This window comes from Mustelus asterias, chromosome 17, assembly GCF_964213995.1.
Source record: "Mustelus asterias chromosome 17, sMusAst1.hap1.1, whole genome shotgun sequence".
Classification (NCBI taxonomy): Eukaryota; Metazoa; Chordata; class Chondrichthyes; order Carcharhiniformes; family Triakidae; genus Mustelus; species Mustelus asterias.
In genome coordinates, this window is record NC_135817.1 from 11,116,104 (window position 1) to 11,404,256 (window position 288,153).

At 46.6% G+C, this 288,153-nt stretch overlaps 6 protein-coding genes across 9 annotated transcripts; 1 reads left to right on the forward strand and 5 right to left on the reverse strand.

The window, feature by feature from the left end:
* Positions 1-271: 271 nt before the first annotated feature.
* On the reverse strand, positions 272-57,453 carry cltrn (collectrin, amino acid transport regulator). The gene is made up of 7 exons (XM_078232280.1): positions 57,382-57,453; positions 33,140-33,246; positions 32,714-32,772; positions 28,412-28,494; positions 11,895-12,011; positions 11,604-11,798; positions 272-3,113 (listed from the first exon to the last, which is right to left on the reverse strand). The coding sequence occupies exons 2-7, from the start codon at positions 33,225-33,227 to the stop codon at positions 2,960-2,962; spliced, it is 696 nt and encodes a 231-aa protein (XP_078088406.1). The 5' UTR covers positions 33,228-33,246; positions 57,382-57,453; the 3' UTR covers positions 272-2,959.
* A 16,063-nt stretch (positions 57,454-73,516) lies between these two features.
* LOC144506322 (complement C4-B-like) lies at positions 73,517-160,438 on the reverse strand. The gene is made up of 16 exons (XM_078232279.1): positions 160,312-160,438; positions 155,280-155,472; positions 142,938-143,115; positions 141,196-141,266; positions 132,761-132,849; positions 122,494-122,582; positions 118,084-118,184; positions 109,908-110,078; positions 108,538-108,729; positions 102,366-102,560; positions 100,890-101,036; positions 91,002-91,128; positions 88,873-88,923; positions 77,912-78,008; positions 76,469-76,536; positions 73,517-73,684 (listed from the first exon to the last, which is right to left on the reverse strand). The coding sequence occupies exons 1-16, from the start codon at positions 160,374-160,376 to the stop codon at positions 73,620-73,622; spliced, it is 1,899 nt and encodes a 632-aa protein (XP_078088405.1). The 5' UTR covers positions 160,377-160,438; the 3' UTR covers positions 73,517-73,619.
* Positions 160,439-173,581: 13,143 nt separating this feature from the next.
* On the reverse strand, positions 173,582-195,164 carry adprhl1 (ADP-ribosylhydrolase like 1). Its single transcript, XM_078231955.1, has 7 exons — positions 194,905-195,164; positions 184,441-184,605; positions 184,214-184,339; positions 180,351-180,491; positions 177,900-178,027; positions 175,464-175,596; positions 173,582-173,943 (listed from the first exon to the last, which is right to left on the reverse strand). Exons 1-7 carry the CDS (start codon positions 195,116-195,118, stop codon positions 173,777-173,779), a joined length of 1,074 nt encoding a protein of 357 aa, XP_078088081.1. The 5' UTR covers positions 195,119-195,164; the 3' UTR covers positions 173,582-173,776.
* A 17,209-nt stretch (positions 195,165-212,373) lies between these two features.
* kbtbd7 (kelch repeat and BTB (POZ) domain containing 7) lies at positions 212,374-229,973 on the forward strand. The gene is made up of 2 exons (XM_078232281.1): positions 212,374-212,837; positions 228,060-229,973. The coding sequence occupies exons 1-2, from the start codon at positions 212,406-212,408 to the stop codon at positions 229,551-229,553; spliced, it is 1,926 nt and encodes a 641-aa protein (XP_078088407.1). The 5' UTR covers positions 212,374-212,405; the 3' UTR covers positions 229,554-229,973.
* Positions 229,974-233,835: 3,862 nt separating this feature from the next.
* On the reverse strand, positions 233,836-252,944 carry mtrf1 (mitochondrial translational release factor 1). Of its 4 annotated transcripts, none has more exons than XM_078232283.1 (11): positions 252,917-252,944; positions 251,416-251,520; positions 249,274-249,717; positions 247,446-247,537; positions 246,401-246,482; positions 243,787-243,894; positions 240,840-241,012; positions 240,534-240,651; positions 237,834-237,970; positions 235,035-235,133; positions 233,836-234,396 (listed from the first exon to the last, which is right to left on the reverse strand). In XM_078232283.1, the coding sequence occupies exons 3-11, from the start codon at positions 249,671-249,673 to the stop codon at positions 234,274-234,276; spliced, it is 1,332 nt and encodes a 443-aa protein (XP_078088409.1). In that variant the 5' UTR covers positions 249,674-249,717; positions 251,416-251,520; positions 252,917-252,944; the 3' UTR covers positions 233,836-234,273. The 4 variants fall into 4 exon arrangements, with proteins under 4 accessions (XP_078088409.1, XP_078088408.1, XP_078088411.1 ...); XM_078232282.1 differs by having other exon boundaries at positions 252,832-252,938; XM_078232285.1 differs by having other exon boundaries at positions 252,862-252,934.
* A 15,150-nt stretch (positions 252,945-268,094) lies between these two features.
* gdf3 (growth differentiation factor 3) lies at positions 268,095-275,980 on the reverse strand. The gene is made up of 2 exons (XM_078232109.1): positions 275,869-275,980; positions 268,095-268,894 (listed from the first exon to the last, which is right to left on the reverse strand). Exons 1-2 carry the CDS (start codon positions 275,978-275,980, stop codon positions 268,095-268,097), a joined length of 912 nt encoding a protein of 303 aa, XP_078088235.1.
* Positions 275,981-288,153: the final 12,173 nt, after the last annotated feature.

A 288,153-nucleotide genomic window follows, 5' to 3' on the forward strand; every position in this document is an offset into this window, starting at 1 on the left:
GTTCATGACTGATTTGAAATGATAATCCTCAATTCCACTTCCCTGCCTTATCCCCATAACCCTCGATTGCTTTACTGATTAAAAACCTGTCTATCTCAGCCTTGAACATACTGAGCGACCCAGCCTCTACAGCTCTCTGCGGTAAAGAATGCCACAGGTTCATCACCCTCTGGGAGAAGAAATTCCTCTGCAGCTCTGTCTTAAATGGGCGACCCCTCACTCTGAGATTATGCCCTCTGGTTCTAGGTTGGCAGCTGAGAAGGCTGTTTGGCCCTCACCTTTCGAGGGCTGTTTGTTTCCACAACAGAAAATGGGTAAACGTAAATTAAGCGGAGGAACTGACTGGATTTAATAAAGATAAAACACGGAATGACAAAACAAGGAATATTTAGATATTAATAGTTTACATCCCAGTAAATTGAAAGAAACCGCTATTTAAATTGCAGATGTGTCAGTCAAAATTTTTAACATTTAAGCGTTCAAGAATTGCACCTCCAGGCTGAATGTTGCCAATGCCATTCCATTAGTTAAAACAGGAGGGAGAGAGAAACCAGGGATGGAATTCAGCTTAGGCCACATCATGTTCAGCTTGCCAACAGGAGAACGGGTTCGAAACTCATGTCATCTCTCCAGGGGTGCCCGACGTTATTGGAGTGCAATCAGGTGGACAGCCTCAGGCCTACATTGCAAATAAGGCCCCAGCCCAGTCAGAGGCCAGCATCTCTCCAGGACTGGCACTGCCACTTGCAACTGGCTGCTGCCAGTAATGTTCTGAAGCCTTCATCGGGCATCATCACCGCCCCCTGGAGATGGGTTTGGGGAAGGCAGGGAGTGTAGATTGGGGAGGTCACAGGGAAAGTTTGACAGCACTGGAGGGCAGTGGAGGGTTGGATGCAAGAGCAGGATGAGAGGCTCTGAATGGGCACTCCCATTCCTGACAGAGGGTGTCCCTGACAGAGGGGCAGAAGCTAGGTGGTCGCTGGCAGACAGGAGCTCAAGATGGGAGGGTCATGTGAATCCCCGAGTCACCACAAAATCCCAATTGGCTCAGGGGTGATGGCCTTTGAGTAGCTCAATAATTAGCTGGTGGGTGGGTTCATTGTGTCAGCCCATTTCCGCCATCGACTGAACAACGGTCGACTTTCACTGCATGGCCTCCAACTCCATGCCTGCCACCTAGCCCACTCCAGTGGGCTCCTGCCACCTAGCCCACTCCAGTGGGCTCCTGCCACCTAGCCCACTCCAGTGGGCTCCTGCCACCTAGCCCACTCCAGTGGGCTCCTGCCACCTAGCCCACTCCAGTGGGCTCCTGCCACCTAGCCCACTCCAGTGGGCTCCTGCCACCTAGCCCACTCCAGCTCCATTAAATCACAGCCCGGAAAACTACAGAGCAACCAATTTAATGTCAGGAAAGTTAATGGAATCGAGGACAAATGATGGAATTCTACACTGAGGTGGCGCCTCATCACCTACTTTAGTCAGGCCAAGCCTGCCTTGAGCTGGCCGGGGAACCTCAAGCAGAGTTAACGAAGGGAAGTCCCGTCTCCAAGAGACCCTCACCCCACCTCGCCATTGGTTAGGAGAAGAACCATAAGTGGCTATTAATCTGATGAAGAGTGGATGGACTGCCCGGCACCTCCATTGCCATTGGTAAAGTGCTAACAGCAGCCGGTGGGCAACAGGCACATGCTGTGCTACAATGTCTCAGGCCCCCTACCCATCTGTGTGCCTGTTCTGGGGCGGGGGATAGGTACATAACATTTCACCGAGAGAGAGAGAGGGTATCAACTGGTCCAATATTGAGGAACTGAGTGAGGAGGGGTGGCTGGGTGCAGAACATGTTGTCCAGTGGCTAGGTGCGTGAGGGGCTGGATGCAGGAGGGGGTGGATACGGGGCGGGGATGGGGAGGGGGTGGTTGTGGGAGGGGAGCTAGTTTAGGGGGTTACAGGAGAATGGGGGAGGGGGGATTGCAATCAATGGGATGGGCTAACACACAAAACCAATCAAGTTTTAATTATAACAGACAAGTCAGTTAGAATAATCCATAAATATATCCACAAAGTAGTTAAGACTATTGTCCATCCTTAAAATGGGCAAAGTAAATCTTTGCATATGGCTTATTAATAATTATTATAAATGTTATTTTCCAGAAGGTTCCAATTTATTTGTTCCCACGTTGAAATCATGATTTGACGGATAATATTTCTTTATTAGTGTCACAAGTAGGCTTATATTAACACTGCAATGAAGTTACTGTGAAAATCCCCTAGTCACCACACTCGGGCACCTGTTCGGGTACACTGAGGAAGAATTTAGCATGGCCAAAGCACCTAACCAGCATGTCTTTCGGGCTGTGGGAGGAAATCGGATCACCCAGAGGAAACCCACGTAGCCACGGGGAGAACATGCAGACTCCACACAGACAGTGACCCAAGCCGGGAATCGAACCCAGGTCCCTGGCGCTGTGAGGCAGCAGTGCTAACCACTGTGCCATCGTAATAGATAAGAGCAGTCATACTGAGGTGAAAGTGATTCCTCATTTGAGCAATATTTTCTAATACTGCACTTTTTAATGAGGCTATGGTGTTAATTTGAGGGATCTTCGGCCCTTGTTGCCGAGTCTGTATGGCAGGAGCCCCGCATGCAGTAACCCTTGTGTAGTAAATGTCGGTCAGCTATGGAGAAAAGGCAGATCCAGGGATCAAGTCTTCAGACACAATTGCAGAGACTCCAAATTCGCTGCGACAGAGCCCCTTGATTTTTGACCACCCTACGTTTCTGTCCATTTAACGAAAAATAAACACAGAAATTCAGAAAGGGAAAAATTAAAATGGAGATGATTTGTGGGTTAGTATTTTGCTGGTAAGAGCTCTTACTAACAGGTCTCATTCGTCTATGAAAATACAATGCAGCAATAGGTGGTAAAGATCCTTTAAGCAGAGGGTGAGTCATTGATTTTTATAGCTGGGTTAATTTGTTATCATCGGGGCAAAAAGCTTCATTGTTCCGGCCTTCAGTGTCACCCAGTGTATTACAGTGGATCCCATTCTCAATTCCACTCAGACTTTTATCTTCGTTTTCTTCACCGTCCTCTTCTGAGGCTCTTGCTTTCCTGTAATGAAGAAGGCATCTTCAGAACAATCATTATGGTGCTGTACAAGAACTGGCTTGAATCCCTCTCCAGCCTGGGTTCGAATCTATTCATCGTTATTGCGTTTGCTCCTATTTTAAAACTTTTTCTTAGAAGTCTTAGAAACCCTACAGCACAGAAAGAGGCCATTCGGCCCATCGAGTCTGCACCGACCACAATCCCACCCAGGCTCTACCCCCATATCCCTACGTATTTACCCACTAATCCCTCTAACCTACGTATCTCAGGACACTAAGGGGCAATTTTAGCATAGCCAATCAACCTAACCCGCACACCTTTGGAGTGTGGGAGGAAACCGGAGCACCCGGAGGAAACCCACGCAGACACGAGGAGAATGTGCAAACTCCACACAGACAGTGACCCAAGCCGGGAATCGAACCCAGGTCCCTGGAGCTGTGAAGCAGCAGTGCTAACCACTGTGCTACTGTGCCGCCCCTTTGTTACCAAGGCAGGGTTGCCCACTAAACTTTGCTTCACTTTCACTCAACTGCTCACCCCAATTCAGGGTTGCAGGGAGTCGGAGCCTATCCTGACATTCACTGGACGCCAGGGCAGGATACACCCAGGGCAGGATACACCCAGGGCAGGATACACCCAGGGCAGGATACACCCAGGGCAGGATACACCCAGGGCAGGATACACCCAGGGCAGGATACACCCAGGGCAGGATGCCAGTCCATCACAGGGCACACGCACATGCATCCCGACAGACGCTGATAAAGTTTATTTCTTAGTGTCACAAGTAGGCTTACATTTAACTGCAATGAAGTTACTGTGAAAATCCCCTAGTCACCACACTCCGGCGCCAGTTCTGAGGGAGAATTTAGCATGGCCAATGCATCTAATCAGCACGTCTTTTGGACTGTGGGAGGAAACCCACGCAGACACGGGGGAGAATGTGCAGACTCCGCACAGGCAGTGACCCAAGTCTGTGAATTGAACCCGGGCGCTGTGAGGCAGCAGTGCTAACCACTGTGCCACCGTGCCGCCCCATGGGCACATGTGCGCCCGCGCGCACACACACACACACGCGCACGCACACACACACACACACACACACACGCACGCACGCACGCACACACGCACACACACACACGCACACACACACACACACACACACACACACACGCGCACGCACGCACGCACACACACACACACGCACACACGCACACACACACACACACACACACGCACACACGCACACACACACACGCACACACACGCACACACACCTGACTGTGCTGTCCTCCATTAAACATATCATTCACAATAAAATATTTAAGCACTACTAAGGGGATCTGGTGCAGCAAAGAATTAGAGAAGTTAATTTCAGACATTATTTTAGGTGAGAAAACATTAGCAAGAGGGGAGGCAAAGGACGGGGAGAGCCCATCAGGGACAAAAAGCAGCGACAGAAGTTTGGCTGAGGTACTAAATTAATACTTTTCATCTGTCTTCATGAGAGAAGTGATGCTGCTAATGTAAGAAGATTACTGTAGATTTAATGTAGTTTTGTCGGTGTAGACTTGATAGGCCAAAGGGTTATCTGTACTCTTCTGCACACTATTCATAATCAAGGTTGCTCTTTATTGGGCAGAGAAGCTTGTGTAGCTTTGCAACTTCTTTATCAAGCAGGAGAAACCCAAAGTGACCCCGAACAGTTTGAGGAAGCTCCACAACTGCAGCCACAGCAGGGCATTCTGGGACTGGCATTGGTGGGGTGGGGGGGGGGGGGGGGGGGCGATATGGATGAAGCAGGAGACCGGACCACCTGCTAACGACGGAGACCAGCCAGAGGAGCAAAAGCTGGACTTTGTGCTACTTCTTGAAGAGAGAATGGATGAGGATAATAATACCCTTACGAGAGTGTGAGCGAAACATTACTGATGATTGTAAGCAGGATGCCAAACCACCTGACTCCTCTGGCAAGGACGCCAATGGCATTGGGACAACCTGATGCAGGGACTGAGCTTCAAGAAGAGAAACCAGGGACAGGAGCTCTGACGCTGGCCAAGGAGACAACTGCAGAATACAGACTCCCGAAACCCTGAGGTCAAGGCTGAAGAGGAAGTGACTGAAACAGGTGGGATTCTAGCTGCTGATCTCACACACATGGCCGGGTAACTTCTTCCAATCTAGCAGAGGCAGCAACCTAATCCAGTAAAACATTGTATCTTAACAGAACCTCAGGGATGTTCAGAACTGTTCCAGATGTTGCCTTGATTCCTGAAGCTCTCAAAATACCGATACCTAAGACACTCACATTCGTCTGAAAGCATTGTGTGCACAGGCCAAAGAACCAGAAGCAGAAAGAAAAAAAATCCTACAGAATTTACAGAAGTATCATTAACTCCAGTTGAGAATAATCTTCATTCTTCTCTTTGTCCATCAGGGTTCATTCTGGACGTTGACTTTGGGATTGCACAGCCCTGCATTCCAGGCCATTGAGGGTATTTAACAATTGGATCATTTTACCAGGCAACAACATTGATGGATCAGAATATTACAGTCCGACTTTCACAGAAACTGACCAGGTCTCACGCCTTTGAGAAAGAACAGTTACAACATGCTCTATAAAGGGATTGTTCGAAGAGGAACAAAAAGAGAATATCTGGTTTGTACCTTTATACTACCCACCAGAATCAAGAATCCCTGTCTACTGATTCAAGTGCATTCGAAGAGGAACATGGTGAGCAAGGGGGGTTTGGTGACACAATGGTATTGCCGCTGGACTAGCCATCCAGAGACTCGGTAATGCTCTCGGGATGTGAGTTCGAATCCCACCATGGCAGATGATGAAAATCAATTTTTAAAAATCAGAATTAAAAGTCGAATTACGACCATTGTCGTAAAACCCCATCTGGTTCACTAATGTCCTTAAGAGAAGGAAATCTGCCATCCTTATCTGTTCTGGCCTACATGTGACTCCAGACCCACTGCAATGTGGTTGTCTCATTAGTGCCCTCAAGGATAGGCAATGAATGCTGGCCCAGCCAGTGACGCCAACATCCCATAAACAAATACAAAAAATCACTTCTAAGGGGTGGCATGGTGGACAGTGGTTAGCACTGCTGCTTCACAGCTCCAGGGTCCCGGGTTTGATTCCCAGCTTGGGTCACTGTCTGTGTGGAGTTTGCACATTCCCCCCATGTCTGCGTGGGTTTCCTCCCACAGTCCAAAGATAGAACAAAGAAAATGACAGCACAGGAACAGGCCCTTCGGCCCTCCAAGCCTGCACCGACCAAATGTGTGGGTTAGGTTGATTGGCCATGCTAAATTGCCCTTTAGTGTTCTGAGATGCGTAGGTTAGAGGGATCAGTGGGGTTACTGGGATAAGGCATCGGTGGGATTACTGTTGGTGCAGACTCGATGGGCCGAATGGCCTCCTTCTGCACTGTAGGGATTCTATAAGAGAGCTGAGAACACTGTTGGATATAGATGCTACAGGTGCAAGAGACTGTGAAGAGGGAGTGGGGGTGTTGGGGGAAGTTGGATGCGTAAATAATTGATGAGTAGAATGAAAGATTTGGGGGGGGGGGGTGGGCGTCGGCGAAGGTGTAGAATAAATGAACTCTCAGACCACATTTCACTGGAGCTCAGAAGGAGATGCTTCTGGAAGGACCCTCATGCTTATTTATCCCTGAGTATTGCCGTGTATAATTAATAAATGTTTGGAAGTTCCTGGGCATCTATGTTAAACACGCCCTGGGACTGTTTCTGATGACACAGTACTGCCTCTTTCTGCACTGTAGGGTTGCTATGATTCTATGACACTTCGTACTGTAGGTCAAAGGTCAGCAAAAGCCGGAACCTTAAAGCTAACAGAGGCTTTACATACCAAGCCGAGCTAGATCCTCTTGTACAGGATCAGTGTCACTATGGTAACAAGGCTTACAACACACTCCAAGGTTTAAAGTAGACAAGTGCATAATATCATTGGCAACATCCAGCTAAAGATATGGTTGCCTCGATTCATTTATTATTTTATTTTGGTCCACAAATGGTTTCAACATCAATAGGAAAGACAGCACATTATAACACCACACTCAGAGAGTTTCAGAGCAGGCAATTCACAAGATCTGCTCACAGTAACCTCCCTTTTCAGTATGAATGTAAATGTGGGTGGCACGGTGGCACACTGGTGAGCACTGCTGCCTCACAGCACCAGAGACCAGGGTTCGATTCCAGTCTTGGGTGACTTTCTGTATGGAGTTTGCATGTTCTCCCTGTGTCTGCATGGGTTTCCTCCGGTGCTCCGGTTTCCTCCCACAGTCCAAAGATGTGCAAGTTAGGTGGATTGGCCATAATAAATTGTCCATTAGTGTCAGGGGGATTATCAGGGTAAATATATGGGGTTACAGGGATAGGACCTGGTTGGAATTGTTGTGGGTGCAGGCTCAATGGGCCGAATGGTCTCCTTCTTCACTGGAGGGGTTCTATGATTCTATCCCGAGAAGATCAATCCATTGTACAGACCAGCGAAGGGTAATCAGGGAAAATACTCAATGGGTGCAGAACAGTTGAGTCTGGATGACTTGTACCAGTGATGTACAAATCACTCATTAGGTTTAAGACTTATCTAGTCAGCCATATGAACGGAGTGGGAATGGAGGGATACAAAAGAATGGTCTAGTTTGGACCAGGGAGCGGCGCGGGCTTGGAGGGCCGAAGGGCCTGTTCCTGTGCTGTATTGTTCTTTGTTCTTTGTTCACAGCTAGAGTACTGTGTGCAGTTCTGGTCACCACACTATAGGAAGGAAATGATTGCACTGGAGGGGGTGCAGAGAAGATTCACCCGGATGTTGCTTGGGCTGGAGTGTTTCAGCTATGAAGAGAGGCTGGTTAGATTGGGGTTGTTTTCCCTGGAGCAGAGAAAGCTGAGGGGGGACCTGATTGAGGTGTACAAAATCATGAGGGACATAGATAGGGTAGATCGGAAGAAAGTTTCCCCTTATTAGAGAGGGCAATAACCAGGGGGCTTAGATTTAAGGCAAGGGCTGGGGATTTAGAGGGGATTTGAGGAAAACATTTTTCACCTAGAGAGGGGTGGGAATCTGGAACGAGCTGCCTTAAAGGGTAGTAGAGGCAGGAACCCTCACAACATTTAAGAAGCATTTCAATGAACATTTGAAACATCATAGCAAGCAACGAACCTAGTGCAGGAAAATGGGATTAGAATAGATAGGTGCTTGATGGCCGGCGCAGACACAATGGCCGAAGGGCCTCTTTCCGTGCTGTAAAACTCTGTGATCCTACGTTCAACACTTTAAACTAGGCTCTGAAGGATAATTTGAGCAAAGCACCACTTCTTGGATTGGAGAATTGGGCAGAGGCAGAGGGCAGCTTGCCCAGTCCTTACAGTTTGTAATCCAATAAAAACATTCTCCAGACAATCTAGTGAGTCATTGAGACAAAGAGAACAAAGGTGATCCAAGTGCTCGCTCCCTGTCTTTGCTCTCATCCTGTATGAGTGTGTCTCTAAGCCTGAACAAATGTCCCCAAAGTTTCCATCACCCCAATGCCTCAACCTTTTCAATTTCATTCAAATTTTTGTACATTTGCCAATGGGACAGTTGACTTTCCTGCTAACACTTAAGGAACATGAAAAAATGCTCAACGGAACACACTGGCTAAAATTCTCCGATTTCCTCGCCACCCACCCCCCTCACCACCCCCTCCCTCGCTAACCCCCTCCCTCACCAACCCCTCCCTCGCCAACTCCTCCCTCCCTCACCAACCCCTCCCTCGCCAACTCCTCCCTCCCTCACCAACCCCTCCCTCGCCAACTCCTCCCTCCCTTGCCAACCCTCCTTGCCACCCCCCTCCCACGCTAAACCCCTCCCTCACCACACCCTCCATCACCACCTCCTCCCTCACCAACCTCTCCGTCACCATCCCTTCCCTCGCCACCCCATCCATCAGTACCCCTCATTCCCCAGATGTAAAACATGCCCCAAAGTATCCACTATGGCCTGATACATTCATGTGCGTGTAGTGAGCTGAAAACGAGTGCACTGCCCATCGTATTGGTGAAATATAGGTGTCCATGGCCCATGCCTGAACCTGCTCTTTGCATATTTAATAGGGACCTATTGTCCAATTACAGGTTCCCTTCCTGGGGGCAGGGGGTGGGAAAAAGAGCTGCTGATTGTGAGCAGTGCTACCATTGGCCCCTCTGAGTGGTACAGGTACATATTGTTCAGATTAACACAAAATATACTTTTCATTTACAAGGAACAATACTGCAATTACTTCCTGTTTGAAATTCAGATACTCAAGTTCAAATCCCTCCAAGGCTTTCCCCTCCCTCTTTCCAGAACCTTCTCCAGCCCAATAATCCTCCGACATCTTTTCAGTCCTCCAATTCTGGCCTCTTGCATCTCCTCGGTTTGACTGGCTTCAGCCTTAGAGCCCTACCTTCAGCTGCCTGGGCCCTAAATTCTGGAATATTCTCCCAGGCCTCTCTCTCTTCCTTTAAGACACTCCTTAAGACCTATATCCTGGGCCAAGCTTTTTGTCACCTGTCCTATGATCGCCTCATGTGACCCGGTGTCAAACTTTGTCTGATGACACTCCTGGGAAATGTTCAGGATGTTTTCCTGAATCCAGGGTGCTAGATAAATGCACATTGTTGCAGCAGGTGATGGAACTCAGTTCCAGTCTCCTTGATGAAGTAAAGTTGCGTCACACATTGCTCCTGGTTGAAGTGGAGACAGGAGAACCCACTGAGTGTCTGCCCTCGGGCACAGTGCCCTCCTTCCCCTCCCACTTCTCCCAGCTGCTCCTGTCCACTCTCTTCTATCCCATGGGTTGCTTTCCCTGCTCCTCCAGGCATCTGCAGGCCACCTACAACAGCACAACGGAGACAAAATTCCTTACTACGTGGACAAAGCTAGCTTTCCAGAGTGACAGGCTGGCCCAGAAATGTCTGAAAGTTATCCAGAAAACCACCAACTATCAGCTATGCTCTTCAAGAGCCCTTTAATGAATGACGTAGTTCCTCCTTCATGCAACATATGGGTGGGTTCAGCATGTGCTGAGAGATATTCTGTGACAGACAAGAATCACAAACAACTATATGAAGCTGAGGGCCCAACCCAAATAAGATATCAGATGTTCTGAGGTACTTAAGGTTTGCACTCCTGCAATCAACATTCATGAAGCTCAACACCATCTAGGACAAAGAAGCCCGCTTAATTGGCAGTAGATTCCCTTCCCCATTGATGTACAGTGGCAGCAGTGCGTACCATCTACAAGACAGCAGCAACTCACCAAAGCTCCTTCGATAAGACCTCCCTGGTCCTAACCCTAACCTCCCAAACCCACGACCTATTCCACAAAGAATGACAAGAGCAGCAGATACCTGGAAACATCACCATCTGAAAGTTCCCCTTCAAGCCACTCACCATCCTGACTTGGAAATATGTCGCCATTCCTTCACTGTCACTGGGTCAAAATCCTAGAACCTTCTCTCTAACAGCGCTGTGGATGTACCTACACCTCAGGGACTGCAGTAATTCATGAAGGCATCTCACTCATCACCTTCTGGAGGACAATTAGGGATGGGCAATAGATTCTGGGCCCAGCCAGCAATGCCTGCATCCAATGAATGAATAAATAAATAAGTACCAATGAAGCAGCCCAATCCAATATGCAAAGTGGCGCATTTCTTGCTGAAGATATCCATGGGCTTCCTGCCCATCTGGATTGAACCGGTGGAGAATAGGTGCACTGTCATTGAACATGGACATCGATAGAACGGACGCCATGAGGCAAAATAGATTCTTGATTACCAATGGCGATTGGACAGCTCTTTCAAAGATCTCCAGGACAGATATGAAGGGCTGAATGGTTTCCTTACATAGCATAAGGTTCTATGACGATTTGCCTATATGAGACAAGAGAATCATAGAGTCCCTACAGTACAGAAGGAGACCATTCGGCCCATCGAGTCTGCACCGACCACAATCCCACCCAGGCCCTACTCTCGAAATCCCACATATTTACCCAGCTAATCCCCTGACACTAGGGTCAATTTGGCATGGCCAATCAACCTAACCCGCATATCTTTGGACTGTGGGAGAAAACCGGAGCACCCAGAGGAAACCCACGGAGACATGGGGAGAATGTGCAAACTCCACACAGACAGTGACCCAAGCCGGGAATCGAACCCGGGTCTCTGATGCTGTGAGGCAGCAGTGCTAACCACCATGCCACCGAGCCAAGATCATAAGAAACAGGAATAAGAGAATGTTCGTGGGACAAACTCCTTCAGGGCACTACAATATCTGCCAAGTGCCCTCATTGGTTCAACTTTCACCCATTTCATCTCAAGGGAAAGCCCTTTCTAATACTCCCTGCTCCCCGAGTGTTATTTCAAAAATATCCATCTTTTTAGCAATTCAGATGCTTGACCCTTCAAAGGGACAGAAAAATAACTCCGAGTACTCACTTCAGTTTGTCACGGTAACCGGTGATGATTATCGCAGTTAAACCAACCACAATCAAGCCCATGATGACACCAAATACAATCAGCCAGACCGTAACAGATGGCTCACTGGCTGGGGCCAAGGTGGGTTCAATCCCCAGGAACTCCAGTGTGTGATCATCCAGGGAAAAGGCATTATTGAACCGCGATCTGACCATTCTGAAACGTTTAAAAACACAACATTAGCTTCACCCAGCCGATCATTCATTGCAAATTACATGGCAGCAATTTTTACACAAATCATTTTAATCATACCGGATTGCTTTCTCTACATCAGTCTTGGGAAGAGGTTCCAACATGTGAGAGGGATCCGTGACCACAAAGTAAAACGAGATTCTCTTTGTTTCCTCGCATATGTGCACATCGGATATACTGTAAAAATAATGACTATAATAGCAGGCCATTTTCTGTGTATGTCACTCGCTTCCAGTTAAGCAGGCGGTATCATACAAACTGGGTGGTATAGTCAGAAAGAGAAAAATCTAGTAGCCACATTAAGCTGACAAGTGAGCAGGTCTATTGAGACTGACGTTTCCGTTAGGTTCATATTCACTCATAGAGGGAAATATACGGAATGAAAAGATTTGAAAAACGTGGATGGGAGAAGCAGCCTGCAAGAAAAGGTCTGATTTGGAGATGGGAGGGTTGTTCAAGTCACATGGAAGCCAAATACATGGTGGCACAGTGGTTAGCACTGCTGCCTCATAGCGCCAGGGACCCAGGTTCAATTCCAGTCTCGGGTCACTGTCTGTGTGGAGTTTGCACATTCTCCCCGTGTCTGCGTGGATTTCCTCCGGGTGCTCCGGTTTCTTCCCACAGTCCAAAGAATGTGCAGGTTGGGTGGATTGGCCATGCTAAATTGACCCTAGTATCAGGGGAATCAGCAGGATAAATGTGTGGGGTTACGGGAATAGGGCCTGGGTGGGGATTGTTGTCAGTACAGACTTGGGCTAAATGGCCTCCTTCTGTACTGTAAGGATTTTATGCTGAAGGAACACAATTCATGGTCTTTTATTTTAGTTGTTCATGGGATGTGGGCGTCGCTGGATGGGCCAGCATTTATTGCCCATCCCTTAAAGCATTGAAGAGTCAACCACATTGCTGTGGGTCTGGAGTCAGGCATAGGTCAGACCAGGTAAGGACAGCAGATTTCCTTCCCAAAAGGACATTAGTGAACCAGATGGGTTTTTACGACAATCAATTCATGGTCATCATTAGACTTTTAATTCTAGATTTTTACTGAATTCAAATTACACTGTCTGCCGTGGTGGGATTCGAACCTGGGTCCCCAGAGCATCACCCTGGGTCTCTGGGTTATTACTCCCAGTGACAATACTATTACGCCGCCGTTGCCACATCTGACTGCAAACTTCAGGGGACATCTTCACAAGGTTAGTCATGATGGTTTAGGGAGGGAATCCCAGAGTTCAAAGCCAAGCCACCTGCAGACTTGGGGGTAAATATTGCAGTGATTAATATTGGAGTCAGGTGTGAAGAAATACCGAGATCTCAGAGGTTTGTAGGGCTGGAGGAGGTCACATAGTTAGGAAGTGGACAGTGTGGGGGGTGGGGGAGCGGGGAGCGGGTGAGGCCATGAAGGGAATTTGAACAGGGATAAGGATTTTAAATTTAAGACATTACCAGAGTGGGAGACAATACATAAGCCCAATTAAGAATATCAATTTTGGTACAAACACTAATTCAATAAGTTCATGGAATGTTGGCCTTTACTGCAAAAGGATGGAAGTTATGCCACAGCTGTCCAAATTTCTAGATAGACACCATCGACAATACTTCATTCAGTCCTGGTACTGCACCTCAGGAAGGAAGAGAAAATCAGTGCCCTTTAGGGAAGAAAATCTGCCGTCCTTACCCAGTCTGGCCTACATGTGACTCCAGTCCCACAGCAATGTGGTTGACCCTGAAATACTCTGAAATAACCAAGCAAGCCACTCAGTTCAGGGGAAATTAGGGATGGGTAACAAATGCTGGTCTTGTCGGCGACACCCCCAATAAATGAATTGAAACAAAAACTCTGTTTGTATTCCGTCGAGCAGTGAGAGGTGGGCTAACCGAGGTGTTAGGAGTTTGTAGAGTAGTAGAGTAGAGTTTGTAGAGTAATTAGAAAACAGAAAATTCCCCTTGCGGGGAGTTCAGAACAAGGGGGCGTAAGCTAAAGATTAGAGCCAGACCAGTCAGGGGTGCTGTCGGGAAGTACTTTGTCAAATCTAAATTCTCTGGTTCCAAAGTTCTGTTCAGGCTGTGGGTTAATGAAAAATTGTAAATCTGAAATTGATAGATTTCTGTTAGGCAAGAATATTAAAGGACATGATATAGATCAGCCATGACCTCAAGATCACTGAATTGTAGAACAGACATGAGGGGCCGAATGGCCTACTCCTGCTTCTACACTTCCTTACACCATAGTCTCAACATAATAAGCAATTCCACTTATTACTTTAATCATGCACAGTGTTTAAATAAAGCTTGAGCTAAAACATAATGCAGATATAAGCATGTTAATTATAATCACACCTTTTTGCTCATGTTGAATTTTCGATGGGTTTCTTTTAAGTGGAAGAGCAGGGAATGGGGCTAATTGGGTAACTCTTTCAAAGGGCTGGCACACAGGTACAATGGGCTGAATGGCCTCTTTCTCAGCTACTGGAATTTCTGATTCTAAGCTCACTTGCCAGTGTTAGGCTCTGATGAAGGGTCATCCTGTCTCGAAACGTTGACTCTATCCTCTTTCCACAAATGCTGTCAGACCTGACGAGATTTTCCAGCATTTTTCTGTTTTTGTTTCAGATTCCAGCGTCTGCAGTATTTTGTGTTTATGCCAGTGGAACTGGCTGTGTCACGATCTCAGGGCAGTGTGCTGCATGGCATCTCCTGGTATTGAAGGAAACCTGACACATTCACATTCTGCTTATCTCCTCTTGTTTAATCAGGCGACAGCCTTGACAGAGAAGCCACATTCCCTTTTGTTTAATCGTGCAGTGACCTTGTCAGAAACCAAAGTTACACACATATCCCCTTAGAGATTGCCGAAAGCCCTGAATCGCCCTAGGAAATAGGTTCAACAAGGGACACAGACAGTACACAAAATGGTGATCAGGTTCAAAATATGACAAAAATCTCCTGAGAGAGCTGAGCCCCGCATGGCTGTGTCCTCAGCCCCTTACTCAACTCTTTTTACACCTGTGACTGAGTGGCCAAATTCCCTTCCAACTCAATTTTCAAGTTTGCTGATTACACCACCGCAGTGGGTCGGATCTCAAACAATGAGGAGACAGAGTACAGGAATGAGACAGAGAATCTAGCGAACTGGTGCGACAACAATAATCTCTCTCTCAATGTCAACAAAACTAAGGAGATTGTCATCAATTTCAGGAAGCATAGTGGAGAACATGCCCCTGTCTTCATCAATGGGGATGAAGTGGAAATGGTCAAGAGTTTCAAGTTTCTAAATGTCCAGATCACCAACAACCTGTCTTGGTCTCTCCATGCCGATGCTATAGTTAAGAATGCCCACCACGCCTCTACTTTCTCAGAGGACTAAGGAAATTTGGCATGTCCGCTACGCCTCTCACCAACTTCTACAGATGCACCATAGAAAGCATTCTTTCCAGTTGTATCACAGCTTGGTATGACTCCTGCTCTGTCCAAGACTGCCAGAAACTACAAATGGTCGTGAGCATAGCCCAATCCATCACACAAACCAGCCTCCCATCCATCAACTCCATCTCCATTTCCCGCTGCCTCAGAAAAGCAGCCAGCATAATCAAGGACCCCACGCACCCGGGACATTCTCTCTTCCACCTTCTTTAGTCAGGAAAAAGATACAAAAGTCTGAGATCACTGACTCAAGAACTGCTTCTTCCCTGCTTTTGAATGTACCTACCTGATATTAAGTTGATCTTTGTCTACACCCTAGCTATATCTGTAACACTACGTTCTGCACCCCCTCCTTTCCTTCTCCCCTATGTACTCTATAAACGGTATGCTTTGTCTGTTTAGCGCACAAAAAAAAATACTTTTCACTGTATCCCAATACATATGAGAATAATAAGTCAAATCAAATCAAAAGTTACAAAGAATATAAAATATCAACCTCCACAGGTGGGTGCAACCCTGGGAGAAAAACCATCAGGATATCAGAATAGAGTTTTTTTGTTATTTTCATGTAACGGTTCTCTTCATCAAACTTAAAAATATTGAAGATGGGGTTGTACAGTGGTTAGCACTGCTACCTCACAGCGCCAGGGACCAGGGTTCCATTCTGGCCTCAGGTGACTGTGTGGAGTTTACACGTTCTTCCTGTGTTTCTGTGTGGGTTTCCTCTGGGTGCTGCAGTTTCCTCCCACACTCCAAAGATGTGCGGTTTAGGTGGATTGACCATGCTAAATTGCCCCTTAGTGTCAGGGGGACTAGCAGTGTAAATACTTGGGGTTATTGGGATAGAGCCTAGGTGGGATTGTTGTCGGTGCAGACTCGATGGGCCGAATTGCCTCTTTCTGCACTGTAGAGATTCTATAATTCTAAGATGGGGGAGGAAAGGCTGCTTGATGGACAGTCAAGCATCATCCAATTGGGTAATGAGTCCTTTTGCTTTCCAATTGGTGTAGGAAGGCAATGTGTCACAAGGATGGATGTGTTGGTTGACTAATGGGTGAAGCATGGGGTGGGGGGGGGTGGGTGCGGGCCGCAGGGGGGGAAACGGGAGTCATGTGATGAAATTCCAAGAATACTTTTAATCGCAACCCTCCCTCTCTGCTAATTCATCGAGTCACCAATTGCAAGTGACATTCCACAGTGAGCATTTGTCTGATGGTGCACCAGTGTGAAGCACTATGCCACGGCACACTGCACTGTGGCTACATTTCCTCACACGTTATCATGCCCTGAGCAGGAGAAGCATCAAGATTTTCACTCAAAATTGGGAGGAACGCTGGTAGATTCATCAATGGTCAAGATTTCCATGGGGTTCATTGTTGGTGGTCCAGCAAAGGAGGGAGAAAGGGTGCCCTTAATCTCATCACCATTATGTACAACAGACAGTTTGGAAACATATGTACGTATGAATTAGGCGCAAGAGTAGGTCACACAGCCCCTCAAGCCTGCTCAATAAGATCATGGCTGATCTGATTGTAACCTCAACCCAACGTTCCTGCCGACTCCGATAGCCTTTCACCCCCTTGTTTACCAAGAATCTATCTACCTCTGCCTTAAAAATATTCAAAGACTCTGCTTCTACCACCTTTTCAGGAAGAGAGTTCTAGAGACTCACGACCATCTGAGAGAAAGAAATTCTCCTCATCACTGTCCTAAATGGGTGAGCCTTTATTTTTAAACAGTGGCCCCTGGTTCTAGATTCCCCCAAAAGTAGAAACATCCTCTCCACATCCACCCTGTCAAGACCCCTCAGGATCTTATTGGTTTCAATCAAGCCACCTTTTCTAGCTCTTATAAACTCCAGCATTACAAGCCCAGCCTGTGCAATCTTTCCTCATAAGACAACCCTCCCTCTCGGGTATCAGTCGAGTAAAGTTTCTCTGAATCACTTCTACTGCAGTTGTGGAAATTAAGTTACGACAACTATGGCAGGCAACTCTGTCAGTAAGAATGGAAAGAACTCATTATCAGACAAGACCTCGTTGAGGTCAGAGTTTGCGTGTTCAGGAAAGAGACTAATCTAACCTTGTGTCAGTTTCATAAACACTGCTTTCCCAGCCTTGGCCACAGGATGAAACAAAGACAAGTTACCATGACAAATACCAAAAAACAAGACACGGTGACATATTATTCAAATGAAGGAGATGGTTTTCTATTGGATAAAAAAAGGCAAAAAGCTATGCTATGATTGGTGGACTATGTATGTAAATAAAGGATTAGAGCTCGTTTCTCATTTGCTGTAATTAACTATAACTGCTAATTGCCTGCACAATTTGACAGAACGCCTAGCAGTGCATTGTGCTGCATGTGTGTTCTTCTTGCTAGCGAGCTTCGGAGATTGAGTACTCACTGTGTGTTGTCTGGTTAATCCTTAACACAGTTATATTCTTCCCTAAATAAGGAGACCAATACTGAACACAATATTCCAGATGTAATCTCACCAATGTCCTGTACAACTGAAATTTAACATCTCTACTTTTGGAAACAATTCCTCTCACAAAAAACGATATCAAGACATACAGAACAGAAAATGGAAATGCCCAGGTATAGGAATGAGATAATATTTGTCCTCAATATTTATCGCACGATAAAGCTTTATTGTGCAAAATCAAATGCTGAAAAGAGTTGGGTCAATGGCCAACCACAATATGGGCAGCACGGTGACAGAGTGGTTAGCACTGCTGCCTCACAACGCCAGGAACACATGTTCAATTCCGGCCTCGGGTGACTGTCTGTGTGGAGTTTGCACATTCTCCCCAAGTCTGTGTGGGTTTCCTCCGGGTGCTCCAGTTTCCTCCCATACTCCAAAGATGTGCGAGTTAGGTGCATTGGCCATGCTAAATTGCCCCTTAGTGTCAGGGGGACTAGCTAGGGTAAATGCATGGGGTATGGGGAAGGGGTCTGGGTGGGATTGTGTTCGTTGCAGACTCGATGGGCTGAATGCCTTCTGCACTGTCGGATTCTATGATTCTACAATATAACATGCAACCTCCATATTCGTACCTGCATATTATTGCAAGCACAGATCTGGAGGAATTGGTGGCGTGGTGGTATTGTCACTGTGCTAATAATCCAGAGGCCCTGGCTATGGCTCTGGTTCAAATCCCAGGGGTTCAAATCCCACCACAGCAGCTGATGGAATTAAAGTTCAATGAATAAATCTGGAATATAAAGCTACAGTAATGGTGATCACCAAACCATCATCGCTTGTCATCTGATTTCCTTAAGGATATAGTCTGTCATCTTTACTTGGGTTTTACTCAGAGTCACAGCAGTGTGGCTGATTCATAATTGCCCTCTGAAATGGACTAGCCAGCCACTCAGTTCAAGGCCAACTAGAACTGGGCAACAAATGTTGGCTTTCCATGAAAGAAAAAGGGAAACAAAAGACAAAAAAAAACACCAAGCTTGGATTGTAGAATATGAATAAAACCAGGTCCCCTCTGTATGGTTGACTGTTCTCAAGAATCAGGAGCAACGTGGAGGGCGGGAGCTGGTCCCTTGTTAGAATCATAGCATCTCTACAATGCAGAAGGTGGCCCATCGAATCTGCACCGATTCCCCTGACAAGAGCAACTTACCCAGGCCCTATCCTCGTAACCCCACATACTTACCCCACTAATCCGCCTTATCCTATATATCTTGGAACACTAAGGGATAATTTAACATGGCCAATGTGGACTGTAGGAGGAAACTGAAGCACCCGGAGGAAACCCACGCGGACACGGGGAGAACGTGCAAACTCCGCACAGTGACCCAAGGCCGGAATTGAACCCGGGTCCCTGGCGCTGAGAGGCAGCAGTGCTAACCACTGTGCCACCGTGCTGTGTTGTCTTCTGATATCAGGGAATATTCTCAGTCATAGTCAGAAGCGAGAGTGCAGGTGGTATTATTTCTATGTCATTTAATAGGAATAGAAACCAAAATCAGTCTGTGTAATAAAACTCATTAGGGTAAAAAGAATCACTCATGCAGGAAGCATAACCAGAGTAAGAGCCCTTATGTTAGGCCAGTAACCATGGGGAAATCTGCTAACAGGCCCTATGTTCAATTTAAAGAAAGCAACAATGCCACCCACTTCTATTAATAATCCTGCATTCATTGAGCTATTACAATTATAGAATCCCTACAGTGCAGAAGGCGGCCATTCTGCACATTGAGCCTACACCGACTCTCCAACAGAGCATCCAACCCAGGTCCTATCCCTGAAATCCCACATATTTATTCCGCTAATCCCCCTAACCTACACATCTCGGCACACTAAAGGGCAATTTAATATGGCCAATCCACCAAACTAATGCATGTTTGGAGTGTGGGAGGAAACCGGAACACCTGGAGGAAACCCACGCAGACACGGGGAGAATGTGCAAACTCCGCACAGACAGGTGTTGGTGTTGACCACAGCAAAGAGGTTAAGTGTGAAAGATGAGTGTTTGGCCTTGCTGAACCTCCCTCTGCTGACTGCAATGCTATTGCCGCCCCTTTTCATGTAACATTTGGCACCCTAATTACCACAAGCAGCCTTTTAACCCTCTCAGGGCTGCAATAGCACAATGACAAAAAGTTGCAGAAAGTCAGGATGTCTGATTGCCTCAAGACTTAATCATTGAAAGAGTCGACTAGCTCCTGGTCTGTGAATACTGCACACATGGAGCACTTATCCCACAGAATAAACATATTTGATATATTTTATTGCTGCCAATTGCTGGCTACTCCATTCTCCCGTGTATCACTTTCCCCGTCCCTTGCTGTGTTATATCATTGTACACTCTGGCACTGAGAGAAAGCAGAGGGAAACCGTGGCCCAGGTTTTCTGAGGAGCGCTAATCATTGTCAGATTGCCCCTCAGAACTTTCCCCAGCCTGACACTGCTCTACATTTCCACCAGGATCTTACGAATATGGCTGTCCCGGAAATCCAGAGCACTGCCTCCCTCGGTGAACTCCATCAGATCAGAGCAGAGTCAGGGGAAGACAGATAGCATCCTTTATACAGCACTGGCTGCTGGATATAAACTTAAATGTCCAATAGGAATGTTAGTGAATGGGTGATAATGAGTGAGTGATAGTGAGTGGGTGATAGTGAGCGGGTGATAGTGAGTGAGTGATAGTGACTGGGTGATAGTGAGTGGGTGATAGTGAATGGGTGATAGTGAGTGAGTGATAGTGAGTGAGTGATAGTGAGTGAGTGATAGTGAGTGAGTGATAGTGACTGGGTGATAGTGAGTGGGTGATAGTGATTAGGTGATAGTGAGTGGGTGATAATGAGTGAGTGATAGTGAGTGGGTGGTAGTGAGTGAGTGATAGTGAGTGGGTGATAGTGAATGGGTGATAGTGAGTGAGTGATAGTGAGTGAGTGATAGTGAGTAGGTGATAGTGAGTGAGTGATAGTGACTGGGTGATAGTGAGTGGGTGATAGTGATTAGGTGATAGTGAGTGGGTGATAATGAGTGAGTGATAGTGAGTGGGTGGTAGTGAGTGAGTGATAGTGAGCGGGTGATAGTGATTAGGTGATAGTAAGTGGGTGATAGTGAGTGGGTGATAGTGAGTGGGTGATAGTGAATGAGTGATAGTGAGTGAGTTATAGTGAGTGAGTGATAGTGAGTGGGTGATAGTGAGTGGGTGATAGTGAGTGGGTGATAGTGAATGGGTGATAGTGAGTGAGTGATAGTGAGTGAGTGATAGTGAGTGGGTGATAGTGAGTGGGCAAAAGTGAATGGGTGATAGTGAGTGAGTGATAGTGAGTGAGTGATAGTGAGTGGGTGATAGTGATTAGGTGATAGTGAGTGGGTGATAGTGAGTGGGTGATAGTGAGTGGGTGATAGTGAGTGAGTGATAATGAGTGAGTGATAGTGAGTGAGTGATAGTGAGTGAGTGACAGTGATTAGGTGATAGTGAGTGGGTGGTAGTGAGTGGGTGATAATGAGTGAGTGATAGTGAATGAGTGATAGTGAGTGGATGATAGTGAGTGACTGACAGTGAGTAAGTGATAGTGAGTGGGTGATAGTGAGTGGGTGATAGTGAGTGAGTGATAGTGAGTGAGTGATAGTGAGTGGGCGATAGTGAATGGGTGATGGTGAGTGAATGATAGTGAGTTGGTGATAGTGAATGGGTGATAGTGAATGGGTGATAGTGAGTGGGTGATAGTGAATGGGTGATAGTGAATGGGTGATAGTGAGTGGGTGATAGTGAGTTGGTGATAGTGAATGGGTAGTAGTGAATGGGTGATAGTGAGTGGGTGGTAGTGAGTGGGTGGTAGTGAGTGGATGATAGTGAGAGGGTGATAGTGAATGGGTGATAGTGAATGGGTGATAGTGAATGGGTGATCTAGTTCTGGATGATGAGAACAAAGAATGAAGAACAAAGAAAATTACAGCACAGGAACAGGCCCTTCGGCCCTCCAAGCCTGCACCGACCATGCTGCCTGACTTAACTAAAACCCCCTATCCCTCTGGGGATCATATCCCTCTATTCCCATCCTATTCATGTATTTGTCAAGACGCCCTTTAAAAGTCACTACCGTATCTGCTTCCACTACCTCCCCCGGCAACGAGTTCCAGGCACCCACTACTCTCTGTGTAAAAAATCTGCAGATTTCCTTTAAACCTTGCCCCTTACACCTTAAACCTGTGCCCCCTAGTAATGGAAAATGAGCAAATGGAGCAAATGAGCACTAGGCTGAGTATAGAAGATTTGGAAGAGATGTGAATGAGGAAATAAGAAAGGCAAAGTGAGAGTATGGGAAGATTTTGGCAACCAATATAAAGGGGAATCCAAAAGTCTTTTATCGGCATATAAATGGTAAAAGGGTGGTTAAAGAAGGAGAGGGGATGAAAGGGACCAAAAGGGGTCTTTACACATAGTGGCAAGGGCATGGCTGATGCACCAAATGAGTATTTTGGATCTGTCTTTACCAAGAAGAAGGTGATACCAAAGTCAAAGTGAGGGAAGAGGAAGTGGCAATAACCCATCAAGAGCGATTCTAAAAGCTGGCTGCACTTGGTGTCAATCAGTCACCAGAACCAGAAGAGGTGCATCTGAAAATACTGAGGGAAGTAAGGTTGGAAATTGCAGAGGCACCGCCCATAATCTTCCAATCCTCCTGAGATGCAGCAGTGGATACCAGAAGACTCAGGCATTGCAAATGTCGCACCCTTGTCCATAAAAAGGGTGTAAAGATAAGCCTAGGAATGATAGGCTCGTCGGGGTAAAAATTCACAGCCGCTTGTCAAGTGTGGATTAATTAAGGAAAGTATGGATTACTTAAGGAATGCCAGCATGGATTTGGTAAAGGCAAATCATGATGGATTAATTTGAGTCTTTCGATGAAATTAGTGAGGGTAACGTGCTGGATACAGTGTGCATGGATTTCCGGAAGGAGTTTGTTAAAGTGCCACATGATAAATTTGTCAACCGAGTTGAGGCCCATGGAATGAAAGGAGGAGGGTGGACATAATGACAGGAAACAGCTGCGGTGAATGGTTGTTTTTTTGGCTCCTGGAGGAAGGTAAATAGTGACAAATGGACACTTATGAAAAAGAATAGATGAGCAGGGGGAGCTGAGGGTATATGTCCGTGAGACCCCCCCCACCCCCCTCCACCCACAACAGGAAATCACCCTCATTGAACCACTCTGCTGAAGTTCCCAGCAGATCATACACAGAAGACATGAACTAGTTATTAGGCTTGATAGAGTTTGAAGAGAAAGAGAGAGAGTTGGTTGTTATTTTGAGGAGTGTGAATATGCACAGAGGTTTGTTAATTTTAGTTTTTGAAGTTGTGTAGTTTATTACACTGTTTCCCTTTTAATCTTTTTAAACTGTGTTCTGAGCATGCCCAGCACGTGTTGATGTCATGGAACACGTGGGGTGGGATTCTCCTGAATCAGGATTAGGTACCCACGCCAGCGGGAAAACTGAACCGTTTCCTGCTCACACTCGGAGCGTCTGTTAGGTGGGATTCAACCTACTGATGGATGTGAATCCATGCATCCCGGGAAACCCGCCAGCCAGCCCGGCTTTTCAGATCCCTTTAGAAAATCAGCCTCAGTACCTGGGCAAAATAATCCCAAAACTATCTTTCCACTACTCTCTCACGCTCCCAACATCCTTACCTTCACATAGGTAATGTGCTGTTATCCATTGCTCTACCTTTGATGCCCTCAGCCGCATCTAAATTCTTTCACTATTCCAGTGTTCTACTAGAAGGTAAGAATAATGCCAAATGTCTTACAGTAAATGGTAGAACCCTGAGGAGTATTGACAGGTAGAGAAATCTGGGCGTACCTGTCCACCGATCACTGAAAGTGGCAACGCAGGTGGATAAGGTAGTCAAGAGGCATACGGCATGCTTGCTTTCATCGGTCGGGGCATTGAGTATAAAAGTTGACAGCTCATGCTGCAGCTGTACAGAACCTTAGTTAGGCCTCATTTGGAATATTGTTTACAATTCTGGTCGCCAACTACCAGAAGGAGGAGAGGGTGCAGAAGAGGTTTACCAGGATGTTACCTGGTCTGGAGGGTATTAGCTATGAGGAGAGGTTGGATAAGCTCCCTTTGTTCTCACTGAAATGATGGAGGTTGAGGGGTGACCTGATAGAGGTTTACAAGATTATGAGTGGCATGGACAGAGTGGATAGTCAGATGCTCTTTCCTTGGGTAGAAAAGTCAAGTACGAGGGGACATAAGTTTAAGATGCATGGGGAACAGTTTAGAGGAGATGTGTGAGACAAGTTTTTTACACAGAGGGTGGTGAATGTCTGGAGTGCGCTGCCTGGGGAGGTGGTGGGAGCAGGTACGATAGCGGCATTTAAGGGGCAACTAGACGAATACATGAATAGGATGGGAATGGAAGGATACGGGCTCCGTAAGTGCACATAGTATTAGTTTAGGCAGGCATCATGATCGGCGCAGGCTTGGAGGGCCGAGGGGCCTTTTCCTGTGCTGTTCTTTGTTTTCTTGATTACAACCTGTGTCTTCCAATCCCATCTTCACCATCACTAATCATGAGGAGCTCATCGAGTTCTTCGTCTCACCAATTGAAAAGCCTCTGCTTAACTTCATCACACAGCTCCTCCCAGCGCACTTTAATCTGAACTCCTATCATTCAGCAACCATCAGCTGCCACACTCCCTGCCAACGCAACCCCCGTGACCAATCATGGCTCCTCAGGACAATGAGTGTTGGTGCTGCCAGTGACTCTTCCCTCAGACTCCGCCCTAAGTGCCTCTTATGACAGGCACCTTCCTAAACAGTCCTTCTCCATCCTGCCACTGTTACCGGCTGCTGCTCCAGGCTGATTTTGCCCTTTAAATACTCAAAGGTTTCACTGTCACTCATTATTGCATCCACCTCTCCTTTCATTTGAGAATCCTTTCAATCGGATCCTGCCCTCTCCCATTGAGTCTAACCTGTTAGGAGTGGCACAGTGGTTAACACTGCTGCCTCACAGTGCCAGGGACCCGGGTTCAATTCCAGCCTCAGGTCACTGCCTATGGAGTCTGCACATTCTCCCCGTGCCTGCGGTTACTCCAGTTTCCTCTCACATTCCACAGATGTGTACGTTAGGGGGATTAGCCCATGGTAAATTGCCTCTTAGTGACCCAGGATGCATAGGTTGAGGGGATTAGCAGGGTAAATGTGTGGAATTTACAGGGATAGGGTCTGGGTGGGATGTTCTTTTGGAGAGTTGGTGCAGTGCTGATGGGCTGAATGGCCTCTTTCTGCACTGTAGGGATTCTATGATTCTTCTATGAATTTACAAGCAATGTCAAGAATGAAGTACAGGCTGTTCGTGGGAGTCGATTATGTCCAGGATGCATGGAGCTGAGGACATGATTTTAGTGCTTTATTTCATCACGAGATTATAATCCACTGTGTCCCTGGAAAAGACAATTATTTACGGAAGAGGATCAGAACAAAACAGAGTGTGCTGCTGAATAAGTTGGGTTGCCAGGCAGGACTTTCTGACAGAGCGAGAAACAAATGTTTGCTATTTGCTCAGATTAACGGGCATGGATATACGTGAAGTATATGGGTCTGCTCTCAAAATAACGTGTGAAAACAAAATGTGCCTTTTAAATTTTATTATCGAAGAACTTTGGACAAGCTGTGATTGATTTGCAGTTAGTGTCGCATTACGACTGTTAAACCTTCCTCATAAAACAAATGATTTTATTCCCCAACAATAGAAACACAGACAGGGGCAATCACCATGTTTGCTTCACTGCATCTCTCATTTTCTTCAAAACATTTCCGAGAGAGAGAAACCATCAGAAGGGAATACGCTGGAAAACTCTCTGGGAGGAGAGAACACCATTCCGGTGTTGGGATGATGCATTTTTCCTCAGCTTGATATTAATAAGTAAAACATGGTTCGATACTTTAACAGGAATAAAGGGCGGGGTTTCCCAGATCCCCGCACCATGTTTTCTGGCTGTGGAAGCAGCTCGCCATTGGCCACTGGCGGTGGGATCTTCCTTTCCCACGTTTTGCACGGCTCTCCTGCCGCCGGGGGGAGAGGGTGGGGGGGGGGGGGGAGGGGGGAGGTGGTGGGGAGGAGGGGGGGGGGGGTTGGGGGGGGGGGCTGTTGGTGGTGGCCTTGCCTCCGGCAGGACCCCAACATCCTGCCGACAGGAAGGGCCGGAAAATCCTACCCAAAGTGTATAATGCCGTCATAGTTTTGGATTTTTATTTTAAAAGACAAAATTGTACCCGCCTCTACTACTACCTCTGGCAGCTTGTTCCAGACACTCACAACCCTCTGCTTGAAAAAATTGCCCCTGTGGACATTTTTGTATCTCTCCCCTCTCACCTTAAACCTATGCCCTCTAGTTTTAGACTCCCCTACCTTTGGGAAAAGATATTGACCATCTAGCTGATCTATGCCCTCATTATTTTATAGACCTCTATAAGATCACCCCTCAGCCTCCTACACTCCAGAAAAAAAAGTCCCAGTCTATCCAGGTTCTCCTTATAACTCAAACCATCAAGTCCCGGTAGCATCCTAGTAAATCTTTTCTGCACTCTTTCTAGTTTAATAATATCCTTTCTATAATAGGGTGATCAGAATTGCACACGGTATTCCAAGTGTGGCCTTACCAATGTCTTGTACAACTTCAACAAGACGTCCCAACTCCTGTATTCAATGTTCTGACCGATGAAACCAAGCATGTTGAATGCCTTCTTCACCACTCTGTCCACCTGTGACTCCACTTTTAAGGAGCTATGAACCTATACCCCTAGACCTCTTTGTTCTATAACTCTCTCCAACACCCAACCTTTAACTGAGTAAGTCCTGGTTTGATCTACCAAAATGCATCACCTCGCATTTATCTAAATTAAACTCCAAATCTTCACTCCCCAATAACTGAAAACAATTAACATACAACACACTTCATCTCTGAGCATAAGAATTATAGAAAACAGGAGCAGGAGTAGGCCATTCATTGAGCCTGTTACCCCATGTAATATAATCATGGCTGATCCTTTATCACAATGTCATACACCTTTTCTCTCCCTGTGATGCCTCTATTCTCCAGAAATCTATTTCCTTCTTAAATAATTTCAGTGATTTGGCCTCCACGCCCTTCTGCGGTAGAGAATTTCACAGGTTCACCAGCCTCCGAGTGGAGAAATGTCTCCTCATCTCAGTCCTAAATGGCCTACCCCATATCCTGAGACTGTGACTTTTGTTCTGGACCCTCCAGCCAGGGGAAGCAACATCCCTGCATCCAGTCTCTCCAGCCCATTTTATACATTTTACAATCAGATAACCATCACTTTAACTTGGCAAAGGAATTGGATATTGGGGTAGGGGGGTATGAAGGGGCAGGTTGGCTGATACCCAATGAAACCACTGACCCAGAGACCATGCTATCTGATGTTATTTCGTCCCTAAACTGAAAGGAAGGGACTGGGTAAATCAGACATTGGTTAGCCTCCAATTGTTGGCGAACTCGAATTTTTACTTCATTCCTCCAATATCCATTATGGTCAGATGCATTTGATAACAATTAATTCAAGAACAGTCAACCTGCAACAGTTTCTACCTTTCTATAGTTTCTATATTTCTATAGGGATCAAGGGATATGGGGAGAAGGGGGGGGATCAGGGTGTTGAATTTGATGATCAGCCATGATCAAGATGAATGGCGGAGCAGGCTCGAAGGGCCGAATGGCCTACTCCTGCAACTGGTTCCTATGTTCCTATGAAAGGTCTGTCACAATGTGTCTGATACAGGAAGCCATTGGGAAAGCAGGGCAGCTGAGGCAGTTTGGCGGTCGGCAAATTCAGAGCAAAGGATTTTCCTCAGGACCTGGTGAGTTTAGGATATGATAAGCATTTTTGAAATCTGTTTCTTGGCAAAAGCCAGTCAGATTGAGTGGTGGGGGAGGCGTGTGTGGAGAGTGGGGAGAAAGGTTTCATGTATTGAGGGGGACACCACTTGATGATCACAATAATTAGAGTTAAGAGGGACACTGATGTGGGAAGGTGCAGAGAGACTAATGAGTCAGGCTAAGATCGATGAGCTAGGGTGGGAGTTGGTGGTACTAATGTAGGGGGACCAGGGGAACATTGATGTAGGAGGACCAGAGAGATTAGAATTGCAGCTGACAGTAATGTGAGGCAAGAGAGACTGGGCGAGATATGGGAAAGCTCTTGGGGAGTCAGGGGTGGCCCATGGATGATATCTTGAGGGCATCGGATCATGGGGACTGGTTGTTGGATTGTCGGGGGGGGGGGTGGTGGGTGGAGTCCAATCATGGGGGGAGGGCTGTTTCGAGTGGGGAAGCTCTCCTTCACTTGACCCACAAGCAGCGCTGGAAATCTTCAGTTCCCTTTAGCTCCTGGGCTTCCGGAGATTAGGGAACCTAGCCAGAACGCTCTTAAAATGGTAGGTGTAAAATCTGGGGCCTACAACCTTGTTAAAATATTTTAATGAGTGACACAATTCCTGGTAGTGCATTGGCTCCCACCATTTATTTTGAAACTGTAAGTAGGTAGGCATGGGCTAGCTTCAAATCGCAATTTCTTTACATTTTTACTTTGAGAGGGTGGTTTCAAACTCCCCCTGTGATTCATTTCACGAAGCACTTACTTGAATGGTTTGTTCATTGATTTTCTCATACCATAGGCCACTGTTGCTTGAAAGTAGAATTGTTCACATTCATCCCAAATATACTGTCAGTGAACAAGATTTAACATCGTAAGTCCAGCACTCAAAAGCTTATGACTTCACATCTCTATTTTACCTCAAACAAACCGCCGCAGTGCCGCAATGCTGGACTTGTGTTCAGTGACAGCCTGGTCATGTCCTGTTCGCAGTCAGAGGTTAACACACAGCTCCAAGAGTATTGCTATTTTAGTGACTATATTAAAAGCTTTGTAGGTCATGGCAAGCAGCGATTAACCAACGTTATACAGCTCTTAACGTGGGTATCTTCATGAAATCCACTGGTACAGTGTAATGAGTCAAATCACTGTTTGTGGAGATTATTGTGAATGTTTATATAGTCTCATTAACAATACTACTTTAACCATATCATCATGTTGGGCTGCACGGTGGCACAGTGGTTAGCACTGCTGCCTCACAGCGCCAGGGACCTGGGTTCAATTCCAGCCTCGGGTCACTGTCTGTGTGGAGTCTGCACCTTCTCCCTGTGTCTGCGTGGGTTTCCTCTGGGTGCTCCGATTTCCTCCCACAGTCTGAAAGTTGTGTGGGTTAGGTTGATTGGCCATGATGAATTGCCCCTTAGTGTCGGGGGGACTAGCTAGGGTAAATGTATGGGGTTGTAGGGTTAGGGCTTGCGTGGGATTGTGGTCGATGCAGACCCGATGGGCCGAATGGCCTCCTTCTGCAATGTAGAATTCTATGATTCTATGTCCTCAGCTAGGAATGGAACAACAAATGTACTGAGCGCTAAAAGACATATACGGTTATGCTTTTAAACTTTTGCTACTGAGGGATTCTTGACTTTATAAAGTAAACGCAGAGAACAAAATGAAGGAAGTTACTCCAAATCTTTATAAATCACTGGCCATGTAGGAACAGTGGGAGGCCATTCAGCCCCTTCAGCATATTCTGCCAATTCAATCGGCTGAGTTTTATCTTCACTGCATCTTAGTGCCCTGTCCTTAAAACCCACTATTTAACAAACCTGTTCTTTCATTCTGAAACAGCTTCAAAGTTGTGATTAGAAGTGTCTGAGGGATTTCCTTATCAATCCCACCCGGCAAAAAGTGGCTGCTGCTTCCTTGTCACAGGCCGGTTATTTTCAAAAGAAAGCACATTCTTCCCCCCACTAGCTCCATACCACTTTACAACGATCCACGGAAGCAAACTAACCAAACTGGGTCATGCAGAGAATTGGCTCCATTGGGTTCATCCTCATATAGATAATTGTTCTTCATTCCTAGCAGAGGAATTTGAGTATCGTGAAGCTATTCGGCAACAGGGACATCACTTGCGCCTGTCCCAGTTGCTATTCACAAACATTAACAAGATCTGAGCTGAAAGCAAGACACAAAGCTTTTCTTTAACGAGAGAATTTATTGACTCGCTCAACCTCAACCCAGTGTCCCAGCTCTCCCCTATTTATATAGGAACATAGAAGCAGGAGTAGGCCATTTGGGCCATCGTGTCTGCTCTGCCATTCAAACAGATCATGACTGGTCATCTACCTCTATGCCATTATTTCATGACCACATGCATCTTTTGAACATCAGTAGCCAGAATTCCAGCAGCAAAAATATCAATAGCACACTCCAAGAAGTTCCACCATCTTGTTTAATCAGGTTCCTAATCTAGGAAAACTAAACTGATCACAAAATTGTTTGCTGAACAATTTTTTAAATGGAAACATTTAGTCATTTCTACTGAGTAAATTGAATTAAACCATTAATATGAGAGGTTGAAAAGGTTGGGACTGTAAAGTTCCACATATAAAAGTCCTATCAGTCCAAAGATGTGTGGGTTAAGTTGATTGACCATGCTAAATTGCTCCTTAGTGTCAAGGGGATTAGCAGGGTAAATATGTGGGGTTAGGGGGATAGGGTCTGGGTGGGATTGTGGTCAGTGCAGACTCGATGGGCCGAATGGCCTCCTTCTGCACTATAGGATTCTACGATTCTGTTCTCCTTGCAGCAGAAGAGGTTAAAAGCTGAGCTACCAAGGTGTTCCAGGGAATGGAGGGGGGGTGGGGGCGGGCGGGGGGTGGGCTTACTAGAGGGGCTCGAGGAAGTGAATTGGTGAATAATTGGAGCTCATCGATTGAAAATCATCAGAGAAAGATCTGCAAGGGAGGTGAGGGAGAACTTTGAATGGGAGTTGGATAGGGATTTGAGGATGAGGCGCTCACAGCATTACAGGCATGGAACTAAGCATAACTGCCCATCAAAGCCTCATTACAGGCATGGAACTAAGCACAACTGCCCATCAAAGCCTCATTACAGGCATGGAACTAAGCACAACTGCCCATCAAAGCCTCATTACAGGCATGATGGGCCAAATAGCCTCCTTCAGTGCTTATTGTTTCTACAATTCTGTGATGACTGTAAAATGGTGAGAGGGAATTTCGAAGCAGTTGATGGTAATAAGGATATGAATGGTGAATAATTCCTTAATCCGTAACAAAAATCTATCAACCTCAGCTTTGATATTTTCAATCAACTATGAATTTCAATAGCATCTTTTGCGGGGAGAGAGTTCTGAATCTCCATTTCTCTTTCTGTGAAGAGATGTTTCTTGATATCACCCTTGAACAACCCAGTGCTCATTTTAAGATTATGCCCCATTGTTCTGGAGTTCCCTCAAAAGGGGAAATAGTTTATCTCTCTCTCTATTCCCCACTTGCCTAGATAACAATGTTTAAGGAGCTTAAGTGGATTGGCCATGCTAAATTGCTCCTTAGTGTCCCAAGATGTGTAGGTTAAATGGTGAGAATGCAGTTTAGGACACGGGAGATGGCCTGAGTGGGATTCTCTGTGATGTGGAGATGCCGGCGTTGGACTGGGGTAAACACACTAAGAAGTTTAACAACACCAGGTTAAAGTCCAACAGGTTTATTTGGTAGCAAAAGCCACAAGCTTTCGGAGCCTTAAGCTCTTTCTTCAGGTGAGTGGGAATTCTGTTCACAAACAGGGCATATAAAGACACAAACTCAATTTACAGAATAATGGTTGGAATGCTCCTTCGGCAGCACCTTCCAAATCTGCAAACTGTGCCACCTAGGACAAGGGCAACAGATACATGGGACTTGCAGAGTCTCACTGGCTGTCCTGTCTGGAGACAATACACATCTCTTTAACCGGTCTTAGTGCTCTCTCCACCCACATTGTTTGTACCTTTCAGACTTGATTAGCTGTAAGTATTCACATTCCAACCATTATTCTGTAAATTGAGTTTGTGTCTTTATATGCCCTGTTTGTGAACAGAATTCCCACTCACCTGAAGAAGGAGCTTAAGGCTCCGAAAGCTTGTGGCTTTTGCTACCAAATAAACCTGTTGGACTTTAACCTGGTGTTGTTAAACTTCTTACGGGATTCTCTGTCGCAGGGTTGGTGCAGACTCGATGGGCTGAATGGCCTCTTTTGTATTGTAAGATTCTATAGCTCTATGAGCTTGCCACTATCCTGGAGAAAGCAACCCGCTTGATCGGTCCTGTATCTACCACTTTCAACACTCATTCCCTCCACCACCTGCGCATGCCTACTATCTCCACGATGCACTGCAGGAACTGGCCAAGGCTCCTTAGGCAGCACCTTCCAAATCTGCAAACTATGCCACCTAGGACAAGGGCAACAGATACATGGGAACACCACCACCTGCAAGTTCCCCTCCAAGTCACTCACCATCCTGACTTGGAAATGTATCACTGTTCCTTCACTGTCGCTGGGTCTAAAACCCTGAAACTCCCTCCCTAACAGCACTGTGGGTGTAACTACAATACATGGACTGCAACAATTCAAGAAGGCAGCTCATCACCATTGTACGGTGGTCCAGTGGTTAGCACTGCTGCCTCACAGCACCAGGGACTCGGGTTCAATTCCCAACTTGGATCACTGTCTGTGCAGAGTCTGCACGCCCTTCCCATGTCTGCATGGGTTTCCTCCGGGTACTCCGGTTTCCTCCTACAGCCATGCTAAACTCTCCCTCGGTGTGCCCGAACATGCTAGGGGATGCTAGGAACAATCCTAGGGGATTTTCACATTAACTTCATTGCAGCGTTAACGTAAACCTACTTGTGACACTGATAAATAAACTTTAAAACTCAAGGGCAATTAGAGATGGGCAAAAAATGCTGGCCTCGCCAGCAATGCTTACATCCTGTGAATGAATAAGTAAATAAAAAACCCTATGAAATCCTTTAATCGTCTTAAACAGCAATTAAGGTCAACTTACTGCCTGGTCTCCAAGGGCTGCATTCAGGCTGATTCGCACTTTGTGAGCATGAGGTGATCCTGGAGTTAACGGAATCAGAAAAAATATAAAACTCACAAAGAAAGGCAGAATTGCTCTTTAAGAAAGGGGTTATAAACGCTGCTTGACACAGTTAAAAGGTACAGAGTGAGGAGCTGTTGAAACCACTAAAAATGCGAATGCCAGGGTCATTTCAGAACTGATTTTTAATCTGATTTGGCATTGGTGTAGTGGTCAGCGATGGTGTTCTGTCATAAAAACATCTGGGATTATTTGAGACCAAAAAATACCAAACGATAACTAGCTGTAATCAATTCCCTGGCTGCATCTTTAACATCAGAAAATGATATCAGAAAATTAACTTCTAAATTCACAAGATAATCAAAGCTTCAGTTGAGATCAACGTACCTTTGTAGCAGAACTGATTCACTGCTGTGACACCCGGTTCTGCCGCTGAGAAAAGATTGAAAGCAAGGAGCAATATCCCGAACCACATCCTTGCAATTGGAAAGACACTGTGAGGAATGAGCCACAGAGAACTTTGTCTTATATTCCCTGTGACGTACAAACCAGCAGCAAGAATGGGTGGAAAAACTGTGTTTACTGGTTTGTAAAAAGGCTTAATTATTAAGCGAGGATGTTCCTCCCTCCCCCCACCCCCCTCCACCCCACCTCTTACCCAATAAACAATCCTACCAATCTTTACAGACCTGCCATTGTCTCTCACTACCTTGGACAGAGATTTGAAACAGAAAAAAAAGAAATCTCGACAAAGAAACTCACCAGAAAAGACTACTCAAGAGAAGTGACTATGATTGAAACTGTGTGCTGTAAACATTGCACTTATCTGCAGAGCAACAGCCAAGTGGCGGAATTAAAATGCTCAACAGCTTTGTAAATGCTTTAGTGAGTGCAGCTCCAGCTGCTGTTATTCTTCAAAGGGAGTCGTGCTTTCCAGGAAGGGATTTCTTCAAACAAGAAGGGCTTGTATTGTTGCGTTGAATGGGCATTTGACCTTAACGCCTGCCATGCAGCTTTCCGAGTGTTGGAGAAACCCTCCGGTGAAAAGAAGGTAGTGAGATTAAGTTGCACTTTTGGTCTATCGACTTCAGTTAATCTGAACCCAGTGTTGACAGCTGCTTTACTGTCCCTCTGGTGAACATTCTGCACTCTCTCCCTTCCTTTTCTAAGAATGGTATGCTTTGTCTGTATAGTGCGCAAGAAACAATACTTTTCACTGTATACTTTTTAAAAATTCATTCATGGGACATGGGCATCGCTGGCTGGCCAGCTTTTATTGCCCATCCCTAGTTGCCCTTGTTCAGGGGGCAGTTGAGAGTCAACCACATTGCTGTGGCTCTGGAGTCACATGTAGGCCAGACCAGATAAGGACGGCAGATTTTCTTGCTTAAAGGACATGAGTGAACCAAATGGGTTTTTCCCGACAATGGTTTCATGGTCACTAGTAGATTCTTAATTCCAGATTTTATTTTTATTCAATTCAAATTCCACCATCTGCCGTGGTGGGATTCAAACCCAGGTCCCCAGAACATTCACTGAGTTTCTGGATTAATAGTCTAGCATTTATACCACTTGGCCATCACCTCCCCCTAATACGTGCAACAATAATAAATCAAATCAAAACCTCTCCAATCCCAAGGGGTTAAAAAGCAGTAATACCTAGGAAATGTTCTGACTCCTTGTTATATACTTTACAATATGAGTGCTGAGGTGAGTGCTTAGCTTCTGGGTGGCACAGTCCAAGTCAGATATCCCAGAACTAAAAAACCAGTAAAACCTGAGAATGATTGGTACTGGTTTAAACTGGAGTTCTATTTTAAAAGTTTATTTTATTAGTGTCACAAGTAGCCTTTATATTAACGCTGCAATGAAGTTACTGTGAAAATCCCCTAGTCAAGACACTGGCCAGTGCCTGTTCGGGTACACTGAGGGGGAATTTAGCATGATCGATGCACCTAACCAGCACGTCATTCAGGCTGTGGGAGGAAACCAGAGCACCCGGAGGAAACCTATGCCGACACGGAGAGAAAGCTCCACGCTGACAGTGACCCAAGCCACGAATCGAACCCAGGTCCCTGGTGCTGTGAGGCAACCACTGTGCCACCATACCTCCCAGAAGCCGAGCACTCAGCTGAGCACTCATATTTTAAGCTATACAACAGAGATTCAGAACATTTCCTAGGTTTTACTGCTTTTTTACCTTTTGGGATTGGAGAGGTTTTGATGTGATTTGCTTTATTATTGTCACATGTATTCGTATACGGTGAAAAATATTTTTCTTGCAAGCTGTACAGACAAAGCATACCATACATAGAAAAGGAAAGGAGAGAGCGCAGAATATAGTGATACAGTCATAGCTAGGGTGTAGAGAAAGATCAACTTAATGTAAGGCAAGTCCATTCAAAAGTCTGACAGCAACAGGGAAGAAGCTGTTCTTGAGTCAGTTGGTACGTGACCTCAGACTTTTGTATCTTTTTCCCAATGGAAGAAGGTGGAAGAGAGAATGTCCGGGATGCATGGGGTCCTTAATTATGCTGACTGCTTTTCCGAGGCAGCGGGAAGTGTAGACAATGTCAATGGATGGGAAGCTGGTTTGAGTGATGGACTGAGCTTCATTCACGACCCTTTGTGGTTTCTTGCTGTCTTGGGCAGAGCAGAAGCCATACCAAGCTGTGATACAACAAGAAAGAATGCTTTCTATGGTGCATCTGTAAAGGTTGGTGAGAGTCATAGTGGACATGCCAAATTTCCTTAGTCTTCTAAGAAAGTAAAGGTGTTGGTGGACTTTCTTAACTATAGCGTCCGCATGGAGGGGCCTGGAGAGTTTGTTGGTGATCTGGACACCTAAAAACTTGAAGCCCTCGACCATTATTACTTCATCCCTTTTGATGAAGACAGGGAGATGTTCTCCACTATGCTTCCTGAAGTCAATGACAATCTCCTTCATTTTGTTGATATTGAGGGAGTGATTATTGTTGCCGCACCAGTTCACCAGATTCCCTGTCTCATTCCTGTACTCCATCTCATCATTGTTTGAGATCCGACCCACTACAGTGGTGTCATCAGCAAATGGAAAATTGAGTTGGAAGGGAATTTGGCCGCACAGTCATAGGTGAATAAGGAGTATAGTAGGGGGCTGAGAACACAGCCTCGTGGGGCACCGGTGTTGAGGATGATCGTGGAGGGGATGTTGTTGCCTATCCTTACTGATTGTGGTCTGTGAGTTAGGAAGTTCAGGATCCAGTCCAGAGGGAGGAGTCGAGTTCCAGGACACGGAGTTTGAAGATGAGTTTCTTGGGAATACTGGTGTTGAAAGCTGAGCTGTAGTCAATAAATGGGAGTCTGACACGTGTCTTTGTTATCTCGGAGTTCCAGGGTTTGGAGATGTTCAAAGGATCACCGAGAGGATGCTGTCTGGGAGGTTTTGACACTACATCAGCTGAGGTTATCCAGTACATTTATATGGCAGTGATGATGTGCTGTGGTGGGATCAATGGGTGACAGCAGACCTATACTAGGAGGGAGGGGCTCAGGGAGAGAGGGCACAGGGTGAGGGGGGATACAGGGAGAGGGGGGGGCTCAGGGAGAGAGGGGCACAGGGAGAGGTGGGGCACAGGGAGAAGTGGGGCACAGGGAGAGAGGGGGTATAGGGAGAGGGGCACAGGAAGAAGGGCACAGGGACAGGGGCACAGGGAGTGGGGCACAGGGACAGGAGCACATGGAGGGGGGCACAGGGAGAGGGGGTACAGGGAGAGGGGGCACAAGGAGAGGGGGCACAGGGAGGGGGGCACAGGGAGGGGGCACAGGGAGGGGGGCACAGGGAGGGGCGCACAGGGAGAGAGCGGGCACAGGGAGGGGGCACAGGGAGAGGGGCACAGGGAGAGGGGGCACAGGGAGAGAGGAGGCACAGGTGGAGGGGGCACAGGGAGAGGGAGAGCACAGGGAGAGGGGGGCGTTGAGAGGGAAATGGAGGGGCAGAGGGACACAGGGAGAGGGGAGGGGGAAGGGCACAGAACAAGTGCCACAGCGGGGAGAGAAGAAGGGAGAGAGTGGCGCAGGAAGGAGATGCACAGCAAAGATTTATTTTATTCATTCAGGGGATGTGGGCATCACCAGCATTTATTGCCTATCCCTAATTGCCCTCAGAAGGTGGTGGTGAGCTGCCTTCTCGAACCGCTGCAGTCCCCGGGGTGTCGGTACACCCATAGTGCTGTTAGGGAGGGAGTTCCAGGATTTTGATCCAGGGACAGTGAAGGAACAGTGATGTATTTCCAAGTCAGGATGATGAGTGACTTGGAGGGGACTGTCCAGGTGGTGGTGCTCCCATGTGTCTGCTGCCTTGTGCTATTATGTGGCAGAGGTCATGGGTTTGGAAGGTGCCGTCAAAGGAGCCTTTGGTGAGTTTCTGCCGTGCAACTTGTAGATGGTACACATGGCTGCCCTTGTGTGTTGGTGGCAGAGGGAGTGAATATTGAAGATGGTGGATGAGGTGCCAATCAAGCTGGTTACTTTGTCCTGGATGGTGTTGAGCTTCTTGAGGGTTGTTGGAGGTGCACTCATCCAGGCAAGTGAAGGGTACTCCATCACAGTCCTGAATTTGGGAAGTCAGGAAGTGAGTCACCAATATATACTCACATTCCTTTAACCATCAGACAGCAGTTCTCCCACAGGTGGCCATAGACATCTGCAACCCCATGGAGGTCCAACTGCCCACCATCCCCCTCAACACCTTTAGCCCTGGTTCTTTCCAGAACATTTCCGGGAATAATTCAGGGTCTTGCAGTGAGCTGCATGCAAATACCTAAGGTGGGTAGATTGTTTGCCAGGGTTGGGAGTTATGATTGGGCCTATGGATGGTCCACCTCTGGCTGGATTCCCTCAGCTACAGGATGTGCCATCGACCCCACATAACAATCCGAGCACTGCCACAGCAACCAGGAGTGTTTCTGAATCAACAAGGATATTATTCATCAATGTGCAGCTGGTGTGAAACCACAAGAGGTTCATCCGGGCATATATCCCTTTCTGGGTGTGTCACAGCTTGGTATGGCTCCTGCTCTGACCAAGACTGCAAGAAACTCCAAAGGGATGTAAACCTAGCCCAGTCCATCACTCAAACCAACCTCCCATCCATTCACACTGTCTACACTTCCCGCTGCCTCAGAAAAGCTGCCAGCATAATCAAGGACCCCACCCACCATGATCATACTCTCTACTTTTTACATTATCCTACAATCACAGTGATGGTTACACCTCAGCAGAGCTGTAGATAATGTCCTTGTGGGAAGATTAATGGGAAGATTAACTGTTATGGTAGGGGAGTTTGGGCAGAGGAAGTGGGCGTGGTGGTTAAATAAATTTGTGAGGAGAAAGGCCATCAGGATGAAGTATCAGAGAGGAGATGTATGATGCTCCAAGTTCCTGGGGAGACAAATAGTATTACGGTAAAGTATAGTTCAATATCGGAGGCAACAGGCGACGATGAGGCAGACGAGGATGGGTTTTGTGTGCATATGTGGAAATCTACCATCAGATTTTTGATGTATTTGAACTAAGATTTACGTGTTTCACTTGTTTGCAATAACCTCCCAATCATAAATCAAGGTTGAAGGTGACTCCCTGAACTTACACTTCTACAGCAGGGCATTGGAGCGGTTCGGGATAAAAATACAGAAAAAGCTGGATGAACTCAGCAGGCCCGGCAACATCTGTGGAGAGAGAAATAGAGTTAATGTTTTGAGTCCAACTGACCCTCTATCTCCCACTCTTTAATGGCCAATAGTTTAAATCCAAGGTTGTCTGCGCTATGAACAATCTTTTTCCACTGATTTCAATAACCACTGTCCTCACTGCCTGCCCCACAGGACTTAAGCACATGGCAAGAAAGAATTCTTTAAATGGTGCATTTAAAATGTTTAGCAACCATTAGGAAGGTAACCATGGAATCCCTACAGTGCAGAAGGTGGCCATTTGGCCCATTGAGCCTGCACTGACTCTCCAACAGAGCATCTCACCCAGGCTCTTTTCCCATTACTCCACTAATCCCCCTAACCTGCACATCTTGGAACACCAAGGGGTAGTTTAGCCAGGCCAATCCATCTAACCTGCACATCTTTCAAACTGTGGGAGGAAACCGGAGCACCCGGAGGAAACCCACGCAGACACGGGGAGAACGTGCAAACTCCACACAGACAGTCACCCAAGGCTTAAATTGTCCCTGCTAACCACTGTGCCACTGTGCCGCACTTAATAAGTCAGAAGGACAAAAGACAAAGTGGCCATTAAGTCATTGGCAGTAATTAACAGCAGGAGGAGAAAGTTTAACTTTAACAATTGAACAGCTTTCTCACCTCCTCGAGAAAGCTGGTGTTAAGAGGAACTTGTTTGAGGCAGTCATATCAAGGAAGTTCAAATATATTGGTCACTTGGTGCCAACAGGAGGGAAATGTTTGGAAAAAGAAGTAATGCAAGGCAAAACACCTGGAGAGCATTGCACAAGGAAGAAGGATGGGTAATATCAGAAGGTGGATTAGGCTCCCTATGGGACAGGCAGTGAGGACAGTGGTTATTGAAATCAGTGGAAAAAGATTGTTCATAGCGCAGACAACCTTGGATTTAAACTGTTGGCCATTAAATAGTGGGAGATAGAGGGTCAGTTGGACTCAAAACATTAACTCTGTTTCTTTCTCCACAGATGTTGCCGGACCTGCTGAGTTCATCCAGCTTTTTCTGTATTTTTATCCCAAACCGCTCCAATGCCCTGCTGTAGAAGAAGTGTAAGTTCAGGGCGTCACCTTCAACCTTGAGTTGGGAGCAAGGTGTGCTGTATGGTTGGGTCAGGGTTTCCACAGTCGTAGCCAGGTGAGGTTTCTGGGATGACTCAAATGGATCTTCGGGTAAGCGTTCTCCAAGGCGGCCTTCACAACACACAACGCAGAATCGCTGAGCAGAAACTGATTGCCAAGTTCCGCACACATGAGGACGACCTCAACCGGGATCTTGGGTTCACGTCACGACTTGCCTGGGCTTGCAAAATCTCACTAACTATCCTGGCTGGAGACAATTCACAGCTCTTTAACCTGTACTTAACCCTCTCTCCACTCACATTGCCTGTACCTTTAAGACTTGATTACCTGTTAAGACTCGCATTCCAACCATTATGTTGTAATTGAGTTTGTGTCTATATGTGCCCTGCTTGTGAACCAAATCATCCACTCACCTGATGAAGGAGCAGCGCTAGGAAAGCTTGTGCGTCCAAATAAACCTGTTGGACTTTAACCTGGTGTTGTGAGACTTCTTACTGTACTTTCTGAAGTTAGCAGAGTATATGCTGGGCTCATTGATAAACGTAAAAACATGCAAAATAGGAGCTGGAGGAACCCATTAGCCTTTTGAGCCTGCTACCCCATTCATTATGATCTGGCTGATCATCCAACTCAATAGCCTGATCCCACCTTCCCCCCATACCCTTTGTCCCCTTTTCCACAAGATCTAGTTCATTTTTGAAGCGCCAAGGACCTGGGTTCAATTCCCAGCTTGGGTCACTGTCTGTGTGGAGTTTGCACATTCTCCTGTGTCTGCGTGGGTTTCCTCCGGGTGCTCCGGTTTCCTCCCACAGGCTAAAGATGTGAGGGTTAGGTTGATTGACCATGCTAAATTGACCGTAGGTGTCAGGGGGTAAAAATATGTGGAGTTACGAGAATAGGGCCTGGGTGGGATTCGACTCGATGGGCCGAGTGCCTCCTTCTGTCCTGTCGGGATTCTATGGTTCTAAAACAAACAATGTTTTGGTCTCAACTGCTTGCTGTGGTAGAAAATTCCACAGGCCCACTAGTCTCTGGGTGAAGAAAGTTCTGCTCATCTCAGTCCTAAAAGTTTTATCCTCAGACTGTGACCCCTGGTTCTGGAGTAGTACCTTTAGTATGGTTGAATCATACATGGATTTAAGCTTCATTGAAGATATATCTGTTTTTATACTGATGTCTTTATCTCTTGTTTGAACAATAACATTTCTCAACCAGTATGAGAATAAAATGGACGAAGTTCAATGGGATGTCTCGTGAAATTAAGGAAATTGTAATTATTAACAGACAAGAGCAAAAACCTGGGATCATGTCACAAGCATCACAACTCATATATCTGCTGGAATAGGGTTTAGTCTCAGGGGATTAGCAGGGTAAATATGTGGAGTTACGGGAATAGAGCCTGGGTAGGATTGTGGTCGGTGCAGACTCAATGGGCCAAATGGCCTCTTTCTGCACTGTAGAGATTCTATGATCTACTCAATCACATCCTTTAATCATGCTGAGCACCTCAATTAGATTACCCTTTGATCGTTTATACTCAAAGGAATATAAGCCTACTCTACCTGTCCTTCTAATTTCACCCTTTGGTCCTGATAAAGATAAAATTTGCATCTCTGGTATTTTATCTTTTTCTTCACCTGAAGACTGAAGTAAGTATTTAACATGGCCGGCACAGTGGTTAGCACTGCTGCCTCACAGCCCCCTTGGGTTCGGTTCCCAGACTCGGGTCACTGTCTGGTAATTCTGCTCTGAACCCCTCCAAGTTCTACCTTCCTGAAGGGTTGCACACACAGCGAGCCTCTAAATTGGGTCCGGGCTGAACTTTATATAACTGCAGAGAACTTCCATTCATCTCATTCGATTGAGATGAAGGCCAACATTTCATGAATCTTTTAAATTATCTTTGTACCTGTTCACTAGTTCTTCGTGATTTCTGTAGTTGGACCCCTATCTAACCTCGCACTTTTTAAAAAAGATTTGCTTCGACCTAAAGTAGGTGATCTCACTTTTCCACATTGAACTGCATCTGCCACAGTTTGTCCACTAATTGATTCTATCAATGGTCCTTTGCAATTTTCTGCTCTCATCTACCTATCATGCCACCTAATGTAGTGTCATCAACAATCGTGGAAACTCCATTCTTTCATGAAGAATTCATTCATAAATGAAGTCAGCAACTTGAGGTCCCAGTTCAACTCTTGACCTTTTAGGGATATTGTAAGAATTCCTGTTCACCAGCTGGGTAAATAACAACGGCAATATTTATTTACATCTAGCTATAACACAGAGGCCTACAACCTCATGGCTGCCAGTTAACTTCCAAGAAGAATCTGGAACAGAAACCTGAGCTCATCAACATGATCCACCATCCTGCTCCCCAATTGGTTCCCCGGGTCATGTGATCCTTACTCTACAGATGGGTCTTTAAAGGGACAATCTCCACAGGGATGTATATGTCTTGAATTTGAACAAATATTTCTTTGAATCCCTCCGTCTTTATCCGTTAATAGTTCAGCACAGTCTTGTGGTCAATTTCTACCTCATCCCTCCAGCTCACCTCAATTTATAACCTTAGTTTGTGATGCCCCCTTCTTCCTCTAAGTAAATTCCTTATTTGAACCGGACTGTCAAAGGATGACACCAAGCGCAGGAAACTCCGAAGAAACTCGGCCCCTCTGTGCATCCCGTAGCACTGGGCTGGGAGGAAGAAGTCTTGAAGGAAGGTGTTGTTTAAAGGGTGAATGTTAAATATGTAAATAAAAAGTCTACATCACCAGTGATGTAGGATCATATGATAGCAGGGAGATAGTTCTATGTAGAGCTTTGTGTAGAGACCACCTTGTAAATACCATAATATTCAATAAAAGAGAGTTTATTGCTTCACCCACAAGCAGTAACATGACTGCCAAATGCTAGACTGAAGACAACAGTAACAGGGACAGTCGTCAAAAATCTCCTTCTTCATTCATAGCTGGGAATCTCCGGTGCTGCTACAGTGAATGGAGCTTTGGCTGGAATGTCAAATTCTCCGTTCTCACTGGGAGTGGGGTGGGCACAGAGAAGATCGAAGAATCCCATCCACTATCTCCCTGGTCACTTCATCAAACTACTGAGTGTAAAGAGACTGAAAGAGAAAGATGAGATTTCCATCCCATGTCAGTATCAAGCATTCCCAAATGCAAAGAGCAAGTGTCATGCCATTGCCTCAGAAGTTACCATTGACCAGAAAATGAACTGGACTAGCCATATAAATACTGCGGCTACAAGAGTAAGTCAGAGACTCACTGCGGTGAATAGCTCACCTCCTGACTCCCCAAAGTCTGTCCACCATCTACAAGGCACAAGTCAGGAGTGTAATGGAATACTCTCCACTTGCCTGGACGAGTGCAGCTCCAACAACACTCAAGAAGCTTGACGCCATCCAGGACAAAGCAGCCCCCTTGATTGGCACCACATCTACAAACATTCACTCCCTCCCTCACCAATGCACATCGACAAGATGCACTGCGGGAACTCACCAAGGTTCATTAGGCAGCACCTTCCAAAGCTGCGACCTCCACCACCTAGAAGGGCAAGGGCAACAGATACATGGCAACACCAACATCTGGAGGTTCCCCTCCAAGTCACTCACCATCCTGACTTTAAAAATATATCACCGCTCCTTCACTGTCACTGGGTCAAAATCCTGGAACTCCTTCCCGAGCATCACTGTGAATAAATGTACACCTCCAGGACTGAAATGGTTCAAGACGGTGGCTCAGTACCATCTTCTCAAGGAGCAGTTAGGGATGAGCAATAAATGCTGATCCAGCCAACAGAACCCACAGAAAGAAATGTTATAAATATTTGATTGAGTAATTTTACTGGATCCAAGTCACCAACAACCTGGTCACCATATCTATCCTAAACTGAGACAAATAGCCACCGCGGCACTGCTGCCTCACAGAGCCAGGGACCCGGGTCCAATTCTGGCCTTGGGTGACTGTCTGTGTGGAGTTTCCCATTCTCCCCGTGTCTGCATGGGTTTCCTCCCCCAGTCCAAAGATGTGCAGGTCAGATTGAGAGGACATTCTAGATTGCCCCTTAATGTCAGGGGGATTAGCAGGGTAAATACGTGGGGTTACGGGAATAGGGCCTGGGTGGGATTGTTGTCGGTGCAGGCTTGATGGGCCGAATGGCCTCCTTCTCCTCCTTCTGGAGGGATTCTATGATCGTATGATTTGAAAAGTTTTCACCTCAAGCACAATTAAATGAAAGATGGAACTGAAGGTTCCTGGGATCAAATACCGTCCAATCGGTCACCATCACATTCTTCAGAAGGCCAGAACACCTTATCTCACCGCGGGTAGATACCTGCATCCAACACCATGCAGGTCCCATTAAGGCTAAACAAGCAGGAACTCTTTGCTCTCAGTCCCACCGCTGGCAAGGACTGGTGTTCCAATTTGATCTTAATTGCCCCAGTTCTCTCTGATAGCCAGAATGGACACACTGGGTTAATTCGTGGAGCAACAGGACTATGCACTCTTATATTCCTCATCATTTTGTCTATGGCCAAATATTTGAAATGGTGAATGAAATGCAAACAGACAAACATAAGGATCAGGAGGCCACTCGGCCCCTCAAGCCTGTTTGGCCATTCAACAAAGCCATGGCTGAGCTGATTGTAACCTCAACTCCACATCCCACCTATCCCAAAGAACCTTTCACCCCCTTGCTTAAATAAACAGGCAGAGGGAGACTGAGACACGCACTGAATAGATAGGCAGATTTGAGACAAAGTCAAATCAATTGTACATAACAGTGTCTCAGCAGATGGGAGACGCTGTGGCATACCCGAGGCTGAAATTAGTGATCAGAAAATCAAATCATGAGGTTTCCTATTAACCTCCAGCTTACAGGTTTAAATATTGCAATGTATATCTTTTCCTCAAGGTTCTCTGAGTTGTGACACTTGATATTATAATAATCAGAGCTGGATTTACCTCAGCCCAACCCTCTCTCCAAGTTATAATGAGATAACAATCTCCTATCTCGCACTTTGCCCCAAATGACTTTCTCTACCAGAGTGACAAAGGGCTCACCAGATCTGTTCATCAGCAACTTTACCTTAATTGCGACCAGGAACATTGCCAGAAAATAAACAATTTGGTCGATCTCCAAGACTTGGAGACATTAAAGTATCGGCTTGGAAAAAACAGGGAGGAAGAGGAACCTTACACCAAATGTTATCACCCAGGGCACAAGGGGGAAAGGTATCCTCTGGGATCTTCCTTTGGTCTCAGTAATTATGGATCAATGTGAGCACAAAATGAATGTCCCACAGGATAATTTCAAATCCTGGGGCGGCACGGTGGCACAGTGGTTAGCACTGCTGCCTCACAGCACCAGGGACCCAGGTTCGATTTCCCCGCTTGGGTCACTGTCCGTGTGGAGTCTGCACGTTCTCCCCATGGCTACGTGGGTTTCCTCCGGGTGCTCCGGTTTCCTCCCACAGTCCGGAAGACGCGCTGGTTAGATGCATTGGCCATGCTAAATTCTCCCGCAGTGTACCCGAACAGGTGCCGGAGTGTGGCAACTGGGGGATTTTCACAGTAACTTCATTGCAGTGTTAATATGAGCCTACTTGTGACACTAATAAATAAACTTTATTTAAACCTGGAAAAAAACTTCCGGAATCGATTAATATTTCAGAACTCTGATGAAAGGACTTTGAGCTTTTTTTTTCAAATGTATTCATTCACGCAGTGTTGGCCAGACCAGCATTTATTGCCCATCCCTAATTGCCCCTTGAGAAGGCCTTCTTGAACCGCTACAGTCCATGGAGCTCCCAACAGTGCAGTTAGGGAGCTCCAAGATTCTGACCCACTGTAGTATTGAATGAAGTCATGTGAGGAAATCTCCAGGAATACATTTGATAACAGTTGGCAACCCTGTGCCTTGCAGGGGATGAATAATAGGCGTCTTTAGGACTCTGCAATATCGTCTGGTGCTGCAAAGACCACCTGTATCATCCAGGAGTATCACCCCACTGGTGGTAGAGGTTTGCTGGCAGAGGTCCCTCTGACAGTTCCCCGTGTATGGATACTGACTCCTGACCCATAGGGGCACGGTCTGGCAGGCAGGTCAGATCCCTTCTGAGATGAACATGTCATTTCAATCCAGTTCAGTCATTCCATCCAAACAGTCATCTCTCTGAACTGGCAGCAGTGACACCCCGTTTCTCTCTCTGTTCAATTGGCAGAATAATCTTGGTGATGTGGCACCTTATTATAAGACCATAAGACGTGGGAGCAGAATTAGGCCACTCAGCCCATCGAGTCCGCTCCGCCATTCAATCATGGCTGATATTTTTCTCATCCCCATTCTCCTGCCTTTTCCCCATAACCTCTGATCCCCTTATTAATCAAGAACCTATCTATCTCTGTCTTAAAGACACTCAATGACCTGGCCTCCACAGCCTGTGCGGCAAAGAATTCCACAGATTCACCATTTATCACATGTCAGGAACAACCCCAAAGCAGTTGATCTAAATGTAGCAGTTGGCAGGAACATAGATATGAAGACCATTCATTGCGCAGCAAGATCCCATAAACAGCAATGAAAAGAATGGCAGGTTAATCTGCATTTTTTTTGTTAAAGGACAGATATTGCTTAGCACACATAGAATCCCTACAGTGCAGAACTGGCCATTCAGCCCATCAAACCTGCACCAAGTACAATCCCACACACGCCCTTTCCCCGTAACCCCACGTGTTTACCCTGCTAATCCCCTAAGCAGGCAGGTGAGGTCTCAGTTTAACATTTCACCTAACAGACAGCACATATGGCAATGCAGCACTCCCTTGGCACTGTACTGAAAACTCAACCAGATTACTTACTAAAGTCTTGAATTGGGGCTTACATCCACAACCTTCTAACCTGACATATTAAATTTAAAATCTTGATTTAGAATTTTCAATTTTGAATCCTACAGTGCAGAAGGAGGCCATTTGGCCCATCGAGTCTGCACTGACCACAATCCCACCCAGGTCCTATCCCCATAACCCCATGCATTTAAATGCCATGGCTAAACCTCCTGACCGTAAATCCATCTTTGATTCTCCACCTTCCTTCTTTAGAGGTGGAGATTTGGAAAATTGGATAACTTTCTGTCAATTAAAAGCCCAGCCTAGGACGACTGAGAATCTCCATCATAATATCTTTTTTGGAGTATTCTACAATATTGAAAGGAGATTAACTCTGAAATGTCCGAACTATGTTCGGGGCTGTGGTTTTAAACAAAAAGAAAAAAATGTGGTTGCTCCCTGTGTCGAGGTAAGGCAACAACAGTACCAACATATATCTTAATGTAATGAAATGTCCCAAGGTGCCTCAACAGGAGTGTTTGAACTGAAATTATGACAGCGAGCCACATGAGGAGATATTTGGTCAGAACACCAAAAGCTTGGTCAAGGAGGTGGGTTTTAAAAGAGGAAAATGAGGTAGAGAGGCAGAGAGATTTAGGGAGGGAATTCCAGAGATTAGGGGCCAGGCAGCTGAAGGCAAGGCCACTGATGGGCAAGCAATTCAAGTTAGACAAGAGGCCAGAGTTAGGTGAGGGTAGATATCTCAGAGGGTTATGAGGTTGGAGGAGATTATGGAGATAGGGAGGGAGTGAGGCCACGGAGGGATTTGGAAATAATAGATGGAAATTTTAAAATCCGTACATTGCTTGACCGGGAGCCAGGGTAGATCAGCGAGCACAGGAGTGATAGGGGAAATGGGACTTGGTGAGTGTTAAGACAGGGGCAGCAGAACTTTAAATGAGCTCAGGTTTACAGCAAGTAGACTGGGAGACTAGTCAGGAGTGCATTGAAATAGTCAAGTCTAGAGGCAATGAAGGCAATAACAAGATAGGCAAAGTCAAGCAATGTTACGGAGGTGGAAGCAGATGGATAGTGGAAATAATCTTAGTGATGGCATGACTGTGGTCAGAAGCTCATCTCGGGATCAAATGTGCCATCAAGATTGCAAACAGGCCAGCTTAATCTCAGACTGTTGCCTGGGAGAGGGAGGGAGTCAGTCATAGGGAAAGGAGCTCAGAGCGGGAACTAAAACCAATGGCTGGGATTTTCCAGAGCCTCCCATTGGCAGGATCATCTGATCCCATCAAAGTCAACAGGGATTTAAACGGATCACTGCATCCGGAGTGGATAATCCCAGTTTGGCACAGCCTGATAGTCCCGGAGAATGTTTTCAGTCTTCCCAATCAAATCAAATCAAAATCTGGTTGCTCATCCCCAGTATGGCATGTCTGATAAGCAATCCCATTCCAGGTCCTCAGAGCCCAGAGCTGCTTGGAATTGTCCTGCAAGGCCAGCTACAGCCTCCTCCAGTGAAATTGGAGCCACACCCAACAACGCCTGCTGGAGAAGCATGTAGCACAAGGACAGACACAACGAGAATGCACGAGGATAGTTTATAACTGTAAAAGTGGATGTGTCCTTGGATAAATATATCATGAAACAGGTAATTGTAAGCGGATTTTCTAATAGTATCTTAGCCAAGGGCCATGCGGTAACGGTGCCCCCAGATGGATGGTCAGTGGGGAATAATGGAACTTGGGTACTGAAGGGATGTTGTCCTATGAGGAGCTGAATCTGAGTAGATGCTCTTGAACAGCACATCCCAAGTGATTGAGTCTCGGATGTCTCCTTCTCATCTCCTCTTCCTTCTTTATCCATGATGATGATGCTGTGGAGGATCCAACAGTCCTGTCTGTGCTAGGCCTAAGGTCACGCAAACTGAGAGCTGTTGCTCAGCGAGATACTCACGCTGAGAGTTACTGCCAGCCCCAATACTCTGGCTGAGAGTTGTAGCTAGCTGATACTGAGGCTGAGAGTTGCTGCTAAGCCCAATACTCAGGCTCAGAGTTGCTGTTAGGCTTGATGCTCAGGCTGAGAGTTGCAGCTAGCCAATACTCAGGCCGAGAGTTGCTGCTAGGCCCGATACTGAGGCTGAGAGTTGCAGCTAGCTAATATCAGGCCGAGAGTTGCTGCTGGGGCTGATGCTGAGGCTGAGAGTCACTGCTGGACCTGATACTCAGTCAGAGAGTTGTTGCTGACCCTCAGGTCACGCAGGCTGCGAGTTGTTGCTAGGCTTCAAGTCACGCAGGCTGCGAGTTATTGCCGGTCCCAGGGTTACTGAGACTGAGGGCTGTTGCTAGGCCCAGAGGCATACAAGGCTGTGGGTAACTTCTATAGGCCCAGAGTGATTGAGGATAAGTGTTGCTGCTATAGGTTCTAGGTGAGGCTAAAGGCCCAGGGTTAGTGACCATGAGAGTTATTGCTGTAGGCCCCGGGACACTGACAATATGTTGTTGGGCCTGATGTTCAGCACAGACTTCAGACTGAAGAGAGTTTTTCAGAAACAGCAATATTAATAAGTAAGCTGGACTGCAAATGAATCCACTTTCCAACCTTGACAACTAAAATGCAGAAAATGTAGTTATTACCACACTGAGCAACTGATTAACAAAGAGTAAGAGTCAGTAAAAGTTCCAGCTCTAAAATATATTTACTGGAGTTAACAAGTAACCACGGCAATAACAAGATGATGAAGACACTGCTGATAGAAGCAAGCAGGGGGGAATTTATCACAATGAAAACACTACTATTGCAGCAACTTCCCAGAGTGTGTCAGCAACCTGGGTTGAGTTTGAGACCATCTCCACTTCTGCCACTTTCCCTCGCCTCAGGTACAATGATCAATGGCATCAACACTGACATAAAAATACCGGGCTTCATTGTTTGGGGGTACAGTTCACTAAATACAAATACAGGTCTGGATGTGTGCGCCCAGTGTTCACACTGAGTTCTTTCAGAAAATGCACCTTCAGAGCGATAGTCTCAGTCTGTACATCACCAAGGAGGCCAGACTGCCATATGATTATATCAGGAATATTTTAAGCCTTCTTTCTTGTGATAACTCAGCCAAACACCAGTTTCCCCATGGCCAGCACTCTTTATTATGAACCAAATAAATGGGCCGAGCCTGTGGCTTACAGTCAGGTACTCTTCACCTCGGGGCCTACAACACCGCTCCGGGTATTGGACATAATTTTACTGGCACCTCCGCCCAAAGTTCGTACGATTCCGCCTGAGTCCAACAGAGAATGTCGTTCTCCGAGCCGAGCCTGCCCCCGGAATCAGGGCGGGCGTGCCCTGGGTAACGTTACAGGCTTAAATACCCCTGCCTGGCCGCTTCCCGTTGGGCGAGCCTCCACTGAATCAATAAGGCAGCTCGTACTCCACAAAGACCACAGAGAGATTGGGGTGGCAAGGTGGTTAGCACTGCTGCCTCACAGTGCCAGGAACCCGGGTTCGATTCCAGCCTCAGGTCACTGTCTGTGTGGAGTTTGCAATTCCCCCCGTGTCTGTGTGGGTTTCCTCCCACAGTGCAAAGATGTGTGAGTTAGCTTGATTGGCCATGCTAAATTGCCCCTTAGTGTCAGGGGGACTAGCAGGGTAAATAAGTGGGGTTACAGGGATAGGGTGGGATTGTTGTCGGTGCAGACTCGATGGGCCGAATGGTCTCCTTCTGTACTATGGGATTCTATGATTCTATGAGATCTACCAATGATTCCCTGTGACCTTCGAGGCCATCATAATATTTTTGCGACGAGCTGTTGTGATCTGGACTACACTGTCTGAAAGGGCAGTGGAAGCAAATCCAATAATATATTTCAACGGGGAATGGGATAGATACTTCAGAAGGGAAACTAACTTGCAAGGCGATTGGTGAGAGCAGGGGAGTGGGATTACTTAAGGGAAGCACACTCAGAGAGCCAGTACAGGCACAATGCACTGAATGGCCCCCCACTTGTGTTGTGTGATTCTTTATAACCACAATCCCAAAAACCGGCAGAGCAAGTTGTTAAATCCTTTGGCTGAGGGATATCCTCACTCCACACACAGGCGTCAGGCAACATAGGTATTTATTGCAGTCTACCTGTCCCAAACCCCAAACGACAACTCCCCTCTCAGGGCAGTTCCCAGGCAGATCGCCCCACACCCAGGGTCACCTGACCCCTTCCCTTAAAGGAGCTATGCCCCAACATACTTGACACAAGCATCATCTGTGCTGAACTTGTGCCCATTGATTGAAATGCGGGAACTTTGCGCTCTTTGAATGACGCATTCATTGGCTGCATACATCAAGAAAGAGGCCCCAAACTGTAACTTCCTAACATCCCCCAAAGGTACCTGCACCTCTTAAAGGGGAGGTGCATTTTGGCTATAGCAGCCAGTCACTCACACAGGAAATTCAGCTGTCCTGGGAAATAGGGAGGAGGGAACAACACGGGAGAGAACTGTCTCCAAGGATTTTGCAAGCTGAACAGAAGGTGGATAACAGGATGCATGCCATGTATCTGTGCAAGGAGCTGGGTGGGGCGGGGGGGGGGGCGGTGCTTGGGCAGCAGGAAGCACTCCAGCCAAATATTCAGAAAACAGATAACTGCGGTGCTCAATGCCAGGAGCCAGACCCAGAGGACCTGGTTACAGGAACCTAACCCAAGTGGTCAGTCACAAATATCTCTGAAATATCAGATCCCAGTTGCATCATTCGCCTCAGAGCTGCGCAATTCACTGCACCCATATCACTTAACTACCAACAATCTCTATCAACCAGCACTCATACCAAACAGCCATAGCTTCACCTTTACTTTTATTGATTTATTGTCACACGTTTTGGTATACAGTGAAAAGTATTGTTTCTTGCGCACTTTACAGACAAAGCATACCGTTCATAGAGAAGGAAAAGACAGGGTGCAGAATGTAGTGTGACTCTCACAGCTAGGGTGTAGAGAAAGATCAACTTAATAATAGATAGGTCCATTCAAAAGTCTGACAGCAGCAGGGAAGAAGCTGTTCTTGAGTCGGTTGGTACGTGACCTCAGACTTTTGTATCTTTTTTGCGACAGAAGAAGGTGGAAAAAAAGTATGTCCAGGGTGCGTGGGGTCCTTAATTATGCTGGCTGCTTTTCTGAGGCAGCGGGAAGTGTAGACAGAGTCAATGGATGGGAGGCTGGTTTGCGTGATGGATTGGGCTACATTCACGAGCTTTTGTAGTTTCTTGCAGTCTTGGACAGAACAGGAGTCATACCAAGCTGTGATACAGCCAGAAAGAATGCTTTCTATGGTGCAACTATAAAAGTTGGTGACAGCTGTAGCGGACATATCAGATTTCCTTAGTCTCCTGAGAAAGTAGAGGTGTTAGTGGGCTTTCTTAACGATCGTGTCAGCATGGGAGGACCAGGACAGGTTAGAACATAGAACAGTACAGCACAGAACAGTCCCTTCGGCCCACAATGTTGTGCCGAGCTTTATCTGAAACCAAGATCAAGCTATCCCACTCCCTATCATCCTGGTGTGCTCCATGTGCCTATCCAATAACCGCTTAAATGTTCCTAAAGTGTCTGACTCCACTATCACTGCAGGCAGTCCATTCCACACCCCAATCACTCTCTGCATAAAGAACCTGCCTCTGATATCCTTCCTATATCTCCCACCACGAACCCTATAGTTATGCCCCCTTGTAATAGCTCCATCCACCCGAGGAAATAGTCTTGGAACGTTCACTCTATCCCCTTCATCATTTTATAAACCTCTATTAAGTCTCCCCTCAGCCTCCTCTGCTCCAGAGAGAACAGCCCTAGCTCCCTCAACCTTTCCTCATAAGACCTACCCTCCAAACCAGGCAGCATCCTGGTAAATCACCTCTGCACTCTTTCCAGCGCTTCCACATCCTTCTTATAGTGAGGTGACCAGAACTGCACACAATATTCCAAATGTGGTCTCACCAAGGTCCTGTACAGTTGCAGCATAATCCCACGGCTCTTAAACTCCAACCCCCTGTTAATAAAAGCTAACACACTATAGGCCTTCTTCACAGCTCTATCCACTTGAGTGGCAACCTTTAGAGATCTGTGGATATGAACCCCAAGATCTCTCTGTTCCTCCACAGTCTTCAGAACCCTACCTTTGACCCTGTAATCCACATTTAAATTAGTCTTACCAAAATGAATCACCTCACATTTATCAGGGTTAAACTCCATTTGCCATTTTTCAGCCCAGCTCTGCATCCTATCTATGTCTCTTTGCAGCCTACAACAGCCCTCCACCTCATCCACTACTCCACCAATCTTGGTGTCATCAGCAAATTTACTGATCCACCCTTCAGCCCCCTCCTCTAAGTCATTAATAAAAATCACAAAGCGCAGAGGACCAAGCACTGATCCCTGTGGCACTCCGCTAGCAACCTGCCTCCAGTCCGAAAATTTTCCATCCACCACCAGGATGGAAAATCACCAGGTTGTTGGTGATCTGGACACCTTAAAACGTCTTCACACTCTGAGCGCTGCTCCAAACCTCACACACGTGGTCTCACTTTGTGTACGCAACTGCTGGATTTCCAACCATGACAGCCATAACACGCAGGCAGGTTGCCTCACACTTACTGACACACTTCTTCCCCCTCTCCCTCTGACAGGGTAACATAGCAATTGTAATTCAGCCAAACGCCAGATTCTCGTCACCAACACCCTTTATTGTGAACCAAAGGAAAGGGTTCTGCAGCTTACAGTCAGGTAGCCTTCGCCTCGGAACCTACAACACAGCTCCGGGTAGAGTTACAGGTTTAAACATGCCCGCTGACTGGGTGAGCTACTGGGTGAGCCCCGACTCTCTCAATAAGGCAGCTTGTAATCCACAAGTCCATCATAACTTAGTGCTCAAACTGCTGCTACTGAGGCCAATCTCACCCCATCAACATCAGTACTGAAACAACAATGAAGAAACTCCAGAGCTCCATCGCCATCAAGTGGTGGCTTAATATCAGAGCAGTTCCCAGGATATCAAATGGGAATAGATAGTCAGTTTGGGGTAATTTTAACCCAAGAAAAAGGGGAGGGGGTTTGGGTTGGATGCGATATAATATTTTCAAAATCTCAAATCCGACCCAACACTGCTCGAACACCTGCTTTTCCTGCTTAAATATAGACAGCGCACAGGACAGGCAGCCAGCTAATCCGCTCTTGGAAAGCAGAATTGTCATTTAAATATTATAATGAGGCTAGCCACCGCCCGTGTAAATTATTTCTCTGGCGACTGGCTTAAGGGATTTGAGGGGAGCTTCAGGGAAAAGGTCTGGGATTTTAAAGCACTGCTTGTGGGCCAAGAGGAAAAGCGAGTGCAATGATCTTACTGAATCACCCATCACCATCTCCCTTTATTTACAACAGGCTAAAAGTGCTGTTCAGCGGCTACAGAGCAGAGGTCGGCCCTGAGTCTGTCGACTGCCAGCCCGAGTGAAGCCAGCTGGTTTTAAAGCTTCCCCACTGTTCCTTCCCAATTGGGTGAGCCTCCACTTTCCTAATAATGAAGCACATGTTCTACGTGGCTCACAGAGAGATTTATTGATGATTGCCCGTGGCCATCATAATATCCCTCCGCCATCTGTTTCTTCCCCAGCAACCCTGCCATCGGAGGACCTTTCCCGCCACTTGGTGCTCGGCCTGGGGTCGATTGGAAGAAGGACCGGATCGGGGATGTGAAGTGAGTTCAAGACCTTCGCTTCCAAAGTGAGTGCCGTAAATCACCGACACTGGTTCTTCTTCAGATCTTGCTTCAGCCCAGTCGCCAGTCTTTTCTGCTTCCATCTTGGAATCCATATCCTCATCGCCTGGAGGGGCAGGCGTGAGGTCAACTTCCAGTCGTGGCTCGTATTTTAAGGTGAGAGGAGAGAGATACAAAAGTGTCCAGAGGGGCAATTTTTTCACACAGAGAGTGGTGAGTGACTGGAACAAGCTGCCAGAGGTTGTAGTAGAGGCGGGTACAATTTTGTCTTTTAAAAAGCATTTAGATAGTTACATGGATAAGATGGGAATAGAGGGATATGGGCCACATGCAGGCAATTGGGATTAGTTTAGGGGTTTAAAAAAAAGGCAGCATGGACAAGTTGGACCGAAGAGCCTGTTTCCATGCTGTTAATCTCTATGACTCTATGGCTCGACACTGGCAGTGGTCATCTCCATGGCTGGTAATGAGGTCTGCACTGGCATGGGCTCCCTACTCCTGAGTTGGTCCAGGTATTTCCTGACAATTTCGTCCTACATTCGGAAAGACACGGGCCCTGTTTTCTCCATTATGATCCCAGGAACCCAACTGAACCCGCCCCCGAAATTCTTCATATGGATTGGGTCGCTGGTTTTGAACATTCTTTCTGTCTTTGCAAAATCATAGTTCTTCTTCTGGTTCTCTTGTTGGAACTCCACCCTCCCCCGCAGGCTTGGGAACATTAGGCTTAATCTTGTCCAAAGCCCCCATCCAATTAACAATTCCACTGGGGCAACTCTTGTCATTGTGTGATTGGTAGTCTTATAGTCAAATAAAAATCATACCAGTTTGGTCTCTATAGATTGGGTTGGAATAGGAGGAAACAGGTATGGAGTTTAACCTGTCTGGTCTAGTTGGGCCCAATAACCTATATCTTTGCTGTTAACAAATTGAATCCTGGTCGCTGTTTTATTTCAAGTTGATGCAACAACCTCATCTGGATGATCTCTTACACTGTGAACCAACATTGTGAATATCAGAAAGCATGTGAGTAAAACAATCTGAAATTTCTCACTCATTACTTAACACATCTGGAGAACTGTGTACAGTATTGGTCTCCTTATTTAAGGAAGAATGTAAATGTGTTCAAAGCTGGCTAATACCTGCAGAATCTCACTAGCTGTTCTGTCTGGAGACAATACACATCTCTTTAACCTGTGTTTAATGTTCCCTACCTTTAAGTCCAAAGATGTGCAGGATAGGTTGATTGGCCATGTTAAAATTGCCCCTTAGTGTCCTAGGATGCGTAGATTAGAGGGATTAGCGGGTAAAATATGTAGGGATATGGTGGTAGGGCCTGGGTGGGATTATGGTCGGTGCAGACTCGATGGGCCGAATGGCCTCTTTCTGTACTGTAGGGTTTCTATGATTTCTATGATTTCTATGATTTAAGACCTGGCTGGCTGTAGAGATTTGCATTCTAATTAGTATTCTGTAACTTGATGTTGTGTCTCTGTGCACTGTTGGAGAACAGATTTTCACTCCATCTGACGAAGGAGCAGCGCTCCGAAAGCTTATGGTATTTGCTACCAAATAAACCTGTTGGACTTTAACCTGGTGTTGTGAGACTTCTTACAATACCTGAAAGGACAGCTTGTCTTACGAGGAAAGGTTGGGCAGGCTAACGTTTAGAAGAGTAAGAGAGTAACTTGAGCGATAACTTTGAGATTCTGAGGGGTAAAAACAGGGAGGATGTGGAGAGGATGTTTCCTCCCGTGGGAGAATCTAGAGCGAGGGATCACTGTTTAAAAATAAGGGGCTGCCCATTAAAGACAGAGATGAGGAGAAATATTTTCTTTCAGTGGGCCATGAGTCTCTGGAACTCTGTCCCCAGCCCGGTTCAGGAAGAATGTCCCAGTGGCACAGCTGCCACTTTCCCCGGTACCACTACCCCGTGAATCACAACCATTTTTTCAGTCTTTGCATTCAACTATTTAATCTGTGGCCAAATGGGCCACCTAAAATGGCGATTTGTAAAGCACTCTGGGACAATTGAATCATAGAATCATAGAAACCCTACAGTGCAGAAGGAGGCCATTCGGCCCATCGAGTCTGCACCGACCACAATCCCACCCAGGCCCTACCCGCTAATCCCTTTTTTTTACCCGCTAATTTTACCCGCTAATCCCTCTAACCTACGCATCCCAGGACTCTAAGGGGCAATTTTTAACCTGGCCAATCAACCTAACCCGCACATCTTTGGACTGTGGGAGGAAACCGGAGCACCCGGAGGAAACCCACGCAGACACGAGGAGAATGTGCAAACTCCACACAGACAGTTTCCCGAGCCGGGAATCGAACCCGGGACCCTGGAGCTGTGAAGCAGCAGTGCGAACCACTGTGCTACCGTGGCAATTGGGCAAGAACTAAAACAACAGGCTGCTGCCTAAAAGACAGAGACAAACAGGCTGCAACCCAGACGAGTGAATACACAGGATATGGGTCATCTCCAAGACAAAAGGGACTTTCTGATCAAACTGGGTTGCTTACCAGACATAGGAGCGCCGTAACCCCTTATTTGGGAGGCAGGTGTGTGTCCTACATGCCCCCAGCACCGACAGACATGGCCGTTGGGGACACACCCAGAGATTGGTGTGGCAGCACCCGATTGGACTTTATTGATCAGGGTGACGGCATGGTAGCACAGTGGTGGGGGTGGCACGGTAGCACAGTGGTTAGCACTGCTGCTTCACAGCTCCAGGGACCTGGGTTCAATTCCCGGCTTGGGTCACTGTCTGTGTGGAGTTTGCACATTCTTCCTGTGTCTGCGTGGGTTTCCTCCGGGTGCTCCGGTTTCCTCCCACAGTCCAAAGATGTGTGGGTTAGGTTAATTGGCCACGCTAAATTGCCCCTTAGTGTCCCGGGATGCGTAGGTTAGAGGGATTAGCAGGTAAATATGTGAGGATATGGGGATAGGGCCTGGGTGGGATTGTGGTCGGTGCAGACTCGATGGGCCAAATGGCCTCTTTCTGCAATGTAGGGTTTCTATGATTCTATGTCATCAAGACCTGATCGATTGATTGGCAATGGCCAAAAGGGGCGCGAAACCCAACAGGGTATAAAAGGTGCTGCACAACCAAGAATCACTCTCTCTCTGACCCCACGAATGAGCTACAACAACGGTGACGATCGCCAGCAACGACCAGCATAAGGAGAGCCACCACACCCGAGAAGGAAGGAAGACCAGAGCCAGAGTGCCAGACCAGACCAGAGGACCAGACTATGCAGAGGAGTACAGAGACCAACGCACAGATAAAGGCCAATATCTGCCTGGGTACTTGCCAGTCACGCAAAGTTAAGTCAAGGTCTTGTGTTGGACTTGAACTTTAGTATTTTCTGTAAGATAACTTATTGTTGGCTGGGTGGGTGATTATTGATTGTATATTTAAATAAATATTGTTGTACTAACAAGAAGTCTACTCGCAATTCTTTGTCCATCGTATAAGGGTTAAAACAGACTGTGCAGCAGGCTTAACAAATTGGCGACTCAAGTGGGACATCGACAAGAAGTAACTTTGTTGCTCCGATATCGAATCCCACAGAACCTAATGCTCCTGGAGATTTAGCCTGAGCCCGAATTAAGATGGCAAATGCCCCACGTGACAGCCAGGATTTCAAGTAAATCGAAGGGAATGGAGGGTCTATATTAAGCGATTATTTAAAACTCAGAGTCAACAGGTGTAAACTCCTTATTGGACAAATTACTGCTTTCGGGAATTGTTGTTACTAACAAGGAGGATAGGATAAACTCCGCAGGTTTACATTAGAATCCGGAGGGATTAGGACTGGAACATAGCCCAAAGCCGTACCCGCAGTCCGATCGACTCCCTACCTCTTGTCGTTGAACATAGAATGGCAGGAAACAGCACAGAGACAGAAAGGTGTCCCAAATGGGAAACAAAAATCAGGGAATTTATTAAGAAGAAAGGGTGGACCCTATGGGCCGAATTTTGTGCCAATACTGAGACGGGACCGGGATCCCTAGGACAGAAGTATTGGGATAATTTAAGGAAAGTTCAGGGATAATGGACAGGCAAATGTGAGAAAGTGACTGCCATGGTGAGCTGCTTAGGACAGCTGCTAGGAACAGAAAAGGAATTAAACACTGTTCGTAAGGAACTGGAGAAATCGAAGCAGGCACTGGAGGAAAAGGAGGAGGAGATTAAGAAACTAAAGGAACAACAGTAGGAGAGGATAGAGCAAATAAGAACCGAAAAGGACAGAGAGGTAGAGGAATTAAAGAAAACCATCCAGGCAAATTTATTACATCTGGGCAATTTTCAAACCCAGTATGAGACAGCCTACCAAGACATCCTTCTTGGCGAAAGGTGAAGCCGAGCAGGCGGTAGCACAGTTGGTAGCTACGTTCATCGATCTGCAGGTGGCAATAAAAGCATTACATCAAGCCAGTAAACAGAGACAGGCAACCGCTGACCACTCCAAATGCCAGCGAGAAATTTCACGGCTGGAATCCCTATTATCGGTTCAAAACGGATTGATGTGAACCTTCGGGAAGAGGAAGAGGAGATAGAGGATGCAGATTGGGGAGAGTTAAAGGAGAATGCCAGACTTTACGTTACACGAACCGAGGATTGGGGTCCACCACCATCTTTCCCAGGGGAAGTCATACCCGCCGTGCCCCCAGATTCACCTCCAGTATCGATGCACCCAGTGACGACTGAACGTCGGGTAGGAGAGTCTCAGGACCCAGCTATTACATACACGACGCCGTTTAAAGTGGCACAATTGGCAGAGATCGCAAATAAAATCACAACCTTTGAGCCATCGGCTGACCCACACAGTTTCTTTGAGGACGTTAGGCAGCAGAAGATAATGCATGGGTTCGATGAAAGGGAAGAAGTGAAGCTGTTAGGCATGTGATTAAGCAAGTCTGTACGGTCTGCCCTGCCAGCCCCTCAAAATGTCGGGGAAGGAACCTTAAACGAAATTAAGGAAGCGATATTGACCGTGTAGGGTTTAATAAAGGGGATCCTGTAGGTGGGTTAAATAAATGTAGACAGAGGAAAGAGGAACATCCGACTGCCTTTGCCAGTCGTTTATGGATCCACTTCACGGGAGTGTACGGGGAATTAGATCAGGCTAGATTAAATGAAGCTGATTCATCCAAATGGGCTCGGACATTAGTCTCGCACACCACAGAGGAAGGCAAGAAAGCCTGTGCTAATTTTGACCCCGCAGAGACCACACACAATGAAGCATGGGTTCTCCGATTGATAGCTCGAGTCTGGGAACAGGAAGTTCAGGGAGCCCCAATGTCACGGTCAGAAAGGGAGGCGAGAATGCTTCCGATGAGGGCTAGCCAGGGTCCAGTATGGAGAAATGAGGGTAGAGGGGATCCCCAACACCAGAGAGGTACAGCTCCACCTCACACAGCAGCCCAAGGGAGAGATAGAGGGACATGTTTTAATTGCGGGCAGCCAGGACACTTCGCCCGAGATTGTAGGAGACCCCCGCCACCATATACACGGTCCCCGAGACCATCAGGACCACCGGCTCCACCAGTTAGGGCAGCTCCTAGGTACGAGAGAACCGCCCACCATCGATAGAAGGTCCCGGTCACTCCATGCATACCTGAAGCGCTAGCCCACCACTATATCCAACTGTCCCCACCTATGGAACCCTAGATTGACGGTGTCCAGCCTCCCCAACCTGGATCTGTAGCACCAGGTGGGATATTGTAGGGAGACCCCTAGTTAACGGTGAGGTAAGAGGCCACCTCGTAGAATTCCTTTGGGATACCGGAGGCTCCCGAACTACCCTGAATGTATCAAAATTAAAAACAGACATCCCTTGGCCAACTACGGGCACAATTACACTCAGTGGATTCACAGGACACATTCAGCATTACAGCCCCCGTACAGGTCCGCCTGGCAGCATAGTGTGTGACCATCCAGTAGTGTTAGTTGACCTTCCCCCAAATGCTGAACACATTCTTGGGTCCGATTACATGAATAAATGTAACCTTTCATTCGATCCAGCTAATCGATGCATTTGGCAGATGGCTACTATTAGCAGAGCGCCATCAATCATTCCAGTCGGGACATATGCTAATAGGGTTAGCACAATAGGGGAATTCTGGTTTGATCCTTTAGCGATTAGCAGTGATCCAGCCATCAGGGAGGTGCTTCAAAGAAACAATGGGGTGTTTGCGCGGCATAAACATGATTGTGCCCAGATACCTGGGGAGGTGTTAATTGAAGGGCCGGACCCGAAACCACAGAGACAATACGGTTTCCCCAGACAGGCAGAGGAGGAGGTGGTCAAAGTAATTGATAGTCTGTTACAGCAGGGGGTGTTGAGATGAGTGGCATCCACAAATAATGCGCCGATATGGCCCGTGAAGAAGGTAGATGGATCATGGAGGTTAACGGTCGACTACCGGGAATTAAACAAGGTTACCCCACTCACGGCCCTCACAGTAGCCACAAGCCCCGTCACCATGATGAGACAGGGAGCCCAGGCAAAGTTTTTCATGGTGCTCGATATCAGTAACGGTTTCAGGTCCATCCCTTTAAATCGGTCTTGCCAGTACAAGTTTACCTTTACCTTCCAGGGACAGCAATACACTTGGACTTGCCGACCACAGGGTTTCCATAATTCCCCGTCCATCTTCCTAGCTACCGGACTAGGAAAGTTTTCCCAACCTGAGTGCTTGGTCCAATATGTAGATGATTTATTGTTACAGACTAACACCAAAGAGGAGCGTGTAACATTGCTGGATGAATTGCTCGCACTGCTCCACTCATTAGGCTGCAAAGTCAACCCGAAAAAGACCCAAATTTTGCAACCCAAGGTTATATACCTCGGTACAGTGATTACCCATGGGAAGAGGGAGATCGAACAGAAAAGGATAGACTCCATAGAGCATCTTCCACTGCCCTGAGATGTGAGTGCCCTCCGATCTTTCCTAGGTCTAGTAGGGTACTGTCGGAACCATATAGACGGCTTCACCACCAAGGCAGCCCCATTTTCCGAATTGCTAAAGAAAAACGTAACCTGGAAGTGGACTGTGCAGCACACAGCTGCAGTAACCGATTTAAAGCGCGCCCTCGCCACAGCGCCAGCCTTACTAGTCCCCGACCCAGATCTACCCCACGCCTTAGAAGTTGCAGCCACCAACCACACACTTTCAGCAGTATTATTACAAGAAAGACATGGTAGACCAGGCCCAGTAGCCTATGCCTCACGAGTATTGGACCCAGTGGAACAGGGCTTCTCCGGGTGTGAACGACACCTGCTCATGGTATTTTGGGCCGTGCAGCATTTCGCCTAAATCACCGGACTGAACCCAATAACCGTCCTCACTGAACACACCCCAACCCAGCTTCTGCTGGATGGCCGCCTTAAAGACAGCTCTGTAAGCCAGGTCCGCGCTGCCCGTTGGACACGACTACTGCAGGGTAGGGACATCACTGTAAAGTGAACCAAAGTGCCCACGTTCCTGGCAGATAATTTAAATTATGGGGAAGATCGCATGAGTGTCAGGTTACAGCCACAAAGGACCCCACAGGTCCGTTTATCCCGAAACAACAGGAGACACGATCAGGGACAAAACAAACAGCCACCCAACAGACAGACTCAGCCATGAGAATTTATGTAGACGGTTCATCCACCATAGAGAATGGGACCAGAATCACAGGATGTGGCATTTATGTAGAAAATCAACAGGGACAGCCACTAATAGAGCTCGCTCTCAAACTGCCCAGCCATTGGAGTGCTCAAGCTGCCGAACTAGCAGCAGTCGCATACGTAGTGAGTCACCCAGATTTATTTCCAACTTCCGCCAACATACACTCCAGTAGAAGCCCCCTTGGACAAATCTCCAAATTGATTATATCGGCCCACCACCGCCATGTAGGAACAGATTTAAATATGTCCTGGTAATAATAGATGCTTTCACCAAATGGGTCGAGGCATTCTCCACTAGATCCAACACAGCTAAGGCCACCGCAAAGATATTAGCCCAGCAGGTGTTTACACGATGGGGTCTTCCCCGTAGCATAGAGTCCGACCAAGGGACACATTTCACCAGGCGGGTGATGCAGAACGTCATGGCTATGTTCGGCATCCAGCAGAAATTCCATATCGCCTACCATCCACAATCCAGTGGAATCGTAGAGCGCATGAACTGAACGCTAAAAGGGATCATTAGAAAGACGGTGCAGCAAAACAACACATGAGATACAGTACTTCCCTTTGCCCTCATGATGGTACGCAACACCGTTTCCAGTCCTACCGGATTCACCCCCCACATATTAATGACTGGCCGACCTATGAGTGGAGCTGAATGTTTATTGGGGTTTGATTTAACTGAGCCTGCTATCACAGTGCTCACCCACGAGAAAGCTGTCCAGCAGATAACCGAAAACATTAAAGCAGCCCAGTTAGCCGCAGCTGTCTGATTCGGAGTTAAAAAGAAACAGAGCAAGGCATATTTCGATAAAAGGGTACACCCGGTAGAATATACAGTTGGCCAGCAGGTAATGATTGCCCTCGACAACCCTAGTTCTTTCTTGTACCCGAGATACGCAGGTCCACACATCATCACCGACAAAATAAGCCCCTCAGTTATAAGGTCCTAATCACCAACGGGAAAAGTGGTTGGTTCCACGTCAATCAATTGAAAGCTTATGGGACTCAGAATAATCACTGCCATCATCTCTCATTAGAGATAGGGGAGGATGACACTAGGCGACTGGAATGGCCTCACCCAGGAAATGTATTTCCCCAGACACCTTCTCATCAACTTTCAGGTTCAGACCAGACCCTTACCCAACCACACTACAGCCCAGAGCCTCGTCCACACCTGAAGTGCCCGTAGGGTTACTGATCGACCCAGACATAACAGGAGACTTGCGCACGCTAGAGGACCGGCACGACTCGCCAGATATCGGACCTTGCAGCATTATGGATTCTCCCATAAACATAAGCCTAAACAGCCCCAGACCCAACAGTGAGACCCTGACTAAACGACACCGGGTTATTTTGATGGGGAACCTGGTGCTGCATCCCCCACCTGGGTAAGGGACCAGACACATAGATTAACTAGACTGGAAGACGAGGATAAAGGACCCGCGAACCCAGATCCAAACACAGACCCCACAGTGCAGTCCAACGAACAGACACGGGTATGGAGGCCAGGTGAGGAGGTAATGATGGAGCCCCCATGAGACAAATGATTCAGAAGATGAGTCTCTGTTGGGCAATTTGTGAACAGAAATGCTGAATGAAGGAATCTAAGTTGCTCCAAATGATGAAATTCAGCCTACAATGCAGACCAGTGCAAGGTACAAGAATCTCTGATGGAAGCAACCTGCAGGTCCACCATGACTGACTGACAGTAAAATGTCCACAGTTAAGTACAATCGATTCCATTCCCGTACCGTCTGTATACTGCTCGCACGATTAACCGGGTTATTTACACAGTTCGAAGCCGTGCTCTTTGGTCACCTTTCTTCAGTTAAGACCAATCATTGAGGCAACTGTGCCAAACTTTGAGATCATTAAGGCAACTATGCAAATCACTGAGGCGGCTGTGCTAAATTTTAAAATCGTCAAGGGACTGGGCTACATTTTCAACTTTTAGAGGCACTTGTGCTAAATTTTAACTGCGTTCCACCTTCAAACTCCAAGACACTCATGAAACGGACACCGCTTCAGGTCATTACAGACCGACTCCAGGGCTATTCGAATCCCTAGGGCTGATGGTGACTGCTGCTAGAATAAAACAGGCCGCCTTGATTTTGAGGCCAGTTAAACAAGCTCTTTTCCGACCACTCCACATCTCGTCCACTTATCGATCTGAACGAAAATTTGCTCGGCAGTGGTTCACAATTAGAATTTGAAAAAACCGCGACACGTAAGCGACAATTGATATATCCGGGTTCTCCTGTCCACACCACTGTCGATAGTGTTCAAAAAAAAAGGGGGGGGGGGCATGGACAGTTTAAATACATGTATATACATCAAATATTGGATGTGATAACAGCAGAAATTATATTGATCTCCTCAGGATGACGGACGACGACAAAGATGCAACCTACGATCTACCTCATCGGACTCATCAGCGGAATAAGCACGCAGGACACCCCAAGCAAGATGAACTTTTGGTATCCAGGGTTATTTATGGTTTGCCCCACCTGACGCGGGGGAATGTGAGGAGGGTGTGTTGCGGGTGCATTCCGATAAGAGTATAATGTTTGGGTGTAACAACCAGCGGCTGGTGTACAAAAAACCAAATGGCAGTTCAACTGAATGTTATCTGAGTGTCACCATAGCAGGGGATTGGTGGGGATTTTCAAATAATGGGTGCCCTGAAATTGGATGTCTGGCCAACAGCCCAGAAAAAGGATTGGAGCGCGGGCAGCGGTGCCCCGGGACGCTCATAGAGGGGAACTTTGCATTGTATGAAATAAGAACTGGGCTGAAGCCAACCCCAGACCCATCCCACTCGATTTGTCCTGAAGCCACCCGTGGACCACAGAATGGATTGATACTAAAACACACAGGGAAAACCTTGTATGACAACATTCACCATGAATTGGTACCTGTGGTGGTGGATATAGCTGAGACCCAACTGCCAGAGTGGTGCTTTCCCCAATTTAAGAGATTATACCTCCACTTAACTCACAGACTGTTAGGACGGAAGGTAGAAATGGATGAAAGACAGGAAAAATCCAAGAGGGAGTTAGTCAATGACATGGCCACAGCATACGGGGCAGGGGTAGCAACCATCAACACCCTTGATTTAGCTGACCTGGACAATAAACTTAGGGTTCTGACCCAACAGGTTGAACAGACTCTAAGTTCCATCAATGAGGACAATCAGCAAGATGCTGAAGGGGAACTGACTGGGAACACAGCCAGCAGCCAAATGGTAGCTGTGTTAGAAGGACACACCAAGACAATCAAATTATCAGGGAAGAATTAGAGGATGATGACTGACAACTGAATCGGACTTTATGTAATGCATATGGACAGTGGATGATAGAACAGCTAAGGGAAAACCTAGAGCAGGTACGCAGTGGACAGGTTCCGTCTTGGATTAGTGACGAACAGATGGAACATCTATTTACGGGGGTAAGAAACACCCCGAGTTATCTGACTGCCAGGTGCGACAGTTGACCAAAGTCTGGTTCAATGACGACTGCAAAGGGACTCCAGGGAAAGCCCTGGGAATGATATTAGGGCTCCCCATAATCACTGACGACCGGGTCGGACTGAGGGTCTTTGAAGTGGAAAATATAGGGACTAATCATGGGTACGATGGCACTTTACCGTACGCAATGGAGAAAGAAGGGAGACTCATAGGCACTACTCTGGACAGATGTCAGCAAACTGACAAAATAATCACAGGCCCCTACCCAGTTTATTTAAATGAGCATGCACTGTGTGGCTTCAGAACAAACACGAGCCTAAATTGCTCAGTAGAAGCTCATAGCCTGGACACAGACATAACTCAGGAGCAGGGAGATACTGTCTCACCAGCTCTCTGAAACAATATCAGTATGGCACGACACATTGTAACATTACTAACACTACATTCTGCATTGAACCAGACATACCAGCCAGGGTGGGCCTCATTCAACTAACAGACATTCATAAGAGGGAGAGGGTAGATTTGAATGCGACTGACGAGCTCCGACAGACTCTAGGGGAGGACCATGAGAAATATGACACAAGCCTAAAACTCCTGCCAGAGGAATTGAACCTGATTTGGGCAAAATTGGCTACAGCCCACAGAACCTTCACCAAAGCAGACCCAAGAGGTGAAAAGGGGAATTAAATAAATTAAAGTCACCTCTTGGTGGAATGACCTTTGGAACTGGGGCTCAAACATCCAAATCCATCCATTTGTTCGCATAATGTCACACCTGGCGGTCGTGCTGATTTTGTTCACCCTGGTGTATCTAATCATCCTCACAGTCCAATTCAGCCGATGGAAAAAGAGGATCACCCGGAGGCAGGACGTAGGGTCCTCCCTTGAACAATGGTCCCCTCTAATTCAGTGGAGCAATGTTTACAGGAAACCTGCCATTTTTCGATTTGTACTAATGAACTGTTGGAAATCCTACTGTCGAAATGTGCCTCAGATTTGCGAATACTTTATTGTAACATTTGTTTGAATGTTGGTTTATAATTAGCTTATTGTAATAGTAGTGTTTAGAATATGTGATTGTCTGTATTTGTGGGGAATTAGCTTATTGTAATAATGGTGTTTAGAATAAGTGGTACAAGTTTGTACTTGTAGCGTGTTGCTGTCTGTAGCTTCTGGAATGTAAATATGTTCTGGGATATTATTACTGTGCCTGGGCCTTGCTTGACTGTGAGTGACTGGGGAATTCCTGACAGATACTGGTCCTGAGTTTGTGATCCATCACGCTTCGCGTTCAGGATCAAAGGGGGGACTGTGGCCAAATGGGCCATCTAAAATGGCGATTTGTAAAGCATTCTGGGACAATTGGGCAAGAACTAAAACACCAGGCTGCAGCCTAAAAGACAGAGACAAACAGGCTGTAACCCAGACAAGTGAATACACAGGATATGGGTCATCTCCAGGACAAAAGGGACTTTCTGGTCAAACTGGGTTGTTTACCACACATAGGGGCGCCATAACCCCTTATTTGGGAGGGAGGTGTATATTCTACGCGCCCCCAGCACCTACTGACATAGCCATTGGGGTCACACCCAGAGGTTGGTGTGGCAGCACCCGATTGGACTTTATCAATCAGGGAGGTCAAGTCCTGATCGATTGATTGGCAATGGCCAAAAGGGGCGTGAAACCCAACAGGGTATAAAGGGTGCTGCGCAACCAAGAATCTCTCTCTCTCTCTGACCCCGTGAACGAGCTACAATAACAGTGACCATCGCCAGCAACGACCAGCACGAGGACAGCCAACACGCCCGAGAAGGAAGGAAGACCAGAGCCAGAGTGCCAGACCAGACCAGAGGACCAGACTACGCAGAGGACGACCGAGACCAACACACAGATAAAGGCCAATATCTGCCTGGGTACTTGCCAGTCACACAAAGTTAAGTCAAGGTCTTGTGTTGGACTTGAACTTTAGTATTTTCTGTAAGATAACTTATTATTGGTTGGGTGGGTGATTATTGATTGTGTGTTTAAATAAATATTGTTGTACTAACAAGAAGTCTACTCCAATTCTTTGTCCATCGTATAAGGGTTAAAACAGACTGTGTGGCAGGCACAACAAATCTTAATCACTCTTTACTGATTCTCTCCTGGTTTAGTTACTCATGCAGATAACCCTTTATGGCTCTGTTTCCAGGGTGCGTGTAGTCTCAGCCACGACCATGGTGCATGATAGGGTGGGGGGCTTGCATGGGTGCAGTGGTTTTGGGGGGGGAGGTCATTTGTCAGTCTGGGTTTCCAACAGGCAGGGGTCAGCACTGGCTTGGGGCTCATGTTGCGTGCATTTCTCCCGCCCCGTGAATGACCCCCGAGGGGTTGCATATGGGATCGAACCCCACCCCCACGATGACGCCACGGTAACCCTGCCACCTATCTGCTGTGGCGATGCCGGCGTTGGACTGGGGTAAACACAGTAAGAAGTTTAACAACACCAGGTTAAAGTCCAACAGGTTTATTTGGTAGCAAAAGCCACACAAGCTTTCGAGGCTCTAAGCCCCTTCTTCAGGTGAGTGGGAATTCTGTTCACAAACAGAACTTTTAAAGACACAGACTCAATTTACATGAATAATGGTTGGAATGCGAATACTTACAACTAATCCAGTCTTTAAGAAACAAAACAATGGGAGTGGAGAGAGCATCAAGACAGGCTAAAAAGATGTGTATTGTCTCCAGACAAGACAGCCAGTGAAACTCATGGACTGCCTCTCTACATCCCCCCCCCCCCCCACTCCCCCCCCCCCCCCCCCCACCCCCACCGCCCCCCCCCCCCCCCCCCCCCCCGCCCTGGGCAAGGATGGATTTCAGTATGGAGCCATTCTTGTGGCTTCTACTACAGAGGAGGAGGATGGAGATGTCCACACATTGCAAGGCCAGCCCAGTCCAGAGACTGCAGCAGGAGGGCAAGGGACCAATGGTCGGAGCGCCCATTGGCCTGAGGAGGGGGCCAGGGCACAGAGGAGACAGAGACCCCGGCAGTTCAGTAAATGCATGTCCTTCAGTGATCTGACAGGCGCCGTTTGCCACCACAGGCTCTGACTCAGCAAAGAGATGGTGCGATACCTGTATCAGGTCCTCGCAGACCTGGCACCTCAAGGGACAGGGGGACAGCCGCACCTGGTGACGGTGAAGGTTATAGCGGCCCTCAACTTTTTCACAACCGGGTACTTCCAAGCCGCCAGCAAAGGTCTCTGTGGGATCTCCCAGACCTCGGTCCACAAGTGTGCCCGCGAGGTGATGGATGCCTGTTCGCCCAGGCAGGCCAGCACATCCATTTCAACGTGGGCCCAGCAGGAAGGCCGGGCTGCAGACGTTACCACCATCGCTGGGATGCCGAATGTGCAGGGGGCAATCGATTGTATGCACGTCACCCTGCGATCCCCAAAACATCAGGCACTGTGAACAGGAAGGGGTTCCACTCCTTGAACATACTGATCGTATGCAACTACAAGGTGAATGTCATATATGTGTGCGCATGCCACCCGGGGAGCATGCATGATAGCTTCAACTTGCATAACTCTGACATCCCCAGGCTGCCACCAAGTGAATCATCAAGCAGAGCTTTGAGCTCCTGAAGATGTAGTTCTGCTGTCTGGACCGCTCTGGCGGGGCCCTCCAATACAGCCCCCCCAGGGACTCCCGCATCATCACAGTGGTCTGTTGTGCGCTCTACAACCTGACGCAGCAGCATGGAAACTTCCTGGAGAAGGAGGAGGAGGAGGGCAAGCAGGTGGATGCCCCTGAGGAGGAGGGGCCCATGATGATGTAGAGAAGATGGAGGCCAAGGAGGAGTAGGGGGATGGAGGACATGCGGCAGCAAGGGTCCAGCAGGGCAGGGTGGCGAGGGAGATCCTCATCTTCACAAGGTTCAATGACCACCTCCAATTTCCCCCCGGAGCCAGCAACTCCACCCCCCCCCCCCCCCCCCCCCCACCCCCCACCCACCCAGCCCCTTGTCCACACCCCCTGCCATGGGTCCCACATGCATCACACCAGGGCGATGGGTCTGGATTGGCCATGTTGGCGAGTTACTGGTTTAGACAGGAGGGTGATGGCGACTCGCTCTGTGGCATGCTGTGATAAAGCCTGATGCCACACAAGTCTGACTCCTATTTGTTCTCTGACTGCAAACTGGTACCAGGGCCCAAGACTGAGTGAGGGTCAGGGGCTCAACCGTCCAGTTCAATGTCCATGCCAGTCAGGGGTCTGGGACAGGGAAATAGGGATCGCATACTTGGTGAGCTGAAGGGCCTCTCCCACGCAGAACGATGCTCGGAGCCCCTCTGGATATGGTCAGGGTATGGTCATCCCTGTGGGAGGCGAATCACATACAGATTAGTCATGGCTGTAGGGTGCAATAACATTTATTGGTGAAACTATTAATGTCATTGGTGCAATGACATTGAGTGGTGATATTTAACAGCGCAGGTATATGTGATTCTAAACAGTGCCTATTTTCCTAAACCTAACTGTTGCAGCCCTTCACCCATACCTTCTTGGTGACCCTACAACTCCTTAATCTTATGCAGCCTACCACAACACCTCGGTGTTCCCCGAGGTGTACATCAGAGGTGGTCAGCTGTGTTCCACATCCTTGGCAGACATCCCCTGGAGAACGGGGTCCTAAAAGGTCCTGGCCAACTTTCTGTACCCATGCCACTCTGCTCGTCCCACTGCCCTGGAGATGCTCCGGTGTCAGGCAGGGGGGTTCGGAATGCCTAGCTGCGGCCGCAATCTCCTGCGCGGATGATCCCATCAAGGGCTCCAGTCCTTCCTCCTCCCTCGTGGTGCCAGCGGGCCCTTGGGTCACTCCATGGGATGGCAGAGCAGTTGGACGGAGCTCAAGAAGCCCCAGCATCACCTGGCCTGCCAGTCCTGCAGGCCCAACTGTTTTCACCCCATGGTGTGTGAGCCCTCGCCAATGGCCCTTTGAGGCTGTGCCAAGCTCTGCAGCCCCTCAGCAATGGCCCGCTGTGACTTAGCCATGCTCTCGAAGCCCACAGCCATGACCCTCTGTGTCTCAAGAATGCTACCAAACCCCTCAGCCATGGCCCACTGTGACTCGGCTATGCCCAATGTGACTCAACATGGCCCAATGTGACTCAGCCATGGCCCACTGTAACTTAGCCATGGCTTGGACCTTGCCACTCATGGTGATCATTTCCTGCCCCAGGCTTTCCACTGCGGGCACCAGCCTTGCAGTGTTGGCCTGGGTACCACTCTGTGCCAGCAAAGTCTCCCGCACCTACAGTCTGTGGGACTCCTCACAACGTCCTCACAGTTGGTCCAGCGTGGCCGTCAGCCCATCCTGCATTCCCCAGCTCTGCTGCTGCACTTCCAGCAACTGAGGGAGAACTAATCGTAGAGGCCCAGCATCTGACATGGGGCCAGCTGATCCCTCAGCTCTGGTAGGTCTCTGCGTGCCAGAAGCCTCGGACGTTCCCTCCTCCACCCAATGTATGCCAACAGCTGTATCGTGCGCACCAGAGAGAGTGAGCCAGAAGCCTCACCACTAACTTGTCCCACCGTGGTGATAGTTCCTGTGCTGGTGGATTATGTGGTGGAAGCCTGTGTTGAGTGACTGGTGCTGGCCTCGAAGGTTTCCTTCGAGGTTTCCTCCGAGCTGCTGTGCGACATCTCGGGAGGGGGAGTGGGGGGGTGGGGGGAGGTGAGGCGGGCAGCGATGCCAGACGGGCCAGGTGTATCTGGGACGTCTCCTGCAACAAAGGACACAAGATTCAGTGGGAGAGAGAGGCAGGTATCTGGGCAGCATGCTGCACATTGTTCAAACTGTAAAATACAAACATTATGACAGCGGGTAAGTAATCACATTTTTCATGCGTCACTTCATTTGATGTTTTAAATGAAATATCAATTGTGTTTTAATTTATTTTAAAATGTTGATCTTAGACTTGAAATGAATCATATGAATGAAGGTTTTGTGGTACTTACTTCCCGGTCGCACTCAGACCTGGCTGTCACGGTCCCGCCCTTCTCCTCCCCAACAGATCAAGGGCTTCCTCCTCAAAGGGAGTGAAGCTTCGCAGGTCAAGGACCCCACTTCTCATTTTCTCCTCCTCCCTCCTGTTATGGGCCATAAGAAAGCTCTGACGGAGGGTCACCCAGACTCGAAACGTTGGCTCTATTCTCTCTCCACAGATGCTGTCGGACCTGCTGAGATTTTCCAGCACTTTCTGTTTTTGTTTCAGATTCCAGCATCGCAGTAATTTGCTTTACACTGCAGATCGCTAGTCCAGTGACGATACCACCATGCAACCACCTTCCCATAATAATTATTCACCATTTTATATTTGTGCCCCTTAGTTTTGGTCTCCTCCACAAGTGGAAATCCCTTCCACATGTCGACCGTTTCGTAATCCTGAAGAAGCCTAATGTGAATTAATGAAGGATTTTCTTTAGATTGTTCAGGCCTTCCTGCGAATTCTATCTACAACCTGCTTAATTTATCCATCAAAAATCATGTTTGAGGCATGGAAATCAGCAATTATTCTGCTTCATCTCTGCTTCAGTGATGTTCACAAGCTGTACTGTCTGGAGACAATACACATCTCTTTAACCTGTGTTGAATGCTCCCTCCACCCACATTGTCTGTGCATTTAAGACCTGGCTGGCTGTAGAGATTTGCATTCTAATCAGTATTCTGTAATTTGATTTCTGTGTCTGTGCCCTGTTTGAGAACAGAGACCACTCCATCTGACGAAGGAGCTGTGCTCCGAAAGCTTATGGTATTTGCTACCAAATAAACCTGTTGGACTTTAACCTGGTGTTGTGAGACTTTTTACTGTGCTTACCCCAGTCCAACGCCGGCATCTCCACATCAGTGATGTTTATCAGGGTTTAAATTCATTCCCTTTTTTTCAAACAGTCACAGCCTCAGATCAATTTTCCAAATTAATGGGCTGGGTTTTCCAGTGGGTTTTCAGATCCTGATGTTGGTCGGGCCTGTATGGGGGCTCTGTACTCACCAATGTTGTCAGTGGTCTCACCGGTGCGACCTTCCAGGAGACAGCCTCCTTATTGTCCGCCTCTGCCCTCACCATCCTGTGTTCAGGAGGGCGGGTGGAAGCCTGAGGCTTCAGGCCCATTCAGAGAACCCACAGTACGGTCAGGTTGCCAGGAGAGATGCGCCCAGCAGACATGCATGAGGACCCCTCAGAATGGGGGCTCCCTTGGCTGCCTGTATGGAAGTGACCAATTAAAGAGCCTGAAACCCTTCCCACAGGATTAGTAATGGATGTGCCTCTGCACACAGCGAGGGCTGTTCCCATGTTGGTAAAATATTGCTGCCAGTGTAAAATGGCCCCCCACATAGAATTTTAATTAAACCCACACAGACACGAGGAGAACATGCAAGCTCCACACAGATTGTCACCCAAGGCCAGAATAGAACCCGGGTCCTGGTGCTGTGAGGCAGCAGTGTGAACCACTGTACTGCTCCATTCATGGAGAAATCACAGTATTCCCCCTCCTCCCATTTTCCTGGCTCTTCCACCTCCAACACTATCGCCACGGGACTGGCGAAAGCCACTCCAATGTCACTCTTCAGCTGGCAGCATTTTCCATTCTATCCGGAGCCCACTCGGGATTCATGTACTTGCACTGCACACAATATTGCTCATCTTTACCTACCTCGCAGAGGACATACAGAAACATAAGATCAGGAAGAGGCTATTCAACCCCTTGAGCCTGTTCTGTCATTCAGTGAGCTCATGACCGATCCAGTTAGATGGATAGGTTCAGCACATTATAATTAAATACAAGTTTCAGACAATATTCTGCTAACAATTAACGATGGTTCCCCTTGATTTAAGAAGTCCAGAATTAAAATCCCACTCTACTCTGTATGTGACAAAAAGATTATTTCATCAACTATATAATGGAGTAATAATTTGTTAGTTAAATTCATGCTACTAGAATGACATAAGACTTTCCCTAAAACAAAACAAATCTTTCACTGAAATTTATTGATCACTGCCGATGAGTCACCTCACTGGGCAATAGATCACGTGGGGCATTGCAAAGTATTCACCAACTGTCCAGACGGTCTGTTTCAATTTTATTAGGACAATGAGGTAGGAGAGACAGTTGTGAAGAGAGTCATATGATATCATGAATTTATGGATGCCAAAATCTTTAATTTTGAACATTTGCATGTAAAACTTTTACATTTCACTGGAATTCACTCTCAGAGTTCTCAATCCGCACAATATTGGTCAAATTGCTGAATTCGAAATGCTGTCATCGATCTTCAATATCAGTGGTTTCACAACACATATTTCTTGAAATATAAAAGGATGTATACATTAGTTCTCCTTATTGAAACATGCTGGCCCCATTTCTCATCTATATGCTTCCCCTGGGCAACATCATCCAAAATCGCAGCGTTAGTTTTCACCTGTACACTGTTGTCACCCAGCTTTACCTCACCACCATAACTCCTCCGCTATCTCTAAACTACCAGACTGTTTATCTGACAGCCAGTGCTGAATGAGCAGAAATTTCCTCCAGTTAAATATTGGGAAGGTTAAAGCCATTGGCTGGAAGCTTACCTGCCCGCCTGCCCCAATTCCGGGGGCGGGCGAGGCTCGGAGAACGGCATTCTCCGTTGGCCTTGGGCGGGATTGTGCGAACTTTGGGCAGACGTGCCGGCAAAATCCCGCCCGTTGTCTTCAAACTCCATTCCCCAGTGACCGACTCTATCCATCTCCATGGCAACACTCAGACTAAACCAATCGGTTTGCCATCTCAGGACATATTGACCCCAAAGTCAGCTTCTGACCATATGAGGTAAGCCCCTTCCCCGTGGCGGCTCTGGTGGCAGGGGTATTTATTCAGGCAGGAGGGGATCCTGGCACCTTTCTGCTTCGACATGTGGCGGGCAGGCCAGTGAGCAGCCTTCCGACCCCTCATGAGGCCCACCAGTATTCACCAGCAGTGGTGGGGGGCTAAGGAGCCGGGGAGGGAGTGGGGGAGGGGGGCTTACCATGTGAGGAGCAGGCCCTCTCTGGGTTGCTTGTGGACTCCACGGGGATTCAAAGGCACCCACTGCTTGAACGAGAGATCCGGAAACTGGGGTTGGAATGGGGAGGGTGGGGGTGAGGCATGGTGGGCTGATAGCCAGCCTCCTGCCATTAATGCCAATACCCCCTCTAGCCCTGCATCCCTTCTCTTCTGCTAACATTCACCTATGGCCTGGGATCCAGCAGGCCATACTCAGCCTCAGGGTGTAGTTCCAGCAACGGCCACCATCACTCCAATGGGGCTGCCAGTCAATACATCTTCCAGCCTCGGATTGGCTGGCAGTTCTGGGTGAGCGGGTCTTCTGTTCCCCCTGGGCCCTTGCTCCCAGGGAAGACCCACAGCTCTCTATTTAAGTGCCCGAGCGGCCCTCATTAAATCCAGCTACCATGTGTGTCATTACCAAGGCTGCCACTTCCATTGCCCAACTTCAATCTCAACTCATCTGCTGCTAAAATCCTCATTTGCACTTTTGTTTCTCACATTCTACCCCCTGTAAACTTGAGGTCATCCAAAATTTTGCTGCCCGCGTCGTAACTTAATTGCATAAAGTCCTGGTTCCCTCTCCTGTGCTCTCTGAATTATATCAACTCCCAGGTAAGCAATATCTTGATTTTAAAATTCTCATCCTTGTTTTCAAATGCCCCTCCCTATCTCTGAAACATCCTCCAGCCTCACAACCCTCCCAGACACTGGGTCATATCTAATTCTGCACTCTTGTGCATCCCCAGTTTTCATTATTCCATCGCTGGTGGTGAGACCCTAAGCTCTGGAATTCACTCCTTACAACCGCTCCCCTCTCTACCCAGCTTTTCTCCATTAAGATATTACTTAAATCTGCCTCCCTGACCAAGCTTTTGATCAACTGTCCTAATTAAGGGATATGGGGAGCGGGGGGAAAAATGGAGTTGAAGCCCAAGACTAGCCGTGATCATATAGAATGGCAGAGCCCACTCAACAGTCCATATGGTCTTCTGATCATCACGCGTTTCTTTTCTATTATCTCTCGACGTGGCTTAGTGTCAGATTTCATGAAGCACCTTGGGATGTTTTATAATATTAAAGGCGCTATATGAATATAAGTTGTTGTTTACCAAGCAGTTAACTTCAAAGATCTCAGTTGATGGAGGATGGCACGGTGACACAGTGGTTAGTACCTCTGTCTCACAGTGCCAGGGACCCGGGTTCAATTCCCGATTTGGGTCACTCTCTGTGCGAAGTCTGCATGTTCTCCCCATGTCTGCGTGGGTTTCCTCCCATAGTCTGAAAGACGTGCTGGTTAGCTGCAGTGGCCATGCCAAATTCTCTCTCAGTGTACCCGAACAGGCGCCGGAGTGTGGCGGCTAGGGGATTTTCACAGTAACTTCATTGCAGTGATAATGTAAGCCTACTTGTGACACTAATGAATAAACTTTAAAACTTTAAACTTAAAAAGCAACCGAATCCATTCTAATTTAGTACAATCCAGAAATCTATTCCTTTATTCAAACATGACCTGATCCAATCCATCTGAATTTAATTTAATTAACTCTAACCTATTCTGTTCTAACCTAATTCAATCAAATTTGTTTTACTCTAAGCTGCTCGACTCTGTTCAAACATAATTTACTCACAACACCAACCTAATCTACCCAACACATTCTACTCTAATCTTATTCACTGTCGCCTAACCAATGTACAGGCTTCTAATCTAAATTAATTTAGCTGAATCTATTCTGGTCTACTTTAATCTAGTCTATTCTAATCCTATCCAATCAACAATGATGATTGTTAATGTTTGAGAGTAATAGTGTGATCATTGGAATCTGGGTCGCTGCTCTGCACTGTCTGTTTTAGATGGGTTTATCTCTGCTGAAATAACAGGAGCAGATCCCCCAGGAAATGGGTGTGATGGAGATTCTCTGGAATCTGAGCGGCCCAATAGATGAATTTGGATGAGGTTCGTTGTACACAAACATGGATGGTCACCCATTTCAATTATGAACTAAATTTTGAGACTGGTATTGGTTTCTCAAAAACTGCATTTAAACTCAAGACTGCTTACCACCTTCTTCCGAGATACTAAAAGCAGTAATTTTCCAGAATTTTGGAGGATAGATATCCGATCTTAACCTGCGAGAAAAGAAACATCATCGTGGAATGCTCATTCCTGGTATTCCCTTTCCAAAAGCATATTTCAGTTAAAATGTTTCAATATATATTTACCCACAGTCACAGAAATGATAACCTTAAATTTGCTGCCTACTTGTGGCCAGATTCATGCACAGTCAGGGCCCAAATCAAATCTGTGGCCAAACAGGATCTCGGAGAGGAAACCAGAGAGAAACCATAGAAACCCTACAGTGCAGAAGGAGGCCATTCGGCCCATTAAGACTGCACCAACAGCAATTCCACCCCAGACCCTATCCCCACACCTCACACATTTACCCCACTAACCCACACATCCCAGGACACTATTCCCGGCTTGGCTCCCTGCCCGTGTGGAGTTTGCACATTCTCCCAATGTCTGCATGGGTTTCCTCCGGGTGCTCTGGTTTCCCCCCACAGTCCGAAAGGTGTGCTGGTTAGGCGGATTGGCCATGATGAATTCTCCCTCAGTGTACCCGAATAGGCGCCAGAGTTTGGCAACTAAGGGATTTTCACAGTAACTTAATTGCAGTGTGAATGTAAGCCTACTTGTGATACTAATAAATAAACTTTAAAACTAAAACAAGAACTGTGCTTCTGACATTGTCCCTCCGAGTATCATTCTAAAGTTAAATTATCTTTTTGTTCCACCACTTCTGTTGTCCTGCACTATGATGACCCATGAATAGCAGATAGATTTGTTCTGGTCATTATGTGTTGGGATAATATTACAAAAGAACATATTAGAGATCTTCAAAATTATGAAGATAGGGTAAATGGTGAGAAGATGTTTTCACTTGTTGTTGAGATAATTAATATAAGTGTTAATGTTGAATTTGTGCTGCAATAGAATACATACTTAAATTGGTAATTAAACACAGCTATTCTCATTGAGGAAAGGATTATGGAATCACTGCAAGAATATATAAACACTCTGCATGTCTTGGAGGAACTGGGAGTCTGTGATTTCGTTTTGCAGTCTTGGAAATGAAATTGGCTTAAGGTACGGGCTAGCTTCAGACCTCCCTCTTCCTCAACAGACAACTGTTGGCCTTAACAATAAGATAGTCACTAATAAACCCAAAATGGAATTCAGGAGAAACCTCTTTACCCAGAGAGTGGTTGAAATGCTGCTGCCATGAGAGCAGTTATTGGAGTAGACCAATAAACTCAGCACATGTAAGGAGTAAGACAATAGGAGAGAGGGAATAGAAAGATTTGGTGTCACTCCCGAAAATCTTTTGGTTTTGTACCTTCGCCATTGTCAAATAACTTCAGTGCATGTTTCTATCAATCACTTTTGTTCCCAATCATAGACATGCCTCAGTAAAATATGGCATGCAGCACCAGTCTACCATACCTATATTGTTTCTTTCCAGAGGTCTTCTGTATCTCCCACACCCAAGCGTCGTCATATACAGGATTTATGATCTGATGCTTACTGTTGGCCTCAACAGCTGAACAGTGGGAAGGAACATAATGTAATGCAGTAATTAATGTTTAGATTCAATTCTTACTTATTACAAACAGCTTGGAAATTTCTGGCGAAGAGATCTCTTTTGGCACAATTCATAACGTTTTAGTTGAATGGATCCTCGTTAAGTTGCAGAGTGTTATTTTAGGAACATCATCAAGCCATTCCATAAAATACTGCAGTCAGAAATTGTCACAGATAACCGTACTTCCCTTCAGTTTATACAGGAGAGTTATAGAAACATGGAGCACAATGCCTTGGTTCCAGATTAAGCACCAAGAGGCTGGTGAGGTTTCTAACCATATAAGCTCCCATGCGCTTGAATACTTCAGGTGGAATGCCATTGGCTCCTGAAGATTTCACAGACAGTTACTTTATTGCTTTGGTGATTTTGGATTGAGATGGATCTGAGCACAACCTTGTCTAGAACCCAATGCCGTCAAAGTGATTTGATGGTGTCGTCACACAACATGGAATCTTGGTTCAGGACATTGGTAAAGTGCTTAGCCCAACAAGAGAGAATCTCATGCCTGCTGAGAGGAGCGGTGTCGTACTGAGAGATTAGAGACCATGGACGGTCTTCAGGTCATGTTTACTGGCAGCCTCCTGAAGTCTTCTGGCCTTGTTCTCCCATTACAGAATCTTCATCTCACTCAGTTTGGCCTCTTTCAATATGTACCAATATGTCTCAATGTGTACCAATATGTTTTATTGGTAATATAGCAATAACTTCCATTTCCTTTTGGAAACACAAGAGATCCAACTCCAAAAGAAAACTTCCTGAGTACACAAGGAATGGAGATGAGTCAGAATCTCCACAGATTGTGAGACAGCATCAGACCTCCGCTGACAATCAGTCACTTATCGGAAAATTACAAGTACATTGCTTCAACTTCCAGCCCAGAGATATTAATGAACAGACAATCACAACACTGAAATGCAAATACAGCTATGATATGTGTGATGAAAATGTATTATTTTAATATTTTTCAGGATATTGTGTTGGTCTGTGGAAATGGTGTGTGTGTGTGCGCGCATGTGCGTACATATGCGACTAATTTAATTAAGTTGGGGACTGAGTATCTATAGAATTGAGAACATCAAAGGAGCTAAGTGCAAGAATATAGTCACTTGAAGTGAATAGGGTCTAGTTGGATGTTCTCCAAGTAAACACAACGTGGATAGAAATTTGCATTCGGATATAAGGGATGATTTGGAATTTTAGCCATTTAATTTCAAAGGGAGGCAAGAAGGGGTCATAATAAATGAGGCAAAATATTATGTTTTATTTTACTAGAAAGTAGTGGCCACAAGGGAAACATTAAAGGTTTTTATATTCTGGAAAAGGTAAATTTCAAGGGAGGAAAGGGACAATAGGAAAAGATGCAAGAGAAAAACAATATTCAAAAAAAGGGGTGGAAGCTGTGCTAGGTGCGGCCACGTAAGATGTACTATTGAGAGTGCTGTTACTGAGACAGACCTGTGACAAAGCGAAGCAATCTTCAGCCACAAAGAAGAGTGTTTGCTGTTTTCAGAAAACAAGGATTTGTTCTAAAGTTTCTGGAATTCTCCACAGCAGAATTAGGGAGAGAGAGAAGCCCTGTGACATATCTTCCCTGTAGCAACAGTGGCTGCCTTGTGCTAATATTGCTGGAATTTTAATAGATTAAGTACCTAAACAGACTGTTGCCTTAAAGGGGTGTATATTTGTGAGTCTAACCAAGTAGAAATCTTTATGGGTTATTTTTTCTGTACGATTAATTTTAACTGTGTAAATGTAATCTTGTGTGTTAGAGCTTTCTTTTCTTTTGTTGATGAATGTTTAATTTACTATTTAAACTCTCCAAAGATTTTATTGGCATTTATGACTTCTGACTTCAACACACGATCCTCTTGCAGTAAAATACAAATGAAAAATTGTCGCAATAACTTGCCTAATTTCCCTTTTAGATTTGGTTAGCCCGGCAATTGCCACCTGCCAGATCAGAACATTTGTGACTTCCATTTCCAAACACAAATAGCATCATGCAATCCTAATTTCCATTAAGTAGTGCCATAATAATGACACATTATTTAAATGTACCATTTTTTAAAACAAAAAAGAAAATCAATGAAATAACGAAGAAACTCGTCTACCTCATGAGTTCGCACCTCCATAATTTTCTTGGTAATTTCCTCACTCTCCTGACAGACTCACCCTAAACATTAAAATGTCTCTCATGCTGTCCAGGCCACCATTTAAATCAATGATGATCAAATGATCTGATTTGGTCAATATCAGCAAGATTTGATCATAAGAACATAAGAACATTAGAACGAGGAGCAGGAGTAGGCCATCTGGCCCCTCGAGTCTGCTCCGCCATTCAATAAGATCATGGCTGATCTTTTTGTGGACTCAGCTCCACTTACCCGCCCGCTCACCATAACCCTTAATTCCTTTACTGTTCAAAAGTTTATCTTAAAAACATTCAATGAGGTAGCCTCAACTGCTTCACTGGGCAGGGAATTCCACAGATTCACAACCCTTTGTGTGAAGAAGTTCCTCCTCAACTCAGTCCTAAATCTGCTTCCCCTTATTTTGAGGCCATGCCCCCTAGTTCTAGTTTCACCAGCCAGTGGAAACAGCTTCCCTGCTTCTATCTTATCTATTCCCTTCATAATCTTATATGTTTCTATTAGATCTCCCCTCATTCTTCTGAATTCCAATGAGCATAGCCCCAGTCTACTCAGTCTCTCCTCATAAACCAACCCTCTCAACTCCGGAATCAACCGAGTGAATCTCCTCTGCACCCCCTCCAGTGCCAGTATATCCTTTCTCAAGTAAGGAGACCAAACCTGTACACAGTACTCCAGATGTGGCCTCACCAGCACCTTATACAGCTGCAACATAATCTCGCTGTTTTTAAACTCCATCCCTCTAGCAATGAAGGACAAAATTCCATTTGCCTTCTTAATTACCTGCTGCACCTGCAAACCAACTCCTTGAGATTCCTGCACAAGGACACCCAGGTCCCTCTGCACAGCAACATGCTGCAATTTTTTACCATTTAAATAATAATCTATTTTGCTGTTATTCCTACCAAAATGGATGACCTCACATTTACCAACATTGTACTCCATCTGCCAGACTCTCGCCCATTCACTTAGATTATCTATATCCCTTTGCAGACTTTCAGCGTCCTCTGCACACTTTGCTCTTCCACCCATCTTAGTGTCATCTGCGAATTTTGACACACTACACTTGGTCCCCAACTCCAAATCATCTATGTAAATCGTAAATAATTGCAGTCCCAACACTGATCCCTGAGGCACACCTCTAGTCACTGATCGCCAAACAGAGAAACACCCATTTACCCCACTCTTTGCTTTCTGTTAGTTAACCAATCCTCTATCCATGCTAATACATTACCCGTAACACTGTGCACCTTTATCTTATGTAGCAGTCTTTTGTCTTCTGGAAATCCAGATACACCACATCCACAGATTCCCCATTGTCCACTGCACATGTAATGTTCTCAAAGAATTCCACCAAATTAGTCAAACATGACCTTCCCTTCATGAACCCATGCTGTGTCTTCCCAATGGGACAGGTGTCTCACTATTTCTTCCTTGGTGATAGATTCAAGCATTTTCCCTACTACAGAAGTTAAGCTCACCGGCCTATAGTTACCCGCCTTTTGTCTACCTCCTTTTTTAAACAGTAGCGTCACATTTGCTGTTTTCCAATCTGCGGGAACCACCCCAGAGTCCAGCGAATTTTGGTAAATTACCACTAGTGCATTTGCTATTTCTCCTGCCATCTCTTTTAGTATCCTGGGATGCATTCCATCAGGACCAGGAGACTTGTCTACCTTTAGCCCCATTAACTTGCCAACACTACCTCTTTCGTGATAATGATAGTTTCTAGGTCCTCACCTCCCATAGCCTTCCTGTCATCAATTTTTGGCATGTTATTTGTGTCTTCCACTGTGAAGACCGACACAAAATACCTGTTCAATGCCTCAGCCATTTTCTCACTTCCAGTTATTACATCCCCCTTCTCGTCCTCTAAAGGACCAATGTTTACTTTAGCCACTCTTTTTCATTTTATATATTTGTAGAAACTTTTGCTATCTGTTTTTATATTCTGAGCTAGTTTACTCTGATAATCCATCTTACTTTTCTTTTTAGCTTTCTTCGTGGCTTTCTGCTGACCTTTAAAGATTTCCCAATCCACTCGTTTCCCACTAATCTTTGCCACTTTGTATGCATTTTCTTTCAATTTGATACCCTCCTTTATTTCCTTAGATATCCATGGCTGATTATCTCTTTTTCTACAGTCCTTCCTTATCACTGGTATATACTTTTGCTGAGCACTGTGAAAGATCGCTTTGAAAGTCCTCCACTGTTCCTCAATTGTCCCACCATAAAGTTTTTGCTCCCAGTCTACCTTAGCCAACTCCTCCCTCATCCCTTTATAGTCTCCTTTGTTTAAGCACATTGATCAACATCAGTGAAGATCAATATATCACCATGGTACTTAAATGGATGTGTATTATAGCTACCTACTGGTCCAGACTTGTTATTCACAACAAATGGATATTTAATACACTGCAGGATATTTAATATGCACTGCAGCAATTTTCTAAGGCTCCTTTGACAGCACATTCCAAACCAGGACTTCCACCACCTGGAAGAACAAAAGCAGCATGGTCACAGGAACATCACCACCAAGCTCTCGTTCCAAGTCACAAACCATCTTCAGTTGAAATATATCTCTGTTCCTTCATCAGAAATAAAACTTGAATGCTGTTCATGATCACAGAACATCTCAAAATGCGTTGCAGCCAATTGAATAATTTAATAATGTAGTAATGTAGGAAATGGGGCAGTTAATTTGCACACAGCAAGCTCCCACAAACAGCAATGTGATAATGACCCAGATAATCTGTTTCTGGTCATAGAAACATAGAAAACTACAGCACAAAACAGGCCCCTCGGCCCCCAAGTTGTGCCGAACATATCCCTACCTTTTAGGCCTACCTATAACCCTCCATCCTATTAAGTCCCATGTACTCATCCAGGAGTCTCTTAAAAAACCCTATTGAGTTTGCCTCCACCACCACTGACAGCAGCCGATTCCACTCGCCCACCACCCTCTGTGTGAAAAACTTCCCCCTAACATCTCCCCTGTACCTACCCCCCAGCACCTTAAACCTGTGTCCTCTCGTAGCAGACATTTCCACCCTGGGAAAAAGCCTCTGAGAGTCCACCCGATCTATGCCTCTCGACATCTTATATACCTCTATTAGGTCTCCTCTCATCCTACGTCTCTCCAAGGAGAAAAGACCGAGCTCCCTCAGCCTATCCTCATAAGGCATGCCACTCAATCCAGGCAACATCCTTGTAAATCTCCTCTGCACCCTTTCAATCTTTTCCACATCCTTCCTGTAATGAACGACCAGAACTGAGCACAGTACTCCAAGTGGGGTCTGACGAGGGTCTTATATAGCTGCATCATTATCCCCGGACTCCTAAACTCAATCCCTCGATTGATAAAGGCCAGCACACCATACACCGCCTTAACCACCTCCTCAACCTGCGGGGCCGATTTTAGAGTCCTATGGACCCGGACCCCAAGGTCCTTCTGATCCTCTACCGTACTAAGAGTCTTTCCCTTTATATTGTACTCCTTCATCCCATTTGACCTGCCAAAACGGACCACGACGCATTTATCTGGGTTGAAGTCCATCTGCCACTTCTCCGCCCAGTCTTGCATCCTATCTATGTCCCTCTGTAACTTCTGACATCCCTCCAGACTATCCACAACCCCACCAACCTTTGTGTCGTCAGCAAACTTACCAACCCATCCCTCCACTTCCTCATCCAGGTCATTTATGAAAATGACAAACAGCAAGGGTCCCAGAACAGATCCCTGGGGCACACCACTGGTGACCGACCTCCAATTAGAAAAAGGCCCATCTATACACACTCTCTGCCTCCTTTGGGCAAGCCAGTTCTGGATCCACAGGGCAGCAGCCCCTTGGATCCCATGCCCTCTCACTTTTTCGAGAGGCCTTGCATGGGGGACTTTATCGAACGCCTTGCTAAAATCCATATAAACCACATCTACCGCTTTCCCTTCGTCAATGTGTTTAGTCACATTTTCGAAGAACTCCACCAGGCTCGTAAGGCACGATCTGCCTTTGACAAAGCCATGCCGAGTATTCTTGAGCATACTAAACCTCTCTAAATGCTCATAAATCTTGTCCCTCAGGATCTTCTCCATCAGCTTACCAACCACTGAGGTTAGACTCACCGGTCGGTAATTTCCTGAGCTATCCCTATTCCCCTTCTTCAAAATAGGAACCACATCCGCAATCCTCCAATCCTCCAGCACCTCTCCCGTCTCCATCGACGACGCAAAGATCATCGCCAGAGGCTCTGCAATCTCTTCCCTGGCCTCCCACAGTAACCTGGGGTACATCCCATCCGGACCCGGCGACGTATCTACCTTGATGCCATTCAAAGATTCCAGCACAACCTCTTTGTTAAAGTCCACATACTCAATCTTTTCAGTCCACCGCAAGCCCACAGTAGATCCACCCATGTCCTTCTCCTCTGTGAAAACCGAGGCAAAATACTCATTAAGCACCTCTGCCATTTCTACTGGTTCCGTACTGATTTTCCCGCCTTCACCTTTTATAGGCCCTATTCCTTCACGTCTCATCCTTTTACTCTTCACATATTTATAGAACACCTTAGGGTTTTCCCTAATTCTACTCGCCAAGGCCTTCTCGTGACCCCTTCCGGCTCTCCTAATTTCCTTCTTTAGTCCCTTCCTACAAGCCGTATTCTCATCTAGATCCCTATCTTCGCCAAGCTCTCTGAACCTTTTTGTACGCTTTCCTTTTCTTCTCGACTAGGTCCCGCACAGCTTTCATGCACCACGGTTCCTTTAACCTACCACCTCCTCCCTGTCTGCTCGGAACATTGTCCTGTAGAACCCTAGACAGACATTCCTTGAAAAACTGCCACCTCTCTTCAGTAGATTTCCCCGAGAATACCTCCTTCCAATTTACTCCTCTAATTTGCTGCCTTATGTCTTCATATTTCCCCTTACTCCATATAAACGCTTTCCTAGCTTGCCTGATCCTCTCTTTTTCCAATGCAAGCATAAAGGAGATAGAGTTATGATCGCTATCCCCAAGATGCTCTCCCACTGAGAGATCTGACACCTGTCCAGGTTCATTGGTCAGTATCAGATCAAGTACAGCCTCTCCTCTTGTAGGCTTGTCCACATGCTGTGTCAGGAAACCCTCCTGAACACACCTAACGAACTCCTCCCCATCCAATCCCCTTACCCTAGGGATATTCCAATCTATGTTTGGGAAATTAAAGTCTCTGGACTCTATTATTGCAACTCTCCAGGATCTGTCTCCCTATCTGCTCCTCCACCTCCCTGTCACTATTGGGCGGCCTATAGAAAACTCCCAGCAAAGCGATCGACCCCTTCCCACTCCGAACTTCCACCCACAGAGACTCTGTGGACAATCCCTCCACAGCATACACCTTCTCTACAGCTGTGACACTATCCCTGATCAGCAGTGCCACTCCACCCCCTCTCTTGCCTCCCTCCCTGACCTTCCTGAAACATCTGAATCCCGGCACCTGGAGTATCCAGTCCTGTCTCGGAGACATCCAAGTCTCCGTAATGGCCACCACATCACACTTCCAGGCATCAATCCACGCTCTGAGCTCATCCCCTTTATTCACTATACTCCTGGCATTAAAGTAAACACATCTCAATCCTTTGGTCTGAGCTCTCCCCTTCTCTATCCCCCGTCCATCCTCCCTCTTGCACCATCTATAACCCTTCTCTGTTTGCGAGCTAACTTCCTCGCTCCCAGTCACCTCGTCTCGATCCCCTCCCCCCAACCTATCTAGTTTAAACTCTCCCCAGTAGCCTTAGCCAACCTTCCCGCCAGGATATTGGTCCCCCTGGGATTCAAGTGCCACCCGTTTTTTGTGTACAGGTCACACCTGCCCCTGAAGAGGTCCCAATGATCCAGGAACCTGAATCCCTGCCCCCTGCACCAGTCCCTCAGCCACACATTCATCCTCCACCTATGATGTTGATTGAAGGATAAATATTGGCCAAGACAACAGGGAAAATTCCCCTGTTCTTCCTTGATAGTGCTATGGGTTCTTGTACATTCATCTGAGAGGGCAGAAAGGGCTTAATGTTTCATCCAAAAGACTTCCAACAGTGCGGCACTCCCTTAGTGCTGCACTCCCTTAGTGATGCACTGGAATATCATTCTTACTTTTTGTGCTCAAGTCCTGGAATGGGACTTAAATTCAAAACTTTGTGACCCAGAGGTGAGATGTTACTAACTAAACTATGACTGGGTTTCAGTCCTGGAACTCTCTCCCTAGCACCACATAGACTGTAGCAGTTCAAGATGGCAGTTCACCATCACCTTCTCAAGGGGCAATTGGAGATGGACAATAAATACTGGCCAAGCCAGTAACGTTCACAGCAATGAGGAAAAAACAGTTCAAAATGTTCACATCCTAGTAAAAATCCATAATACTGCCATCAGTAATACTTCCATTTTAAAGCACCACTGATCTATAGAAAATGTTGTAAATGTGCCATCGACATTCTTCACTTAGATAGGAAATTGTTAGATCCGGGAATTGATCCCAACCTTAGTCTGACCTGAAGAGTAAAGTCTTTGAAAATGGGTATTTTAAAAGCTCCAATGCCCTGGTCATGTTTATATAATTATTTAGCAAAGATGTATTGAAAAGTTCAAATAAGTCTGATGATGTCAAAAACAGAAAATGCTGGAAAAACTCAGCAGGTCTGACAACATCTGTGGAGAGGGAATAGAGCCAGCATATCGAGTCTGGATGACCCTTCGTCAGAGCTGATGCCAATGTTCTTCCCTTGTTTAAAAAAGGAAGCAGGGATAATCCAGGAAATTATAGGCCAGTGAGCCTGACATCAGTGGTGGGGAAGCTTTTGGAGAAGATCCAGAGGGACAGGACATATGCACATTTGGGAGAAAATGGACTATTTAGTGACGGGCAGCATGGCTTTATATGGGGAAGGTCATGTCTCACCAACTTGATTGAGTTTTTTGAAGAGGTGACAAAGATCATTGTTGAGGGAAGGGCTCTGGGTGTAGTTTATATGGACTTCAGTCAGGCGTTTGAAAGGTCCCACATGGCAGACTGTGCAAAAACTAAAATTGCATGGGATTCGGGGTGGGCTAGCTAGATGGACACAGAACTGGCTTGGCCATAGAAGACAGAGTAGCGATGGAAGGGAGATCTGTAGCTAATGGTGTTCCTCAGAGATCAATGCTGGGACCTCTGTTGTTCGGAGTATATATAAATGATCTGGAGGAAAATATGGGTTGTCTGATTAGTACGTTTGTGGATGACACAATGATTGGTGGAGTTGCTGATAGTGGGGATTGTCAGAGGATATAACAGGATGTAGATAGATTGGAGGCTTGGACACAGAAATGGCAGATGGATCTAATCCGGACAAATGTGAGGTGATGCATTTTGGAGGATCAAATTTAGGTGTGAATTATACTGTAAATGGCAGAACCCTTTGGAACATTAACATACAGAGGAATCTGGGCGTGCAGGTCCCCACCTTCCTAAAAGTGGCAACGCAGGTGGCTAAGGTGATTAAGAAGCCATATGGCATGCCTGCCTTCATCAGCTGGGGCACTGAGTACAATAGTTGGGAAACCAAGTTGCAGCTATATAAAACCTTGGTTAGGCCACACTTGGAATACTGTGTGCAGTTCTGGTCACCACACTACCAGAAGGATGTGGAAGCTTTAGAGTGCAAAGAAGGTTCACCAGGATGTTGCCCGGTCTCGAGGGTGTTGGCTATGAAGAGAAGTTGAACTGCTGCCTCACAGTGCCAGGGACACGGATTCAATTCTGGCCTCGGGTGACTGTCAGTATGGAGTTTGCACGTTCTTCCTGTATCTTTTCACTGGAAAGACGGAGGCTGAGGGGAGACCGCATAGAGATCTACAAAATTACGAGCAGCATAGACAGGATGGATAGTCAGAGGTTTTTTCTCAGGGTGGAAGTGTCAATTACAAGGCGTCACAGGTTCAAGGTGAGAGGGGGACAGTTTAAAGGAGATGTGCGGGAGAAGTTTTTCACACAGAGAATGGTGGGTGCCTGAAACGCACTGCCAGAGGATGTGGTGGAAGCAGCCACATTAGCAACATTTAAGAGGCATCTGGATGGGTACATGAAAGGGAGGAAATAGAGGGATACAGACCGAGTAAGAGCAGAAGGTTTTGTTTGTAGTTTAGTTAAGGCATCATGGTCAACACAGGCTTGGAGAACCGAAGGGCCTGTTCCTGTGCTGTGCTTTTCTTTGTTCTTTGTTCTATTATAGACGAAGATGCTCTACAAATAGATTGTTGCACCTTACACCTTTTTCAAGGTGACTAGTGGCTAGCGCAAAACAAAAACTAAATCCCACCCAAATTAATTTCTCTTTTGCCTCCCAAGGTCAGACATAACATTGGCTGTGTTGAGGATATTTCTCACTGTGGTCTACAAAGTGAGTAACCTCACAGTAGAACCACCATATCCTCGGCTGAACTATCTTTTTTCTCGATTTGTTGAATTTAGTGAATGGAAACTTTCCTCTTTGTGACAGGATCTTGGTAAAACTGCAGGTTAGTTTTAAACAGTTTTTCTTCTTCGTCTGTGAAGTAACACAGAAAGAGGAGATCCCGTATCCCTAACTGAAATCTATGTCCAAACAAAGAAGTTGATGCTTGCTTTCTAAGGTGCTTGTATAAAACAATCCTTACCGTGTCTGGGTGGTATTAATGGCCCTCTTTTCCATTCAACCGTTGCATTTTCTGAAATGAATCAGATTATTTCAAACAATGACTTTGTTCCATGTTGTTGCTTAGACTCTGATATATTTCTCTGTGAACTGTATGGGTTTGTCACTACTGGTGGGTGGCACGGTGGCACAGTGGTTAGCACTGCTGCTTCACAATACCAGGGACTCAGGTTCAATTCCGGCCTCGGGTGACTGTCTGTATGGAGTTTGCACGTTCTTCCTGTATCTGCATGGGTTTCCTCCAGGTGCTCTGGCTTCCTCCCACAGTCTAAAGATGTGCAGGTTAGCTGGATTTGCCATGCTAAATTGCCCCTTAGTGTCAGGGGGATTTTCAGGTGGGTTACGGGGATAGGGCCTGGGTGGGATTGTAGTTGGTGCAGACTCCATGGGCCGAATGGCCTCCTTCTGCACTGTAGCGATTCTATGATTCTACTGAAGTGTTTGAGATGGTCGGTGTAATTTAACAATCCTGGTTGATGGGCCTCGCTATCTCTGCTAGCATTTATTACAAATACTGGCGATGTCGTTCTAGTATTTCAGTTTTCATTCTGGTCTCTGGTTGTCATGGGTCCAGCCCATAACAGGACCTCTAAGTCCATGAAGTTAAACATTGTCTGTGTTTTAGACACATCAGATGTTCAATTCCACTGACTTTAATCCAGCACTGCCTATCGAGCATGAGGTGTAACAAGGGCAAAGGCTATTTGACTCCTTCTCTCTCCAATTTCACCCCTCGTGACTGCATAGTTATTACTGCTAACATTATGGATATTACACACTCCCATTTTGTTAGTCTTCCCTGGTAAAGCACTGTCCTGAAATAATCCTTCCATAGCAAGGCATTTGCCGTGATCCATATCACAGAATCCCTACAGTTCACAAGGAGGCCATTTGGCCCATTGAGCCTGCACCAACAACAATCCCACCCAGGCCCTATCTCCGTAACCCCCCCCACCCCCCCACATATTTACCCTGCTAATTTACCCTGACACTAAGGGGCAATTTATCATGGTCAATCAATCTAACCCGCACGTCTTTGGACTGTGGGAGGAAACCGGAGTACTTGGAGGAAACCCACGCAGACATGGGGAGAACATACAAACCCCACACAGACTGTCATCTGAGACCGGAATCAAACCCAGGTCCCTGTCATTCTGAGGCAGCAGTGCTAACCACTGTGCCACCATGCCGCCTCATCTCCTCCCTTTGCTATTTTAGCAGCTACTTTGGCATATTGGCTGTATTTTGTATTGAGTATGGTTGAGTCCATAAGAAAAAAATGGACACAAGTGGAACTCAAAGAAGTGTGAACATCACAGGCCAAAAGTAAATCATAGGGAACAAACAAGTGATAGGAAATTGTTGACTTAGAGGTGGCAATTCTGCCACTGAGCCGCAGATGATCCCTGAAAAGCAAATTTAGTCTTGTCTGCTCCTTGAGTTAAGTAGCTCAAGGTCACTAAACTGTTAAATACCATTGCTCGCTGTTCATTTCCCCCGCAGTGCTGTTAGTAACTTGCTGCTCCTAGGCTCACAGCCATACACAATAGAATTGAAAAGGGACATTTGTGGAGCTACAATGCATTGCAATGAAACTGCACTTCCACATGCAAAGACATCTTAACATTGGACCTGAGCCACTCAGGGTCAGAAGCAGGATGCACTCTTCACACTTAAGTTTGGAGAAATTTGGAACTCTCTCCACCAGAGGACAGTGAATGTTGTGTGGGGTGGGGTGGGGACAATTGCAGCTTTCACAGTTGAATTGGATTTTTATTCGGTAAGGTGAGGATGGATATGGGGCAAAGGCAGTAAGATGGAGCCGGGGTGCAGATCAGTTTTGATATAATTGAATGGTGCAGGAGGCTCAAGGGGCAGAATGGCCTCCTCCTGTTCTTAATGTTTCAATAGTCCGAAGGGACCACTGCCGGAAAACCGTCACATCAGAAGTAACACATGACCTAGCAGAAACCCATACCCACTGTTGTAGCACTCTCTCTTTGGGATGGCCTATTGATAAAAAGAGCTTCTCACTAATGCATCAGTCTACATAGTCGCTTGTTTTAAATGATACGAAAAAGCATTTTCTACCAAGTAATTCCGTTGAGTTCATGAGATCAGAAATGAAACGCAGCCCAGCATCCTCGAAGACCTCGACAGTGTTTTGTCCACCACCGTATGAAACACCAAAATCATAAAAGTCCTTTCTGTAGAAAGCCTTTTCAGAGAAAATATGCATGTTACTTTTGTTGCAAAAAATGTCCAGTTTCATGGTTCTCGTGTGTTTAAGATTACAACTTTTACTTTGAGGATTGAATTTGTTGACATTTAGGATAGGTAAACTCCTGGAGGGAGGCTTGTAAACAAAGTGAAGTTGATGGCAGGTCAAAGGGTGGTCTGTGTTTATTTATTAAGATCAAAGGTGGAAGTGGGAAACACTGAACAATGGGTGAGCCCTTTCTGGGTTTCTTGAGGGAGGCGAGATGTCTACAGTTGTCTTCAGAAGGGTTTTAAATTATTCATATGGTTTCCCAGAACAAAGGAAATGTTTGAATGCGTTTGAATCTCTATCTGGGATATCCTAACAATGCCTTGGGGATAAATAGCAAGGCGGTAGCTTTCTGGGTTTTGGGTTTTATCTATTTCTAGTGTCAGGGGGATTAGCAGGGTAAATATGTGGGGTTACGGGAATAGGGCCTGGGTGGGATTGTGGTCGGTGCAGACTCAATGGGCTGAATGGCCTCCTTCTGCGCTGTAGGGATTCTATGATTCTATTTGTCACAGAAACAGGCAGTTGGTTCCTGGAAAAAGCTTTAAGTGGCAGAGCGAGAAATCTGCCAGTGGGTAAAGATTAGATGCAAAGGGCTATCACAGAAACCAGTGATTTTGGAGTCACTGAGCAAGAAAGTAATAAGGCCCTTGTTTGATCTGGTGTCCACAATCACTGGGTGCTTCATGTGAATTGGAGTGTCACCCAGGCAGATGCTAGAAAAAATGGCCCTGTGCGATCTCATACCTCAGAGAATAGTGGGAACGCTAAGGGGGAATCAAAGTGAATTCCTGGGACCTGTTGCACACCAGGTTTGGTGTGAGGAGAAGTGATAGATCTATCAAGCTCCTGTAAAGTTTAGGGAACTCTTGGGTAGAAATGAAAGTAGAACATGGAGTGGTCTATTTAGATTTGTTGGTTTTAAGTATAAATATTTTTTAAATGTAGTGTTAAATTAGTAGTAGTTGTATTGTTTAACCCTTGTACAGTAAAGGTTTTTATTTAAAATTAAAACATTGTGGCATGATTATTTTAGTTAAAAACTGGAGTTCAAATTTATTTTCAGTACTAGTCTCCCTCAAGATTATAACACCTTTACATTTGCATCAAACATGATAAAGACTCCAATTAGACTTATGAATGATTACACATCATCAGACTAGATCCATAATCATGGTTAATACAATTTCAGATTATAACGACTGGCTGTACAAAAACTTGCTTCAGTCTTACCCTGGCTTCTTGTCCAAAAATTTCAAGTCCATGTCCTTTGATTAAAACCCAGTTGCCAAATTAAACAGTATTTCCGTTTCTGCACTGTCAGAACTGTTCAGAATTATAAACGCCCCTATTAATTCCTCACCTCCTCTGCTGTCAGGAAGTAACTGAAATCCCTCACCCTGGCACCATCCTGGTAAGTAAATCTGCTCTGCATTCTTTCCAAGGTTCTGCTGCCCTTCCTAAAGTTTGGTGGCCAGAATTGGACACAAAATCCCACTGAGGTCTAAGGAATGATTTCTGGAGGCTTAATATCACAAAAGTCCAGAAACATCACAAATTTGCACTAATATTTGTTGTAAGGTGTTGGTTGTAGTTTGCGAGCTCTTATTAATGTATTTGTTGTCTCAGTATAATTCAACAGTATACATTTATTAAGTACTGGAAACTATATACATGGGCGGCATGGTGGCACAGTGGTTAGCACTGCTGCCTCACAGCGCCAGGGACCCGGGTTCGATTCCTGGCTTGGGTCACTGTGTGGAGTTTGTACATTCTCCCCGTGTCTGCGTGAGTTTCGTCTGAGTGCTCTGGTTTCCTCCCACAGTCCAAGGATGTGCGGGTTAGGTGGATTGGCCATGCTGAATTGCCCCTTAGTGTCAGGGGGACTAGCTAGAGGTTATGGGGATAGGGCCTGGGTTGGATTGTGGTCGGTGCAGACTCAATGGGCTGAATGGCCTCTTTCTGCACTGTAGGATTCTATGATATATACAATAAAAGGTGAAAGCTAGGAACTGTCTCCATGTTGCTTCTACACGTGTCTCTGTCAGAACTGACCCCTTGATGAGGGTCATGTATTTCCTTACATCACTGTGGGCAGTACTGTACTCAGTCCCATGTACCCTTTATGTACCAGATGCTTATTCTACACCTCCCTCAATCCTTTATCCAACATATTTACAAGTTTTCCTCATGTAGTTATATCATTACTATACCCCCTCACTTCCATGCCAAGTCTGAGTTCATAAATTCAGAAGGTCTGGAAGCCACAACCCTTCCAGATGTTGTTCAAAGTAGGGATAGTTCTGACGCCGCAGGTAAAGTTTGTTCAATTGGAGGTTGTTCTGGCTTCTGGATGTCTACTTCATAGAAATCATAGAAATCATAGAAACCCTACAGTGCAGAAGGAGGCCATTCGGCCCATCGAGTCTGCACCGACCACAATCCCACCCAGGCCCTACCCCCACATATTTTACCCGCTAATCCCTCTAACCTACGCATCCCAGGACTCTAAGGGGCAATTTTTTTTAACCTGGCCAATCAACCTAACCCGCACATCTTTGGACTGTGGGAGGAAACCGGAGCACCCGGAGGAAACCCACGCAGACACGAGGAGAATGTGCAAACTCCACACAGACAGTGACCCGAGCCGGGAATCGAACCCGGGACCCTGGAGCTGTAAAGCAGCAGTGTTAACCACTGTGCTACCGTGCCGCCCCTTATCCTCTTTTACAGTTCTTTGACATTGATTTACTCTTGTTGATTCTCCAACTGTAGTGATAGATTGGTTTATCCCACTCTTTACACGGTGGATGAACTCTGATCTTGTTTCTATAGTGTTTTTCCCTTTTCTTCCTTCGTGCGGCACGCTGTGACGCATGCTGGGGTGAGGGTGCTCACTTTTGTGTTTGGCTGTGTGGTGTGCTGTCATCAATGGGCAGTTCCTACTCGCTTCCAGACTTGCTTGTGGCACTGTCCTTCAGCTGGGGACTGCAACATCTGCTCTGTGGGTCTCAGGGTTTATCTGTCCAGCTGCTGTCAGAGCTGGAGGTTGAGGCTCTCCTCATTGCTGGTTCCTGTCTTCACTTGCGGTACTGTGGTAATCACCGGAATAGTTGGCTGCTCTGACCAAGGTAGGGCTTCTGGCATTGCAACGGGAGAGAAGACAGTCCCACTCGAGAGAACCTTTCTTGTCGGAGCTCTGGGAAGTTTTCAGTTCAGTGCAATTTACAACAGTGATTGGCTTGACATCTTCTGCCCTTTTGTGGAGATCCAGGCATCTCTGCTGACAGGAGAGAAAGGTGGTTTCCTTCTGCACCTTCACAAGGTGGTTTCCTTCTGCACCTTCACTTCTTGAGCTTTTCTTTCCAGATTAGAACTTTCCTTCAGTTTTCGAGGATTTTAATTTTCTTCTCTGAGTTTTGGATGATGTGCATCAGCTCAAAGGCTTGTTTCCGCCACATCTTAATGGTTCCAGAATTTCGCCTATGACAGGAAGTTGGATCCCTGTGGATCCATCGGGTGATGTGGCTGTCGGTAATAGTCGGGAAAAAGATACAAAAGTCTGAGGTCACGCACCAACCGACTCAAGAACAGCTTCTTCCCTGCTGCCATCAGACTTTTGAATGGACCTATCTCGCATTAAGTTGATCTTTCTCTACACCCTAGCTATGACTGTAACACTACATTCTGCACTCTCTCCTTTCCTTCTCTATGTACAGTATGCTTTGTCTGTATAGCGCGTGAGAAACAATACTTTCACTGTATACAAATACATGTGACAATACTAAATCAAATCAAATGAAAGGTGTCTCAGCCACAGTCCTTTGTCTGGTAAGAGGGAGAGTGGGGGGAGGGGAGGGAGGGAGAGTGGGGGGGAGGGGAGGGAGGGAGAGTGGGGGGGAGGGGAGGGAGGGAGAGTGGGGGGGAGGGGAGGGAGAGTGGGGGGGAGGGGAGGGAGGGAGAGTGGGGGGGAGGGGAGGGAGGGAGAGTGGGGGGGAGGGGAGGGAGGGAGAGTGGGGGGGAGGGGAGGGAGGGAGAGTGGGGGGGAGGGGAGGGAGGGAGAGTGGGGGGGAGGGGAGGGAGGGAGAGTGGGGGGGAGGGGAGGGAGGGAGAGAGGGGGGGAGGGGAGGGAGGGAGAGTGGGGGGGAGGGGAGGGAGGGAGAGTGGGGGGGAGGGGAGGGAGGGAGAGTGGGGGGGAGGGGAGGGAGGGAGAGTGGGGGGGAGGGGAGGGAGGGAGAGTGGGTTCCAATGTCCATTAACCGAGATGTCCGCATTCCAGAAGGAAAATCCAGAATTTGTGGTCTCCCCAAGAAGCACGGATGTTGTATCCTCCTAGTCTGCTGTCTCATCCTTGTGAATCCTGTTGGAATCTTCAGTGTGTTTTGATGTTTGGGCTTTGCACAGCTGCCCGAAGTGTCCAATTCTGTTACATTGAAAACATTACACTGAAATTGCTGCACATTGATCTGAACTGTCTGGGGCGCTTTGCCCCACAGCGCTGGCACGGTTTCTCCACCCCTATTTTAAAGTTTATTTATTATTGACACAAGTAGGCTTACATTAACACTGCAATGAAGTTGCTGTGAAAATCCCCTAGTCGCCACACTCTGGCACCTGTTCTAATTGAAGTGGGAGACTTCAATTTCCCTGGTATAGACTGGAAATCGCTGAGAGCTGGGACTCTGAATGGGGAGGAATTTGTAAAATGCGTACAGGAGGGTTCTTTGGAACAATATGTAGATAGCCCGACTAGAGAGGGGGCTATACTGGACCTAGTACTGGGGAATGAGCCCGGTCAGGTCTTCAAAGTTTCGGTAGGGGAACATGTAGCAAATAGTGACCACAATTCTGTTAGCTTTAGGATAGTAATGGACAAGGATGAGTGGTGTCCCAAGGGTAAGGTGTTGGATTGGGGGAAGGCTAAATTTAGTGAGATTAGGCAGAAATTGGCAGCTCTTGATTGGGAGAGGCTGTTTGAGGGTAAATCCACATCTGGCATGTGGGAGTCTTTTAAGGAACAGTTGTTAGGGCTACAGGACAGGCATGTGCCTGTAAAAAAGAAGGATAGGAAGGGTAGGATTCGAGAACCGTGGATAACCAGGGAAATTGAGGGACTTGTCAAAAAGAAAGGAGAGGCGTATGTTAGGTCCAGGCAACTAAAAACGGAGGGAGCTCTGGAGGAGTACAAAGAAAGTAGGAAAGAACTCAAATGGGGAATTAGAAGGGCAAAAAGGGGTCATGAAATGTCCTTGGCAGACAGGATTAAGGAGAATCCCAAGGCATTTTATTCATACGTTAGGAACAAAAGGGTTGTCAGGGAAAAAATCGGACCTCTCAGGGACAAAAGTGGGGAATTATGTTTGGAGCCCAAAGAAGTAGGGGAGATCCTAAATGAATACTTTGCGTCGGTATTCACAAAGGAGAGGGATGTGTTGACTGGGAGTGTCTCGGAGGGGACTGTTGAACCATTGGAGAAAATCTCCATTACAAGGGAGGAAGTGTTAGGTTTGTTAGAGAATATAAAGACTGACAAATCCCCAGGGCCTGATGGAATCTATCCAAGGCTGTTCAGGGAGACGAGAGATGAAATCGCTGGGCCTCTGACGCAAATCTTTGTCTCGTCACTGGACACAGGTGAAGTCCCAGAGGATTGGAGGATAGCTAATGTGGTCCCGTTATTTAAGAAGGGTAGGAAGGATAACCCGGGTAATTATAGGCCGGTGAGCTTGACGTCCGTGGTGGGGAAGTTGTTGGAGAAGATTCTTAGAGATAGGATGTATGCGCATTTAGAAAGGAATAAACTCATTAACGATAGTGAGCATGGTTTTGTGAGAGGGAGGTCATGCCTCACTAACCTGGTGGAGTTGTTTGAAGAAGTGACTGGAATGGTTGACGAGGGAAGGGCCGTGGATGTCGTCTATATGGACTTTAGTAAAGCGTAGACAAAGTCCCTCATGGTAGGCTGGTGAAAAAGGTTGGATCTCATGGGATAAAGGGGGAGGTGGCTAGATGGGTGGAGAACTGGCTTGGGCACAGAAGACAGAGGGTGGTAGTGGAAGGGTCTTTTTCCGGCTGGAGGCCTGTGACTAGTGGTGTTCCGCAGGGCTCTGTATTGGGATCTCTGCTGTTTGTGATTTATATAAACGATCTGGAAGAAGGTGTAACTGGGGTGATCAGTAAGTTTGCGGACAACACAAAATTGGCAGGACTTGCAGATAGTGAGGAGCATTGTCAGAGGCTACAGAAGGATATAGATAGGCTGGAAATTAGGGCAAAGAAATGGCAGATGGAGTTCAATCCTGATGAATGCGAAGTGATGCATTTTGGTAGAAATAATGTAGGGAGGAGCTATACGATAAATGGCAGAACCATAAAGGGTGTAGATATGCAGAGGGACCTGGGTGTGCAAGTCCACAGATCCTTGAAGGTGACGTCACAGGTGGAGAAGGTGGTGAATAAGGCATATGGCATGCTTGCCTTTATAGGACGGGGCATAGAGTATAAAAGTTGGGGTCTGATGTTGCAGATGTATAGAACGTTGGTTCGGCCGCATTTGGAATACTGCGTCCAGTTCTGGTCGCCACACTACCAGAAGGACATGGAGGCTTTGGAGAGAGTACAGAGGAGGTTTACCAGGATGTTGCCTGGTATGGAGGGGCTTAGTTATGAGGAGAGATTGGGTAAACTGGGGTTGTTCTCCCTGGAAAGACGGAGGATGAGGGGAGACTTAATAGAGGTGTATAAAATTATGAAAGGCATAGATAGGGTGAACGGTGGGAAGCTTTTCTCCAGGTCGGTGGTGACGTTCACGAGGGGTCATAGGTTCAAGGTGAAGGGGGGGAGGTTTAACACAGATATCAGGCGGACATATTTTACACAGAGGGTGGTGGGGGCCTGGAATGCGCTGCCAGGCAAGGTGGTGGAGGCGGACACACTGGGAACGTTTAAGACTTATCTAGATAGCCATATGAACGGAGTGGGAATGGAGGGATACAAAAGAATGGTCTAGTTTGGACCAGGGAGCGGCACAGGCTTAGAGGGCCGAAGGGCCAGTTTCTGTGCTGTATTGTTCTTTGTTCTTCGTTCATACACTGAGGGAGAATTTAGCATGGCGAATCCACCTAACCAGCCAGGGACCCAGGTTCAATTCCGGCCTCAGGTCACTGTCTATGTGGAGTCTGCACATTCTCCCCGTGTCTACGTGGATTTCCTCCGGGTGCTCCGGTTTCCTCCCACAGTCCAAAGATACACAGGTTAGGTGGATTGGCCATGCTAAATTGCCCCTAAGTGTCAGGGGTACTAGCTAGAGTAAATACGTGGGGTTAAGGGGATAGGGCCTGGATGGGATTGTGGTTGGTGCAGACTTGATGAGCCGAATGGCCTCCTTCTGCACTGTAGGATTCTATGATTCAGCTGCATTGAGGAATTTCATTTCTGCTTTCAGCTTCCAAACTTTTCTTTGGAGCCTTGTTCTGGTGATTTCCTTCTGCACCTTCACTTCTTGAGCTTTTTTTTCCAGATTAGAAATTTCCTTCAGTTTTCGAGGATTTTAATTTTCTTCTGAGTTTTGAGTTGTTCCATTTGCTGCCACCACACTGTAAGGTGTTGGATGTGGTCCAGTTGATCATAAAACTCCCACAGTGCAGAAAGAGGCCATTCGGCCCATTAGGTCTGCTCTGATTCTCTGAAAAAGCATCCCATCTAGGCGCTATTCCCATAACCCCACATATTTACCCCGCTAATCCCCTAACGTACACATCTTTGGACACTAAGGGGCAATTTATCATGGCCAATCTACCTAACCTGCTTTGGAATGTGGGAGGAAACCGGAGCACCCAGAGGAAACTCACACAGTCACGGGGAGAATGTGCAAACTCCACACAGACGGTGACCCGAGGCTAGAATTAAACCCAGGTCCCTAACGCTGTGAGGCAGCAGTGCTAACCGCTGTGTCATTGTGTCGCCACGACGATACTTGTAATCTGAGGTAGTTCAACAGTAAGTATTTAACTGCTAGGGTCTATAGACGTGGGTACAGTAAAGGTCCAAGCTGGAGCTGTCTCCATGCTTGCTTCAGCTCAGTCCAACACTACATTTAGCCCTGGGTGCTAGTCATATGTTCTCTTACATCATTGTGCAGACTGTAACCAGTCCCACATTGAACCTTTATTTGCCAGACCATTACATTACACTATTTGGATGTAAGTGTGAAAGGTAAGATCATTGGCCCTTGGCCAGGAAGATCAGAGATTCCTCGTGACAGGATATAAAGGGTTAGGAGGGGCGCAACAGATTGATGTTGTTGTACTCTCTGCTCCTATTTATAAAACCTAAGATCTTCATGCTATCTGTCCAGCAACCTTCAATTATTTCTACACATATATCCCCAGGTTCTTCTTCTCAATCAATAACCCCCTTTAAAATTGTAACTTTTTGTTTTTATTACATCTCTTAGTTCGGCCAACCAAAATATAAAAATGAGAAAAATAGAGATTTGCATTAATATAACACATTGCATGACTATCAGAAATCTCAAGGCACTTGAGCCAATGAAATGTTCCTTTAAAGTGCCATCATTGTTGTTATGGAGGAAAAATGGCAGCCAATTGATGCACAGCAGGTTGCCACAAACAACAATCTGATAATAGCCAGATAATCTGCCTTTTTGTGGCATTTATTGAGGGATAAATATTAGCCAGGAAACAGGGGACCTCCTGTGCTCTTCTTCAAGATAGTACATTCCCCTGTGCTTTCCAAGAGGTGGTGCCCCGCGCTTCACAAAACGCAGCACCTCGCACTTCACAAAACGCAGCACCTCGCGCTTCGCAAAACGCAGCACCTCGCGCTTCGCAAAACGCAGCACCTCGCGCTTCGCAAAACGCAGCACCTCGCGCTTCGCAAAACGCAGCACCTCGCGCTTCGCAAAACGCAGCACCTCGCGCTTCGCAAAACGCAGCACCTCGCGCTTCGCAAAACGCAGCACCTCGCGCTTCGCAAAACGCAGCACCTCGCGCTTCGCAAAACGCAGCACCTCGCGCTTCGCAAAACGCAGCACCTCGCGCTTCGCAAAACTCAGCACCTCGCGCTTCGCAAAACGCAGCACCTCGCGCTTCGCAAAACGCAGCACCTCGCGCTTCGCAAAACGCAGCACCTCGCGCTTCGCAAAACGCAGCACCTCGCACTTCACAAAACGCAGCACCTCATGCTTCACAAAACGCACCACCCCGCGCTTCGCAAAATGCAGCACTCCGCGCTTCACCAAACACGGCACCCTGCGCTTCTCTGCATTAAGTTTTTTAATGGTTTTCCAATAAACCGCCTATCAGTAGGCATGGCCCTGTCAGTGACATAATGTCCATGAGAAACCCACCTGTAGGAAGGCACAACAGAGTAACTGTACAATCGACCCACTGGAGTTTACATATCCTTCCACAGAAACTGATCATTTCAAGTTGTATAAAAACCTCAGTTTAACCTTACTTCAACTATTTCATTCAACGCTTGCTATTTGTTCCTGGTGTCCACATGTTACAAATTACTGGAATAAAATGGCTGCATTTGTGTATTTATCTACAGTTTCCACTTAATACGTGCAGCTTCTAGAGTGGAAAATCCAAATGTATTATGGTTGGTTCTCAACTATCGTACAGTTAAGAAGCTATTCAAGCATCTGATTGGTTCGAGATAAAAGTACTAAACGAGTCTCTCACCTTCTGAAGTGTATTCATGTCCTTATTGGGTCCATAAAGCTGACTGTCCACAGCTTGGACAAAGACATCGGAAACAGCCTCAGAGAAAACTGACAGCAGTAGGTCGCGTTCGTCATTATCTGTATACAAGGCAGGTTGTATCTGAAACTGTGAACGACAATCAAATCTTCAGCCTCAACATACCTTATAGAATACAACTAAACTGCAGGAATCAGCAGCAACATTGGTTACACACACTGTACAACGTGAATCGCACTGAGCTGAACAGAGATTAAAATAGGGTAGTGGAGGGTTAACCAATGTGGTACCCAATCCTCTTACAATTGTTCCCTACCCCATCCCACCCCACCATCACACAGGAGCTCAGCTTTATAAAATCAAAAGGAAAGACTTGCATTTCTCTAGCAGCCATTCACAACCTCATGAATACCCTGTACAGCCGAGGAAGTTTACTCCTTGTTGTAATGCAAGGAGCAGCACAGCCAATTTGTGCACAGCAAGCTCCCATAACACACCGCAATGTTATCATAGCCAAGTAACCAACAGCCTGTCCTGGTCCCTCCATGCTGATACATTAGTTAAGAAAGCCCACCAATGCTTCTACTTTCTCTGAAGGCTAAGAAAATTTGGCATGCCCACTACGACTCTCACCAACTTTTATGGATGCATCATAGAAAGCATCCTTTCCAGATGTATCACAGCTTGGTATGGCTCCTGCTCTGTCCAAGACCGCAAAGAACTATAAAGGGTTATGAACGAAGCCTCGTCCATCACGCAAACCAACCTCCCATCCATTGACTCTGTCTACAATTCCCGCTGCCTCGGTAAAGCAGCCAGCATAATTAAGGACCCCACACACCCCGGACATTCTCTCTTCCACTGGGAAAAAGATACAAAAGTCTGAGGTCACGTACCAATCAACTCAAGAACAGTTTCTTCTCTGCTGCCATCAGACTTTTGAATGGACCTACCTAGTATTAAGTTGATCTTTCTCTACACCCTAGCTATGACTGTAACACTACATTCTGCATCCTCTCCTTTCCTTCCCCATGCTTTGTCTGTTTAGCACACAAAAAGCAATACTTTTCATTGTATGTGACAATAATAAATCAAATCAAAGGTACTCTGTTTTGGTGATTGGTTGGAGGATGAATATTGGCCAGTGCAATGGGAGATCTGTGCTGCTGTTCCTCCAGATAATGCAGTTGGATCTTTGAACGTCACCTGAGAGGATAGAGAGAACCCCAGCTTAACAGAACAGAAATCACTGGAAATGGGAGTACTTTATCCTAACTCAGCCGACAGGAACCATGATGACTGCTGGGTTTGCACCTCAACCGTTATAACTCGCCATTGCTCAAAGAAAGAGCAATTGTCCCCGTCTTAAAACATCTATCCATTCTTGACAGAGATTACAAATTTTAACACTTTCCACACCTCCTGATAAGAATCACCAAACACAGAAACATCACAAACCTTCAAACTGCAAGAGTCCTCCACTTCCACACGTAACGAGTCTGAGACGATGCTTTCGTCACCTTCAATATTTGTAAAGTAATAGGCAACTATACGGAAATAAGGCACCATATCCTTTGTGACCGTGATTGGAAATGAAGTGTTGTCAGACCTCCTAATTCTCTCAAAATGCAGCAATTTTCCCTTGTTGAGCACCTGGAAGATTAAATATTTGTGACTTGGGTAAACTGTCACAAAGCTAATCCATTTTCCAAATGGAAAGACATGAAGATAGAAACATATGTATTGGGATGCCTCAGAGATCAGTCCTTGCACCTCATCTGTTTACAATCTATATAAATGATCTGTAAGCAGAAACAGAGTGTAGCACAGCAAAATTTGTGGCTGATACTAAAGTAGGTGGGAAAGCAGGCAGTGAAGAGGAGATAAAGATCTTACAGACGGATATATATAGGCTAGGAGAATGGGCCAAAATTTGGCAGATGGAATTTAATGTGGATACGTGTGAGGTTATCCATTTTGGCCGAAAAATAGAAAGGCAAATTATTACCTAAATGGAAAGCAGATTCAAACTGCGTCATAAAAGTAGAGAAGTGTTGTTGCAATTGTATAGGGTGACAAGACCACAAGCAGCCTCGCTCATCCCAAAACTGGAAGATCCCACCCAAAATCAATGGACATTTCCATTGTCTGCCCCTCAGCCACTCTGATTCCATGGTGGGCAGAGTGGTAAAATTCCAGCCCACATCTGGAGTGTTGTGTCCAGTTTTGGTCTCTTTATTTGAGGAAGGATGTGGTGGCATGGGAGGCAGTTCAGAGGAGGTTCACCAGATTGATTCCAGGGATGAAAGGGTTGACGCATGAGGAGAGATTAAACAGTTTGGGTTTATACTTGCTGGAGTTCAGAAGGATGAGAGGGGATCTGGTCAAGGTATATAAAATACTAAAAGGGATTGATAAAGTAAGCGTAAACCAAATGTTTCCTCTTATGGGGCAATTTAGAACAAGAGGTCGCAGGTTGAGAGGTGATAGGTTTAAGACTGAGATGAGGAGAAACTACTTCGTGGAGAGAGTGGTGAATTTTTGGAATTCGCTGTCCCATAGCAGGGTGGAGTCTGAATCATTAAATGGTTTCATGAAGGATATAGATATCTTTCTGATTTTTAAAAGAATGGGTTGAAGGGAAATGGAGAACAAGTGGGGAGGTGGATTTGAGACTAGGAAGAGATCAGCCATGATCTAATTGAATGGCGGAGCAGGCTTGAAGGGCTGCATTGCCTACTTCTGCTCCTAATTCCTATGTTCCAATGAGCAGGAGTAGGCCTCTCGGCCCCTCAAGCCTGCTCTGCCATGCAATAAGATCACGGCTGATCTGTTGGTGTTTTGAATTCCACATTCCCCATCTGCTCCCGATAAGGGATCTTTAATTCCCTTGCCCAGTAAGAATCCCACTCCCTCTGCCTTAAAAATATTCAGAGACCCCCCACCTCCATCACCTTCTGAGATGGAGAGTTGCAAAGTCTCAACCCTCAGAGAAAATAATTCTCCTCGTCTCTGTCCTAAAAGGGCGAGCCCTAATTTTAAAACAGCGCCCCGTAATTCCGGACTCACCCACTAAAGGAAACATCCTTTCCACATCCACCTTGTGAAGACTGTTCAGGATCTTCTCAGCTTCAAATCAAGTGATCTCTTGCTCTTCTAAATTCCAGTGGAAATGACAAAGTTTGCCCCAATATCACTTTACAGAGAATGCATTTTTTTAAAATTTGATTAATTGGGTGACCTTTCTATGTGATTTTTGGTTTCTTTTTAACTGAGTTTTCATCCTAGATTGAATCCATCAATTACATAAAAGAGAAGAGCAAATCTTATTGAATCATATCCAAATGAATCATCAATCAAATAAATTCCTTCCAGTAGAGTTTTTCAGAACCACTTGTGAACATACAAATTAGGAGCAGGATTAGGCAATTCAGCCCTCGAGCCTGCTCCACCATTCAATTAGATCATAGCTGATCTTCACCCCATGGTTTGTGAATCTATGGAATTCCCTGCCCGGTGAAGCAGTTGAGGCTACCTCATTGAATGTTTTGAAGGCAGAGATAGAGACATTGTTGAATAGTAAAGGAATTACGGGTTATGGTGAGCGGGCGGGTAAGTGGAGCTGAATCCACAAAAAAGATCAGCTATGATCTTATTGAATGGCGGAGCAGGCTCGAGGGACCAAATGGCCTACTCCTGCTCCTAGTTCTTATGTTCTTCTGTTGATGTGATTGTGGCCTCAACTCCACTTTCCTGCCTGCCCCCAATGGTATTTGGCTTCTTTTAATAAGTGTGTGTTCGTTCTATCTGTCAATAAATCTGATGAAGCCATCATCTCACTTACGCCTGGGCATATCCCATATTCAAATGGATTTCCACAGTAACTTCATTGCAGTGTTAGTGTAAGCCCATTTAAAATAAACTTTAAACTTTTTAAACTTTATTCATCTTGTTGTCTCTGTGAATATCTAAACCTATTGATCCTCTCCCTGTAATGAGTATATTGCAAAGTGGTTAGATTGTTGGTCCAGTAATCTAGAAACCAAAAACAATCCCAAAGACATAAGTTCCAATGGCAGTGGAGGAATTTAAAGATGGTTAATTAAATGAATGTGGAATTAATGCGACAATGAAACTACTGGCTTGTTACAAAAGCAATTTCATTCATTCATTTCCTGGAGGGAATGTGATCCGATGTCCTCATCCAGTCTGACCTATATGTGACTCCAGACCCACAGCAATGCACTTGATTCTTAACCAGCTTCTGAAATAGTCCGGCAAGCCATTCTGATGCCATCTACCACCTCAAAGAACTAAGAAAATTACAGCACAGGAACAGGCCCCTCAGACCTCCAAGCCTGCACTGACCATGCTGCCCAACTGAACTAAAACCCCCTACCCTTCTGGGACCATATCCCTCCATTCCCATCTTATTCATGTATTTGTCAAGACCCCTTAAAAGTCACTATCGTATCTGCTTCCACTATCTCCCCTGGCAGCGAGTTCTAAGCACCCACCACCCTCTCTGTAAAAAACTTGCTTCATACATCTCCTTTAAACCTTGACCGTCGAACCTTAAACCTATGCCCCCGAGTAATTGACTCTTCCACCTTGGGAAAAAGCTTCTGACTATCCACTCTGTCCATGCCCTTCATAATCTTCTATTAAGTTGCCCCCTCAACCTCTGTCATTCCAGTGAGAACAAACAAAGTTTCTCCAACCTCTCCTCATAGCTAATGCCCTCCAAACCAGGCAACATCCTGGCAAATCTTTTCTGTACCCTCTCCAAAGCCTCCACATCCTTCTGGCAGTGTGGCGACCAGAATTGAACACTATATTCCAAGTGCGGCCTAACTAAAGTTCTACAAAGCTGCAACATGACATGACAATTTTTAAACTCAATGCCCCGGCCGATGAAGGCAAGCAGGCTGTATGCCTTCTTGACTACCTTCTCCACCTGCGTTGCCACTTTTAGTGACCTGCGTACCTGTACACCCAGATCCCTTTGCCTATCAATATTCTTAAGGGTTCTACCATTTACTGTATATTTCCTATCTTTATTAGACCTTCCAAAATGCATTACCTCACACTTGTCCGGATTAAGAACAGTACAGCACAGAACAGGCCCTTCGGCCCACGATGTTGTGCCGAGCTTTATCTGAAACCAAGATCAAGCTATCCCACTCCCTATCATCCTGGTGTGCTCCATGTGCCTATCCAATAACCACTTAAATGTTCCGAAAGTGTCTGACTCCACTATCACTGCAGGCAGTCCATTCCACACCCCAACCACTCTCTGCGTAAAGAACCTACCTCTGATATCCTTCCTGTATCTCCCACCACGAACCCTATAGTTATGCCCCCTTGTAATAGCTCCATCCACCCGAGGAAATAGTCTTTGAACGTTCACTCTATCTATCCCCTTCATCATTTTATAAACCTCTATTAAGTCTCCCCTCAGCCTCCTCCGCTCCAGAGAGAACAGCCCTAGCTCCCTCAACCTTTCCTCATAAGACCTACCCTCCAAACCAGGCAGCATCCTGGTAAATCTCCTCTGCACTCTTTCCAGCGCTTCCACATCCTTCCTATAGTGAGGTGACCAGAACTGCACACAATACTCCAAATGTGGTCTCACCAAAGTCCTGTACAGTTGCAGAATAACCCCACGACTCTTAAACTCCAACCCCCTGTTAATAAAAGCTAACACACTATAGGCCTTCTTCACAGCTCTATCCACTTGAGTGGCAACCTTTAGAGATCTGTGGATATGAACCCCAAGATCTCTCTGTTCCTCCACAGTCTTCAGAACCCTACCTTTGACCCTGTAATCCACATTTAAATTAGTCCTACCAAAATGAATCACCTCACATTTATCAGGGTTAAACTCCATTTGCCATTTTTCAGCCCAGCTTTGCATCCTATCTATGTCTCTTTGCAGCCTACAACAGCCCTCCACCTCATCCACTACTCCACCAATCTTGGTGTCATCAGCAAATTTACTGATCCACCCTTCAGCCCCCTCCTCTAAGTCATTAATAAAAATCACAAAGAGCAGAGGACCAAGCACTGATCCCTACGGCACTCCGCTAGCAACCTGCCTCCAATCCGAAAATTTTCCATCCACCACCACCCTCTGTCTTCGATCAGACAGCCAGTTACCTATCCAATCGGCCAACTTTCCCTCTATCCCACACCTCCTCACTTTCATCATAAGCCGACCATGGGGGACCTTATCAAACGCCTTACTAAAATCCATGTATATGACATCAACTGCCCTACCTTCATCAACACACTTAGTTACCTCCTCAAAAAATTCTATCAAATTTGTGAGGCACGACTTGCCCTTCACGAATCCATGCTGACTATCCCAGATTAATCCGCATCTTTCTAAATGGTCGTAAATCCCATCTCTAAGGACCTTTTCCATCAATTTACCAACCACCGAAGTAAGACTAACCGGTCTATAATTACCAGGGTCATTTCTATTCCCTTTCTTAAACTGAGGAACAACATTCGCCATTCTCCAGTCCTCTGGCACCATCCCCGTGGACAGCGAGGACCCAAAGATCAAAGCCAAAGGCTCTGCAATCTCATCCCTTGCCTCCCAAAGAATCCTAGGATACATTTCATCAGGCCCAGGGGACTTATCGACCTTCAGTTTATTCAAAACTGCCAGGACATCCTCCCTCCGAACATCTATTTCCTCCAGCCTATTAGCCTGTAACACCTTCTCTTCCTCAAAAACATGGCCCCTCTCCTTGGTGAACACTGAAGAAAAGTATTCATTCATCACCTCACCTATCTCTACTGAATCCATACACAAGTTCCCACTACTGTCCTTGACCGGCCCTAACCTCACCCTGGTCATTCTTTTATTCCTCACATAAGAGTAAAAAGCCTTGGGGTTTTCCTTGATCCGACCCGCCAAGGACTTCTCGTGTCCCCTCCTAGCTGTCCTAAGCCCCTTTTTCAGCTCATTCCTTGCTAACTTGTAACCCTCAATCGAGCCATCTGAACCTTGTTTCCTCATCCCTACATAAGCTTCCCTCTTCCTTTTCACAAGACATTCCACCTCTTTCGTGAACCATGGTTCCCTCACTCGGCCATTTCCTCCCTGCCTGACAGGGACATACCTATCAAGGACATCCAGTATTTGTTCCTTGAAAAAGTTCCGCTTTTCATTAGTTCCTTTCCCTGACAGTTTCTGTTCCCAACTTATGCCCCCTAATTAAACTCCATCTGTCATCTCTCCGCCCAAGTCTCCAACCGATCTATATCCTGCTGTATCCTCTGACGGTCCTCATCACTATCCGCAAATCCAACAACCTTTGTGTCGTCCGCAAACTTACTAATCAAACCAGTTACATTTTCCTCCAAATCATTTATCAAGCGAATTTGCAGTGGATAATAAATGCTGCCCTCACCAATGATGCGCTTATCCTGTGAATGACTTAAAGCATTGAAAGAAAGGATAATGGTCTGTATAAAGTGGGCATGACCATTGGAACACATAATACTGCGTGCAATTGCCTGGTTTCCAGAAACCAATCAGTGCAGCACAGCCACATCACAATGCTTTCTGGTCTAGATTCACATTTGAACGGAGGAAGATTAAGCTCCATTAACTTACCATATAGTAATAGTAGTGGACACTGCTTATATCTAACTGACTGAAAGCTGATAATGTCACATATATGATATCTCCAGGGTATAGCAGAACATTTGGCACATCTATATTTAGATAGGGCTTGTTCTTTTCATGGCATTCAACTACTATCTCACTGCTTTCTTCAGTCTGATCAGCTTTATTTCCAGTGGTAGCCTGGGGAGGTAAAATAGGAAGGTAAATAGAACATAATAGTGTACGTGTGCTACGAGAGGCTGCAAAAAACGGTTCCGCCTGCTTTGTATTTTCCACACCCTGCCAATGATTGCACCCGACTCCTTTAACTCATGTTATGAACGAGGTGGGAGAGGTTCAATAACACAGTCCACCAAGGTCAAGAGATTTCCAGCTTGTTTTTCTCTGTCTAATTATCTTTAATTGTTATATGATGTGTTTTCTCTCCCCAGGACAGCAATCAGACTCCTGCATTAACACTTTAATGGTGAGATTTTCTCATACTTTTGCAGCATTATAGCAGGTGGGAAACATGGACTGCAAGCCATAAGCCCCATCTGCATCTTCCTTCACCATATTGTGAGGCACATCAAAAATATCCCAAGGAGCGGCTCCTGCAATGCTGCGCTGGCAGGGCAGGCTCCCAATGCCCCGCTCTCCAATCCACCACCCCTGCATTGTCCCCTGATTTTCCCCACAGATAGGGGGCAGTGTCCCAGGCGTGTTCTTCATCCCATTTGAACCAAGCACTCACCTGAACTCCTCTGGTGGGTTCTGCTTTTGGGAGACTTGTTGCTATTCACGCCAAATGGATAATCTACCCTACTCAACAGGGGGTCTCTATATTGGGCAGCACGATGGCACAGTGGTTAGCGCTGCTGCCTCACAGCGCCAAGAACCTGGGTTCAATTCCCAGCTTGGATCACTGTCTGTGTGGAGTTTGCACATTCTCCCAGTGTTGGTGTGGGTTTCCTCTGGGTGCTCCTGCTTCCTCCGGGTGCTCCTGTTTCCTCCCACAGTCCAAAGATGTGTGTGTTAGGTGCATTGGCCATGCTAAATTGCCCTTTAGTGTCCCGGGATGCGTAGGTTAGAGGGATTAGTGGAGTAAATATGTGGGGTTACAGGGATAGGGCCTGGGTGGAATTGTTATCGGTGCAGACTCGATGGGCCAAATGGCCTCCTTCTGCACTGTAGGGTTTTTATGATTCTATGAACGCCAGGATTCCCGTTGCATCACTGGTGTGGGGCAGGGACAGTCGGAACGGGAAATTCTGCTGACGGAAGTCATATTTTGGGACTCCCACGGAACATCCGTATCCCACCAATGTCGGTTAGTGAGCACAGAGAACAGTAAAATATCTTTGAAAATATATTCTCACCTTAATATATATTTTACTTGCGTTTTCAGGAACTATGAAGGAGAAACTCAGTTCGCCAATACTGTCAGTAAATGCTTCCAGTGAAAGGTTTATGTATTTATCCTCTGAGGTCACTGTAATTTTGATCAGAGCTCCAGCGACAGGTGAACCATCCAGATAGGTTATCGATGTCTGGAAAACAGTGTGGGAACAAAACATTCTTCCTCCCATTAGATACAAAGTTATGGGGTAGAAATTAGTCTGGAATGGTCGTGTTAAACTGGCGATACTGCATCAGCCTTTATTTAAACCAAAATTCCTGGCGGTGAAAGAGATCATATCACTGCTTTGAAGAAGTGCAGAGGGGAATCTGACAAATCTCTATCCTTCAACCAACAACACTGAAGCCGACGACCTGATCATTATCACACTGCCATTTGTGGGATCCTGCTGTGTGCAAATTGGCTGGGCATATCTTATTCTGATAAGATTGTAATACAGCTTGGTATGGCTCCTGCTCTGCCCAAGACCGCAAGAAACTACAGTGTAGCCCAATCCATCACGCAAACCAGCCTCCCATCCATTGACACTGTCTACACTTCCTGCTGCCTCGGCAAAGCTTAATTAAGGACTCCACGCACCCCCGGGCATTCTCTCTTCCACCTTCTTCTGTCGGGAAAAAGATACAAAAGTCTGAGATCACGTACCAACTGACTCAAGAACAGCTTCTTCCACTGCCATCAGACTTTTGAATGGACCTACCTAGTATTAAGTTGATCTTTCTCTACACCCTAGCTATGACTGTAACACTACATTCTGCACTCTTTCGTTTCCTTCTCTATGAACAATATGCTTTGTCTGTATAGCGTGCAAGAAACAATACTTTTCACTGTATAATAATACATGTGACAATAATAAATCAAATCAAACAACTTCAAAGGCAACTAGTTGTGGCTACAGGTTATGAAGGGTTTATTTTCAATAATATTTACACACACACACATACATACAATCAAGGGTCTGAAAGAACTGTACACACGTCTACTCTCCATTTCTTCCTGACTCCAACTGAGGTTCCTTCCCGACCCGGGAAGCGTGCCTCTGTACCCGATTGACCCGGCTTCCCGCACTGCCTCTCCACAGGGTCCAACCCAATCAAGTGGCCCTCACGGATCGCCCCCTTAAGAGGGCCACACTACCAGACTCCTTTCCTTGCCAACTCCCGAGTCCACCCATGGATGAAATAACGGAACATCATTAAACATAGGCATGCATGGCACAACAACACATCAGAGACACCCCAGGGAAAATTCATCACAAATTCAGTCTGTCAGGAGACTTCCTGAAGGAACGTTTCAATTCGGTACTATTATCTTCGGTGAGTGAAGAACCTGAGTGGGCTGGTGCAAAAGGTAAACTCATCAATCCGGGCTCGAGATCCTCCACAGCTCCATCAGTTTCAGAAACCACCAATGCTCTGGCTCTACATTTGCAACAGGGATCCCTGTATCAGCAACTGATAAGCCCAAGTCCACCACAGGAGACAACTGTTGGTCCTCTGTATCAGGCCCAACTCCCTTCCTCAAATGATCCACATGATGACCTTGTACTTCTACAATGTAGGAGATCGGTTCCATTCTTTCCATAATTTTACCAGCCTCCCATGTCAGTCCTCCTGAAAAGTTCCTGGCCAGGAATAGATTAACTTGGAAAACTCTATCCTTTTTCCTCGAGTCATGGTTTTCTTCCTGGGAGGCTTGTCGAGCCTCCACCCTTCCCACCAAATCTGGGAATATTAAATCCAAACGGGTTCGTAAACGGCATCCCATTAGTAATTCCTCTGGTCGCATTTGGCATGGTATTTTATGACAACAAGAAACTTGCTAAACGGAAAGGTCGTGGCCTATGAACTTGTTTTTGATCGATGATTTGAATGTTTGTACAACTCGTTCTCCTAACCCATTGGGAGCTGGATGGTAAGGTGCTGACTGTACATGGTGGATACCGTTTGAATCAACAGATTTCTGAAACTCCTTCACTGTCAGTGTTGTGCCATTGTCTGATTCTAAGACCTCGGGGATGCCATGGATGGAAAAACCTGCCTCAACATGTCAATCGTGACAATGACTGTTGTAGACTTCATCAATTGGACATCCAATCATTTAGAATGCACATCAACCAAGATGAGAAACATATGCCCCATGAACAGCCATGCATAGTCTGAATGTATTCTTGCCCATGGCCTACCTGCCCACTCTCAAGGATGCATATTCACCAGTGGCAGCAATGCCTATTGGGTTTCACAACTTGGGCACTGGCTGACCATTCCTTCAATTTCTTTATCGATACCCAGCCACCAAACATAACTTTGGGCGAGTGTTTCATCCTGCTTTGTCCTGGATGTGCACCATGCAATTTCTGTAATAAAGGCCTTCAATTCTGTCAGCTGTGAAGGTTTGTGTTTTTTTAAAGTTTATTTATTAGTTTTATTCATGCCAGTATTTAATGCCCATCCCTAGTGCCCTTGGAGGGCAGTTGAGAGTCAACCACATTGCTGTGACTCTGGAGTCACATGGAGGCCAGACCAGGTAAGGACGGCAGATTTCCTTCCCTCAAGGACATTAGTGAACCAGATGGGTTTATCCAACAATCGACAATGGTTTCATCATCATCAGTAGACTTTTAATTCCAGATATTTTTATTGAATTCCACCATTTGCTGCGGCAGGATTCGAACCCGGGTCCGCAGAACATTAGCTGAGTTTCTGGATTAATAGTCTAGCAACAATACCACTAGGCCATTACACCTCACCAGAACATCTTTGTGAAGTGTGGGAAGAAACCAGAGCACCCGGAGGAAACAAACGCAGACATAGGGAGAACGTGCAGACTCACACAGATGGCCACCCAATCAAACCCAGGTCCCTGGCGCTGTGAGGCAGCTGTGCTAACCACTGTGCCACCCTGTGGAACATCCCCTTAAATTCAGCTTCCTACAGATTCGTCTCCATTCTCCGCCTGCTCCACTTTGGCATGTAAACTGCGATCCTCACCAACAGATCCACTGCAGACCCAACACAAGTGCAAACTGGTCAAACATCATCGCACCAACACTTTTCTCCATCTTCCTCGGGACAACACTCCACCCCATCACCTAGAAGCTCCATGCTGGAATGGAACTAACCTACCAGACAAGCAGGAAACTGTTCAACCTGTGGCACCTCCAGGCCAGCACCAAGACTATTCCAACTTCTGCTATCGAGCTGCAGTATGCAGGCATGCCTGTGTATGCATACGTGCCTGTGTACGCAGATGTGCCTGTGTGCGCACGCGTGCCTGTGTGTGCACGCGTGCCTGTGTGCGCATGCGTGCCTGTGTGCGCACGCGTGCCTGTGTGCGCATACTCAGAGGCCATCATCGATGAGAAAATGGGCCTGAGACTAAACACCCAGAAAACAAAGGTTCTTTATCAGCCCGCACAAAGCTGCTCCATGACCATCAAGATTCACAGTGGGCCCCTAAACAATGTGGATCATTTCCCATACCCTGGAGCCTCCTGTCAGCACAGGCAGAACCGGGAGGCACAGTGGCTAGCACTGCTGCCTCACAGCGCCAGGACCCTGATTCAATTCCGGCCTCGGGTCACTCTCTGTGTGGACATCTTTCTCCCGTGTCTCCATGGGTTATCTCCAGGTGCTCCGGTTTCCTCCCACAGCCCAAAGATGTGCAGGTTAGGTTGATTGGCCATGCTAAATTGACACTAGTGTCAGGGGGATTAGGAGGGTAAATGTGTGGGGTTACGGGAGTAGTGCCTGGGTGGGATTGTGTTCGGTGCAGGCTTGATGGGCTGAATTGTCTCCTTCTGTAGGGATTCTATGACTCAATGATACCCCGGGAGCCTCCTGTCAGCCTGGGCAGAACATCAATGATGAAATCCAGCATCAACGTCTGTGCGTCAGTGCAGAATTCAGACGCATAGTGTTCGAAGCCCCAGGCCTGAAATTCAGCACCAAGCTCATGGTCTACAGTGGTCCCCGCCCTCCTGCATGCATCAGAAAGATGGACAATGTGCAGCAGACACCTCAAATCCCTGGAGATATATCACCAACATTGCCTCCGCAAAATCCTACAAATCCACTGGCAGGCTAGGGGTACCAATGTGAGCATCCTCTCCCAGGCCAATATCCCCAGAATCGAGGCACTGGTCACACTTGGCCAGCTGTGATGGGTGGGCCACATTGTTCAACACAAGGTCCCGAGTTCTGTAATGGCAAACAACCACTAGGAGAGCAGAGGAAATTTAACAAAGAACCACTCTGAAAGCTTCCTTAAAACGAGTGCAATATCCCCATCGACACGTGGGAATCGCATGCTTTTGAATGCAGAAACTGGAGAAGAAGCATCCACAAAGGCACCAATCACTTCGAGTGTCACTGGGTGGAGCACGTGGAGTCCAAGCATAAACAGTGGAAAGAGAGCGCAGAACCCTGAGCGTCCCTCCCACCCACCTCATCAAACACCACCCGCCAAACCTGAAGCGGAGTCTGCAGCTCCAGGATTGGACTATTCAGCCACCACAGAGCCCACCTCCCTGAGCTGAAATCAAGTCATCCCAGACGCCGATGGACTGCCAAAGAAGAAGAAAGGTTGGATCAAAGTGTACAAGCAGAGCTGATGACTGTAAGCTCTGCTTTATTTTGGCAAACTCTTCATTCTGTGCTTCCCCTTATTTCCAACGCTGATGCTTCTTCCAAAGCTGCTGAAATGGGGCTAAGATTGGAGACATGTTTTGTAAGAATCTGCTGTAATAATTTACCATTCCCAGGAACAATTTTAACACTGATTTGATTTATTATTGTCCCATGTATTAAGTGAAAAGTATTGTTTCTTGCGCGCTATACAGGCAAAACATACCGTTCATAGAGAAGGAAACGAGAGAATGCAGAATGTAGTGTTACAATCATAGCTCGGGTGAGGAGAAAGATCAACTTAATGCAAGGTAAGTCCATTCAAAAGTCTGACAGCAGCAGGGAAGAAGCTGTTCTTGAGTCGGTTGGTACGTGACCTCAGACTTTTGCATCTTTTTCCCAAGGGAAGAAGGTGGAAGAGAGAATGTCTGGGGTGCGTGGGGTCCTTAATTATGCTAGCTGCTTTGCTGAGGCAGTGGGAAGTGTAGACAGAGTCAATGGATGAGAGGCTGGTTTGTCTGATGGATTGGGCTACATTCACGACCTTTTGTAGTTTCTTGCGGTCTTGGGCAGAACAGGAGCAATACCAACCAGAAAGAATGTTTTGTATGGTGCATCTGTAAAAGTTAGTGAGAGTCGTAGCTGACATGCCAAATGTCCTTAGTCTTCTGAGAAAGTAGAGAAGTTGGTGGGCTTTCTTAACTATAGTGTTGGCATGGGGGGACCAGGACAGGTAGTTGCTGATCTGGACATCTAAAAACTTGAAGCTCTCGACCCTTTCTATTTCGTCCCCATTGATGTAGACAGGGGCATGTTCTCCACTACGCTTCCTGAAGTCGATGACTATCTCCTTCATTTTGTTGACATTGAGGGAGAGATTATTGTTGCCACACCAGTTCACCAGATTCTCTATCTCATTCCTATACTCTCTCTCGTCATTGTTTGAGATCCGACCCACTACGGTGGTGTCATCAGCAAACTTGAAAATCGAATTGGAGGGGAATTTGGCCGCAGTCACAGGTGTACAAGGAGTATAATAGGGGGCTGAGAACACAGCCTTGTGGGGCACCGGTGTTGAGGATTATTGTGGAGGAGGTGTTTTTGCCTATCCTTACAGACTGTGGTCTGTGAGTTAGGAAGTTCAGGATCCAGTCGCAAAGCGAGGTGCCGAGGCCCAGGCCACGGAGTTTGGAGATGAGTTTCGTGGGAATAATAGTGTTGAAGGCTGAGCTGTAGTCAATGAATAGGATTCTGACATAGGTGTCCTTGTTATCTAGGTGTTCCAGGGTTGAGTGCAAGGCCAGGGAAATGGCGTCTGATGTGGACCTGTTGCGGCAGTAGGCAAACTGTAGTGAATCCAGGTCGTCTGGGAGGCTGGAATTGATTCATGCCACGACTAACCTTTCGAAGCACTTCATAATGATGGATGTCAGAGCCACCAGCCGATAGTCATTAAGGCACGTTGCTTGGTCTTTCTTAGGCAACAGGATGATGGTCGTCTTCTTGAAGCAGATAGGGACCTCAGATTGTTGTAACATCTAGGTTGACACATCAAGGCTGTTACTTCCTTTATGGCTTTAACTTCATCCTCCAAAGGATGTAAGCCTTTAGCGTCTACCCTGAAATGCAGGGATGTAACTTCATCTGCCTGGAAAGTGCATTTCTCTCATTTCAAATGGACACCCACTAAATCTTATCAAAACCTCCTCTCATTTTGACCTGTGTTCCTCAAGTGAGGCTCCTGTAAGCAGGACATCATCCAGATACACCACTATATTAGGGATGCCCTGTAATAAACTTTCCGTCGTATGCTGAAATATGGCACAAGCTGATGAGAGTCCCAAAGGTAAACATCTATAATGGGATAGCTCCTTGTGGGTGCTAATAGTAACCAACCTTGGAGAATCCTCATCTAACTCCAGGTACTGGTAGGCATGTGCAATATCATAAGAACATAAGAAATAGAAGCAGGAGTAGGCCATCTAGCCCCTCGAGCCTGCCCCGCCATTCAATAAGATCATGGCTGATCTGAAGTGAATCAGTTCCACTTACCCGCCTGCTCCCCATAACCCTTAATTCCCCAACCGATCAGAAATCCATCTATCCGTGGCTTAAACATATTCAACGAGGTAGCCTCCACCACTTCAGTGGGCAGAGAATTCCAGAGATTCACCACCCTTTGAGAGAAGAAGTTCCTCCTCAACTCTGTCCTAAACTGACCCCCCTTTATTTTGAGGTTGTGCCCTCTCGTTCTAGTTTCCTTTCTAACTGGAAAGAATCTCTCCACTTCTACCCTATCCAGCCCCTTCATTATCTTATATGCCTCTATAAGATCACCCCTCAGCCTTCTAAACTCCAACGAGTACAAACCTAATCTGCTCAATCTCTCCTCATAATCTACACCCCTCATCTCCGGTATCAACCTGGTGAACCTTCTCTGCACTCCCTCCAAGGCCAATATATCCTTTCGCAAATAAGGGGACCAAAACTGCACACAGTATTCCAGCTGCGGCCTCACCAATGCCTTGTACAGATGCAGCAAGACTTCTATATTCCATCCCCCTCGCGATAAATGCCAACATCCTATTTGCCTTCTTGATCACCTGTTGTACTTGCAGACTGAGTTTTTGCAACTCCTGCACAAGGACTCCCAGGTCCCTTTGCACAGTAGCATGTTGTAATTTTCTTCCATTTAAATAATAATCTAATTTGCTATTATTTCTTCCAAAGTGAATAACCTCGCATTTGCCAACGTTATACTCCATCTGCCAGATCCTCGCCCACTCACTCAGTCTATCCAAATCTCTCTGCAGACCTTCCGCTTCCTCCACGCAATTCACTTTCCCACTTATCTTCGTGTCATCAGCAAACTTTGTTACCCTACACTCAGTCCCCTCCTCCAGATCATCTATGTAAATAGTAAACAGTTGAGGCCCCAGTACCGATCCCTGCGGCATGCCACTAGTCACCACCTGCCAACCAGAAAAGCACCCATTTATTCCAACTCTCTGCTTCCTGTTGGATAGCCAATCCCCAATCCACGCTAACACCCTACCCCCAACTCCGTGTGCCCCAATCTTCTGCAGCAACCTTTTGTGAGGCACCTTATCGAACGCCTTTTGGAAATCCAAAAACGCCGCATCCACCGGTTCCCCTCCGTCAACCGCACTAGTCACATCTTCATAAAAATCCAGTAAGTTCGTCAAACACGACTTTCCTCTCATGAATCCATGCTGCGTCTGCTTGACCGAATCATTCTTATCCAGATGGCCCGCTATTTCTTCTTTAATGATGGATTCCAGCATTTTCCCAACTACGGACGTTAAGCTAACCAGCCTGTAGTTACCCGCCTTTTTTTCTACTTCCTTTTTTAAACAGCGGCGTAACAGTAGCTGTTTTCCAATCAGCCGGCACTGCCCCAGAGTCCAGTGAATTTTGATAAATAAATCACCTGTCTGATATCACCATCTGTGTCCAATTCCCTCCTTTCTCCTGTGAATTTATACATACCAGAATCCGAAAAGGAGCTCCAGGTATAAAGAAGTGTTTTGTCTTTGTCAGGTTAATGGTAGTATTTAGAATCTCATTCTTTTCCTTTTCTTTCCTGTAAGCTACAAAGGGGGCACAAAAAATAATTCCATTTGTTGATTAATTATAACAGGAAGCACGACCATTGGACTTTTCCCACCATTTTCTGATATGCACAGCTCTGCCTGGCACAGTCAGTGGGCACGAGTCCTTGGGCCTGTGCCACCTGCCTCAGCACAACAATGTAAGCATCCAGCGGAAAAGTGGCAATGGGGAAAGCAATTCTCCAACTGGATCGTTGAAAAGCAAACTAAGCATTGGGTTTTATCCATGGAGGGATAGGATTGCGAAGTAAGAAAACTATGTTCAACTTTCAACAAACCTTCAATTCTGGGCAGCATAGGATATAGAGGAGATTTACAAAGCTGATACCAGAAATACGGGTGGCACGGTGGCATAATGGTTAGCACTGCTGCCTCACAGCGCCAGGGACCCAGATTCAATTCCGGTATCGGGTCACTGTGTGGAGTTTGCACATTCTCCTTGTGCCTGCGTGGGTTTCCTCCGTGTGCTCCAGTTTCCCCCAACATTCCAAAGATGTGCAGGTTAGGTTGATTGGCCATGCTAAATTGCCCCTTCGTGTCCCAGGATGTGTAGGTTAGGGGGATTAGCAGGGTTAATATATGGGAATAGGGGCTGGGTGGGATTGCTGTTGGGGCAGGCTCAATGGGCCAAATGGCTTCCTTCTGCACTGTAGGGATTCTATGTGGGTATACATATCAGGAAAGGATTGACGGGCTGGATCTGTTTTCTCTTGAAAGAAGTAGGTTGAGGTGACCTAATAGAGGTGTTTAAAAAATCTGAAAGGTTTTGACAGAGTGGATGCAGAGAGAATGTTTCTTCTTATAGGCGAGAGTGTAACTAGATGCCGTCAATATAAGATAGTCACTGAGAAATCAAATAGGGAATTCAGGAGAAACTCTTTACCCAGAGTGTGGTGAGAATGTGGAACAGGCTACCACAGCGAGTGGTTGAAGAGAGTAACATAGAAACAGTGAGGGGAAAGTAGACAAACAAATGAGGGTGAAGGGAAATAAAGGGTTACAATGATAGGCCAGAATGTTACCACCATTCATGCGGGCGGGATTTTCAAAGATCAAAGAAAATTACAGCACAGGAACAGGCCCTTCGGCCCTCCAAGCCTGCACCGACCATGCTGCTCGACTTAACTAAAACCGCCTACCCTTCCAGGGACCATATCCCTCTATTCCCGTCCTACTAATATATTTGTCAAGACGACCCTTAAAAGACACTATCTGCTTCCACTACCTCCCCCGGCAGCAAGTTCCAAGGCACCCACCACCCTCTGTGTAAAAAACTTGCCTCGTACATCTCCTTTAAATTTTACCCCTCGCATCTTAAACCTATGCTCCTTAGTAATTGACTCTTTCACCCTGGGAAAAAGCTTCTGACTATCCACTCTGTCCATGCCTCTCATAATCTTGTAGACTTCTATCAGGTCACCCCCTCAACGTCTGTCGTTCCAGTGAGAACAAACCAAGTTTCTCCAACCTCTCCTCATAGCTAATGCCCTCCAAACCAGGCAACATCCTGGTAAATCTTTTCTGTACCCTCTCCAAAGCCTCCACATCCTTCTGGTAGTGTGGAGACCAGAATTGAACACTATATTCCAAGTGCAGCCTAACTAAGGTTCTATAAAGCTGCAATATGACTTGCCAATTTTTAAACTCAATGCCCCGGCCGATGAAGGGAAACATGCTGTTTGCCTTCTTGACTACCTTCTCCACCTGCATTGCCACTTTCAGTGACCTGTGTACCTGTACATCCAGATCCCTCTGCCCATCAATACTCTTAAGGGTTCTGCCATTTACTGTATATTTCCTCTCTGTATTAGACCTTCCAAAATGCATTACCTCACATTTGTCCAGATTAAACTCCATCTGCCATCTCTCCGCCCAAGTTTCCAACCGATCTACATCCTGTTGTATCCTCTGATGGTCCTCAGCACTATCCGCAAATCCACCAACCTTTGTGTCGTCTGCAAACTTACTAATCAAACCAGTTACATTTTCCTCCAAATCACTTACATATATTACAAACAGCAAAAGTCCCAGCAGTGATCCTGAGGAACGCCACTTGTCACAGCCCTCCATTCAGAAACACACCCTTCCATTGTTACGTCTGTCTTCTATGATCGAGCCAATTCTGTGTCCACCTTGCCAGCTCACCTCTGATCCCAAGTGACTTCACCTTCTGCACCAGTCTGCCATGAGGGACCTTGTCAAAGGCCTTACTGAAGTCCATGTAGACAACATCCACTGCACTACCCTCATCAATCATCTTCATCACTTCCTCGAAAAACTCGATCAAATTAGTGAGACATGACCTTCCCTTTACAAAACCATGTTGCCTCTCGCTATATGTCCACTTATTTCCAAGCGGGAGTAAATCCTGTCTCGAAGAATTCTCTCCAATAATTTCCCTACCACTGATGTCAGGCTCACTGTAGTTATCTGGATTATTCTTGCCAGCCTTCTTAAACAAAGGAACAACATTGGCTATTCTCCAATCCTCTGGAACCTCCCCTGTAGTCAGTGAGGATGCAAAGATTTCTCTCAAGGCCCCAGCACTTTCCTCCCTTGCTTCTTTCAGTATTCCCATCAGGCCCTGGGGACTTGTCTACCTTAATGTTTCTCAACAACCCCAATACCTCCTCCTTTTTGATCTCAACATGACTCAAACTACCGACACACCCTTTCCCAGACTCATCATCCACCAAGTCCTTCTCTTTGGTGAATACTGACCCAAAGTACTCATTTAATACCTCACCCATTTCCTCTGGCTCCACACAGATTCCCTCCCCTGTCCTTGAGTGGGCCAACCCTCTCCCTGGCTACCCTCTTGCTCTTTGTAAATGTATAAAAAGCCTTGGGATTTTTCTTAATCCTGCTGGCCAATGACTTTTCATGACCCCTTTGAGCCCTCCTTACTCCTTGCTTAAGTTTCTTTCTACTTTCCTTGTATTCCACACTTGCTTTGTGTGTTCCCAGCTTTGACAAATGCTTCCTTTTTCACTTTGACTAGGCTCACAATATCTCTCGTTATCCAAGGTTCCCAAAACTTGACATACTTATCCTTCATCCTTACAGGAATGTGCTGGTCCTGAATCCCTATCAACTTACACTTGAAAGTCTCCCACAGGCCAGATGTGGATTTGCCCTCAAACATTTGCCCCCAATCTACATTCTTCAGTTCCTGACTAATACTGTTGTAATTATCCTTCCCCCAATTTAGCACCTTCACTTGAGGACTACACTCATCTTTATCCATCAGTATCTTAAAGCTTACTGAGTTGTGGTCACTGTTTCCGAACTGCTCCCCTATTGAAATGTCAAACACCTGGCTGGGCTCATTCCCAATATCAGGTCCAGTACGGCCCCTTCCTTAGTTGGACTATCTACATACTGCTTCAAGAAGCCCTTCTGGATGCTCCTTACAAACTCTGCCCCATCCTCGACCATAGCACTAAGTGAGTCCCAGTCAATATAGGGCAAGTTAAAATCTCCCACCACAACAACCTGTTACTTCTACACCTTGCCAAAATCTGCCTATCTATCTGTTCCTCTATCTCTCTGGCTGTTGGACGGCCTATAATAAACCCCCAACATTGTGACTACACCCGTCCTATTCCTGAGCTCTACCCATATTGCCTCGCTGTATGAGCCCTCCAAGGTGTCCTCCCACAGTACAGCTGTGATATTCTCCTTAACCAGTAGTGCAACTCCCCCACCCACTTTAACATCCCCCCTCTATCCCACCTGAAGCACCTGTATCCTGGAACGTTAAGCTGCCAATCCTGTCCTTCCCTTAACCAAGTCTCTGTAATAGCAACAATATCATAGTTCCAAGTACTAACCCAAACTCTAAGTTCATCTGCCTTACCTGTTACATTTCTTGCATTGTAATAAATGCACTTCAGTCCACCAGACCCTCTTTGAGCGGCAACCACATGCTGCCTGCTCTGCCTGCTAACCACTGCGCCACCATGCCACCCCACAACTTCCCTGTGAGCAGAGTTTGGATACAGGGTAAAACGGGTCTCATCAAGACATTTAACATCTCTCCGAGTCCACAATACTTCACCATAATGATAACTGGCAAACTCCTCTCATACAATTGTTGACTAATCTCCGGATCTGATTCACATTGTGGATATATGTTCCTCAAAATCCCACAACAAAGCTGAATTAAGATTACAACTTCAACACAAAATGCATGAAGAAGCCTTGAAACCCCCAGCAGAATATCCTTTCTCTCTCAATATAACTGATCCTGGTGAAGAATGAATGGAAATATTAAATTAAAACTTACCTTGCTCCGTAATTTGAAACTTCCTGTAGCCCATGTTCATGGAGTATAAAGATGAATTAGTTTCTCCCTTTATCACAAAGTCTCCAAGCCTTGGATTAAACAGATGTGATCTGTCAGTACATTCGAAAAGCAATTCAAATACTTTCCACAAAATAATATTCCTACAAATAAATTGGCTTTTCTTCAATTAATGGGGAAATGGAAGCTCAAGTCTCTAATCTTTCATGCAACATTTAGATGGTCCATTTGTATAATATTATATACCTGGCCCCAAGTAATCAAATCCTGCCTCACTTATTCTGGTTCACCCACAAATAAAATCCTTTTTTTGTTGAGGTAAGCCCTTCGCCAATGACCTTCCTTCCATCACAAGGTCAGAACTGGGGATGTTCGTTGATGACTGCACAATGTTCAGCACCATTCATGACTCTTCAGATACTGAAACAATCCATCTCCAAATGCAGCAAGGCCTGGACAATGGGCAGACTTTGGGAATCTTACCAACTCCCCATCACTGATTTCCCCCACTAACAACATCCTGGGGGTTACCATTGACCAGAAATTGAACTGGACCAGCCATATAAATGCTGTGGCTTCCAGAGCAGGTCAGAGGTTAGGAATCCTGTAGCAGGTAACTCACTTCCTGACTCCCCAAAGCCTGTCCACCATCTACAAGGCACAAGTCTGGAGTGCGATGGAATACTCTCCACTTGCCTGGATGAGCACAGTTCCAACAACACTCGAGCAGATAGTCACCACCCAGGACAAAGCAGGCACAGAGATTTTGAATATCTTTAAGGTAGGGGTAGATAGATTCTAGACAAGTAAGGAGGTGAAAGGTTATTGGGGGTAGGTGGGAATGTGAAGTTGAGGTTAAAATTAGATTAGCCATGATCTTATTGAATGTCTTTAAAGTTTATTTATTAGTCACAAGTAGGCTGACATTAACACTACAATGAAGTTACTATGAAAATCCCCTAGTCGCCACACTCTGGCACCTTTTTTTTAAATTCATTCGTGGGACATGGGCATCACTGGTTGGCCAGCATTTATTACCCATCCCTAATTGCCCTTGAGAAGGTGGCGGTGAGCTGCCTTCTTGAATCGCTGCAGTCCCTGTTCTGTAGGTTGACCCACAATGCCGTTAGGGAGGAATTCCAGAATTGTGACCCAGCGACTACGAAGGAACGGTGATATATTTCCAAGTCAGGATGGTGAGTGACTTGGAGGGGAACTCGCAGGTGGTGGTGTTCCCATTTATCTGCTGCCCTTGCCCTTCTAGATGGAAGTGGTCATGGGTTTGGAAGGTGCTGTCTGAGGAGCTTTGGTGAATTGCTGCAGTGCATCTTGTAGATAGTACACACTGCTGCTACTGAGCGTCAATGGTGGAGGGATTGAATGTTTGTAGATGTGGTGCCAATCAAACGGGCTGCTTTGTCCTGGATAGTGTCAAGCTTCTTGTGTGTTGTAGGAGCTGCACCCATCCAGGCAGGTGGGGAGTATTCCATCACACTCCTGACTTGTGCCTTGTAGATGGCGGATAGGCTCTAGGGAGTCAGGAGGTTAGTTACTCATTGCAGTATTCCTTATCTCTGACCTACTCTTGTAGCCACCGTGTTTATGTGGTGAGTCAGTTGAGTTTCTGGTCAATGGTAACCCCAAGGATGTTGACAGTGGGGGATTCAGTGATGGTTACACCATTGAATGTTAAGGAGCAGTGGTTAGAGTGTCTCTTATTGGTGATGGTTATTGTCTGGCATTTGTGTGGTGAATGTTATTTGCCACATGACAGGACAAGCCTGGATATTGTCCAGATCTTGTTGCATTTGAACATGGACTGCTTCAGTAACTGAGGAGTCACGAATGGTGCTGAACTTTGTTCAATCATTGCGAACATCCCCACTTCTGACCTTATGACAGGGGGAAGGTCATTGACGAAGCAGCTGAAGATGTTGGGCCGAGGACACTGCCCAGAGGGACTCCTGCAGAGATGTCCTGGAGCTGAGATGACTGACCCTCCACAACCGCAGCCATCTTCCTATGTGCCAGGTATGACTCCAACCAGCGGAGAGTTTGCCCCCAATATCCATTGATTCCAGTTTCGCTAGGGCTCCTTGATGCCACACTAGGTCGAATGCGGCCTTGATGTCAAGGGCTGTCACTCTCACCTCACCTCTGGAATTCAGCTTTTGTCCATGTTTGAACCAAGGCTGTAATGAGGTCAGGAACTGAGTGACCCTGGCAAAACTCAAACTGGGCGTCACTGAGCAGGTTATTGCTGAGCAGGTGCTGCTTGATAACACTGTTGATAACCCCTTCCATCACTTTACTGATGATCAAGATTGGGCGGTAATCGGCCGGGTTGGATTTGTCCTGCTTTTTGTGTACAGGACACAACTGGGCAATTTTCCACATTATCGGGTAGATGCCAGTGTTGCAACTGTACTGGAAGAGCTTGGCTAGGGGAGCGGCAAGTTCTGGAGCACAAGTCTTCAGTACTATTGCAGAATGTTATCAGGGCCCATTGCTTTTGCAGTATCCAGTGCCTCCAACCATTTCTTGATAACACATGGAATGAATCGAATTGGCTGGAGACTGGCATCTGAGATGCTGGGGACCACTGGAGGAAGCCGAGATGGATCATCCATTTTTTTACGCAGGGTGATAATGATCAGGAAATCGTTGCATTTGAGGGTGGTGGAAGTGTAGACTGTTAACAATTTTCAAAGGAAATAGGATGACTTGAGGGACATAAACTTGCAGGAAAATGGGGATAGAGGGGCAATGGGACAGAGGGCAGACATGGATTCAATGGCTGAATGGCCTCCTGTGCCTCACTCAGTATCAAAATTAGGAGCTGAAGAAATTGTAAACATTCGTGACTCAGACTCTTACAAATAAACTGAGACCCAAAGAACCTTGCCAGAGAGGTTTGCAGTGATCCTAGGTGGCACAGTGTTAGCACTGCTGCCTCACAGCGCCAGGGACCCGGGTTCAATTCCTGTAATGGGTGACTGTCTGTGTGGAGTTTGCACATTCTCCCCGTGTCTATCTGGGTTTCGTCCCGGTGCTCCGGTTTCCCTCCACAGTCCAAAAATGTGTGGGTTAGGTTGATTGAGTAAGAAGTTTAACAACACCAGGTTAAAGTCCAACAGGTTTATTTGGTAGCAAAAGCCACACAAGCTTTCGAGGCTCTGAGCCCCTTCTTCAGGTGAGTGGGAATTCTGTTCACAAACAGAACTTATAAGACACAGACTCAATTTACATGAATAATGGTTGGAATGCGAATACTTACAACTAATCCAGTCTTTAAGAAACAAAACAATGGGAGTGGAGAGAGCATCAAGACAGGCTAAAAAGATGTGTATTGTCTCCAGACAAGACAGCCAGTGAAACTCTGCAGGTCCACGCAACTGTGGGAGTTACAAATAGTGTGACATAAATTCTGATTCTAGGATCGCATGATAAAGACTCAGGAGGAAAAAAGCAGAAATATTTATGTGAAATAGTGTGACATAAACCCAATATCCCGGTTGAGGCCGTCCTTGTGTGTGCGGAACCTGGCTATCAGTTTCTGCTCCGCGACTCTGCGCTGTCGTGTGTCGCGAAGGCCGCCTTGGAGAACGCTTACCCGAATATCAGAGGCCGAATGCCCGTGACCGCTGAAGTGCTCCCCAACAGGAAGAGAACAGTCTTGCCAGTGATGCAAGACTGTTCTCTTCCTGTTGGGGAGCACTTCAGCGGTCACGGGCATTCGGCCTCTGATATTCGGGTAAGCGTTCTCCAAGGCGGCCTTCGCGACACACGACAGCGCAGAGTCGCGGAGCAGAAACTGATAGCCAGGTTCCGCACACACAAGGACGGCCTCAACCGGGATATTGGGTTTATGTCACACTATTTCACATAAATATTTCTGCTTTTTTCCTCCTGAGTCTTTATCATGCGATCCTAGAATCAGAATTTATGTCACACTATTTGTAACTCCCACAGTTGCGTGGACCTGCAGAGTTTCACTGGCTGTCTTGTCTGGAGACAATACACATCTTTTTAGCCTGTCTTGATGCTCTCTCCACTCCCATTGTTTTGTTTCTTAAAGACTGGATTAGTTGTAAGTATTCGCATTCCAACCATTATTCATGTAAATTGAGTCTGTGTCTTATAAGTTCTGTTTGTGAACAGAATTCCCACTCACCTGAAGAAGGGGCTCAGAGCCTCGAAAGCTTGTGTGGCTTTTGCTACCAAATAAACCTGTTGGACTTTAACCTGGTGTTGTTAAACTTCTTACTGTGTTTACCCCAGTCCAACGCCGGCATCTCCACATCATTAGGTTGATTGGCCATGCTAAATTGCTCCTTAGTGTTAGGGGGATGTCAGGGGTCTTAGTAGGGTAAATATGTGGGGTTACGGGAACAGGACCAGGGTAGGATTGTTGTCGGTGTAGGCTGGATGGGCCGAATAGCCTCCTTCTGCACTGCAGGTATTCCATGATAATTGTACATCTTGGATGAACACCATGACGGTTACAGCTTCCTTGCCAGAGGAACTAAAACAAGCCATGAGGAAGTATAGTATGTTCTTTATAAAGGAACTTGCTCATATTGCACATGCATCTCCTGCAAAGGGGGAATAAGCTGTGAGATTGTCAGTTAAATGACTTTTAGCAGCCCTATACAACAGGAAAGGGATCTGTAGTTGTTGGTGTACCATGAAGTGGGGTTAATGCTAAATATGCAAATAGATAATCTACAGCATCAGTGATGTAAGATCACATGACACCAGAGTATGGTGAGAGATATTTCTATGCCGAGTCTCATGCTAAGCCTTACTGTACATAGAACCCTACCATGCAGAAGGAGGCCCATCAGCCCATCAAGCCTGCACTGTACATAGTTAGAAGTTTAACAACACCAGGTTAAAGTCCAACAGGTTTATTTGGTAGCAAAAGCCACACAAGCTTTCGAGGCTCTGAGCCCCTTCTTCAGGTGAGTGGGAATTCTGTTCACAAACAGAACTTATAAGACACAGACTCAATTTACATGAATAATGGTTGGAATGCGAATACTTACAACTAATCCAGTCTTTAAGAAACAAAACAATGGGAGTGGAGAGAGCATCAAGACAGGCTAAAAAGATGTGTATTGTCTCCAGACAAGACAGCCAGTGAAACTCTGCAGGTCCACGCAACTGTGGGAGTTACAAATAGTGTGACATAAATTCTGATTCTAGGATCGCATGATAAAGACTCAGGAGGAAAAAAGCAGAAATATTTATGTGAAATAGTGTGACATAAACCCAATATCCCGGTTGAGGCCGTCCTTGTGTGTGCGGAACCTGGCTATCAGTTTCTGCTCCGCGACTCTGCGCTGTCGTGTGTCGCGAAGGCCGCCTTGGAGAACGCTTACCCGAATATCAGAGGCCGAATGCCCGTGACCGCTGAAGTGCTCCCCAACAGGAAGAGAACAGTCTTGCCTGGTGATTGTCGAGCGGTGTTCATTCATCCGTTGTCGCAGCGTCTGCATAGTTTCCCCAATGTACCATGCCTCGGGACATCCTTTCTTGCAGCGTATCAGGTAGACAACGTTGGCCGAGTTGCAAGAGTATGTACCGTGTACCTGGTGGATGGTGTTCTCACGTGAGATGATGGCATCTGTGTCGATGATCCGGCACGTCTTGCAGAGGTTGCTGTGGCAGGGTTGTGTGGTGTCTTGGTCACTGTTCTCCTGAAGGCTGGGTAGTTTGCTGCGGACAATGGTCTGTTTGAGGTTGTGCAGTTGTTTGAAGGCAAGAAGTGGGGGTGTGGGGATGGCCTTGGCGAGATGTTCGTCTTCATCAATGACATGTTGAAGGCTCCGGAGGAGATGCCGTAGCTTCTCCGCTCCGGGGAAGTACTGGACAACGAAGGGTACTCTGTCCACTGTGTCCCGTGTTTGTCTTCTGAGGAGGTCGGTGCGGTTTTTCGCTGTGGCGCGTTGGAACTGTTGATCAATGAGTCTAGCGCCATATCCTGTTCTTATGAGGGCATCTTTCAGCGTCTGGAGGTGTCTGTTGCGATCCTCCTCATCCGAGCAGATCCTGTGTATACGGAGGGCTTGTCCGTAGGGGATGGCTTCTTTAACGTGTTTAGGGTGGAAGCTGGAGAAGTGGAGCATCGTGAGGTTATCCGTGGGCTTGCGGTACAGTGAGGTGCTGAGGTGACCGTCCTTAATGGAGATGCGCGTGTCCAAGAATGCAACTGATTCCGGAGAGTAGTCTATGGTGAGCCTGATGGTGGGATGGAACTTGTTGATGTCATCATAGAGTTGTTTCAGTGATTGTTCACCATGAGTCCAAAGGAAGAAAATGTCATCGATGTATCTAGTGTATAGCACCGGTTGAAGGTCCCGTGCGGTGAAGAAGTCTTGTTCGAACCTGTGCATGAAGATGTTGGCATATTGAGGTGCAAATTTGGTCCCCATGGCTGTTCCGTGTGTCTGGATGAAGAACTGGTTGTTGAAGGTGAAGATATTGTGGTCCAGGATGAAGCGGATGAGATGTAAAATTGCATCTGGAAACTGGCAGTTGTTGGCGCTGAGCACTGAGGCCGTTGCAGCAATGCCATCGTCATGGGGGATGCTGGTGTAGAGTGCTGAGACATCCATTGTGACGAGGAGCGCTCCTGGTTCAACTGCTCCATGTGTGCCGAGTTTCTGTAGGAAGTCCGTCGTGTCGCGACAAAAGCTGGGGGTTCTTTGTACAATGGGTTTCAGGATGCCCTCGACATAGCCGGAGAGGTTCTCGCACAGGGTCCCATTGCCCGATACGATGGGACGGCCGGGTGTGTTTGCCTTGTGTATCTTCGGGAGGCAGTAGAGATCTCCAACGCGGGGAGTACGTGGGATGAGAGCACGGAGGGTGTTCTGAAGGTCCGGATCAAAGGTCTTGATCAGAGTGTTGAGTTGACGGGTGTGTTCTTTGGTCGGATCTGCAGGTAACTGTCTGTAGTGTTCCTCGTTGTTGAGTTGTCGGTACACTTCTTTGCAGTAATCCGTTCTGTTCAGTATGACGATGGCCCCTCCTTTGTCTGCTGGTTTGATGACAATGTTGCGGTTGGTCTTGAGAGCGTGGATGGCGTTACGTTGTGCTTGGGTGATGTTCGGGGCTGTCTTGTGAGTGCGGCTGATGAATTTGGTGTTGACGCACCTCCTGACGGCTTGGGCATACATGTCAAGTCGAGGGCAGCGGCCTTCCGGAGGAGTCCAATTCGACTCTTTCCTCTTCGGATGCACTGCGGATCTCTCTGTCGGCTGTTCCAGTTCATTGGCTGTCTCATTGTGTTCGTTGTTGGCCTCTTGGGGTTTGTGGAAGAACTCCCTCAGCCTCATTCGCCTGATGAATTCCTCTGTGTCTGCTGCGAGACTGATGGGGTCTATTTTGGTGGTGGGGCAAAAATTAAGCCCTCGGCTGAGAACTTCGATTTCATCTGGTTGAAGTGTGTAGTCGGACAAGTTGACAATGGACTTCCCTGCAGTGGGACTGTTTCCTACTGTGGTACCGGGGGAGGCTTGGTTGCTGCTGGTGGTGATGCCGAGTTTCTCAAGTTTCCTGTTCTTGGTGTGCATGTAGATGGTGTAGTTCCTTTGTCTCGTCTGCTTGGCAGAGTTTCGCAGCTGGTCTGCGTCCTGAGCGCAAGTTGAGAATATGGATTCGATCTTGGTTTCCAGGCTGCGGCGTTTGCTGTAGAGTTGGTGTATGAGGTGGTTGAGGAGGGTGAGAGAGGTGCGACGGCAAAGTCTCTCAGCGTAGTCTGTGTTATAGGTTGACCTGAGTGGGTTCGTGATCTGTAGTCCTTTCGGTATCTTGTCTGCTTTCTTGCATCTTTGTAGAAACTTGATGTCTGTGTCTAAACACGTTAAAGAAGCCATCCCCTACGGACAAGCCCTCCGTATACACAGGATCTGCTCGGATGAGGAGGATCGCAACAGACACCTCCAGACGCTGAAAGATGCCCTCATAAGAACAGGATATGGCGCTAGACTCATTGATCAACAGTTCCAACGCGCCACAGCGAAAAACCGCACCGACCTCCTCAGAAGACAAACACGGGACACAGTGGACAGAGTACCCTTCGTTGTCCAGTACTTCCCCGGAGCGGAGAAGCTACGGCATCTCCTCCGGAGCCTTCAACATGTCATTGATGAAGACGAACATCTCGCCAAGGCCATCCCCACACCCCCACTTCTTGCCTTCAAACAACTGCACAACCTCAAACAGACCATTGTCCGCAGCAAACTACCCAGCCTTCAGGAGAACAGTGACCAAGACACCACACAACCCTGCCACAGCAACCTCTGCAAGACGTGCCGGATCATCGACACAGATGCCATCATCTCACGTGAGAACACCATCCACCAGGTACACGGTACATACTCTTGCAACTCGGCCAACGTTGTCTACCTGATACGCTGCAAGAAAGGATGTCCCGAGGCATGGTACATTGGGGAAACTATGCAGACGCTGCGACAACGGATGAATGAACACCGCTCGACAATCACCAGGCAAGACTGTTCTCTTCCTGTTGGGGAGCACTTCAGCGGTCACGGGCATTCGGCCTCTGATATTCGGGTAAGCGTTCTCCAAGGCGGCCTTCGCGACACACGACAGCGCAGAGTCGCGGAGCAGAAACTGATAGCCAGGTTCCGCACACACAAGGACGGCCTCAACCGGGATATTGGGTTTATGTCACACTATTTCACATAAATATTTCTGCTTTTTTCCTCCTGAGTCTTTATCATGCGATCCTAGAATCAGAATTTATGTCACACTATTTGTAACTCCCACAGTTGCGTGGACCTGCAGAGTTTCACTGGCTGTCTTGTCTGGAGACAATACACATCTTTTTAGCCTGTCTTGATGCTCTCTCCACTCCCATTGTTTTGTTTCTTAAAGACTGGATTAGTTGTAAGTATTCGCATTCCAACCATTATTCATGTAAATTGAGTCTGTGTCTTATAAGTTCTGTTTGTGAACAGAATTCCCACTCACCTGAAGAAGGGGCTCAGAGCCTCGAAAGCTTGTGTGGCTTTTGCTACCAAATAAACCTGTTGGACTTTAACCTGGTGTTGTTAAACTTCTTACTGTGTTTACCCCAGTCCAACGCCGGCATCTCCACATCATGACTGTACATAGTTGACAGAATGTTCAATAAAAGGTCAAGTTTACAAACAAGCCTCGCTTCCAGCTGTAAATACACACCACTGATAACCCCAGCTATGACTCACAATGAGGTAACAGAGTTGGTGAATTGGAGGCATCAGCAAGTACAACAGGAGAGGAGCCAGAAGGGGTGAGCCTATAGTGTAGGAGTTAGGAACTTTCCTGAGACCCTGTCACAACCACACAGAGAATGGTGTCCAGCTCTGGATATTGTACAGAAAGGCCAGCCAGGCAGCTAGATGTTAAAAGAATATGAAATCTAGACCAAGCTTATGGCACTTTCATCATGAGGAAGGGGCAAAGATATACTTGCATCAGTTTGTTGGGGATGGGGAAAATTCTGGCCAAATATTTAAGGAAGTTGTGAAGGAGCAAATACATTGTACCTTGATGATGTACATCTTTTTTTCCCCCAACAGCAAGATTCAGACCCAGAAACTGAAGGTGGGGACAGTTGATTTTTGATATTGCAGGCATGTAGAAGATTGGAAAGGGGCTGAGCAGATGGCCAGTTGACTCTGAAAGAATACTATGATCATCATTGTGGGGTCTTAGCTTCTGTTATCCTTGGTTAGGATGGATAGGAATTGCTGGAAAACTTGTAATATTCATGCAACATTCCAATAACTATGTTCAGTGCAAGGCTTAGCGCGAGGCTCTACATAGAAATATCTCTCTCAGCGTACTCTGTCGTCATGTGATCTTACATCACTGATCAGGTCAGCTGTCTATTACATATTTAACCTGAATCGTTTGCACTGCAAGAATAGCAAAGGGCTTCAGTATTTCTAGACCAGACAACTGGTATGAAATTCAATAAACTCAATCCTTCACTTGCCTATGATATTATAACGAATGTCCCAGATTCATTGACCCAAATTGTTGCCTGAAAAGATTTACATGAATAAAAAAGATTATTTGCCCAGTAAATGGACAACAATAGCAGGTGGCACTTAAAAATGTAACCTCTTGCAAGTACTTATCAAATTAGGTGCATCTATGGGGAAGTTGGAAGTGGAGGAGGTCAATGAAATAGGTACATGGAAGAGTGTTACAAACAAAAGCAGGGACTCACAGAAGGGAAGGGATGGTCACTTCGCCTCTGCAGACTGCGCCTGAGCTTTGGTTAAAGCTCATTGCTTCTGCAACAACAGAGCCTGAATGCTAAAATGTAACAAGACAAATTCTTGGTTAATTATTACCAGTAAACTGTGTCTAGTGAAAAATATCAACCTGTGCCATGTAAGCGATAATAACTTACATCATCTGTTAGGAACCAGATCAGAAACTCCAAGGTACGTTACGGGGGTAACCTAGACCAACTTTTTTTGATTTTGGCATTAGGGTGAGCATAAGGTGTTCTGCTCCAGGTACAATTCAATTGACTCACTAGGAAGCTTTTATCAAAACAAACTTTGTTTGAGAGCACAGTTAGAATATAGCAAAAATAATTAGCATAACATTTCCAATTAAAATACTTAAACAAGACAAAGTATAATTCTTAACAGCTATCCATCTCTATAGTTCCAATTTAAGCAGTGTCTCCATGGACAAATATCCCTTCTTTAGAACCAGTTAGCACCAAAAACCCATGTGGATGCAAGGGCGGCACGGTAGCACAGTGGTTAGCACTGCTGCTTCATAGCTCCAGGGACCTGGGTTCGGTTCCCTGTCTGTGTGGAGTTTGCACATTCTCCTCGTGTCTGCGTGGGTTTCCTCCGGGTGCTCCGGTTTCCTCCCACAGTCCAAAGATGTGTGGGTTAGGTTGATTGGCCATGCTAAAATTGCCCCTTAGTGTCCTGGGATGCGTAGATTAGCGGGTAAAATATGTAGGGATATGGGGATAGGGCCTGGGTGGGATTGTGGTCGGTGCAGACTTGATGGGCCGAATGGCCTCTTTCTGTACTGTAGGATTTCTATGATTTCTATGATTTCCAGCTCTTTAAGACCTCTGGACAGAGATCCAGACAGATACCTATCTTCTGACTCTCATACAACCACCTCCCCAAACAGCAGAATCTCAGAGAAAGAGACTTGTTTCGTGGCAGATTCTAGTCTCCAACTCCAGAGACAGGAAGAGACACAGAAAAAGTAACCTCTCTTTAAAGTCCCCCAACAGCAGACTGCCCTTGATTTCTCTGTGCAAGCCTAGCTCCATTCAGTCACCTGTTTTTTTTCTGTCAGTCAACCTACTCAAGCCCTACTCACAAAACCCCAGGGGAACACTAAAAAAGCAGAGCAGCATTGATTCAGATTAAAACCAACATTCTAGCAATTAGGAACAATTATGCTGCTGCAGTAACAATACAGAGCTGCCAGATACAGACCCAGTGGCACCCTTGTTAATAAAACAAACTGCTAAAATGGATTCAGCACAAAAAAACATGACCCAAATACATTTGTTAAAGGCACAATATTGTCACACATCTGGGAACTGAAAAGAAACAAGAAAGACAGACTTGCATTTATATAGCACCTTACATGGTCACTGGATGTCCCAAAGAGTCAATGAAGTACTTTCTGGAGTCTAGTCATTGTTGTTACGTATGAAACAAGGCAGTCGATTTACAAACAGTGATGTGGTAATGACCAGATGATGGTGCCCAGCAAGATTTGTTCTGCCCTGACAATACAACTCATTTTCAGTCGGACTTGCCGATCCTAGCTGAGGCAGAAATGGAAGAGTGAAGCTTCTCACATGGAGGTCGGGTGAGCGTAGGAGAGTCGGCAGTGATGGGGGAAGGAGAGGACATGCTTTCTTCTTCCCGCAGCAGCTGCTGTTTTCAGTAAGGTTTCTAAACTGTTGGGAAAATTAAGGGCCGGAATTCTCCAGTCTCGCACATCCTGACAATGCTGCCAGAGAGAATGGAAGATTTGACGCTCAGTCAAACCTCCATTTACTGCAGTGGGACTGGAGAATCCCAGCACAGGCAAGGTTGGAAAACTCTGGCCAAAATCTTTCATAGCTTTTTTAAATATGGAAAGATGTTCAATTATCTGGGTGCTGACCTGAAGTTTTTTTTTTAAAAAGCCACAAGTTCACCTTGGACTGGGGTCAGGCCTGCCTTCTTCCAAGACATGATCTGACCTCCAGAAAGATGTGGAGGCTTTGGACAGGGTACAGAAGAGGTTTACCAGGATGTTGCCTGGTCTGGTAGGTATTAGCCATGAGGAGAGGCTGGATAAACTCAGTTTGTTCTCACTGGAACGATGCAAACCTGATAGAGGTTTCTCATAAAATCCTACAGTGCAGGTCATCAGGCTCATCGAGTCTACACCAACAACAATCCCACCCAGGCCCTATCCTCATAACCCCATGTATTTACCCTGCTAATCCCCCTTACAAGGGGCAATTTAGCAGGGCAAATCCTCCTAACCCAAACATCTTTGAACTGTGGTAGGAAACCAGAGCACCCGGAGGAAACCCATGCAGACACGGGGAAAATGTACAAACTCCATGCAGACAGTCACCCAAGCCGGGAATCAAACCCAGGTCCCTGGCGCTGTGAGGCAGCAGTGCTAACCACTGTGCCACCGTGCCGGTTTACAAGATTATGAGTGGCATAGACAGAGTGGATAGTCAGATGTTCTTTCCTAGAGTAGAAAAGTCAAGTACTAGACAACAGAGGTTTAAGATGTGTGGGGAAATATTTAGAGGAGATGTGCAAGGCACATTTTTTACACAGAGGATGGTGAATGTCTGGAATGCCTGCCGAGGGAAGTGGTGGAAGCAGGTACGCTAGCAGCATTTAAGGGGCATCTAGATGAACACATGAATAGGAAGGAATGGAAGGATACGGATTCTGTAAGTGCGTACGGTTTTAGTTTAGGTAGGCATCATAATCGGTGCAGGCTTGGAGGGCCGAAGGGCCTGTTCCTGTGCTGTACTTTTCTTTGTTCTTTGTCCTTGAGGAAGATCTTTGTGATTTTTATAAATGATCTGGATGAGGAAGTGGAAGGAAGAGTTGGCAAGTTTGCTGATGACACAAAGGTTGGTGGTGTTGTGGATAGTGTAGAGGGATGTCAGCAGTTGCAACGAGACATAGATAAGATGCAAGACTGGGCGGAGAAGTGGCAGATGGACTTCAACCCAGATAAGCGTGTGGTGGTTCATTTTGGCAGGTCGAATAGGATGAAAGAATATAATATTAAGGGTAAGACGCTTGGCAGTGTGGAAGATCAGAAGGATCTTGGGGTCCGGGTTCATAGGACGCTCAAAGCAGCGTCGCAGGTAGAGGCTGTGGTTAAGAAGGCGTATGGAATACTGGCCTTCATCAATAGAGGAATCGAGTTTAGAAATCGGGAGATAATGCTGCAGCTGTATAAGACCCTGGTCAGACCCCACCTGGAGTACTGTGCCCAGTTCTGGTCGCCTCATTACAGAAAGGATGTGGAAGCCATAAAAAGGGTGCAGAGGAGATTTACAAGGATGTTGCCTGGATTAGGTGGCATGCCTTATGAGGATAGGTTGAGAGAGCTAGGTCTTTTCTCCTTGGAGAGGCAAAGGATGAGAGGCGACCTGATAGAGGTTTACAAGATGTTGAGAGGTATTGATGGAGTGGATTCTCAGAGGCTTTTACTCAGGGCTGAAATAGTTGCCCCAAGAGGTCACAGGTTTAGGGTGCTGGGGAGTAGGTACAGAGGAGATGTTAGGGGTAAGTTTTTCACTCAGAGGGTGGTGGGTGCGTGGAATCGGCTGCCGGTAGTGGTGGTGGAGGCGAATTCGATAGGGTCTTTTAAGAGACTTTTGGATAAGTTCATGGAAGCTAATAAGATAGAGGGTTATAGATGAGCCTAGTAGGTAGGGACATGTTTGGCGCAACTTGTGGGCTGAAGGGCCTGTTTGTGCTGTAGCTTTTCTATGTTCTATATGTTTGTTTTGAACTGCAATCACTTTAACTGGTGGGGAAAAAAAACTGAAAGGCAAGGTTTAGTGACTTACTGGAAATCTCATGGCAGAGACAAGCTTTAAGCTTTGAAGCTGCTGGTTTTGAAGTCAGTCATGTTGGGAATGAGTTGGGAAAGGAAGATTATCCTATGTGACTCTCTCTCTCTCTGCCCTGCCGGAAATGCCGTGTGCCTGGTTCTCAACCTGCTGCCAGAGAATCCTCGTGAGTGTGACTTGTTTACATTTGGAGCTGCAAAGTTGAAGCAAGAAGAATTGGTCCAGTTCCAGATATCCTGCTCCATGCTGACGTTCCATTGGTGAGAACTTCTAGACAATACATGAGGGAACTCCAGATCAACAATATCGAGACCCTGTGAACATTACCCCTTATTTTATAATGCCTATCCTCCAAAGCCCATCTACTTGGAGGAACCTCCTCATTGAAGGGACACAATTCTTCAAGGACACCTGATGGCAAAAGGAGGTCTGGAAAAGGAGCCTAAGAAAGAATATCAGCGATCTAGAGTCTGAGGACTGAACCAACCTCCCGGAAACACCTGCCAAGTGTACAGTTGGAGATATAGGGGGCGATTCTCCCATCGCGACCCACAACTTTTCAGGCGGGTCAGGCTGTGAGATGCGTGTCGTTGGCCTTTTTCAGGGATTTGCGCATGCGCCGGGAACGCATGTGCATCTCGTAGAGACGGAGAACAGTCGGAGTCCAGACCACACTGGAAACCGGCGGGAAGACAGATACGTTATTTGAATCTTTTTTTCATATGTTTTGCACATTATTATTGGGAATTTGCAGGGCCCGACTGAATCTCCCACCCCGCCAGGAGTACTTCATTCCAGCGGGGTTTAGAGTAGCTCCCCACATTTGGGGAACTAGCGGGAGATCCTGCCGGAATGAAGGGGGGAAATCGGGGGCCCCCCAGGGGGTCAGGCGGTGGGGGAGGTGGTGCCTCCTGGACATCGGGGCGCTCCAGAGTGGGGGGAGGTCAGGGCTGGCCCGGGAATTGTCATGGGGACCACAATCGAGCCAAGGGGGGAGCTGGAGGGGCAGCACTGCAGGGGTCCCGGGCTGGCCAGCAATCGAGCTTGCCAGCAAACGGGGAGACTGACAGATCGGGGCCACTGCGCATGCACAGAGTTCAGGAACTGTCAGACTCCGGTGTGAATAGGCCCCAACCCCCTGGGTTTTTAATGAGATTCCTGATTGTGTCCTCTGCAGTGCACAGAGTGCGGAGATTCAGGTCTGAAGCTGCATTGAAAAAACAGTCATGATCTAGAACAGTTTTCCCGCCAATTCAACACTTTTGGGAGAATCGCCCCCATAGTTCTAGGATGGGGCTCGTCAGCCATGTAAGGACCCACAGAATCCAAGACCAGGAACACAGTTTCTTAGGCGGACAATCAGACCCGTTAGTGAGTGATCACCAAAGAAGGGGTGATTAGGGACAGTCAGCATGGCTTTGAGAGTGGAAAATCATGTCTCACAAATTTGATTGAGTTTTTTGAAGGGGCAACCAAGAAGGTAGATGAGGCAGTGCAGTTGATGTTGTCTACATGGACTTTAGTAAGGCCTTTGACAAGGTACCACATGGTAGGTTGTTGCATAAAGTTAAATCTCATGGGATCCAGGGTGAGGTATCTAAATGGATACAAAATTGGCTTTTTGACAGAAGCCAGAGGGTGGTTGTCGAGGGTTGTTTTTCAAACTGGAGGCCTGTGACCAGTGGTGTGCCTCAGGGATCAGTGCTGGGCCCACTGTTATTTGTCATTTATATTAATGATTTGGATGAGAATATAGGAGGCATGGTTAATAAGTTTGCAGATGACACCATGATTGGTGGCATAGTGGACAGTGAAGAAAGTTATCTCCGATTGCAAGGGGATCTTGATCAATTGGGCCAGTGGGCTGACGAATGGCAGATGGAGTTTAATTTAGATAAATGTGAGGTGATGCATTTTGGTAGATTGAACCAGGGCAGGACTTACTCAGTTAATGGTAGGGCATTGGGGAGAGTTACAGAACAAAGAGATCTAGGGGTACATGTTCATAGCTGCTTGAAAGTGGAGTCACAGGTGGACAGAGTGGTGAAGAAGGCATTCAGCATGCTTGGTTTCATCGGTCAGAACATTGAATACAGGAGTTGGCACGTCTTGTTGAAGTTGTACAAGACATTGGTAAGGCCATACTTGGAGTACTGTGTATGGGTCTGGTCATCCTATTATAGAAAGGATATTATTAAACTAGAAAGAGTGCAGAAGAGATTTACTAGGATGCTACCGGGACTTGATGGATTGAGTTATAAGGAGAGGCTGGACAGACTGGGACTTTTTTCTCTGGAGCGTAGAAGGCTGAGGGGTGATCTTATAGAGGTCTATAAATAATGAGGGGCACAGATCAGCTAGATAGTCAATATCTTTTCCCAAAGGTAGGGGAGTCTAAAACTAGAGGGCATAGGTTTAAGGTGAGAGGGGAGAGATACAAAAGTGTCCAGAGGGGCAATTTTTTCACACAGAGGGTGATGAGTGTCTGGAACAAGCTGCCAGAGATAGTATTAGAGGCAGGTACAATTTTGTCTTTTAAAAAGCATTTAGATAGTTACATGGATACGATGGGTATGGGCCAAACGTGGGCAATTGGGATTAGCTTAGGGGTTTTAAAAAAAAGGCAGCGTGGACAAGTTGGGCTGAAGGTCCTGTTTCCATGCTGTAAACCTCTATGACTCTAAGAAAGAGATTTGAGGTTGGATGTATCAGAGTAAGAAAACTTTCCCTGAAATAGATCTATGATAGGGTAAGGGACAGGGGAGATTAAATGAGAATAATCTTTTCAGGCACAAAAGTTAAAGGGAGTTGGAAAGATACAGTAAAGAAATAAAAGATATATCCAGGTAAAGTCTAATTAGATTCATAGCGGCCACCAGAATGTAACAGGAAGGGATAAAGGAAGAAATCAAATTGGTAAAAATAAAATGACACATGATGGAGACAGAGCTTATGATCTGAAGTTACGGAACTCAACGTTTAGTCTAGAAAGCTGGAGAGATCCCAGTCCAAAGATCAGGTGCTGTTCCTCGAGTTTCTGGAGCATTGTAGCAGGCTGTGGACAGCAAGGTAAGAGTGGCCTTAAGGTGGAGAATTAAAATGACAAGCAACAGGAAGCTCGGATTCATACTTAAGGACTGTACAGAGGTGTTCCGCAGAGTGATCTCCCAATCTATGTTTCTCCTCCCCTGTGTACAAGAAACCACTTCGAGAGCAGCAAATACAGTCAGATAAATTGAAAGAAATTTGCGTGAATCGTTGTTTTACTTGGAAGGCGTATTTGGGGCCTTGGATGGTGAGAAGGAAGGAGGTTAAAGGAAAGTGTTACATCTTCTGCACTTGCACTGAAAGGTGCCATGGGAAGGGAAGGGAATGTTGGACGAACTGTGGAGTGGACCAGGGGATCGCAGAGGGAACAGTTCCTTTGGAATGCTGAGAGGTGAGGGGGGAGAGAATGCGTTTGGTAGTGGTATCACACCGGAGGATGATCCATTGAATCCGGAAGCTGTTGGGGTGGAAGGTAAGGTCAATGGGGAACCCTATCATGGTTTTGGGAGAGAGGGGAAGGGATGAAAGCAGAGTGTTGGAAATAGGTTAGACACAGGAAGTACACGCTGGCACAGTGGTTAGCACTGCTGCCCCACAGTGCCAGGGAACTGGGTTCGATTTCCAGCTTGGATCACTGTCTGTGTGGAGTTCGCACGTTCTCCCCACTTCTGCGTGATTTTCATCCAGGTGCTCCGGTTTCCACCCACAGTCCAAAGATGTGCGGGTTAGGTGGATTGGCCATGATAAATTGCCCCTTAGTGTCAGGGAGACTAGCTGGGGTAAATACATGGGGTTATGGGAGTAGGGTCGGATTGTGGTCGGTGCAGACTCGATGGGCTGAATGGTCTCTTTCTGCACTGTAGGATCCTATGATCCTAAGAGTCCGGTTAACCATGCTTGGGGTGTGGAGGAGTGTGGGGGAGGGGGAAAGAGTTCTCAATTCAGAAGGAAGGAAAATGAGCAGATACACTAATATGGAATGCTGTATTGTTCAACTCAACACGCTACAGCCTTCTGGACTCAAACATGGAGATCAACAACTTTAGATCGTAACCTCTGCCCTCATCTTGTTCTATGTGAGGGGCAACTTCAGCAGGACCGGAAGATCCCACCGGAAGGACCAGCCAGCAAGTCCCACTCAATGATAACATTCTGTCCTCTCAGGCTCAATCCTATCAGTTCAGAGGGAGACAGATTCGAGCGAGTGAGAGGACAGATTGTATCTGGAACTTGTTGCTCACTGTGTGGTCTCCTCCATCTCTGGGAGGCCAGATGCAGATTGGATAACTGCTTTGCAGACCACCTCTGTTCAGTCCACACACGTGACCTCAGCCTTGTGGTGTCCTGTCATTTTAACTCTCCATTCTGGCCTTTCTGTCCTTGGCCTGCTGCACAAAAGCTCGAGGAGCAACGCCTCATCTTTCGACAGAACATTCTACAGCCTTCTGGACTCAATATGGAGGTCAACAAAACAGTCCACACATGATACCCAGCACTAAAATAAGACAAACACTTACCCAGATTTGCATTTTGACATCGCAGCTCGAGAGCTTCATCGTGTGGTCAAGGGAAAAAGTTTGAAAGCGTACTGGAAGCAAATTTTAAAATGACAATGTGAGAAAATGTGCAAAGTGTATTTCAATGAACAATATCTACTCTTCTGCCACTTGATGCAATAGTTTCAGTGGATTCAGCATATTATCATTCACTCAGTCCAAACCAGAGGTGCATTGGAGCACCCACTCAAAGAACAAAGAACAGTTCAGCACAGGAACAAGCCCTTCAGACCACCAAGCCTGCACCAATCACATTGTCCTATCTAGAACAACCGCCTGTAACCCTCTATTCCCCGCCTGTTCATGTATCTATCCAGATAAGTCTTAAATGTCGCTAACGTATCTGCCTCAACCACCTCACTCGGCAGTGCATTCCAGGTCACCACCACCTCTGTGTAAAAAAACTTCCCCTGCACATCTCTACTGAACCTTCCTGCCTTATAGAGTCATAGAGGTTTACAGCATGGAAACAGGCTCTTCGGACCAACTTGTCCATGCCGCCCTTTGTTTTTAAACCCCTAAGCTAATCCCAATTGCCCGCATTTGACCCATATCCCTCTATACCCATCATACCCATGTAACTATCTAAATGCTTTTTAAAAGATAAGATTGTACCCGCCTCTACTACTACCTCTGGCAGCTTGTTCCAGACACTCACCACCCTCTGTGTGAAAAAATTGCCCCTCTGGACACTTTTGTATCTCTCCCCTCTCACCTTAAACCTATGCCCTCTAGTTTTAGACTCCCCTACCTTTGGGAAAAGATATTGACTATCTACCTTGTCTATGCCCCTCATTATTTTATAAACCTCTATAAGGTCACCCCTCAGCCTCCTACGCTCCAGAGAAAAAAGTCCCAGTCTATTCAGCCTCTCCCTATAACTCAATCCATCAAGTCCCGGTAGCATCCTAGTAAATCTCTTCTGCACTCTTTCTAGTTTAATAATATCCTTTCTATAATAGGGTGACCAGAATTGCACACAGTATTCCAAGTGTGGCCTTACCAATGTCTTGTACAACTTCAACAAGACGTGCCAACTCCTGTATTCAATGTTCTGACCGATGAAATCAAGCATGCCGAATGCCTTCTTCACCACCCTGTCCATCTGTGACTCCACTTTCAAGGAGCTATGAACATGTACCCCTCGATCTCTTTGTTCTGTAACTCTCCCCAACGTCCTACCATTAACTGAGTAAGTCCTGCCCTGGTTCAATCTACCAAAATGCATCACCTCGCATTTGTCTAAATTAAACTCCATCTGCCATTCGTCAGCCCACTGGCCCAATTGATCAAGATCCTGTTGCAATTGGAGATAATTTTCTTCACTGTCCACTATGCCACCAATCTTGGTGTCATCTGCAAACTTACTAACTATGCCCCCTATATTCTCATCCAAATTATTAATATAAATGACAAATAACAGTGGGCCCAACACTGATCCCTGAGGCACACCGCTGGTCACAGGCCTCCAGTTTGAAAAACAACTCTCTACAACCACCCTCTGGCTTCAGTCAAGAAGCCAATTTTGTATCCATTTAGATACCTCACCCTGGATCCCGTGAGATTTAACTTTATGCAACAGCCTACCATGCGGTACCTTGTCAAAGGCCTTACTAAAGTCCATGTGGACAACATCAACTGCACTGCCCTCATCTGCCTTCTTGGTTACCCCTTCAAAAAAAAAGTGCTATCCTAATGTTTACCTGTATCATTGGGTTTGTAGGTGGGTTTGTCAGTTTCGATAAAAATGAAGTATGGTTTTGGCAAGAGCCGAAGGTGAACCAATCTCCTCGTTGTAAAGAGTTCAGGAATTTCTGCAGCCAGAGTAATATACCATGTCCTTCTGGTTAATTCACATTTCTTCGCATTTTCTGGAAGGATCTGTGACAGTGGGATCACAAGGGTTATGCAGGATAATATCTAAAACAGCATCAAATAACTTGCCTAGAGAGAAGCAAGGCTCTGGAGTCCATTGGCAGCAAGTGTTGTGGTGATGGACTCACTCATGGAAGACTCACAGCATGGCTTTTAGAGTGAGGAGGACACATTCCGCATTGGACCAGAGGGTGCAGCTTACACTCGTGCAGCAACTTTATAGGAAACACTCGATCAATCTGATTCCCTGATTTCGCTCTCACAGGACGAGGAATTCCCAAGTCGCTGAATCTTGGCTCGTGAGCAATCAATCAGCACAAGAGTTCAGAAGTGGACTCAAATTGTGCTTCCAGCCCTGGTATGTCATTTCACACCGGCGAGCTGATCAATGGGCATTCGGCATGAAATAGGCCCTGACACCGATAGCCCGGCCGTAACACCCACACCAGGGGCCGTGACACCCACACCAGGGGCCGTGACACCCATACCCGGGGCACCGACACCCACGCCCGGGGCCCCGACACCCACGCCCGGGGCCCCGACACCCACGCCCGGGGCCCTGACACCCACACCCGTTGAACCCCGCAGTATACAAACCATCCCCCAGTCTGAGAAACAACTGTTCACCATGATTATCCTCAACACCGGTGCCCCACAAGACTTTATTCTCAGCTCCCTACTATACTCCTTAAACATCTATGACTGTTTGGCCAAATTCCCCTCCAACTCGATTTTCAAGTTTGCTGACAACATCACCATAGTGGGTCGGATCTCAGACAATGACGAGACAGAGTACAGGAATAAGATAGAGATTCTGGTGAACTGATGTGACAACAATAATCTCTCCTTCAATGTCAACAAAACGAAGGAGATTGTCACCGACATCAGGAAGCATAAAGGAAAACATGCCCCTGTCTATATCAACAGGGATGAAGTAGAAAGGGTCGAGAGCTTCAGGTTTCTAGGTCTCCAGATCACCAACAACCTGTCCTGATCCCTCCATGCCGACACTATAGTTAAGAAAGCCCACCAACACCTCTACTTTCTCAGGAGACTAAGGAAATTTGGCATGTCAGCTGCAACTCTCACCAACCTTTACAGATGCATCATAGAAAGCATTCTTTCTGGTTGTATCACAGCTTGGTATGGCTCCTGCTCTGCTCAAGACCACAAGAAACTACAAAGGGTCATGAATGAAGTCCAGTCCATCACTCAAACCAGCCTCCCATCCATTGATTCTGTCTACACTTCCCGCTGACTTGGAAAAGCAGCCGGCATAATCAAGGGCCCCACGGAGCCTGAACATGCTCTCTTCCACCTTCTTCTGTCAGGAAATAGATACAAAAGTCTGAGGACACGTACCAACTGACTCAAGAACAGCTTCTTCCCTGCTACAATCAGACCTTTGAATGGACCTACCTCGCATTAAGTTGATCTTTCTCTACACCCTAGCTATGACTGTAACACTACATTCTGCACTCTCCCCTTTCCTTCTCTATGTGCAGTATGCTTTGTCTGTATAGCGCGCAAGAAACAATACTTTTCATGTAACAATAATAAATCAAGTTATTACTCCCTGTTTCGTATCACTCAGCCAGCTTCATATCCATGCTGCCACTGTCCTTTTAATTCCAGCCAGTTTAACTTTGCTGCTGATTTAAGATAACGGGATAGAAAGCTACACATTCCAAATTTACCAAAGACACAAACATAGGCAACATTGTAAGCAATATAACATTTAAAGTAAATATTAAACAGCTGAAATTAAGGGGCAGAACTGTGACAAAAGTAGGTGAATGTGAGATCTTCCACTCTGGAGTTAAAGCTATAGGCTGGAATTTTCCTGTCACGCCCGCCCTGGGAACTGTAGCGGGCGGGGAGCAGACATGCAGAGATCTAGTCACCACGGGCGGGATTCTCCGATTTTGAGAAGAGCGCGGCTGGAGAATCCCGCCCATAGAACAGAATACTTTTTAATGATAAAAGGCTGGATACAGTGAGGGTCTGTGTTCACAAACTGCACAGGTTTACTGGAATAGAACCTGAGTTCCAAGGGTTAAATTTGAAGCAAGGTTAAACAAATAAGGATTGCATTCCCTGGAATGATTTGATCCAAGATTTTTAAAAGATATTTAGTGGAACTGATAGGATGGATAGAGAGAGACTATTTCTGTTGATAGGGGAGTCCAGGACTAAGAGGAATTGTCTAAAGATTAGAGCCAGACCTTCAAGCCCTGGTGTCCCAGTGTCAGCTCCTGTACATATACACCACACTGCTGTCTGCTATCATATGGTAAGGTGTCTAACAACACCAGGTTAAAGTAACCTGGTGTTGTTAGATTCCTTACTGTGTTTACACCAGTCCAACGCCGGTATCTCCACATCATGCTATCATATGACAGTGTGTGTTAGTGTCCATTTACATTACTAATCATATTCTTTCCCAGAAACAAACACGCAGGTGCACACAGAAACACACATGTGCATGTACACAGAAACACACACTCACATACAGATATACACACAAACACATACTTACAATCAAAGCATATACACACCACTCACCTCCATGCACACCAGTCTTTCCCTCAAGGGAAAACAGTCTTTCAGCATCCACCATGTTAAGTCTCCTCAGGATCTTATATGTTTCAATAAGATCACTTCTTATTCTTCTAAACCCCAATAGATACAGGCCCAGCCTGTCCAACCTTTCCTCAGAAGATAACAACTCCCTCATCCCAGGAATCAGTCGAGTGAACTTTCTAATGGAATTAGAATGTTGCCAGGACCTGGGGACTGCACGAGGGGTCGTGGAGTTATCACAATTCAACACCTGTCAGTTGTCCAGATACTATATCAAGATGAATGTTTATTTACAGGTCTTCAGACACTCACCAACACAGGAAAAAAAAGCAAACAAATACCTAGCTTTTCCTTGAGCCTAACTTTACACACATTTCTACATATAGTGAATCCTTCCCTTTTCAAAGCAACCTCATTTCATTTGCGAGTGGGTTTTTACTTTTATTGACACTCAGTATTCTGCTTATTTAGTCTGATAAGGCTGCACAACTGATCCTTGCTGCATCGATTCCATCAGTCTGCCATGTGACTTCCCACAGCCATCTTGATAGGAAAGCTCTTATCCAGAAACTGAAGATTAAGAGGGAAATATCGCCCTTCGAGCACAGCCTCTGGTGACACCACAATCTTTTCTCTTCTTCTCACGCAGTCCCTCAGAGTCGAGGATGATTTGCTTCCACACTAAAAATGAGTTCTCAGTTGACTGAGGAGTTCAATGTGTGACTTGCTGTCTCTGTCCCAGGTGGAGCAGATGGTGAGTGGGTGAGTGAATGGGTGGGTGTGGGTGGGGTGGAGTGAGTGGAGGGGTGGATGGGGCGGTTGGAGGTCTGGGTGGGGCAGTTGGAGGTGTGGGTGGGTGGGGCAGTTGGAGATGTGGGTGGGTGGGGCAGTTGGAGGTCCGGGTGGGTGGGGTGCCCGGGTCACCACGCCCTCTTTCACCGTCGACATTTGGCTTCAGCTTGCTCTTGCCGATGTTCAGCTCCTTCCCAAATGCTTTTCCTTCACTTCGAACGATCTTGAGCCAGGGATTCTCAGGTGCCTGTGGGGATGTTGCACTTTATCGAGAAGACTTTGAGGGTTCCCTTGAAGCATTTCCTGTGCTCTCCTGGGGCGCACTTGCCATGTTGAAGCTCTGAGTAGATTGTTTCAGGAGTCTCGTGTCAGGCATGTGGATGATGTGGTCTGCCAGCGGAGCTGATTAAGTGTGGTCAATGTTTTGATGTTGGCCTGAGCAATAACACTGATGTTGATGTGCCTATCCTGCCAGTGGATTTACAGGATCTTACGGAGGTAGCACTGGTGGTACTTTCCCAGGTTTAGAGATGCCTGCTGTACACTATCCACATCTCTGAACCATTTTGGAGGGTGGGTATCACTTCTGCTCCGTGGACAATGAGCTTGGTGCTGGGTCTGAGGTCCTGGTCTTCAAACACTCTCTTCCTCAGGTGACCAAAGCCTACCCTGGCACATTGAAGGCGGTATTGAACCTCATTATTGATGTCTGTCCTCATTGACAAAAGGCACCCAAGGCATGAAAAGTGGCCCACGTTATCAAAGGCCTCTCTGTGGATTTTGATGACAAGGAGGTAGTGCTGTGTGGCGGGGCAGGTTGGTAGAGGACCTTTGTCTTAAGGAGGTTTAGTGTAAGGTCCATGCTCTGTACGCCTGAGTGAAGGTGTTGATGATGGCGTGGAGCTCAGCCTCAGAATGTGCATGGACGTGAGCATCATCTGCACACTGTGGTTCAGTGACAGAGGATGGGGCAACCTGCAGGCGGTGGAGGTTGAACAGATTCCTATTTGTTCTGTGGTTTAGCTCCACTCCAGCAGAGAACTTGCTGAGGGTGAGATGGAGCATTGCAGCAAGGAAAATCGAGAAGAGAATTGGTGCATTGATACAGCCTTGCTTGACCCCAGTCTGAACAGTAATTGGGTCTGTGGTGGATCCATTGGTCAGGAGCACTGTTTGCAGGTCATCGTGGAGAAAGCGGAGGATGACAATGTTTTGGGAGAAGCCAAAATGGAGGAGGCAATGAAAGAAGACTCTTGCAGTTACTTTCCCTGTGGCCAACAGCAGGGCAGTTCCTCTGTAGTTACTGCACTTAGTCAGATTACAGCATCTCTGAGATCTCCTGGCATGTTCTCCTCCTTCCAGGTAAGGGCAGTTCAGTCCAATACTGCTTCTCCGCCATGTTTTAGTGCTTTGGTGGAGATTCCATCTGCTCCTGGTGCCTTGTTGTTCTTTAGCTCTCAAATGGCCTTTTCTACCTCGTGCTGAATTGTGTCCCCCACACGGGGAAACCTCCTTTCAGAATCCACCCTGTCAAGTGCCCTCAGATCTTATGTGTTTCAATAAGATCATCTCTCAAACTTCTAAGCTCCAGTGGCACAATGGTTAGCACTGTTGTCTCACAGCGCCAGGGACCTAGGTTCGATTCCGGCCTTAGGTGACTGCGTGGGTTTCCTCCGGGTGCTCAGGTTTCCTTCCACAAACCAAAGATGTGCAGGTTAGGTGGATTGGCCATGGTAAATGTGTGAGATTATGGGGATATGGGATGGGGGTTGAACCTGGCTAATATGCTCTTTCGGAGAGTCGGTGTAGACTTGATAGGCCAAATGGCCTCTTTCTGCATTGTAGGGATTCTATGGAAAAGAGAAATTTTGTGGATAGAGGCCCAGTCAGTCCAACCTTTCCTCAGAAGATAACTTCCTCTCTCAGGAATCAGTTGAGTGAATCTTTTCTGAACTGTTACTTGGGGCGGCACAGTAGTTAGCACTGCTGCCTCACAGCGCCAGGGACCTGGGTTCGATTCCCGGCTTGGGTCACTGTCTCTGTGGAGTTTGCACATTCTCCCCATATCTGCGTGGGTTTTCTCCAAGTGCTGCAGTTCCCTCCCACATTCTGAAAGGCGTGCTGGTTAGGTGCATTGACCCAAACAGACACCGGACTGTGGTAACTCGGAGAATTTCACAGTAACTTCACTGCAGTAAGCCTTACTTGTGACTAATAAATAAAACTTCAAAACTTTAAACTTGTTCTTTAGCTCTCAAATGGCCTTTTCTACCTCGTGCTGAATTGTATCCATTGTATACATTTGTATCCTTCCTTAAATAAGACCAAAACTGTACACGGTTCTCGAGATGTGGTCTCACCAACACCCTGTAAAACTGTAGCAAAATCTCACCAGTTTTGCAATAAACAACAACATTCTATGTAAATTCCTAATCACTTATGGTACCTGCTTTTCCTGATTATATACCAGGAAACCCAAATCCCTCTGTACCACAGAGTTCTACAAACTCTACATTTAAGTAAAATGCTGCTTTTCTTCCTGCCAAAGTGGACAGGTTCACATTTTCCCACATTTTTCTCCATCTGCCAATTTTTTGTCCAATCACTTAACCTATCCATGTCCCTTTGCAGACTCCTTATGTCCTCTTCACAAGTGACTTTCCCACCTATCTTTGTGTCAGCAGCTAATTTAGCAATCATACATTTGGTCCTTTCATTCATCTCATTGATAGAAATTGTAAACAGTTGAAGTCCCAGCACTGATCCATGTGACACTCCACTCATCACATCTTGCCAACCAAAAAATGACCCATTTATGCATACTCTACTTCCTGTCGGCTAACCAATCCTCTATCCATACTAATATGGTACTCCCTATACTGTGAGCTCTTATTTTGTGTAGTAACCTTTGATGTGGCACCTTGTGAGATGCCTTCTGAAAATCCTAAGTGCACATCCACAGGTTCCCCTTTACCCATGTTGCTTGTTACTTACTCAAAACATTCCAATAAATTAGTCAAACATGATTTCCCTTTCACAATTCCATGTAGACTCTGCATGATTGCACTAAGATTTTCTAAGTGTCCTGCTATAACCAGCTTAGTCTGATTCTAGCAATTTTCCTACCAGATATTAAGCTAACTGGCTTTCTGTCTGCCTCCTTTCTTGAATAGAGGAGTAACATTTGCTATTTTCCAATCCGATGGGACCTTTCCAGAATCTATGAAATGCTGGAAAAGTTAAACCAATGCAAACCAATCTACTATCTCAGCAGCCACTTCGTTTCAGACTCTAGGACCTGTGACTTGTCAGCCTATAGTTCTAATAATTTTCTCAGTACCCTTTCCCTGGTGATTGTAATAGTTCCTCCTTCCTGATTCACAATTACTTCTGGGATGTTATTAGTATCTTGCGCAGTGAGGAAGATGCAAAATATCTGTTGAATTCATCCACTATTTCCAAATCTTCCATGCTCACTTCAGTTATTTTTTTCCACACAAAACCTTGCCCACACAAGCACAAATCTTTGCCTCTAGACACACAAACCCTTGCCTGCGTGCACACACACACAAACCCTTATCTACTCACACGCGCGCGCACACAGACACACACAAACCTTTGCTACACATGCACACACCCTTGCCTACACACACACACACTTGCTACACACACACAAACCCTTGCCTGCACACACACACAAACTTTGCTACACTCACACCCTTGCCTATGCGCATACACACACAAACCTTTACTACACACACACACCAACCTTTACTATACACACACCTCGGCTACACACACACACCAAACCTTTGCTACACACACACACACACCAACCTTTACTATACACACACCTCGGCTACACACACACCAAACCTTTGCTAAACATACAAACCCTTGCCTACACAAAGCCTCACCTTCACAAACCCCTGCCCATGCATGCACAAAGCCTCACCTGCACACAGAACAAACACACACGCACACATGCAGACACGCAGCCTCACCAATACATATATATTCTTGTCTGCGTACACACTCGCTCTTGGATTTTCTATGAAGGGAGGACTCCTCCTCTATTTGAAAATGGAGGAGACAGACAATCCATTTTATGTTTAGAGCAGTGATTTCCCTCCATTTACAAAAATTTATGATGCAGAATGAGTCCCTCCCTCTGGACATCTGCTCCAAGGTGCCTCTATTTCTCTACATTTTTCAGTGTACTCCCATTTATTGTGTACACCCTTTCCCTGCCCAAATATTTTACCTCACCATTCTCTGATTGAATTCTATTCACCTGTCCCAGCCACCTGACTGGTCCATTGACACCTTCCTGTAGTTGACAACTTTCTTCCTCACTATCAACCTCACAGACAATTTTTGTATTACCTGAAAATTCCTTCATCATGTTGCCCATACTAAGTCTTACTCATTGTAATATACCATATAAAGTAGAGTCAGATAAGGCAAAAACATCACAATGTTTGCACGTCCTCCAATCTTCGGGACTTTTCTATAAGGAGTGGCTGATCACCAACTCCAAGATTACACTCTGGCACTAAGTCACCAATCTGTCCCTGAATTGGTCTATATTTTGCTTCTTAAATGTCGATAACAATGATTGCATTACCACAACATCTTTAATGTATTTAAACATCTCGATTTGATTTGATTTATTATTGTCACATGTATTAGCATAGTGAAAAGTATTGTTTCTTGTGCGCTACACAGACAGAACATACTGTTCATAGAAAAGGAAATGAGAGAGTGCAGAATGTAGTGTTACAGTCATAGCTAGGGTGTAGAGAAAGATCAACTTAATGCAAGGTAGCTCCATTCAAAAGTCTGACGACAGCAGCGAAGAAGCTGTTCTTGAGTCGGTTGGTACGTGACCTCAGACTTTTGTATCTTTTTCCCAATGGAAGAAGGTGGAAGAGAGAATGTCCGGGGTGCGTGGGGTCCTTAATTATGCGAGCTGCTTTGCTGAGGCAGCGGGAAGTGTAGACAGAGTCAATGGATGGGAGGCTGGTTTGAGTGATGGATTGGGCTACATTCACAACCTTTCGTAGTTTCTTGTGGTCTTGAGCAGAGCAGGAGCCATACCAAGCTGTGACACAATCAGAAAGAATGCTTTCTATGGTGTATGTGTAAAAGTTGGTGAGAGTCGTAGCGGACATGCCACATTTCCTTAGTCTTCTGAGAAAGTAGCGTAAGTGTAACAGGGCGTTACCAAATAAAATGTGGTACTTTGACTCAAAGGACATGTTATGACAGATGGACAGAGCATGACCTGAGAGTTAGGCTCAGATTTTCTGGCCCTCCGGGACATGTTTTTTGGCAACAGAGGCAGCTTGCCAATGCTTGCCGGTGGGCTCTTCCAGTCCTGCTGAAGTCAATGGTCATTTGCATTGCTTACCGAGAGAACTGCCTTTGGTAGAATTGGAGGATCTCAATGGTGGGAAGGGCTGTAAAACTCTGCCCTTAGTCTTTAAGGAGGGTAGTGAGATTGATAAGGGCAAGGGGCGGGGGGGGGGGGGGGGGGCGGTGGGGGGGGGTGTTGGTTTAGCTCAGTTGGCTGGACAGCTGGTTAGTGATGCAAGAGCAACGCCAACAGCATGAGTTCAATTCCCGTACTGGCTGAGGTTATTCATGAAGATCCGCCTTCTCAACCTTGCCCCTCACCTGAGGTGTGATGATCCTCAGGTTAAATCACCACCGGTCAGCTCTCCCCCTCAAAGTTCCTACAGATTGGAGGGTAGCTAATGTAAGCCAACTATTCAAAAAGGGAGGGAGAGAGAAAACAGGGAACTACAGACCAATGAGCCTAATGTCGGTACTGGGGAAGTTGTTAAAGTCTATTATCAAGGATCTCATAACTTGACATTTTGGAAGGCAGTGGTATAATCAGGCAAAGTCAGCATGGATTTACAAAAGGGAAATCATGCTTGCTTGATGAATCTACTGGAATTTTTTGAGGATGGAACTAGTAGAGTTGATCGAGGAAGAGTCAGTGGATGTGGTTTATTTAGACTTTCAGAAAGCTTTCGACAAGGTCTCACATAACAGGCTATTATGTAAAGTTAAAGCACATGGGATTGCAGGAAATGTCTTGAGATGGATAGAAAGCTGGTTAGCAGATAGGAAGCAAAGAGTTGGCATAAATAGGTGTTTTTATGATTGGCAGTCAATGACTAGTGCGGCACCGCAGGGATCTGTGCTAGGACCCCAACTATTCACATTATATATTAATGATTTGGAAGAGGGAACTGAATGTATTATCTCCAGATTTGCAGATGATACAAAGTTGGGTGAGAGGGTGAGCTGTGAGAAGGATGCAGAGATACTTCAGCGTGATTTGGACAGGCTGAGTGTGTGGGCATCTGCATGGCAGATGCAGTATAATGTGGATAAATGTGAGGTTATCCACTTTGGTAGCAATAATAGGAAGACAGATTATTACTTGAATGGGTGCAAATTGAGAGAGGTGGATACTCAATAAGACATTAGAGTCGTCCTGAAACGATAAAATCCCGCCCGAGGCCAATGGACCTTCCCATTGTCCGCCCCTCACCGGCTCTGATTCCCATGGTGGGCAGGCCGAGAAAATTCCAGCCACTGTCCCTTAAAGGCTTCATGTAAATTCTTTGGTTGCTGCTATTCCTGGAAAAGACAGCATTTTACAAGAAAAGGTAACTAAGCAGTTTTAAAGAAGCTGGCAATCTCCTGACCCCAGTGGGTCACATGGTGGTTTATGTCTTTGAAAAGAAGATAACATGCCTGGGAAACGGTATTCTGAAGGCTAGTCAGCTGGTTTTGCTTTGGGGGTGAACACAAGAAGGCTCAACTGCTTGGGTAAAGGAGACAACAGCTCCTGAAGCCCAGGCCCAGTCAAAAGCAAAAAGTGAATGGAAGTTGCTCCGAAGTCACTACATTCTGAAATCAAAGTCCATCTGAAAAGTTGTGCAAGAGTCATAGATTATTTCGCAGACCAGTGCTGAACGATTAACCATATAACCCATACACTATTTCAAGGACTCGAGCATCTATCCTTATCTCTTGAACCATTGGCTTTTAATATTCTGGGAGAATTCCTTTCTCTTGTTTTAATATTTTGTGTGCGCGTACATGTGTGCGCGTGCGCACATACAAGCAAGGGTTTGTGTGTACAATTCATACTGTATATTCATCAGCTTCGCCTTTCTATTCGACAAGTTTGCTTTTATAATAAACTACTAATGCTGCTGTTCATTAAAGAAATCTGGACATTGAGTGGTCATTCATGGGGAAAGCACATCTTTGGCCAAATGGTTAGCTGAACAAATCATTTAAAGATATGTTGTGACCCATGGAGTAATGGAACTAAAGGTAGACACTGCACTCCTCCAATCCCTGTTGTAACAGTAGGAAGAAGGTGCCAGGGCAATATAAAATAAAGAGGACCATTTTCAGATGGATCTGGGGTGCACACACACAAATCTTTGAAGGAGGCAGGACGAGTTCAGAAGGTTGTTTTTAAAAGCAAATGGGCTACTTGTCTTCATCACTAGGGGCACAGAATAGGAAGCGCTGCTAAACATTTCGAAAGTAAAGGCCTCCGCTGGAATAGTTATTTTTATTCATTCGTGGGACATGGGTGTCACTGGCTGGCCAGCATTTATTGCCCATCCCTAGAGGGCAGCTGAGAGTCAACCACATTTCTGTGGCTCTGGAGTCACATGTAGCCTAGACCAGGTAAGGACAGCAGATTTCCTTCAGATTCCTGAAGGACATTAGTGAACCAGATGGGTTTTTCCAACAATCAACAATGCTTTCATGGTCATCAGTAGATTCTTAATTCCAGATTTATTTTTATTGAATTCAAGTTCCATCTGCTGTGGTGGGATTCGAACCGGGTCCCCAGCACATTAGCTGAGTTTCTGGATTAATAGTCTAGCGATAATACCACTAGGCCATCACCTCCTCTTCAGTTCTGGATGTTGCATTTTGAGGAAAGATGTCCACCAGTTCAGTTACGTGGGGTGGGGGGGGGGGGGGGGGAGTTACTGTGAAAATCCCCTAGTCACCACACTCCAGCGTCTGTTTGGGTACACTGAGGGAGAATTTAGCATGGCCAATGCACCTAACCAGCACGCCTTTCGGACTGTGGGAAGAAACCGGAGCACCCAGAGGAAACCCATGCAGACATGGGGAGAATGTGCAGACTCCGCACAGACAGTGACCCGAGCTAGGAATCGAACCCGGGTCCCTGGCGTTGTGAGGCGGCAGTGCTAACCACTGGGCCACCATGGGTTTAAAATCATGAAAGATTTGATAGGTGAAATAGGAATAAGCTGTTCCCAGTCTCAGAAGTGTCGGTAATCAGGATGCAGACTGAAAATAATTGGCAAAAGAACCAGAGGTGGCAAAATAAAAAGGTTTACACATCGAGTTATTATGATCTGGAAGGTGCTGTCTGAAAGGACAGTAGAAGCAGATTCAATAGTAACTCCTCAAGCAAGAATTGGATGAATACTTGAAGGGGGAGGCAGGCCTATGGAGAAAAAGGTTGGGGATTGAGAATAACTAAATAGCTTTTTCAATAATCCAGCACAGGCATGATGGTACAAATGGCCTCCTTCTTTGCTGTAGCCATTCTATGAGTGTAGGTGGGAGGTTGATTAAAGGAACATTGGAACGGCCGAACCAAGAAGGAACAAAAAGCCACATTTACTAAAGGCTCCATCTAATAATGAGATAATATAAAGAATACACTCACAGTCATTTCAAAGAGTCCTTGTAGATGAGAAAAAGCCAGTTACCTGTACAATGATTACATCCGTGAAGTTGTTGGTGTGGTTGAGTTTGACCCTGTATGTCTCTGAGCACACCACCATGTTTCTTTGATTCATTAAGTAAATCTTGGCGTCAACATTCTCACGGGGCTCAAATACTTGGACAGTGACAGTTTCCTTCACATCAATGCGAATAATCTTCGGAGCAGTTATCAAATAGCTGGGCAAATACAGGTGGAACAGTTAGTCAATCAGTCATTGACTGGCCTTCCGACTTCAGCTCCCGGGCTGAGAGGGTTTAGTTAAGAGTTGGGCTGCATAGACTGAGTTTGTAGTCCCTCAAGTTAATTTATTTGAGATGTTGAAGATGATTAAAGGATTTAACTGCTTCCACCCAGAGAAGCTATTTCCTCTGGTGGGGGAATCCAGAACAAGGGGGCTTAATCTTTAAAATTGAGTGGGGGAGATGTCAGGCAGCACTGCTTCACACAAGGAGCAGTCAGCATCTTTCCTGAAAAAATTGTTAAGACTAGGAGTTAATTAAAAATATCAAAACTGTGATTGATAGAGTTTGGTCAGCAAAGGTTTTGAGAGTTTCTGATTCGAACCAGGTTACTGAAAGTCTGAGTGAATGGTGGAAGAATATTCTTGATGGGTCAAATGGCCTCTATCTGTTCCCATTTGTGTTTTGGGCTCAGAACTTTGTTCTGATCTGATCCTCCCCAGAATTAAAGTAATCAAGGTTTTGGGTTTGTTAATTTGACATCTTGCCAAAGCTGCTGATGATAATATTGACTGCAATGGAGGAAGATGGTTAATAGACATCAGTTACCTGTTTTGAATCATAGAAGCCCCACAGTGCAGAAAGAGGCCATTTGGCCCATCGAGTCTGCACTGACCACAATCCCACCCCGGCCCTACCCCATTATCCCTACATATTTACCCGTTAATCCCTCTAACCTACGCATCTCAGGACACTAAGGGGCAATTTTAGCATGGCCAATCAACCTAACCCGCACATCTTTGGACTGTGGGAGGAAACCGGAGCACCCGGAGGAAACCCACGCAGACATGGGGAGAATGTGCAAACTCCACACAGACAGTGACCCAAGCCGGGAATCGAGCCCAGGTCCCTGGCGCTGTGAAGCAGCAGTGCTAACCACTGTGCTACCATGCCGCCCCAGTTTCCCCAGTCTCTCCCCAGTCTCTCCAGTTATTCCTAAGCCAGCCCTGCACAGAGTACCCAACACTTTCTCATTCACTGATTGAACTGGCCTGTATAACAATCCTTTGCTTTTGTTAATGTTGATTCCATCAGCATGGGGAGAAGTTTCTCAATCAGTACAATCGACAGTTTCTATTGATTTGCTTCACATTTCATTTATCACATCTCCCTTTGGTTTGTGTTTTAAAGCAGGGTTCGAAACACACGGTGTCAGCAGGTGAATTCATCCACAAACATCACAGCCCACTACAAAGTAAAACAGGAGTGTAAAATTCGAGGAAGGTCACCTCTGTACACTATTACTTCACATTCTGGCTCCTCCAGCTTTCAGGGCTGAGAGAGAGCCAGGGCATGCATTCCTGAGGGTGGGAAACTGTCCAGAGTTTGATTGGACAAGCAGCTCCTCCAATCACAGCTCCTGTCTCTCCAGCTCCCTCTGGAAGCAGCATCAATGATTGGAGGAGGGGGAGGAGGCAGAGTGGGAGAGAGGGAACCTTTGAGATGGAACAGCAGCATGGGAGACTGGAGAGCAGATGGTGATGTATTCATGGTAATGATTTCCCAACTCTCATCAACAAAATATCTCTCTTTATCTTCCTAAAACCTCCTCCTGTGCCTGGCTTTCAAGTTTACAAACTGCTGCTGGAACAACAACCAAACCACAAAGAGAAAAATTCAAAATTTTCCACTGGCATTCTTCCTCTTTATCCAATTTGGTGAGTGAAGTTTGAAGGAGGGAGATCTGGGCCAGAGGAAGGAAGAATGTTGTGGGGAATGTTTCAGTTTTTCTGCTCTCCTTTTTGTTTCTGCTGCAAAAGTGTTTGTCTACAAGCTTTGGTATTTTTAGCCATTATAGTGCCTGTATTATCTTTTCAAATGGAGTTTAGTTGTGTAAAAAAATGTTGGGACTCCAGTTGATGCAGGTGGGGATGGGGGGGGAGGGGGGATGGGGGGGAAGGGGGGAGGAGGGATGGGGGGGAGGACGGGGAAGAGAGGGGAGGGGAAGATGCCATTGTTGGGAGAGGGGAGAGTGGATGAAGGAAAACTGTTGAGTTGTTGTTGATGTTGAGTTGCCTGCTCAGCACTGAGTTCTTTATCCTTTATTGGAGGCAGGCGGCCAGTTTGCAAATTCCTGCTTTAAGGGCAGTTTGGTTCCTAACTTAGGTGTCCACATCTCAGGACACACCACCCCCCGCCCCCCACCCCACCCACTCACCCCACCAGAAACCCTGGAAAAATGTCTCCCATGGGAGGCGGGGAGGGGGGCGGTGGAGAATCTCCGGAAGATCTCCCGAAGGTGAAAGCTTGTTTTGGCTCAGATATGAGGGTGAACAAAGAACAATACAGCACAGGAACAGGTCCTTCGGCCCTCCAAGCCCGCGCCGCTCCCTGGTCCAAACTAGACCATTCTTTTATATCCCTCCATTCCCACTCCGTTCATGTGGCTATCTAGCTAAGTCTTAAACGTTCCCAGTGTGTCCGCCTCCACCACCTTGCCCGGCAGCGCATTCCAGGCCCCCACCACCCTCTGTGTAAAATACGTCCTTCTGATATCCGTGTTAAACCTCCCCCCCCTCACCTTGAACCTATGACCCCTCGTGAACGTCACCACCGATCTGGGAAAAAGCTTCCCACCGTTCACCCTATCTATGGCCTTTCATAATTTTATACATCTCTATTAGGTCACCCCTCATCCTCCGTCTTTCCAGTGAGAACAACCCCAGTTTACCCAATCTCTCCTCATAACTAAGCCCCTCCATACCAGGCAACATCCTGGTAAACCTCCTCTGCACTCTCTCTAAAGCGTCCACGTCCTTCCGGTAGTGTGGCGACCAGAACTGGGCGCAGTATTCCAAATTTGGGCACGGCACAGAGCTTCATGATGCTGGTGCCATGCTGCATTCCCGCCAAATCCCAACTACCATTTTCTGGAGGGTTGGATGGGGGCAAAGGACAGTCCACAAGTGGTGGCTAGGGAGAGATCAATGAAGTGGGGATTTTCCAGTCAGCCTTAGAGCCCCAGCCCACCCCCTGTAGTGTCAGGAGATTGGTGGATGCCTGGTACCATCCCCCAAGTGGCATACCAGGATTGCGGGGGGAGGAGGGAAGGGGGAACATGCTCCAGGGTGACTTTGAAGTCCTCCCATTGCCTACCTGACCACAGCAGCAGCTACAAGTTGCTCCAGGGGTGGAATTCCCCCCCATACCACAATGCCTGGCAGCTGTGGGCATTTTCAATTTTAGATCTGTTTAACTAGCTCCAAAAGGCACCACAAGATAGAAACCCCCTCCCTCTCTTTCTTACCTAGTATGGCAGGCTGAAGCTTCTTCCCTGCTGGAGAGCCTCCTACTGCCCCTCCCTCCCCCTCCCCCCCCCCACCGGCACAGGTTTGAGAGTCCACCCACACCCCTTAATTTGACAGCGAGACTGCCCTCTGGCCAATAATTGGCTGAACCCTTCCACCACCGATGAACAGTGAAAGCCGAGTGTACCATTTACAAGATGCACTGCAGGAACTCACCAAGGTTCCTTCATCAGCACCTTCCAAACCCATGACCACTACCACCTAGAAAGACAAGAGATACCTGGGAACACCACCACCTGGAAGTTCCCCTCCAAGTCACTCACCATCCTGACTTATAAATATATCTCCGTTCCTTCACAGTCGCTGGGTCAAAATCCAGGAACTCCCTCCCTAACAGCACTGTGGATGTACCTACACCTCAGGAATGGCAGCAGTTCAAGGAGGCATCTCACCACACATTCTGAAGAGCAATGAGGGATGGGCAATAAATTCCGATCTGGCCAGCGATGCCCACATCCCGTAGATTAATTTTTTAAATGTAGAGCCAGTTAAAATGGGGCAGGTTACTGTTTGCAACATGATGTAGGTTTGAGACCCTCATTTGAACCTGACATTGGGGTCCTGACCTGAGACAGAAAATCCTGCCAATGGGGCTTTGCTTTAGAATATAAACAATTAGTCCTTCGGGTCAGTAAAGTTTAATCAGAGTCTGATCAAGGAGATTTGCAGCTGAAACATTGGCTCTTGTTTTCCCTTCACGCTTTTTGTGTTCACCATGGATTGCAGAAGCATTGCTATTATGTGAGAACAAATGTCTTATGGGAAAGAATATTCCGGTAAAACTTCTTCCTAGCAGGAATCTCCATCCCGCATCCCTGCACCTTTTCAAAAATGTATTGTAACAGATCTTAAGGATATAATAAAACGATTAGGCTAACTTTGAAGCCTGGATGGTGTGTGTTTGGGGTTCAATAGATTGGGGGCAGATTTCCCTGCTCAGTGCCCTTCAGCTGTTGCCTTGTTTGGGAGCAGTCAGCAGGAGAAATATTGGGTGCAGTGGGTGTGAGCCTCATAAGGAAACTGTTCAAATATACCCTGTCTATCAATTAATCTGTCTCACCATCTGCTCCTGGGCGTATCTCCAGGAAATTTGCCTAGAAATGCCTATAGCTTCAGAAGGTGCCCAGCATTAAAAGTAAAGTTTATTTATTAGTCATTAACACTGCAATGAAGTTACTGTGAAAATCCCCCAGTCGCCACACTCTGGCACCTGTTCGGGTACACTGAGGGAGAATTTAGCACGGCCCATGCACCTAACCAGCATGTCTTTCAGACTGTGGGGGGGAAACCGGAGTGCCCGGAGGAAACCCACGCAGACAACGGGGAGAGCATGCACACTCCGCACAGACAGTGACCCAAGCCGGGAATCGAACCCGGGTCCCTGGCGTTGTGAGGCAGCAGTGCTAACCACTGTGCCACTGTGCCAAATAAATAAATTTATTTAGTAATAAATAAAATGGTTACTTACGAAGGTGCCTGTTCAGTAACTGATATGCACCAAGAGGCACAAAGCAATATCACCAACAGCTCCATAACCGAAGACAAAACACCAGTCAAAACTGTCCGGATCAAGTGACTGTCTGGACAAGGTTTGCAGAGTTTCGAGGTCAATATTGACACTAAGGTTACTAATTATTGATAAATGGTGAAACTATTCCACAATTAAACAGTGTTTTTAACTTTTTCATTCCTGTGGATCCTGGAACCTCTGAAGGCAATAGACAACGTGGATAGTCAGAGGTCTTTTTCCCCGGGTGGAAGTGCCAATTACAAAGGGTTCAGGGTGAGAGGGGGAAAGTTTAAGGGAGATGTGCGGGGGAAGTTCTTCACGCAGAGAGTGGTGGGTGGGTGCCTGGAACGCGCTGCCAAAGCAGGCACATTAGCAACATCCAAGAGGCATCTGGATGGGTATCATGGAAAGGGAGGGAATAGAGAGATACTCCTTCCTTCTGAGTAAGGCAGAAGGTTTTTTTTAGTTTAGTTAGGGCATCATGATTGGTACAGACTTGGAAGGCCGAAGGGCCTGTTCTTGTGCTATACTTTTCTTTGTTCTTGTCCAAGGATACACAAAGATCTCAGTATCAGATTCCGATGCACACAAAAACAAATCTTGCTTTGGATTGTATTCCGATAAGAACAAAGAAAATTACAGCACAGGAACAGGCCCTTCTGGCCTCCAAGCCTGCACCAACCATGCTGCCTGACTTAACTAACACCTTCTACCCTTCTGGGTCCATATCCCTCTAATCCCATCCTATTCATGTATTTGTCAAGACGCTCCTTAAAAGTCACAATCGTACCCGCTTCCACTACTTCCCCCAGCAGCAAGTTCCAAGCACCCACCACCCTCTGTGCAAAATGTTTCAAAACTTCCTGTTTATTTGTTACAAGGCTTTTGGATGGTAGCACTAGTGGAACAATGTTGCACCTGTCTCTTTAAGACAGAAGAGTCACCTGACTTGAGGAACCAATGGAATTCGAGAGTGAGTGATCACCCCAGAGGGTGGAGTCCTCTCTTGGGCAGAATGATCGGGCAGCAACGTAGTTAGCAGGTAAGGACCGGAGCTCTGCTCCAGGGCAACCTAGAGCTGCAACCCAGAGCTGCAACCCAGAGCTGCAAGCCTCCTATACCTAGTTTCTCTTATCAGTAAATATCTTTTGTTCCTGACAACACTAGAGTGCCACAACATAACAAACAAGTATCTGGATTCACTTTGTGAGCATGCGAGTGTTTGTGATAGAGATTAATCTCGGGAGTTTAATCATACTGTGTTTATCAGGATGATATTCAAGATGATGGATGCCGCTGAAACTCCATTCCGGGTTGGCCTACAAAGCTCACCCAGTTCACGGTCCATCTCATGCCACATCCTGAACTGGATTTTCACCCTTCTGTGTCATGCTTAGGGGCAATGGCACAGTGGGTAATAGCCCCATCTCTGAGCCAGAGGCTCTGGCTTCAATTCCCACTTCAGGATTCAATTTCTAAGGTCCATAATGGGGCTGAACGTGTTAAGTTCCAGCCAGTCGATCATTCCAGCGTACACCAATAGCAGACGGTAAGAGCGAGAGAGATTTTTGGTCAGCCACATGGTGGAAAGAAAGTTGGAGCCTCGACCATCACTATCCATTGCTCCTGACTGCAGCAAGCAGCTGCCCAACAACCAGCAGGCCATGCGTGAGTGAACTGGACCGCACCCCCACCATTCCCCAAACACTTTGACAACCCATTTGCCTGCCTCACCAGGGTAGCATGTAACTTCCTTTCACGTGTTCAGGCAGCCAGAAGGTTCTTGACAGTGAGAGGAATCCATATCTCCAAGGACATTATGTCTTTTGACAAGTTGGAGGGATATTGGATTATTTGGGCATCCTCGAGTTTTTTTTTATTACAAAGTCTACAAGTTCACTTGGTCTGTGAGCAAGCTGCTTTCTCCAATAAATCACAAGACTTCAGCCAAATGACCAGCTAAACATCTGGTGAGATAAGAGTTATTGAGGCAAATTTTAGCAGGCAAAGGGCAGACCATGGAAAGGTCTGTTGACCTCGGGATGACCGTGGCCGGAAGAGCCCGCCTAGTTTGTTTACTTGAGTTAACATTTAAAGCAAACTACTGTTGCCAGGTCTTAGGCTCCTGCTGATTGGATGAAAACATTGGGCCTGGGAGATGTTCTCCCTGAACATTTTTATTTTGAACTTAGTGGTTGCATTGGAAGTAAACTGTGAAGGAAGACTACTTTTCTCTCTCTCGCTCTTCCAGTTTCTTCCCCTATGTTGCTTGCAATCCAGAGTGGAGTGTTCACCTTCTGCCAGAAAATTCTCATCTCGGTATAACTGATCTGAATTTTGAAAGCCTGTGAAGCTACAACCAGCAAGAGCTAACAAAGACAGTGTTTTACCAAAGACTCTTTGGAAAGGACTTCCAGACAACTACAGACCAGATCGACAGCATCAAAACCTTTCAAACTTCATCCTTTTTTTTAAAAAAAAGCATTCCCTTACGCCAATCTGTGCAGAGATCTTATTTATCTTGACCTTTTGTTTTGTGTGTGTGTATGTGTGTGTGTGTGGGCGGATTTTTTAAAGGTGGGTAAATCATTACATTCCCTGGTTACAAATTGTATGTTAACCAGTTTTGCAACTTGTTTTTAAAAATAAGTTTTGTTTTGCAATAAATCAATTATTGAGTTTTTTGAAAAAAGCCTGGTTAAAGTCTCTCTTATTCTGGGTCTACCAGTAGCAAAAATAAACAATTGACCATTTTGGTGAGTGAATTAAACATTGCTGTTTGTTATCTATATCAACAATTTGGATGAGAATGTACAAGGCATGATCAGTAAGTTTGCAGATGATACTAAAATAGGTGGTATTGTAGACAGTGAGGAAGGTTACCAAAAATTGCAGCAGGATCTTGATCAGCTGGGGAAGTGGGCCAAGAAATGGCAAATGGAGTTCAATACAGATAAGTGTGAGATGTCGCATTTTGGAAAGTCAAATCAAGGTAGGACTTTCACGGTGAATGGTAGGACCTTGGGGAATATTGTGGAACAGAGGGACCTTGGAGTTCAGGTGCATGGTTCTCTAAAGGTGGAGTCGCAGGTAGATAGGCAGTGAAGAAGGCTTTTGGCATGCTGGCCTTCATTAGTCAGGACATTGAGTATAGAAGTTGAGAAGTTATGTTGCAGTTGTGTGGGACATTGGTGAGGCCGCACCTGGAGTATTGTGTTCAGTTTTGGTTGCCTTGCTATAGGAAAGATGTTATTAAAGTGGAGAGTGCAGAAGAGATTTATAAGGATGTTGCCAGGACTCAAGAGACTGAGTTATAGGGAGAGATTGGACAGGCTAGAGCTTTTTTCTTTGGAGTGTAGGAGGCTGAGGAGTGATCTTATGGAGGTGTATAAGACCATGAGAGGCATAGAAAGGGTAAATGCACTCAGTCTTTTTCCCAGGGTTGGGGAATCGAGAACTAGAGGACATAGGTTTAAGTTAAGAGGAGAACGAATTAATGGGAACCTGAGGAGCAATGTTTTTACACAGAGGGTGGTATGTATGTGGAATGAGCTGCTGGAGGAAGTGGTTGAGGCCTAGACATTGACAACATTTAAAAGACATTTGGACAGATACGTGGATAGGAAAGGTTTAGAGGGATATGGGCAAATGGGGTTAGCTTAGATGGGCTTTTTGGTTGGCATGGACCAGTTTAGGCTGAAGGGCCTGTCTCCATGTTGTAGATTCTATGACTCCATGATTTACTCTATTGCTGTGACCAGTGGAGTCATGGGGCTAGAGAATCTGCACACATCTCTCATCACAGTCCATGGGCTGACTGACCCAGCAACAAAATGGTGTCTCGGACAACGGTGACAGTAAAGGGGCAACATGAAATCTGCTGCCAGCTGATATCCAGACCAATCGTGGCATTTTCAAACCATTCAGCTGTTCCGCCAAACTCCACCAGTGTATTCCAGAAGAAATTTGTGTGAGTATTTTTTTTTTGTTTATATATCCAATTCAATCAAAGTCCAATTCAGAGTCTCAGCCAGTGAGACATTCCCGATCCAAGCTGACACGACAGGCCTCTCACCTCCTGTCTTGGGCTTCATCTACATGATCCAAGCTGATTGGAGCAGGCATTGCACCTCCTCCAAGGCTTCATTTCATTTGCATCTTAGCCAAAAGGCCGAGATGCTGCTTTAAAAAATTGCTTCATATGAAGCCTTAATGTAACCTCATGACTTCAACCAAGTGCAGCATGTCGGTACTACACTTGATCTTAGCCAAAAGACCGAGAAGCGAGATGTTTTGCCTTTTTCAAACCCGACATGAGATCAATTTGTTAAATTTCAGCTCCTCAGCCAGAATCCATAAAGGTTGAGCGAATGCGGCGATCTTTAGCCCACACCTGCCGTCTATGGGAAAGACGATGGCGGGAGACTCAAGATTCAGTGAAACCCTGGAACCCCGAGATGGCGACTTGCATTGGCGACGTCATTAGGTTTACACCCATAATGGGTGTGAACCTAATTTTCGTTCATTTAATAGATTTAAATTAAATCTATTAAAACCCCCACCCCACCGCCGCCGCCATGTTGGTGCATTTTACAACCGGTTTATCCAGGTGTGAAATTGTCGTGAGAATTCCCTGGGGTGATAGCCCCCCAGGGGAGAGGGATATGGCCAAGCAGTGGCCCATCAATGCCCCCTTGGCACAGGTTGGCACCAGGCTGATACCATGCCCATGCTGACCTGTGCCGGGACAGAGGACCCCAGTAACAACCTCGTGGGGGAGGGGGGGATTAATTTATCTGTGAACAGGAGGAGATGTGGGATCTGGGGATGCCGGCGTTGGCCGTTGGGGAGGGGACGCGGGGTAGGGCTTAGATGGGCATTTTGGTCGGCATGGACCGGTTTGGGCCGAAGGCCTGTCTCCGTGGCATAGATTCTATGATCTGGAGAGGAACATGCCGTTTTTCTTGCTGGAACCAACACTCGCACTATTTTGGTAAGATTCCCCCTATCATCTCTGGAGATGTCTATGTGTTTTTATCAAGCACTTTGGAATGTTTACTACTTTTAAGTAGCGACATAGTGCATGTTGTTTTTGTTGTAATTTGCCACCTCGCAGAAAATTGATAGCCACCCAGTATCACAAGGATCAGTTAGAAAGGGAGGGATGGGGGAGTGGATTTACATTGAAACACACCTAGGCACAGGGCCCTGAGTGATGGAGACAGGAGAATGCGGGATTGTCTCAAAACACTGCTGGCCTGGTTAATATTTGAACAAATGTGGTAAAGCTGCTCCTCCAATCACAGGCGAACACCTCCCTGCACTTACTGCTGATAGGTTCACCAATTTGAGCCTCAATAGTGAGCCTATCAGCAGCAAGTATAGGGAGGAATCAGCCTGCGATTGGATGAGGAGCAAAGAGTGGGCGGAAAGATAAGTTATGGTTACCAAGGAGGAATATTCAAACGGCTGGACTCCCAGCAAGAGGCAAGACCCCAAGGGAGAGGTGGCAAAAGCAGGCAAGGGTGAGGCAGTGGACCCCCAGCAGTAGGCAGAGAGTTCCTGGTGACCAAGGCAACGGATGGACCCAAGGTGAGGCAGCAGACAGTAGTGAAGTAACAGAGTGGACAGAAGACCCCTGGAGTAACAGCAAGCAGAAAGAGGACCCGAGGCAAGGTAAGAGAGGGTGAGTGTGGGTGGGAGGGGTGATGAATGAGAAGAGGTGGGAAGAGATTCTAAAGTGGATGGGGAAGAGTGTGAGGGGTCAAGGGAGAATGTGAGGGTCGGGGAGGGCCCCAGGCGGGTCTCAATAAATGTAAATCCGCCTCTGGTTAGAAACCAATGAATAGAAAGGTGAATAGGTTTCTTTTCTTTAATGAGATGTGGGCATTGCTGGAAATTCTAGCATTTATTTCCCATGCCTAATTGCCCTTGGGAAGATGGTGGTGAGTTACCTTCGTTTGCAGACCCATAGTGCTGTTAGGGAGGGAATTCCAAGGTTCAACCCAGTGACAGTGAAGGAATGATCATTTTTAAGTCCTGTTTCTTCTGTACAGGACATACCTGAGCAACTTTCCACATTGCTGGGTGGATGGGGCACAGCAGGTTCTGGAGCACAAGTCTTTGCAAGTACAGATGTTGTCAGGGTCCATAGCCTTTGCAGTATCCAGTGCCTTCAGCCATTTCTTGATAACAGTTGGAGTGAATCAAATTGGCTGAAGACTGCTGACGTTTGTGATACTGGGGACTACTGGAGGTGCTTAGATGAATCATCCACTCGGCACTTCTGGCTGAGGATTGTTGTGAATGCTTCAGCCTTACCTTTTGTTCTGACATGCTGGGCTCCTCCATCGGATGGAGTTGAGGGTGGAGGATGGGTTGGGGATGGAGCCTCCATTGTCCTCACTAGAGTCTCCTCCTCCAGTGAGTTGTTTAATTGTCCACCACCATTCACAACTGGATGTGACAGGATTGCAGAGCTTAGATCTGATCCATTGGTTGTGGAGTCGCTTAGCTTTGTCTATCACTTGCTGCCCATGTTGTTTAGTACACACGTGGCCCTGTGTTGTAGCTCCACTAGGCTGACACTTCATTGTTAAGTATGCCTGATGTTGCTCCTGGAATGCCCTCCTGCACTCTTCTTTGAACCAGGATTGATTCCCAATTTGGTGGTAATGGTAGAGTGGGAGATACAGTATAGAACCATAGAAATGTTATGGTGCAGAAAGAGGCCATTCAGCCGATCGTGTCTGCATCAGCCAAAAAAGAGAGAAAATAAACTAGCTGCTCATCTTAATCCCACTTTCTGGCACCTGTCTGTAGCCTCACAGGTTCCAGCACTCAAGATGCAGATCCAAGTACCTTTTGAATGAGCCTCAACCACTAACTTAGGCAGTGAATTCTCGATGCCCAAAGATGGAAATCTGCCGTCCTGACCCGGTCTGGCCTACAGGGTGACAGGGTGGCACAGTGGTTAGCACTGCTGCTTCACGGGGACCCGGGTTCAATTCCAGCCTCAGGTCACTGTCTGTGTGGAATGTGCATGTTCTCCCCGCACCTGCGTGGGTTTCCTCTGGGTGCTCCAGTTTCCTCCCACAGTTTGAAAGACATGCTGATTAGGTGCATTGGCCATGCTAAATTCTTCCTCGATGTACCCAAACAGCAGAGTGTGGCGACTATGGGATTTTCACGGTAACTTCATCGCAGTGTTAATGTAATCTTGCCTGTGCCACTAATAACTTACATGTGACTCCAGATCCAGAGCAGTGTGGTTGACTCTTAACTGCCTTCTGAAATGGCCCAGCAAATTACTCAATATTTTCACCACTGATGCTAGCCAGTGATGCCCCCATTCAATGAAAGAATGCATTTATGAACCAGGATGGGACATTTCCTATATCAACTTGTGTGATTGCTTCCCAGGTCTGAGTGCGGACAGGAGCAGTGTGCCTTGTCCTGTGGAATGTGGGTGAACTGTGGACTAGGTGAGTCATGTATTGAGAGAAGCTTCTTGAAAATCCCACATTTCAATCAGCAAGACTGTGGTGCAGGGCATTCCACGAGTAACCCAACAATAACCATAGCTTACAAACAGCCGTCACTGTTAGATTCTCTTGCTGAGTTTTCTGCAAAGTTGTAAAAAATCATCGGTCAGCTTTAATATAAATTTTATATCATTGCCAAGTTAGACAACATCTTTCAGCCAATGTAACAAAAAGGCCAAGGCAGTGGGGTTTTACACTGCAGTCACCAAGGTTTCTGACTCACAGACCCACAGCTCATAGGGGGAAGACCAAACTGTGTGGGGAATTGTCAGTATCAGCCGAATCTGAGGGATATTGGGGCTGAGGTTTAAGCATGAGGTTTCATGCTAGCAACTAAATCCTGAGGGGGTGTAGGTTGAGGTTTGGGCAGAAAGTTGGAGTTTTACCTGTGGTTTTTCAGTGGAGGATTTAATTAATAAGTTGTGGTTCGGAGTGTTGTGCAATGTCCTTGCAATAGTTTACAGCTCTTCTATTAGGGAATTAGGGGTGGGTTTTTTTTGTTAATAAACAGGTTTACGATTGAGTCTAAAACCTTATGTCCATGTAATTTTGTCAGTTATGAAATCCTAAAGTCATGAAGTGACAGTAAGGGTAAACGGGAGTGTGCACCTTTTACACACCAGATTCTGGCAGTGTGCCCTGAGCTTCTCTCCAGCTGGTTGGAGTACAACCTCCGGCAGTTTAAGCCAGCATCTCTTAAAAAAACATTTGTTTAAAGGTCTGACTTTAAATCACTGTCAGAAAACAAAGCAGCCCAATGAAGGCAAGAGCAGGGTCAGTTAGCGACAGGGTCCAGGAATCAGCTGATTCGCTGGATGAACATCAAAGTACCAGGCAGCCAGGTTGAGGATGAGTTCATTGAGATTCCTTTGGGATTTGAGCTCAGTATAGATCTGTGTAATATGGAAACATTGCAGGATGATAGTCCTGTTAGTCATCATGCTTTGAACTTGGTGCACTGTTTCGGAGCTCCAACCCCTTACTTACCTTTAGTGTAAAGACTGGAGACATAATCAGTGTAAGAGTTTTAGCAACACCAGGTTAAAGTCCAACAGGTTTATTTGGTAGCAAATGCCATTAGCTTTCGGAGCCCTGCTCCTTCATCAGATGGAGTGGATATTGAGAGCAGATATCCACTCCATCTGATGAAGGAGCAGCGCTCTGAAAGCTAATGGCATTTGCTACCAAATAAACCTGTTGGACTTTAACCTGGTGTTGTTAAAACTCTTACTGTGTTTACCCCAGTCCAACGCCGGCATCTCCACATCATGACATAATCAGCTCCATGGTTGCACTGTTACCTGAGACCATGAGGATTTGAATGGATGTGATTGTAACAGGAGCTGAAGGTTATACTCAGTTCCTGGTTTAAAAGAGGATTTCATACCATTGTAACCTCACTGTGCATGCAAAGCTTTGCATATGTATGTGTGTATATGAAATGAAACTCTTTCTAAAAACCCTGTCATATCCTTACCTATGTTATGTGACAATCACACAGTTTTAGTTGTTAAAGTAGCAAATTACTTTACTAATTGGAACCAGTTTCTGCCGATAGTTGATCTGGTGCAAGTGTTGATAAATGTGCATATGTTTCACTGTCCGGTATACATTTCCACGTGTGTCTCAGTGTTTGGTATATGTCTCCAGGTGTTTGTATGTCCCAGTGTCCAGCATGCATGTCCAGGTGTGCGTTTGCCTCAGTGTCCGGTATATGTCTCTAGGTGTATTTCCCACTGTTCCTTATATATGTCCAGGTATGTGTATGTCCCAGTGTCCAGTATACATGTCCGGGTGTGCGTGTCCCCCAGTGTCCAGTATACATGTCCAGGTGTGCGTGTGTGCATCAGTGACCAGTATACATGTCCAGGTGTGTGTGTGTGTGTCTCAGTGTCCGGTATACGTCTCCAGGTGTGTGCTCTGTATACATTTACAGGTGTGTTTGCGGGTGTGTGAATATGTTGCCTGGAATATATGCCCAGGTGTGGCGCTAATGATGGAAAACCTACTTCAAAGCGTACAGGCTGAATCTGAAGGGCATCCTTGTCTATTTTTGAAACATATTAAATGGTTGACTGGCCTACATTATACATAAGATCATACAAATACTTCAATTAGTAATCTTTTATGATGTCGATTTCCTCTGGGTTTCCCAGTTGGACACCAGGACCCATGAGGAACTGGGTTCCTGCCAAGGTTAGAGAGGCCCATTGGGAGGAATGACTGGTGCCTTGAAGATCTCTAGCAGTGTTGTATTGGGTGATGTTCGGCTTTTGCCCACTCAGTAAACACACACTTTGTTACCCTAAATAAATGTTAATGTTTCAGAGAAATCAGCCAGTTTCAAGATGGTCTTTGTACTGTTAATGATGAAAGGACAGATAATGGCAGTAATTGTATATATTGTCCATCAGCACTGACATGGGAACCTCTGGCAGGTGCTGCCATTTTTGTGGTCTTTGTGCTCTCTGAAAATTGATGCTAACACGTTGAGATTAATGACCACAAGTTCTAATGAGATCATCATGTTTCACAGAGATTTTATTATTAAACTAACAGCCCCATTATATCACAGTGGTGATTGGATTAGTCAGTTTATCAGTTGCCTTTGTGTTTCTGCATCTATGTTCAATGTTATTCAATATTATTTTAAAAGTACATGTACGGTTTTAAAATATCTAATTTTATGTTACACAGTTTGGATTATTTTCCTATTAAAAATGTATTTGATATAAGATTGCATCTTGCAAAGAACCTCAAAAAAATGAATATCTCTTTAGTTTTCATTTCCTTTAGTGAAGAATCAAAGTGTGTTGTAAAGCATGTTGCCATAAATGATAGTTTATTGATTCCCTAATCTTCAATCTCAGGGGGTGGGCTTCGCTGGCAAAGCCTGTCATTCACTTCCCATTCCTTGTTGTCTTTGAGAATGTGCTGGCGAGTCTTTTTCTCTTGAACACGCTGCAGTCTATGTGGTGTAGGCATACCTACAGTGTCGTCAGGGTGGGAGGCCCAGGATTTTAACAAAGACAATGAAGGAGCAGCGAAGCATATCCAACTCAGGAACATTTGTCCCTGGAAAGGGGAATGTGAGGGTAACATTTTTCCCCATACACCTGCTGCCTTTAACCTTCTCGGTGATGGAGGTCATGGGGAGAGGGGTGTTGGGTTCCCTGTGTGCATTCTGTACATACTACAGCCATGGTTAGTTGTTGGAGGGAGTGGATATTGTGCCCTGTGCTGTTAAATCCAAATACCTAAATAGATTGAAGTTCTTTGTATAACCAGTACATTGCTCCCCCATATTATGCCTGTGTATGCCCGATAATGTAGGCCAAACTTGCAATGTAGGCCAGTCAGCCTCTTGAACTTGCTCCATCGTTTAGTTGGTTAATTGTTGATTTGTGTCTTGGGTACTGCTGAAAAACGACACATGCTGTCAAAGCTTTTCATCTTGCACTCATCAGAACAGATTAACAACAATGCCAATTGTGAAGGGAACAACAATTTATATTGCATAAGAGAGTGCGGATTGCTTGGCAACTTGATCAGCACTCTCTTCTTATGCAGTACAAATTGTTGTTCTCTATACAATCGGCACTCTTGTGAATCTGTGCTGATGGGTGAAAGATGAAAAGCTTCAACAGCATGTGTCTTTTTTCAGCAAACCCAAGTTCTGTCACTATCAATCAACAATCTGTGTCTTAACTTCTTTCACTTGCCTTTGTGCCATATCCCTGGATATCCTTATCAAACCAAAAGCTATCAGTCCCAGATTTAGAATTTTCAATTCTACATGTGGACCTTTTTCAGGGAGAGACTACCCATTGAAGGAGTGCTTCTGCACATCAACCCTGAATGATCCAGGTCTCAGTTTATTGTACTTGCTTATTCTGGACCTCGGCTCCAGCCAACAACCAGAGTAAATAGTTTACCACTTTCTCCCCCAACAATTCCTTTTTTGTTATTTTTGTGGATCCTGTGTATGGTTTGCTTCATTTATGCAAAGACTTCATTTTAAGATATTTCTGCCTATGCAATTACATTTAAATGCTAAGCTTTTAAAGTTAACTTGACTACATTTTAAACTCAGCAGGCATGGTGGGATTAGCTTGAAAATTGACTGCATTCTTTGAAAGTGCAATGCTAGCAGAAACGGCTTTCACATAAGCCAAAACAAAGTATTTCATGGCTACAGCTGCAAATTGTTTATGAAAGTTAGAGACACAGCTTGTACCAAGCAATTTCAATACGAGATAACAGAAAAGTTATTATTCTGTATACAGCCATATGTGTTCAGTGAGGTTAGAAATCATAGAAATCATAGAAACCCTACAGTACAGAAGGAGGCCATTCGGCCCATCGAGTCTGCACCGACCACAATCCCACCCAGGCCCTACCCCCATATCCCTACATATTTTACCCACTAATCCTTCTAATCTACACATCCCAGGACACTAAGGGGCAATTTTAGCATGGCCAATCAACCTAACCCGCTCAGCTTTGGACTGTGGGAGGAAACCGGAGCACCCGGAGGAAACCCACGCAGACACGAGGAGAATGTGCAAACTCCACACAGACAGTGACCCAAGCCGGGAATCGAATCCAGGCCCCTGGAGCTGTGAAGCAGCAGTGCTAACCACTGTGCTACCGTGCCGCCCTTTGGGTCAAAGGTTTGGGTCAAGTTTGTGTCAGGACTGGTTTTTGCTGGTATCGCTCTCGCTCTCTTTCCGTTTTTTTTATCTCTGTTAATTTTAAATTCTGCTCAATTAAAAGAAACTCAACTATCAGTGCTGTCTCCATCTATTCTGAGGAATGAATGGACCCTAGTTATTTTAAACACCTGGATGAGATCACTCTTCGATTTTCTAAAGTCTAAAGATACTGGCCAGGTTTATGCAACCTGCCCTCATAATTTAATCCTAAAAGCCTTTGCTGTTTTTAAAAATCAAAATAAGTCTTTCACATTGCCATTTGGTAGGAATCTAAATTATGATGGAGGTATGATTGGGCTGAGATTATAATTTAGAATCTGGCAACATGTCTTTGATGTTTAATACAGAAAAACACACACAATACATAAATATTATAAAGCTCACTCTACTTATATTTTAAGGTATATATACACACTTATTATTAGAAAGTATCATATGAAGTATACGCTTTATACTGGAAAGTACACTGTGCGTATATTGTAAGGCACTTTGTAAACATCCTGAGGTGAATTTGGTGTTTCTCGAAATCAACAACTGTAACTTCAATGGAGGTTGGCCAGAAATTCCAATTATGCACATACGGTGGCACAATGGTTAGCACTGCTGCCTCACAGCGCCAGGGACCCGGGTTCAATTCCGGCCTTGGGTCACTGTGCGGAGTCTGCATGTTCTCTCCGTGTCTGTGTGAGTTTCCTTCGGGTGCTCCGGTTTCCTCCCACAGTCCAAAGATGTGCTGGTTAGGTGGATTGGTCATGCTCAATTGCCCTTTAGTGTCCCAAGATGTGTAGGTTAGGGCTTAGCGGGGTAAATGCAGAGGGTTACGGGGCTAGGGCCTGGGTAAGATTTTTAAAAAGGGTGGGTCAGTGCAGACTTGATGAGCTGAATGCCTCCTTCTGCACTGTAGTTGAACTTCTGCCCAAGTTCTGGCTCTCAGCAGGAGAAGCCCAAAGAAGATTCACATTCTCCATGAATGATGAGGTACATATTTATTATATTTAAAGAAAAGCCTTGCTCATTCACAATTATATCTTTTGATCTGTCTGAGTGCCACAAATATTTATTATTCATTGTTGAGAGAGTAGTTTTGTAGGTGCCAGAGAGAATCTATAAGTCTGACACTGTTGTTCTCTTTGCAGAGTGACTGGTTGTGTTCCACTTGCCCCCTTACACCGGGGTTTTGGTGCCATTGGCTGCTTTATGCAGTTTTTCCGCAAGTTCCTCCAGTCTTTCCCTGAATTCTAAATTCTGGTACAGCCCTTTGGGAATGTTGGTCATTCCATAAAGAAGGCCATAGAGACAGCCTGCAATTGATCCAGTGGCCCCGCTCTCACCTGTTGAGATAAAGTAAGATGTGAAGTGTTTTCCTTCAGTTGGTTTTTTGAAGCGTTGTGTTGGCTGACGTGGCAGCAACCAGTGGCGGCACAGTGGTTAGCACTGCTGTCTCACAGAACCAGGGACCCAGGTTTAATTCCTGGCTTGGGTCGCTGTCTGTGCAGAGTCTGCACATTCTCCCCGTGTCTGCGTGAGTTTCCTCTGGGTTCTCCGGTTTCCTCCCATAGTCCAAAGATATGCGGGGTAGGTGGAGTGGCCATGCTAAATTGCCCCTTAGTGTCATGGGGACTAGCTAGGGTAAATACATGAAGATATGGGGATAGGGCCTGGGTGGGTTGTTGTCAGTGCAGACTCAATGGGCCGAATGGCCTTCTTCTGCACTGTTGATTCTATGATTCTTTCTATGATTCAGTCTGTACACAGGATGATGCCACATACAGCAGGATGTCAGTCCAGTCTGACATTCGCCAAGTGTGCGATATTGGCTGATGATATGGATCATAATTGCATTTTGATCAATGAATTCTAGAGCATCTTGGATCATTCCTCCCATACTGAACGTTATGTTCAGAGAGAATACACCAGGGAGTCTGTAATACAAGCACCCGTTATACTATAAGGTTTCTTGGATGTAACACTCTTAAAGCACCAGGAGAAATCCTGAACCCACAAACAGATACCAGTTTGAGATTTGAGGAGGAATGGATTCAGTTCTGCGCATCATATCTCAGGAAGGATGAATTGGCCTTTGGAGAGGGTGCAGCACAGCTTCACCAGGGCTACATCATGAGGCAAAGTGGAGTAAACTGAGGCTATATTCCCCTGTGTATAGAAAACTAAAGTGTGATTTCATCAAAATTTGAAGGATTTGTTCGGGTCGCTAGAGAGAAATTACTTCCTTTGAGGGAGTTCATTATGAGGGGCCTTGATGTTAATACACGAACAGGACTGATCAGGAGGGAAAAGCAGGGAAATTGTACAAAGGGAATAAAAATTTGGAACCATCTTCATCCATGAAGGGGATAGATGCTGGGGAACAATTGGAGCTTTTGAGATAAAAGGTCAGCGGAGTTTTATTTGCTGGGGCCATTGGGGCTTTATAGCTATGGTGGATAAATGGAGTAGAGATGTAATTCAGCCAAGATTTAATTGGCTCATGGCTTCCAATGTATATTAACAGTGTTAGTGTGGTGAAATATCATCAGCCTGGCGTCACATCTGACTTGTAGTAATATGACTCTGCCACAAGGCTAACCCACCGGAAACTGCCATTTCTGATCAGTTCAAGAAAACCTCTCACCGAGGAGACACTGAAGAAGCTCTGCTGCCCTTAAACTTGAAACATGCAATTTCCCTCTCCAGAGAGTTATGGGCCATTGCTATTAAAGCAGTGAGGAATTTCATTAAAATATTTCAGCAGTGACCCAAGGTCATTTCCGTCCTTCAACCTCAGTCAATGCTGATCTGATTCCTGCAAATCTCGATGCAAATAATTCATGGTTGTATTGAAACCTCTTACCTCCGTGAAACATGGCATGATTACACAGCTCTGTCCAGTCACCCCCAGCTGAGAGGAGGGCATCATAGGCTATCATCGGAGCATCGTGTCCTCTTCTCCCTCCCACACCTTCGGAGCTCCATTGCTTGTAGACCTTTGATGGATGAATTTGACTGTGGATTAATCTTTTGTTTATGATTCATAATTTATATCATTTATTCTCTCAAATCCCTCCCTTACGTCATATATACACGATAACAAAGGTCCTGATGATTCTGAAATCTAAGCTAAAGACAGAAAAATATAGAAATATTCAATGGCCTGTGTGGGGTGGAGAGAGGGAAAAACAGGGTTAACTTTTTCAGGCCAATGACTCTCCATCAGAAATGGAAAAGTTTTGTCAGTTTTGAGGCAAGTACTGAGGCTGGGTGAGGAACAACGAGGGAGTACAGGGAGGGGGTGGGAGGCAGGAATAAAAGGGGTTGATGGTGCCGGATAAAAAGGGGTAGCAATGGGGCAAGTAAAGAAACAAAATATGGTTCTCAATTTGAGGCCCGCAGAGAATTTCCAAGGGTGGCATGATGGCACAGTGGCTCGCAGTGAGTAAGATGCTCTTTTGGAGGATTGGTGTAGGCTCAATGGGCTGAATGACATTCTTCTGCACTGGTTCGATGATTCAATGGATCTGCAAACTCAATCACCTTTATCACAAGTTTCACCAGAAACATTGAAATGAAATGAGTTGTAATTGGTCAAGTTGGGAGTGGAACAGAGAATAAGTATGAGTTCGTCACCATTTCAGCTGGAAGGAATGTTTGGAGCTGTGGATAGTGGGAATGGGGGAGGTGAAAAGTAAGATGCAGCAACTTCTATGTTTGCTTGGGAAGGGAAGTGGGTGATTGAGGAGTGGACCAGGGTGTTGAGGGGGGAGGGGGAACGGTCACTTCAGAATGCTGAAAGGGGAGGGGGAAGATGGGTTTGAGGTTGGAATGATACTGGAGGTGGTGAAACTGGTAATCCCTGAACACAGCAATTAAAGTGATGAACCCTGAAACTCAGAGAGAACTGATACTGACTGATAAACACCAAATTTCTCAATGCAGAGAAAGCAAAATGGCCTAACCACCCCAAAGCACAGCTAACAGTCTCACTAAAATCAAACCATTAGTGAAGTGACCATTTCCAACCATTACAAAGCATAGATAACAAACCAACTAATCCAGAGAACAGTTATCAAACCAAGTCCAACCTTAGCCAAGCGTAGACATAAAATCAAATATCCTAACACTCCCAGAGCAAAGATACTAATCCAACCAGCCCTGACCATAACCAACTGACTTTCTACTCCATATTATCACAGACCAAATACGTAACCAACAAAGTCTGACCTTCACACATTAGGTCTAGAATTGGCCCACCCTGATCCTCCCAGACCACAGATATCAAAACAATCAATGATGAACATCCCAGAGCAAAGATAGCCAATGAATCAGCCACAACCATCCAGAGAAGATTCCAAACCAGCCAATGGTGACCAAATGTGATCCCAGGCAAACACAGTAAGTGCCTACAACTCAAACTTCAACCCATGTTTTATACCAAAAATGACTATTTATTGTGTTGAACTGGTTGAGTTTTAAAAGACTGAATAGCAGCATTGCAGAGATTTAAAGCAGCGGCTTCTAACAAGGCCGATCATTTGCAGAACTGTAAAGTACAAATTCCAAAGACATTAAAATGGAATCAGGATGTCTAGAAGAACCAATCAGAGCAATGTGACTAACTGGTCACCTCAGCCAACCACCAAACCATCTCTCTCCTATGTTGTTACGTAGCACAGATATAAATCTAACCAACATCAAACATACCAGATCACAGATACAAAGCTGAACAACTCTGACCAACTCAGCTTGTGTTCTTCCAGGGCTACTCAGCTCCTGACCTCCTTTACCAACTATTCCAGTGCTCACAGAGCAACCCAGTCAAGCCTCACAGAAAAGAACATTGGTACCAAACCTTTTCCTTCTAGAATACAGGTATGAAACCAACCAACCTTGGCCTTCCTAGTGCCATACTAGTTGGGTCCCTTCATGTACACACATGCCAACTGACTGTATAAGGAGAGATGATGCCCCTGCCTCTCCCCTTACAAAGATCTTTCCACCAGTGTGCTTTTAAGATCTCTTGTAACTACATTCCGACACTGTGGCATTACACTAATGCTCACTCTATCCCTGCTCCACCACAATGTAGGGCCAACCTACTTGAGTGGGCATCTCCAGTGGTCCTCAGCACCTGGTACACAGTCAATCAGTCAAAGTGTGGCACGCAAGGCCACACTTTGACAAGATGCCACTGGTTGGTCAACTTGTGCCAGGTGGGAAACAATTCTATTCATCCCTGTAGAGCTTCAAATGGCAGGATTTTAATTCAGAATTCAATATCGACTGCACCAACCTGATCTCTTTTCTCTGCATCGTAATTCTTAGGAAACGTTGGTGTGTTCTGCCCTTCCTTTGCAATTCCTCTTTCTTCCAAATACGACTGCCACTTGGTTTCAAAATAAAACCAATTTTCTTGGTACTCTGAGGCAAAAATTGCATCTTAGTGAGTCCATTCTTACAATTTCAGGATGCTACTGAACAATTAAAGAAAATAATGGTTCTTGCTACATTTTCTTTTGAATATTGCTAAAAAGGGAGAAATGTTACTGAGGTTTTTCATCTTACATTCATTAGGACAAATACAAGAATTTTAAATTTCAAAAGGTCATATTTTATGCTACAGGAGAAAAGAGTATTGATTGGTTGAGAAGTTGCCTCTGGTTATGGTGTTGCCATGAAGGACATAATCATTTGAATGTTGACATTCCTATTTGGCATTTTATTGAGATATATAGGATTCTCAGGGGGCTTGACAGGGTAGAAGCTGAAGGGTTGTTTCCCCTTGTGTGAGATCCCATAAGGAAAAAAACAGTAAAACAGGGAAATAGAGCCAACGTTTCGAGTCTAGATGACTGGAACATTGGCTCTGTTCTCTCTCCACAGATGCTGTCAGACCTGCTGAAATTTTCCAGCATTTTCCGTTTCGCAGTATCTCGGGAATAAGAATACTAGATTGAACTGGTTTTGTATACTTTAAAATGGAACACCAGTAAAATGGGGAAATAAGAATGCTAATCTAAACTGTTTTTTCCTTTTGGGAGTCTTGGAGCAGGCAGCATAATCTCAGAGTAAGGGGTAACAATCTGCATGGGTTTCCTCTGGGTGTTCCGGTTTCCTCCCATAGTCCAAAGATGTTTAGGTTAGGTGGATTAGCCATGGTAAATGTGCAGGATTACAGGGATACGGTGGAGGTGAGAGCCTAGGTGGGATGCTCTTTCAGAGTTGGTGCAGAGCGATGGACCGAATGGCCTCTTTCTGCACTGTAGGGATTCTATGGTTTGTGTTGTCAGCTTGCTTGTCCAACATTTAGTTCCCACCACACTGTTCCCGTTCCACTGCCCTGTTCTATCCTTCTCCCTAGCCAATGTCTGAGACTGAAACTGACTGTCCAAAACCTGGGCATCCTATTTGGCTACAGCCTGAGCTTCTGACCCCACACCATTTCTGCTGGTAAAGCTGCCAATTCCACCTCGGTAACATTCCTGCCCATTACTCAACTCATCAGCTGTTGAAACCCTTACCCATATCTTCTAGATTCAGCTATTCTCCCACCTGGCCTCCTATACTGCACCCTGTGACATTTACAATCATACAAAACTCTAATGCCTGTGTCCTAAACTGCATCAAATCCCACTCACTCATCACCCCTGTGCTTGTTGGCCACCAATGGCCTCTGGAAGTTCGGCATGTCCGCTATGACTCTCAGCAATATTTACAGATGCACCATAGAAAGCGTCCTTTCCGGATGTATCACAGCTTGGTATGGCTCCTGCTCTGACCAAGACCGCAAGAAACTGCAAAGGGTTGTAAATATAGCCCAGTCCATCATGCAAACCAGATTTCCATCCTTTAACTCCATCTACACTTCCCATTGCCTCGGAAAAGCAGCCAGCATAATTAAGGACTCCAAGCACCCAGACATACTCTCTTCAGTCGAGGAAAAGTCTGAGGTCATGCACCAACCGACTTGAGGACAGCTTCTTCCCTGCTGCCATCAGACATTTGAATGGACCTACCTTATATTAAGCTGATCTTTCTCTACACCCTAGCTATGACTGTAACACTATATTCTGCACCCTCTCCTTTCCTTCTCCCCTATGTACTCTATGAATGAACGGTTTTGTCTATATAGCACACACAAGCAATACTTTTCACTGTATCCCAATACATGCGACAATAAATCAAATCAAATCAGTCCGGCAATGTGCTGTTTTAAAAATTGTTATAATTGTGTTCAAATTCCTCCAGGATCACTTCCTCTTTCAGTTCTACAATCCTCCAAGAACTCTATATTCCTCCAATCTGACGTGAGCTTTCCCAATGGCTGTCGTGCCATCAGCTGCCCAAGTCCCAGATCCTGAAATTTCTCCCTTAAATATTTCAACTTCTTTCTCCTCCCTAAAGACCTTCTTTATGACCAACCTTGTTCAGAGTTTAGTCACCTAATATCTTCTATTGCTCAGTGCCAATCTTCAATCAACCACCTGTGAAGCACACTGGAACATCTTCCCACATTAAAGATGCTATATAAATGCAAGGTGGGGTAGGGAATGTGGCCTGAAGGGGTGGGAGGTCTATGCATCATATTCACATCCTGGGAACTCACTTCAAATCCTACTTGCAGGAAACAAGGGCCAATCCACAGAAGCATTTCCTGGAATCTCTCCCAGAGTCAGATCTTAAACTGAGATGCTTTTAATTGAGATGTTGGTCCCCCACCCTGCCCCCATCATAAAGCTCTTACCTGACATGTGACGAATGGTTTTCCTGCAGTAGGCCTCAGCCACACCAACAACTTTTAACATCTCTCTTCCCCACTCCACCATGGGCTTGCGCTGGACAGCATAAGATGCGAACAGAGCTGTGCACAGTGATCCCAGGAAACCTGCCATGAATCCAGACAGACAAGAGTGAAAGGACATTGGAAACTGATTCAATAGTACCCAACCAAATGGAAGAGGGTAAATACTCGCAAAGGAGAAAGGCTATTCGTTAGGCCTCACTGCAGTGACATCTCCAAATCTCTGCACCATACTTAGGGAAGGCCTTGGAAAGAGTACAAAGTGGATTTAAAAGGATAGTACCAGGTATGACAGATTTCAATAACGTGCAGAGATTAGAGAGGTCAAGAGGAGATTTGATAGAGGAGTTCAGAATTGCAAGAGGTTTTCAGAGAAGTGATGGGGGGCTGTTTCCAGAAGCAGAAGGTTTAGTAACCAGAAGGCACAGATTTAAATGATAAACAAAAACACCAGATAAGAGGAGTTGTTTTCCCTCAACCTGCTTGAATCCACTAATAAGTCACTTGGGACTTGCTCAGACCTTACTGAGCGTTATTTGCTGTGGCTCCATCATTGTCTATTTAATTAATGCTTTGCTTCCTTTTAATAGTTTCAGCCTCTCTCCCCTTTCATTATCACATATTTATGATTTCCCAGTCAGGTGATTGATGGGCGTAGGTAAAACCTCAGGCCAAATTTCAGAGTATTTAATCAGCTAGAATAAATAATGGGCAGGATTCTCTGGCCACACACACCCCAAGACCGGACCTTTGAATGGGTCCGCCAAAGTTTCTGCCTCGCCTGCTACAATTCCCACAGTGGGCGGCGGCCGGGAGCATTTCGGTCAATGGAGCTTCAGATTGTATGAAGACAGAAACAGGTATAGGCCATTCAGCAATCCTATCACCTGGGACATCATTTAATTAGATCATGGCTGATGTACCCTAGCTCCATTCACCCATATTCTTTGCTACTCTCACCCAACACAAACCTAGATTTTCACAAAGCTTTGTGTGGAAAAAGTGCTTCCTCATTTCACTCCAGAATGACTACTTTTGTCATTGTGTCTCTTGCTCTGAATTCCCCCAACAGATGCAATTAGATTATAGAACAGTACATCCCATTTTGGTTATTGGAAGAAGGGCAATGGAGATGTAAGTGATAGAAAATTACTGCAGAAGCTGAAATAAAGATTCTACAAGAGAGTTGTGAGACTGGCCTTGTTATAGAGTGCAAAACCTCAGGTAGAGAGGAACAACCATTGTATACTAATGAGATGTGGATGTTGAGATGGATGTGTGAAATAATGCGAAAGGACAAAATCAGGAACCAGCACATCGGTGGGGGGGGGGTGCGTCAGTGAAGATTGTGGGAGCATCGAAGGAAGTAGCTGAGATTGAAATGGCCTGGTCAGTTGTTGCAGGAGAGAGGAATGTGGTGAGGTGAGTGATGGAGATGGGACTGCCTGGAAGAAGGATAAGAGGAATGCCTGAGACCAGATGGAAAGATGCAGTGGCGAGAGACAGCGGGATTGGGTGAGGAATGGGGGACTGACAGGAGGAGATGGCGAAGGGTGATTCACCTGCAATGTGGCAACCCAAAGTGAAATAGGAGAAGCTGAAAGAAGAATGAGGAGAAATATCTTCACCTAAGAAGTTGTGTATCTTTAAATTTCTGTATCCCAGAGGGCCGTGAACACTCTGTCCTTGAAGATATTCAAAATAGAGAGTGATAGATATTGGGGGCAATTCTCCCAGCCCGGGAGACATAAGCGGAAGCCGTGTAGCGGGCTTCCCGCTGGGTGCCACGGCCTCCGCACGTGCCTGGCCGCTGGATTTCCGGCATCATCAGCTCCATGCCAGAAATCGGAGCAGAGCTGATTAAAATATTAAAATCAGCATTACCATCCAATTAGTGGGCCCAGGACTGAAGTTTCCAGGCCCGCTAGCCTCTCCTCACTCTGCCAGGAGTGTTTCACTCTAACGGGATTTACAACAGCTCCCCACTAACAGGGACCTGGTGGCCCAATCCCGCTGGAGTGAAGGGAGGCCATGGTGGCCCTCCTGGAGTTCAGGGGTCGGAGCGGGACATTGTCAGCTTGGCAGTGCTAGCCTGGCCTGTTGGCACTACCCAATGTGGCACCTTGGCACTGCCCATCGGGCATCAGGCCTATTGGGGGCGGGGCCTGTGGGGGAGGGGGCAATTGGTGGGGGTGGGGGCTCCCGCTGCCACTCCGCATTTGGGATTGTAGACAGGCGGAAGTGGACAGCGATCGGGGCTGGTCATCGGCAGGAGGCGTCGGCCTGCAGGGGGGGTCAGGGCTGCGGAGAGAGGGGGGAAGGGCTGGCCCGGAGCCATCCAGCAAGCCAGCGATCGGGGATGGAGGGATCAGAGGGGCAGCATTGCAGGGTCTCGGAGCTGGCCAGCGATCGAGAGGCCAGCAGTGCGGCCTACTGCGCATGCATCAATCTCGGCTATGACAGATTGGCGCATGTGCAGTGGCCCGCTCAGCACTATGCTGCTGGCCTCTCCAGCGGGAATAGGCCATGCCCCATGATTTTCAGTGTGATTCACACTGAAGCACTCTGTAATGCACAGTGTGGGAGATTCACTGAAAAAAGCAGCGGGATTTACTCCAATTTTAATGCAAATTCAGCACTTAGAATTTTTTTTGCAAGAATTCCACCCATTATGGTTGAGATCTGATATTGAAGACTCATGAGGACCACAAGGTCAGTAGTAATAAATTAATGGAACAGTTTATTACATGTCTTTCTCCTAGAACATTCAGCACAAGGCTGCGTAGGCAAGCTCAATCCAAGGTGGAGCTTGAGTCCTAGCTCACCTGACTCATTCTCTTAAAGGGACCTGCCCCAACATGCACAACGATAGATTTTTGGGGACTGAGGGAATCAAGGGATGTATAGATAGGGTAGTTCATGTACAAGATCAATCATCATCTTATTGAATAGGAGAACAGAGTTTATGTTATGTTATGAAAAAGGGTCACTCATTTAAGACCGAGATGAGGAAAAAAGACTCTCTGACTGTTATGAGACTTTGGAATTCTCTCCCTCAAAGGATGGTTGCGATGCTGAATATCTTTAAGGCAGGAGTAGATACATTCGAGATAAGCAAGGGGGTGAAAGGTTATTGCGGGTAGACGGGAATGTGAAGTTGAGTACAGGGTCCATTCAATCCTTTGAATAGACGAAGACAGCATTAGTACGGAGTTTAAATGAATTTCTTTCATTGAACAGAACTTAAAATTAAATTATTACAAGAACGAAAAGAAAAGTGAAAAGCTAGAAAGAGAGAGACTGGCTTCCTCTGCCAGTCCTGTACTGATCAAAACAGAACTCCAAAACACAGCTGAACTAAACTGAAAACATAGAGCTGAAACTATATAGATGTGATTCATTATCTTGTTATTGAAATTGTTTGGCACATGCTGTCTCTGACTTGAAGAAACAGGCCTGGCCTTGCAGATGTTGTTATGAAAAACTTTGTTTGGCTTATGCAAAGCTTGTTTCGATTGCATTGTACTTTTCAAAAATGCAGTCAATTTCTACCTAACCCAGCATACCTTCTGAGTTTTAAAACATAGTCAAGTTATCTTTTTAAGCTTAGCATTAAATATAATTGCATGGGCAGAAATATCTTAAAATGAAGTCTTTGCTTAAATAAAGCAAACCATAGACAGGCTCAACATTGAGGTTAAAATTAGGTCAGCCACGATCTTATTGAATAGCGGAGCAGGCTCGAAGGGCAGAGTGGCCTACTCCTGCTCCTAATTCTATTGTTCGTATTACCGGTGGGTGATTACCTGTGGGGTGGTTGTGTGTCATTCGACCCGATTCAATGCTCACTTGAACAAGATTGTCTAGATTCTCAGGTTGCCAGTATCTCATCCCGATGCACATGGCCTTAGTGGCTGCACCAAATCCCGACCCTTCAGAAAACAAGACATTGGGAAAGAAGAGAGTTAATTTCTGTGGTTAAACATTGCGATACTGCAGTTTGTCAGGTTAACATGCAGGTGGTTCCACGTACCTTTCACATTAAAAGGTGTGTGCCATCCCAGGATATAATTATCTGGTTTAAGCTGAGTGCAGCCTTCAATGGTCGCTGGATCTGGGCGCCTCTTATGGATTTTTTCAACAATCTCAACATACACCTTCACCATTTCGCGATAAAGATCCTCAAGACACCAGAAATCTAGGAATTCAGTTATGGACAAAGTTATTCTTTTGGAAAACTCTTAAAAATGCAGGTTCAAATCTCTCCACGGATTCAGCATGCTTATCTCCTCCAGTCCTTCAACCTTCTGAGAAGTCGGCATTCGTCCAATTCTCCTCACTTGTGCATCCCTGATTTAACACCACTGGTGGTCATGTTTTTAGCTGTCTAGGCCTTAAACTCTGAAATTCCCTCAGAAACCTCTTCAACTCACTTCTCCTTTGGTTCGCTTGTTAAAACCAAACTCTTTGACCAAGCTTTTGGTCACCTGTCCCAAAGGACGAGGTCTTCCGGCTGTTCACGCTGGCAGGATCTTCCCGTCCCACCAATGGTGCATCCCCGCCGTGGGTTTGTTGGTGGTGCATTCAGTGGGAAATCCCATTGACAGAGGTGGGACCAGAAGATCCGACCGCCAACCAATGGTGGGCCACCTCCTGCTGCCAAGAAACACACTGCGGGGAGGGGTCAGAGAATCCACCCATTATCTCCTCATCTGGTTCAGTCTGATAATCACTCCCTGGGACATCTTCCTACATTAAAGGTGTTTTATGAATCCAAGATATTATTGGATAACAACAACAACTTGCATTATTTGGCCAAACTAAAATAAAATTGAATAGAGAGTAGATAACTAATTGAGAATAGAGAGGAGGACTGCATTGGTAGGATTTGATTTATTATTGTCACATGTATTAGCATACAGTGAAAAGTATTGTTTCTTGCATGCTATACAAAGCATACCGTTCATAGTGAAGGAAAGGAGAGTGCAGAATGTAGTGTTAAAGTCATAGCTAGGGTGTAGAGAAAGAACATAGAACATAGAACAGTACAGCACAGAACAGGCCCTTTGGCCCACGTTGTTGTGCCGAGCTTTGTCTGAAACCCAGATCAAGCTATTTCCTCCCTATCATCCCGAAGTACTCCATGTGCCTATCCAATAGCTTCTTAAATGTTCCTAAAGTTTCTGACTCCACTATCACTGCAGGCAGTCCATTCCACACCCCAACCACTCTCTGAGTAAAAAACCTACCTCGGACATCCTTCCTATATCTCCCACCATGAATCCTATAGTTATGCCCCCTAGTTACCACTCCATTCACCCGAGGAAATAGTCTTTGAACGTTCACTCTATCTATCCCCCTCATCATCTTATAAACCTCTATCAAGTCTCCTCTCAACCTCCTCCGCTCCAAAGAGAAAAGCCCAAGTTCCCTCAACCTTTCCTCCATAAGATCTAGAAAGATCAACTTAGTGCGAGGTAGGTCCATTTAAAAGTCTGATGGCAGCGAGGAAGAAGCTGTTCTTGCGTCGGTTGGTACATGACCTCAGACTTTTGTCCTTTTCCTGACAGAAGAAGGTGGAAGAGAGAATGTCCGGGTGTGTGGGGTCCTTAATTATGCTGGCTGCTTTTCCGAGGCAGCGGGAAGTGTAGACAGAGTCAATGGATGTGCGGCTGGTTTGAGTGATGGACTGGGCTACATTCACGACCTTTTATAGTTTGTTGCGGTCTTGGACAGAGCAGGAGCCATAGCAAGCTACGATACAACCAGGAAGAATGCTTTCTATGGCGCATCTACAAAAGCTGGTGAGAGTCGTAGGAGGTGCGAGCAACAGCAGGACCAGTGGAAAGAGTGCTGAAGCCATTCAAAGCAACACACAGGACTCGAAGGCACAGTGGTTGAAATGTTATGGCCCCTCCTGCTGAAGTGAAAGGACTTTCAAACAGCTCGCCACATTTTTTTTTTATAGAAACCCTACAGTGCAGAAGGAGGCCATTCGGCCCGTCGAGTCTGCACCGACCACAATCCCACCCAGGCCCGACCCCCACATATTTACCCGCTAATCCCTGTAACCTACGTATCAGGACTCTAAGGGGCAATTTTTAACCTGACCAATCAACCTAACCCGCACATCTTTGGACTGTGGGAGGAAACCGGAGCACCCGGAGGAAACCCACGCAGACACGAGGAGAATGTGCAAACTCCACACAGACAGTGACCCGAGCCGGGAATCGAACCCGGGACCCTGGAGCTGTGAAGCAGCAGTGCTAACCACTGTGCTACCGTGCCGCCCTGGCCAGTTCCCTGCCATGATGGGGGCAGCAAGATTCTGCCCAATGCAAATGTAAATCAACAGGGGGAGAAATGATGACCAGCCATAAACAGATGAATAAACTCTGGGAAACATTTTCAAGCAGTGAGCATGACAACATAGGAAGCAAAGAATTATTGTTGACCAGTGACATATGATTTGAATTCTGAGACATGGGTGTGGATAATGAAAATATTCTTTGCTGAGGTTCCAATGTAGGCCGTACCTGCGGCCCCGGTACCCTTCAGCAATGTGAACTTCTTCCCTCGTTAATTTTGGACTTGCTACTCTTGGCCATTTATCCCTAAATTTGCAGCATGTAGCCTGGATCGGCTGTCGCAGAAGCAGCCTGCTGAGAAGAATGCAAACAATGAATTTGAACTGGTCCCCCATGCCTCATGCTTACAGAGTGATACACAAATGCAGTGTTTGGGTCTGTTTATTTTCTGTTACATTAGTTTCCACACTCATCACTATTGGGCACTAATCTGCTGCGTGCTATTCTGGGTGCCCGAAACCATGTCTAAATAATGTGAATTATCTCTGGGACAGGATTCGGATGTCAAGCTAATGAGTGAATACAAATTCACAGAATATCTCACATTCCATCGTGAGTGCCAACTTTCCCCAGCCCTTAAAAGTAAGAGCTGGACAATGATGGGTCACTGATGGGGGTGGGGGGTGGTGGGGGAGGAGGGGGGGCGGGGTGGTGGGGGAGGAGGGGGGGCGGGGTGGTGGGGGAGGAGGGGGGGGCGGGGTGGTGGCGGGAGGTGTGGTGGAATGATTTGTGTGAAGTATTTTCAAACACATTCAAAACTCAGGCACAGCTTATAGCCAATTTGATCATCAATATTTTCCTCTAATTCACCTTTGCTCAAACATACACTCAGTGTGAATAGCCAGGCGTAACAAATCATAGAAACCCTACATTGCAGAAAGAGGCCATTCAGCCCATCGAGTCTGCACCGACCACAATCCCACCCAGGCCCTATTCCCGTAACCTCACATATTTACCCTTCTAATCCCCCTGACACTATGCTGGGGGTATACTACAGGCCACCCAGCAGCCCACGGGAAGTGGAGGAACGGATATGTCAGGAGATTCTGGATATGTGCAGAAAAAATAGGGTTGTTGTGGGAGACTTGGGAGACTTCAATTTCCCTGCTATAGACTGGAAAGTGCTTAGGGCTGGGGGTCTGGACGGGGAGGAATTTGTAAAATGCGTACTGGAAGGTTCTTTGGAACAGTATGTAGATAGCCCAACTAGAGAGGGGGCTATACTGGATCTAGTTGTGGGAAATGAGCCCGGTCAGGTCGTCAAAGTTTCGGTAGGGGAACATGTGGCAAATAGTGACCACAACTCTGTTAACTTTAGGATAGTAATGGACAAGGACGAGTGTTGTCCTAAGGGTAGGGTGCTAAATTGGGGGAAGGCTAACTATAGCCGGATTAGGCAGGAATTGGTGGCCGTTGATTGGGAGAGGCTGTTGGGGGTAAGTCCACGTCTGGCATGTGGGAGTCTTTTAAGGAACTATTGATAAGGCTGCAGGACAGGCATGTGCCTGTAAAAAGGAAGGATAGGAAAGGTAGGATTCGAGAGCCGTGGATAACCAGGGAAATTGAGGATCTGATCAAAAAGAAAAGAGAGGCGTACGTTAGGGTCCAGGCAACTGAAAACAGATGGAGCTCTGGAGGAATACAGAGAGAGTAGGAAAGAACTCAAACGGGGAATTAGAAGGGCAAAAAGAGGTCACGAAATGTTCTTGGCAGACAGGATTAAGGAGAATCCTAAGGCATTTTATTCATATGTGAGGAACAAAAGAGTTGTCAGGGAAAAAGTCGGACCTCTCAGGGACAAAGGAGGGGAATTATGCTTAGAACCCAAGGGAATAGGGGAGATCCTAAATGAATACTTTGCATCGGTAATCACAAAGGAGAGGGACTTGTTGACTGGGAGTGTCTCAGAGGGAGGTGTTGACCCATTAGAGAGAATCTCCATTACAAGGGAGGAAGTGTTAGGTTTTTTAGGGAACATTAAAACTGACAAATCCCCAGGGCCTGATGGCATCTATCCTAGCCTGCTCAGGGAGACAAGAGATGTAATTGCTGGGCCTCTGATGGAAATCTTTGTCTCTTCATTGGACACAGGTTGAGGTCCCTGAGGATTGGAGGATAGCAAATGTGGTACTGTTATTTAAGAAGGGTAGCAGGGATAACCCGGGTAATTATAGGCCAGTGTGAGCTTGACGTCCATGGTAGGGAAGTTGTAGGAGAACATTCTTAGAGACAGGATGTATGCGCATTTAGAACGGAACAATCTCATTAGTGACAGACAACATGGTTTTGTAAGAGGGAGGTCATGCCTTACAAATTTGGTGGAGTTTTTTGAGGAAGTGACAAAAACAGTTGACGAAGAAAGGGCAGTGGATGTCGTCTGTATGGATTTCAGTAAGGCATTTGACAAAGTCCCTCATGGCAGGTTGGTTAAGAAGGTTAAGGCTCATGGGATACAAGGAGAGGTGGCTAGATGGGTAGAAAACTGGCTTGGCCACAAGAGACAGAGGGTAGCAGTCGAAGGGTCTTTTTCCGGCTGGAGGTCTGTGACCAGTGGTGTTCCGCAGGGCTCTGTACTGGAATCTCTGCTATTTGTGATTTATATAAATGATTTGGAAGAAGGTGTAACTGGTGTTATCAGCAAGTTTGCGGATGACACGAAGATGGCTGGACTTGCGGATAGCGATGAACATTGTTGGACAATACAGCAGGATATAGATAGGCTGGAAAATTGGGCGGAGAAATGGCAGATGGAATTTAATCCAGATAAATGCAAAGTGATGCATTTTGGAAGAACTAATGTAGGGGGGAGTTATACAATAAATGGCAGAGCCATCAAGAGTACAGAAACACAGAAGGACCTAGGTGTGCAAGTCCACAAATCCTTGAAGGTGGCAGCACAGGTGGAGAAGATGGTGAAGAAGGCATATGGTATGCTTGCCTTTATAGGACGGGGTATAGGGTATAAAAGCTGGAGTCTGATGTTGCAGCTGTATAGAACGCTGGTTAGGCCACATTTGGAGTACTGCGTCCAGTTCTGGTCGCCGCACTACCAGAAGGATGTGGAGGCTTTAGAGAGAGTGCAGAGAAGGTTTACCAGGATGTTGCCTGGTATGGAGGGTCTTAGCTATGAGGAGAGATTGGGTAAACTGGGCTTGTTCTCCCTGGAAATACGGAGAATGAGGGGAGACCTAATAGAGGTGTACAAAATTATGAAGGGTATAGATAGGGTGAACAGTGGGAAGCTTAACCCAGGTCGGAGGTGACGATCACGAGGGGTCACGGGCTCAAGGTGAGAGGGGCGAGGTATAACTCAGATATCAGAGGGACGTTTTTTACACAGAGGGTGGTGGGGGCCTGGAATGCGCTGTCAAGTAGGGTGGTGGAGGCAGACACGCTGGCATCGTTTAAGACTTACCTAGATAGTCACATGAGCAGTCTGGGAATGGAGGGATACAAACGAATGGTCTAGTTGGACCAATGAGCGGCACAGGCTTGGAGGGCCGAAGGGCCTGTTTCCTGTGCTGTACTGTTCTTTGTTCTTTGTTCTTTGACACTAGGGTCAAATTAGCATGGCCAATCAACCCTGCTCCCCCCACCAGAGAGCCATCTGATCCGTCTCCCTCCCCCCCACCAGAGAGCAATCTGACCCGCCTCCCCCACCCCCACCAGAGAGCCATCTGACCCACCTCCCTCCTCCCCAACCACCGATCTGAGTCAGAGAGCTGCCAAAAGCTCTGAACTTACCTTCTCAGAAGCTGGAGCGCCCAAATTGCACCTTTGTGGACCATGTCTGTTTCGCGCCGAAGCTGGACTGGTGAACACGGTGATAAAGGGGAAAGTGCTGGTGAAAGTGGGGCATCCAGCCCATTAATTCAATTTAAATGCATTTAAATTGCCATCGCGCCTGTTTCGGGCGCGGTCCCGATCGCCGCCATTTTCAGCAATTGGTAAAAGGGGAACGGCCGCGGAGGCGGTCATGGATCGCGCTACTCGCCTCATGCCCGACTTTACCAAGTTTTCGTGCCCGAAAACGGGCGCAACTTGATGGTAATATCGGGCCCACTGTATACATACTGCGAGAGTATTCTGCAAGTACTGTTTGTATACTGCAGGAGTATTCTGCAAATACTGCTTGTATACTGTGGGAGTATTCTGCGGGTACTGTTTGTATATTGCAGGAGTATTCTGCAGGTACTATCTGTATACTGCGGGAGTATTCTGCGGGTACTGTTTGTATACTGCAGGAGTATTCTGCAGGTACTATCTGTATACTGCGGGAGTATTCTGCAGGTATTGCTTGTATACTGCAGGAGTATTCTGCAGGTACTGTGTGCATAATGTGGGAGTAATCTGGAGGTACTTTGCGTACTATGAGAGTATTGTGCATGTACTATATGTATACTTTGGGAGTATTCTACAGGGACTGTATGTATACTTTGGGAATATTCTGGAGATACTTTGTGTACCTTGGGAGTATTCTACAGATGCTATGTGTGTACTGTGGGAGTATTCTCCAGGTACTTTGCATATACAGTAGGAGTATTCTACAGGTACTGTATGTATACTTTGAAATATTCTACAGATACTGTGTGTATACTGTGGGGGTATTCTGAAAGTACAATGTGTACACTGCAGGAGTATTCTATAGATACTCTATGTATTCTGAAGTAACTGTGTGAACTGTGGGTGTATTCTACAGGTAGTGTGTATACTGTGGGAATGTTCTACAGGTACTGTGTGTGTACAATGGGAGTATTCTACAAGTACTGTGTGCATACTGTGGGAATATTCTGGAGGCATGTGGGTATACTGTGGGAGTATTCTGCATGAACTATATATATACTTTAGGAGTATTCTACACGTACTGTATGTATACTTTGGGTTACTCTGCAAGTTCATGTGTATACTTTGAGAATATACAGTAGAGAGTGAGAGTATACTGTGGGAGAACTCTGCAGGTATTGGTTGTATACTCTGGGAGTATTCTGCATGCACTTTGTGTATACTTTGGGGTTGCTCTGAAGGCTTTCTCTGCATCTTGTGGAAGCTAAGCACTCGCAATAGTCAAATATCATGCTGACTCCAGCAGTGGGTCCCAGTATTACGTAATGGGACATTCATCGCATTTGATATGATCTATACCACATTGACTGCAGTAGTTCAAGGAGGTGACTCATCATCACCTCCTCAAGGGCAATTAGGGATGGGCAATAAAGACTGACCTGTCCAGTGATGCCCACGTCCTGTGGTCATTGCTATTTATCTTTGGATTGTTAAATTTCTGGGACTTTTATTCGTCCCGAGAGATCTTCAGGAGGATCGTGGAGGTACTGACTACATCTGAGGATTGGCATCAATTTGCCAACTTCGTTCCCACTGGACCGAAGTGGCAGAACCTGCTGGAGTCCTCAGAGGATGGCAGCCTCTGACCTGCTCATGGGTCCTTTAGGTCCAGTGCTATCTACCTTTTTTTGAAGAGCAGTGCATAAGGACAGTGCTTAGTCTCCAAGGATGCTGTCATCCTGTGGGTCACCTTGCCCAAGACCTGCAAAATTTGTTACCTACTACTCCCAAAAACATTGAATTTTCAGTCATAGCAACAGCAGTCCTTTCTCTTGTGCTTCTTTCATGTTGAAGCAGATATTATTTGTGGTAATATTCAATCTGCAGACCATGCCTGCATCAAATGTGACAAATGCTCTATTTGGCAATGAAAATCAAGTGAGGAAGTCCCTGATGGATAGTCTGCAGGAAGAGAAGTCTATGCACGCTTCCGGTTTTTCACCAAGTCCAGCTCACACTGACTATTCAGGTTGCTATTGACACTCTACCCAGTGAACCCAAAGCCTTTGTGAACCATATGAGTTTCTGTTCTCTTCATATTCAATCACTGTGTGATCCTGATCCATGCATTGAGCAAGTGTCTGTCCACTTTCCTCGCAGCTATCATGATGTCTCCTTACTCTGCCAGTGCTAAAACCTCTCTTCGGTCTTTGACCCTGCATAGCATCGGTAGATTAGGCACCAGAGTTCTCTTCTTCATGCCAGGCTCATGTTGCATGCCCCCTGTGCTGAACTTTGATGCAACAAGAGGCAAGTGGACATAAGGTGTTCACTGGAAAGCCCCAGAAATGTTTCCTCATCCTGGACAGATCTGGGGTTACTCAAAAACAACCCAGTGAGAGTGGGTCAGCTAATGGTCGACTGTTGCATTCTGCACAACATCCCTCTACAATTGTGACAACAAATTGAACCACCACAGCATGAGAGAGGCACCTATCAGCTGCTAAGGAGCTGCCACTAGATGAAGACCATTTACTATTAGGCTGTTAATGAGTGAGGTTGGCACTGAAACAGGTGGGCCCTACTCTGAAGCTTTGGTATCAGCTAACTGCAGTAAGAAGTCTCACAACACCAGGTTAAAGTCCAACAGGTTTATTTGGTAGCACAAGCCACAAGCTTTCAGAGCACTGCCCCTTCATCAGGTGAGTGGGAGTTCTGTTCACAAACAGGGCATATAAAGACACAAACTCAATTTACAAAATAATGGTTGGAATGCGAGTCTTTACAGATAATCAAGTCTTTAAAGGTACAGACAATGTGAGTGGAGAGAGGGTTAAGCACAGGTTAAAGAGATGGTGTCTCCAGCCAGGACAGTTAGTGAGATTTTGCAAACCCAGGCAAGTCGTGGGAGTTACAGATAGTGTGACATGAACCCAAGATCCCGGTTGAGGCCATCGTCATGTGTGCGGAACTTGGTTATCAGTTTCTGCTCAGCGATTCTGCGTCGTTGTGTGTCATGAAGGCCGCCTTCACGACATACTAACTGTATAGGACTTTAGCTGCAATGGTCCCGCTCCCTTGGCACTCTCAGTTGTGTAATATCTCTCCTAGTCCTTCTGTCCTGCAATCAGGGGAGGCGATGGCCTAGTAATATTATCGCTCGACTATTAATCCAGAAACTCATCTCATGTTCTGGGGACCTGGATTCAAATTCCGCCACGGCAGATGGTAGAAATTGTATTCAATAAAGAAATATCTGGAATTAAGAGTCTACTGATAACCATGGATCCATTATCGATTGTCGGAAAAACCCATCAGGTTCGCTACTTTAGGGAAGGAAATCTGCCATCCTTACCTGGCCGACATGTGACTCCAGAGCCACAGCAATGTGGTTGACTCTCAACTGCCCTCGGGCAACTAGGAGTGGGCAATAAATGCTGACCTGCTAGCGACGCTCGTGTCCCATGAATGAATTTTTTTTAAAATAAGGTACGTCTGATAGATTATCATTGATCTCTGTGACACCCACGATTGCAGGCTTAGAAACATTCCAGACGCAAATTAATAATTACAGTTTACATGGCTTACACAAATGCTAGGAGCTAGAATTTTCACCCAGGTGTTAACCCAAAGGAGCTTGACTTGATTATTTTCCCTGCTCTATTGTCCCTATGAGTTGCTCCCCCCGGCTTTGGCATCCAGGGAGGAATGCTGCTGTATTTCAGATGAAGGCTTTGAACTGGTGTGGTTGGTGACCTCCAAGTCAAACCTGTGAGAACCCAGAAAGCATAATTTCTTGGCTGCCACCTGCCCAGGCTGGCCCATCGGGTTAGTATTGTTTGGAAGGTTTTGTGAAAAATAAATTGCGTTGTTAGGGTGACTATCACAAACCTGGGGCACTTAAAAGCTCTTTGAAACAATTTTGAAGTGTAGTCACTGTTGTAATGTAGGATACCCGGTATCAGCCAATTTGTGCACAGCAAGCTCATATAAACAGCAATCAATAATAGCCAGATCGTGGTGTCTATAAAAGCAAATTACTGCGAATGCTGGAATCTGAAACCAAGAGAAAATGCTGAAAAATCTCAGCAGGTCTGGCAGCATCTGTAAGGAGAGAAAAGAGCTGATGTTTCAAGTCCAGATGACCCTTTGCGAGAGCACTGGGAAGAACTGCCCAGCTCTTCTCCAAATGGTGTTGTGTCATATTTTACATCCACCCCGGAGGGTGGATTGCACTGCGATTTAGCAACTCATCCAAAAGACTGCACCGCTGACAGTGCAGCACTCCCTCAGGGCTGCACTGAAATTAATGCAATGAAATACAAAATCTTTATACAAGTTCTTACCTGACACAAGTGCCTCAGCTGTCACTATGTGCATAAGCGTGTCATCACTGACGGGCCAGTTGTCCTCCGTTAATGTAATGCCTTCCAGTCCACCCAGAGATTTCAATTCAGCTAGAATTACCACACCTGAAGGACAGTTCTCCCACATGGCGTTCCTGTAGCCCAGAGCATCTCCCACTCCTCCTAGCACCATGGCAGCCTTGTACTGTTCCATTGCAAGAGGATGTGTGCTGAGACTTGCCTTGGTCTGTTTCTGGACAGTGGAGTCAGTCCCTCAAGAGCAGCTCTCTACCAGTTAGCTGGTTATATATAGTGACTCAATCAAAGGCAATGTCAACCTTATGTGGATTGCCTATTGTTATCAGCATTCTCAGCGTACTACAGGCTGCTAGAGTATTTTTGGAAATGGGAACTCAGGAGATAACAATTAGTTTATACACAACTTCTATTCTCCAACAATTCTGAAACAAATGTGGGCCAGAGCCAACTCCCAAGACTGGGTTATACAATGAAGCAAGGATTGCTCTTAATTGTAATTTTGTTTTTATTTACCGTTCACCTACCTTTGTCCACCTCAGCCAGGACACTGGGAACACGACGAAGTATATACTTAACCATCTTACTCAGCACAAAGTAGCTCTCTGAGCATTACCGGTTACAGACCATCAAAACTTGCAACGGCATGGATTCACTGCAAACATTGGAAACAGAGCTCTTGCTCACTGCTTGCCTACTTACCGTGACCTGTCTCGCTCTGAACTGGTAGCACTCTTGTTTTTTTAAATCATGAGATATGGATATTGCTGGCTGTTGCGTATTCGAAGATATGACACTGGAGCCACTTAGATAAAAACAAATGGAACTTTATTTGTGGTGTGTGGTCACTCTCATGTCTGCTGCTTCTTTCTGTTTCCTGCTCTACATCACATTACGTTGACCACACGCGAATGGGGTCAAACCTCGCGAGAATATTTCCTTGGTACATTATTACAGCAGGCTCCACATTGAGCCAAAAAGCAAACACATAACATTTCCTCCCCCCTTAATTTGGATGTCCCCAAAACAAGTTCAACATGAACAATAATGAATGGGTTAGTCACTACTACAAATTCAGACTGTCTGGAGGTTGTCATTCTCAGGACAGTTGACAGCAAACCTCTGGCGTTTTCATCTTCACACTGATGGGAACCTCTGGGTTCCTGTCTTCGCACTGATGTCAGTGGTGGCTGGTTTAACCAGCTTTGGCATGGAACTAGAGGCTGTCTCTGTGCCTGAGCAGACGTTGAGATGTTGACTTTCTGAACTGTCTGGTGGTGTAGGGGTCATAGGAAAGTCCTGACTTGATAAGCTGTTTTTCCAGCCAGGAACTGGTCTGCATGTCTCCACTAGATAATGTAATCTGAGGTCTGGACAGTGTAAGAGAGAGGTCCTGTTTGCACAAGGACTGTGGCAGGAACCCAGTTCTCCCCTGAGAAGCAAGTCCTGGCCAAAACTCCTGGTCCTTGGTGGAAAACTCAGTGCCTTGCTTGCATGCCATTCCACTTGTGCTTGTTGCTGCCACACAATCTCCTTGGTTTTTGGAGGTTTCAGAAGATCGATTGCAGAACATAGCTACCTTTTTATCATGAGTAATTCAGGAGAGGTCCTGGTTGTGAAATGTGCAGTATTCCGATAGATTAATAAGAATTTGTTAAAGTGTTGAATAAGCGAACTTTGTTCTTTGATTGCTTTCAAAATATGTTTCATAATTTGGATGACACGTTCTGCCAATCTATTAGTAGCAAGGTGATATGGCGTGGATGTAATGTGTTGAATGCCATTTTCTTGTAGGAAGTTCTCAAATTCCTGCAAGACAAATTGAGGTCCGTCGTCGCTTACCAGTTGTTCTGGAAATCCAAAGTGACTAAGCACTTCTCCTATCCTCTCAATAGTCTTCTCAGATGAAATAGATGTCTTCAGAGTAACCTCTGGCCATTTAGTATGAGTTTCAACAGTTCCTAAAAACATGTGTCCTTCAAAATCCACCTTCACACATTGCTCTGCCTCTTCAGGCCATTCCCATGGGTGCAGCGGTGCTAAGGGTGGCAGGTTTCTTACCATTGCACAGGAAGAACATGTTCGAGCTTTTTCTTCAATCTCAGCATCAAGTCCAGACCACCAGAAATTACTTATTGCTATTTTTTTCATACATGCGACTCCGCAGTGGCCTTCATGTAGCTTCCCTAACACCCGTTTCCTCAATGGTGGCAGAATAATCACTCTGAGCCCCCCACAGAAGACCCCCTGACTGAACTGACAGCTCCATTCTCCTGGAGTAGTAGGGTTCCAGACTAGGTGTTAGTTCTGAAGTTTTTCCTTGTAAAACCACGTCCATCACTTCTGAGAGCACAGTGTCATTTCCAGTGTGTTTTCATAGTTGCCTAAAAGTGACTGGTGTGTTGTATACTTAAAGTATAAAATATTCCCCTTTGAACAGTCTGAAGAACTATCTGGTAGTGGCAATCTTGAAAGTCTATCCACATTTACAATACAAGGTAGACTGGCAGTATTTAATGGTGTGAGTATGCGCAGAGAAGAACAATGCCCATCTTTGCATTCTACATGCCACAAGTGGCAGAATTCCCATTTGTGGACCAAAAATGGTCGTGAGTGCGTGATGGTCCATCAGCTCTCTCCTGTACAGGAACTGATGGAATTTCTTGACTCCGAAAATGATCTGCTTCCCGTTCAATCTGGGCATAGTTGCTTTCAGCTTTGCTCAAGGTTCAAGAAACAGAAGTAATGGGTCTTTTTTCACCCGATGGCATGATGTGAGAGACCACCTCTTCCACACCGTAAGGGGATCATCACAAGTTAACTGTAAGGGGAGAGTAGGATCAAAGTGCCTGAGAGCTTCAAAGCTAAGTAACGCTTATATGGCTTGCATGAAGGAGTTATTGCCTTGATCTAACCACTTCAGGTCTTGTTCTGACACACGAGGTTATGTTTCAGAATTATTGCCAAGTTTGGGACAAATCTTCCATAATTCAACAATCCCAGCAAGGGACATAACTGGCCTAAATGCTAAGGTGCATCTCACAAACCTCAGATTCTAGGACATGCCCCCCCCCTTGGGGAAAAAGAAAGCTTTACTGAAGTAAAGTTTCCTTTGCAACATTTTTGAAATGTAATCAGTTCTTCACATCAAATCACCATACTGTCTTACTTTAACATCTAATTCTTAACATCAAATACCTTATATATGTGTATATATATATATATATATATATATATACACCTTACACATGGGCGGCACGGTAGCATAGTGGTTAGCACTGCTGCTTCACATTTCCAGGGACCTGGGTTCGAATCCCGGCTCAGGTCACTGTCTGTGTGGAGTTTGCACATTCTCCCTGTGTCTGCGTGGATTTCCTCCGGGTGCTCCGGTTTCCGGGGTGCATAGGTTAGAGGGATTAGTGGGTAAATATATGGGGATAGGGCCTGGGTGGGATTGTGGTTGGTGCAGACTCGATGGGCCGAATGGCCTCTTTCTGCACTGTAGGATTCTATGATTCTATATGTACTGGCAACACTGTTGCGATATTTCAATTAGATATAACATAGTTACAAAATCATAAGTGCTTAACCAATAAACAAAAGTGCAAGTGTGATTATTATTAATAGGGCTCAAGCATAGAATAACCATAATTCGGAAAGTTCCTTCTCTCCTATACTTTTAAACTCTGGACAGAGCATCAACAATTACAAAGATTTTTTTCAAAGCGACATGCACAATTTTAAATGTAACTGGTTGTAACATCAAACTCCAGTGAAACAGCGTGTGGGTTTTCCTTCTCAACTTTCCTCAGAACACAAGTGTGTAGTGGTCTATATCGGATTGTACTTCCCCCGACTATGGATTACACACGCTTCAAACTGTCAAAGAGCCAGTGCAAGGCTTAAAACATCACTCTCAATAGTTGAATACTTTCAAATTCTCATTTATATGAGAAAGGGTATTTTAGAAACCTACCTAGGGCGAACATGGATTCCTAAATGTTACATGCATTTGGTGGATACTAAACATTGTGATGCTATCAAGGTGAATGGCAAAATTTAATAGCATGGAGGGGGGAGGGGGGGGGTGTAGAATAGTAAGTAAGGTAGTAAGTTAGTTGTTGAAATGTGCAGAATGGTACTGTGATGGAATTTGTGGTTTCAACGCTGGTATTTTTTGAGTTAGGCCCTGACTGGAAAGAGAAACTGAAAGTGGAAACTGATCCTTCCAGTTTCTAAGGAAACTAAAACTGAAACTCATTTGGAAACCAAAACTTCTGGGAGTGTGGAACTGGTTACAACCATATAAATGGGCACAGAGCTGTCACAATTGTGTCTCATGGTAGTATTATAAATTGTGAAAATTATATTTTTAAAAGACTACAGGTGGGATTTTCCAGTCCTACTTGTCGGAGGGATTGCCTGGTCCTATCAAAAATCAATAGACCTTTGACTGGGACACCAAATCTTTCACAATGGGACCAGTCATGACGGGCCTGGAAAATCTCAGCATAAGTTTCTAAAAAGCCTGAATTTCAAGATGCCTCTGAGAGCTGCCAGCCGGATTTGTGCATCAGGGTGTATTTGTCTTTCAAGAGGACAAAATTCTGATATTGATTCAGACCAAGAGATAAACAAAACTTCACTGATACCTTCTCTGTAAAAAAAAAAACCTGAATTTGCCTTTTCAAGAAACAAAAGATTTTAGTGCACATAAACCACAGGTCGGAGAAAGAATCCAGTGCCTAATGGAATTAGCACAATACTCTATTTGAACCACGACTCGACACTAATACTTGGTCACATGATACAGAGACCACCTTTGTTCCCTATTAAAAATATAGCAATCTGCTACAAGCAGACAGAATTCCAGCACCTCCAATTTTTGCTGGCGCAGAATAAGGGTGTAGGTAATGATTTCATACCTTGCATTCCTGACCTGGATGGCTCCATAGTGGGAGAGGGGGGATTTGGGGGGAGTGATGGCTAGGCATCTCCTAGCCCCCGAAAGTTTTGTGAGGTGCTGTGAACCATGGTATGGATTCAGTATTTTTTTGAAAGGCAAGTTCAATAAGTCTTACTTATGCCCCCATGCCATCTCTGTGTCAACGCATGCCCCACACCTACCCTTCATACCTTCCGTGCCAACCCATTGCCCTTCCATGCTGATTCACTCAATACATAAAACCAATGAATCACAAAGTAACAATGGCATGGGTGGAACTGCTGAGAACCCAGACTCATAAAATAATTTTCCCAGCAGAGTGAGTCCTGCTCCAACAACACGAGCTTCATATAATTCAGGACAATTGGCACCCCCTCCATCACCTTACATATTCACCCTCTCCAACACCGTCACACAGTGGCAGCAGCGTGTGCCATCTACATGATGCACTGTAATACCTTCTATGTCCGCTAACAACTAGAAGGACAAAGGCAGCAGACACATGGAAACGCCATCATCTGCAAGTTTCCTTCAAGCCACCCACCACACTGACTTGGAAATATATCACTGTTCCTTCACAGTTGCTGGGTCAAAGTCCTGGAACTCCATTCCTAACAGCATTGTGGACATGTCTACACAACATGGACTGGTTCACCATCACCTTCTGAAGGGCATTTAGGGATGGGAAATAAATGCTGGACTTGTTAGCAACCCTCACATCCCATAGAAATATATAATATGTAATCACTTCCACATCCTGAAGGTGAAGCTGACAGGAACTGTCAAGATTGATTGAGAAAGACATCATTGAGAGGATAGAGAATATTTAGTGGGGTGGGGGCAGGCGGGTGGCATTAGGGTCGAGATGGAAATCAATAACGAAGAGAGGAGTGTTAAGCTACTGCAACCAGAGATTCAGGAGCTTGGGAGATAGTAAAGAGCATGATCTCAGATGTAGTCACTTCTGGATTACTTCCAGTGTCGGACGAGACATGTTAACATGTAGCATGCAAAAGAGAGGACTTCAGATTCTCAGACATTGGAACCAATTCTGGGGCAGGGGGGATCTGTTCGGGATGGACTCAACAAAGCTGGGGACCATGTCCTGACAGGAAGTTTAAATAGTATTGTTGGTGAAGTTTACACCAATTTGGCTGGTGGTGTTGGCTGAACACCAGCTTGAAACATCAGAGAATGGAAACAAGCTCCAAAGTTTATTAAACAAGAGAATTTGCTCTAGAATAAAGAATATTTCTGAAATGGGAGAATCATAGTGGAAGAAAAATATAAGTTTGAAGTGAATGTATATAAATACACTGTGTTAAATAAACTTGGTGATCTACAGTTACAAGTCATAATGGCGCTATGATATAATCCCAATAGCAGACCTGGCTCTAAAGGAGAGGAGGATTTGGATTATTAATATTCCTGGCTACAAAATATTCTGGAATTATGGGAAAAGGAAAAAGGAGGGAAGGTGCTTCGGTTTCCTCCCACAGTCCAAAGACGTGCAGGTTAGGTGGATTAGCAATGCTAAATTGCCCCTTAGTATCGGGGGATTAACAGGGTAAATAAATGGGGTTATGGGGATAGGGCCTTGGGTGGGATTGTTGTCGGTGCAGACTCGATGGGCTGAGTGGCCTCCTTCTGCACTGTAGGATTCTATGGTACTTTCTATTCTATGGTACATAATCATTGATCAATTAAACAATTGTAGCACTGGACAGGAATGATATAGTTCAGAATCATAGAATCCCTGCAGTGCAGAAGAAGGCCATTCGGCCCATCGAGTTTACACCGACCACAATCCCACCCAGCCCCATTCCCGCAACCCCACATATTTACCCTGCTAATCCCCTGACACTAGGGTCAATTTAGCATGGTCAATCAACCTAACCCACACATCAAAGACAGAATCTATTTCAGTGGAACAGAGGAATATTAGAGGAGTTATTCTTGCCATTGAGTGTATGCTATAGCCAACCAACTCATGGGAAAGAGAGAGGGGAGTAAATGTGCAGGCAAATTGTTTCCAAGGTTAGCAGTCCTCAAAGTAGAAAAGTTACCTGGTCCTGATGATGATTAGATTACTGAGGGAAGTAAGGATGAAAATTGTGGAGGATCTGGCCACAACTTTCCAGTCCTCCTTGGATATGGAATCATAGATATAGTATCATAGAATGATTACAGCACATTGAGAGGCCATTCAGCTCATTGTGCCCATGCTAGCTCTCTACAAGAGCAACTCACCTAGACCCACTTGCTGCCTATTCCCTTTGGCCTTGCAAATATTTTTCTCTTCAGATAATTATCCAACACCCTTTCAAAAGTTACGACTGAATCTGCTTCCACCTCACTCTCGGGTAACACAATCCAAATCCAAGTCATAAGCTACATTCAAATGTTTCTCCTCATGTCACCATTGCTTCTTTTGCCAATCACCTTAAATCTGTGTCCCCTCTTGTTCTCAATCCCTCCTCCAATGGGAACAGTTTCTCGCTCTCTACTCTGTCCAGGCCCCTCATGATTTTAAACACCTCTGTCAAATCTCCTCTTGATCTTCTCTGAGGACAACTGGCCCAGCTTTTCCAATTTATCTACATCATTGAAGTTCCCCATTCCTGGAACCGTTCTCATTAATCTTTTCTCCAAATGCCTTCCTAAAGTGTGATTTCCAGAACCGCACACAATACTCCAGTTGAGGCCAGACCTGTGTTCTTGCACTCTATAATCTATTTATAAAGCCCAGGATCCCATATTCTTTCATAACCACTCTTTCAAACTGTCCAGCCATCTTCAATGATCTGCGCACACAAACACCCAGGTCCTTTTGCTCCTGCAACCCCTTTCATTGTCTCTCCTTGTTCTTCCTGCCAAAATGCAATAAATTTCATCTGCCATGTGTCCGTCCATTCCACCTATGTCCTCCTGAAGTCTATCACTATCCGTCTCAGTGTTTGCAATATTTCCAACATTTCTGTCATCTGTAAATCGTTAATATCTGCCAAGGACCATTGAGGAACATCAGCATATACCTTCCTCCAGTCTGAAAAACATCTGTTCACCACTACTCTCTGTATCCCATCGCTTAACTAATATTGTATCCGTGTTGCTGCTGTCCCTTTTATTCCTTGGACTTCAAATTTACTGACGAGCACGACTTGTCCATAATTACCATTTCTGGAAGCTTTCTCACCGCTGAGGTTAAACAAACTGGCCTGTAGCTCCCTCTTTTGAACAAGGGTGAACATTTGCAATTCCGCAGTCCTCTGTCACCATCCCTGCAGTGAAGGTGAATGTGTAGATTATGGCCAGTGCCTTCACAATTTCCACTCTTATCTCTCTCGGTATTCTTAGATGCATCTCATCTGGTCCTGATGACTTAACAACATTGAGTACAGCTAGCCTTTCGAACACCTCTTTATCATTTTTTATCCCATGCAGCGTCTCAGCCACCTCTTCTTTCACCATGTCCCGGCCAGCACATTCTTCCTTGATGAAGACAGGTGCAAAGTATTCATTTAGTACCTCAGTTGTAGCCAGAGATTTAAATATTACACGCCTGCAAAACCAAAGGGAAGAGGGACGAAGCAAGAAGTGGTGGGGAAAACTTAAAGTAAAATAACCATGGACAAAACTAATTGTAAGAAGTTTAACAACACCAGGTTAAAGTCCAACAGGTTTATTTGGTAGCAAAAGCCACACAAGCTTTCGGAGCCTTAAGCTCCTTCTTCAGGTGAGTGGGAATTCTGTTCACAAACAGGGCATATAAAGACACAAACTCAATTTACATGAATAACGGTTGGAATGCGAATACTTACAACTAATCAAGTCTTTAAGATACAAACAATGTGAGTGGAGAGAGCATTAAGACAGGTTAAAGAGATGTGTATTGTCTCCAGACAGGACAGCCAGTGAGACTCTGCAGGTCCAGGCGAGCTGTGGGGGTTACAGATAGTGTGTCATGAACCCAATATCCCGGTTGAGGTTGTCCTCATGTGTGCAGAACTTGGCTATCAGTTTCTGCTCAGCGACTCTGCGCCTTCGTGTGTCGTGAAGGCCGCCTTGGAGAACGTTTACCCGAAGATCAGAGGCCGAATGCCCGTGACTGCTGAAGTGCACCCCAACAGGAAGAGAACAGTCTTGCCTGGTGATTGTCGAGCGGTGTTCATTCATCCATTGTCGCAGCGTCTGCATGGTTTCCCCAATGTACCATGCCTCGGGACATCCTTTCCTGCAGCGTATCAGGTAGACAACGTTGGCAGAGTTGCAAGAGTATGTACCGTGTACCTGGTGGATGGTGTTCTCACGTGAGATGATGGCATCTGTGTCGATGATCCGGCACGTCTTGCAGAGGTTGCTGTGGCAGGGTTGTGTGGTGTCGTGGTCACTGTTCTCCTGAAGGCTGGGTAGTTTGCTGCGGACAATGGTCTGTTTGTGGTTGTGCGGTTGTTTGAAGGCAAGAAATGGGGGTGTGGGGATGGCCTTGGCGAGATGTTCGTCTTCATCAATGACACGTTGAAGGCTCCGGAGGAGATGCCGTAGCTTCTCCGCTCCGGGGAAGTACTGGACGACGAAGGGTACACTGTCCACCATGTCCCGTGTTTGTCTTCTGAGGAGGTCGGTGCGGTTTTTCGCTGTGGCGCGTCGGAACTGTCGATCGATGAGTTGTGCGCCATATCCTGTTCTTACGAGGGCATTTTTCAGCGTCTGGAGGTGTCTGTTGCGATCCACCTCATCCGAGCTGATCCTGTGTATACGGAGGGCTTGTCCGTAGGGGATGGCTTCTTTAACGTGTTTAGGATGGAAGCTGGAGAAGTGGAGCATCGTGAGGTTATCCGTGGGCTTGCGGTACAGTGAGGTGCTGAGGTGAGCGTCCTTAATGGAGATGCGTGTGTCCAAGAATGCAACCGATTCCGGAGTGTAGTCCATGGTGAGTCTGATGGTGGGATGGAACTTGTTGATGTCATCATATAGTTGTTTCAGTGATTGTTCACCATGAGTCCAAAGGAAGAAAATGTCATCGATATATCTAGTGTCTCGCATCGGTTGAAGGTCCTGTACGGTGAAGAAGTCTTGTTCGAACCTGTGCATGAAGATGTTGGCATATTGAGGTGCGAATTTGGTCCACATGGCTGTTCCGTGTGTCTGGATGAAGAACTGGTTGTTGAAGGTGAAGACATTGTGTCTTCACCCCCACTTCTTGCCTTCAAACAACCGCACAACCTCAAACAGACCATTGTCTGCAGCAAACTACCCAGCCTTCAGTAGAACAGTGACCACGACACCACAGCAACCTCTGCAAGACGTGCCGGATCATCGACACAGATGTCATAATCTCACGTGAGAACATCATCCACCAGGTACACGGTACATACTCTTGCAACTCTGCCAACGTTGTCTACCTGATACGCTGCAGGAAAGGATGTCCCGAGGCATGGTACATTGGGGAAACCATGCAGATGCTGCGACAACGGATGAATGAACACCGCTCGACAATCACCAGGCAAGACTGTTCTCTTCCTGTTGGGGTGCACTTCAGCGGTCACGGGCATTCGGCCTCTGATATTCGGGTAAGCGTTCTCCAAGGCAGCCTTCACGACACACGAAGGCGCAGAGTCGCTGAGCAGAAACTGATAGCCAAGTTCCGCACACATGAGGACGGCCTAAACCGGGATCTTGGGTTCATGTCACACTATCTGTAATCCCGACAGCTTGCCTGGACCTGCAGAGTCTCACTGGCTGTCTTGTCTGGAGACAATACACATCTCTTTAACCTGTCTTAATGCTTCTCCACACACATTGTTTGTACCTTTAAGACTTGATTAGCTGTAAGTATTCGCATTCCAACCATTATTCTGTAAATTGAGTTTGTGTCTTTATATGCCCTGTTTGTGAACAGAATTCCCACTCACCTGAAAAAGGAGCTTCAGGCTCCAAAAGCTTGTGGCTTTTGCTACCAAATAAACCTGTTGGACTTTAACCTGGTGCTGTTAAACCTCTTACTGTGCTTACCCCAGTCCAACGCCAGCATCTGCACATCAAAACGAATTGGCCAGTGGAGATTATAGGCTAGTAAATGAAAGCAGTTTTTTAAAATAAAAAGACGAATCATGTTTGACTAACTTGATTCAATTCTTTCATAAAGTATCTCTGAGGTCTGATGTTGCAGGTATGGGATTTCAAGGTAATGTACTATAAAACCTGTTGATAAGACTGGTGCCGTTGTTGTCTAGCAAACTGACCTCTACTTTGCAGAGGCCCAACATCAACTCTCCAACATGCTCACGGAACTATGACTCCCACAATCAAACATCAAGTCATCATCTTCAAATCTGTCACTGACCTTATTTCGTTTGGGCATCTTCCCTCATAGTCTACCAAACCTGAACAACTCGCTGTATTGCCTTCCAAGATCCATATTTAGGACTGCGCTGGTAAACCCACTGTTTCAGCCTATCCCTGCCCCACTGATGATTTCTTCCAACGTCATCTCTATTTCCTCTGCCCTTGTCCAGTTCCCTTCCGCTGACATTTGAACAGTGTCCAATTTTCTGGCCCTAACCCTCTCCTCTTCACTACAGATGTCTAATCCCTCTACACCTCCATCCCCACAAGGACACTTCTTCCTTGAATAGAGGCTGACCAGTCCCCATCCAGCCACTGCCCCGCTCCACCTCGCTGAATTTGTTCGCTCTGAATTACTTGGGGACCTCTCAAACTTCTAAGACATGTTTTTAAAAAAGGACATACAACCAAAAATTAGACACAGTAAAATTCAATGTGGATTACACTTGACCTATTAGTCTAGAGAGAACGGAGTGTTTTTTCAGACAGAGACACTTCAAAGATGCGAAGCAAAAACTGAACTGTAATCTCCTGTGGTTGCAGAGCTAGTGAAAGCTGATTACCATCTCAGCAGAAACCAGCTCTTGAGAGTTTTATCCCAGAAGGTGGACAGGATGTGAGTTGAAAAAGAGCATTTTCTGGGCAAAAGACGTGTTTGTGTTTTTTTCCCTTTCAAGGATACACAAGGAGTTAAAAGCCAACTGCAACCCTGGTCTCTGTGTGCTAGTCTGGTGTTCTAGTTCTACAGTGCAGTGTGTGCTGTGAATGTCACAGCTGAAGGACATCCACGAGGCATTCTTATGCTTGCGGGTTAAAAGGTCTCTCTCAATCTGATTGCTGGAAGCGAGTCACAAGTCAGCAACACCACAGTCAAAGAGGAAACAGGACAACTCTTTCACCCTCACTTCCAACAGCATGACCCCTCGGTTCCAGTGAGACAATGTGAGCGGGGTGGTGGGGAGAATATCTTACAGATTTACACATTTTCCCAGCCAATTTCTGATTTTACATTGCAATCACTGCCCTCGTTTTGTTTCCTTTCTCATGGTGAGTCTCACTGTTAATCTGTTTTACCAGCGGTTTGCCGTCCTGCCACTCACACCTCCTCGATGCAGAGTCAATTTCTGGCACCATTCCGTCTCCCAAATTCAAATGGCTCAAGTGGCACAGTGGTCAGCACTGCTGCCTCACAGCACCAGGGATCCGGGCTCAATTCCCAGCCTCGAGTCACTGTCTATGTGGGGTTTGCACATTCTCCCTGTGTCTGCGTGGGTTTCCTCCGGGTGCTCCGGTTTCCTCCCACAGTCCAAAGTGTGCAGGTTAGGTGGATGGGCCATGCCAAATTGCCCCTTGTGTCAGGGGGATTGGCTGGGTAAATACATGGGGTTATGGCCTCTTTTAAGGTCAAACCAAATAAACAAACTCAAATTAAATCAGGACAAAGTAAAAGGGGCAGCTCCCCAAAAGGAGGGGGAACAGCCCGAACAAAAATCAAAGTACAAAGGAAACTTAAAAACATCAAATCGTAATGTGATTATTAGGGTCGATAACGCACCCCAACCCCTGCGGTACCCAATGGGCGCAGAAGGCGTCAACCGTGCCCGTGGACACCGCATGCTCCCTCTCCAGGGACACCTGGCCGCGAACGTAGCCATGGTAGAGGGGCAGACAGTCAGGATGGACGGCCCCCTCGATCGCCCGCTGCCTGGACCTGTAAATGGCGCGTTTCACCAGGCCCAGGAGCAGGTTCACGAGGAGGTCGCCATCCCTCCCCTCCCCTCTCCGCACCAGGTGTCCGTAGATCAGGAGCGTGGGACTGAAGTGCAAACAGAACATCAATAAAAGGTTTTTGAGGAAAACAAAAAGAGAGTGCAGCCTAAGACACAAAACATAGACATGGTCCACGGACTCCACAAGGGCACAGAAGGGGCAATCCTCGGAGCCCGTGAACCAGTGGATCCTACGATTGTGCGGCACTGCTGCATGCATCACCCTTCACCCCAGGTCCTCAATGTAATTGGGGGAGATCCCTCCGTAGACGGACCTCCACTGGGGACCTCCGCCGCCCGACAGCAACAAGGCCCGCCAAGGTGTATCTGGGCGACAGGCGAGGACGCGGTAGTGGAAGGTGTGCAGCAGCAGCCCGCACAGGAAACGCCTCCGTGCGGTGGAAAAGGGCACGGAGGACATTTCCGCGAGGCGGCTCATGCTGTGGGGCACCTGACCCGGGGGGAGAGGTTGAGGCTTTGGGCCAATGTGGAATTCCGTCCGAGCAGGGGAATGCTCGGGCGGGATCCCACCGCACGCATGCGCCGCCTCGAGATCGCGTGCACTATCAGGGCCGAGCACGACCGTCCTAAGGTACATGGGATTATGGGGATAGGGCCTGGGTGGGATTGTGGTCATGCAGACTCGATGGGCTGCATGGTCTCCTTCTGCACAGTAGGGATTATATAAGGGTCATCTAGACTCAAAATGCTGGCTCTGTTCTGCCTCCCGAAGATACACAAGGCAAACACACCCGGCCGTCCCATCGTATCGGGCAATGGGACCCTGTGCGAGAACCTCTCCGGCTACGTCGAGGGCATCCTGAAACCCATTGTACAAAGAATCCCCAGCTTTTGTCTTCTTTTTAGGTCAAACCAAACCAAGTAAACAAACTCAGATTAAATCAGGACAAAGTAAAAGGTGCAGCTCCCCAAAAAGGAGGGGGAACAGCCCGAACAGAAATCAAAGTACAAAGGAAACTTAAGAACATCAAATTAAAATGTGATTATTGGGGTCAATAATGCACCCCAACCCCTGCGGTGCCCAGCGGGCGCGGAAAGCGTCAACCTCGCCCGTGGACACCACATGCTCCCTCTCCAGGGACACCTGGCCGCGAACGTAGCCGCGGTAGAGGGGAAGACAGTCAGGATGGATGGCCCCCTCGATCGCCCGCAGCCTGGACCGGTAAATGGCACGTTTCGCCAGGCCCAGGAGCAGGTTTCCCCAGCTTTTGTCGCGACACTATGGACTTCCGACCGAAACTCAGCACACATGGAGCAGTTGAACCAGGAGCACTCCTCGTCACAGTGGATGTCTCAGCACTCTACACCAGCATCCCCCACGACGATGGCATTGCTGCAACGGCCTCAGTACTCAACGCCGACAACTGCCAGTTTCCAGATGCAATTTTACAACTCATCCGCTTCATCCTGGACCACAATGTCTTCACCTTCAACAACCAGTTCTTCATCCAGACACACGGAACAGCCATGGGGACCAAATTCGCACCTCAATATGCCAACATCTTCATGCACAGGATCGAACAAGACTTCTTCACCGTACAGGACCTTCAACCGATGCTATACGCTAGATACATCGATGACATTTTCTTCCTTTGGACTCATGGTGAACAATCACTGAAACAACTATATGATGACATCAACAAGTTCCATCCCACCATCAGACTCACCATGGACTACTCTCCGGAATCGGTTGCATTCTTGGACACACACATCTCCATTAAGGACGGTCACCTCAGCACCTCACTGTACCGCAAGCCCACGGATAACCTCACGATGCTCCACTTCTCCAGCTTCCACCCTAAACACGTTAAAGAAGCCATCCCCTACGGACAAGCCCTCCGTATACACAGGATCTGCTCGGATGAGGAGGATCGCAACGGACACCTCTGGACGCTGAAAGATGCCCTCATAAGAACAGGATATGGCGCTCGACTCATTGATCGACAGTTCCAACGCGCCACAGCGAAAAACCGCACCGACCTCCTCAGAAGACAAACACGGAACACGGCGGACAGAGTACCCTTCATCATCCAGTACTTCACCGGAGCGGAGAAGCTACGACATCTTCTCCGGAACCTTCAACATGTCATTGATGAAGACGAACATCTCGCCAAGACCATCCCCACACCCCCACTTCTTGCCTTTCAAATAACCGCACCACCTCAAACAGACCATTGTCCGCAGCAAACTACCCAGCCTTCAGGAGAACAGTGACCATGACACCACACAACCTTGCCACAGCAACCTCTGCAAGATGTGCCGGATCATCGAAACGGATACCATCATCGCACGTGAGAACACCATCCACCAGGTACACAGTACATACTCTTGCAACTCAGCCAACGTTGTCTGCCTGATACGCTGCAGGAAAGGATGTCCCGAGGCATGGTACATTGGGGAAACCATGCAGACACTACGACAACAGATGAATGAACACTGCTTGGCAATCACCAGGCAAGAGTGTTCTCTTCCTGTTGGGGAACACTTCAGCAGTCACGGGCATTCGGCCTCTGATCTTCGGGTAAGCGTTCTCCAAGGCGGCCTTCACGACACACAACAGCGCAGGGTCGCTGAGCAGAGACTGATAGCCAAGCTCCGCACACATGAGGACGGCCTCGACCGGGATCTTGGGTTCATGTCACACTATTGGTAACCCCCACGACTTGCCTGGGCTTGCAAAATCTCACTAACTGTCCTGGCTGGAGACAATACACATCTCTTTAACCTGTGCTTAACCCTCTCTCCACTCACATTGTCTGTACCTTTAAGACTTGATTATTTGTAAAGACTCGCATTCTTACCATTATTTTGTAAATTGAGTTTGTGTCTTTATATGCCCTGTTTGTGAACAAACTCCCATTTACCTGATGAAGGAGCAGCGCTCCGAAAGCTCGTGGCTTGTGCTACCAAATAAACCTGTTGGACTTTAACCTGGTGTCGTGAGACTTGAATACTCCACAGGAGCGGCACGGTAGCACAGTGGTTAGCACTGCTGCTTCACAGCTCCAGGGTCCCGGGTTTGATTCCCGGCTCGGGTCACTGTCTGTGTGGAGTTTGCACATTCTCCTCGTGTTTGCGTGGGTTTCCTCCGGGTGCTCCGGTTTCCTCCCACAGTCCAAAGATGTGCGGGTTAGGTTGATTGGCCAGGTTAAAATTGCCCCTGAGATGCGTAGGTTAGAGGGATTAGCGGGTAAATATGTGGGGGTAGGGCCTGGGTGGGATTGTGGTCGGTGCAGACTCGATGGGCCGAATGGCCTCCTTCTGCACTGTAGGGTTTCTATGATTTCTATGAGGATGGTGCTGTCACCTCTAAACACTGTGGCTGGAATTTTCCCAGCTCGAGTAGGACAGAATGGAGACAGAAGGGCAAACAACATGACCGCTGAGCAGCAGGGCCAGATGTCCCACCTCCCTTTCCTCTTTACCAGATTTAAGATAATTGGCTACCAAATAAACCCGTTGGACTTTAACCTGGTGCTGTGAGACTTCTTACTCTGTTCTCTCTGCTGAGATTTTCCAGCATTTTCTGTCTTTATTTCTAACTTTTCCTCATTTTGTTGACAGGTGAGTGACCTCAAACCCCCTCTCCCTCTCTGACTCTTTCCAGAATGTTCTCCTCATTCCTCCAGCTGCCGGCAGGGGGCGCCAGCACACTCTGTGGGCGGGGCCTGCGTGAATGGGCACACGTGATAGACGGCTTAGCGAACCAATCAGAGAACGAAGTGGGCAACTCAGGCCACATCTGATTGGCTCCGGGCTCGCCTCCAAGTGGAACGGGATGCCAATAGGATCGGTGTGGAGGCGGGGCTTGTTGTCGCCGCCAACCAATGGCATTGGCGTATTTCCGGGGGGGGCGGGGTTTTGACGGAGCTGTCAGCCAATCGAAATGGTGGATTGTAAGGAGGCGGGGATTTCTAGGGCTATCAGCCATTGGGAATGGTGAATGTGGAAAGGGGCGGTGCTTTGCCCAGTGCTGTTTTAGCCAATAGCGATCGCGAATTGGAAGAAGGGGGCGATTTCCCCGGGGCCATTTACCAATGAGGATCGAGAGTTTGAAGTAGGCGGGGTTTCCAGGGAGCTATCAGCCAATGGTAATTGCAGATTAGAAAAGGGCGAGGTTTAGCTTGAAGTCAGCCAATGAGAATGGTGGATTAGGAGGGGGCGTGGTTCCCGGGTTAACAACCAATGGGACTAGTGGTTTGAGGGGGGCGGGGTTTCCCGGAGACATCAACCAATGGAAATGGCGGGTCGGAAGAGGGCGGGATTGACTGGTGATATCAGCCAATAGAAATGGCGGAGATGAGGGGGCGGGGTTTATTGTGGATATCAGCCAATAGGAATGGCGCTGGGAGGGGGCGGGGTTTCCCGGTGGCGGTGGTAAGATGGCGGCTGTGAGTGGCCTGATGGGTCCTGAGGTGTTGGAAGACGCGGCCCATGCTCGGGCCTTGCTCAGGGAGCTCAAATCCTTTTACGATGCCCGGCTGCTGGTAGATGTGACCCTGGAGGTGGAGAGCGGCAGCCGCTTCTTGTGTAACCGCAATGTCCTGGCTGCTGCCAGCCCATATTTCCGCAGCATGTTCACCGGCGGCCTGTTCGAGAGCAAACAGCAGAGCATCACCATCCATGAGGTGGACTCGGACTCCATGGCGCTGATCATCGATTACTGCTACACCGGCCGAGTCACTGTCTCCGAGGCCACTGTCCAGAAACTCTATGTCGCCGCCAATATGCTGCAGCTCGAGTATGTCCGGCAGGCGTGTGCTGCCTTCATGGCCCGCAGACTGGATCTGTACAACTGCACCGGCCTCTTCAAGGTGAGAGGGTATTGGGTAGGTGGGGGTTTTGGGCATATTGGGGGAGGTGGGGGACTTTTGGGGAGGGGGGTTCTTGGGGGGTATTGTGGGGAGGGGGGGTTTTGGGAGATATTGGGGGAGGAGGGGGTATTGGGGCAGCAGGGTTTTTTGGGGGGGGCATTTTGGGGAGAGGAGGAGATATTGGGGGATTTTGGAGGGAGGAGGAGATATTGAGGGGAGGAGGGGGTTTGGGGGTATTGCGGAGGGGAGGGGGTTTTGGGGGGTATTGCGGAGGGGGTTTTGGGGGTTATTGCGGAGGGGAGGGGGTTTTGGGGGGTATTGCGGAGGGGGTTTTGGGGGTTATTGCGGAGGGGAGGGGGTTTTGGGGGTTATTGCGGAGGGGAGGGAGCTTTGGGGGGTATTGCGGAGGGGAGGGAGCTTTGGGGGGTATTGCGGAGGGGAGGGAGCTTTGGGGGGTATTGCGGAGGGGAGGGAGCTTTGGGGGGTATTGCGGAGGGGAGGGAGCTTTGGGGGGTATTGCGGAGGGGAGGGAGCTTTGGGGGGTATTGCGGAGGGGAGGGAGCTTTGGGGGGTATTGCGGAGGGGAGGGAGCTTTGGGGGGTATTGCGGAGGGGAGGGAGCTTTGGGGGGTATTGCGGAGGGGAGGGAGCTTTGGGGGGTATTGCGGAGGGGAGGGAGCTTTGGGGGGTATTGCGGAGGGGAGGGAGTTTTGGGGGGTATTGCGGAGGGGAGGCAGTTTTGGGGGGTATTGCGGAGGGGAGGGAGTTTTGGGGGGTATTGCGGAGGGGAGGGAGTTTTGGGGGGTATTGCGGAGGGGAGGGAGTTTTGGGGGGTATTGCGGAGGGGAGGGAGTTTTGGGGGGTATTGCGGAGGGGAGGGAGTTTTGGGGGGTATTGCGGAGGGGAGGGAGTTTTGGGGGGTATTGCGGAGGGGAGGGAGTTTTGGGGGGTATTGCGGAGGGGAGGGAGTTTTGGGGGGTATTGCGGAGGGGAGGGAGCTTTGGGGGGTATTGCGGAGGGGAGGGAGTTTTGGGGGGTATTGCGGAGGGGAGGGAGTTTTGGGGGGGTATTGCGGAGGGGAGGGAGTTTTGGGGGGTATTGCGGAGGGGAGGGAGTTTTGGGGGGTATTGCGGAGGGGAGGGAGTTTTGGGGGGTATTGCGGAGGGGAGGGAGTTTTGGGGGGTATTGCGGAGGGGAGGGAGTTTTGGGGGGTATTGCGGAGGGGAGGGGTTTTGGGGGGTATTGCGGAGGGGAGGGAGTTTTGGGGGGTATTGCGGAGGGGAGGGAGTTTTGGGGGGTATTGCGGAGGGGAGGGAGTTTTGGGGGGTATTGCGGAGGGGAGGGAGTTTTGGGGGGTATTGCGGAGGGGAGGGAGTTTTGGGGGGTATTGCGGAGGGGAGGGAGTTTTGGGGGGTATTGCGGAGGGGAGGGAGTTTTGGGGGGTATTGCGGAGGGGAGGGAGTTTTGGGGGGTATTGCGGAGGGGGATTTGGTGTGGTACTGGGGGGAGGCGGGTTTTGGGGGGGAGATATTGGGGGGTTTCAGGGGGAGGGGTGATATTGGGGGATGGGGGCTTTTGGGGGAGATGGGGGTATTGGGGGGAGGTTGGGGTATTGGAGGGAGGAGTGGGTTTTGGGGGGAGGACGGGGTTTTCGGGGGGTATTGTGGGGAGGAGGGAGTTTTGGGTGACGTGTTTTGGGGGAGCAGGGGGCTTTTGGGGGGAGACGGGGGGGGTTTGGGGGGAAGACGGGGATTTGGGGTGTATTGGGGAGGAGGGGGTTTTGGGGGGAGAAGGGTGTATTGGGGAGGGGGGTTTTGGGGAATATTCGCAGGGGGTTGGGAGGTATTGGGGGAGGGGGGTTTGAGGGGTATTGGGGAGGAGGGGCTATTAGGGCAGGAAGAGGTATTGGGTAGGAGGGGTTTTTGTGGGATATTTGGGGAGGAAGGCGTTTTGGGGGTTTTTGGTTGGGGAGGAGGGGGTTTTAGGAGGTATTGGGGGGAGGAGGGAGTTTTGGTGGGGTATTCGGGGAGGGGTTTTTTGGGGTATTGGGGGGGGGGAGGAGGGGGTTTTTGGTTGAGGAGCAAGTTTTTGGGAGGTATTGGGGAGGAGTTGATTTTGGGGATGGAGGGGGTATTGGGGGTGGAGGGGGTTTGCGGGGGGAAGAGGTATTGGGTAGGAAGTGTTTTTGTGGGATATTGGGGGGGAGGTTGTATTGTGGGGAGGAGGGGGTTTGGGGGTTATTGTGGGGAGGAGGGGGTTTTGGTTGAGGGATTTTACGGGATGGGGGGGTTTTGGGGGGTATTGGGGGAGGAGGATGATAGGGGAGTATTAGGGGAGGAGGGGGTTTGAGGGGTATTGGGGGAGGAGGGGGTTTTGGAGAGTATTGCAGCGAGGAAGGGGTTTTGGGGGTATTGTGGGGAGGAGGGGGTTTTGGGGGCTACTGTGGGGAGGAGGGGTTTTTGGGGAGTATTGTGGGGAGGAGGGATACATGGGGGAGGATGGGGTTTTGGGGAATATTGGGGACGGGGGGTTTTGGTGGAGTATTGGGGAAGGAGGGTGTTTGGGTGGTATTCGGGACAGGAGGGCGTTTGGGGGGTATTGGGGAGGAGGGCGTTTGGGGGTTATTGGGAAGGAGGGGGTATTGGGGGGAGGGGGGTATTGGGGAGGGGGCTTTTGGGAGGTATTGGGGAGGAGGGGTTGTTGGGGAAGGTGCGGATTTTGTGAGATATTGTGGGGAGGAGGGGTTTTTGTGGGATATTGGGGGAGGAGGGGGTTGTGGGGAGTATTGGGGGAAGAGGAGGTAATGCGGGGAGGATGGCGTTTTGGGGGATATTGGGGAGGGATGGTTTTGGGGGTTATTGAGGGAGGGGGTATTGCGGGGAGGAGGGGTTTTGGGGAATATTGGGAAGGAGGGGGTTTTAGCGGGATTGGGGAGGGGGTATTGGGGCGGAGTGGGTTTGGGGGGTATTGGGGAAGGAGGGTGTTTGGGGGGTATTGGGGAAGGAGGGTGTTTGGGGGGTATTGGGACAGGAGGGTGTTTGGGGGGTATTGGGACAGGAGGGTGTTTGGGGGGTATTAGGGACAGGAGGGTGTTTGGGGGGTATTAGGGACAGGAGGGTGTTTGGGGGGTATTAGGGACAGGAGGGTGTTTGGGGGGTATTAGGGACAGGAGGGTGTTTGGGGGGTATTAGGGACAGGAGGGTGTTTGGGGGGTATTAGGGACAGGAGGGTGTTTGGGGGGTATTAGGGACAGGAGGGTGTTTGGGGGGTATTAGGGACAGGAGGGTGTTTGGGGGGTATTGGGAGGAGGAGAGGGTTTTGTGGGGTATTGGGGAGGATGGGCTTTTGGGGGGTATTGGGGAGGAAGGGCTTTTGGGGGGTATTGGGGATGAGAGGGTTTGGGGGATATTGGGGAGATGGGGTTTTTGTGGGATATTGGTGGTGGAGGGGGATTTGGGGAGTATTGGGGGGAAGAGGAGGTATTGCGGGGAGGAGGGGGTTTTGGGGGGTATTGCGGGGAAGAGGGGTGTTTGGGGGAGGATGGGGTTTTGGGGAATATTGGCGGGGAGGGGGTTTTAGGGGTATTGGGAGGGAGATTTTGGGGGGGTATTGGGTGGGGGTATTGGGGAGGATTGGTTTGGGGGTATTGGGGAGGAGGGGCTATTGGGGGAGGAGGAGGTATTGGACAAGAGGGGTTTTTGGGGAGGAGGGAGTATTGTGGGGAGCTGGGGGTTTTGGGGGGTATTGGGGAGGAGGTGGTTTTGGGGGTATTGGAGGAGATGGGGACTTGGGGGTATTTGGTGAGGAGGGGTAATTGTGGGGTATTGGGGGAGGAGCGGGTTTGGGGGGTATTTGGTGACATGGGGTAATTGTGGGGTTTTGGGGAGTTTTGTAGGGAGGAGGTGGATTTGTGGGGTATTGCAGGGAGGAGGGGTGCATGGGGGACGATGGGGTTTTGGGGGATGGGGTATTGGGAGGGGCATTTTGGGGGGATATTGGGGGTGGAGGGGGTTTTGGGGGGTGTTGGGGAAGGAGGGTGTTTGTGGCATATTGGGGACAGGAGGGCGTTTGGGGGGTATTGGGGGAGGAGGAGGGGGTTTTGGGGGCAGGGGGTATTGGGGAGGAGGGTGTTGGGGGAGGTGCGGATTTTGTGAGGTATCGTGGGGAGGAGGGGGTTTGGGGGAATATTGGGGAGGGGGATTTTGGGGGTTATTGGAGGGGGTTTTAGGGGTATTGGGGAGGAGGGGTTTTTGGGGGGTATTGGGGAGGAGGGGGTGTTGGGGGGGGGAGGAGGAGGGGGTTTTGGGGGATATTGGGGAGGGATCGTTTTGGGGGTTATTGGGGGAGGATGGTGCTGGCGGGGCTTTGGGAGGCGGGGATTTGGGGGGTATTGGGGAGGAGGGGACATTGTGGGATATTGGGGGAGGAGGGGGTTTTGAGAGTATTGGGGGGGAAGAGGAGGTATTGCGGGGAGGAGCGGATTTTGTGAGGTATTGGGGGGAGGAGGGGGTTCTAGGGGTATTGGGGAGGGGGATTTTGGGAGTATTGGGGGAGGCGAGGTGTTTCAGCGGTATTGGGGAGGGGGTTTTGGGGGGAGGGAGTTTGGGGGGTATTGGAGAGGAGGGGGTGTTGGGGGAGGTGTGGATTTTGTGAAGTATTGGGGGGAGGAGTAGGGGGTTTTGGGGATATTGAGGACTGATGGTTTTGGGGGTTATTGGGGGAGGAGGGTATTGGGGGAGGATGGGGTTTGGGGGGTATTGGGGAGGAGGTGGTATTGGGAAGGAGGGGACATTGGGGGGGGAGGGGGTTTTGGGAGTATTGGGGGGGGAAGAGGAGGTATTGCGGGGAGGAGCGGATTTTGTGAGGTATTGCGGGGAGGGGGTATTGAGGGGAGGAGGGGGTTTTGGGAGGTATTGGTGGGAGGAGGGGGTTTTGGTGGGGTATTGGGGGAGGAGGGCGTTTTGGGGTATTGTGGGGGAGGGTTTTTTGGGGTATTGAGGGGAGGAGGGTGGTTTTGGTTGAGGAGGGGGGTTTTGGGGGGTATTGGGGAGGAGGTGGTTTTGGGGCTATTGGGGGAGTGGGGCGTATTGGGGGAGGAGGGGGTTTTGGGGGGTATTGGGGAGGGGGTTTCGGGGGATATTGAGGAGGATGGGCTTTTGGGGGGTATTGGGGAGGAGGGGGTTTGGTGGGTATAGGGAGGAGAGGGTGTTGGGGAAGGTGCGGATTTTGAGGTATTGTGGGGAGGAGGGGGTTTGGGGGGGGAGGAGGAGGGGGTTTTGGGGGATATTGGGCAGGGATGGTTTTGGGGGTTATTGGGGGAGGGGGGTTTTGGGGGTATTGGGGAGGAGGGGATATTGGGGGGAAGGGGAGGTAATGCGGGGAGGAGGGAGTTTTGGGGGTATTGCGGGGAGGAGGGGTGTATGGGGAGGATGGGGTTTTGCAGAATATTGAGGATGCGGGGGTTTTAGGGGTATTGGGGAGGGGGTATTGGGGAGGAGTGGGTTTGTGGGGTATTGGGGAAGGAGGGGGTTTTGGGGGGTATTGGGGAAGGAGGGGGTATTGGGAAAGGAGGGGGTTTGGGGGGTATTGGGGAAGGGGGGGTTTGGGGGGGTATAGGGAAAGGAGGGAGTTTGGGGGAGTATTAGGGACAGGAGGGTGTTTGGGGGGTATTGGGGGGAGGGAGGGGGTTTTGGGGGGTATTGGGGAGGAGGGGGTATTGGGGAGGATGGGCTTTTATGGGGTACTGGGGAGGAGGGGGTTTTGCGGAGTATTGGGGAGGTGAGGTTTTTGGGCAGGAAGGGTTTTTGTGGGATATATGGGGGCGGAGGGGTTTTTGGGGAGTATTGGGGGGAAGCGGAGGTATTGCGGGGAGGAGAGGGTTTTGGGGGGTATTGCGGGAAAGAGTGGTGTATGGAGGAGTATGGGGTTTTGGGGAATATTGGGGGAGAGGGGCTTTGGGGAGGATTGGTTTGGGGGGTATTGGGGAGGAGGTGGTATTGGATAGGAGGGGTTTTTGGGGGAGCAGGGGGTATTGTGGGGAGATGGAGGTTTGGGGGGTATTGTGGGGAGAAGGAGGTTTTAGGGGGTATTGTGGTTGAAGAGGGTGCGGTTTAGTTGAGGAGGGGGATTTTGGGGGGTATTGGGGAGGAGGGGTTTTGGGGGGTATTTGGTGACGAGAGGTAATTGTGGGGTTTTGGGGAGTATTGTGGCGAGGAAGGGGTTTTGGGGGGTATTGTGGGGAGGAGGGGGTTTTGTGGGGTATTGCAGGGAAGAGGGGTGCATGGGGGACGATGGGGTTTTGGGGAATATTGGGGGACGTGGGATTTTGGGGGGGTGTTGGGGGAGGGGCGTTTTTGGGGGATATTGGTGGTGGATGGGGTTTTGTGGGGGTATTGGGGAAGGAGGGTGTTTGGGTGGTATTGGGGGAGGAGGGGGTTTTGGTTGAGGGGGACTTTGGGGGGTATTGGGGAGGAGGGGGTTTGGGGGGTATTGGGGAGGAATCTTTTTGGGGGATATTGGGGGTGGAGAGTTTTTGGGAGGCTATTGGGGAAGGAGGGTGTTTGGGTGGTATGGGGGAGGAGGGCGTTTGGGGCGTGTTAGGGGGAGGAGCGGGTATTGGGGGGGGGGTTTTGGGGGATATTGGGGAGGATGGGGTATTGGGGAGGAGGGGGTGTTGGGGGAGGTGCGGATTTTGAGAGGTTTTGGGGGATATTGGGGAGGGATGGTTTTGGAGGTTATTGGGGAGGAGGGGATTTTGTGGGATATTGGGGGAGGAGGGGGTTTTGGGGAGTATTGGGGGAAGAGGAGGTAATGCGGGGCGGAGGGGATTTTGGGGATATTGCGGGGAAGAGGTGTGTATGGGAGAGGATGGGGTTTCGGGAAATATTGGGGAGGTGGGGGTTTTAGGGGTATTGGGCAGGGGGATTTTGAGGGTATTTGTGGAGTGGGGTTTTTGGGGGGTGGAGGGGTTTTGAGGGGTATTGGGAAAGGAAGGGGTTTGGGGGGGTATTGGGGAAGGGGTGGTTTGGGGGGTATAGGGGAAGGAGGGTGTTTGGGGGGTATTGGGACGAAGAGGGGGTATTGGGGAGGGTATAGGGGAGGAGGGGGTATTGGGGAGGATGGGCTTTTATGGGGTACTGGGGAGGAGGGGGTTTTGCGGAGTATTGGGGAGGTGAGGTTTTTGGGCAGGAAGGGGTTTTGTGGGATATATGGGGGCGTAGGGGGTTTTGGGGAGTATTGGGGGGAAGAGGAGGTATAGCGGGGAGGAGGGGGTTTTGGGGGGTATTGCGGGAAAGAGGGGTGTATGGGGGAGGATGGGGTTTTGGGGAATATTGGGGGGAGGGGGTATTGGGAGAGGGATTTTGGGGAGGATTGGTTTGGGGGGTATTGGGGAGGAGGGGCTATTGGGGGAGGAGGTGGTATTGGATAGGAGGGGTTTTTGGGGGAGGAGGGGGTATTGTGGGGAGATGGGGGTTTTGAGGGTATTGTGGTTGAAGAGGGTGGGGTTTAGTTGAGGAGGGGGATTTTGGGGGGTATTGGGGAGGAGGGGTTTTGGGGGGTATTTGGTGACGAGAGGTAATTGTGGGGTTTTGGGGGGTATTGTGGGGAGGAGGGGGTTTTGTGGGGTATTGCAGGGAAGAGGGGTGCATGGGGGACGATGGGGTTTTGGGGAATATTGGGGGACGTGGGATTTAGCGGGGTGTTGGGGGAGGGGCGATTTTGGGGGATATTGGTGGTGGATGGGGTTTTGTGGGGGTATTGGGGAAGGAGGGTGTTTGGGTGGTATTGGGGGGGGGGTTTGGGGGGAGGAGGGGGGTATTGTTTGAGGGGGATTTTGGGGGGTGAATGTGTTTTGGGGGGTATTGGGGAGGAGGGGGTTTGGGGGATATTGGGGAGGGATGTTTTTGGGGGTTATTGGGGGTGGGGGTATTGGGGAGGAGGGGATTTTGTGGGATATTGGAGGAGGAGGGGGTTTTGGGGAGTATTGGGGGGAAGAGGAGGTAAAGCGGGGAGGAGGGGGTTTTGGGGATATTGCGGGGAGGAGCGGTGTATGGGAGAGGATGGGGTTTCGGGGAATATTGGGGAGGTGGGGGTTTTAGGGGGATTTTGAGGATATTTGTGGAGTGGAGTTTTTGGGGGGTGGGGGGGTATTGGGGAGCAGAGAGTTTGGGGTGTATTGGGGAAGGAGGGGGTATTGGGAAAGGAAGGAGTTTGGGGGGTATTGGGGAAGGGGGGTTTGGGGGGGTATAGGGGAAGGAGGGAGTTTGGGGGAGTATTAGGGACAGGAGGGGGTTTGGGGGGTATTGGGAGGAAGAGGGGGTATTGGGGGGAGGAGGGGGTTTTGGCGGGTATTGGGGAGGAGGGGATATTGGGGAGGATGGGCTTTTATGGGGTACTGGGGAGGAGGGGGTTTTGCGGAGTATTGGGGAGGTGAGATTTTTGGGCAGGAAGGGGTTTTGTGGGATATATGGGGGCGGAGGGGGTTTTGGGGAGTATTGGGGGGAAGAGGAGGTATAGCGGGGAGGAGGGGGTTTTGGGGGGTATTGCGGGAAAGAGGGGTGTATGGGGGAGGATGGGGTTTTGGGGAATATTGGGGGGAGGGGGTATTGTGAGAGGGATTTTGGGGAGGATTGGTTTGGGGGGTATTGGGGAGGAGGGGCTATTGGGGGAGGAGGTGGTATTGGATAGGAGGGGTTTTTGGGGGAGGAGGGGGTATTGTGGGGAGATGGGGGTTTTGGGGGTATTGTGAGGAGAAGGAGGTTTTAGGGGGTATTGTGGTTGAAGGGGGGGGTTTGGTTGAGGAGGGGGGTTTGGGGGGTATTGGGGAGGAGGGGGTTTTGGGAGGTATTGGTGGGAGGAGGGGGTTTTGGTGGGGTATTGAGGGGAGGAGGGCGTTTTGGTGGGGTATTGTGGGGGAGGGTTTTTTGGGGTATTGAGGGGAGGAGGGTGGTTTTGGTTGAGGAGGGGGGTTTTGGGGGATGAGGGTTTTGGGGGATATTGGGGAGGAGGTGGTTTTGGGGCTATTGGGGGAGGAGGGCGTTTGGGGCGTCTTGGTGGAGGAGGGGGTTTTGGGGGGTATTGGGGAGGGGGTTTCGGGGGATATTGAGGAGGATGGGCTTTTGGGGGGGTATTGGGGAGGAGGGGGTTTGGTGGGTATAGGGAGGAGAGGGTGTTGGGGGAGGTGCGGATTTTGTGAGGTATTGTGGGGAGGAGGGGGTTTGGGGGGGAGGAGGAACGGGTTTTGGGGGATATTGGGCAGGGATGGATTTGGGGGTTATTGGGGGAGGGGGGTTTTGGGGGTTATTGGGGGAGGGGGGTATTGGGGATTTTGGGGAGAATTGGGGGGAAGGGGAGGTAATGCGGGGAGGAGGGAGTTTTGGGGGTATTGCGGGGAGGAGGGGTGTATGGGGAGGATGGGGTTTTGCAGAATATTGGGGATGCGGGGGTTTTAAGGGTATTGGGGAGGGGGGGGTGTTGGGGGAGGTGCGGATTTTGAGAGGTTTTGGGGGATATTGGGGAGGGATGGTTTTGGGGGTTATTGGGGAGGAGGGGATTTTGTGGGATATTGGGGGAGGAGGAGGTTTTGGGGAGTATTGGGGGGAAGAGGAGGTAATGCGGGGCGGAGGGGGTTTTGGGGATATTGCGGGGAAGAGGGGTGTATGGGAGAGGATGGGGTTTCGGGGAATATTGGGGAGGTGGGGGTTTTAGGGGTGTTGGGCAGGGGGATTTTGAGGGTATTTGTGGAGTGGGGTTTTTGGGGGGTGGAGGGGGTTTTGGGGGGCATTGGGAAAGGAAGGGGTTTGGGGGGTATTGGGGAAGGGGGGGTTTGGGGGGGTATAGGGGAAGGAGGGTGTTTGGGGGGTAATGGGGGGAGGAGGGGGTATTGGGAGGAGGGGGTATTGGGGAGGATGGGCTTTTTTGGGGACTTGGGAGGAGGGGGTTTTGCGGAGTATTGGGGAGGTGAGGTTTTTGGGCAGGAAGGGGTTTTGTGGGATATATTGGGGCGGAGAGGGTTTTGGGGAGTATTGGGGGGAAGAGGAGGTATAGCGGGGAGGAGGGGGCTTTGGGGGGTATTGCGGGAAAGAGGGGTGTATGGGGGAGGATGGGGTTTTGGGGAATAATGGGGGGAGGGGGTATTGGGAGAGGGATTTTGGGGAGTATTGGGGAGGAAGGGCTATTGGGGGAGGAGGTGGTATTGGATAGGAGGGGTTTTTGGGGGAGGAGGGGGTTTTGGGGGTATTGTGAGGAGAAGGAGGTTTTAGGGGGTATTGTGGTTGAAGAGGGTGGGGTTTAGTTGAGGAGGGGGATTTTGGGGGGTATTGGCGGAGGGGTTTTGGGGGGTATTTGGTGACGAGAGGTAATTGTGGGGATTTGGGGAGTATTGTGGCGAGGAACGGGTTTTGGGGGGTATTGTGGGGAGGAGGGGGTTTTGTGGGGTATTGCAGGGAAGAGGGGTGCATGGGGGACGATGGGGTTTTGGGGAATATTGGGGGACGTGGGATTTTGGGGGGTGTTGGGGGAGGGGCGTTTTTGGGGGATATTGGAGGTGGATGGGGTTTTGTGGGGGTATTGGGGAAGGAGGGTGTTTGGGTGGTATTGGGGGAGGAGGGGGTTTTGTTTTGTTTGAGGGGGATTTTGGGGGATGAACGGGTTTTGGGGGGTATTGGGGAGGAGGGGGTTTGGGGGGTATTGGGGAGGAATCTTTTTGGGGGATATTGGGGGTGGAGGGGGTATTGGGGAAGGAGGCTGTTTGGGTGGTATTAGGGACAGGAGAGTGTTTGGGGGGTATGGGGGAGGAGGGCGTTTGGGGCGTGTTGGGGGGAGGAGCGGGTATTGGGGAGGGGGTTTTGGGGGGATATTGGGGAGGATGGGGTATTGGGGAGGAGGGGGTGTTGGGGGAGATGCAGATTTTGAGAGGTTTTGGGGGATATTTGGGAGGGATGGTTTTGGGGGTTATTGGGGAGGGATGTTTTTGGGGGTTATTGAGAGTGGGGGTATTGGGGAGGAGGGGATTTTGTGGGATATTGGGGGAGGAGGGGGTTTTGGGGAGTATTGGGGGGAAGAAGAGGTAATGCGGGGAGGACGGGGTTTTGGGGAATATTGGGGGGAAGAGGAGGTAATATGGGGAGGAGGGGGTTTTGGGGAATATTGGGGAGGTGGGGGTTTTAGGGGTATTGGGCAGGGGGATTTTGAGGGTATTTGTGGAGTGGAGTTTTTGGGGGGTATTGGGGAGCAGAGAGTTTGGGGTGTATTGGGGAAGGAGGGGGTATTGGGAAAGGAAGGGATTTGGGGGGGTATTGGGGAAGGGGGGTTTGGGGGGTTATAGGGGAAGGAGGGAGTTTGGGGGAGTATTAGGGACAGGAGGGGGTTTGGGGGGTATTGGGAGGAAGAGGGGGTATTGGGGGGAGGAGGGGGTTTTGGGGAGTATTGGGGAGGAGGGGGTATTGGGGAGGATGGGCTTTTATGGGGTACTGGGGAGGAGGGGGTTTTGCGGAGTATTGGGGAGGTGAGGTTTTTGGGCAGGAAGGGGTTTTGTGGGATATATGGGGGCGGAGGGGGTTTTGGGGAGTATTGGGGGGAAGAGGAGGTATAGCGGGGAGGAGGGGGTTTTGGGGGGTATTGCGGGAAAGAGGGGTGTATGGGGGAGGATGGGGTTTTGGGGAATATTGGGGGGAGGGGGTATTGTGAGAGGGATTTTGGGGAGGATTGGTTTGGGGGGTATTGGGGAGGAGGTGGTATTGGATAGGAGGGGTTTTTGGGGGAGGAGGGGGTATTGTGGGGAGATGGGGGTTTTGGGGGTATTGTGAGGAGAAAGAGGTTTTAGGGGGTATTGTAGTTGAAGGGGGGGGTTTGGTTGAGGAGGGGGGTTTTGGGGGAGGAGGGAGTTTTGGGGGGTATTGGGGAGGAGGGGGTTTTGGGAGGTATTGGTGGGAGGAGGGGGTTTTGGTGGGGTATTGGGGGAGGAGGGCGTTTTGGTGGGGTATTGTGGGGGAGGGTTTTTTGGGGTATTGAGGGGAGGAGGGTGGTTTTGGTTGAGGAGGGGGGTTTTGGGGGATGAGGGTTTTGGGGGGTATTGGGGAGGAGGTGGTTTTGGGGCTATTGGGGGAGTGGGGGGTATTGGGGAGGGGGTTCGGGGGATATTGAGGAGGATGGGCTTTTGGGGGGGTATTGGGGAGGAGGGGGTTTGGTGGGTATAGGGAGGAGAGGGTGTTGGGGGAGGTGCGGATTTTGTGAGGTATTGTGGGGAGGAGGGCGTTTGGGGGGAGGAGGAGGGGGTTTGGGGGGATATTGGGCAGGGATGGTTTTGGGGGTTATTGGGGGAGGGGGGTTTTGAGGGTTATTGGGAGTGGGGGTATTGGGGAGGAGGGGATTTTGGGATATTGGGGGAGGAGGAGGTTTTGGGGAATATTGGGGAGGTGGGGGTTTTTGGGGTATTGGGGAGGGGGATTTTGAGGGTATTTGTGGATTGGCTTTTTTGTGGGGGTGGAGGGGGTATTGGGCAGCAGAGAGTTTGGGGGGTATTGGGGATGGAGGGGGTTTGGGGGGTATTAGGGACAGGAGGGTGTTTGGGGGCATATTGGGAGGAAGCGGGGGGGGGGGGGTTTTGGGGCTATTGGGGAGGAAGGGCTTTTGGGGGATATTTGGGAGGTGGGGTTTTGGGGGGTATTGGGGAGGAGGGGGTTTTGGGGAGGAAGGGTTTTTGTGGGATATTGGAGGTGGAGAGGGTTTTGGGGAGTATTGGGGGAAGAGGAGGTATTGCGGGGAGGAGGGGGTTTTGGGGGGTATTGCAGGGAAGGGGTGTATGGGGGAGGGTGGGGTTTGGGGGAATATTGGGGGAGGGGGTTTTGGGGGGGTATTGGGGTGGGGGTGGAGGGGGTTCTGGGGGGTATTGGGGAGGATTGGTTTGGGTGAGTATTGGGGAGGAGGGGCTCTTGGGGGAGGAGGAGGTATTGGATAGGAGGGGTTTTTGTGGGATATTGGGGGGGGGAGGGGGTGTTGTGGGGAGATGGGGGTATTGTGGGAAGAAGGGGGTTTTGGGGAGTATTGTGGTTGAAGAGCGGTTTTGGTTGAGGGGGATTTTGGGGTCTATTGGGGAGGAGGAGGTTTTGGGGGTATTGGGGGGGAGGAGGATTGGGGGGTATTGGGGAGGAGGGGGTTTGGGGGGTATTTGGTGACGGGTAATTGTGGGGTTTTGGGGAGTATTGTGGCGAGGAAGGGGTTTTGGGGGGAGGAGGGGGGTTTGGGGGGTATTGCAGGGAAGAGTGGTGCATGGGCGACGATGGGGTTTTGGGGGGTATTGGGGTGGAGGGGATTTTGTGGGATATTGGGGGTGGAGGGGGTTTGGGGGAGTATTGGGGGGGAAGAGGAGGTAATGCGGGGATGAGGGGGTTTTGGAGGGTATTGCGGGGAGGAGGTGTATGGGGGAGATTGGGGTTTTGGGGAATATTGGGGAGGAGGGGGTTTTAGGGGTATTGGGGAGGGGGACTTTGGGGGTATTGGGGAAGGGGGGTTTTTGGGGGGCAGAGGGGGTATTGGGGAGGTGTGTGTTTGGGGGTATTGGGGAAGAAGGGGGTTTGGGGGGATATTAGGGACAGGAGGGTGTTTGGGGGTTATTGGGGGAGGTGGGGCTTTGGGGGTATTGGGGAGGGGGGGTTTTGGGGGTATTGAGGGAGGAGGGTATTGGGGAGGAGTGGATTTTGAGGTATTGCGGGGAGGAGGGGGTTTTGGGGGGTATTGGGGATGAGGGGTTTTGGGGGAGGAGGGTGTTTGGTGGGTATTGGGGGAGGAGGTATTGGGTAGGAGGGGTTTTTGTGTGATATTGGGGGTTTTGGGGAGTATGGGGGGGAAGAGATATTGTGGGGAGGAGGGGTTATTGGTGTGTATTGGGAGAGGACGGGATTTTGGGGAGAAGAGAAGGTATTGCGGGAAGGATAGGCTTTTGGGGGGGAATTTGGCTTTTGGGGAGTATTGCGGGGGGGGTTTCGGGGGGTATTGCGGGGAGGGGGGGTTTTGTGAGGTATTGCGGGGAGGGGGGGTTTGTGAGGTATTGCGGGGACGGGGGGTTTGGGGGTATGGCGGGGAGGGGGGTTTTGAGGGGTATTGTGGGGGGAGGGGGTATTGGGTTTTGCGGGGAGAGGGGTTTTGGGAGGTATTGAGGGAGGGGGGTTTTGGGGGGTATTGCGGAGAGGGGATATTGGGGGTTTTGGGGAAGGAAGGGGTACTAGGAAGAAGGAGGTTTTGGGGGGAATTGGGGGAGGGGTAATGGGGTGGGGGGATATTGGGGAGGAGGGAAGGAGGAATGGGAAGGTATGAGAGGGTAATTGGGCAAGGACGGATGTAAAGAGGGTGATGGAGTGAGGGGGATAAAATGGAAGCGGGTAAGGGGTGTTGGTAGAGGAGGGGGTAATGGATGTTGTGGGGAGGATGCACAAGGGGAGATTGGGGAGCAGGGAGCAATGGGTGAAGGGTGTGGGGAGGGAAGCAAAGGGGAGGGGTAATGGAGTGGAGTGAGGAACAAAGGGGCGAGTGGGTGAGGTTCGGGGGTAATTGGGCAAAGGGTGAATAAAGGGGGAAGGGTAATGGATGACGGGGTGAGGGGGATAAAAGGGGATAATGGGTAGGGAGGAGGGGGTAATGGGGAGGGGATAGAGATTCCTCGTGTATGAATCACAAAAGGTACAGCATGTAAATAGGAAATCTAATAGAATAATACCATTGATTGCGAGGGGGATTAGTTAAAAACAGTTCAGAGAAGGTTTACCAGACTGCAACGGGTGGGTTGTCTTATGAGGAAAGTTTGGACAGGCTAGGTTTGTATCCACTGAATACAAGATCCTGAGGGGTCTTGACAGAATGGATCTCATCTCTTGTGGGAGAACCTAGGACTAGAGGCCACGGAGATGAGGTAATATCTTCCCCTGAGGGTCGTGAGTCTTTGGAACTCTCTTCCTGAAAAGACAGTGGAAGCAAAGTCTTTTAACATTTTTTAAAGTAGAAGCGGATAGATTCTTGGTGAGCAAGAAAGTGAAAAGTTATTGGGGGTAGGCAGGATGCAGAGGTTGCTATCAGATCAGCCATGATCTTATTCAATGACAGGGTAGGCTCGAGGGGCTGAATGGGCCACTCTTCTCATTTGTATGTTATCAATGTAAAACTCTCCATATGTCCAGTTTGCTTGCATGCAGAGATGCTTATCAGGCCCGTAACTGTGCTGTTGCCTTAGTTTGCAGATGCCTTTGACAATGTGGAACTGAAGGAGAAGGCACTTGCTTTCATTGCACGCAACCTGCAGCATCTGTGCAGGACGGAGGAATTGTGTGAGCTGTCACCTGAGCAGATAAAAGAAATCCTAAAGCTGGACACACTGGATGTTGATAGTGAGAGGAAGGTATGCATGGTTGCCATTCAGTGGATTAAAGCAAATATTGTTGAGCGTGCTGCACACGCCCTGGATATACTGAAGTGTGTCCGCTGGCATCATTTCACAGAGAAGGATAGAATGTACATCGATGCTCTTAAATCTCAGCCCTTGGTCAAAAACAAGCCTCTTGCCTCCATTGTCGATGATCTTTCTGCATTCCAAGGTGTTGACGTGCCAGCAACTCTGCAAAACACTTCAAAGAGGATTGGATTTAGTGCGAAGGAAATGGTTATATTCTTTGGCCATCGAAAGGAGCCTTTCCTCTGTTATGATCCATACACCGGTGACATTTACACAATGACTTCGCCCCTGACTAGTCCTGCTCTTACCAAGTCCATCAGTTCACTTGCTGTCTGTGTTTCACCAGACAACGATGTGTTCCTGGCAACGCAGCCAACCAAACAGCTTTGGGTGTTTAATGCGGTTCAGAACAGTTGGCAACAACTTGCCGAGCGACTGCTGGCGAGAGAGGGGATGGATGTTGCCTATCTGAACGGATATATTTACATTCTGGGTGGTCGAGATCCATCCACGGGCCTGAAAATTAAGGAGGTGGAGTGTTACAGTATTCAAAGAAACCAATGGATTTTTGTGACCCCCCTGCCTCACGCACTGCATTTGTTTGAGCTGATTACAGTCGGAGATTGTCTCTATGCTGTTAATAATAAGAGGATGCTGTGCTATGTGCCAGAGAGGAATCAGTGGTTAAACTGCGCTTCTTTAAAGCGCAGCGAGTTCCAGGAAGCTTGTGTTTTCAACGACGAAATCTATTGCATTTGTGACATTCCTGTCATAAAGGTTTACAACCCTTCGAAGGGTGAGTGGAGAAGGATTAATGATGTCCCGATCGATGCCTATATCCACAACTTTCAAATAGTTAGTCACGGGAACAAGTTGCTTCTCATAACCACCACGGTTCCACAGTGGAAGAAAAACAGGGTGACTGTTCATCAGTACGATGCAAACGGGGACCAGTGGGTCAACATTGGTACAATGTTGGGATTGCTGCACTATGACAGTGACTTCATATGCCTTTCAGCTCGGTTGTATCCTTCGTGCTTGGAGCCGGGCCAGAGTTTTATCAATGAGGAGGATGATGTCCGCAGCGAGTCGAGTGCGGACTGGGATTTTGAAGGCTCCAGTGATATTGACTCTGAGTCGGGGAGCTCAAGTTCCTTTTCAGATGATGATTGGCAACCCCCAGAAGGATTGAGAGTTGAACGAATCCAGCGAAACGGCCACTTGGTCCCGCCAGACAACAGAGCGCCTCATATCAATGGCAAGACTGGGAACTAAACTGGCTCCATTTTAAACAGTCGTCAATGAGACAAATCAAAAATCGTAAAAATAACTAGTATTTTTTCTGATTGTTGCAGATCTGGTAGTTTTTGGACAAATGACAGTTATATTTTGCGGTACATGTTAAAGTGTCTTTGGAGGAACTGAAAAAATAAAAAAAATTGCATTGAAATGATGATTTTTCCCTGACTGGCAGACGTGCCATGAATTTGTTTTGCTTTCTATTCAATCCTTTTCCTGGTAACCCCACAATTTTTTAAAGAAATGATAAGGTAGTTTCAGTAGAGTGTAGAATTCTCCTTCATAACAAGGAGCATTAGGGCTCTTTGCTGTTGTACTGCACACCTGTGTATGACACTTCATGGAATCTCAAAAACCTTGTATAATAAAAGCACTCAGAAGATGTCTTGCAATTTGGATGCTGCTGAATTCATGAATTGCTGTTTTCGCTGGCTAGTCAAACATTTATTACCCATCCCTTAATGGGGAAATAGTGAAGACTTGAGTGTACATATTACAGAGAAAGAGGTGCTGGAAGTCTTAAAGTGCATCAAGGTAGATAAATTCCTGGGACCTGATGAAGTGTATCCCAGGACATTGTGGAAGGCTAGGGAGGGAATTGCAGGTCCCCTAACCGAGATATTTGAATCATCGGTAGTCACGGGTGAGGTGCCTGAAGATTGGAGAGTGGCAAATGTTGTGTCTTTGTTTAAAAAGGACTGCAGGGAAAAGCCTGGGAACTACAGGCCAGTGAGCCTCACATCTGTGGTGGGTAAATTGTTGGAAGGTATTTTGAGAGACAGGATCTACAGGCATTTAGAGACGCAAGGACTGATTCGGGACAGTCAAAATGGCTTTGTGAGTGGAAAATCATGTCTCTCAAGTTTGATTGCGTTTTTTGAAGGGGTAACCAAGAAGGTAGATGAGGGCAGTGCAGTAGATGTTGTCTACATGGACTTTAGCAAGGCCTTTGACAAGGTATCGCATGGTAGGTTGTTGCATAAGGTTAAATCTCTCAGGATCCAGGGTGAGGTATCTAAATGGATACAAAATTGGCTTGATGACAGAAGCCAGAGGGTGGTTGTAGAGAGTTGTTTTTCAAACTGGAGGCCTGTGACCAGCGGTGTGCCTCAGGGATCAGTGCTGGGTCCACTGTTGTTTGTCATTTATATTAATGATTTGGATGAGAATATAGGAGGCATGGTTAAGTTTGCAGATGACACCAAGATTGGTGGCATAATGGACAGTGAGGGAGGTTATCTCCAATTGCAGCGGGATCTTGATCAATTGGGCCAGTCGGCTGATAAATGGCAGATGGAGTTTAATTTGGACAAATGCAAGGTGATGCATTTTGGTAGATTGAACCAGGGCAGGACTTACTCAGTTAATAGGGCATTGGGGAGAGTTACAGAACAAAGAGATCTAGGGGTACATGTTCATAGCTCCTTGAAAGTGGAGTCACAGGTGGACAGAGTGGTGAAGAAGGCATTCAGCATGCTTGGTTTCATCGGTCAGAACATTGAATACAGGAGTTGGGACATCTTGTTGAAGTTGTACAAGACATTGGTAAGGCCACACTTGGAATACTGTGTACAATTCTGGTCACCCTATTATAGAAAGGATATTATTAAACTAGAAAGAGTGCAGAAAAGATTTACTAGGATGCTACCAGGACTTGATGGTAAGAGCTATAAGGAGAGGCTGGATAGACTGGGACTTTTTTCTCTGGAGAGTAGGAGGTTGAGGGGCGATCTTATAGAGGTTTATAAAATAATGAGACACCTAGATCAGCTAGATAGTCAATATATTTTCCCAAAGATAGGGGAATGTAAAATTAGAGGGCATAGGTTTAAGGGGAGAGATACAAAAGTGTCCAGAGGGGCAATTTTTTCACACAGGGTGGTGAGTGTCTGGAACAAGCTGCCAGAGGTGGTGGTAGAGGTGGGTACAATGTTGTCTTTTAAAAAGCATTTTAGACAATTACATGGGTAAGAGGGATATAGACCAAATGCAGGCAATTGGGATTAGTTTAGGGCGGCATGGACAAGTTGGGCCAAAGGGCCTGTTTCCATGCTGTAAACCTCTGACTCTAATGCAAATATCTCGTATCTAGTTTAAAGAGACATGGACATTGGTTTTGTACAAGCTTTTGGGGGGAGTGGCTCTAGCTTATTGTAGGAGAACCCGCTGGTTTCAAGAAGGAACGCCGGCATCTCCACTTCAAGAAGGAACCCAGAGTTTAACCCTGCCACGTTGTAATGAGGTTCGAGTAATTTACCATTTGCAACACTGAATCTGTAAGTAAGCAGACTTGATGGGTTAAATGGTCTTGTTTCATATTTCCTGGTATAATCCAATAACCCATGTGAATTCTTCTATAAAGCTGGCCATTTTAAAACTTTGGTAATGTTTGAGAGATTTATCGGCACATCGAAAGTCTTTTGTGTACTTTTGTATAGTGTTCTGTTTGTTCTGCTTTACTGACAACGCCAATGATGACCAGTAAGAATGCTGCTGTTTCTCTTCAGCCTAACTGCATCAAAGGTAAAGATCTATGTAGGAAGTATGTGTACGTGTAGAAGTTCTGAGCTCAGAAAAGAGGCCACTTGGCCTGTTGTGTCACTGCTGGGTTTTTTTTTAACAAGGGTACTTCTGAACTAATCCCGGTGCTCGTGCTGTCTTCCGTAGCTCTGCATGTTCCTCTGCAATATTTCTCCTGAACATATGGATCGGGGTAGTGGACATGTGGTTGGCACAGTGGTTAGCGCTGTTGCCTCACAGCGCGAGGGACCCAGGTTCGATTCCAGCCTTGGGTGACTGGGTAGAGTTTGCACATTCTCCGTCTTTGTAGGTTTGCTCTACATGCTCTGTCCAAAGATGTGCAGGTTAGGTGGATTGACTATGCTAAATTGACCCTTAGGTTGTAGGTTAGGGGATTGGCCCTAGTAAATGTGTGGGGTGGTGAGCCTGGTGCAGACTTGATGGGCCAAATGGCCTCTTTCTGCACAGTCGGGGATTCTGTGGTTCCATGCCTCAACTTCCTCTTTATTCAATGGTCAGGCAAAGGTATTAAGTGCTGGAGCTCTTGTGGTGCAGTGGGTAGCACCTCTACCTTTGACCCAGAAGCTCTCGGTTCTGTCCCACCCCAGGACTTGTTAGCCACAGAAGGGGAGTTCATAATGTGGCCAATCAGCCTGTAAATCCTGATGACAGCTGAGAGTTTCCTGGTCAGCCATACTGCAAAAACCACTGCAGCACATGTAATCATGGACCAACCCAGTGGAAGCCCATTGTCACCAATGCCCATCTTACGGCCATAGAACCTGGAGGAAGAGGAGGATTAAGGAACAGAGGTGAGGTACAGATCACTGACTTCATGCAAAGGATAGTCACTCTCCTTATCTCAGGAATTCACCTCTTTTGTCCATTTTTGAACTGAGGCAGTGATGAAGTCCTGAGCCAAACGGTCCCAAACTGTACTTGGTGAACAGATTATTGGTGAAAAGGTGCTGTATGATACCAGATTGAAGCTCAGCCTCAAAACACTTGAACTGAGGTAGGTAGAGCCAATTTTGTGGGATACATTGTGCACTTCCCACCAGTCCTGGTGAAGAAAAGTACCTGAGCCTGTTCAATATCCAAAGAGCTTTTGACCAGACTACACCGAAAGAACTGAGTAGCTACACCTCTAACTGGGTCCAGTTATTAGCAAGGCCCTGAATGAAACGGGAAATGTGAGTTTGTCTGTTCGAGTGGATGGTGAAGATGCTCTGGCTTCAGATCAATAGACTGGGTTCACTGTGCTCTGCCTGGTCTGGGTATAATGGTCAGACTGGTGTTAGTTTCTGCATCAAAATACAAACAGCACCTGTTCAAAAAAATTCACACCTTTCAACGCAGGAAACGGAAATAGGAGCATTTGTTTTCAGAATGGATTTTGATGTCTTGGTCAAGTAATATTGAACAACTTTTAACTTGCATCATTGTTTAAAACAAATGTTTCTGTTACGACTATAGAACTGCAACAGCTAATTCTACTGTGTTCTGTAACATAGAATCCCTACAGTGCAGAAGGAGCCCATCGAGTCCCACCCAGGCCCTATCCCCATAACCCCATGCATTTACCTTAGTTAGTCCCCCTGACACAAAGGGGCAATTTAGCATGGCCAATCGACCTAACCCGCACAGCTTTGGACTTTATACTCGGATCAGTGGCTGATAGTGTTTTCTGGGTTTGAAGGGATAATCTCTAGTCTCTAGAATAATCACAATCAGACTGTACAGTTTGGATGTATTTATTACAAATTTACAGCAGTCATTTTATTAAGTTTTATACTTGCTCAGATATTTTAAAGTTTTCCTTAACCGATCAAGCTTCTCGCTCGGGGCCAGCAAACAAAGATCTGGAGCTGTGCAGCAACCATCTGAGGCAGTTTGTAAATCACCCTCCCTCCCTGAGAAACTGCTCGTGCACCCCGGTGCAAATGAGCAGCAACTTGTCAAAAATAATCAAATCAGACACATTTAATGTCAAATGTGGTGCCACATAATTACCTCCATCTCGCCACAAAATGATACACCTTTCAATCATTTCTCTGGAAATTTTACAGTAGCTGGTACTTGTGTTAATATGAAATGGCTGCTCGTAGTGAATCCAGGTATGATCAGTTTGCATTTTATTTGTTTTGAACACTTCACGCTTTGATGATTTTTAGCTTTAACTCCCCTCTGTGGTTCCTTTATTGCTCCTTTCTATAAGTTCCAGGAGAGCTTCCTTTTCCGCTGACTCCTGAAGCTTATTAATCAGTTCATCCAGCTGTTTCCCACCACACAGAAGCTCCTGGAATAGAACAGAAGTGTAAGCCAAAGGACCAGATGTGGCTGCTTGAAAACATCTGGCCAATTTCACAAACTGTAAATTGGGCTGACAATCCAATCTGCCAAAATGTCACTTTTTATAATTCATTCGAATGGTTTGTAGATCTCCACCAAAATAGCAGATTGTACAGTCTGCTTACTGCACTAGTAGCAGTTCCCCGTCATCTAGCTGCAGGCAATAGAACTCGAAGTTTGTCACTTCACTGAATTCCAGAATCCTTACAGCACAGAGGGGCCATTCAGCCCATCGTGTTTGCACCAGCTCTCCAAATCAGCATTTCGCCGAGTGTCTTTCCCCTGGAAAATATTTCTTTTCAAATAATCAGCTAACTCCCTCTTGAATACCTCGATTGAACCTGCCCCCACCACACATACAGGCAGACCTTAAAAAAAAACTTTTTCACACAGAGTGGTCGTCGTTTTGCTTCTTTTGCCAATTACTTGAAATCTGTGCCCTCTCATCCTTGATCTCTTTACAAGCTGGAACAGTTTCTTCCTATTTATTCTACCCAGTCTCCTCTATCAAATCTCCCCTCAATCCTCTCTTCTCCAATCTGTTTTCATCCCCAGCTGTAAATAAACCTTGATGATATCCCTCACCTTAATATCCCTCAGAACGTAGTTAATCCGGTGATCTGTGACCCTGTCCTGGGTGAAGTTATAGGTACGAATTCTTTCCGATTGTGCTCTTGTTCCAACCTAGTGGAAGCAAAGTTCAAGTGAATCTCCTCCTAAGTATATATCATTTAATAAAAACTTTTATTCTGAACTTGAAAAGTAACAAAATAGAGTGTTAAAACACCTGAGTAAAATGTGTGAGGATTATTCATTTATCCATTATTTGAACATATTATGTGAAAGCTACAGCTTTATAATTCCTTGCAGGGTGGGTGGAGAGGGAGCTTGCTGGGCACAGTTTCACCAGATGTGTGCGCAGTTCACCAACACCCCCCCCCCCCCCCCCAGAATACCCATGGTGAGCCATGAGAGATCTGTGGACGTGTACAATTGACTCTTGGGCCTGCTTTCAAACATTTCATCGATACAACAAATCACAGCGGAACCAATGACCAGAGGTCCCAAACATGCCTTTCAGGTGAAGCAGCGTTTCACTTGTACTTCCTCCAGTTTGGTCTACTGTAGTCACTGCTCACAATGTAATCTCCTCTACACTGGGGTGACGAAACGCAGACTGGGTGACTGCTTTGCAGAACACCTTCACTCAGTCTGCAAGCATAACCCCAACCTTCTGGTCTCTTTCAGTTTATTTATTGGTGTCGCAAGTAGGCTTACAGTAACACTGCAATGAAGTTACTGCAAAAATCCCCTAATCGCCACAATTAGGTACACTGAGGGAGAATTTAGCATAGCCAATGCACCTAACCAGCATGTCTTCCAGACTGTGGGTGACAGTTCTCCATGCAGACACAGGGAGAACGTGCAGAGTCCACACACTGACCCAAGCTGGAAATTGAACTAGAGTCCCTGGTGATGTGAGACAGCAGGGCTAACCACTGTGTCATCATGCTGCCCTACTTGTCACTTTAACCCAGCATTTTGCTCTCATGTCCACATGTCCGTCCTTGGCCTGCTGAAATGTTCCAGTGAAGCTCAACACTAACTGGAAGAACAGCACCTCATTTTCCGATTGTTACTGCCTTCTGGACTCAACATTAACAACTTCAGACTGAATGTTCCCCTCCATCTTGACTTCCTCTTTTGTTTTCTGTTATTTGGTTCCCCTGTCCTAACACAATCCCACCGACCCCTCCCCCATATGGCCACTGTCCCTTTGTGGCCACTGTCCCTTTGCTCCCACTGAGCACCGACCTCTTCTCCTATTAACACATTCTGCTATCCTATCTTTGCCATTATTAACACTCTTCAGCCTTTTTGTCGCATGTCCATGACATCTTTTATCAATCTCTCCTTAACTCTGACCTCTCATTGAACAAAGAACAATACAGCACAGGAACAGGCCCTTCGGCCCTCCAAGCCTGCGCCACTCGTGCCCAACTAGGCCATTCTTTTGTATCCCTCTATTCCCAGTCTGTTCATGTGGCTATCTAGATAAGTCTTAAACGATCCCAGCGTGTCCGTCTCAATCACCTTGCTTGGCAGTGCATTCCAGGCCCCCACCACCCTCTGTGTAAAATACGTCCCCCTGACATCTGTGTTGAACTTTGCCCCCCCCCTCACCTTGAACCTGTGACCCCTTGTGTTCGTCACCTCCGACCTGGGAAAAAGCTTACCACTGTTCACCCTATCTATGCCCTTCATAATTTTATACACCTCTATTAGGTCGCCCCTCATCCTCTGTCTTTCCAGGGAGAACAACCCCAGTTTACCCAATCTCTCCTCATAGCTAAGACCCCCCATACCAGGCAACACCCTGGTAAACCTTTTCTGTACTCTCTCCAAAGCCTCCACGTCCTTCTGGTAGTGTGGCGACCAGAACTGGACGCAGTATTCCAAATGTGGCCTAACCAACGTTCTATACAGCTGCAACATCATATGCCAACTTTTATATTCTATGCCCCGTCCAATAAAGGCAAGCATGCCATATGCCTTCTTGACCACCCTCTCCACCTGTGCTGCCACCTTTAAGGATCTGTGGACTTGTACACCCAGGTCCCTCTGTGTCTATACTCCTGAGAGGTTCTGCCATTTATTGTATAGCTCCCCCTTACATTAGATCTACCGAAATGCATCACTTCGCATTTATCTGGATTAAATTCCATCTGCCATTTCTCTGCCCAATGTTCCAGCCTATCTATATCCTGCTGTATTCTCTGACAACGTTCATCACTATCCCCAACTCCAGCAATCTTCATGTCATCCGCAAACTTACTGATCACACCAGTTACATCTTCCTCCAAATCATTTATATATATCACAAATAGCAGAGGTCCCAGTACAGAGCCCTGCGGAACTCCACTAGTCACAGACCTCCAACCGGAAAAAGACCCCTCCACTGTTACCCTCTGTCTTCTATGGCTATATTCCCATTCTGCCCCAGCACTCCCCCCTCCAAGTTCATCACATTTCTATCCCTTTTCAGTTCTGTAGAAGGTCATATTAGACTGGAAACATTAAGTCTTTTTCTCTTTGCACAGATACTGTCAGAGCTGTTGAATTTACCTAGCATTTTCTGTTTTTTTTAAGATTTCCAGCATCCACAGTATTTTGCTTTTGACCACTAAGAGCCCGTGTCTTTAGCCACTTCTTTGTTGCAGTCTCGGAAACAGCACAATGGAGAAAAGAGTCAGATACGCGATAGAGCAATATTCCAGTGAATCCAAAGTGCCAGATTTCAGGAAAGGATGAACTCTGGTCAAATCCAAAACCTCCACTAACCAGTTTATGGGTGAGATTGAAAGTTATTCCGTGTGAATTTACCTGCAGTTTCCGGGTACTCTGCCTCTGATCCAGATCCTTCTCTGCCATCTGCTGGTATAGTTTTGTTTTCAACATGTGCATGGCCAGCTTTCTGTTCTCTAACTGTGAACGGTGTTGTTGGCATTCTATAGTTAAACCTAGGAAGGTTAGACTGCATTAATAACAATCTGGTCACTATCACCAAAAAATAACAAGGTAGAAATTTCAGATCTGCCTTAGTTACCCTTTCCCTTTTGTGATAATAGGTAGTCCTGTAGGCGATCTTTGTATATTCAATAATGTGCCTGTGGCACAGTGGTTAGCACTGCTGCCTCACAGTGCCAGGGATCCGGGTTCAATTCCAGCCTCAGGTGACTGTGTGGAGTTTGCACGTTCTCCCCGTGTCTGCGTGGATTTCCTCCAGGAGCTCCAGTTTCCTCCCACAGCTCACAAGATGTGCGGGTTGGGTGGATTGGCTATGCTACTTTAGTGTCCGAAGATGTGTAATTAGGTGGATTAGCCATGATCAATGAGCAGATATGCAGGGTAGGGTGAGGGAGTGGGCGTGCGTAGAGTGCTTTTTCAGAGGGTCGGTGTAGACTCAATGGGCCGAGTGGCCTCCTCTTGCACTATAGGGATTCTATGGAGTACCCAACCTCTAATCACAGGATCCCTTTGTAACGGGAGCCAGCCCCAGCATGTCTTCTGTTCGTCCAACTCCAATTTGACAGTCGGCAGACAAACATTTTAATGATGAGACCTGGTATAAGTTAAATCAGTTTACAGCTTATCTTGCAAACCATAGAGAACAGGGTAACACGTATAAGTAAATCGAACTTGGGTAGCTGACTGAGTTTCTCATCTTCTGCCCCGCTTAATGACTGATCCATCGACCTGTCAATAAAGCCAGCTCCCTCTTTCCTGGCTTGCTGAATGAAGTAAGAGTTTTAACAACACCAGGTTAAAGTCCAACAGGTTTATTTGGTTGCAAATGCCATTAGCTTTCGGAGCCCTGCTCCTTCGTCAGATGGAGTGGAAACCTGCTCTCAAACAAGGCACACACAGACACAAAATCAAGTTACAGAATACTGATTAGAATGCGAATCTTTACAGCTAATCAGGTCTTAAAGATACAGACAATGTGAGTGGAGGGTGCATTAGGCACAGGTTAAAGAAATGTGTATTGTCTCCAGACAGGACAGCCAGTGAGATTCTGCAAAGCCAGGAGACAAGCTGTGGGGGTTACCGATAGTGTGACATGAACCCAAGATCCCGGTTTAGGTCATCCTCATGTGTGCGGAACTTGGCTATCAGTTTCTGCTCAGCGACTCTGCGCTGTCGTGTGTCATGAAGACCGCCTTGGAGAACGCTTACCCGAAGATCAGAGGCTGAATGCCTGTGACTGCTGAAGTGCTCCCCCACAGGAAGAGAACAGTCTTGCCTGGTGATTGTCGAGTGGCACGTGCCGGATCATCGACACGGATGCCATCATCTCACGTGAGAACACCATCTACCAGGTACGCGGTACCTACTCTTGCAACTCGGCCAACGTTGTCTACCTGATACACTGCAGGAAAGGATGTCCCGAGGCATGGTACATTGGGGAAACCATGCAGACGCTACGACAATGGATGAACGAACACCGCTCGACAATCACCAGGCAAGACTGTTCTCTTCCTGGTGGGGGAGCACTTCAGCAGTCACGGGCATTCGGCCTCTGATCTTCGGTTAAGCGTTCTCCAAGGCGGCCTTCATGACACACGACAGCGCTGAGTCGCTGAGCAGAAACTGATAGCCAAGTTCCGCACACATGAGGACGGCCTCAACCGGGATCTTGTGTTCATGTCACACTATCTGTAACCTCCACAGCTTGTCTCCTGGACTTGCAGAATCTCACTGGCTGTCCTGTCTGGAGACAATACACATTTCTTTAACCTTTACCTAATGCTCCCTCCACTCACATTGTCTGTATCTTTAAGACTTGAATAGCTGTAAAGATTCACATTCTAATCAGTATTCTGTAACTTGATTTTGTGTCTCTGTGTGCCTTGTCTATGAGCAGATATCCACTCCATCTGACGAAGGAGCAGGGCTCCGAAAGCTAATGGCATTTGCTACCAAATAAACCTGTTGGACTTTAACCTGGTGTTGTTAAAACTCTGACTGTGTTTACCCCAGTCCAACGCCGGCATCTCCACATCACTGCTGAATGGAGAGAGTGCTCTTGTCAAATGAGTGTGAACCATGCTCAATTAACAGCCTCAATACTAATCTTCCTTACCCCCAACAGGCAGGAGAGCTGGAACTCTGCTCTCCTTCCACTGGGCCTGCACTTGATCGGGTACCTCACTAACATATTTAAATCAGGCTTCCACAGTGCCAGTGAGAACCAATTGAAATTTAACATCTGAGGTGTAGGTTTCCAAGGTGGGCCAGTGTGAGATACTCTTTCAGAGACTTGATGCAGAGTCAATGGGCTGAATGGCCTCCTTCTGCACTGTAGAGAATCTAAATGTGAGCTATTAACATGCCACACGCTGATTTCCTAGCTTTAATACATCTCTTCAATGCCTGCATCCACTTGAACTTATACTTCTCAAATGTACTCTTTCTGTGGGAAAATAGTCCAGAAATTCCAATAGTAGATGGTACCAGTGGCAGTAATATTGGTGCAGTTTGTTCCTCAGTTTGGCACCACAGGAAAAGTGGATAGTTACTCACTTGTTGGGATGTGAACAATTCTCACTGCGCTGTCTGTTGTATTTACATGCTGTCCCCCAGCTCCTTTGGCTCGAAAGGTATCAATCCTCAAATCGTTGAGATCTACTTTGATATCTACCTGAAACAGAGAGTGGGTTAAGGCAGAGCATTAGCTGTGTGTTTTGAAGTGACTAGTTATCCCAGTTACAATGTACTCTCGAAAACCCCCTTTCTGACACCAGCATGTTTTGAAGTGCCCAGTAATTTAAACGTAATGACTAAATCATCAGGAACACTCCAGTAATAAATATTTATTGACGACCTCACCTCATCTATTTGGGGTAGGACAATGACTGTCATGGTGCCAGTATGGATGCGTTGCATTCGCGATGAAAGGCCTACTTCGGGAATCCTCTGAACTCTGTGGGTTCCACCTTCATATTTTAAAAAGCGATAAACACTCTCCCCTGAAATACACGCTGATGCATGATGTAATCCTCCTTAACAGAGAAGAACACAAAATAAAAGGAGCTCAGTAAAAGGAATCCACCAACGGTCCAGGATGCGGAGCAACAAAACAGTTCCACACTCCATACAAACCTGGAATGGGTGAAGATCAATATTTACTTTAGCTACTCTCTTCCTTTTAATGTACTTGTAAAAGCTGTCACAGCTTGTTTTTGTATTCCTAGTTAGTTTACCGTCATATATTACTTTTTCTCTTTCTATCAACTTTTTGGTGGTTCTTTGCTGGTGAGCTTATTCTTTTAATCTAATTATATCCTTAAACTCCTTAGTAAGCCACAGATGGATCTTTCTCACCGAGTCTCGGTCTACCTATCCCTCACTTTCTAATTCTCTCCAATTTCGGGTTGGTTGTGTTTTTCCAGCTGGATGATTCCTTTTAACCCTTTTTCTCTAATCTCTCTTTCTCTCATGATTCCCACTGACCCTCTTCTCTTATTGTGTTAACAAAATAATTCAGCAACCACCTAGGGAGACAGCGGGTTACAAAAAGTACATTCAAACTAACAGTGAATCATAAAATGGCTACAGCACAGAAGGAGATCATTTAGCCCATCAAATTCTTGCTGGTTCTCTGCGAGAGCTAGTTAGTTAGTCCCACTTCACAGGCCCATTCCCTGTAGTCCTGCAATCTTTTGTTCTCTTCAAATTACGATCGAATTCCTATTAGAAAGCCATGGTTGAATCTCCCTGCACCACCATCTCAGTCAGTGCATTCTAGATACTAACCGTTCACTGAGCAAAACAAGTTTCTTCTCATGTTGTTTTTGGTTCTTTTGCCAATCATCTTAAATGTATGTCCTCTGGTTCTCGATCCTTCCAACAATGGGAATAGTTTCTCCCTGTCTACTCTGTCCATATCCCTCATGGTTTTAAACACCTCCATTAAATCTCCTCTCAGCCTTCTCTTCTCTAAATCTTTTCTGTACCTTCTCTAAAGCCTTCACATTCTTCCTAAAGTGTGGTGCCCAGAATTGGACACAAGACTCCAGTTGAGGCCAAACCAGCGCTCTATAAAGGTCCATAACGTCCTTGTTTTTGAAATCAATGCTTCTATTTATAAAGCCCAGGATCACGGATGCCTTTATAACCAGTTTCACAACTTGCCCTACCACCTTCAACAATTTATGCTCACATATCCCCAGGTCACTCTGTTCCAAAAGCATATTTATAATTGTACCCTTTTGTTTTTATTGCCTCTTCTTGATTTCTCCACCAATGCGCATCACTTCACACTTCTCTGAATTCCCATCATCCACCCAGCCTGTCAGTCCTCTCGAAGTCTATCACTATCCTGCCCATAGTTGACCATACTTCCAAGTTTTGTGTTATCTGCACATTTTGAAATTGTCCTTTGTACACCTAAATCCTAGTCATTCATATGTAAATAGAAGCAGAGGTTCTAAAATTAACCCCTGGGCAACTTCACTGCACATCTTTCTCCAATCTGAAAAACAATCGTTCACACCATTACTCTTTGTTTTGTGTCACTCAGCCAATTCTGTAACCATACTGCCACTGTCCCTTTTATTCCATCGACTTCAATTTTCCAGAATATCCTTTTTCTCCACCAGTTTTATTCTCCTTAAACAATACTGTCACCCCTCCTTTCTATCCTTTATTTTTTCTGCACACCATATATTCGGGAATATTTAGCACCTTGTTCTGCCCTTTTTTTTTAAGCTAGGTCCTTATCACTACTGCAACTTAATATTTCCATGAGGCTATGGGGCGGCATGGTAGCACAGTGGTTAGCACTGCTGCTTGACAGCTCCAGGGACCTGGGTTCGATTCCCGGCTCGGGTCACTGTCTGTGTGGAGTTTGCACATTCTCCTCGTGTCTGCGTGGGTTTCCTCCGGGTGCTCTGGTTTCTTCCCACAGTCCAAAGATGTGCTGGTTAGGTTGATTGGCCGTGCTAAAATTGTCCCTTAGTGTCCTGAGATGCGTAGATTAGAGGGATTAGTGGGTAAATATGTAGGGATATGGGGGTAGGGCCTGGGTGGGATTGTGGTCGGTGCAGACTCGATGGGCCGAATGGCCTCTTTCTCCACTGTAGGGTTTCTATGATTCTATTTAAGCCTGTAGCTCACCAACCACACTTCTTGCATTTACATACATGCATAAAACCTAATTTAGATCTTAATTTGACATTACTGTTTTTCTGACTCTAATGCTATCTCCCAATCCTGTTTGAACCATACTTGTTCCTGCTTGCACCTTCAATTACATGGTCTTTCTGGAATACTGGAGAACATCATAGAATCCCGACATTGCAGAAGGAGTCCATTCAGCCCACCAAGTCTGCACCAACAACAATCCCACCCACACCCTATCCCTGTAACCCCATGTATTTACCCTGCTAATTTCCCTGACACTAAGGGACAATTACCCTGCTAATTTCCCTGACACTAAGGCATAATCAATCAACCTAACCTACACATCTTTGGACTGTGGGAGGAAACCGGAGCACCCGGAAGAAACCCACACGGACACAGGGAGAATGTGTAAACTCCACACAGACAGTGACCCAAGGCTGGAATTGAGCCCAGGTCCCTGGCACTGTGAGGCAGCAGTGCTATCCACGCTGCCACCGTGCCACCCAAAATATGGGAGAATATTATCCCTTTGCACAGCCTTCTTGCGTGTGCTTACTCTGATTTAGAGATGATATTAGCTGGCAATGTTTACAAGATGCAGGCCTGGAGGGTTTGGTAGCTTTGTCTCCATGCTGAAATTAAAACCCATTACCGTAGTCAGCAGGTGTATAGTTCAGTCTTTCAAAGTTCCAGTCTTTGTAGCCAGCGTAACATTCATACATATCAAAAACCTCCCTCGTAAACTGCTGGCAAATGTCACCTAGAACAACAATGAAACCAAAAATCAACACAAGTTGGTTGAGAGAAGCAGGAAAGGTCTTTCTCTCTGCTTTCCTTCCCTTCTCTGTTGGCCCATACATAACAGGAGCCCTCAAGCATTCGCCAAACTGCAAACTTGATAAGGAATAGGTGGTTTACTACTGAGCAAGAGGTAGTCATATCCGAACCTACTCCACTCGTATCAGAAGACCATAACCGCACCTCCCAGCACAGCTCACTGGGCAGAAAGCAAGTCTGGGAAACCAAGACTGGTGAGGATAACTAGGACTGCAGCTGCTGCCATGAGTGAAGCACAGAGCTGGAATCAAATCTGAGACCTTTTGATAGGTAGAGTTTAGCATTAGTCCAGCAGTGATCACATACACAGCCAGGGAAAGAGCTCACAGCATTTGCCTTTCAATGAAAATGCTTAACTGGCTGGTACTGGAGGACAGACTAGCTCCAGAAATCAACAGTAAACAATCAAATCCTCCATAAACAGAGTGTTTAGATAAGTGTGAGAAGCCGTTATGGGAGAAAATGAAACATGGAATGGAAATATATATCCAGTGAGAGGACAAATAATTTGCAAATGATTATTGGGGCTTAATACAGAATTCCCTGATGCCTCAAATGCACCGATATAAAACTATTAAACAGTCAATGGAATTTTGTGTCTTACAAATAAGGACATACAATGATAAATATTGATAAATCTGTAAGATTATTAGTTAGGCCACAATCTTGGCCTTCCTTTGTATAAAGAATACTAAAGCCAGGGACAGCGTACAACATAGATTCAACAGAGATGGGAAACTATACTTATGAAGAGGAGAGATGATGACGCAGTGATAATGCCAGAGGCATTAAAGGTTCAAATCCCACCACGGAATGGTGATCCTGATGACTGCTGTTGTAAAAAAACCCATCTGGTTCACTAATGTCCTTTATGGAAGGAGATTTTTCGTCCTTAACTGGTTTGGCCTACATGTGACTCCAGACCCATGTGGCTGACTCTTAATTGCCTTCTGAAATGACAGAAGGAAATTAGGACTGGGCAACAAATGCTGGCTTTGTCATTCATTCTTTTCAACATCTGCCCATCTCCAATAGCTCCGAGAGGTTTTCTGAACTGGTGTAGCTTAGGTGGGTGGATGTAACTGACTGGTTTGCTAATCTATTTAAGAGGGTAGTTTAGAGTCAGAGGCGTTGGTGTGGGACTAGAGTCCCACGTAGAGGAGACCTGGTAAGAACGGAAAGCTTCCTTCCATAAAACACAGTGAGCCAATTAGGTTTATGACAATTCAACAACTTTGTGGTCACTTTTACTGATACCAGTTTTTCCAAAACAAAACAGAAATTCTCTCACTGCCCTGGTGCAATTAAACTCATATTCTCCGAACCTCTATTCCAATCACATAACCACTACAATCCAATGCCCCTTCTGCAATGAGCTAGCACATATATGATGGGTCAAATGGCTGTCTTCTACAGCATAAATAATCCATAGTTAGTATAGCTGTATGTAGCGGTGATAATGCTGGTCAGAGAGCAGTGAACTGAAGCCCACACTGTCTCGAGTGCTGCAGCATCTAATGGCCAAATCCTCTACACAATCTCAAAGTCAACAATTCTAAGACACGATCATGCTGATTAAGAACTAATTCCAGAAAAGATGTCTACTTCTCGACCCTTGAAGTAGACTCGACCCTTGAAAAATGGACAACTCCAAAATAAAAGTTATAATCCTCTGACTTGAAAAGAAGTTGTTACATGGACTGTCACCTTCCCAGTCCTTCAGTATACCGGGAAATGTTGAAACCCATGCAAGTATTAAGAAAAGATCGAAAGGGACAACCCCTTCTCGCAATATAAAACAGCTGGATAATACTATAGGGACTGGATATTCACAGCTGGATAATATTGTAAGCACTGGATAATCACGGCTGGATAATATTGTAGGAACGGAATAGTCACAGCTGGATAATATTGGAGGGACTGGATAGCGACAGCTGGATAATATTGTGGAGACTGGATAGTCACAGCTGGATAATATAGGGACTGAATATTAACAGCTGGATAATACTGTAGGGACTGGATATTCACAGCTGGATAATACTGTAGGGACTGGATATTCACAGCTGGATAATATTGTAGGGATTAGATAATCACAGTTGGATTACTCTACTGGTACTATTCACCCTCTATTATGCCATGTGAACATTACATGGAGGTGTCACTGATCAGTGAATGTTGACAGGTTATTTGCTGTACGTGTCACTGTAGCTGTGTCCAAACCTGATCTATGCTCTGTAGAGGATTAGTCAAAGCGAACCTTGCCAGTATCTCCTTGCAGGAGTGTTGACTCTACTGGCTGCACCCTAACTGCTAGCACAGTATCGACACTTCCTTGTGCATTAAGACATAAATCCTGATCATATGGAGCACAGAAGTATTGAGCTCGTGCAACATATTTAATGGTGATTCTGTCTTGTGTAAATTCTCACCTCCTGTTGTTCTTCCAGCAGTCACCTCAAGAATCACGTTGCTATCATCATGTTCCTCCTTTTGGACCAGAGTCTGAAGGAGCTGAAGGTGTAGAAAAAGAAGTAATTTAAACTGCACATTGCTGAAAACATTGCTGACATGCAGGTTCTTGTTTGCAGAAAGATACTTTCAGAAATGTTCCTTAAAAGTTGTACTTCAGTCACTACACTACCCGTTCAACCTCCAGCCAACAGACTTCACTGCAACACGCTATTAATCACAAGGACAGGGAAAGAGATTCCGAGATGCCAACGGTTTGAGTTCTATAGTAGTCAGTGATCCTGAGGTGCTGTCCACAAGGCATTATTATTGTGACCCTTTAGGCCAGGGCTGGGCAAACTGCAGCCAGCAGGCCTCATCTGGCCCGTGGCAACTCTTCATCCAGCCCTCAAGCTGCTCTGAATTTGAACAATTATTTAAGTTCTTGCACTGAGAATCGAAGACTTTGAGAGGAGATGAAAATCAGATGATCTGCTTTTACCCATACGGAGTAGTGACGTGACCCTTACTAAATGACCACACAAATGTGGTCCAAAATACCCAATGAGTGGCTGCTTGACATGTGAGAGGAGGGGAACACACATTCAGGAGCAGCAAGAGCAGTACAAGGATTTCCAATATGAGTACTCTCACTGATTATCTCCCAATTCCTACTGAACGTGTGCTGAGCACTGGAACCAATCTAATGAAGCTTTCAAATGCCAGTGAGTACAGCAAGGTAGGTTATTGATGAGTTACTGTACCAATCAAATATTTTCAATGACTTGGCGATGAAAATTTATGAGTTTAAAATATTTTTAAATAGATAATTGTTAGTATGAGACTTGTTTCTTACCTCTTAATTGTTAGACAGCGCGATCCCAGGGGGAGGGAGTGTGCGCCAAGGGGGTCAACAATCTTTAGTTGGGAGGGCAGTTCTGCTCATCCAGTACCGGATGTTGGATAGTCTGATAAATTATTTGAACCTCTTTATGAGGAATTTCCGAGATGCACAGTTACACTCACTTTTCCCTGTAAAACTGCAATGCTTTTTCGGAGCTGCTGCCGTTCTTCAAGAACCAACGCTATCAGCTCCCGGTCATCTCTGGCCTTCAGATCTGAAAGCAGGTAGGTTAAAAACATAGAAACAAATAAAGGTTTACAAACGGGAATAAAATTAAAATATTTTGTTTGTTTAATTTCAGATTCTTTATCGTGTTTATAATTGTTCTGGTCAGCACACATGTAGTTAATGTTATATTAATATTTATTGTATAATTCCTACATGCATTATGCATACATCCAAAATGCATTATCTCAAAAGCCAATAGGCTGAAGCCTCTGGTGCTGATGGTGGAAGGGTGGGCTTTGGGGAACAGGGAAATGGGGAGGCAGAATGCCATCCAAGAGCAGAGGTCATATTCTGGGAAATAAACTAGTGGAAAATGCCCAATTTTTCTTCTTCCTAAAAATAAAAATTAACTTGGGCTTTGCTTTATCTGTCAGAGTTACACACAGCCAGCAGTATAACCTAGTACTGCTATCCCTAAGCTGTACCAAGCAAAAGTATAAAAATGCAATGAGGATTACTAAGAGATAATAGATATCTACAAAAATATTATAAACTTGCATCTTTTCAGTGTTTTACACAATCTCAGCACATCGTAAAACATCTTACAGTCAATTAAATATGGGCGGCACGGTAGCACAGTGGTTAGCACTGCTGCTTCACAGCTCCAGGGACCTGGGTTCGATTCCTGGCTCGGGTCACTGTCTGTGTGGAGTTTGCACATTCTCCTCGTGTCTGCGTGGGTTTCCTCCCACAGTCCAAAGATGTGCGGGTTAGGTTGATTGGCCATGCTAAATTGCCCCTTAGTGTCCTGAGATGTGTAGGTTAGAGGGATTAGCGGGTAAAATATGTAGGGATATGGGGGTAGGGCCTGGGTGGGATTGTGGTCGGTGGAGACTCGATGGGCTTAATGGCCTCTTCCTGCACTGTAGGGTTTCTATGATTTCTATGAAATATCTTTAAAGCCTATATTTTAATGGGTCTGATGGCAAAGCTGCAGAAATATCACAGAATGCATGTTGGAATAAACTCCAATATCCTGTGTGGTAGGGAAGACAGCTCCCCATTTTAATCATGCCAAAAATACTCCAGGACCTTGACATGGAGTCAGGATTAGTTTCTTATCAATGGGGATTTTGGCAACCCTTTTGAGATTCACCAAGACTCAGCCAAACTGTGGCCACGATTACAATGTTTGAACTCAGTGCCGGCATCACTGTTAGTGCTCACAATTTCAAAGTAAACCAAGATCATGGCCAGAGGGACTGTAGTTTTGTCCTAGCTTCCCATTCACTGCTCCAGGACGTAAGCGCATCTGGATTTCAAGCCACTAATCCATAATTAATGTCCCTATGTTAATCTGTTAATTTAGAAATCACAGCACAGAACCAGGCCATTCAGCCCATCTGTTCCACGCTAGTGTTTATGCTCCACATGAGCCTTCTCCCACCCTAGTTCATCTCACCCTATCCCTCTGTCGTTTACCCCTCACTTAGTTTCTTAGTGCATTTCTGCCATTTGCCTCAACGTGATAGCGAGTTCCACTTTCTCATCATGCTCCGTAGTTTCTCTCGACTCCCTTCTTGGGGCCTATACTAGGGGCCATATATAGAAGATAGTCACTGATAACTCCAAGAGGGTTTATCAGTGACCCCCACTCCACGAATCTGCTTAAAACGGCAGACAATTGTATATCAGGGGTCATTAAATGGTAACATGAAATGCCAAGGATTGACAAAGGACACGTGATTTCAAAGCAAAATGTAAAAGTGAAACGTTGATTACTGTTGCACATTGATTCCAATTCGAACAAGTCTTTCTCTGATGACTGCAGCTCTTCCAACAGCGAAGCAAGTGGAGCCAGCTCAACTTGACGCCTACTCAATGGCTTTCCATCTTCCTCATGTAGCTGGATGCTATTTAATCTGCTGCTAATTCCTTTGTATTCCTCCTTCAAGACCTCAATGTACTTCCTGACAGCTTCCCGCTGAAGTAGCTCACTAAAATAATTGTGACAGTGCCTCTCTGACTGTTGCCTATAAATAGCATTCGGCACATCTCTGGGGAGATACGACGACCAAGCTCTGGCGGTCTGTCTGCGTGTCGGCTTCAGCCTGCAGGTCCTTCCGAGATAACTCTGCCTCCAGATGAAGTTGGCAATGAACCAGTCCAGTCCGTGTTTCATATTCTGAGCAGTGCGTCAAGTTCGTTGGAGAAGGATTGGGTTACCTGGTGGAGTTGTGAGAGTCAACGATTAGTCGGGGCTAAACACAAACAGCATATTATCAGACATTTAACACACAATGTTCTGAAAACCCTAATGAGAGGGTACAGAAGAGACTGATTATTGGAATGAGAGACTGGAGCAGTTGGAATTGTTCTCCTTTGGGTAGAGAAGGTTAAAAGGAGATTTAATAGAGGTATACCATCTTTGCTTGCCATCTTGCACTCATCACTCATCAGGCTAGCTCACCTGTCAGTACTTTCAACAGGAGACTGGAGATATTTGAAGGGCAGCAAAATGCAGGGCTATAAGGAAACTTTTGAACTCAACCTTTTCCCCCGACCACATAATTTCGAGTGAGGCCCCCCTCTTCAACCAACCTTGTGAAACTTCAGGTACAGACACTGGTAAAAGGGCCGTAGAGGCAATTGGATATGGGTGGACAAAAGAATCTTTGAGTCGTATTAATAAATGAATATTTGAGTATTGCTGGAAAAAGATTCATGTTGTCAAAGCTTTCCACCTTGCACTTCAGGCTAGCTGGCCAGGAGCTCCAAATTGTAGCAGGGAACCACAATTTATACTGCATGACGAGAGTGCTGATTGGTTGGCAAATGGACACTGGTTGGGGAGGTGTTGCCACGGAGAATGCAGCATGGAACAGTTAACTGCCAAGCTTTGCTCAAATTCAAATCCGGCAGGTGGATTGCCCTGACGAGTGCAAGATGAAACCCAGAGGGTGGTGAGGGATTGGAATGCCCTGCCAGCATCAGTTGTAAATGCGCCTAGTTTGGGGGCGTTTAAGAGATCCGTAGATAGGTTCATGGACGAAAAGAAATTGGTTTAGGTTGGAGGGTCACAGTTTTTTTTTAACTGGTCGGTGCAACATCGTGGGCCGAAGGGCCTGTTCTGCGCTGTAATGTTCTATGTTCTATGTTCTATGAAAAGCTTCTCTGGCATGTCTCCTTTTTCAGTACTATCCATGTTCTGTACTACCAAACAACTAAATGGACATTTTCTACATGAACTGAACCTTCATAATTTTGACTGAAATGAAGCAGAAACATGAGTTTTTATGGAATTATGTGCATCAATTAGTCAAATACAGATCGATGGTCTCCTGCGTTGTTTTCTGACTGGCAGATTATAATAGGGAGGGCAAAGCTCAAACTTTGCCACAGAGTTTAGTAATGTTCAGTGCATATCTTCTTTCTTTTGCTGGCTGCAGTTAAATGAGCGGAAAGTGATTTATTTTATTCTAATTCAGCAGAAATGTCTATTACAAGGCACCAAAGCAAACTGGATTTATCAAATAAAATATTGAAAACATTCCTCCTCACCAAAAAGAGTAGTCATCTTTCCCTGCAAGTACTATTCAGTTTTTCAGTATCTTACATTGAAGATGACTCTGATCATTTACATTCATTTTTGCTGCTTGGCTTGACACATTTTATACTCAATATACAAGTCAACCCCCATTTCTGGAAGGATTTTTTGAAGCTTCATCGATTGACCGTGATCTGTGACGTGTATCATTTTTAAAGAAATTATAACTTAAAGAGAGGACATTTTGTGATTAAATAATAAAGTTTAAATTTAAGTGCAGAGGTAGGGATATGTTCGGCACAACTTGTGGGGCCGAAGGGCCTGTTTTGTGCTGTAGTTTTCTATGTTTCTATGTGATAGGTTGTAAAGAGATTTACCACAGCCTGTTGAATTGGGTTTCACAGCTCTGATGATTTGTCAATATGGCACTGCAGGGGAGTTCCATAGATCGGTCTCACGAGACAGCCACCTTTAAATAACACCTGCAAAACATAGCAACAACGGACAATGCTCACAGTGTACTTTCCAACATAAATCACTATACAGCAATCACAAAGGGGCAATCACCACTAACAAGCCTGGAGTACACAATCTAGTTGTAGAACCCAGAACCCTTACTCCTGTCACACTGAATGCAGCTGACAACATAAATTTGGGACATTTTCAAGAATATAACGAACAGTATGTCTGATTGTAGCCATACATTAAAACTAATAAGGTAAAGGAAACATAGTGAGTTATTAGGGTATGCTGGCTGAAATGGAGGTGGAAGCAGATTCAATAATAACTTTCAAAAAACTAGATATACTTGAAGAAAGATATCTTGAAGAAAGAAATCTGTGCACGGCTATGGGGAAGAAGCCAGAGATGAAATGAACTGGATGCCACAATGGACTTCCTTCTGCGCTGCAAAATTGCAGAATTCCTCAAAGTGCCTCTCCCAATCTTTCAAACAGCGATTCTCACAGCTATCATTAAAGAACTTTCAGAAATGGGGGCTAAAACTGAACAGTAAATGGAACATGATCTGTAAACAGGGGCCTGACATCCCGAGGAGGCAAGGTACAAGAGGAAAAAAAATCAGGATGGAAAGTGAGATGGGGATCCTGACTGTCCAATGTCACAGAGTCCTGTGGGGGCAGAGGGCGGGTCATAAACCTTGTGGTTAACAGGGGCTGACTGAATAAGTGTTGATATTTCAGTAAATGATTAAAGGATCCTACTGAGATTTAGAATTATACACTGCAAAGAGGCCTTTCAGCCCATCGAGTCTGCACCGATTGTTAGGAGCGGCACAGTGGCTAGCACTATTGCCTCACAGCGCTAGGGATAGCAGGTTCAATTCCGACCTCGGGTCACCATCTGTGTGGAGTTTGCATGTTCTCCCCATTTCTGCGTGGGTTTCCTCCGGGTGCTCCAGTTTCCTCCCACAGTCCAAAGATGTGCAGGTTAGTTTGATTGGCCATGCTAAATTGCCCCTAGGTGTCAGGGGGATTAGCAGGGTAAATATGTGGGTTACGGGAATAGGACCTGGGTGGGATTGCAGTCAGTGAATGCTCAATGGGCCGAATGGCCTCTGTCTGCACTGCCGGGATTCTATGAAACTTCTATGACACGCGAGAAACACCTGACCTCCCAATTAATCCCCCATTTACCAGCACTTGGCCCATAGCCTTGCTATTTAGATGGAAGATCAGACAGGAGGTAGCTAGTGGGGTTATTTAAGGGATCAGCCATTGGCTCTTCCTACATGGGAAGAGAACCTCTCCCAAATTAAACAGCAACCCAGATACCTTAGAGCATAGCTCCCTCCACCCTGATACCTCCTCCCTTTCCTCTGCCTGGGATCCCTCCTCCAGCAACTACTCCGTAGCCCACCTTAGCCAGACACACCGCGCATGCTCACGCCTCTACAGCGCGGGGTACTGTGGGACATGTTCCACCCGGAAACTACAATTCCCAGCGGGCCGTGCGACGGACATTTCCGGTCAGACTCCCCCGCCCCATGCACTTCCGGTCGGGCCGCGCGGAGTCGGGTGCTAAGTTCGGGGTCTGAGAGATGCTGTTCTGGATCCACAGCCTGGGGCCTGGAGGGAGTTCACCGCCTCCTGAACCCCATCTTTAGCCACACTCCAACTTTGAGCCCAGCCCCTGTGTACTGAGGAGGGGGAGGCCTGGGGGCTGAGATGTGAGGTGTGATGAGACTGGCAGCCAAGTGGCCTCGAGCACGGTGACTGATGGGGCAGGTGGACTGGCTATGGGGTTCAGAGCAGAGCTTTCAAGGGATGGATAGGCAGTCACTGGCATAGCTGTAATCAATATCCTGGGTGTAACCATTGACCAGAAACTGAACTGAATCAGCCATAGAAATACTGTGGCTGCTCGAGCAGGTCAGAGGCTCTGAATCCTGCTGCGAGTAACTCACCTCCTAACTCCTCAAAGTCAGTCTACCATCCACAGTAAGAAGTTTAACAACACCAGGTTAAAGTCCAACAGGTTTATTTGGTAGCAAAAGCCACACAAGCTTTCGGAGCTCCAAGCCCCTTCTTCAAGTGAGTGGGAATTCTGTTCACAAACAGAGTATATAAAGACACAGACTCAATTTACAGAATAATGGTTGGAATGCGAGTACTTACAGCTAATCAAGTCTTTAAGAAACAAACAACGTGAGTGGAGAGAGCATCAAGACAGGCTAAAAAGATGTGTATCGTCTCCAGACAAGACAGCCAGTGAAACTCTGCAGGTCCAGGTAACTGTGAGGGTTACAAATCATAGAAACCCTACAGTACAGAAAGAGGCCATTCGGCCCATCGAGTCTGCACCGACCATAATCCCACCCAGGCCCTACCCCCATATCCCTATATATTTATCCACTAATCCCTCTAACCTACACATTTCAGGACCCTAAGGGCAATTTTTAACCTGGCCAATCAACCTAACCCGCACATCTTTGGACTGTGGGAGGAAACCGGAGCACCCGGAGGAAACCCACGCAGACACGAGGAGAATGTGCAAACTCCACACAGACTGACACAAGCCGGGAATCGAACCCGGGTCCCTGGAGCTGTGAAGCAGCAGTGCTAACAAATAGTGTGACATGAACCCAATATCCCGGTTGAGGCCGTCCTCGTGTGTGCGGAACTTGGCTATCAGTTTCTGCTCAGCGACTCTGTGCCGTCGTGTGTCGCGAAGGCCGCCTTGGAGAACGCTTACCTGAATATCAGAGGCCGAATGCCCGTGATCGCTGAAGTGCTCCCCAACAGGAAGAGAACAGTCTTGCCTGGTGATTGTCGAGCGGTGTTAATTCATCTGTTGTCGCAGCATCTGCATAGTTTCCCCAATGACATCGACACAGATGCCATCATCTCACGTGAGAACACCATCCACCAGGTACACGGTATATACTCTTGCAACTCGGCCAACGTTGTCTACCTGATACGCTGCAGGAAAGGATGTCCCGAGGCATGGTACATTGGGGAAACTATGCAGACGCTGCGACAACGGATGAACGAACACCGCTCGACAATCACCAGGCAAGAGTGTTCTCTTCCTGTTGGGAACACTTCAGCGGTCACGGGCATTCGGCCTCTGATATTCAGGTAAGCGTTCTCCAAGGCGGCCTTCGCGACACACGACGGCACAGAGTCGCTGAGCAGAAACTGATAGCCAAGTTCCGCACACACGAGGATGGCCTCAACCGGGATATTGGATTCATGTCACACTATTTGTAACCCCCACAGTTGCCTGGACCTGCAGAGTTTCACTGGCTGTCTTGTCTGGAGACAATACACATCTTTTTAGCCTGTCTTGATGCTCTCTCCACTCGCGTTGTTTGTTTCTTAAAGACTTGATTAGCTGTAAGTATTCGCATTCCAACCATTATTCATGTAAATTGAGTCTGTGTCTTTATATGCCCTGTTTGTGAACAGAATTCCCACTCACTTGAAGAAGGGGCTTGGAGCTCCAAATGCTTGTGTGGCTTTTGCTGCCGAATAAACCTGTTGGACTTTAACCTGGTGTTGTTAAACTTCTTACTGTGTTTACCCCAGTCCAACGCCAGCATCTCCACATCATGACTACCATCCACAAGTCAGGAGTGTGATAGAATATTCTGCACTTGCCTGGATGAGTGCAGTTCCATCAACACTCAAGCTCAACACCATCCAGAACAAAGCTGTCCACTTGACTGCTACCTGATCCACCAACATTCACTCCGTCCACCGCCGAGCTGTGTGTACCATCTACAAGATGCACGTGCAAGAATTCACCAAACCAGCACCTTCCAAACCCAACCTGCTTGATTGGTATCCCTTTCACAAACATTCACTCCTTGCACCACCGATGCACAGTGGCAGCAGTGTGTACCATCCACAATATGCACTGGAGGAATTCACCAAGGCTCCTTAGGCAGCACCTTCTAAACCCTTGATCACTACCATCTAGAAGGACAACAGCAGCAGATATCTGGGAACAACACTACCTGGTGGTTTCTGTCCAAGTCACTCACCATCCTGACTTGGAAATATATCACCATTCCTTCACTGTCACTGGGTCAAAATCCTGGAACACTCTCCCTAACAGCATAGTGGGTTTACCTACACACAAGAACGACAACAGTTCAAGAAAACAGCTCACCACCACCTTCTTTAGGGCAATTATGGATGGGCAACAAATGCTGGTCTAGCCAGTGACTCACATCCCATAGATGAATTTTAAAAATCCACAGGCTCGAGTTTACTAGTCAAGTAAACTTAACCATCATGCACTCTGTCGCTGGGTCAAATTCCTGAACTCTCTAATAGCACTGGGTGTACCCACACTACATGGACTGCAGTGATTGAAGAAGGACAGCTCATCACCACCTACCCAAGGGCAGTTAGGGATGGGCACTAAATGCTGGCTGAACCAATGATGCCCACATCCTGTGAACAAATACATTTTAAATGTAAGCATTACATTGCTGAAGAGCTGAGGCAGGGGCAAAGTTGAAGCTATTGGAGGCCATTAATATAAAGAATTGCTAAGAAATGCCATAGAAATTCAGCAGAAATTTCTTTACCCAAAGAATGAAAATGATTAGGGTGCCCTGCTTTCTCAAAAGTCAAAACCAGGACACGTCGCAAAGTCTTGGGTAGGTAGGGCTCTGTGATGATGCATCCTCTGGGTGACCAAGGAAGAATCTGGACTTGAAGATCAAAAATCATGTTTTAGCGAGGAGTTGAAGAAAATCAGTAGAGAAATGGTTTTGGGGAAATTGATGGAATTGAAGGTGGACAAATCTCCAGCACCTGATAATCTTCATCCCAGAGTACTTAAGGAAGTGGCTCTAGAAATAGTAGATGCATTGGTGGTAATTTTCCAAAATTCTTTGGACTCTGGACTGGTTCCTACAGATTGGAGGGTAGCTAATGTAAGCCCACTATTCAAAAAGGGGAGGTAGAGAGAAAACCGGGGACTATTCACAGTAATGTTAATTTATATAGACCAGTGAGCCTGACGCCAGTACTGGGGAAGTTGCTAAAGTCTATTATCAAGGATTTCATAGCACAGCATTTGGAAAGCAATGGTATAATCAGACAAAGTCAGCATGGATTTACAAAAGTGAAATCATGCTTGATGAATCTATTGGAATTCTTTGATGATGTAACTATTAGAGTTGACCGGGGAGAACCGGTAGATGTGGTTTATTTAGACTTTCAGAGGGCTTTCGACAAAGTCTCACATCACAGAGTACTCTGCAAAGTTAATGCACATGGGATTGCAGGTAGTGTCTTGAGATGAATAGAAAGCTGGTTAGCAGACAGGAAGCAAAAAGTTGGAATAAATGGGTCTTTTTCTGATTGGAAGGCAGTAACTAGTGGGGTACCGCTAGGACCACAATTGTTCACATTATATATTAATGATTTGGAAGAGAGAACTAAACGTATTATCTCCAAATTTGCAGATGATACAAAGTTCGGTGGGAGGGTGAGCTGTGAGGAGGATACTGAGATGCTTCAATGTGATTTAGACAGGCTGAGTGTGTGGGCATGACAGATGTAGTATAATGTGGATAAATGTGAGGTTATCCATTTTGGTATCAATAATAGGAAGGCAGATTATTATTTGAATGGGTGTAAATTGAGATGTGGAAATGCCGGCGTTGGACTGGGGTAAACACAGTAAGGAGTCTAACAACACCAGGTTAAAGTCCAACAGGTTTATTAGGTAGCAAACACCACCAGCATTCGGAGCGCTGCTCCTTCGTCAATTCCTTCGTCCCACTCCCACTCACCTGACGAAGGAGCAGCGCTCCGAATGCTAGTGGCGTTTGCTACCAAATAAACCTGTTGGACTTTAACCTGGTGTTGTTAGACTCCTTACTGTGTAAATTGAGAGACATAGATACTCAGTGAGACCTTGGTGACCTCGTGGATCAGTTGGTGAAGGTACAGCAGGCAGTGAAGGCGGCAAATGGTATGTTGGCTTTCACAGCGAGAGGATTTGAGTATAGGAATAGGGATGTTTTACTGCAATTGTTTAGGGTGTTGGTGATGCCACACCTAGAATATTGTGTGCAGTTTTGTTGTCCTTATCTGAGGAAGGATGTTTTTGCTATTGAGGGAGTACAGCAAAGGTTTACCAGGCTGATTCCTGGGATGGCAGGACGGTCATATGGGGAGAGGTTAAGTCGGTTAGGATTATATTCATTGGAGTTCAGAACAGTGAGAGGAAATCTCAGGATTAGACAAGGTAGATTCAGAAAGGATATTCCCAATGGTGGGGGAGTCCAGAATTGGTGTCAAAGTTTGAGGATAAGGGGGTAAACCTTTTAGGACTGAGATGAGGAGAAATTTCTTCACCCAGAGAGTGGTGAATCTGTAGAATTCGCTACCATAGAAAGTAGTTGAGGCCAAAGTGTCGTGTGATTTCAAGAAGAAATTAGTCGTAGCTCTTGGGGCTAAAGGGAATCAAGGGATATGGGGAAAAGGGGGGATGAGGATATTGAATTTGATGGTCAGCCATGATCATGAGAATGACGGAGCAGGCTCAAATGGCCTACTCCTGCTTTTATCTTCTATATATGTTGCTATGTATGTGATGACAGCACTCGGAATATGTCCAGTCAGAGTTGACCCTGAAGACACCCAATCATTGAAGACAACAGTTACACACCACAGACTTTTGTTTCAATGATGTATCTACCTCATTTTGAACCAATGCTCCATTTGTCCCAAGATCCCAGCTGGAATCCTCTATTCTGCTCTTAATCTGCAATGGACAATGGTAAGACCAATCTCCATTTAAAAGTTTATTTAGTTCATTTAAATTTGCAGACTTGATTCGTTTTCAGCTCGAAGCTGGAATTTAAAGTAGTAAATATACCTTAAATTCGGGAGATTTTGTTTGGACTCAAAAGACACAAGCAGGAAAGCTCAAAGAACTTTGGAAACATAGGGCTTAAGAGCAGGAATAGGCTATTCGGCCTTTTCAGTCTGCTCTGCCATCTGATCAGATCACAGCTGATTTGAGTGTGGTCTTAACTCCACTTTCCTGCCTCCCCCCCCATAACCCTCAATCCCCTTGTCGATCAAAAATCTATCTAACTTAGCCTTGAATATATTTAATGACCCAGCCTCCTTTGATCTCTGGATAAGAGACTTCCACAGACTAACAATCTTCTGAGAGAAGGAAATTCTCCCCAAAACCATCTTAAAAGCAAGATCTCTTTTTCTTGAACTATGTCCCTGGTTCTAGATTCTTACAAGTGGAATCCTCCTCCCAGTATCTACCCTATCAAATCCCCTCAGGATCTTATATGTTTCAATAACATGATCTCTCATTCTTCTAAACTGCTGTGGGTAAAGGCCCAACCTGTTCAACCTTCCCTCATAAGATAAGCCTGTCATCCTTGGAATGAGGAGAATGAACCTTCTCTGAGCTGTGTCTAACGTAATTATATCCTTTTCCAAATAAAGCGACCATAACTGTACACAGCACTTGAGATGTGGTCTCACCAAGGCCCCGTACAGCTGCAGTAAAGCTCCCCTACTTTTATATTCCATTCCTCTAGCAATAAATGCCTACATTCCATTTGCCTGACTAATCACTTGCTGTATATGTAGATTAGCTACTTCTGATTCATGTACCAGCATACCTAGATCCTTCTATACCACTGAGTTCTGCAATCTCTCTCTATTTAAATAATATACTGCTTTTCTGTTCTTCCTGCCAAAATGGACAGGTTCAAATTTTCCTACATTATACTCCATCTGCCAAATTTTTGCCCATTCACTTAACCTATCTAATGCCCTTTGCAGATTGTCTACCTCCTCTTGACAATTTACTTTCCTACCTGATATGATAACCATGGGGGAATCGTCAATAGATCTCTTCTTGGCGAGATTATTACATTGGCAACAAGGAGTAAAACAAGTTTTTTTTTCTCCTCAGGATCACCTTTGTCGAGACTAGTAATTCTCCGGTAAGAAAAATGTCTCTTTTGGTAAACTTATGATTTTTTTAAAAATTCATTCATGGGAAATGGGCATCACTGAGAGGAAGGTCAAGCTATGCCTGATTAGCTTGTGGTTCAGGGGGCCTTCCTGGAAACAGGCAGTGTGGGTGGTCTCTCGCTGCCTCCAGCTGGTAGACAAGACCTCAACGCCTCAACAGGATTCCACCCATTGAATTAGCAGCCCATCAAATCTCCACTGGTTGCTATCTCACAACTCCAATCCTAGTGTCTTGGTGCTCTGCAGTTAATTTGCATTTAGTGCTTTGTTGCTCATGATCACAATGAATGGCGAAGCAGGCTCGAAGGGCCGAATGGCCGTCTCCTGCTTCTAGTTTCTATGTTTTAAATGTTCCTCATTAATGGAGGATTTGCTGTTGCTTAATGAAGTTTTGATGTTGTCTATTTGTAGATCATAATTTTAGCTGTCGTTTGATTTTGGCATTGTAAGGGGAGAAATTCTAATAGGTTAAGATTTTTAAGATTAAGATAGTAAAGATTTTTAAACCATTAAACATTAAGACACTGACAGAACTACCAGCATGGAGTTAAATGACTTTAATGGAGGCAATGTGGTACAGTGGTTAGCTCTGCTGCCTCACAGCACCAGGGACCCGGGTTCAGTTCCCGGCTTGGGTCACTGTCTGTCTGGAGTTGGCACGTTCTCTCCTTGACTGCATGGGTTTCCTCCGGGTGCTCCGGTTTCCTCCCACACTCCAAACATGTGAGAGTTAGATTGATTGGCCATGTTAAATTGCCCCTTAGTGTCAGAGGGTTGTGGGGATAGGGCCTGGGTGTGATTGTGGTCGGTGCAGACTCGAAGGGCCGAATGGTCTCCTTTTGCACTGTAGGATTCTATGATCTATGATCAAAACAGACTTATAATCTAATAAGAAAGCATTTTACACATATGAAATGCAGTAAGATATTTAAACAAGTGACTATGATTTGAAAACACATGCTGATATTTTGAACGTATTGATGTATTTTCAAGAATCATTATTCACTTCAGCCAAAGGAAAATTGCTGCAAAGCATCATGGTAAAAGGCATTAGGACAAGGCCATATTCTAAGGTAATACTGAAACCTTATAAATATGGTTGTTTTTATCAGCAGAGTTTCTAATGGTAAGAACATTCAGAACACTTAATCAAACTTCATGAATAGGGTTTATTCACTGTCCAGATAAGATGGATGCATGCCCCGGATGTGGAGTCATGTGTTAACCTGGTTTGGCAGTGACCTGTAGGGAAACTTATGGGAATGTTCACTTTGAACTTTGTGGCTAGCCTCTGAGGTTACTAGGCAACAGAGGAAGTGGGGTTAGCCAGGACAAGAGTTAGCGTCCAGATCGAAGGACCAATACCTTCTGGCATAATGGCATTGTAAGATGTGATTGGCGAATGTATATGACAGGTATTATTGTTAATTTATGTATATTGAAGATGATTGATTCAAAACTAATGAAAGGCGGGAATAATTGATAAGAAAATCTATAATTGATCTGTTTTGAATTGTATTCGATAGAATTCATTGGAGGTTTAGCTGTTCCATCTCGGGAGCTGCCTCAACCCTTTGGTGATTTCTCCTAGTGGCTGCTGGTCAAAATAAAGGTTACATCTTTAAACTGAGACACTGGCTTCATGAGCCTTGTACTGTCTGAAAATTCTGACGTTACCCAGCCACTTCGAAAATCCCACCAACAGGCATTATTCCACAGTTTTCCCAACTATAATATTCCGAGAACCACTTTGAATTGATACAAAGGCAAAACACTGCAGATGCAGGACAACTGAAATAAAAACAGAAAATGTTGGGAATTCTTGGCAGGCCCTGAAGATGGTGGACAGATGATTGCACAATGTTCAGCACTAGTCACAACTCCAGATGCTAAAGCAGTCCGTGCCGATATGTAGCATGATCTGGACACTGTTCAGCCTTGGCTTGCTATGTGGTGAGCAACATTTGCACCACACAAGTGCCAGGCAATGACCAAATTCAACAAAAGAGAATCCATGCATCTGTCCTTGACCTTATCATCGCTGAATCCACCACTATTGACATCCTGGGAGTTTTGGGGAGTCAAGAGGTGAGATACCCGCTGCAGGATTCCTGGCCTCTGACCTGATTTGTAGCCACAATATTTATATGGCTGATCCAGTTCAGTTTCTGGTCAATAGGAACCCCCAGGGTGTCAATAGTGGTGGATTCAGCGATGATAATGTCAAGGACGGATGTATGGATTCTCTCTTGTTGAATTTGGTCATTGCCTGGCACTTGTGTGGTGCAAATGTTGCTCACCACATAGCAAGCCAAGTCTGAACAGTGTCCAGGTCTTGCTACATATCAGCACGGACTGCTTTAGCATCTGGAGTTGCGAATGGTGCTGAACATTGTGCAATCATCAGTGAACATCTCCACTTCTGAACTTGATGAGGGGAAGATCAATGATGGAACAACTGAAGATGGTGGGGCCTAGGCCACTACCCTGAGGAACTCCTGCAGCGATGTCTCAGGGATGAGATAATTAACTTCCAACAATCATAACCATCTTCCTTTGTGCCAGGTATGACTGCAATCAGCAGAGAATTTCCCCCCAATCCCCATTGACTCCAGTTTTGCTAGGTTTCCTTGATGCCATACTTGGTCAAATGCTGCCTCAAACTCAAGGGCAATGACTCTCACCTCACCTCTGGTGTTCAGCACTTTTGTCTATGTTTGAACCAAAGCTGTAATGAGGTCAGGAGCTGAATGGCACAGGCAGAACCCAAACTGAGCATCCATGAGCAGGTTTTTGCTGAGGAAGTGCCACTTGATAGCACTGTCAATGACCTCTTCCATCATTTTTACTGATGATCCAGAGAAGACTGATGGGGCAGTAATTGGCCGGGTTGGATTTATACTTCTTGTGTACAGGGCTGGAAAATTTTCCACATTGTCAGACAAATGCCAGTGTTGTAGCTGTACTATAACAGCTTGGCTAGGGGTGCAGCAAGTTCTGGAACACAAGTCTTCAGTACTATCATTGTCAAGTCCCATAGCCATTGCACTATCTTCAGCTGTTTGTTGGTATCATGTGGAATGAATCAAATTGGCTGAAGACTCAGATCTGTGATGCTGGGGCCCTTCGGAGGAGGCCAAGATGGATCATCCACTCAGTACTTCTAGCTGAAGATGGCTATAAATATGCCTTGGTCTTTGCACTGATGTGCTGGGGAGATATATATATATATATATATATCCTCTTTCTGTAATTAATTTAATTGTCCATCGCCATTCATGACAGGAATTGGTTGTGGGATCACGTAACTCTGTCCATCACATGCTGATTCCACTGTTTGGCATACAAGTAGCTTCACCATTGTGCATGTGGGTGGAACGTGGTGTCTCTCAGTGTGTGTGTGTGTCTCTCTCCGTGTGTGTGTCTCTCTCCATGTGTGTGTGTGTGTCTCTCCTTGTGTGTGTGTGTGCCTCCAGTAAGTGTAGGTTGGAGTGAGGATCGTTCCATCACCTCGTATAAAGTTCCTGAATTCACTCCGAGCTAGCTGCTCATGCTGTAATGGCCTCAGCCTATTACACCCCAGCATATTCCTTAATTAGTCTGTGCCAGCATTGACCATCCACACGAGCAAATAGTCCAGATCACATTGACGCAACTTGTACCCATATTCCTTCATTCCCTTGTCCTTCATCCACACAACAATCTAACCTTGAATGTTTATGTAGTTTTTATCTCAATTACTAACCCTGAAAGTGACCTCCACAAGCCTCATACTCTGTTTCACTTCCTCTCTTGCAAAACCAATCCCATTATGCATCTGTGGCTCCACAGTCTATATTTGCAATGAATAGAATCTCTAGTGCAGAAGGAGGCCACTCAGTCTATCAAATCTGCACTGACTCTCCAAGATCATCATACCCAGGCCCTATCCCCGTAACCCTTCGCATTTACCCTGCTAATCCCCCTGACACTATCTTTGGACACAAAGGGGCAATTTAGGATGGCCAATCCACCTAACTGCACAGCTTTGGACTGAGGGGGGAAACCGGAGCACCCGGAGGAAACCCATGAGAATGTGCAGACTCCACACATTGATCCAAGGCCGGAATTGACCCCGGGTCTCTGGTGCTGTGAGGCAACAGTGCTAACTACTGTGCCACCCTAGATCTTTTAAAAATTAAAGACCAAGTACTGTTTCTACCCTGCCCCATTCTTTTACAATTTAAACATTCGCTAACATATCAACCCTGTTCTGCGTCCTTTTAACAAAATTAGATTCCATTTTCAATTTTTTCTCATTCTAGGAGAATGTGGAGCAGCACCATTTCTGAAACCTCGCTTTCTTTCCAACATGGTGAAGCCCAGAACCAGGGAGACCAACTCTCAAGGGATTGCCCCTTATCTTGACTGCTTATCCCTTAAGGGGCAACTTCTGTCCTGTATTTCTAGGACAGCCTGTGGGAGACTGATCCTGGGAGTCTACGGGTTGAGTTTGAGTAACTAGAGCGAGACTGCAAGTGAGTGTGTCGGCCGGTAGAGACATGTGACTCAACGAGATAAGTTCAGTTTCAGTTGATTTTAACACCTCCACTCTCTCGCCTTTATGGTCTCGACTTCCTCACCAACTCAAGTTCCCCACAGCTCTCACACTTACCAAGCCCACCTGCTCTCGGTTAGCAGCACCCTCCTTCATGGTCCCACGGTCAAAGTGTTCCTCATTTTGTTTCAGAAGAGTTGGTCATCAGGCTACCCTGTACTGCACAATGCAACCCCACAGATTCTACAAATGTTTAGCCAGCTCATTGCACTAAAAATGATCTCTTTGACAGTAATCGTTGTCTGTCAGTTACTTGCCAATCCCCCCCTATTATAACTAGGAGCAGTAGACTATCTGGCCCCTTGACATAACAAGATCATGGCAGATCTATGTGTGTTTTGAGTTCTATATTCCCCACTACCCCCAATAACCTTTTGATTCCCTTGCCTAACAAGAATCTACCTCCACTTAAAAATATTCAATGATCGACCTTCCCCCTTCTGAGGCAGGGAGTTCCAAAGCCTCTCAACCCCCGAAGAAAAAATTCTCCACATCACTACAAGGGAGACCCCTAATTTTAAAACAGTGCCGCCCTAGTTCTGGACTCATCCACAAGAGAAAACATCCTTTCAACGTCCACTTTGTCAAGACCATTCAGGATGTTATAGACTTCAATCAAGTCACCCCTCATTCTTCTAGACTTTAGTGGAGACAAACCCAGCCTTTCCTCAAAAGACAACCCACTCATTCCAGGCATCAACCTCAAAAACTTTATCTGAACCGCCTCAAACGCATTTCCATCCTCATTTACATTATCACATGACTCACCCCGATGCTCCAGCCATTAGTCGGTCAACACATCCACCCTTGTGACATATCACCTTCCTACTACATCAATTGGAAAGCAAAAAGACTCATTACCCAATTGGATGAAGCTTGACCAAAGCCAAATTGCCCTTTCTTCCCATTTACAATATTATCTGTAAAAAGTTCAAAGAAAATCATTTTTTAATGTCCCAATGATTTCTTTCCAAGATTGCGCACAGTAGTGTCCTGGAAATTGACCTTCAATTCCTGGAGATTCTAGGCAAATCCTGGAGGATTGGCAACCCTGGGCAGAATGATACCAGAAACTGTGCTAGCTCCATATATAGCACCAGCCATAAAGCGCTATGGGAGGGACCAACAAGTGCCGAGTGGGACTTTTGCCCCTCATTGGGGAATGGACCAGGGAACAGTTAACTGTCAAGTTTTTGTTTCAACTCAAACCAGGCCGTTGACTCAGATTGATCAAGGCATTGCCCTGGGGAATGAACCAGAGAATAGTTGTCTCCCAAGTTTTTGTGGAGTTGAAAAAATGCTTCGCCATGGCAGCGCCTCCACCAATCAGAATCCACTTGCCAATCAATCAGCACACTGTTTTCTTGCAGTATAAATTGTTGTTCCCTTTAGATTGGTATTCGTGAATCTGGATGAGTGCAAGATGAAAAGCTTCGACTACATGTGTCTTTTTTGAAGCCATGGCCTACCATGTAAAAACAATTCTTATGCCAGTGAACTGAAATCTGTATCTACTGGTTACCAATCCTCCTGCAATTGGAACCATTCTCCCTCTTCGCACTAACAAAAACCCTCAATTTTGAATGTCCATCTAACCTTTTCTGCTCAAAAGAGAGCAACCCGCTCCACGTAACTGACGTTCCTCGTCCCTGACACTATATAATAAATCTTCTCTGAAGGGTGGTGCCCATAATTGGGTATAGTACTCCTATTGAGGCCTAACCCCAGTGATTTATAAAGATTTAACAGAAGTTCCTTGCTTCTGTGCTCTAGTCCTTGATTAATAAATCAAGGATCCTGCTGGTGTGTGTTTTTTTTTTAAAAAAACAGCCTTATCAATTCTCCCTACCACCTTCAAATCGTAGCATTGCAGTGCAGGTTTCCAGGTCAGGAGATCTTGATTAGAACTTGTGACTCACCTCAGCTGCTTCAAATGACAAACCTCAAAGTGACATTGTCCTAAACTTGAAAGCCTGGTAAGGGAACAACAGCTAGCAAGAGGGTCGGAGCAGCTGGAGGGAGAGTCAACATTGGAATCTGCTTTCATAAGAACAAAAACATAAGAAATAGGAGCAGGAGTAGGCCATCTAGCCCCTCGAGTCTGCCCCGCCATTCAATAAGATCATGGTTGATCTGAAGTGGATCAGTTCCACTTACCTGCCTGATCCCTATAACCCCTAATTCCCTTACCGATCAGGAATCCATCTATCCGTGATTTAAACATATTCAATGAGGTAGCCTCCACCACTTCAGTGGGCAGAGAATTCCAGAGATTCACCACCCTCTGAGAGAAGAAGTTCCTCCTCAACTCTGTCCTAAACTGACCCCCCTTTATTTTGAGGCTGTGCCCTCTAGTTCTAGCTTCCTTTCATGCTGCTTTTACACTTTGAAAGGCGCTGAACGTGATAAAGATCTTGTTTTTTTCTTGAATGAATAACATAAGGGCATCACAAAATGATCAGGTTCCTGTAATATGCCAGAGCAATGAGCCAGCTGGATAGGACTCAAGCATTGTTGTGTATGAAACCTGGGCTGAATGGACAGCACAGCAGCAGAGTGGTTAGCACTGCTGCTTCCCAGCGCCAGGGACACAGGTTCAATTTTTTTTATTCATTCCTGGGACATGGGCGTCATTTGCTGGGCCAGCATTTATTGCCCATCCCTAATTGTCCTTGGAGGGCAGTTGAGAGTCAACCACATTGCTGTGGCTCTAGCGTCAAATGCAAGCCAGATCAGGTACAGACAGCAGATTTCCTTCCATAAAGGACATTAGCGAACCAGATGGGTTTTTCCGACAATCGACAATGGTTTCGTGGCCATCAGTAGATTCTTAATTCCAGAAATTTTATTGAATTCAAATTCCACCATCTGCCATGGTGGGATTCGAGCCTCGGTCCCCAGAACATGAGCTGATTTTCTACATAAATTGTCTAGTGATAATACCACTAGGCGATGGCCTAGTGATGTTATTCTGGCTTGGGGTCACTGTGTGGAGTTTGCTCATTCTCCCCGTGTCTGCGTGGGTTTCCTCTGGATGCTCCGATTTCCTCCCACATTCCAAAGATGTGCAAGTTAGGTGGTTTGGCCACACTGAATCATAGAAGCTGTACAGTGCAGAAGGCAGCCATTCAGCCCATCGAGTCTGCACTAACAATCCCATCCAGGCCCCATTCCCTTAATCACACATATTTCCCTGTGAATGTCTCTTCCTTCCCCCCCAACATAGCACAGGAGTTATATTTTGAACAATGCATTGTTCAAACATCATTACATGAACTATTCAACTCATTATGCAGAAGAAATGTGACCAAAATTTAATTTTAAGATTCATTGTAAACCAAATCAAAATGAACCTCCAAATACAATTATAACACAGACAAATATGTCCGAGTGTTCAGGATAATGCACGATATTCTTAACCTGCTCTGAAGGTGTCCATTCATAGAATCCCTACAGTGTCCATTGAGTCTGCACCAACCACAATCCCACCCGGGCCCCATCCCCATAACCCCATGTATTGCCACCTGACACTAAGGGGCAATTTAGCAGAGCCAATCCACCTAACGCACAGATCTTTGGACAGAGAGGAAACCAGAGCATCCGGAGGAAACTCACGCAGACACAGGGAGAACTCCACACAGACAGTGACCCAAGCTGGGAATTGAACCTGGGACCCTGGCACTGTGAGGGCAGCAATGCTAACCACTGTGCTGCCCCATTCAAACAAGCAAGGTTCAGCCCTCAGAACTACTCAGTGAAGCCAGCTGGAAATGTCTGTCATTCAATCAGCCTCGAGATTAAGACTAAATTCAAGGTTACTCCTTTCACCTAGAAACAAAAGCATTATTTTTCGAAAGCAAACATTTATTGTGGGGAGGGCGGGTGGAAAGGATGACAAACATTTCCAAACAAGAGAGACCAGTACTTAGTAAAAATTAAAAGCAACTTCACTCAGACGAAGATCTTATCTACAACCACACTCATCTACCACCATATCATCGTAATGTCTCAAAACCACGTTGTCATTGTTATCGTAATAAAGCATGGAAATAGGGGAGAGCTTAATGGGGACACAGCAAGGTTGAGGGGTGTGATCAGGGTCAGTGGCATGCACCAGTGTTTGCAGAATGGCATGGTTGGTGCCATTCAGGCTCTCACTCAGGGGGTAAGGGCACTCCCCATGGCAATAGTTGGCCATGTAACCCTGGGGGGCGATGATCCATTGTTGCCAGCCCACATCCTTGAACTGGATGTGGAGCCTCCTCCGCTTGCAGACACGGCTGAATGCAAGGGGCAGCTGGAAGGAGCTCCTCTTCCTCCTGGATGCTTTGCATTTCTCCCGGTTCAAGGTGACCACCAACAGGGAGATGCGCAGATCCCGGGCGATCTGTGCGCAAGCTGGGCTGGGTACCGGTCCATCCCCCATCGAGGAGCTGCCCATCTCCAGGAATGCCCCCTGGTTACGGCTTGGGTGTCTCCAGGCTCTGGTGATCGGAGTCAGATCGAAGTAGAGGGAGCCGTGCAAGTTCTGGAAGGACTGCGAGGCGATGAGTTGCTGCCTGAAGCTGGGGTTCTCCCCCACCTTCCAGATGGACAGGTTGCAGGTCATTGCTGCTCCAGGGATTGGGTAGGGGTCTCCGAGGAGGGTCAGCTCCAACTGGGCCAGTGTGAGCTCCTCCACTTCTTCCAGCACCGACAGGTTGAAGTAAAGGCGTCTCCGCACGCACAGCCGAGGCAGGGATCCCAGCCCAGAGAGTGGACCACCTATCAAAAGGGAAGGTCAAAAAGATCATCTGAGCAAGAACAGAGGAAGCCAGAAAAAAAACACAGCACGTGGCACAGTGGTTAGCACTGCTGCCTCACAGCGCCAGGGACCTGGGTTCAATTCTGGCCTTGGGTCGCTATCTGTGTGCAGTTTGCATGTTCTCCCTGCGTCTACGTGGATTTCCTCCCGGCGCTCCGGTTTTCTCCCACACTCCAAAAGGTGTGTGGGTTAGGTGCATTGGCCATGCTAAATTATTCCTTAGTGTCCCAGGATGCATGGGTTAGAGGGATTAGCAGGATAAATGCGTGGGGTTAGGGACTGGATGGGATTGTCGTTGGTGTGGACTCGATGGGCTGAATGGCCTCCTTCTGCATTATAGGGATTCTATGAAGTCTGCCAGCATTTGTCAGGAGAGAAACACAGTTAACATTGAGTCCTGGACCCTTCGTCAGAACTGAAAGGAAGGAGAATGTGTTTGAGCTGCAGAAACTGCAAGAAGAAGGAACAACTTCTAGAACAAACGGCAGATGGCCTGGTGGGAGAGCGGGAGGGGGGCGGGGGGGCGGGGTTTGCATTGAGACAATACATGTATGGAATATTAAAAGGAACGGGTGGTTTCAGATGAAGGAGAAAGGTTAAAATCTAAAGCTGTCAAACTCAAGGTTGAGTCTTGAGGGCTGCAGCATGCCTAATTGGATGATGAGATGCTGCTCCTTCAGTTTGTGCTGGGCTTCACTGCAGCCAAGGACGGACATGTGGTCATAAGAGCAAGTGACAGGAAGGTTGGACTGGGTGAAGGTGTTCCACAAAGCAGTCACCTAGTCTGCATTTAGTCCCCCCAATGTAGAGGCCTTTGACAGTGAGGAGGGAAGATGTAAAGGGGCAATGTTACACTTTCTGTGATTACCTCCTCCCCATTCAAGGCCCCAGACACTCCTTTCAGGTAAAGCAGCATTTCACTTTTACTTTCTTCAATTTGGCCCATGTATTCACTGCTCCCAATGTGGTCTCCTCTACATTGGTGAAGGCTAAACACAGACTGGGCAAACTCCCAACTTTTAAATGCATTAGTTGTAATTTATCAAAATTCACTGGACTCTGGGGAGGTGCCAGCTGATTGGAAAACAGCTAATGTAACACCACTGTCTAAAAAAAAAAAGGAGGTAGACGAAAGGCAGGTAACTACAGGCTGGTTAGCTTAACATCCGTAGTTGGGAAAATGCTGGAATCTATCATTAAGGAAGAAATAGCAGGACACCTGGAAAAGAATGGTTCATTCAAGCAGACGCAGCATGGATTCATGAAGGGAAAGTCATGTTTGACTAATTTACTGGAATTTTTTGAGGATATAACGAGTGCGGTTGACAGAGGGGAACCGGTGGATATGGTGTATTTAGATTTCCAGAAGGCATTCGATAAGGTGCCTCACAAAAGGTTGCTGCATAAGATAAAAGGTACGCGGAGTTGGAGGTAAAGTGTTAGCGTGGATTGGCGATCTAACAGAATAAGAGTTTTAACAACACCAGGTTAAAGTCCAACAGGTTTACATAGAACAGTACAGCACAGAACAGGCCCTTCGGCCCACGATGTTGTGCCAAGCTTTATCTGAAACCAAGATCAAGCTATCCCACTCCCTGTCATCCTGGTGTGCTCCATGTGCCCATCCAATAACCGCTTAAATGTTCCTAAAGTGTCTGACTCCACTATCACTGCAGGCAGTCCATTCCACACCCCAACCACTCTGAGTAAAGAACCTACCTCGGACATCCTTCCTATATCTCCCACCATGAACCCTATAGTTATGCCCCCTTGTAATAGCTCCATCCACCCGAGGAAATAGTCTTTGAACGTTCACTCTATCTATCCCCTTCATCATTTTATAAACCTCCTCCGCTCCAGAGAGAACAGCCCTAGCTCCCTCAACCTTTCCTCATAAGACCTACCCTCCAAACCAGGCAGCATTCTGGTAAATCTCCTTTGCACTCTTTCCAGCGCTTCCACAGCCTTCTTATAGTGAGGTGACCAGAACTGCACACAATATTCCAAATGTGGTCTCACCAAGGTCCTGTACAGTTGCAGCATAACCCCACGGCTCTTAGACTCCAACCACCTGTTAATAAAAGCCAACACACTATAGGCCTTCTTCACAGCTCTATTCACTTGAGTGGGAACCTTTAGAGATCTGTGGATATGGACCCCAAGATCTCGCTGTTCCTCCACAGTCTTCAGAACCCTACCTTTGACCCTGTAATCCACATTTAAATTTGTCCTACCAAAATGAATCACCTCACATTTATCAGGATTAAACTCCATCTGCCATTTTTCAGCCCAGCTTTGCATCCCATCTATGTCAAAGGTTTATTTGGTAGCAAATGCCATTAGCTTTCGGAGCACTGCTCCTTCGTCAGATGGAGTGCAAATCTGATCTAACAGAAAGCAGAGTGTCGGAATAAATGGGTGCTTTTCCAGTTGGCAATCAGTGACTAGTGGCGTGCCGCAGGGATCGGTGCTGGGGCCTCAACTATTTACCATTTACATAGACGACCTGAAGGAGGGGACCGAGTGTAGGGTAACAAAGTTTGCGGATGACACAAAGATGAGTGGGAAAGCAAATTGCGTGGAGGACACAGAGTCTGCAGAGAGATTTGGACAGGCTAAGTGAGTATGCAAGGATCTGGCAGTTGGCAAGTGTGAGGTTATCCACTTTGGAAGGAATAATAGTAAAATGGACTATTATTTAAACGGTGAAAAAATTACAACATGCTACTGTGCAGAGGGACCTGGGGGTCCTTGTGCATGAATCACAAAAACTCAGTTTGCAGGTACAGCAGGTAATCAAGAAGGCAGATGGAATGTTGGCCTTTATCGCAAGACGGATGGAGTATAAAAGCAGGGAGGTTATGCTACAACTGTACAGGATACTGGTGAGGCCACACCTAGAGTACGGTGTACAATTTTGCTCCCCTTATTTAAGAAAGGATATATTAGCCTTGGAGGGGGTGCAGAGAAGGTTCACCAGGTTGATTCCAGAGATGAGGGGGTTAGCTTATGAGGAGATCTCGAGTAGACTGGGCCTGTACTACATAGAACATTACAGCGCAGTACAGGCCCTTCGGCCCTCGATGTTGCGCCAACCAGTGAAACCAACCTAAAGCCCATCTAACCTACACTATTCCAATATCATCCATATGTTTATCCAATAACCATTTGAATGCTCTTAATGTTGACGAGTCTACTACTGCTGCAGGCAGGATATTCCACGCCCTTACTACTCTCTGAGTAAAGAACCTACCTCTAACATCTGTCCTATATCTCTCACCCCTCAATTTAAAGCTATGTCCCTTAGTGTTAGCCATCACCATCCGAGGAAAAAGGCTCTCACTATCCACCCTTTCTAATCCTCTGATCATCTTGTATGCCTCTATTAAGTCACCTCTTAACCTTCTTCTGTCTAACGAAAACAACCTCAAGCCCCTCAGCCTTTCCTCATACGATTTTCCCACCATACCAGGCAACATCCTGGTAAATCTCCTCTGCACCCTTTCCAACACTTCCACATCCTTCCTATAATGCGGCGACCAGAACTGTACGCAATACTCCAAGTGCGGCCGCACCAGAGTTTTGTACAGTTGCAACATGATCTCCTGGCTCCTAACCTCAATCCCTCTACCAATAAAAGCTAACACACCCTACGCCTTAACAACCCTATCAACCTGGGTGCCAACTTTCAGGGATCTATGCACATGGACACCCAGATCCCTCTGTTCATCCACACTACCAAGTATCTTACCATTAGCCCAGTACTCTGGAAGGAGTAACAGGAATACAAAGTGAATCACCTCACACTTTTCCACATTAAACTCAAGTTTAGAAGGTTGAGGGGTGACCTTATAGAGACACAAGATAATGAAGGGGCTAGACAGGGTAGAAGCAGCGAGGTTATTTCCACTTACAATGGAAACAAGAACTAGGGGGCATAGCCTCAAAATACGGGGGAGTCAATTTAGAACAGAGTTGAGGAGGAACTTCTTCTCCCAGAGGGTAGTGAATCTTTGAATTCTCTGCCCAATGAAGCAGTAGAGGCTACCTCGTTAAATGTGTTTAAGTCACAGATAGATAGATTTCTAACCATTAAGGGAATTAACGGTTATGGGGAGCGGGCGGGTAAGTGGAACTGAACCCACTATCAGATCAGCCATGATCTTATTGAATGGCGGAGCAGGCTTGAGGGGCTGGATGGCCTACTCCTGCTCCTAGTTCTTATGTTCTTAAACTGGGAGACCCCTGGACTGACTGACCCCCAGAATCATAGAACAGAATTCTAGAATGGTCACAGCACACACTGGGGGCGAATAATGCACTGGTGTTCGCCAGGGGGTAGAAAAGTATATTTTTAAATGAAAATGGCGCCCCGATCTCTGTGAACCAGGCCTTGCTCACTCCAGTCCCCAACCTGGCAGAATGAAGGCATAAACCATGCCCCCAGAGAATCTGAAGAGAAAACTCGGCTCTGCTGCTGAATTTCAGTCTGAAACTGACAATCTGACACATTTTGGTAAAACTCTGCCCAAGGAGGCCATTCATCTCGATAATCTGTGCTGGTCCTCTAAAAGAGCAACTCCCCTACTTCCTCTTGACCAGCAAGTTCCTTCTCTTAGTAATGATCCAATTCTGTTTGGAAAACCTTGTTTGAATCTGCCCCCCACACTCTTAGGCAATGCATTCACGATCCTAATAATCACTGCATTCAGAAAGATTTCCCTCATGTCACTGATACTTTTCCCAATCTCTTTAAAAGCTGTTTCCCAGTCCTTCCACAAATGGGAATATTTTCTCCCTATTTACTCTGCCCAAACACCTCATGATTTTGAATACCCCTATCAAATTTTCTGTCAGCCTTCTCTTCTCCAAGGAAAACAGTCCCAGCTTCTCTGAACTTTCTAGGTAACTGAAGCTGCACAACCCCAGAACCTCCACATCCCTGGGACCACCCTTGCAAACATTTTCTGCACCCTCTCAGTACCTTCACATCCTTCCTAAAGTATGGTGCCCAATATTAAGACACAATTTCCAGTTGAGGCTGAACTAATGTTTTATACAGGTTTAACATAACTTGTTATTGTACTTCAGCAATGTATAAAGCCTAGGATCCCAGAGACTTGTTCTCACTCACTCAACCTGCCCTGCAACATTCAGTGCGCACATTGGGTCCCCCAGGACCCTTTGTTCCTGCAGCCTCAAATAGCCCGCACCCCCCCAACTCCTTACTCCAGGAAACAGAGGGGTTTCCCAGAAAAGGACTAACTAGTTGTGACAATAATTAAAGACACAAATAAGATTCACAAATTATTTGGACCCCCTGTAGATAATTGAACTGTGAACATCCTGCAGCCCCGAACAGGATGACAGGGTTTTAGTTGCTGTGCAGACAGTTTGAGAGAATCTATACAAGCAGCCCCATCAACTCCAAGACTCTGCTGCGTTTATCCTCCTCATGAGCTTCCTACCAGCTCTCTTCAGTTCTCTCTCATGTTATTGAGTCCCACAAGAACATGAGAAATAGAAGCAGAGGTAGGCCACCAGGCCCCTCAAGCTGGACATGCCACTCAATACAATCATGGCTGATCTACGCCAGCCTCAACTCCTTTTCTGTGCCATTTCCCCATAGCTCTTTATTCCTCGATCTATCAAATATTTATCCACCTCCATTTTAAATACTTCTAATGGTCCAGCCTTTACTACCCTTTGGGGCAGAGTATTCCAGAGATTCATCACCCTCTGCAAGAAGAAATTTCCTCGCACCTCAGTTTTAAATGACCTGCTCTTTTTCTTGTAGCTATGTCCCCTTGTTTGAGACTTTCCTACTAGTGAATACATCTCACCATCTATCCTGTCAAGTCCCCTCAGGATCTTATATGTTTGAATAACAAATAGCAAAGCAAGGCAAGGCAGCTCCTATTTACTATCTCCGCCTGTCACAATTCCCTGACAGGGAGCTATGAAGGTTGCCCGACGATAGAGTGTATTAGAGGGTGGCATAGTGGTTAGCACTGCTGCCTCACAGCAGTTCTTCACTCTGAAGAAGGGGCGACACTCCAAAAGCTTGTGCTATCAAATAAACCTGGTGTTGAGAGACTACTTACTGTGCTTACCCCAGTTCAACGCTGGCATCTCCACATTATAGCCTCACAGCACCAGGGACCTGGGTTTGATTCTAGCCTAGGGTGATTGTGCAAACTCCACACAGACATTCTCCCCGTCTGGGTTTCCTCCGGGTGCCTCCCACAATGCAAAGATCTGTAGATTAGGTGGATTGGCCATGCTAAATTGCCCCTTACTGCCCCAAGAGGTGTAGGTTAGGGGAAATTAATGGGGTAAATGCATAACATTGTGGGGATAGTACAGGTGTGGGTGGAGAGGCAGTGTAGACTCAATGGGCCAAATGCCTCCTTCTGCACTGTTGTCATTTTATGATTCCAATAAAGGTCACCCCTCAATCTTTTAACCTCCAAGGAATACAGACTCAGACTATTTAGCCTCTCTTGAAAGGACAACCCTCTCATCCCAGGAATTAGCCTGGTGAATCTCTTTTGAACTGCCTCCAATGTTACTATATCCTTTTTTAAGGTAAGGGGACCAAAACTCTACATAGTATTCCAGGTGAGGCCTCACCAACACCCTGTACAATTACAACAAAACCTCCCTATCTTTAAACTTCAACCCTTTTGCAATAAAAGGCAAAAATACAATTTGCCTTCTTAACTATTGTTGGACCTGCTTGGTAGCTTTTTATGAATCATACACTAGAACATCTAATGCATGAATCACCTCCCCTCAAATGTATTTCTAACATGCACCCAAGCCATTCTGTGTGGTAATGAGCACCACATTCTGGATAAAGAGAGCTACCCTGACCGTTTCAAGTCCACTTCCCCCAACCTCCACACACTTGCCCCATGTTAGGATCACTTACCCAGATTGGGGAGGTGACGGAGGGTGTCTCCATCCACCCCCAGCTCCTCCACCCTGCACACGTCAGCTTCAGAATCGCCCTGGGTGAGGGGACTGGATCTCCTCTCAAACATCTTCCAAAACCGAGCTGGGACAGGCCTGGAGTGAGAGGGCCGGGGCCTGCTCCATAAACCCAACGCCTTTAGAAAGGCCTTTTCCTGAACCTGTTCACCCAGCAGCTCACACACACCGACAGAGCAAAAGAAAATCACTGTGAAACACAGAGTGAATTCAGCCAGAGAAGCCATTGCTGGTTCCCAGACTCGATTAGGAAGAGTGAGAGACCTGGTTCCAGCTCCTGTTACAAACCAGAAGCATATCATCAACCCTGCTGATTGGTGATTAATGAGCTCTCTCTCAGCAATTACCATTTCAATAGGGAGCTCCCAGGCTCAGCCTCACATTGTGGGACTGGGAGACTCCCTCCTTCCCTCAATTAGATCAGATCCTGGCTGCTGGTGTCCCATGGCCTGAATGTCTGAAATCAGCTGGCAACACACATCAATCCTCACGTGTGGTTAGTTTTCAGTGGTACTTCAAAGGGGTTGAATGAGGGTGTTTGCATCTGAAAGGATTTCCCTCTCTATACCAGACAGTCACTGCTGGACCTGATGTTAACATCATAAGCTCCCCTTTGACTCAGATGCCTCCTGTGAGTTCTCCCAGACTGAAATGTGTATTCCTGTCAATCTAGAGGAAATGGGGTTGTCAGGAGAAATTTAAAATCATTCCTTAGATTCAAGGAAAAGAGATCAGAGTATTTTTCAAAATGATGAGAAGTTAGGAGCAGGGAGATTGAGGAAATCTAAGTACAAAAAAAATCACAAATTTAATAGATACAAAAAAAATCATAAAGATCCTTGGGAATGTTGAGCTTTAATTCAAAGCGGCTGCAATAGACAAGGGAAGCATTGTTAGTCATATCAATAATAAAAACAGAAAATGCTGGATAAACTCAACAGGTCTGGCAGCATCGGTGGAGAGAGAAACAGAGTAAATGTTTCGAGTCTGTATGATTTATTCAGAACTGAGTTATAGAGTCATAGAGGTTTACAGCACAGAAACAGGCCCTTCAGCCCAACTTGTCCATGCCACCTTTTTTTAAAACCCCTAAGCTAGTCCCAATTGCCCACATTTGGCCCATATCCCTCTATACCCATCTCACCCATGTAACTGTCTAAATGATTTTTAAAAGACAAAATTATAGAGTCATAGCGGTTTACACAGAGGTTTATGTCAAGAGGAAAGCAGAATAGTGCGGATGCTGGAATCCGAAGCAAAAACAAAAAATGTTGGAAAATCTTAGCAGGTCTGACAGTGAGTGAATTGTGAGTTATACCAATCGCTGGTTAGACCACAGCTGGAGCAACTGCACTCAGACCTGGGCACCGCTTCACAGAAAGGATAAATCAACCTTGGAGGGAATTCAGCAGATTCACCAGAATGATAAACTTGGCTAAAAGGGTCAAAATTCTGTGAAATGGCTGCACAGTCTAAGTTCATATTTCTTTGGGTCTTGAAGATAGAAGAGTGATCTATTTTAAAATAGTAACTTGTAACTAGTGTGGCATAGAGTCATAGAGGTTTACAGCATGGAAACAAGCCCTTCGGCCCAACTTGTCCATGCCGCCTTTTTTTTTAAAACCCCTAAACTAATCCCAATTACCCACATTTGGCCCATATCCCTCTATACCCATCGTATCCATGTAACTATCTAAATGCTTTTTAAAAGATAAAATTGTACCCGCCTCTACTACTACCTCTGGCAGATTGTTCCAGACACTCACCACCCTCTGTGTGAAAGAATTGCCCCCATGGACACTTTTGTATCTCTCCCCTCTCACCCTAAACCTATGCCCTCTAGTTTTAGACTCCCCTACCTTTGGGAAAAGATGTTGACTATCTACCTTGTCTGTGCCCCTCATTATTTTATAGACCTCTATAAGGTCACACCTCAGCCTCCTACGCTCCAGTGAAAAAAGTCCCAGTCTATTCAGCCTCTCCTTATAACTCAATCCACCAAGTCCCAGTAGCATCCTAGTAAATCCTTTCTATAATAGGGTGACCAGAATTGCACACAGTATTCCAAGTGTGGCCTTACCAATGTTTTGTACAACTTCAACAAGACGTCCCAACTCCTGTATTCAATGTTCTGACCGATGAAACCAAGCATGCTGAATGCCTTCTTCACCACTCTGTCCACCTGTGACTCCACTTTCAAGGAGCTATGAACATGTACCCTAGATCTCTTTGTTCTGTAACTCTCCTCAACGCCCTACCATTAACTGAGTAAGTCCTGCCCTGGTTCAATCTACCAAAATGCATTACCTTGCATTTGTCTAAATTAAACTCCATCTGCCATTCGTCAGCCCACTGGCCCAATTGATCAAGATCCCGCTGCAATTGGAGATAACCTTTCTCACTTTCCACCATGCCACCAATCTTGGTGTCATCTGCAAACTTACTAACCATGCCCCCTATATTCTCATCCAAATCATTAATATAAATGACAAATAACAATGGGCCCAGCACTGATCCCTGAGGCACACCGCTGGTCACAGGCCTCCAGTTTGAAAAACAACTCTCTACAACCACCCCGACAGAAGCCAATTTTGTATCCATTTAGATACCTCACCCTGGATCCCGTGGCATGGTGGCAGTGGTTAGCACTGCTACCTCACAGCGCCAGGGACCCGGGTTTGATTCCCGGCCTGGGTCACTGTCTGTGTGGAGTCTGCACATTCTCCTCCGGGTGCTCCGGGTTCTTCCCGCACTCCAAAGGTGTGCAGGTTAGGTGGATTGGCCAAGCCAAATTGCCCCTTAGTGTGAGGGGGACTAACAGGGGTTCCGAGGGGTTACAGGGCCTGGGTGGGATTGTTGTCGGTGCAGGCTCAATGGGCCAAATGGCCTCCTTCTGCAACATAGTGATTCTATGATTCTAGTCTATGAGTGTCACAGGGATCCATGCTGGTGCCGCAATTATTTACAATACATATTAATGATTTGGACAAGGGAAGTGAATGTACTATTGCAAAATTTGCAGGTGACAAGTGGAGAGGATGACACAAAGAGACTACAGAGAGATATAGACAGGTTAAGGGAGTGAGCGAAAATTTGGCAGACGGCATATACTGTAAGAAAAGATGAAGTTATGCACTCTGGTAGGAAGAATAAAGGAACTAAATATTATTTAAATAGAGAAAGCTGCAGCACAGAGGGATTTAGGTTCCTGTGCATAAATCACAAAAAAACTAGCATGTAATTGAGAAAGTAAATGGAATGTTGGCCTTTATTTCAAAGGGAAGGGAGCATAGAAATAGGCAGTGAAGTTGGGAAGCCACGCTTCACACAGACAATTGTGGAATTCTCTCCCCAAAACGCTGTTGAAATTGAGATTGGTAGATTTTTGATAATTAATAATTACAGAACAAACACAGGTAAATTAAGGTAGGATACAGATCAGCCTTGATCTCATTGATGGCTTCAATGAGCTTTGTTGGGCTGAGTGGCCTCCAGTTCCAAAACTAGAAAAAAAGCCCCTGTAGCAGTGAGTCCTACGCTTTGAGTGGTGACTGAGAATGTAACTGAGAAGTTTGGTCACTTGCAGTTTGTGCAGTCTCTGTACTAGGTGCTAACACTATCAGTGACTGGGATAGAGAGGGAAATCCTTTCAGATGCAAACACCCTCATTCAGCCCCTTTGAAGTACCACTGAAAACTAACCACAAGTGAGAATTGATGTGTGCTGCCAGCTGATTTCAGACATTCAGGCCCTGGGACACCAGCAGCCAGGATCTCCAGTCCCACAGTGTGAGGCAGAGCTCCCTATTGAAATGGTAATTGCAGAGAAGGTCTGGAGAGAGATGTAATGGTGTTTGTCGAAGTTCATCCCGAGCAGCTTTGTGACACAAGACTCTGGGCTTGACGAGCTGTTTCCAGGAACTCACACTAAGGCAAATATCAACCACTGCTGGAGAGTCATCAGCTCGGTGAAAGACGCTCTTTGGTCTGCTGATCTTCCATTGCAAAGAGTTGTCCTTCACCGAGTGTTGCAGACTGGCACATTCCAAGGTCCAGGACTAGGTGCTGAGGGACACTTTCAAGCTTGGGGCAGCCGCCGCAAAGGCACAGCGGGGAAAGGCCACCCTTTAAGGCGTTTCAACCAATGCAGACCGAGGGGCTAGCAACTGTAAAAAAAAAACCTCGGACTGCATAACTGTGTGTAACTCTGTAAAAGCACCACACAGTGCAACGTGACGAATGTATATAGATTGATAAAGAACTCTGGATTATAATGTAATGTGTGAAAATTACAGAACTGAACACTGTAAATTTTAAAGTTAGGGAAAATGTAACGATCGTTTTTCACTTTGTTAATGATTGAAAATGTTTTCTGTAATGTCTTTTCAGATTATTTCTGAATAAATTTATTTAATAAATATATTTTTGAAATTAAAAAAATTGCCCTTAAACACCAATCAGCAGGGTTGATGAAATTGCTTCTGGTTTGTAACAGGAACTGGATCCGGGTCTCTCACTCTTCCTAATCTTGATGTGGAGTTGCCGGCGTTGCACTGGGGTAAGCACAGTAAGTAGTCTCACAACACCAGGTTAAAGTCCAACAGGTTTATTTGGTAGCACGAGCTTTCGGAGCGCTGCCCCTTCATCAGGTGAGTGCAGGATTTGTTTCACAAACAGGGTATATAAAGACACAAACTCAATTACAAGATAATGGTTGGAATGCAAGTCTTTACAGGTAATCTAGTCTTTACAGGTGCAGACAATGTGAATGGAGAGAGGGTTAAGCACAGGTTAAAGAAATGTGTATTGTCTCAAGCCAAGACAGTTAGTGAGATTTTGCAAGCCCAGGCAAGTCGTGGGGGTTACAGATAGTGTGACATGAACCCAAGATCCCAGTTGAGGCCATCCTCATGAGTGCGGAACTTGGCCATCAGTTTCTGCTCGGCGATTCTGCGTTGTCGTGTGTCGTGAAGGCCCCTTTGGAGAACGCTTACCCAAAGATCAGAGGCTTGCCTCTGAATGCCCATGACCACTGAAGTGTTCCCCGACAGGAAGGGAACACCCCTGCCTGGTCATTGTCGAGCGCTGTCCATTCATCCGTTGCAGTGTCTACATGGTCTTGCCAATGTACAATGCCTCAGAACATGCTTTCCTGCGGCATATCATATATGCCCTGTTTGTGAACCCAATTCTCCACTCACCTGATAAAGGGGCAGTGCTCCAAAAGCTCGTGCCACCAAATAAACCTGTTGGACTTTAACTTGGTGTTGTGAGACTTCTTACTGTGCCTACCCCAGTCCAACGCTGGCATCTCCACATCAGGTCTGATCCAAGTCCACCATGTTAAAACCTACTAGGAGCTATAACATTGGAGTAACACCCCTGCTCAATATGGGTTACAGTGACCTTTACAGGACAGGAGGAAAGGGTTTGGAGAGCAGTGTTCATTCATTATATTTCTCTCTGGATCACTTTGTACAATGATGTTGAAAGAGCAGGTTAGGAGTTCTCAATCATATGTTGCAGTAATCTACAAAAGTCAACAATGATTTGGGATTTTATAATCATATCAAATCTCACCTTTACCGCACATGCGATAGGAATCGTTATTATGCCGTCACACGATAGTGGTGGTGTCCCGTGTCTCTGCTGCCCTTGATCTACTAGGTGGTAGAGGTCACAGGTTTGGAAGGTGCTGTTGAAGGAACAGGCCCTTTGTAATTAATGAGACAAGAACATAATGCTCTTTCCTTTTAATGCCAGATAACTCCCCTGCTCTCCTTCGAAACAGTGCTTTCAACAACCACCTGGGAGGGCAGACAAGGCCTCAATTTAATGTCTCGCCTCAAACCCAGTACCTCCAATGCTGCCTCACTATCAGAGTGTCAGTTTGGATATTGAGGTCAACTTGGCTGGACGGTTGGTTAGCGATGCAGAGTGATGCCAGCAGCACGGGTTCAATTCTGGTACCGGCTGAGGTTATTCGTGAAGGCACTGCCTACTTACCCCTTGCCTGAGGTGTGGTGATCCTCAGGTTAAATCACCACCAATCAGCTCTCCCCCTCAAAGGGAGATCATCAGTTGATCATCTAGGACTGTGGCGACTCTATCTTTTACCTTTATGGTCAATTACCTGGAGTGGGAGATAGGATAGGTTCCGATGGAAGGGAAGAAATTAACTCGCCTCATTCTACAAAGTGAGTTTTGGTCTGAGTTACGAGCATCCAAAGATCTAACTCTCATTCAGCAACAAATTAGTAATGAATGGGCCACTGAACAGTTGCTCCCTATGTTCTGTCCAGACCCCTCATGATTTTGAATGCCTCTCTCTACCTCCTTTTGTCTCGGGAAAACAGTCCTAACTTCTCTGATCTATCTTCATAACTGAAGTTCCTCAACCCAGGGACCATTCTTGTGAATCTTGTCTGCACTAGGGGAGGCGATGGCCTAGTGGTATTATTGCTAGACAATTAATCCAGCAACTTGGCTAATGTTCTGAGGACCCGGGGTTCGAATCCCATCAAGGCAGATGGTGAAATTTGAATTCAATTAAAAATATCTGGAGTTAAAAATTTACTGATGACCATGAAACCATTGTCGATTGTTGTAAAAACCCACCTGGTTCACTAATGTCCTTGAGGGAAGAAAATCTGCTCTCCTTACCTGGTCTGGCCTACATGTGACTCCAGAGCCACAGCAATGTGGTTGACTCTCAACAGCCCTCCAGGAGCAACTAGGGATGGGCAATAAATGCTGGCCAACCAGCAAATACTGTGTCCCACTAATGAATAAAAGAAAACTCCAAATACTTTTGTATTCTTTATGAAGTGTGGCACCCAGTACTGGATATAGTACTCTAGTTGAGACCAAACTGATGTCTTATCCAAGTTCAACATAACTTCCTTGCTCTTGTTCTCCAGGCCCATATAAAGGACGGTGGCACATTGGTTAGCACTGCTGCCTCACAGCACCAAGGACCCGGGTTCAATTTCAGCCTTGGGTGACTGTTTGTTGTTTGTACATTCTCCCCGTGTCTGTGTCGGTTTCCTCCAGGTGCTCCGGTTCCCTCCCACAGTCCAAAGGTTAGGGGGATTAGCCATGCTAAAAAAAATTGTTCGTTAGTGTCCCAATATGTGTAGGTTCGAGAGATTAGCGGAGTAAATATGTGGGGTTGTGCTAATACGACCTGGGTGGGATGCTCTATCAGAGAGTCAACGCAGACGTGAGGGGCCGAATGGCCTCCTTCTGGAGAAGAAGAAACATAGAAAAACTACAGCACAAAACAGGCCCTTCGGCCCCACAAGTTGTGCCGAACATATCCCTACCTTTTAGGCCTACCTATAACCCTCCATCCTATTAAGTCCCATGTACTCATCCAGGAGTCTCTTAAAAGACCCTATTGAGTTTGCCTCCACCACCACTGACGGCAGCCGATTCCACTCGCCCACCACCCTCTGGGTGAAAAACGTCCCCCTAACATTTCCCCTGTACCTACCCCCGAACACCTTAAACCTGTGTCCTCTCGTAGCAGACATTTCCACCCTGGGAAAAAGCCTCTGAGAGTCCACCCGATCTATGCCTCTCGATATCTTATATACCTCTATTAGGTCTCCTCTCATCCTACGTCTCTCCAAGGAGAAAAGACCGAGCTCCCTCAGCCTATTCTCATAAGGCATGCCACTCTATCCAGGCAACATCCTTGTAAATCTCCTCTGCACCCTTTCAATCTTTTCCACATCCTTCCTGTAATGAGGCGACCAGAACTGAGCACAGTACTCCACGTGGGGTCTGACGAGGGTCTTATATAGCTGCATCATTATCCCCGGACTCCTAAACTCAATCCCTCGATTGATAAAGGCCAGCACACCATACGCCTTCTTAACCACCTCCTCCACCTGCGGGGCCGATTTTAGAGTCCTATGGACCCAGACCCCAAGGTCCTTCTGATCCTCTACAGTACTAAGAGTCTTTCCCATTATATTGTACTCCTTCATCCCATTTGACCTGCCAAAATGGACCACTACGCATTTATCTGGGTTGAAGTCCATCTGCCATTTCTCCGCCCAGTCTTGCATCCTATCTATGTCCCTCTGTAATTTCTGACATCCCTCCAGACTATCCACAACCCACCAACCTTCGTGTCGTCGACAAACTTACCAACCCATCCCTCCACTTCCTCATCCAGGTCATTTATGAAAATGACAAACAGCAAGGGTCCCAGAACAGATCCCTGGGGCACACCACTGATGACCGACCTCCATTTAGAAAAAGACCCATCTATACCCACTCTCTGCCTCCTTTGGGCAAGCCAGTTCTGGATCCACAGGGCAGCAGCCCCTTGGATCCCATGCCCTCTCACTTTTTCTAGAAGCCTTGCATGGGGGACCTTATCGAACGCCTTGCTAAAATCCAGATAAACCACATCTACCGCTTTCCCTTCGTCAATGTGTTTAGTCACATTTTCGAAGAACTCCACTAGGCTCGTAAGGCACGGCCTTTGACAAAGCCATGCTGAGTATTCTTGAGCATACTAAACCTCTCTAAATGCTCATAAATCTTGTCCCTCAGGATCTTCTCCATCAGCTTACCAACCACTGAGGTTAGACTCACCGGTCAGTAATTTCCTGGGCTATCCCTATTCCCCTTCTTGGAAATAGGAACCACATCCGCAATCCTCCGGCACCTCTCCCGTCTCCATCAACGACGCAAAGATCATCGCCAGAGGCTCTGCAATCTCTTCCCTTGCCTCCCACAGTAACCTGGGGTACATCCCATCCGGACCCGGTGACTTATCTATCTTGATGCCATTCAAAGATTCCAGCACAACCTCTTTGTTAAAGTCCACATACTCAATCTTTTCAGTCCACCGCAAACCCGCAGTACATCCACCCAGGTCCTTCTCTGTGAAAACTGAGGCAAAATACTCATTAAGCACCTCTGCCATGTCTACTGGTTCCGTACAGATTTTCCCGCCTTCACCTTTTATAGGCCTTATTCCTTCACATCTTATCCTTTTACTCTTCACATATTTATAGAATACCTTAGGGTTTTCCTTAATCCTACCTGCCAAGGCCCTCTCGTGACCCCTTCTGGCTCTCCTAATTTCCTTCTTTAGTCCCTTCCTACAAGCCGTATACTCATCTAGGTCCCTATCTTCGCCAAGCTCTCTGAACCTTTTGTACACTTTCCTTTTCTTCTCAACTAGGTCCCGCACAGCTTTCGTGCACCACGGTTCCTTTAACCTACCAACTCCTCCCTGTCTGCTCGGAACGTTGTCCTGTAGAACTCTAGACAGACACTCCTTGAAAAACTGCCACCTCTCTTCAGTACATTTCCTCAAGAATACCTCCTTCCAATTTACTCCTCTAATCTCCTGCCTGATGGCTTCATATTTCCCCTTACTCCATATAAGCGCTTTCCTAGCTTGCCTGATCCTCTCTTTTTCCAATGCAAGCATAAAGGAGATAGAGTTCTGATCGCTATCCCCAAGATGCTCTCCCACTGAGAGATCTGACACCTGTCCAGGTTCATTGGTCAGTATCAGATCAAGTACAGCCTCTCCTCTTGTAGGCTTGTCCACATGCTGTGTCAGGAAACCCTCCTGAACACACCTAACGAACTCCTCCCCATCCAATCCCCTTACCCTAGGGATATTCCAATCTATGTTTGGGAAATTAAAGTCTCCCATCACAACAACTCTGCTATTATTGCAACTCTCCAGGATCTGTTTCCCTATCTGCTCCTCCACCTCCCTGTTACTATTGGGCGGCCTGTAGAAAACTCCCAGCAAAGTGATCGACCCCTTCCCACTCCGAACTTCCACCCACACAGACTCCGTAGACAATCCCTCCACAGCATACACCTTCTCTACAGCTGTGACACTATCCCTGATCAGCAGTGCCACTCCACCCCCTCTCTTGCCTCCCTCCCTGTCCTTCCTGAAACATCTGAATCCCGGCACTTGGAGTATCCAGTCCTGCCCCTGAGACATCCAAGTCTCCGTAATGGCCACCACATCACACTTCCAGGCATCGATCCACGCTCTGAGCTCTTCCCCTTTATTCACTATACTCCTGGCATTAAAGTAAACACATCTCAATCCTTTGGTCTGAGCTCTCCCCCTCTCTATCCCCCGTCCATCCTCCCACTTGCACTGTCTGTAACCCTTCTCTGTTTGCAAGCTAACTTCCTCGCTCCCAGTCACCTCGTCTCGATCCCCTCCCCCCAACCTATCTAGTTTAAACTCTCCCCAGTAGCCTTAGCCAACCTTCCCGCCAGGATATTGGTTCCTCTGGGATTCAAGTGCCTCCCGTCTTTTGTGTACAGGTCACACCTGCCCCTAAAGAGGTCCCAATGGTCCAGGAACCTGAATCCCTGCCCCCTGCACCAGTCCCTCAGCCACACATTCATTCTCCACCTCACTCCATTCCTGCCCTCACCTTCCCGTGGCACAGGCAGTAGGGATTCTATGATACTAATACTGTATGTTTTATCATGGACTTTCCGCTGTCTCCCAAGTTACAGCGATGATGATTGCACTGACGAGAAGCACAGAATAGCTCAGACCCACTCACAGGAAGGGAAATGACCTGGGTGATAGTGCCTGCTGTACAACACTCAGCCAATCAGCCAACATCTGGAAAGGGTGGCAAAGTTTTCATGTCTGAAACAGCTTCCTGAATGTTTCCAGCACTGACGGTTTGAATTGCCCAGCATCTGGCTAGTTTTACAAGTTTATTTGGTAGCACGAGCTTTCGGAGTGTTGCTCCTTCTTCAGGTGAGTGAAGAGTTGTGTTCATAAACAGGGCATACATAGACACAAACTCAATTTACAAGATAATGTTTGGAATGCGAGTCTTTACAGGTAATCAAGTCTTTAGAGGTACAGACAATGCGAGTGGAGAGAGGGTTAAGCACAGGTTAAAGAGGTGTAAATTGTCTCCAGCCAGGACAGTTAGTGAGATTTTGCAAACCCAGGCAAGTCATGGGGGTTACAGATAGTGTGACATGAACCCAAGATCCTGGTTGAGGCCGTCCTCATGTGTGCGGAACTTGGCTGTCAGATTTTGCTGGGCAATTCTGCCTTGTCGTGTGTCGTGAAGGCTGCCTTGGAGAACGCTTACCCGAAGATCAGAAGCTGAATGCCCTTGACTGCTGAAGTGTTCCCCAACAGGAAGGGAACACTCCTGCCTGGTGATTGTCGAGCGGTGTTCATTCATCCGTTGTCGTAGCATCTCCATGGTCTCGCCAATGTACCATGCCTCAGGACATCCTTTCCTGCAGCGTAACAGGTAGACAACATTGGCCGAGTTGCAAGTGTATGCACCCTGTACCTGGTGGATGATGTTCTCACGTGAGATGATGGCATCTGTGTCGATGATCCGGCATGTCTTGCAGAGGTTGCTGTGGCAGGGTTGTATGGTGTCGTGGTCACTGTTCTCCTGAAGGCTGGGTAGTTTGCTGCGGATAATAGTCTGAGGTTGTGCGGTTGTTTGAAGGCAAGAGGGGGTGTGGGGCTGGCCTTGGCGAGATGTTCATCTTCATCGATGACATGTTGAAGGCTCCAGAGGGGATGTCGTAGTTTCTCTGCTCCGGGGAAGTATTGGACGACGAAGGGTACTGTGTGGCTGTAATATCAGTGGTACAGAGGGGTACGGGAGTCACACTGTCACAATCTGAATTCCCAATACTCGAGTCGAATTTAGCAAATCTGGTTGTTTGTGGACTGTGTAACATGACCAAGAAAACTGACAAATTGTTGTAAAACCCCAACTGTTGCAAAACCCCACTCATGATCTTCAAGGACACCCTTGATCTGATTTGGTCTACACATGACTTCAGTCCCACACTGTGTAGTTGGCTCAGTGCTTCTTGGAGCAAGGAGGGATGAATATTAAATGCCACCCTTGCCAGTGTCACCCACCTCCCAAGACACATTTGTTTTAGAAGGGAATGAGTTGGCTGAAAATTAAAGTCAGAATGCAAGTACAGGAATGGGTGGTTTAAAGGCGTGGGGAATATTCAGAGTGGACTTGTATAGGGAAAAGTGTGAGTGTGTGCGGCGATCCAGTTTAATGAGCATTCCACTGAAAGATGTAACGTCTGGAAGACAGAAACATAAGGGGGTCTTGTCTAAAGTAGGTGATCTTGCACTTTCACGCACTAAACTCTATCTGCCATAGCTTTGCCCACTCACTTTGTCTTTGCCCCTTGCTCCCACACAGACA

Excerpts from the sequence above, each read along its gene's own strand:
- mtrf1 (XM_078232283.1), bottom strand. The coding sequence starts at position 249,673 with ATGAAACACGGACTGGACTGGTTCATTGCCAACTTCATCTGGAGGCAG. Across the intron at positions 243,895-246,400 it reads TGCTGGAAGAACAACAGGAG|GTGACATTTGCCAGCAGTTT; the intron begins GTGAGAATTTAC and ends TTGTTGTTCTAG. Across the intron at positions 240,652-240,839 it reads TCCTACCCCAAATAGATGAG|GTAGATATCAAAGTAGATCT; the intron begins GTGAGGTCGTCA and ends TCTCTGTTTCAG.
- gdf3 (XM_078232109.1), bottom strand. The coding sequence starts at position 275,980 with ATGTTTGAGAGGAGATCCAGTCCCCTCACCCAGGGCGATTCTGAAGCT. Across the intron at positions 268,895-275,868 it reads CCGTCACCTCCCCAATCTGG|GTGGTCCACTCTCTGGGCTG; the intron begins GTAAGTGATCCT and ends CCCTTTTGATAG.
- cltrn (XM_078232280.1), bottom strand. The coding sequence starts at position 33,227 with ATGTGGTTCGGGATATTGCTCCTTGCTTTCAATCTTTTCTCAGCGGCA. Across the intron at positions 12,012-28,411 it reads TCAATGAACAAACCATTCAA|TATATCCGATGTGCACATAT; the intron begins GTAAGTGCTTCG and ends TTATTTTTACAG. Across the intron at positions 11,799-11,894 it reads GATGTAGAGAAAGCAATCCG|AATGGTCAGATCGCGGTTCA; the intron begins GTATGATTAAAA and ends TAAACGTTTCAG.
- kbtbd7 (XM_078232281.1), top strand. The coding sequence starts at position 212,406 with ATGGCGGCTGTGAGTGGCCTGATGGGTCCTGAGGTGTTGGAAGACGCG. Across the intron at positions 212,838-228,059 it reads ACTGCACCGGCCTCTTCAAG|TTTGCAGATGCCTTTGACAA; the intron begins GTGAGAGGGTAT and ends CTGTTGCCTTAG.
- adprhl1 (XM_078231955.1), bottom strand. The coding sequence starts at position 195,118 with ATGGAACAGTACAAGGCTGCCATGGTGCTAGGAGGAGTGGGAGATGCT. Across the intron at positions 184,340-184,440 it reads CACACCTTTTAATGTGAAAG|GGTCGGGATTTGGTGCAGCC; the intron begins GTACGTGGAACC and ends TGTTTTCTGAAG. Across the intron at positions 173,944-175,463 it reads TCATGCCATGTTTCACGGAG|GTGAGAGCGGGGCCACTGGA; the intron begins GTAAGAGGTTTC and ends TTATCTCAACAG.
- LOC144506322 (XM_078232279.1), bottom strand. The coding sequence starts at position 160,376 with ATGGAGCTGTTGGTGATATTGCTTTGTGCCTCTTGGTGCATATCAGTT. Across the intron at positions 118,185-122,493 it reads GTTTCAAATTACGGAGCAAG|CTTACAGGAAAGAAAAGGAA; the intron begins GTAAGTTTTAAT and ends CCCCCTTTGTAG. Across the intron at positions 73,685-76,468 it reads TAGTATCTCGGAAGAAGGTG|AAATATGTGTTGTGAAACCA; the intron begins GTAAGCAGTCTT and ends TTATATTTCAAG.